At 36.9% G+C, this 270510-nt stretch overlaps 3 protein-coding genes, 1 long non-coding RNA gene and 1 pseudogene across 13 annotated transcripts; 3 read left to right on the top strand and 2 right to left on the bottom strand.

The window, feature by feature from the left end:
* Positions 1-9454: 9454 nt before the first annotated feature.
* LOC123610840 lies at positions 9455-43288 on the top strand. Its single transcript, XR_006718312.1, has 7 exons — positions 9455-9652; positions 10571-10789; positions 30246-30411; positions 35189-35245; positions 38049-38462; positions 40754-40891; positions 42853-43288. It is a non-coding gene; the product is annotated as an uncharacterized LOC123610840 (long non-coding RNA).
* A 5294-nt stretch (positions 43289-48582) lies between these two features.
* Positions 48583-50423, top strand: RETNLB (resistin like beta). Its single transcript, XM_045437100.1, has 3 exons — positions 48583-48905; positions 49628-49703; positions 50294-50423. The coding sequence occupies exons 1-3, from the start codon at positions 48779-48781 to the stop codon at positions 50421-50423; spliced, it is 333 nt and encodes a 110-aa protein (XP_045293056.1). The 5' UTR covers positions 48583-48778.
* Positions 50424-110320: 59897 nt separating this feature from the next.
* On the bottom strand, positions 110321-124976 carry LOC123610324 (annotated as a pseudogene).
* Positions 124977-126042: 1066 nt separating this feature from the next.
* Positions 126043-226730, bottom strand: DZIP3 (DAZ interacting zinc finger protein 3). 8 transcript variants are annotated; one of them, XM_045501926.1, is made up of 33 exons: positions 226531-226730; positions 226273-226414; positions 210845-210943; positions 208850-208922; positions 206412-206567; positions 201143-201259; positions 198282-198362; positions 197662-197786; positions 194583-194697; positions 188962-189081; positions 187217-187318; positions 185347-185439; positions 184520-184572; positions 175911-175987; positions 173637-174254; positions 171283-171315; positions 170247-170416; positions 169149-169193; positions 164467-164492; positions 162062-162227; positions 160563-160658; positions 160271-160398; positions 148488-148556; positions 144638-144734; positions 143032-143135; positions 141332-141419; positions 139857-139958; positions 136199-136324; positions 133224-133366; positions 131828-131948; positions 130978-131121; positions 130788-130889; positions 126043-128722 (listed from the first exon to the last, which is right to left on the bottom strand). In XM_045501926.1, exons 3-33 carry the CDS (start codon positions 210874-210876, stop codon positions 128612-128614), a joined length of 3633 nt encoding a protein of 1210 aa, XP_045357882.1. In that variant the 5' UTR covers positions 210877-210943; positions 226273-226414; positions 226531-226730; the 3' UTR covers positions 126043-128611. The 8 variants fall into 8 exon arrangements, with proteins under 8 accessions (XP_045357882.1, XP_045357883.1, XP_045357881.1 ...); XM_045501927.1 differs by lacking the exons at positions 226273-226414; positions 226531-226730 and adding exons at positions 213986-214112; positions 214223-214460; XM_045501925.1 differs by lacking the exon at positions 226273-226414.
* A 126-nt stretch (positions 226731-226856) lies between these two features.
* On the top strand, positions 226857-263528 carry CIP2A (cellular inhibitor of PP2A). Of its 3 annotated transcripts, none has more exons than XM_045501935.1 (21): positions 226857-227139; positions 231192-231339; positions 233530-233642; positions 234498-234592; positions 235092-235188; positions 236065-236187; positions 236334-236479; positions 240220-240295; positions 242144-242362; positions 243863-244022; positions 245522-245663; positions 246767-246866; positions 248364-248482; positions 251541-251646; positions 252453-252527; positions 252624-252734; positions 255041-255237; positions 257624-257737; positions 257983-258065; positions 258807-258946; positions 259947-263528. In XM_045501935.1, the coding sequence occupies exons 1-21, from the start codon at positions 227038-227040 to the stop codon at positions 260115-260117; spliced, it is 2637 nt and encodes an 878-aa protein (XP_045357891.1). In that variant the 5' UTR covers positions 226857-227037; the 3' UTR covers positions 260118-263528. The 3 variants fall into 3 exon arrangements, with proteins under 3 accessions (XP_045357891.1, XP_045357890.1, XP_045357892.1); XM_045501934.1 differs by having other exon boundaries at positions 226881-227139; positions 251541-251736; XM_045501936.1 differs by lacking the exons at positions 226857-227139; positions 233530-233642 and having other exon boundaries at positions 231234-231339; positions 251541-251736.
* The last annotated feature ends 6982 nt before the right edge of the window (positions 263529-270510 follow it).

Genomic DNA, 270510 nt, shown 5'->3' with positions numbered 1-270510 from the left:
TTATTTTTACCTTTACTCAGATAAAGATGATCTCGGCAGGATCTGTGAGTATGGTTTGTATGTGTTTTGGTGTACATATATTTGCTGCATATTGTGTGCCTATGCATATTTGCTCATGGATTCCCCCAGTTTTCTTTAATTATAGAAGAATGAAGAGCCTGAATCCAGTTTACTACAAAAGGGGATGTACACAAACTTTAAGAACTTGAAGGAAAACTTAAAAATGAGACCTCTGACGCACAGACTCAGCACAAAATATTAAATGACATGCAGGATATCTTACTGTTGCTGATTTCTCTAAGATTCTTGGGGGCAGGGAGAGTACTGATCTAATCCATCATGAAAACCCCAGCATCGACAGTAATGTCTGGCATGCTGTTAAGTCTCAATAAATATTCTCACAAGGATGGAATAAATAAAATAATGTTAATCTTCTGCTTTCTCCTTGCTCTATTATAGAAAACAACCTCCAAGTAATCAAAATACAGTGCTTCTTTATTCTTTGAATGGGGTTGACTAAACACAGATTTTTCCAGTTCAATCACTTTCCCCCCAAGTATTTCTTGTGAACCATTATTGAATCAGAATATGTAAAACGGAAAGAGACCATAGTCTAATCTAAAAAAGCATTTTCAAAATGTGTTTCATAAAACACCAGGCCTTTCAGAAAATTTGGAGAAAAAATGCTCCTTCAACAGATATATATATATATATTTTTTTTAATTTTTTTTTCAACGTTTATTTATTTTTGGGACAGAGAGAGACAGAGCATGAACGGGGGAGGGGCAGAGAGAGAGGGAGACACAGAATCGGAAACAGGCTCCAGGCTCTGAGCCATCAGCCCAGAGCCTGACGCGGGGCTCGAACTCCCGGACTGCGAGATCGTGACCTGGCTGAAGTCGGACGCTCAACCGACTGCGCCACCCAGGCGCCCCTCAACAGATATATTTAGAAGAACTATTATTTTCACCTTCATGGATTCATATTAGTATATTAAAGGCTTAGGTAAGTCTTACAAAAAGTGAGCCTGAGTAACCATTTAACAGAGCTTTTTCTGAAGCTACTTGGCCAGAGAACTTTTTGTTCAGCGCTACCCATTAGCAGGGTAACAGGTTGTAGGAAGCAGGCGTGGATACCCACAGACTGCGAGCTCAAGGGAGTAGAAGTCTCAGGTTCATGTAGGGAAGAGAGGACAACAAAGAATTAGAAGGATTCATTCGAAAGTTAGGTGGGACACAGGACTGGAAATTTATTCAAAAGAAGAGAGCCCAGCTGTGTGGCAGTTTTGAGGGGTTGAGTTTTGTACCTAAGATGGGATAACTGGTCAGGAGGATAGAAGCCCCAGGTTCAATTTTTTTTTTTTCAACGTTTATTTATTTTCGGGACAGAGAGAGACAGAGCATGAACGGGGGAGGGTCAGAGAGAGAGGGAAGCACAGAATCGGAAACAGGCTCCAGGCTCTGAGCCATCAGCCCAGAGCCTGACGCGGGGCTCGAACTCACGGATCGCGAGATCGTGACCTGGCTGAAGTCGGACGCTTAACCGACTGCGCCACCCAGGCGCCCCTAGAAGCCCCAGGTTCAAAAGGGAACTGTGTAGATCACCTAAGCAGGAACATGGAACCATGGGCAAAGTAGATGCCCATTTGTATTAGCTGGGGCCTCCAGAGAAAGAGAGAGAGAAGGGATCTCAATACTGGAGATTTATGTGCAGGCACCCCCTGTTAGAGCAACAACAGTGCGGAGGGTGGAGAGAAAAGCAGCAAGGATGCCCTGATTGACCATAAAGCACAAATCCAGAAACAAGGGCATTCAGTAATTGGCTTTGGATATGAAGAAGGTCAGCTTTAGTAAGAATAATTCAGGTAAAAGTGCAGGAATCCTATGGTTAGCCCAGGAGGTGTATGTCTCAGGATAGTCCAACAGGGAGATAGATTCAAACCAAGTGAATCAGTTTGTGACAGTACCCAAAGCTGGCTAAGGGCTTCCCTGCCCCAAGTCTGTGACCTTCCACATACCAGTCTGCAGAGATCTGGGGAAGTCAAGAGCAGAAGAGACAGGCAGAGACCAGGAAAGAGTATATCCTACTCCTTCAGGTCAATAAGGCAGCCTGTGATACATGCTGAGTGATTCCTTAATGGCTTAACAGAGTTCATGAACATGATGCATGATTGGCATCTCTAAAATAGTACAACTTAGGTTGATAAATCCAAATCGCTGCACTATTTCTAATTATTGTAATATTTTTGAAAAGCAATCTGCATGACAAGGTTCCCCATTCTATAGATTTATAAAATCAGGAGATAGAGCAAGATTGTCCAAGGTCACACAGAAAGTCTGTGCCTGTGCATTAGATAGCTCCACATATGTTTGAAATTTGCCAGGGGGGCGGGAAGATTGCTTTTCATTAAATATAGGTGGCTGAGCACATGGAGACATTATGAGAACATAAAAAAGCCTAGGTATGGATTTATGTGTGTTATGAAATACATTAGTGAGTACAATCAGATATTTGAATGATGCCTTCATGAGTCATGTTCAAATAATAAATAAATATGAGGCTTCAGTAGTACTTTTTAATGAGTTGGATTATCAAAATGAAGTTTAGCAGATAGCTGGACTAAGCAGATCTGTCCTGACAAGCTTGAAGCAGTTAAAAATGTAGGAAATGTGAGGGGAAGGTATGTAGTTCTGACGGGCACCTGTCAAGAAGGGAGAATTTTAAGGCCAACAAAATTGAGGTCTTATTGCCAAAAGAAAATGAAAAGTACGTCAGAATGACAGCTGCCATTCAGAGCTTACACACTCAGAAAAATGGGTCATAGAGTATAGAAAGAAGCCCAGTTTTCAAATCTCTTTTTGGATGATCATCTATATTTTATTTTAATCTTTATCACTTCAGTATATTTATTTACATCTGTATATATACACACATATATTATATACACACACATACATGAATATGTATTTTAAAGTTCAAGGGGTTTCAAACCATTAACAGTAGCTACTAGCAGGGGATTACCTGGGATTTACACTTTACACTTTATAAATTTGTCTACCGTTGAAATTGTTTACAGTAACATGCACTAAATAAAATAGTTGGAATAAAAGATGCCTCCTTATTTTGAAGGCTCTTTGGAATACCTTTGTTTTATGCAAATAGAATTTATCTCTCTGTGTGATTTTTCCTTATTCTGGTAAATCATTCTTTAGCACGACTGAAGCTGGTATGCAAACCACTTTATGAAAAAAGGGGAGGGATCCTTGTCCTTCCAATCATGCTGTTGTAAATTATGAAATTATTCCAAATTAATTATGGTGTTACAATTGCATCTGATTAGACTATACTGATGATTCATATTTTCATTGACTTTACACTGTAAGATCCTCCAGAAAATAATTATTCCAGTGAAAAGTTAAAACAAGTTAAAAAAAACAATAGAACAATGTGTGGATTTGGCATAAGATTCTCAGCTCTTTTTATTATACTTATCATAACCTCATAGGACCAGAATTCTTGGAAAATCAAAGGCTAAAATAAAAGAGTAAATAAAATTCAGGAACAACCAGTAATGGCTAATAGGAGATACAGTCCATCTTCCTACATGTGAAAGGCTTAAGTATTCAAATTTTCTAGAAGAAAACAATGTGTCCCATTACAAAAATTTCTATGTAATGCCCTGGAGAGAGGGCTATTAGTAAAGTCAGAGCATTCTGAAAAATTTTGTTCCTACTTGAAACACAACCGGCTCAAAGTAAATCCAGTTTATTTACCCAATACAACTTTTATAGCTTTAGTGAGCTAATATACAATTTCTCTTCTCAGGAGGATATACTCAGTATTTCACAAAATTATTTCATGAGAGAAACATCCTTTTATTTTATTATTTTTTCAAAGCCTTTTGCAAGACTATTGCTCTGAGGTATGTATTTTAGGAAACACTGGATCAAGCAACTTTTCTTCTTGTTTAACTGGCTCTTCTGACCTCCTCCCACATTCAGAGCCTGGCTTACTTGAGGGACACCACAGATAATATCAACTTTACCACCTATATATGAATTTACATGTCTAGAAATGTTTTGCCTGAAATTATAAAGGGCTAAGCCCTTAAAATTCAGATGTCCCAGGACAGATAACACAGTTAGCATCCTCGGATTAACCTTCCCGGTAGGACTAGTTCTAGTGGATCTTCCACCAAATAAGACATATGGTAGACTAAATTTTGATCAAAAGAAGAGATTTGAGATGAAGACATGTCTAGAAGGTAAGCTCTAGTTGGAGGACCCTAAGAGCTAGAAACACAGAATGGGAGCAAGAACACCAAGAAGTGGTGCACCGGTCCGTGTCCTGGCTGGAAACAGATGCAGCCACCAAAAGGGGTAATTGAATGAGTTTAATGAAGGAATTGTTGGCAGAGGTGCAACCTGGCCCAATGAGAAGAACAAGGGATGGTGAAACACATCCAGGTTAACAACAGAGAAAGCCATGACAACTCCTAGGCTTGAAGGTATTAGAGAAATACCCACTACTGCAACCTAGTGAAGTAAATAGCTGTAAGAAAGGGTTGCCTGACAAAAGTATGGCTTTAGGTTAAAACAAAACAAAACAAAACAAAACAGGGGCGCCTGGGTGGCTCAGTCGGTTAAGCGTCCGACTTCAGCTCAGGTCACGATCTCGCGGTCCATGAGTTCGAGCCCCGCGTCGGGCTCTGGGCTGACAGCTCGGAGCCTGGAGCCTGCTTCCGATTCTGTGTCTCCCTCTCTCTCTGCCCCTCCCCCGTTCATGCTCTGTCTCTCTCTGTCTCAAAAATAAATAAACGTTAAAAAAAAATTAAAAACAAAACAAAACAAAACACACATCCATTGCTGGTCATGACCAAGCAAGAAGGGAGTTGTGGAAAAACATGCTCATTTTTTTCTTCTCTGCCCTCCAATCTCCCACCCATTTTCCTCATTAGTCAAACCCAATGATGTCAGAGAGAAAGGCAGCCCTCATGAAGTAGTCCATAGAAGTCAACCTCCCATGGGTCAAAGAGGAGTGGAGAACAAGAGCATGGATCTGGAGGGATAAATATGTGAATAAGGGGTGCTGAGAATGAACTTAATTTTAGATAGGTATTATCTGTCCTGTCAGACATGGACTTTATAATTTTATAAGTAGGTTTATTCTCCACAGTACAGAAGTGTAAATAAGAGCAATTAATTTCAAGATTTTTAACTATATTCTTTAGGACAATTTTATTGACCCTAAAATAATACTTGAGATATCCTAAATAATATTAAGTTGGTTCTTCCAAAGTAAAACAAAACTAAGGATGAAAGCAAGTATAAAGGGGGAAAATGCCTAAAACCACCATCTGAAAATTAAGAAATGCTTGTTCCTAGAAAATGACTACAGTTTCAGGTAAGAATGGTAGCAGTCTATGGTCTTCTGGCCTCAGCTGCTCTCTTTCCCTGTCTTCTTCATCTTTTGTTGCTATGTAGCTTATTGGCCTAAAAATGGCAGAAAAACCAACAGCTTTAAAACCAGGGTGGCAGAATGATTTAGGGTGAGGGGGAGGGGAAGAGAAGAGCAAGGGGAAGGGGAAGGATGGGTGTGAAAGCCCCAACGTTGCTGTCTAAAAGTGGAGCCTCATTTCGGAATGAATGGGGAAAGCCCACAACTTTGCGAGTCCAAGATTGCAGGCCTGGTTTAGGACAATGATCTTCCAGACAAAATTTAATGGTGAAAGCCATAACAGTGCTGAGAGAAACTCTCCACTCATCCCTGCCTGTCACTTAACCATGGACGCATGGTGTTGGGGAGACCTAAGAAGGACCAGAGAAAAATGAAAGCCAAGGTAGATATGAGAGGTACCTACAACTTTGAAGGTGTTCTTCAACACACACATACTTCAAACAAGGAAGCCTTAGAAAATTAACATGTCTGCCCAAATCATGGTGGGCCACTAAACTATGCAGACAGGGGAATGGGGGAGTACAAGGAAGGAATGCTAAGAAATAAAGACAAAGCAAAACAAAAAACCTGAGCAGACACATTGTCAGCTTCAGAGGAAGACAGAATCTGCAATTTAAGTTCAGGCAATTTACTAAAACAAAGAAGGAAACAACAAAACCCCACAATGCAGTGAGCCTTAGAAAAATGAAACAGAATGCATAAGGGCTATAATATATTATCTAAAATTTTTATTTTCACATAACCATTACAAGATTTACAAGAAACAGAAGAGTGCAAACCATACTCAAGGGGGAAAAAAAGCAGTCAGTAGAAATTGGCTTTTGGAAACCAAGATGAAAGAACCAAATGGAAATTCTAAAGTTGTAAAGTATAATAACTCAAATTTAAAACTTCACTAGGTGAGCTCAACAGCAGATTTAAAACAGTAGAGGCCCTAATTAAAAGATAGATCAATAGAAATTATCTAATCCAAAGAACAAAAATAAGAGATTGAAAAAAAGGAATAGAGTCTCAGAGATCTGTAGGACAATTTCAAGAATTCCAGCATATATTTATCAGGACTCATTCAAAGAGAGGAGAGAAAGGAGAAAATTATTTTAAAATATAATGGCTGAAAACTTCCCATTTTGATGAAAAACATTTATTTCCAGACTCAAGAAGCTCAGTGAACACCAAGTAGATACACACATAAAAGAAAGTGCAACTATACACATTACATTCAAATTCCTGAAAACCAAAGAAAAGATAAATCCTGAAAGTAGCAAGAGAAAAACAACTCATTGTATAGTTGTATAGAAGGGGACAACAATGTGATTAATAGTTAACTTCTTATAAAAAAAAAAAGTGGAGGCCACAAGAAGAAGGAGTGACATTTTTAATGTGCTGAGAAAAAAAAGTCAACCAAGAATTCTATAACCAATGAAATTATCATTAAAAGAACAAAAGCAAAATAAAGACAGCCTCAGATGAACAAAAATGGATAGAATCAACTGTTAGGAGACCTGACTTAGAAGGAAAAACTAGGGAAGTCCTTCAAGCCAAAGGGAAATGACACCAGATAGTATCTGATCTGCAGGAAGGAATGGAGGTCACCAGAAATATGTGAGCAAGTGAAGACTATGCATGGGCATGTATAATTTTTTTTCTTTTCCTTCCTTAATTTCTTTAACATCAGAACATTATTTAAGGTCACAATTCTAACACATTAGGTTTATAATATGCATGAAGGTTTTATGTATGTGACAACAACACAAAGGAGTGGGGAGAGAAGAAGTGGAGTTGTGCCAGTAGGCTATGTTTCATTGAAATTAAGTCTGTGTTAGTTAGCTTTAAGTGAATTGTGAAAGTTAAAGATGAATATTTTAACCCCTAGAGCAACTAACAACAACAAAAAAATCTCAATACATCTAAAATATTTGGGAATTAAAATAGCATCCAAAAAGAATTGTTTAACACAAAAGATAGTGGAAGAATAGAGGAACAAAAAAGAAATGAGCTAGGTAGAAAACAAATAGCGCAATAGTAGGTATAAATCAACTGTATCAATAATTACATTAAACGGGAATGAGCTGAACACTCCACTCAAAAGGCAGAGGTGGAATGGATAAAAACCAACCAACAAACAAACAAACCCTAAAAACAAGATATTTCTGTCTACAAAAGAAATACTTAAAATTCAAAGATGCAATTACGTGAATATAAAAGGATGGAAAAAAATTACGTGAATATAAAAGGATGATTACCTGCCTATGGTAATCATAATAGAGTTGGAGTGGCTAGCCTTACATGAGATGAAATAGGCCTCAATACAAAGATTATTACAAGAGATGGTTTTGTTAATAACATTTCATAGTGATAAAAGGTCAATACATCTGAAAGATATAATAATTATAAATACATACTAATAACAACAGAGCCCAGAAATGAAGCAAAAACTGACAGAATTTAAGGAAACATAGAAAATACAACAGCCATAGTTGGAGATTTAGTTACTCCTGTCTCAGCAATTGATAAAAGCAGAGAGAAAATGAATAAGGATATAGACCTTGAAGAACACCATTGACCAAAAGGATCTGACATTTATTTATTTATTTTTTTAAATTTACATCCTCTTAAAGTCCTCATTCGAGTGAAGTCACATGGTATTTGTGTTTCTCTGACTGACTAATTTCACTTAGCATAATACCCTCTAGTTCCATCCATGGAGTTGCAAATGGCAAGATTTCATTCTTTCTGACTGCCGAGTAATACTGCATTGTACATATATACCACATCTTCTTTATCCATTCATCCATCGATGGACATTTGGGCTCTTTCCATACTTTGACTATTGTTGATAATGCTGCTATAAACATGGGGGTGCATGTGTCCCTTTGAAACAGCACACCTGTATCCCGTGAATAAATGCCTAGTAGTGCAATTGCTGGGTCATAGGGTAGTTCTATTTTTAATTTTTTGAGGAACCTCCATACTGTTTTCCAGAGTGGCTGCACCAGCTTGCATTCCCACCAGCAGTACAAAAGAGAAGGGATCTGACATTTAAAGAATACTCTCCACATGGCAGCAGCAAAATACTTTATTTCCAAGCACCATGGAACAATATTCAGGATAGACTATATGGTATTCCCTAAAGCAAGTCTTCAAAACATTAAAAGGTTTGAAATAACACAAAGTGCTTTTTATCATAACAGAAATAAATTAGAAATATAAAGTAGAAAAGTATTTGAAAATCCCCAAAGATTTGGAAAATAAACCACAGACTTCCAAATAACGGAGGGTCAAAGAACTCCCAAGGGAAATTGTACAATACTTTAAACTGAGTAAAAATAACAATACAATATATCAAAAAGAAAGAGTTGTAGCTAAAGCAATGCTTAGAAGGAAATATAGGTCATAAAATGCTTACATAGTTAAAGATGAAAAATCTAAATCAAAACGTACCTTCTACCTTGACAAGCAAGAAGGCAGAAATCAAACAGCGTAGATAGAAGGAAATAATAAAGATCAGAGCAGAAACCAATGGAACAGAAACAGAAAAACATTAGAAAATATCAGTGGAACCCAAAGCTGGTTCTTGGTTAAGACCCATAAAATTGGTACGTGTAAGTACACACCTTACAGGAATTAAAAGGATTATAAGGAAACATAAACAACTTTATATGCCTACAAATTTAACACTTAGAAGAAATGGATAAATTCCTAGAACGACACAAATTACCAAAACTGACTTGAAAAGTAATGGAAAACCTGAAGAGACCTATGCAAAATAAGGAAATTAGTGACTGAAAACAAGAGAGGAGGGAAATTGAAGTGGAGAGTTTACAAAGTTCTCTATTATTTGAATCTTTTACAATGAGAAGGTAGTCCTGAATTGTTTGTGTGATAATAAAAAGGTCTGTTTCTGCTAGCTGAGGTCGTTGTACATTTTAGCCTAAGCAAACTCATAGGACATTGACCCAGCACCGAATGTATTTAGTTTTTAAAAGGCAAACAGGATGCAGTGCAGCACACAGAACAGCAAGCCGTGGTCTTGTACCTCCCAGGCATGGCTTGCAATGTTCCTCACATGCTGCTTAGAGAAAACGCATGGTCATAAGAAATGCAGCTCAAAGTGTGCACACTACCACAGCTCAGGGAAGCATTCACTCTGGATCCTTTAAGCTTTTATTCCTGGTAAGGCAGCCTGCTGTCTCAGGTGTGTACTACCAGCTCCATTTGTCTGCCGTCAGCTCTGTCTCATAAATACCAATTACTGATTACTTGGTCAAAACAGCGCGGTATGATTTGGTCCTGTACCTATTCCTTGGCCAGATTATTTTTTAATACAGATATGCTCTAGTTAAATTCTTAAAATTGTTTCAGTTAATATTGCAAGGAGGATGGCACATGGGTCAGATCTTCAGACTTTCCTTGAGACTAAAGGAAACCAATGTCAAAGAAACAGCTGTTAACTCCTTTGAAAGGTCTGGACGGATATCACTCAGAGATAAATAACAGATACGTGATAAGATTATAAGTGAATTATTTTCTTTTTTTTTTTTAATTTTTTTTTTTCAACGTTTATTTATTTTTGGGACAGAGAGAGACAGAGCATGAACAGGGGAGGGTCAGAGAGAGAGAGGGAGACACAGAATCGGAAACAGGCTCCAGGCTCCGAGCCATCAGCACAGAGCCCGATGCGGGGCTCGAACTCACGGACGGCGAGATTGTGACCTGGCTGAAGTCGGACGCTTAACCGACTGCGCCACCCAGGCGCCCCAATTATTTTCTTTTTTAATGTATTTTTGTTTTTGTGATTTTACAATGAGGAGTAATTCATTTTATGTTCAGAAAAGTAAAGCTGTTTCCAAAAAATACATTTGTATAAACAAAACCATATGTCTTTCAATTAGGGACATGAACAGTTGGTGCAAATGGTAAATATTTTCATATTTTCCATTGTTGAAATGACAAAGAATTTCATTGACATGTGGCAGTCTTAAAAATTGCATTTTCACTTTAGTAACTCTGATTTTTTTAAAAAATTATGTCTTTAAAAAATTCCAAATAAACTTTAAAACTAAAATGGAGTACATGTTTTGAGTACATTTAATTTCCTATTTTGTTTTTGAAGCACGTTGGGTTCTCCAGGAAGGAGGCTCTGAGACGGACATTAGCATGGAGGAGGTTTACTAGCAGAAGATAAGAGGGGAAAGCTGGCTCGGGAAGAGGGAAAGGTCAAGTTGCAATGTGATCTCCAGTGAAGCTTTAGCTGTCCTCTAGCTCCGAAGAAAAGAAGACCTTCCAGTGGTGTTCTGAGTCTGGGAAGAACCGAGGGGAGAGAGGGAAAGAGGTAAGAGAACGGGGTGGGGGGGCATGAAGGGGCAGAGGAGTCAGTAGGGCCTCTATCGTCTCATGATGATGGCCCCAGGGAAGGGGGTGAGTCCGTGGTGAGGTGACTGTCTTCAGTCGGAGCAATACCTAAAGGGAGTTGGTAGCTTAAGGCCTGTCTTCTAGCAGTCTTCCTAGCAGCGGGTGAGCAGTGCTTTATTCCTGAAGGGGAATATGGGCAGTATATTAGAGTGTGCATTACAATTTGTAAATGACGAATGAGTTACACCAAGTGTGTTTTGTAACACAGTCTATATAGCAGACCTTATTAGTTGCCTAGCCAAGATCCAACTTCCCCCTTGCGGTCTCATTTGTTTGAAGCAATGATGTGCCAAGGCCAGGTGAAATAACACGCATGTCTAAACCAATTCTAAGAATCCTGTTCGCTGCTTTCGTAGAGCTTCCACCTGCTCTCCCACGCTCTGCAACAGTTACCTGTGGTCAAATAGCTTGATGTTAATGAGATAATGAGACTCAAGGCAGTGTCTGCTACAAGAATTCTGAAAAATTTGGTTTTTTTCCTTGTTAAAAGGCAAGGATGAAGCTGATATCCCCTTACTACCTCCCGATTCCCTCTTTCTTTTCTTGTACGCAGCTGTGGTACTTGTAGCGGCAGAAGTTAGCTTGCACCTGAGAGAAAAAGGTCAAGAGAATTTTTATGTTTGTTCTGACGTTTGTGAGCCACTGAATAAAGCCACAAACCTACTTCTGGGTTTCTTGCTCTTTAAGGAAAATAACCCCTCATTGTTTAAGTAGCTACAATGGTATTCTGTCATTGGTAACACAGCGTAATCTAAACTGAGTTATAAGATAGGATGATGACTCTATTGAAAATATATAATTGATATATCTAAAGTATGTATGGGTGTTTACCACATCATGGTATGTTTTCAACAAGTTTGAAGACACCAAATACAGTATTTTCCTTCTGGGATTTCATACTGAATATTAGCATGAAAGGTATTATTAGCCTTAAGATGTTCTGCCACAGGGGTGCCTGGGTGGCTCAGTCGGTTCAGTGTCAGACTTCAGCTCAGGTCATGATCTCACGGTTCGGGAGCTCCAGCCCCGTGTTGGGCTCTGTGCTGACAGTTCAGGGCCCGGAGCCTGCTTCCGATTCTGTGTGTCTCTCTCTCTGCCCCTCCCCTGCTTGTGCTCACTCTCTCTATCAAAAATAAATAAATAAACATTAATTTTAAAAAAGTTATTCTGCCATAAATCTATTTCAAAGCTTATGCTTCTTAGACATATTTGACCAAAAAACACCCATTAAAACTTCACCTACTACTGTGGATTGGATTAGGAGACATGTAGCACCTGTTCTGACCCCATGGTTCATTACTCTGTTCCCTATTTCTGTGCTTATTTTCTGCAGTAGTATTCCTAGGAGCACCCAGTTCAAATTGAATTGAGCAAAAGCAGTAAAACATGGTTACTTTTTTTTTTCCCCCTTATGCCTATGACTGGATTAATCGAGCAAACAGACTAGCTCTGAAATATTGACACGTTGAACTGTGTTTTAGGATGTGGTCAAAGCTTAGCAGAGAAACACGTGTAGCAGCACATTTGTAGGTCACAACTAGCCTGCAAACTTTGTTTGCTGGTCACAATTAACATCCTGTGTCTTTGTACACTATTTTTATCTGCCTGCAATCAGTCCCCTTTCACTCCCCATTAGGCTTGCTTATTGCAGAAACAGACATGATGTGGAGACACTCAACTTATGCTGAAGAAGGAGGTCGTCGTCTATTTTGGCACAGGAAGTAATGGTGGTGGCCACTTCAACAAATGTCCTGAGTTACATTTGCTCATGCAGCTTCTCACCCCGGCCCCTCTAGAAGGGGCTGTGGGCCACTCCCTCCAGAGTCACTCTAGTGGGAATGACTGGGAATTGGCCTTGCTTCTCTTTGACCTAAATGGTACATCTTTTCTTGTAGTGATTCAGTCATCCTTCAGAAGAATCCTTCTTCTGTCTCACAGACACGTCAAACTAAATGTTCCTGAAACTGAACTTTTGATTCCTTCTCCATCTGCCACATTTTGATAACAGCACTGTCATCACCTGGAAACCTAGAATTCATCCTTGGCAGACCTTGGCATGTCTCTTACCCTCACATCCAATCTATTTTCATATCCTGACTTGAGAAGAATTATTAATTCATTAATTAATTATTAATACATCTTTCTGCTGCCCCCTGTAGACGGAGCATCATGATCTCTTGCCTAGACTGCTGTCTCTCCACTTCTACACTGATGACTCTTATGATCTATTGCCCATGCATCATCCAGAATAACATTTAAAAAATTGAATTAGACCAAGTCACTCCCTGCTTCATGGGCACTCTCAATGGCTTTATATTGCCCTCTGAATAAAATTGCAAATCCTTACTATGCCCTCAAGCCCCACATTGTCTGGACTGTGCACAGAGTTCCAAGTTCAGCGTAACACTTTTCCTCTTGCTCTATAGAGCAGAGCAAATTACAACCCACAGGGCAATCTCCCCATCACCTGTTTTTCCAAATAAAGTTTTATTAGCACACAGCCATACTCCCTTGTTTATAGACATCTATGGCTGCTTTTGTGTTGCAAAGCAGAGTCGAGTACTTTCCACAGAGAACATATGGTCTGAAAAGCCGAAAATAGTCACTGTTAGACCCATGAGAGAAAAAAATGTGCCAACCCTCCTCTAGAGCCTCACTAGCCATTTTTTTTTTTTTTTTTTTTTTACCCCCTTGATCAAGATAAGCTCCTTATTACCTCCAGCCTTTGCACTGCTTGGAGAGGGTAAAATGTTTCCTTATAAAGCTTCTTTTATCTCCTCCTCAGTGGCTCAGCTCAAATTTAAATATTCACAACAGCCTTCCTTTAGAACTCTAGCTGAAGTAGGACACTCATCTCCCCAGGTACACTCTACTCTATTATATAGTATTTCCTGTGCAACACATTAGAATGGAAATTATTTTGCTTATGTTTTTGTTTATGATCTACTTTCCTCCACAAGTCTCTAGGCTCCAGGAAGTCAGGCCCCATGTCCGTCTTCTTCAGCGCTGCTTCCCCAGTATCTAGAGAGTGATTGCACATAGGAAGTGCTCTGCAAATACGTGTTGATTTTAAAAAGTAACCATTATAACCAGCAGTCCTGAATGACATTCCGTCATTTAGTTGGATATCCGGTATAAATTTCCCACAGGAAATACATGCTTTTCCTTTCACTTCAAAACAGCCTAGAATGCAGGAGAGGATAACAACAAATATTATGATTGCTGTTCCTAGAGGTAGCCCAGTTGCTCTTTGTATTCATTCATTCATGCATTTATTCATTCAACAAATATAGATTGCCATCTGTGGGAAGTGTGGGGCAAGACATGATTTAACAGGCTTGCCTATTAAGCACAAGTATGATTTTCATTGTCTTAATTTGACTAAGAGATTTCAAAAGTCAAAGGAACACCATTCTGAGATTTCCCCAACCCACTACCCTACGCATCCAGAACCACTGCCTCAAAGACTCAGCAAGAATTTTGCTGAGAGTCGTCAGTTTTGGTCTTACAAGTCCCAGTAGAAACTGCTCTGTAGAACTCAGCATGGATGCATAGATGTGGCTGAATAATTCTGTAAGCTGGGATAAAGTAACTGGTGTTTCCTTTAGTGATTATGTGCCTGGTTAGCTATGGAGAGGGAGGAGCAGTTTGAGATGGAAGGCTTTTCTGGAGACAGGTGATATTGGGTTTGGATGTGGCTCTGTAGTAGAGAGCTGTGGGCAGTGTAGTCACCTGGGTATTTGTGGAGCTAGACAAAATGTCATCTGATAGCTAAGATAGGGGTGGGGAAAAAAGCAAAAGCTTCATTTTTCTACATGATAACAATTGTTCCATCTCCCACTGCCAATCATTTAATCTCTTCTCTTTAGCTATGGCCAACAGCTTGCAGGTCTTACTTATTTATCTTTGTTTCCCTCAAAGTGCCCAGCTCAAAGATTTCACACTATTCTCTTACGTATTTGCTACATTGAATAGCAAGTATACTTTGAGAGAAGGGATTTTCCCTATGATTTCATCTACAGTGAATACTCCAAAAGAGCTTGCATGGTTTTCACTCGAGTGGGGTTGGTGTTCCATCCTACCAGACCCATTCAGTTTCTGAAACTCTTTGTGAACTGTATGTGTAAGTACATTTGCAACAGCAGTATTGAAAGATAGGCCTCAGGTCTTTTGGTGTTATGAGATAAAGCTGCCTGATAATTGCCATCTTGTTTGGAAACGGCAAAGGATGGGTTTCAGGATGATTAGCAAGCTGTAATCTCATTAACCTGCCCTTGAAATCAGTTTTACTACAAGCTGCAAGATGGATTTCCTGTGGGAAACCACCACCCTGCCCCTCGCCCTCCTCTTGCCACCACTGAGTCTTGACTGGCATCATTTCCAAGAAAGCTCAACAGAGTTAGCAAACAACAACACTAATGATGATGATTTTTAAGCATCTACATTTCTAGACAAAAAGAGGAGAGAAGGAAGGAGCATATAAGTGTTATGTGTACAGTTACTATTCATTTAGTCTTATTGAAGTGCTTTGCATACATTGGTACAAACTCTTTCCACTTTAGCCTGTTCTCACTATAGAAAGACTTAAATTTTTAAAAAGGCTCTTTTGCCTATTTTCATTTAAATACTTGAGAGCCACCCCTTGCTAATTGTTCTAGGAAATATTCACACACGTTGTTCCTGTTTGTCATCATTCTTCTGTCAGTGAAGACTTTTATTAGAAATATCAAAACACATTGCTAGCAATCAATAATTCTACAATAAGCTCAATATTGTCCCATTATTAATAAAAGCAAAACTATTTGCGTGAAAGAGATCACAGCATAGGGATATCACTTTGCTCATAATCCATGTCCTCATTTGATATCAAAAAGTTGCCAGATTGAAGCACTTAGAACCATCCAGACAATATAAAAGGCTAACAAATCATTTGGAGAATTGTGGCTAAGGGTAAATATTGGCATTTCACAGCTGTTTTAGAACGTATTTTCCACGTATTTGAACAACACTGAATTAATTATGTCCAAAAGAAAAATGAGAAAATAGTTTTAGGTAAGCAAATGTAGATAAACTTTTTAAAATTAAACAGCTGTATTAATAGCTCAATGTCAGCTGAGCTATCACGTGGTTAGAGGAAATCAATACTGTTTCTCCCTTACAGGTGAACGTACAAACTCATTGTCTAACAAAACCCTGTGAGGCAAAGTCTCCAACTTATTTAGTGACTCTATTAGTATAAAAAGAACCTGGATTTGTAGGAAAGGATAAATATTATAGAAGTTGTATATAAAGGCCTTTAAATTGTATTGTGTAAACTTCTTAGGCAGAGACTATTTCTCTTGTATTTTTGTGGTTCTCCATAATGCCTGAAACAGTTCCATTAACATGGGAGCTGCCCAGTGTTCATTTGCTAACAGAATGGATTTAGTGCTAAATCAAAGTACTAAACCTAGACCATCCTAAATTATACAGTGACTTATTGTCTTACATTTAAATGTTATAATGGACTTCATTTTGTTACCTACTTTTGAATTTTATCTTTCCTGAAATTCAGATGTATAGAAATGGGTAAATTAGTATCAGTTCTTGGTGAACAATAAGCAGATTTTATGGAAGACTGGTTTTTGAATTATATATATATTTAGCACAACAAACTAGAGAGATGCTGTGATCTTTTTTTAAAAATATTTTCTCTAATGTTTATTTATTTTTGAGAGAGAGAGAGAGAGAGAGCGAGCACGAGCGAGCGAGCATGAGCGGGAGAGGGGCAGAGAGAGACAGAGGAAGCTGACTCCAGGCTCTGAGCTGTCAGCACAGAGCCTGACATAGAGCTGTAAGATCATGACCTGAGCCAAAGTCAACCAACTTAGCCACCTAGGCGCCCTGAGATGCTGTGATCTTTAAGATGCACATTTTAGAGCAACTCCTTTTTTTTTTTTTTGATTCAAGAGTATTTTATTTTTAACTTTAATTTTTCATTTAACTCTTTTGCCTTATTTCTCACTCAAATAATTTATTATACGCCTATTTTTTGTAAACTTAATTTTTGAAAACTTTTAGATTTATGGAAGTATGACAAAAATAGCACAGAGACTTTTCACATGCCTCACACCCAGATTCCCCTATAGTCCTACATTACATTGGTACCTTTGTCACAATTATAAGTGCCTTCATGGTGTATCTTTCTCCAACTCTTACCCTGATCTATTGGTGTCTTTATATTTAAAATGATTTCTCCTAGACCACATATAGTTGGGTATTGCTTCTTAGTCTACCCTGACAGTCTCTGTCTTTTTGTGAGTGCCTTTAAACCATTCACTTTTAAAGTGATTATTGAGATATACGGATTAATATCAGCCAATTTTGGAGCTGTTTCCTATTGATTGCCAGAGATTTCTATTTCTGCCTTCAGTGCTTCAAACTGAATGTTTTGTAAGTATTTTCAATTTCACTCCTCTCTTAGCATGCCAGTTATACTTTTTAAAAATAAAAGTATTGTTTACCCTGGAGTTTGTAATATACATTTTTAACTAAATCTGCCTTTATTTTTTTTCAATATATGAAATTTATTGTCAAATTGGTTTCCATACAACACCCAGTGCTCATCCCAAAAGGTGCCCTCCTCAATACCCATCACCCACCCTCCCTTCCCTCCCACCCCCATCAATCCTCAGTTTGTTCTCAGTTTAAATCTGCCTTTAAAAGAACTATTCCACTTCATGTGTAGTGCAGGAAACTTAGAACAAGAATGTTCCCAGTTCCCCTTTCTCACCCCTTGTGACATTACTGTCATCCATTTATTTCCCCATAGTGTTATAAATACCCAATACATTATTACTATCATTTGTTCTAAATACTTATGTTTTAGATCAATTAAGAATAAAAAATATTTTGGGCACTGGGTGGCTCAGTAAGTCAAGCATCCAACTCTTGATTTAACAGCTCAAGTCATCGTCTCACAGTTTGTAGAATAGAGCCCCCATATCAGGCTCTGCACTGACAACAACATGGAGCCTACTTGGGATTCTCTCTCTTTCTCTCTTTGCCCCCCTCTCTCTCAAAATAAATAAACATTTAAAAAAAGAATAAAAATATACTGTATTTTACCTTGGACTACCACTCTTGTGTCTGGGCTGTCCACTCTTCACACACTCACATACACTTATTGTCCTCCTCACCAGTCTTTTTGAGCAGGAGTAAAAATGAGTGGCTTCTGATGTAGGTGAATTAAATAACACTTTTTCTCAGCCCACATGATTCAACCAAAAATGATAAGGAGACATATTTATTTAAGAGTAAAGATAAAGTATAACCAACTACCTTCCCTCCCATTTTCCCACCTCTCCTCTCATGGTAGAATGGTTTCATTGTTTCCTTTAGGAGAACATACAATTCACTGGGCATCCAGGAAATGTTTTTTATTCCTTCCCTAAAACTCTTCCTTTCTTTATGTAAATCCAAGTTTCTGATCCATATGGTTTTCCTTCTGCCTGGAAAAAAGTCTTTTCACATTCCTTGCACAGTAGGTCTGCTAGTGATGAATTTACCACATATTTATTTGTCTGAGAAAGTCTTCATTTCTCCTTCACTTTTAAAGTATAATTTCACCACATATAGAATTCCAGGTTGAAGGCTTTTTTTTCAACACTTTCAGTATTTCCTCTGGCTTGCCTGTTTTCTGACAAGTCTACTGTCATTCTCATCTTTGTTCTTCCATAGGTAAGGTGGGTTTTTGTTTGCTTTCTTCCTCCCGGCTGCTTTTAAGATTTTCAGGTTGGGGGTACCTGGGTGCTCAGTCGGTTGAGTGACCGACTTCAGCTCAGGTCATGATCTCACGGTTTGTGAGTTCGAGCCCCACGTCGGGCTCTGTGCTGACAGCTCAGAGCCTGGAGCCTGCTTTGGATTCTGTGTCTCCCTCTCTCTCTGTCCCTCCTCCACTCATGCTCTGTCTCTCTCTGTCTCAAATAAACACTAAAAAAAAAAAATTAAAAAAAAAAGATTTTCAAGTTGTCTTTGGTTCTCTGCAGTCTGACTACCATATAGCTAGGTGTAGTTCTTGATATTTATCATGCTTTGTGTTCTCTGGGCTTCCTGAATTTGTGACTTGGCGTCTGTCATTAATTTTGGAAAATTCTCCATAACGTTATTTCAAATATTCGATTCCCTCTTCTCTTTCTTCTTGTCTTACAGTTCTTTAACATTCTGTTTCATTTTCTTCCATATTCTCTTTACATACATTTCATCTTGGGAATTTTCTAGTAACCTGTCTTCAGGCGCACCGATTGTTTATTCAGCTATGTCAAGTTTTTATAGCATTTTCTGTTGATTCTTAGAATTTCCATCCTCTGCTTAAATTATCCATCCATCTGTTCTTGCATGTTGTCTACATTTTCCATTAAAACCTTTAACGTATTCACCATAATTATTTTATAATTTTCTAATAATTCCAACATCTTTGTCATATTTGAATCTGGTCCTGATGATTTGTCTTTTTAGGCTGTTTTTTTTTTCCCTTGGCTTTTGTCATGTCTTTTTGAAAGCCAGATGTATTGTATTGGGAAATAGAAACTCAGCTAAATAAGCCTTCAATGTGAGGATTTATGTGAACTCGACTAGGAGTTGGGCGTTATTTAATGTTTTCTGTAGCTGACAGAGCATCCGATTTCTCTAGTGTCCCCACTTTCTGTCTCCCATGTTGACTCCAGCTTCCCTAAGTACTCTACTTCCAATGGAATCTGCATCTCCTAGGTCTTTCAGCTGTAATCTACTGCCGTTCTTTTGGAGCCCTGTTGGTGTGGTGGTAAGGTGTTGGTGAGGGGCATTTTATAACCCTCCAATTAAGTCTCAGCCTTTCAGTGAGCTGCATCTCTGGCTTGTGACTTTCACAAGTGATTCTTCTTGTATAGCTCTCCCCACCCAAGCCCCTGCCACCTTCCTTAGGTGAGGCAGGGGGGCTAGATGGGACTGGAGTGAGAGGAATGTCTTTCTGCCAGAGTTCTGGAACCGGTTCTGCTAAAGGTTTTTGTTTTGTTTTGTTTTTTGGTTTGTCCCCATGAAAAGTAGACTTTTGTTAGGAGGAAGATTCTATACAGGTGTATTTCATGCAAATTATTCTTCTACTCTCCTTGCCAAAGCCAAAAGGGTTATCTTTCTCCGATCTTTACTATAAGAACATGTTGGGGTCCCTGGATGTAAAGTACACAAAAGTGTGTTTAGGAGTACCCACTAAAACTTAGACCATCAGGAGTTACTCGCTCTCATAGTAATCCATAGTCAACTTCTAGCAATCCATTAAAACTGCCATTTAAATATTTCTGTCACTTTATGCCATTAGTAGCCTCTACTCTAGGTAAGCAAATTTTACCGTGACGCTGGATTTACCCCTCTCCAGATTTCAGGGCAGTGTTTTGTACTGTAAACTCAGTTCACCGAGGGCTCCAAGAGAAGGTGTTGATTTTCTTGGCAGCTTGGAGTAATGACCTCCAAGCTCTTTAAATGTTGAAGCTGAAACGTGAATTTAACTTTCACTGGCTGTCTTTGGCAGATGAAAGTTTCATACTTAAATCTTAAAATATTTGTGCTGTTTTTCTTGACAATACATCAACGGCCATTGATTTAGATTTTTATCACCAGCAATAAAAAGGCCACAGAACCATTTTACATCTCATGCTGTATGTTTTACATCTACAGGGCTTCCTTTCATTTGCTGAAAATGCCTGGTTTTATGTCCTTCAGCCACAAATCTTAAATGTACAAATGGACATAAATTATATCAGATAGCTTTTTTAAATGTATGTATATATGGTTTTCTAATGTTATATTCTTTACCTTTTATTGTATAATGCATATTCAAAAGAATGTACAAAGCACACATGTACAATTTAGAGAATGATTATAAAATCATTACCCTTGTAGTGACCCACATTAAGAAATATAATATTGCTAGTTTAAAGCTTCCAATATATTGCTAAATAGCAATAGAAATAATGTTCTATTACTTGTTCATAACTTGTCTTGTTCCTAACTTTACTGGGAAAGCCTCTAGAGTTTCTCCATTAAATAAAATTATTACTAAAATTATTATTATTTGGTACTATATAAGTACCAAAGTATATGCTTTTCATCATTTTTACTATTTTGTTGAGAGTTTTTATCAGCAATGGATGTCCATCTTTTTTTTTTCCAAAGATCTTTCAATATGTTTGGAGATAGTGAAATGATTTTTCCCTCTGATCTATTAATATGGTAAATTAACAAATTCCTTAATATTGAGTGATGCTTGTATTCTGGAGATAAGTCATACTTGGTCATGATGCCTTTTTCTTTTAATATGCTGATAAATAGAATGAATTGGCCTTTTATAGAGGTAATTAAGTAAAATGAGGAATTGAGGAAAATGAGGTCATATGAATGGCCCCTAATCCAATATGACTGGTGTCTTTATGAGAAGAGATTAGGACAGAGACATACACTGAAGGGACACTATGTAAAGACAGGAAGAGGACAGCTGTTTGCAAACTAAGGGGTGGGGGGGGGGGCTCAGAAGAAATCAGCTGTGCCAACACCTTGACCTCTAGCTCCAAAAATGTGATGAAACAAATTTCTGTTGTTTAAGCCCCCCAGACTAACACGTTGTTTCAGAAGCCCTAGACACTGGTACATGACAGTGTTCACTTCAGTGCTTGTAAACAAGGTCAGGAAAATCACTGTGGGGTGATGACCAGGATTCTGAAGAACAAGGATTTCAGGCAACTGGTAACAGAAATTTGGATGTGTACATTTTTATGGAGAAGTCAATTTCCTGTGTCATATGATGGGCTAACGGAGTTGCTCATTTTTTATCCATCAATCATTCTCTTTTAATCCTTCAAAGAAGTATTTTTCAGCCAAGAAGGATGACTAATGATAGTACCATTTTTAAATCTAACCCTGTAAATGAAGCAAGAGTTCCAAATAATCCATTTTCTCTATTGTCAAAACTCTTATGTAACTGTTCAATGTTTTCCAGTTTGAATTTGTCTTGTCTTATGCCCCTATACCTTCGCAGTGCACTGAAGTTATGTATTGAAGGTTCGGCTTTGAAAAATCATCTGCTGAATAAGCTAAATTTGTGAGTGACTACTTATCCCTAAAGTGAGAAATAAATTCATGTACCTTTCCTAGTTTTACCCTTTGCCATGGTGACTTTTTAGTTCATTAATGAAGAAAAAAATACCAATTCATCCTTCAGTTTAAAAACCCCAATCATCAACTTTTCTTGGCCAAGAAAACATATATCTTTGTGAAAAAATACTTTAAAAAATTCACATGTAAGTCTTTTAAATTTATGATTTTTATACCTCTGTAGAACATAGAAAGGCAGACTTTGAGGCAAAGTATGTTGCTTCCACATTCGGGATTCTCAGTAGCCATGTGAACATCCACTTGGGGAGTTTTGCCCCTTATATATTTAACTCCAACTTTCCTCACATCTGCAAGTATGTTCCACCCAACAGCAAGCTCAATGAAACTCCTGCTGAAATTTTCATCCATTATTTTATCAAGTACGTTATAAATTAACCTGACTTCAGATGTTACTGGTATAAATGTAGTGAACAAAAACAATACAGTGACCATATCATTACTGTCTGTATTGTCAGCCAGCCGAATGGTGAAGGCTCAAGTTAAACTTTATCTCTCAGCTACTTGTTTGAATCCAGCCTTATCTATAGCACAGTGCCTTATCAGATTTATACTCTTATACAAGGTCCACCTTGCAAAGTAATCCCAAAACTGATGTTAAGGGAAAATGTCGGGCAATTTTACTCTCTTGTTTGTGCATTTTATGGTATGACTCCGCATCAAGGTTTCTTGTTTTCTTTTTAGTTTCAAAATGTAGGTATTTTAGTAATGAACAAATGATTAATTCATGAGCTTTCACATATTAATCCTTTCTTAAGGATTCTAAGGATTTTGTGTTTTGAATTACCTCCTAAGTACTCCTTGGCTCTAAATAAATGGATGATATTAATGGTATCGATAGAGGGACATTAAATGGGACTGCAGTTGTGTTCATTTAGGGGAAGTATCAAGAGTTGGGGAAGGGAGGAGTTTGGGAGGATCGAATGCAGAAAGAGAGAGACCTGAAGGGAGAAGATACTTTGGGTTAAAGATGTAGAGGAGAGAGTCACAGTGAAAGATTTTTAAAGATGCTTGCTTTGCTTTAAAATAGACTTTTCTAAAGGGTGCCTCGGTGGTTCAGTCAGTTGAGTGACTGACTCTTGATTTTGGCTCTGGTCATGATCTTGAGGTTTGTGAGATCAAACCCCGAGGTGGGCTCTGCACTGACAAGTGTGGAGCCTGCTTGGGATGCTCTCTGCCCCTCACCAACTCACACTGTCTCTGTCTCTCAAAATAAATAAATAAACTTAAAAAAAATGGCCTTTAAAAAAATAAAGTAAAATAGTCTTTGCCTCTTACATGGTCCACTGAGAGACTGATTAAATTATTAAATCTTTTAAATTACCTTTTAGTTGTCAAAGACAGACAATGTGGGCTTCAGGATTGGATCGATTTATACTGGATTGATTTTTAAATATTGCCTCAGAAGGGACCACTTCATGCTATTATTTCTTAGGGATTTTTCCATACAAGAATGGAAAATGACAAGGAACAAACTCTTCCCAAGGATATGATTTGGCTATGGCTGGTTCTTCACCAGCTTGTTTCCCTTTGACTACATCAAACTACCAACTCCTTACCATTGCATGAGGTGGTTCCATTAGACTTTGTTTCTGAAAAGCCTTCCCAGAGCAAGTTAGGAAGAATTCATCACCTGTAGGCCCTCCAAATACTTCTTAGATGAATCAATTAATTTAAATTTATACACATTTGCCTTTTGCTCTCATGCTCCCCTGTTCATTTTCTTTTTGTTTTATAGGAGTTTCTTGGTAGAATTTTTCATGAGAATTCCCATCTGTCACCACCATTATAGAATTGGGAGGTGCGTAGGTAAAGGGGGTGCTCATACCTGGGGGCTGAGTGAGACATGGAGCAGATTATGTAAACAAGTATATTGCCTGCTCACAGTGACAAGTTGCTTCTCAGAGGCCTTTCCAAAACCAGTGTGCTGAATGTGGCTAGTAAGTCTTCTGGAGACATTCCCCCAACCCTATTCCAGTTTCATAGTGACCGGGTGACAGGAAGGATCTAAGCCTAGCACCTAGACAGACAGACCACTCTCTGCTCCATTGTCTCAGGGGGCAGCAATGCTGTTGGGTCAGCTGACTCTCAGCTGCACAGGACAGCTCCCAGAAAGTGAGTGTGGGTGGGAGCACCTCAAACCACACAGGCACATGAGGTGGAGGCTGTCTGCGCCCACGCACCTGAGTGGTTGTCTGGAAGCTGTATTTTAGTCAGTAGGGGAATAACACTATGTTTTGTGGCTGGGCCTGTATTTACCCTCTCCTTGTCAACCTCACTCTTGAAATGTCTTGAACCCCCTACGTTCTCCACTCAGTTGCTTTTAACTTTGCTCTCTGATACCATTTCCTTCACAGATGGGAAGTGATAGAGCACTTCAGGTAAGTGTACTTTTTTTTTTTTTAAGTAATCTTTACACCCAACATGGGGCTTGAACTTACAACCCCGAACAAGAGTTGCATGCTCTACTGACTAAGCCAGCCAGGCACTCCCAAGTATATTTTAAGAGCAATTAAATCATCTCCATAAAATGGTTCTGCTGTGGGATCAAAGGGCTAGCCACTGAGAAGACTGTCTTCTCCCCAGTTGTGCCTCAGCTGTGTTAATGAATCTTCACAGATGAGAGAATGTTCTTATTGCTGCCCCTGCTCTACACTGATAAAGGGGGTTCTACCTTCATTGCCATACTATTCTTCAACAGTTGTTCTCTGAGCACCCATAGCCACCCTGAATTGGGGTAAATACTGGGAATACAAAGATGAGATTGCTGCTGCCTTTATAATCTATCAGAAAGCGGATGTGGAAATAATCAGTTATACCCGAAAGCACAATGAAATAAGCCCAGGACAAAGGTATATGTAAGATGTTGTGCTTAATCCTTGTGACAAGAAGATCCCACTGAGAAACTAGTATTTGAGGAAGGACTTAAAAATGAGTTGATGGAGGGGCTCCTGGGTAGCTCAGTTGGTTAAACATCCAACCCTTGATTTTTGCTCTGGGCACAATCTCATGGTTCATGAGTTCAAGCCTCACATTGGGCTCTGCATTATTGGGCTCTGCACTGTCTGAGTGCAGTGTCTGCTTGGAATTCTGTCTCTCTCCCTCTCTCTCTGCCCCTCCCCCACTTGTGTGCACTCTCTCTTTCTCAGAATAAAGAAAAATTAAGAAACTTCTAAAAAATCAAAAAATGAGGGGCACCTGGGTGGCTCAGTCAGTTAAGCCTCCAACTTCGGCTCAGGTCATGATCTCACAGTTCATGAGTTGGAACCCCACATCGGGCTCTGTGCTAAAAGCTCAGAGCCTGGAGCCTACCTCAAATTCTGCGTCTCCCTCTCTCTCTGGCCCTCCCCCTGCTCACAATATGTCTGTCTCTCAAAAACAAATAAACATTTAAAAAACATGGTATAGGGGCGCCTGGGTGGCGCAGTCGGTTAAGCGTCCGACTTCAGCCAGGTCACGATCTCGCGGTCCGTGAGTTCGAGCCCCGCATCAGGCTCTGGGCTGATGGCTCAGAGCCTGGAGCCTGTTTCCGATTCTGTGACTCCCTCTCTCTCTGCCCCTCCCCCGTTCATGCTCTGTCTCTCTCTGTCCCAAAAATAAATACACGTTGAAAAAAAAAATTAAAAAACATGGTATATTTTTATGCTAGGTTAATCACTATGTAAAACTTTCATCACTATTTTATCTTCTTGATGGATTGCATTTTTATGAATATAACTTAAATTAGCCATCTTTGTTTGGTTTAGCATTTTCGGCTTAAAATTCCACTTTGTCTAATTTATTAAATTACTTTCATTACATGAAGTAACTGAATATTTAATAATTGGACCCTAGTCTTCTGCCTGGGCCTTGAGGAATAATGTGATGAGAAGTGAGCCCAATCTTTGATCTGATCCTTGAGAGTGTTGTTCAGTGAAGACGGTTTTGTTGATTAGGAACTAGGGAAATAGAAGATGGGGAAACCTGTAAAAGTCCTGAGTCCTGGATATATACCAGAGCCAATACAATTAATGACATTCACTTCTCTTTCATGCTTCTTTGAAACCCAAACCCACTTCTCTACCTCTCCAGAAGTTAGGAGATATCAGGCCCTGTAGAGTTGAGCTGTGGGCAAGGATAAACCATTAACACTTCCTGAATGCCCGGTGAGCTGCATGTTCTCCCAAAGGAAATAATGTTCCTTCAGTGAAACCATTCTACCATGAGACCAGAGGTGGGAAAATGGAAGAGAAGGTAGTTGGTTACACTTTATCTTTGTTCTTAAATAAATATGCCTCCTTATCATTTTTGGTTAAATCACATGGGCTAAGAAGAAGTATTATTTAATTCAACTACATCAGAAGCCACTCATTTTCACTCCTGCCCAAAAGGACTTGTGAGGAAGACAATAAGATACTGACAGACTGAGTGTATGAGGAGTGGACAGCCCAGACACAAGAGTGGTACTTGAAGGGGCCCAAAATAAGAGACTGGAGACTCCACAAAGTTCACACAGAGAAAGAGGCAGTGTTAAGCATCTGCCAGGCCCAAGGAGGACAAAGCTTTCTTAGGGCAGTTCTAGATGTCAACATTCTGTACCCCTTCTCCTTTCTCTCTACCTGCACTACTACTCTGGGGGGGACGGTTAGGTATATAGCTGCTAGCAGGCAGAAGCAAAGTAGAGGAGAAGATACAGAAGCTAGAAAAAAACTATTCCCAAAGAACTGTGCTTGAAGAGCTGTATCCAGAGCTGAGGAGTCTTATCCTCCCTTGAATTTGATATCATGACAAGATCTGGATTGGGAGCTGATGGGACATGGGAATAATTATATTTTGCCCGTGAGAATGACGTGAATTGTGTCGAGATAGAAGACTGTGACAAATTGTATTTTCCAAAGATGGATATAATAAAATCTGTCTTCCTACTATCCACTTCTTCTTTGCTCTGTTTAATCAGCATGTTCTTCTGTGTTGTGACCTTGCCATTTACCATAAGTTTCCACCTTCTTGAATCTGGTTTGACCTCAGTGACTTATTTGATTATCATAGGAAGTGGTGGAAGTGATCTTATGCATGTTCAAGACTAGTCATAGGAAGCCTTGCAGCTTCCTCCTGAGCTTCTTAGAATACTTTCTCCTGTGAAACTCTATTTCTAAATCCAGCCACCATGCTGAGAAAAGGGCAAGCTCATGAAGAAGAACATGCAGTGTTGCAGTTAACAGCTCCATCTAAGCTCCCAGTCAATGGCCAGCAATGCAAGCAAGCCCTATTGAGAACCTAGCCCAGTTCAATCTTTGATGCCAACATCTGGCTGCAATTGCATGAGCAACCCCAAATGAGAGCCATGTAGCTGAACCCATACAGCATATTGAGCCATGAAAGATGATAATAAAGGTAGCTTATATTCTCTGGTAGGCCTAGTACTGACTTTGTGGCCCAACAGACAATGAAACTGTCACAAATTTAATCTGCTTTTTTCTTCCTTTTCTGAGCATACAGGTGCCAAAAATAAAAAATGTTTGTTCTTTATCTATCCCTTTCCTCCCACCTTCCTTTCTTAGAAACTTGATTTCTGCCATTCAAAGATTGTTTTAACTATCTGTGGTTTCTACTTACCTTTAGATTCTTGCTTAATTTCCCTGTTTCTAAGAATTCATTGAAGAAAGATGTTTGTTTTAATAAACTCTTCCATCATGTAGCTTTGCAAAACTCAAGAATTGAGCCCCACAAACTCACTTTTCAGTAGTATAAGTATAAAGGGAGAATACTTAGCTAAAATCTGAGTGAATCTGTCCTCATATTTTATGTCCTGAATATCAAGAATTTAGAGAAGCCTTACAGTTGAGAAATTGTAAAATTCAAAATTTTCAATATATATAAGCAATTGTTGCATGTCAGCATTGGTTTTACTGAAAAAAAAAAAAAAACAACTGAGAAAAGTGGGATGGAGATTAAAATTTTTCATTCAGCAAATATCGTAAAGGGTATTTTCCATTTTGCCTTAGACTCCCGGTCAATCCACAATCAATCATGGCTGAATCCTTGGTAAAGATTCAGTCCATTCACACAATTTCTGGTGACATTTTATAATGAGCAACACACAAGCCTAATTTGATGAGAAGGATGCTTCCCTGACAAAAATGAAATATATTGATAAATTGAACATTTCACCCACTTCTTAAAAAAATCATTTGGGCAAAGTGTTCAGTCTCATTTAGTGAGTTATGTGATGAACAAGTTATGTGCAGTTTCCCAAATGTAGGGTGAGGTTTAAACAGCAGATGGAAAAATTGAAAAAAAAAAAAAAAAAAAAAAAAGAACAACTGATTTAGGGAATGACACCAGAGACCAGGTGTAACGTCAAAGCAAGTGCTTTCATGAGGAAATACAAAAAGACTATACTGAAGTGTTCTCATGAAGACATATGAAAAAACTTGGTTCCTTAAACTTCCCAAGAAATATTCTATGAGTAGAAATTATTTAAGTTGAATTACTGCCTCCTAACCACATTCATAATGTATAATGTCCACTATTTTTTGATAGAATAACCACAAACATAAAATTTAATCAATTATAAATGATATATTTATGCATATACCATTAATCATTTGTGGATTTAATTTAATATAGAATACTGTAGTAGTTGCCTCACCCTTAATCTTACTCAAAAATCCCTTCTTTATTTTTGTAGTAAAAAGTATAGAAATTAGGTGGTTTTGAAAATCTTCTTTGAAGAGCTGCTGATTAGCATTTTTGGATAATAGAAAGCATATGAATTTTGCAACAAAATCTGGTTGGATAGATTTCTTGGGGGGGGGGGTAAATCACAGAGCTTTTTGAAACTAAGTTCCCTCATTTAAAAAATGAGAATGAGGCCTATCTACTATGAAAAATTAATTGAAGTACATAACATGCTCCAAGTTGTAAATCACCAACCCCCTTTACTCATCTGGGTTAGATGTCTGTCTCTCTGTGCCCTTTTTCAGTACCCTGCAACCAACTCATTGTATAGTATCCCACTTGTCTGATGAGTTATCAACTCATGTAACTTATGGGTAGGGGCAGTGTCTTGCCTGACATTGTGTGTTCAGTGCCTGAGCCAAACAAGACTCTCAGCTAATGAATGAATGAATGAATGAATGAAGCATTCAAGGCTGGCTCACTTTTCTCTGAATTTATGTATTGTGTATTAAACAGTACAGGTATACAGGTATTACAGAATATTTCCATCATCACAGACAGTTAGTAACCAAACCTAGTTTTGGATGAAGAAATTATTTTTTTTACAGGAACAGTGCAAGAATTACATGTTCTATTTGTTTAAATATGTTACAGTTATCTTCTGAGAATGCTGTCCACCTATCTTAATGTGATTTACTTAAATACTTCACAGTATGCAAATATTACGTGTTTATCATAAGTAATAATAAATCATCTTTGTGGTGAGAGTTAGAGAGGTTTTCTATGTTTATAAACAGTGATGTGACCAAACCAAGATCTTCTAGAACAAGTTGACTTGTAGTACAAACATAGTGGTAAATGTGACCGAGTGCTGAGGGAGCTCCAGCTGATCCAAAAACTCTATTTGTGAATAATTTTAAATCAAGAGGAAAATTGGCCTATATCCTTTTTTTTCAAAATTCTGTGATTTCGTAAATTGTTAAATGTTTTAATAACAATCCTCAAGGGGACTGTGTGATATTCAGCTGAGTGAGAGATGCAGAAATGGTGATGTCCCAGTTATGGAAAGAGATTCCAAAATATTTCGGGGGCGGGGGGAAGAGACAGACACTGAACTTTATATTCAAATGTTGTGCTAATGGTAATTCCTTTGAAGCAGTCAGAAAAGGCTTTCACACAGATGAAAGCATATGAGATCACTTGAAACTAATCTGGAATCTCTTGTAGTGTCTGAGGCTATTGCTTCCAGAGTAGGTTCTCTAACCCCCATCTCTTTTTCAGTACCTATATCTCAACACAAGACCTGCCCTGGTTGAAATTTGGAAGACAATAGTTATTTAGCATAAATAGTTCATTATTTTATTTTCTAAGATTTGAAATAGCAAAGAAAGAATGTGTATATCAGCAAATAAAACATTCTTCTAATTAGTTCCCACCTCAAGCAATGTTGTTCCCCTTTTGATATGCAGTTTGTCTGCTATTTTCACTGTTCTACTTCTGCATTCAAAATAAACTTTTATATAATTTCATTAAAGGAGGGAACCAGAAACATGGTGGAGTAGGAGGATCCTGAGCTCACCTCATCCCATGCACACACCAAGGCAACAGCTACACCTGTACAACTGACTCTGAAAATGACCTGAAGACTAGCAGAAAACACCTTCTACAGCTAGTCATAGAGAGAATGCCACATCGAAAAGGGTAGGAGGTGTGGAGATGTTGTTGGGAACCAAACCCTGGGTGTGACTAATCACAAACAGAAGGGACATTGAAAGCATAGAGGAGTGAGGGGATCATACCCCACACTGGATACCACCCAACCTAGGGACCTGCACTGGGAAGACAAGTCCCCATAAACCTGGCTCTGAAAACCAGTAGAGCTTAACTCCAGGAGCTTTCAGCAGGACTTGACTCTGGGAGAGCAGGAGGATGATAAGAAAACCGAGTTCCCGCCCTTTAAAGAGCCGGCATACCAAATAGCTAAGCCCACGACACAGCACATAAGTAGCAGTTTGAAAGGCACCTGGCGGGGCGCCTGGGTGGCGCAGTCGGTTAAGCGTCCGACTTCAGCCAGGTCACGATCTCGCGGTCCGTGAGTTCGAGCCCCGCGTCAGGCTCTGGGCTGATGGCTCAGAGCCTGGAGCCTGTTTCCGATTCTGTGTCTCCCTCTCTCTCTGTCCCTCCCCCGTTCATGCTCTGTCTCTCTCTGTCCCAAAAAAAATAAATAAACGTTGAAAAAAAAAATTAAAAAAAAAAAGAAAAGCACCTGGCATATATGTATATAGTGAGCTATTGACTAATCTTAGAATGTGTGCTGGAGGGGCAGGGATCTGCAGGAGATTTCTCCAGGAGCAAAAGTGCTGGCAGGTGCCATTTCCCCCTCCCCCAACCCAGATAGCCAAACACTAGCAGGAGCCAGCACTAACAATCTCCACCTATCTTGCTAGCATCATGCGCCCTGCCCCCACATGATGTACCCACACCACCCAACCCACCCACCTCTTCAAGCATCCCACCAAAGCAGCTCCTGTTCCACCACACCTGGCAGACATCCCTGACTGGGACCAGCACCACTCCAAAGTAACTCCTGCCCCAAGTGAAAGGGAGATAACACACACACCAATGCATCTATAGTTCCCACAGCTGGGCCTCTTAACTGGCTGTGCAGGGAGCAAGCCCTGCCCTTCAATGCACATAAAACTGTAGCACACAGGCTAATTCAGACAGCAAGGCTGACTGCTAGCCCTGCCCACCAACCTGCAACCAGCTGCAGCCACTCTTCTCAACAATGCAGAGAGAAAACCCTGCCCAGTGTGCCCACAGCAGGCAAAGCAGTTACAGCTCAGCCACAACAGGAAGACACACACAGTTCACAGAGGGAACACCCTGTAGTACCTGGCCCTGGTGACCAGGGGGATTGCACTACAGGGTACCACATGACTTCTTCTACATAAGACCATTATTTATTTTCAAGATCAGGAGACATAGCTGACTTGCCTAATACATAGAAACAAACACAGAGAGTTAGAAAAAATGAGGAGACAGAGGAATATGTTCCAAATGAAAGAACAAAACAAAATCACAGTAAAAAAGCTAAATGAAACAGAGATAAGCAATATTCCTGATAAAGGGTTCAAAGTAATGGTCATAAAAATACTCACTAAACTTGAGGAAAGAATAGATAGACTCAATGAGTACCTCAGCAAAGACATAGAAAACATAAAGAAGAGCAGCCAGAGCTGAAGAATTCAATAGCTGAAATGAAAAAACTATACTGAGAGCAAATCAACAGATTAGAAAATGTGAAAGAATGGATCAGCAATTGGAAGACAGGGTAATCAAAAGCAACCAAGCGGAACAGCAAAAAGAAAAAAAAAGAATAAAAAATGAGAATAGGTTAAGGGAACTCTGTAACATCATCAAGCACAAAACATTCACATTATAGGGATCCCAGAAGGAGAAAAGAGAGAGGGGGAAGAAACTTACTTGAAGAAATAATACTGAAAATTTCCCTAATCTGAAGAAGGAAACAGGCACACAGATCCCAGGAATCACAGAGAGCTCCTAACAAGATTAACCCAAGGAGGTCAGTACCAACACACATAATAATCAAAATGGCAAAAAATAATAATAGGGTTTTAAAATCATCAAAAGGAAACAGTTAAATGCAAGGGGAATCCCATAAGGTTGTCAGCTAATTTTTCAGGAAAAACTTCACAGGCCAGAAGAGAGTGGCAGGGTATATTCAAAGTACTGAAAAGAAAAAAAAATAAACTACAATCCAGGATATTCTATCCAGCAAGGTTGTCATTCAAAACTGAAGGAGAGATAGTTTTCCAAACAAACAGAAGTTAAAGGATTTTATTACCATGAAACGAGCCTTACAAAAAAAAAAAGTTAAAGTGAATTATTTAAGTGCAAAGAAAGGGCCAAACTAAAAGTAAGAAAATTATAAAAGGAAAAAATTCACAAATCAAATCAAACATGTAGTAAAGGTAGTAGATTAATCACTGATAAAGCCAGTGTATTTAGAATGTAAAAGTAATAAAATCAATTATATCTACAAAATTAGTCAAGAGATACACAAAATGAAAATATGTAAAATATTACATCATATACATAAAACATGGAGAAGGGAGTAAAAATTTAGTGCTTTTAGTATGTATTCAAATTTAAGTGACCATCAGCTTAATATAGACTGCTATACACATAAGATATTATGCATGAAACCAGTGGTGAGCACAAATCAAAAACCTGTAATAGATACACAAAAATAGAGAAAGAAATTCAAGTGTAACACTAAAGAAAGCCATCAAACCACAAGTGAAGAGAGCAAGTGAAGAAGAAAGGAAGAGAGAAGCCCTAGAAAAAACAACCAGAAAACAATAAATAAAATGGCAATAAGTATATACCTATCAATGATGATTTTAAATGTAAATGGACTAAATGTTCTAGTCAAAAGAAATAGGATGACTGAATGGTTAAAAAAAGAAGAGTTATCTATACACTGCCTACAAGAGACTTGCTTCAGACCTAAATACACATACAGACAAAAAGTAAAATAATGGAAAAAGATATTCCATGCAAATGGAAGCAAAAAAAAAAAAAAGCTACAGTAGCAATAATTATATCAGACAAAATAGATTTTAAAACAAAGACTATAACAAGAGACAAAGGGCACTATATAATGATAAAGAGATCAATCCAAAAAGAGGATATAACAATTGTAAATACCTATGCAACATAACAGCACCTAAATATATGCAGCAAATATTAACAGACATAAAGATAGAAATAGATCAAATATATATCAATATATTGATATTGGAATTCTTATCCAAAATAAAGAACTTATACAACTCAATACCAAAAGAAACAGTCATATAAGAACCTAAACAGACATTTTTCCAAAGAAGACATACAAGTGGCCAAAAGACACAAGCAAAGATGTTTAACATCACTCATCATCAAGGAAATACAAATCAAAACCACAATGACATACTTCCTCACACTGGTGAGAATGGATAGTATCAAAAAGATAAGAAAGAGGGGTGCCTGAGTGGCTCAATCAAGCGTCCAGCTCTTGATTTCAGCTCAGGTCATGATCTCACTGTCATGAGTTCAAGCCCCACATTGGACTCTGCACTGACAGTGTGGAGCCTGCTTGGGATTCTCTTTCCTCCTCTCTCTCTGTCCCTCCCCACTTACTCACTCTCTCTTTCTCTCTCAAAATAAATAAACTTTAAAAAATCATAAGAAATAACAGGTATTGGCAAAGATATATAGAAAAAGCAAACTGCGTACTGTTGCTGGGAATGTAAAATGGTGCGGCCACTGTGAAAAGCAGTATGTAGTTTGTTTAAAAATCGAATTCTGGGTATTTACCCAAGAAAACAAAAATGCTAATTTGAAAAGATATATGTACCCCTATGTTTATTGCAGTATCATGTATAATAGCTAAGATACTGGAGTCCACGGTTAGAAGAATGGATAAAGAAGACACAGCTATATGCGTGTATGTGTGTGTGTGTGTGTGTGTGTGTGTGTGTGTGTGTAATGGAATATGAGTCATAAAAAGGATGAGATATTACCACTTGTCAGAACGCGGATGGGCCTGGAGGGTATTATGCTAAGTGAAATGAGAGAAAGACAAGTACCATAGAATTTCACTTATATATGGAATCTAAGAAACAAAACAAATGAATACGCCAAAAAAGCAGAATCAGACCCATAGATACAGAGAACAAACTGGTCGTTGTTATAGGGGAGGGGGTTGGGGATGGGCATATGGGTTAAGGGGCGTGGAAGGTACAGACTTCCAGTGATGACATGAATAAGTCACAGGATGAAAGGTACAGCACAGGGAATATAGTCAATGATATAGTAATGATGTTATATGGTGACAGGTTGTAACTACACTTGTGGTGAACATAACATATAGAGCTGTTGAATCACTATGTTATACACTTGAAACTAATGTAACATTGTGTGTCAACTCTACTTCAGTAAAAAAAGGACCCCTTTTTAAAAAAATTTATGTTTATCTTTGAGAGAGAGACAGAGAGCGAGCTGGGAAGGGGCAGAGAGAAAGGGAGACACAGAATCCAAAGCAGGCCCCAGGCTCTGAGCTGTCAGCACAGAGCCGGACCCGGGGCTTAAACTCAGACTATAAGATCATGACCTGAGCCAAAGTTGGATGTTTAACTGAGCCACCCAGGTGCCCCAAAAAGGGCCCCTTTTAAACATCCTTTACACTTCCAAGATAGTTGTCATATTTTCCAGTACCCATTAAGAAACATTTTTCATATTTATTTATCAAAATAAATATTTATTGAGTGAATATTATTAAGGGGCCAGGATCTGGGCCACCAATAAAATAAACATATTCTTTGCCCTCATGGGGATTATAGTCTAGTTGGGGAGGAAAACATTAAACAACGATTCATAGAAATAACTGTATATTTACCATTTGTTGAAGGTTAAGATGAAAACAGAAAAATCTCCCCTGTGAAAGTGACATTTATGTGACTTGAAGGTGAGTAGAACGGAATCTGACTGGGAGGGTAAGTGCAAAGGTCCCTCCCACAGGGAGGCTTCCAAACTTATGTGGGCCTAGTTGGGGGGTGGGGTTGGGAAATAATTTGATGGAACTAGATTTTACCTGCAAAAGCAAAAGGCCTATTTGGTTATTCCTAGAGTACTCAAAAGAGCTGCAGAATCTGCCCGAGATTTCATCCAGGAATGGAGAACAAGTAGGTGCAGAAATGCAGGTTTGAAGGTCCAGGGGAAAAAGAACAGAAATTCATAATAATTTTATCCTACCAAGGCCTGCTCATTCACTAAAAGAATTAGGAAGGGATTTGTTGGTTACAGATTTGCATTTAGGAAGCATTCCCTGGGTACCATCTGGGGAATGAAGTAGAGGGAGCAAGGACACTTTCAGGGAGACCCTTGGGGGATCAAGGACCCTGGAGAAAGATGACAGAAGTCTGGAGGAGGGTTGACAGCAGGAGGGTTGAAAAGAAGTGCAAACATGTGAGATGTAAATATAAATACATAAAAACCAAAAACTGCTTATTAATTCAGTAACACTCTCAAGGGTTTGTGTTTATTATGCCAGCATCCTTCCACATTGGAAAAATAATAAAGCATTTTGTGCTATTTTGAGTCCTCTGAGCTGCAGCTGCCAAGGTGGGATTCAAAACCCTGGGATTTTTATTAGGGGGAAGGCTCGAGGAAAGGAAATAGGGAGGGCAGGCACTTGGGGGAGTTGTAACTTGCAATGCAAGTCCCACCCTGACAGTGAGGGGAGAGTTCCAGCGGCTCCCCCACCATTTAGCAGGACTCTAGTGCTGGTTACTTTATATAGCAGTTGCTCTTTTAAACTGCAGCTTTTCTTCTGTGCCTCTGGGCAGATAAATTTGCTCATGTTCTCTCAGTACTATTTCTCCCCATTGCAGCTGGCAACATTGAGTATGGGGGTTCCCTTCATTACCTTGTCTTCATCTCTCTTGCTCTTCTCTATGTGGTCTCTCTATCTTTTGTTGTGCAGAAGATGTTCAATCAGCCCTCAGTTCTTTAGGAGGAATTTCTCTATAAATAGGTGTAGATTTTGCATGTCTGTGGAGGAGGTGAGTTTAGGGACTTCCTATACCTCTATCTTGGACCAGAACACAAAAGGAGTCCTTAGAAAGAAAGAAACGAAGGAAGGAAGGAAGGAAGGAAGGAAGGAAGGAAGGAAGGAAGGAAGGAAGGAAGGAAAAGAAAAAGAAAAAGAAAAAGAAAAAGAAAGAAAAAGAAAAAGAAAAAGAAAAAGAAAAAGAAAAAGAAAAAGAAAAAGAAAAGAAAAAAGAAAAACAAAAAAGAAAAAGAAAAAAAAAAGAAATTTCTTGGAAAACCTGTGTTAGCTCCTTAAAATGATGACACCAAGACCAAGCATGGGCTTTTATATATTATTTCTCCCCCCAAAACAGGCTCGAGTGTAGGATTCATGTGAAAGATTTTGGCAACTAGAAAATCATAATATGAAATAGAAAGAGACAGCATCAGGAATGTTGGATAGAATTCTGTTTTCTCAAGTAGCGTCCTTGATTTAAACAATAACCATTCCTCAAGAAGAAAACTCAGAGAAAAGAATAGTGTGTCTTTTGTACTCTAGCAAATGTTTTGTGAAGAAAATGGAAATTGAGGACCAAGAAATGCAAACCTGAAATGAGCATTTTCCTCTGGGGTAAATTAAGTGGTCGGAGGGAAAACTCTAGATGGGATAGTCTTATTTTACCTGAGCTTACATGGTGCTTCAAGAGGAGATGGAAATCTGGATGTGAATGTGAAATATCCTACAGTTAAATGTGGATGACTAACTTCATTTTTACAAAGTATCAGGCAGACAGAGCTCTTTAGCCCAAATTTGCATCCTTTGCATTATTAGACCTTCTTCCTTTGCTCCCAATTATGCTTCTACCCCTCACTTTGTCTCAGGGTCTACTCAACTCCTGACTTCCTGGGTTCTGACTCCTGCTCTAAATGCCATGCATGCCTTTGGCCTTAATGAAAATTTTCTCCAAAAACAAAGGTTGCATTCACTTATCAGGTTTTCCAGCTCTTGATCCACATATTGCCCAGACATCTAATCCTAGCACCGGACCTCCAGGCCAGACCCCACAAAGAGCAAGTAGACAGGGCTCCACACCAACAAAAAATAACAGCCCCCAAATACGCTGGGCCCCTGCCAGATTTGTGTAAGCATAACTTATCATCTTGCTGGCGGAAGAGTGAGATAAATGAGAACTCAGAGGACCAAAAACACTAAAGCCTGTCAGGACTGAAGCAAGCTCAGACATCATGGAGCCTTGGCCCAAACTCGATGCCAAAAGGAGTGCTGGGGTTACACCCCAGATGCCTCAGAAAACTCCAGAAAGATCCAGTGGTTTAAATTCTTCCCTTAATTCTGAGCCAGAAATTCTTAATTCCAAGGTGGAAGTATAGCAGAAAGAAGGAGGAGACCTCAGAGCAGAACTAACTCCTGGACTGATTTATGGGCATAACTGCCAGGTTTGGGCATGTGACAATAGATCATCATTCTTGTATTTGCTGATGCAGCTTTGAAGCCTCATTCCCAGTTCAGGGCTCTTGGCCAGAGCTCAGTATGGAAGACACAAAATAATACTGGGGACTGATTGTAGAGGAATATGTCAGTGAGTATGACATTCATGAGGGTTATGCTTGGGGGAGACAAACTGCAAAATATCGAATATTGAAATTAGATGTTGTCAGGTTTCTTTTCACCAATCCCCACATGCTCCTGCTTAGTATTATAATAAATATCCATTACCCAGGAGGAAGAGGAGAGAGTCAGCAGCCATCACCAGACATCTGGGTTTGGAAGCAGTTTTGCTGAAGAGAACACAACCTGTGTCACTGAATCCAAACAGCATTCATTCTTGGTGGTTGCGAGCATCCTTGCATCCAGAGAAAGGAATCACTTTGCTATTTTTTATGGCTTAATTATATTATTGCATAAAACATTTTGGCTGTATAACTTTCTGGACTTCCTTGCTTTACAACCAATAATCCCGCTGAAATGTGAAATGTACCTAAAATTAACAAAGACAGTGTCTCATCCCACATCTCTGATTTCATTTAGGCTTGAAGAAGTAGTTCAACATCACACAGAGTACAAAGCACGGGAACAGAGAGACCTAGGTTTGCTCCCAGCTCTGTGCCGCAAAGTCACTCATTGGTGACCTGAAGTAAGCCACAATAGTTGTCTCAGTCTTAGACTGTGTTGTTCTTTGAATGATGCCATAGAATTAGATCATCTCCAAGGGCCCTGGTAGCTCTAACATTCTACTGCTGAACTCAGGCTGACATCTGAGACAGACTCATGAGACTTATCTTCAAGTTTTCATTCCTATAATGATATGTGGATGACTAGGGGCTGAAATATTGGGAAGATATCATGGAAACTTTCTCATATAGCCATCAGAAAAAACAGTCAACAGATTTTTGTACCATTTCTGTTTAATATTCCTTATTTCTCTGGATAAGAAATAAAGGTTTTGAGAATATCTTCAAAAATATTATGGCACTCTCCTTCTCCTCTACCCCTGAAGGTTCCACTGGGTAAGAAAGTTCTGAAAGACACGTGGGGATTTGGCCAAGCACTCCCTTCTGCAGCACTCACAGGAAGGAGGATCCAAGGATTTGCTGACATCCAGCTAGGGGTCCATTTGGAGCCATCTACAGATACTCTAGAGACATTGTGCTCTTTCAATGAGGAAAAGCCACACATATAAAAAGCCATACTCGCTACCTATTTCCTGACCCACCTCAAACCACCACAGTCTCTTCTCATCAGTCTTTCTTCCAAAACATAAACTATACTGTGACAGCCATAATGCTTCTATTTAGATTTCTGAGGCAATATTTTTAAGATCCTTGAAAGCTAGATTGACAACCATAGCCAGCCTATGACTTCATTTTTTAAAATTAAAGGTTATATTGCTGTTTCACATCTATTTCTGAGTAGCAATTCACCCCAAAACTCAGTGCTTGAAGCAACAATTTATTATTTCTCATGCTTCTGTGGGCTGAGGTTTTTCTGCTAGACTCACCTGGGCCCACCTATTTTGCTGCATTCAGCTGGAGAGAGTCTCTGACTTCTTCACTGATGTCTGGCAGTTGGCCCTGGCTATTGACTGGGGGGCCATGGTTCTCCTCGGTGAGGTTTCTTATCTTCTAGTAGGCTAGACTGGTTTCCTTACATGGTGGTTTTGGGGCAGCACTTCAAGGGAACAAAGTGGAAGCCACAGGCTTCTTATGGCCTAACCTCAGAAATTGTACATTATTTCTGGTGCATCCATTGGTCAAAGCAAGTCACAAGTCCAGATCAGAGTTAGGAGGTGGGGAAATAGACCATCTCTTGCTAGGAGGCACAGCGAAGTCAAAGAGACATGTATGTAGGAATTGCTGCTTTTTTCACCTCCATCTGCCACAGACAACTTTTAAAATGAGGCAAACCATAAGAGACTCTTAAATACAGAGAACTGAGGGTTGATGGAGGTGGGGAAAATGGGTGATGGGAATTGAGGAGGGCACTTGTTGGGATGAGCACTGGGTGTTTTATGTAAGTTGTGAATCACTGGATTCTACTCCTGAAACCAAGACTACACTGTATGTTATCTAATGTGAGAATAAAACATTAAAAGAATAATAATAAAATCATAAAAAATAAAATGATTTTAAATAGTAAAACAGTACAATCATGGAAAAAGCAGAATGTATCAATAATTACAAGTAAAGAAATAAAATCACTCTTAATCCCTCCATCCCAGGAGAATGGCTATTAATATAAGTGCATGTATGCCTAACATTTTTGTATACATCTTTACATCAGGTCAAAAAATACATACTGTTTTGTTCCCTGATTTTTATAACCCAACAGTAGTTCCTAAGCATTTCCTCATAATGTGCCTAATATATCATATTTAATGGGCCACAATTTATTTATGTATTGTATATATTTTTACTACTATAAATAATCATGTAGTGAACTTTTTCATATAAATCTTTGTGCACATCTCTGATTATTTCTTTTTTTTTTAACATTTATTTATTTTTGAGAGACAGAGAGAGACAGAGCATGAGCAGGGAAGGGGCAGAGAGAGAGGGAGACACAGAATCCAAAGCAGATTCCAGGCTCTGAGCTGTCAGCACAGAGCCTGATGTGGGGCTCAAACTCACAAACCGCGAGTTCATGACCTGAGCCACCCAGATGCCTCTGTTTATTTCTTTAAGGTTAAGTCCATAAAGTAGAATTGCTAGGTCAAAAGAAATATATATTTTAAAATTTTGAGATATTTTGCTAAATGACCTCCCATAAAAAAGTTAATATTCTGTTCTCGGCAGAGAAATATAAGAAATCCCTGTTTCTCCCTTTTCCTTAACCCTTCTGAGTCTGAGAGGTAATACTGACATTCATAATTATATCAATTTGTATATCATTGTCAGTAATGTTAAACATTTTTCCCATTTTTACCAGCCATCTGTATTCTCTCACCCACCCAGTCTATTGCTTGTCTCTCTCTGGGAATATCAAGAAAAAAAAAATGGAGAAGAAGGAGTCTTAATGGAACGTGTTCCCCTTAATTACCATTATATCAGTCTCTTTTCCCTATAGGTAAGTAGTTTACTACAAATGTGAGCACTTAAAAGTGATAAAATAATTATGTCTCATGAGTCAAGAGACCAGGTCTGGTGGGGAAGGGAAGGGAAGGGGAAGGGAGGAGAGGGGAGGGGAGAAAAGGGGAGGGGAAGGGAGGAAAGGAAGGTAAAGGGGAGAGGCAGAGAGAGAAAGAGAAGAAAGGGAAAAAAAGATATGTACTCAAGAGAAGGTACACAGAGGTGAAGAAAAAAAAGTTAGAATTAATTTAATGAGCAGAGATGGATCAGAGAGGTTTAGAAAATCAATATTGGCTGGATGTCAGTGTAGAACTAAATGAGGAGAACATGGGGTATAAGAACCAGGGAGATTGGGCAACCCATTACTGCATTTGGGATATGCCAGGGTTGACCCTTTTCCACCAAAACTCAGTGGTTATCCTAAAAAAATTAACAAAAGATCCTGAACCCTCACGACATATTTCAACAGCATGTTATATTTCAATAGCCCAAGAGACTCTAGTTTGGTCCTCAACTTGAAGTGAAATAGAACCACATAAAAAGGTAGAATAAATTTGTAGGCCAACATTCATCCATTCATTTATTCAACCAGCCAACCAACAACCATTGACATCTGCCATGTGCCAGATACTGTTTGGGCACCGAAGATATAGAGAAGCATTAAGTAATGATTCTTGCTCCCAAGCAACTTAAAATCTAGTAAGGCATCAAATGTTAGGGAAGAGAAACAACTTGGAGGGGAAGAGACACCTAATGATATCTAATTATTTAGACTATGAACTTTATGATGTATCCACAGTGAGAGCCTTACACTTTAACATTTGTGTCATTAAGCTTGTCTCACCACTACGAATAAGCCAGAAAACATGGCTTTTTTCTCAAAGCTAAAGGATTATTTAAGTCCTGAAATTTCATTCTAAACACAAGACTCTAAGGAGTTTGAACTTCAAAGTCAATGTGTTGGAGTCTCAATCCTTTACTTTCAGGAGCCTCTTTGTCCCCTTTATAAATTTGCTTTCCTTCTTCCAGTGACGAGTTCAAATTCCAGAAATCTCAAAAGTAGAGTGGATCAGTAAATAACCAGATGTTTCCCAATCCCATGTTCAATTCCTGGGTACATGAAGATGTTTACCAGTTAGACTTAATTTAGAGATTATGATAGGAATCAGACAGAGCCTGGTATCAGGAAATGCTCTCAATATAGACATTTATTATAGGTGGCCAAATGAATAGAATGCAGAAACCAGAAACCTGGTAAGGCTCTGGAAAGCCATATTTATTGTGTATGTCATGTCTGTCAGCTGCTTACCATATATCACCAATTACCATGCAGCACAACCATAATCATGTCATTAAAATATATGTAAATCTATTTTTAATAAGATTTTATCTGTCTATGTACATACACATGTATAGAGAGAGAGACATGCTCAGGCTTCTCAGTTTGTCCCGGATCAGCTCAGCGACCCTCTTACAACTTTAAAAAATTAAAGGGTACATGGTTCCTAAACTTCAGGAGTTATGGTGGATCTTGCCTCACCCTACACACCATTTAACTGACAGACAATCTGAGGTTCTTTCACAAAAGCATTGATTGGAGAGTCAAATGGCTGAGCATGTACTCTTAAAATTATAGCAGGAGTGATACTACCAAGAGATCTTTCTTTTTTAAAAAAAATTTTTAAATTTTATTTATTTATTTATTTTGAGAGAGAGAGAGAGCAGGGAAGAGACAGAGAGAGAATCCCAAGCAGGCTCCACACTGTCAGCACAGAGTCACTGATGCAAGTCTTGAACCCACCAACTAGGAGATCATGACCTGAGCAGAAACCAAGAGTCAGATGCTTAACCAACTGAGCCACCCAGGCACCCCACCAAAAGACTTTTCAATAGCCCTCTACCTTTTACTGCCTCCTCTTGGGTGGTTGGCAGTTTCCACAGGTCTCTTTTCTTTTACAGGGGCTCCTGTCAGTCTCCCCCTGGACCCACCCCCTTCCTGAATCAAAACGCTGGAATCTTCTATTGCTTCTCTTTAGCTAGCATGCAGAGACATAGAAATAAAATAACAAGTGGAGAAGAGAGCAAACTAGGATAGCCTCCATGACAGGTGATCCCAGGGTGAATCTAATAATGCAGACTTGACCTTGACCTATGTCACCTTTAAACCACTTCACCAAAACTCTGTCTACTTCCAGGTCTGTGCCTCCTCTAATTTCCACCATGCTTACCTTCTTTCTTTTCATTACCTCTTCTCTATTCTCTCCTCCAGATCCTCTTCTTTTATTATCTCCTCCCCAGTGTCCCTTTCTGCAATCATCTCCACCTTGTATTTCTCACCTCTGCTTTTGTCCATACCCAACAGTTAAGTCTGTTAGCCTAGCATTACCGCAAGTAACTTAACAACAAATGCCAACAACATGCTATTGTCTATCAGACATTTCCAGCATCCAAAGGACCTGGATGGCCCAATTATTGGTCCTTTGGACAAATAAATTCAGTAAGCCATTCTGGGATACTCTTTTTGGACACTGGAATGCAAACTCATCACTAATCTCTATTCAGGGTGGGTCAGCCTCTCAATTTTTTAAAGTTTTTATTTAAACTCCAGTTACTTAACATACCGTCAAATATTAGTTTCAAGTGTACAATTTAGTGATTCAACACATACAATATCCGGTGCTCATCACAACCAATGCACTCTATAATCTCTATCACCTATTTAACCCATCCCCCCACCCACCTCGCCTCTGGTGACCATGAGTTTGTTCTCTATAGTTAAGAGTCTGTTTCTTGTTTTGCCTCTCATTTTTCCCTATGCTCATTTGTTTTGTTTCTTAAATTCCACATATAAGTGAAATCATATGGTTTTTGTGTTTCTCTGATTGATTTATTTCACTTAGTATTATGCTCTCCAGCTCCATCCATGTTGTTGCAAATGGCAAGATTTCATTTTTTTTTTTTTTATGGCTGGATAATATATATTCTTTATTCATCTGTCTATGGATGCTTGGGTGGCCTCTGTAATGTGGCTATTGTGGATAATGCTGCTATAAATATTGGGGTGCATATATCCCTCTGAATTAGTGTATTTGTATTCTTGGGGTAAATATCTAGTAATGCAATTGCTGGATCATAGGGTAGTTCTATTTCTAACTTTTTGAGGAACCTCCATACTGTTTTCCAGAGTCAGCCTCTCGATTTTTATCCATATTTCAGTTTTTACATCTAAAATCAACCTGAATGGTTTTTCATGTACTGTCTAAAGTATATGAATCCATAAGATGAAATAGCAACACTTCCATGCCTCATCAGAGAACCAACTCTAGCCAAAAATAGAGCTAGAAACTTGTGTTTGAGAGACCTGCAGACTTCCTGTGGTTATTGGTTTTTCTGGTCTCCTACTATTTTATTCAGATGCACCATGAGTTTTTAAAAGTTAAACATACATCCAAATGCAATTTATAAACTGTAAATATGTCCAAGTAAGTTTATTATAAATCACTAAAAACAGAAAATGTTAAAGAATGAGAAAAACTTAATAAAAAGAGAAGCTCTATTATTTACTTCTTATTAATTTATTCTCCTCTTTCATTTCTAATTATATTTATTTAGGTCTTCTATCTCTCTCTCTCTCTCTCTCTCCCTTTGATGTGTCAAGCTTATCAATATTGTTTATTTTTTCAAAAAACCAGCTCTTAATTTCATCATTTTTTTTAAACTTTTTTTGTCTCTATTTCATTTATTTCTATTCTTATCTTTGTTCTTCCTTCTACTAACCTAGGGGTTTGTTATATGTCTTCATTTCAATTTTTAAAATAAGTTCATAACACTTCAGAAACATTCAAATTTGCCTTTGTATTTAAAACTCCTATCTTGCTCTGTATTCCTGCAGTTAAACAGTATAATCTAAGTAAGCAATGATAGCCCAGTGATTGTAAAGAAAAATTAGCAGATTTAAATTACATCTATTTGGTCACTCTATATGATTATATGGGGTTTAATTGCATTTAAAATTTTAAATTCAGGGCACCTGGGTGGCTTAGTCAGCTGAGTGTCCAACAGGTCCTGATCTCATGATTTGTGAGTTTGAGGGCATGCATTAAGGCTCTTTCTTTCCCTTCCCTGCTCATTCCCTTTCCCTCTCTCTCTCTCTCTCTCTCAAAAATAGTAAACATTAAAAATTTTTTTAATTTAAAAAGTGAATACAAACTGAGTGGTATAATATTTTTTGTCTGATAGTGCACAAAAATACTATGCTGAATATAAACAGTAGCTTTAAAATTGACATTTGGTCTTTTTCATAGTTTTTGTTGGTTTTAAAACCAAAGAATGAATCAAGAAATAATGATTATTACTGATCATTACATAGTTGTTACTAGAAATAATTTTGTTATGTAGAGAAGAGGAGTGTTAGAGTGATCCCCTCCAGGTGTCAAATATGCTAGGCATGCCACTAACTACAAGTGTTGCCCAAAGGGCACGGTCACTGTCTCTGTTGCTCAGGCTCACTGTAAACCAATCACATTCTCTTGTGATCCTGTTCTCGTTTCTTTCCTTGCCATTCTTAACAAACCCAGTAGTCAATGCAGTTCAACTCATCTTTAATCTATGTTCTTCTGGTCATCTACTTCCCAGTCTATCACTTTCTTTACCTGGCTCCTTTAAAAAAGTTTTCACTTCTCTTCTTAAATTGTCTATGCTATTATTTTCATCTGTGGATTGATAAGTCTCAAATTTATATCTTCAACTCTCACCTTTCCCCCAGACCCCAGAAGTATATACCCAACTCCCATGCCACCACTCCATCTGGATGTCTAATAGGCATATTAAATTGACCATGATCAAATATGATTTAATGTTCTTGCCATTATCCATGCTTTCCCCAGGGGTCCCCATTTTAGTAAATGGCATCACTCTTCAACAAGTCACTCAGAATATAACCTTGACCTTTCACTACTCTATTGCTCCTTTGCCCCACACCCAGTGCATCAGTAAACCCTAAGAGGCTCCACCTGCTATATATAACCAAAGTCTACCCAGCTCTCACTCCTTCCTTTACTGCCATCTGAGATCTGGAACTCTACAAGAGCTTGCTATTTGGTTTCCTTGCTTACCTATTTTCTTCCACAGCAGTGGCCTTAGTAAGATTTATAAAATATAAGTGATCTTATTATAAATAAGTCATATCATCCCTAAGCAAAATGCTCCAGTAATTTCTCATCAAATTTGCAATAAACCCAGAGCCCTTATGTTGGTTGATAAGTGCTCTATAACCAGCCTGGCCCCAGTTGTGTTTTTGACCACTTTTCTCACTTCTCTTGCCTTTACTCACTTTGCTCTCTTCAGACACACTGCTTTTGTTGTATTCCTTCAACACACCAACCACCCACCCCCCTGCCTTAGGCTCTTTATACTTGCTGGCCCTTAGCCCAAAACATTTGTCCCAGCTTTTTCTATGGCTTACCCCACACATCTGCAGCTCATTGCTTATAAGTCATCTTTTCTGAGGTGTCTTCCCTGAACACATTGCATTACATACAACACAGAAGCACATCCAATTGCCTTGCCTTCATTTCTTTCCTTCAGGGAATTTTTCAATATCTGACATATTGTATAGTTATCTTACACCTTAGAGTATAGTCTCAAGAGGGCAAAAACCTTGCCTGCATTGCCCACTAATGAGTCACCAGAACTAGAATTAGTATAGAGAAGCTCTGTAGTTGTTGAATTAACAAATGAACTAATCTACCCAACTTTTATACCAAATCCAAGCCTGTGCTCTTGTGTGTTCTGTATTATTCCTTTATTTCCTCAACTCTTATCGGTGAATTAAGGAAGCATCCTTGCCTTTTTGCTGGCACCATTGAGCCCCATCCTCAAAGTTTCCTGAGAGAGATATGTAGAAGTAGCTGTTCCTCAGGGGGCATCTTTAGGGAAAGGGACAGTGAGGCTGGTCACAGCAGAAGTAGATCCAGGCTTTCCCACTTGAAAGCCTCCAATAGTGGTCATCCAACAGCCATTCTCTGCTACTTCATCTAGCTTTTGAATCATGGGATTCAATCCTGGCGACCATGTGCTCCCCTGTGGAGACTGTATCATATATAGGTCCAATGGTCTAAAATAAGGGATTGTAGAGATCTACTTAATTTCTCAGCCACTAATGATGTAAAAGGAGGTCATATGACCCAGAACTGAACAATGAAATACAAGGGGAAATCTGCTTGAGTTTCTAGGGGAAAATTTGCTTCCAAAACAGAAAGGCAAAGCCTCCAAAAGAGAATGGTTTTACCCCGACCTCCCTTCCTGTGGGGAATAAGTTTAGGAATTCCCTGAGCTTGCACCAATGGGTTAACAAGGCATAAAGAAATAGAAAGCCACAGGATGAATGCATCCAAGATTAGGTAAACAAGATTAGGTAAACAGGGCAAAGGCCCTCAGTATAGGACAAAGGTATAGGAATAGGAAATCTCAGGATGAAAACATCCAAGATTAGGTAAACAAGATTAGGTTTTCAGGGCAGAAGTGCCACCCAATTTAGTACAATAGCAGAAAGTTGCTTTCACAGGAAGGAAGGAAGGAAGGAAGGAAGGAAGGAAGAACAAAAAACAGGTAAACAGGGCTATAGACCCCAGTTGCCCAGAGCTGAGCTAATTAGCAAAAGAAAGGTGCCTTATTGATCCTGAGGTAGCTTGCTCTTCTTTCTTGTCCCCTAGGCAAGTTTAGGTAAACAGAGGTGGCACCTCATGTCTACTGTGTTTTGTATCCACCCAAACCCCTAACACCGCTTATCTTCAAAACCTCCTTTTCCTCATGCCCATGAATTAATGTTCACAATTTCATTGCCTCTTTGTGCAAGTCCATCACGCTTGTAAGCTTTCTGATCCTAAGAAAAATGGAGCAAGGACCCTTACTCGCAGTTCTTGTCTCCTCCCAGACATTAGCCTCTCTTGCATTTCAATCCTGCATCTGCTCTTTCGCTGGACAAGAGAGAACTCCAGACCCAGAGTCTACAACACCTTCCTGCTCAGGATCTTGGCTGAGGATGTGATACCTGCTACCTTGGGCCTATGAAAAGAGAAGATCAAGGATGAAAATCCAATGAATTGAGGATGGTAGAAAAAAAGGGAAAGCATCAGGCTTGATCTCCAACAAGAACCTTCAATCAAACACTATGCTTCTGGTTAAGTAAATAGTACGCTTCCTTGTTTGCAAACCAGTGCTAATCATGTTTTCTGTTACTTGTCTACAAATGGGATTAGCCAGGGCAATAAAATGATGTCTAAACAGGTGACATATAGGGCTCTCACTCAGAAGACCATAAAATCACCTCTTGCTGATGAAAGATCAAACAAGAGACCTATAACATGGGGCAGTTAACAGAAGGCTCAGGTGCTGGCCTTATCAGGTTGCCAAGAAGAAAGGAAAGGGAAGAATAGAAAGGCAGAAGGACTCCCCTTGGCAGAGAACCAGAACAAAGGCAGCTGTTGCTTATCATGGATGCACTGAAGTTTATCACAGTTGTGTGTCACACTCAAGCAAGCAGTTCTTTGAAAGTGTACTGGGGAGTGTGTTTGTTTGTCTGTGCTTTCTTATGTGTTGAGGGGTGCCTAAGTCAGTTACCATAAGGTATAAAACATCCTTTCCTGGCCAGTCTTTGTAGACCTCTTCTGAACTCATCTGTGAGTTAATTTGCTCTGCAGCCACCCTCCCTCATTCTTCAAACAGCTTGGAGAGATCCAGAGTCTTCCATACTGTCACTGATTTTCTCCTATCTGTTCTCTCTTGAGACTGTTCACATGTTCCCTTCCTTCTCGACCATACTGGAGCTCAGAGATCTCAGCTTTCTATCTTTCCTCCCAGCCCCAGGACATTGCTGTTCTACAGGATGAAGCTTACGTCTCACTTCCTTCTCATTCTCATCCTCCTTCTCCAGCTGATGATCCCAAGGTATGCTCAGTGTTCCTTGGACTCCATCGTGGACACAAAGATAAAGGAAGCTCTCACTGGCTTAGGTAACTGACTGAGGGCAGAGAGTGGGAGAGAACCCCTGATCATGCCACCTATTCCTAAACCTAACTTCTTCTTGGTCCCATCCCTAGATCCCAGCTTCTATTAAGTCCACTCAAGCTTAATCTTCCTGCCCAGGGCTTTTTCTGTGCCCATATCATTTTTGGACTGCTGGCTAAAATTTGAGGTTTCTCTGATGATAATGAGCTTGATGATGATGGTAATGAGGAGGAATATAATTATAATTTATGGACACTCATTACAAACGAGGTATAGTGCAAAAATTTACATAGATAACCTCAATTTTCACTTTATGAAATAAGTACAACTATTACTTTTATTTTATAAATGAGAAAACTGAACTTTAAAACCTAGTGAGTAGCATGATTATGGACACAGTGACACTTCTGAGGTAAAAGGAGATTTGGAAGGGAACTATCAGAGACAGCTATCACGGGCAATACCCCTTCTTCTCTCCTGTTCAGAATTAAATCCTGCCCCAGTAGGGGCGCCTGAATGGCTCAGTCGATTAAGCATCCGACTTAGGCTCAGGTCATGATCTCGGGGTCCATGAGTTCGAGCCGCGCATCGGGCTGTGTGCTGACCGCTCAGAGCCTGGAGCCTGTTTCAGATTCTGTATCTCCCTTTCTCTCTGACCCTCCCCCGTTCATGCTCTGTCTCTCTCTGTCTCAAAAATAAATAAACGTTAAAAAAAAATTAAAAAAAAAAATAAATCCTGCCCCAGCAAAGAAGATTTCATGTACCAGTATCTTTAACTCAGGCAGACTGTCTTCCTGCCCTGCAGCTAAGTAACTTCATGAGGAGGAATGGTGAGTAAGATGCCCTGTGCCCACCCCATCCATCCCCCAGCACCTATACCTTTCCTTGCCTCATGATTGTATTAGCCTGGAGGTGAGTTGTAACCTCTGGTTCCCAGTGATCTCTTACCCATTCTTATTTCCCTTAATGATGCTACTGAGGGCTCTTGGGTTTATGTCTCTCCCCTTCCCACCTCCCTTTCATGAGCTCACATATCAGCGCTCCCTCCCCTCCTTGTCCTGTTATGATCTGTTACCTACCATTCCCCCTGTCCTTCATCTCCCTTTCCCAATCTATTCCCTTGTCTGGTGAGTAGGGCCAGCATACAGGTAAATATATCATGAATGCCCAGGCCCCTCATTTTCACAGGCCTCTTCCATGGCCATATACCTAAGTTTGTTTTAGTGATTTTTTAATTTTTTTCCTTAAAGAGGGCTCTCAAAATCAAATTAGTTTGCAGTCCCACAAAACTTAGATCTACCCCTGGGCTGCACAGATATGAAAAATGGTAAGTGTACACCTCCCTCCTCTTAAAATCCAAGGATTCCGACATCTGTGTCTCATGTGTCCATATAGGAATGGTTGTCACCAGCTGTGCTTGTGGCTATGGCTGTGGTTCCTGGGATATCCAGGGAGAAACCACATGCCACTGCCAGTGCAGCACTATAGACTGGACCACTTCCCGCTGCTGCCACCTGACCTGAGGGGGAAGAGGATGAGAACCCAACTGTGTGACCATGACAGTAATGAAACTACACATCAACTGTCCCTTTCATTTGTTACAGCCTGCTTCTTGGGTAGTAAAGACAACTCTTTGCATCTCTCTGTGTTTGTATTTTTGATATTACTGCCCTGGGCTTAGAATTTCTCTAGCCAGAAAATTTCTCCAGGGTCCCAATTACTCCATCTCAGCAAGGATTAGTAAAAATATGGGGAGACTGGGAAATTTGAGATTAATATTCCAGCCTCCTAGTTCCCTCATTGTTTAACAAAAGGGCAATGATTATGCCAGACATTTTGCTTGGCACAGAGAAAGTAAATAACATGCATGCTCCTATGAGGCTCACTGAATAGAAGAGTGGGTTCCAAACTAAGTGCAGGCAGATTTTCCAAGGTGGAGGCAGGTAAGGATGGTTTTAAAAGAATAAATTTCTAGATTTCTGGCTTGTGTATATACTGTTTCCTAAACTTATGTGTCAGAGATCTATTTTGATCAAAGTGATGAATTTGCCATTGTCTTTCTCCCCCATAACAAAACAAAAATACAGCATTTATCTGCCATTGAACCTTACCATAATTCATCATCCTGGGATATAAATATCTGCAGAATGGAATGGTCCAAAATACTGGTACCAATGTTGAGTGATCCAGTGACTGGGTAACAAGTCCTTTCACAAGTTGCAGGACTTTCAGTGTTTGACACAATATTGAAAGAGGGTATCATCCAGTTATCGATTGGTAGACCACCAAAAATAATTTTTTTTTTTTAAAGTTTATTTATCTTTGGGACAGAGAGAGACAGGGCATGAACGGGGGAGGCGCAGAGAGAGAGGGAGACACAGAATCGGAAACAGGCCCCAGGCTCTGAGCCATCAGCCCAGAGCCCGACGCGGGGCTCGAACTCACGGACCGCGAGATCGTGACCTGGCCGAAGTCGGACGCTTAACCGACTGCGCCACCCAGGCGCCCCCCAAAAATAATTTTAATAATAAGCTTCAGTATGACTTTTAACAAGTAACTCAAAAGGAATTCAAACAAATTGAATGATATTACTACAATAAAAATTTTCCCTTCCTACATACTTAATTATGAAGAAATTATCTCAAAGCTTATAAATATGAAAAGAAAAAGAAATATATTGGCCCTAAATTTCATCTCTCTAGGATTATTTATTCATGGATAAATAAATTACTGAAAGAAAAAACAGCTCCATTTCTCTCATTTAAGAAATACATTTCTAAAATATACCATTGGTGTTTATTACTTTTCAAAATTTGTTATAAATGTTTGTTCAATTGTGTGCTATTAATCAGTGTAATAATAACTTAATACCCCTACTTATGGCAAGTAGAATGAGTCTTTTAAAATATAAATGAAAATTATGTCAAATTTTTGCCCAAATTACACATTCTAGTGACTTCTCATTACACAGAAAATAAAATCCCAAATGTTTATCATGGCCAACATTATCTGCATCTAGCCATTGGCTATATTTCCAACTTCATTTTGGATCCTTCACCCTGGCCACATCTGAGTTCTTGGTGTTCCTATAAGCAATGGTCACCCTCCCTCCTTAGGCCTTTCCACTTCATGTCCCTCCTTTGCCATAGTTATATGGCTCTTCACACACAAGGTCAATCTATTTCAGAGAAGCTTTCCAGAAGGCTCTATATCTTGTCCTTTATTTTTTTGTTGTTTTTTAAATATTTTTTAATGTTTATTTATTTTTGAGACAGAGAGAGACAGAGCATGAATGGTGGAGGGTCAGAGAGAGAGGAAGATACAGAATCCGAAGCAGGTTCCAGGCTCCGAGCTGTCAGCACAGAGCCTGACATGGGGCTTGAACTCACAGCCCGTGAGATCATGACCTGAGCCGAAGTCAGAAGCTCAACCAACTGAGCCACCCAGGCATCCCTGTCCTTTATTTTTTTTTAATGCTTTCTAGTCCTGGCTTCAAAACATGTATTCATCTGTTAGTATATTATCTTCCCCCTTGAAACATGTAATCCATGAAAGATGACATTTTGTCTAACTTGGATATCATTGAATCCACATTGCTTAGAACAGAACCTGGCCCATGGAGGAGTTGCAATGGACAAATTAGCCTACTATCAAGTTTGAGTCAGCTCCCTTTCTTGCTTTCTATCCAGCTTCCTGTACCTCAGCGTTGGTCACTGAGGGACAGACATTGTTTCATTGGCCCCTGGGTCTCAAGCTCAAGGTGCCTGTAGAAGAAATATCAGAGGGTATGCCTTCTAAAGAAAAAGTCAGAGAATGAAGGTGGAAGTCAGAGAGTTTAGCAACAGTAGAAGCAGAAGTGGATTTTGTTGTACTGGTTGATATGGTTGCCCACTGAGTAGCCAATTTCCCCTTCCTCTGTGTGAACATCATCCTGGTTTCATTCAGAATGGTAATGTTCCCAGTCCTGAAGGATAAATTATTGTTTAAGTCAATAATGAAACTTCTACTCCTCTTGGCCAAGTATTCTCTTTCCTAGACACCTTTGCATGGGGTGGAGTTGGGGAATGTGACCCATATCCGTCCAAGAAGACAGAAGAGAACTCTTCTTGGGTCTTTTGAAAAAGAGTTTGCTTCCTAGATGAAAAACAGAGACTCAAAAGTCCATGTCAAGTGTCCATGACAATTTTGTTGCTTTGGATTTGGGTGTGAGGTGAGATCTGGAGCTGTGACCATGAAGTTAGTCAACCATCTTGTGATCTTTGAGGAGAAACCACAAGGATGGTAAAGAAGAAAGAGGGAAATAATCTGAAGCTGCCAGAACAGAGAATCTGAACAAAGTGTAGAATCTCATTTCTTCATAGGTAAATAATCAACGTTTGTATTCATTCATTTTTATGAGAATTTATTGAGTTCTGCTGTGTGATTGGCAGTGGGATTCAGTGGTGGCTAAAATAGGCAAAAATTACTGCATTCATGGAGGTTCCATTCCAATTCTAAGCTTCTACCAGTTGGGATTTTTGTTAGTGTCCCACGGATGGAATTAGTCAAGGATAATGTAATAGTGTCTGAGTAGATGACAACTAGAGTCCTAATCACATCTTTCTGTCTCTTCCTGTTGAAGGAATGAACAAAAGGTCTATAATGAGAGATGTCAACAAACTTGGCAATTCCTGACAAGCCAGTGGCCAGGTTTGTGGGACTGCCAAAAAGAGTGGGGTGGGGAAAAGAGAAAGATGGAAAGACTTTCCCAGCAGAGAATCAGAGAAAAGGCAGCTGGTTGTTCTCCGGACACAATGGAGATTTTTTCAGCTTCTTCCTGAAAGCTTGACCCTTTCCAGCTGCCTTTACTGCCTCTGTTTGTTGGTGGAGGGGAGGGAATACCCTCATCACATGCTGCCATGTTGAAAAACATCCTTGCCCTCCCAACCTTGGCAGCCCTTCCTTAAACCTGGCTGTGTGAGCCTGATGCATAGCTCTCTTCCCTGACATCTCTGCCTCTCCCTAGTCCAGCTGCTTCCCTACAGTGCTTTCCCACCTCTCCCCTCTAGACCCCCCCAATTTTTTTCATCTTCTCTCCAATTTTTTCTCATGGCAGGATGCTGTCTTCCGTCAGGATGAAGCCTTCTCACCTGCTCCTCATCCCGCCTTCCAACTCATGAGCTCAGGTGTTCTCAGTGCTGCTGATGCTTCAGCATATGAAAAGGTAAGAGCAGCTCTGGGTGAGCTGGCTGACTTATAATGGAGGTAGCAATGGGGGTGGGGGCAGTTATATCCCAAATTCTCAATCCTGCCATTTGACTCTACTCCATTTCCTAGCCCATCTCCAGATGGCAACTTCTAACTGGAAGATTCATCCCCAAACTCCCTACCTTCTCCATGCCTATTGGGTTCTTAGAGCTGCTAGTGACTCAGTGATGAAGCCTACATCTAACATTCTTTAGCACTTAGCATGTGCTAGGCACTGTTAGGCATTCTGTTATTATTTTATTAACTGCTCGCTACAACTTTATGAGGTAATACTGCTATTTCCATTATACAGAAGAGAAAACTGAGGCTTAGACAAGCTCTGTAATTTATCCAGCAGTACACAACTATTAAGTGGCTCAATCCTGGATACACTGACTCCTTTGCATAAACAGAAGGGTGATGTGGGATTGGGGGCGGGGGGCTAGCCAGTGTGCATCCTGTCCTGGCTCTTTGTCTCTCCTACATAACGTAAACCCTCAGACTGCATGAAATAGCTCTTTTGTAGCAGCATCACTAATAAAAAAACCTGTCCTCCTGCCTCTCATGTAAGTAATTACATGAAGATGGGAGTGCTTGCTCATCCCATGCCCTTTCTCATACCTGCACTCAGGCTGCCAACACATTACTGTACCAGCAGATTATCTCCAAACTCAGTATTATAATGTCACTGGGTTGGATCATAACGCCTATATCCATCATTTTCGTCCATCCCTCCCAAGGGATGATTTCTTTCCACTTCTTTCCGTCTTCTTTAACTGCCCCACTCCAATCTTTTCTTTCATCCAGTACCCTGCCATATCACTTCCTTCCTCTTCTGCGTCTTCCATTTCCCCCTTCCAATCTAACCCCATGATGTTTCTGCCCCACCCAAAGGGAGGAGGCAAAAGATAATTGGGGAAGGCTTGCTCCTGTGCCCAAGCCTGTGGCTCCTGAGATGTCTGCTCCAGCAGTGCAATCCTGTAGGGTGTACACTGCCCATTGCTGCCTCCTCATCTAAGTGAAGGAGGTGAGATCTGAGTCTGGGGACCATGAAGGCAATAAAACCATGACCCCCACCAGGAAACCTCCACCTCCTTTCCTTCAAGCCATGACTTCTCAAGTCCCCTTTACCTGTAACATCCCTGCTTTACCAATAGTAAAGATAGTCCCTTCCTCTCTCTGTGTTTGTGTCTTTGGTGTTATTAGCCTCTGCTAAGGTTCTGTGAGAGGGCAGAGACCACGGAATGGGTAGTGGAGGAAAGACGCTGTAGCTGTCAATGACAGCCTGTGACCCAGCTACAGAGGCAGAGAAATTAGAAGTTTTGTTTTACATTAGTTAATTGTTTCTTGTCTTCCTTTTTTCTCCTCGTTAAGTTTTATGGAGAACCCTGGGTGGTAGCTAATGTTTTTGGTTTTAGTTTCCATTGGGGAAAAGAATATATAGCTAGGTTCCTTCCACACTGGGTCATTGTGTTTTACCAAAGCCAGAGTTACTGTCAGGGGGTTAATTTCTATGTTGTTCTCTCTCCTGGTTTCAGGATCTGTTCCTTCTCCTGACATTTCATTGGATTCTCCTCAGTTACTCAGCTTGGGTGTGCATCTATCTCCTGTTACAATTCTGACAGATATAATTACCAGTAATAAATCTGTCCCTCCTCCACCCTTTTATACCTAAGGGAGTACAAGGCATTTAGAACCTTCATAGAACGTGCATATTCTAGATAATCATATATTTTAGCCCTGACTGCTCTCTCTGTTGATGAAAGCTCATGCTGATGGCTTCATTTATATTGCATTGCCACAAACTAAGCCCAGGCCCTTAGTTTTTTGAGGAGAGTTAGCACATACTGACATGCCACTATTTACAAAGCACTATGACAGGAGTTTTACACACAGTATATCGTTTAAATGTCACAAGAATGGCAGATGCACTGTACTCATTACTCAGGCCAAATATGTTGGGATGATCCCTGATACCTCTCTATTCCTTATCTGACACATGGGGGTACTCAGCAAATGTTTTGAATGGGTCAATAAACATTTCTGTGGTAAAGGTATTATCTACATTTTGCAGTAGCAACTGAGGCTGAGGGCCACTGAGAAATCTGCCCAAAGTAACACAGCTGGGAAGTCAGAGTTGAGAGACTCTAATCCTGTTCTGTGTGATTCTGAAGCTGCCTCTCCCCTACGCCAGGCTGTGTCCCAACATGGACCTCCATATTAGCCTCTGCTCTTTCTAATCCTGCCCTACCTGCTGCAACCCACTGTGCCCATCTGCACAAGGTTCTCTCCTGAAATCATCTCTTTTCAAATCACTCAGAAAAATTTCACTGCCCCCCACCCATTCCATTGCCTGTGTACCAAGCTTACCATCCTCAGCTTTGCTCCAGTGTCCCCCACAAGCAACTCCAGTCTACTCTTCCAACCTTATTTGCTGCTGCTGATCCTCTGAGGACCTTCATTCTACTCAAATGTGTCTATTCCTGGTAGCCCTAATCCACTCTCTGTACTTCTTTTTCCTCTATACCTTTGTATAATCCATTTCCTCTATCCCAACTACCACCCCACTGCCACAGCCCACTTTTCCATCCCCCCAAACCCAACCCCAGTCTATAGAAAGCCTACCTGCCATTGAAGGCCAGGAGCAAAAACCTCATCCCTACTGAAGCTGTTTATGACCAACCTCAGCCCACAATGACCACGACTTCCTCTTGTTTCCAATATCTGTCTACACCTTCATTTTGCACTTGTGGATTGCCTCCTATAATTGTTGATTATCTCTTTGTGTATTACATCTCATTTCTCCTACTATATTTTGAGTTTTATGCACAGCAAATACCATGTCATATCCATCTTTCCGAGTGCTTAGGATAGAATTTTACACAGTATAGGAGTTTCATATCTGTTCTTATATATCATTGCATGCTCTTGAATTTGAATGAAGTACAAACAAGATCCTAGACTGACTACTCTATTTTAGTGTTTTATTTCAGAGATAGGAAGCACATACTGTGTACAGAGTATTGGCTTTAATTAGACAGATGGACCTTCACATCTCATCTTTTTTTCAAAACCTACTCTAGGAATCTGAGTTCCCTTTTCTGTAAAATGGAGAAAATATTACCTTCCTCATAGGGTTGTCTTAATGATTAAATGAGGTTCCTGTGCTAAATACCTAGCACAGTGATTGGCACATAGAAAACACTCATTAAGTGGTACTACCTTGGGGCTATCAGAAGCATGTGAGCTATTATCATGGAAAACTGTGTACCCAGGAAGCCTCCCAGCCACCATCCAGTCCATCCTGTATCTTTTTTCAGGTGATAATTGGAGGGTGAGGGGTTTGATCAAGGTCAAAGAGATTGCTAGTGGGACAGCAAACACCAGCAGTCAGATCTTTGATTTCCCAATCCAGTACTCTTTCCACTTTACACCGTTTCTCATGATAAAAGCATATAGCAGTCAAAAAGTATTTAAATCTCTTTTACTTTTTTTCTAAATAAGCAATGGCTCTCCTAAACTCTTGCATAAGTTGAAAATTACACCCTAGAGGCTAATCTTTTTCTTATAAAAAGAAGAAAGGATATAGCATTCTGGTTTTGACTTATAGAGAACTAGAATGAACATCACTCTCACACCTACAATAAGACAAAGAGTGGACAAATGGCAAGTTCATGCCTTTTTTTGGAACCCACTGGAGGGCAGAACAGAAAAACTAGCCCAAATCCGAGGAGCAACATCTTCTGAGGGAGGAATGGAATTTAAGCTGTTGTTTACCTGGGGCAGGTACAGCCATAAGAAGAAGCTGGACTGTTTCTGTAGTCTCAAAGTATTTCCCCTCAAATACTATTAGTTACAAAGGGAAAAATCATGACTGTACATCAGATAAACCTGGAAGACATCACCTTAACTCAGTGATTAAAGTGAACATCACCAGTACACTCTGACAAGATACCGTGACGTGTACATTACTTCTGTGGTATTCTTGCCAAAAATGCATAACCTCCGTCTAATCATGATAAAGCATCAGACAACCCCAAATTGAGGGATGGTGATCAAAAGAATTGGCCTGTAGTCTTAGCAGTGTCAAAGTAAAAAAGGGCTGAGGAATTGTCACAAACTGAAGGATACTAAGGTGGCATGACAAATATAGTATGGGATTCTAGACTGGATCCTGAGAAAAACAGGATATTAACAACAACAAATAAACAAACAAACAAAACTGGAAAAATCTGAGGAAAAATAATCTGTAGTTTATTTAATAGTATTATATCAATGTTTATTTCTTAGTTTTCATAATTCTGATTATACAAGATGTTAACATTTGAGGAACCTGAGTGAAGGGTGTAGGAGAACTTTATTATTTTTGTAACTTTTCTGTAAGTCAAAACTGTTTCAAAAGAGAAGTTTTTTAATGTTTATTTATTTATTTTGAGAGAGAGAGGGAGAGGGCACATGCCTACCAGTCTGCAAATGGGGGAGGGGCAGAAAGAGAAGGAGAAAGAATCCCAAGCAGGCTCCATGCTGTCAGCGCAGAGCCCAAGGTGGAGTTCAATCCCACAACCCTGGAATCATGACCTGAGCCAAAATCAAGAGTTGGATGTTCAACTGACTGGGCTACCCAGGTCCCCCTACATCTGCTAACATCTATAGGCAGTCTGTTTTCAATCTGTCTGCTTCAGAAGGAAGCAAAGTATCTGTGAAATATCAGGCATCAAAATTTCATTGTAGGTGGACAGAGGGAGAAGTCCAGAATGGACACTTAAGTCAGGTAGCCATCTTCTTTCTTTCTCATGCTGGGAGGGATATCAGTCAGACTACTTAAGAATAAGTTACTTCCTTATCTGGACAGAGTATAAATATTTTCAACTATATTAATGTCATAGACAAACTAAAGAATAAAACACCAAATTTTCAAGATGCTTATACAAACATTGATCTTGGCCCTGAACATCCTACTAGAGCTAATCTATGTAACTAAATAAAAAAAAAAGGTATATAAAGAGTTGATTGTCTTTGCTTTTTCATCCCCAGTGAGAGGGGGTGGTCTTATAAGGTAGGAGCACAGTCCCTATAAAATTTTAAATGTAAGGAGTGGTCAGGAGGATGGTGGAACAGGAAGTTTCAGCCCTCATTTCTCCACAGAGACACCAGTTTGAGAATGATATACACACCACAATATCTTCGTGAGAAGTCCAAAATCCAGTTAAGAAGTTGCAGTACTCCAGATGAGCACGGAACCTTTAATACCTGCATTGAAACAGATAAGAACAACTTCACTTTTCGCACATCAGCCCCTCTCCCAAGCCAGCACAGCCTCAGCATCAAGAGAGATGGCCTTAGCCTGCAATTTCTCCCTGCAGGCTGGGGAGAGAAGTGTGCATCCAATGTCTTGGACTTTCAGCATGCTGCCCAAAGGGCTGGTTTCTGTCTCACCTCACCCAGAGCACTGATGAAACCAGCAGCTAAGAACAAAGGAAAAGAGAAGGATGGCTTGCTGTGCCCAGCACAGTGCCACAAGCTTGAGGAAAAAAAATAAACCACAAGAACTTGAGATTTCTCTATAGGAAAAAAGAAAGAGGAATGGACACCAGAAGGAGCAAGAAATTATGGGCTCCTTAAAAGAAACCAAGAAATCCCTAAAATTAGGAATTTACATGCATAAGTCCAGAGAAGACATATCCATAGAAAAGGTTTGAGAAATATGCAGAATCTCTATCAGCGCTGATTGGTGAAGGTCTTCTGAACCTGTCAAAACCAGTCCATAAAAACTGGGAGAGGTGGCTATTTCTTCCAATGCACAGGCACCAACACAAAACTACAAAGAACATGAAGACTCAGAAACATCACCTCAAAGGAACAAAATAAATCTGCAGCAACTGATCCTAAATAAATGGAGATCTGTGAATAGCCTGACAAATAATTCAAAGTGATCCTCTTAAAGAATATCAGTGAATCAAAGGCTTGAAATTTCCCCATTGTTACGAATAATGCAAGCAACTGTGAGTCAGGCTATGCCTGGATATTTCTGCCAAATATCTCCCAAATAATTCTTCCTGATCAAGGCTGGAGTCTTGCTGGTAGCAGCAAGGCATGTACTTACACAAATTCCCAGGATGGAGGAAGAAATAAACTGCACCTTAAAAGATAATGAGTTGAATAGGAACCTCATGGGGGAATCCAGCTCTTCAGCTCTTCAGCTGAATAGCAAATAGCACAGCTCTTCAGCTATGAGTTAGGTAATATGTGGGGGACAAAAGTCTGACCAAATCCTCTCCCTTTTTATAATCTAAAACACCATAGGCATTAGAGCACATTTAAGGTGGATGGAATCTTTTCACAAGGATCTTGCCCTTACCTTTACAGGAATTTGGAGAGACCTCCTATACCCCAGCCTCCAGTAAGTCTGGTTCTTTGGTAGGGTAGACCTCTGTGATCACTTATAAATCCATCAGCTTATGTTTAAAGGGAACAACTGGAAGATGGCCATATGATGACAGAACAGTCTGTAACGAACAGAGTTGGAAAGTTTCACCCTGCGTTGTTTCTCTTCATTGACCCCCAAAAGTAGGCTGATGAGCACCAAGGGCTGGACTATGGTTTCAAGTGCCTTCTAAATAAATTTATGATTTGAGTCCCCAAAAATGTCAAGTATTCTTGATTCAGATAAATGCAGACTGTCAGAGTGTATGGTGGATTGGGCCTGATAAGAATGACAATGAACCATTACCCAGACCTAAAAATGATAGAATTTATCAGGGCCCAATGTACGTTGCACCTAGCATATCCACTAACATATCCTATATCACTCTTCACCATACCCATTAGCCCTCTTGCACAGAGGGGCGATTGAAGTATAGAGCTGGGGTTGTACCATCTTCTGGACACAGCAAAGGAAAGCACACCTGAACATATGAGCTTGAAAGGTCACCCGGGCTCAAATATGTTTAAAACATATTCTTGAGTTTGGAAATGTCAATACTTATTGGGTATTGACCTAATGTCTTAAAATGGTGACTAATCAGAAATTAGACTGGCTAAGTTGCCATGACAATTAAAAAACTGAAACAGGGGCGCCTGGGTGGCGCAGTCGGTTAAGCGTCCGACTTCAGCCAGGTCACAATCTCGCCATCCATGAGTTCGAGCCCCGCGTCAGGCTCTGGGCTGATGGCTCAGAGCCTGGAGCCTGTTTCCGATTCTGTGACTCCCTCTCTCTCTGCCCCTCCCCCGTTCATGCTCTGTCTCTCTCTGTCCCAAAAATAAATAAACGTTGAAAAAAAAAATTAAAAAAAAAAAAAAACTGAAACAAAATTTAAGGAAGCACCTGCCATCTGATGGCCTGAATGCTTATCTTTAAGGGTATAAAAGCATTAATATAATGTTCCTTTTGTGCATGGGAGTAATAAGTGCCACAGAGAATAAAATATTACCAACCCCATCAATAAGGATGTTTAGGTAAAATAATAGTGTTTAGGTCTCTTTGTCCATTATGAACTTGTTGTGACAGGTAAATTTTTGACTGGCTTCTAGCCTAATTGCTTTGGAATAATGGTTGTATATGAGGTAATTGAGCAGTAATAAGTAATAAGCTCCCAGATATTGAGCCTCTGAAACCACCAGCTGGTTGTAAATCATAACTATAGCTAGCCTTTCAGATAAAAATGGGCTCTGGTGCAAAAATTTGTCTGTTTGGGATTCACCTCATACCTAAAAATGTCTGAGGCCAATAAAAACATCACCACTATGAAACTGAACATTAAGTCTCCATCCCTTGGGTAATTCTGAGTTCAGTGACCAGACCATGGTTTAGATGGGAGCAACCAAAATGACCATAGGACGTAATTAGAACCATCTGACAATAACAAAGCATGTCAGTGAACAAAAAGCACTTGGCTTGAGGGAAGCCTTGGTAAAAAGTCTTGTAGTACACTGGCTTGGATGGATGCTTTTTGCTTCATGTTTTGTTATAAATGCTTTATCATATGGTTTAATTCTTTGTGATGCTACAGGTCTTTGTCTTCAAGCCTTGTTGAAATAATTGTACAGCTGTATCATAGTTGAGGTTTTCCTGCAGACTGACCAAGGGATCACTTTCCGTTGACTATTGTGAAATGAAAAATAAGCAAAATTATAAGCTAGAGATAGTTGGAGTATTACAGACTTGAAGGAAAGATATGAAAGACAACCAAAATGAACTGTAATCATATACTTATGCTTGAGACAAGGGATACTCTGTGCTTCATAGTTAGATATGCCAAGCTCCTATGTAAGTAAAATTTGAACAGGCTAAACAATAGACTCTGCCTAGCAATTTAGGCTCCACATAGATTCACATTTGTGTCAAAGCAGAGAACAGTGAGCTGCCCATGGCATATATGCAAGTCAAATGATATCCAAGGTAGTGATCCCAGAAGATGACCTTACTCAACCTGGAGCATTAGCTTAGCTTGATAACTCAGACCACAGGGAGACCAATGGACAAGTTGTTCCTTCCCTGAATTATAGAAGAGTCTTGAGGGGGTTGTGCAAGCTGTGTCGAAAGACAGGGCTGGCTTGAGTAGGAATTTCTGAAACATTAGGAATGAGCTTGGGAGAAAAGGGAACTGCTCTGCCTGAAGGGGAACTTTAGAGCCAATGTTCATCTTTTGGCTATTCAGAAGTGGCTTCCACCAACCATCACATCAGAATGAGGATCCCTCTAACAGGCCAGCCCAAATGCTGTACCTCTTTACCAATGCCTGGTCAGTGACATTGTACTTTTTTCCCACTGTTTTTTTCTTCTTCCAGCTGTCTCCTGAGACCTCAACCTGCTGTAACCTGGTTGCAAGGCTTTTCAGTCCCTATTTTTTCAGGAGTATCCATATCCCCAATCCTAAGGCATCTTCTTATTTTTTACTCTTCATTTCCTATTCTATTCCAGGATATAAAAGATGAAGCTCTTTCTTCGAGTACTCATTTTCATCTTCCTTGAGCTGGTGGCCCTAGAAGGGGCCCAGAACATCTCAGGAATGGCTGTGGGTGAGAGTATAGTACAGTAAATGATTCCCATAGTAAGTGACCTGGGATCTCCCACCCATATTCAGCAAACTAGACTCTACCACAAATCCATGCCTAGATCCCAGACACCAACAAGTCTAGCACGGATTGTTCTCACTCTTCATGGAATTCATGACCCAGATGTCTCTAGAATAACCTTGGAAACAGTGACTTCTTGTAGGGACTGAAGTAGGTGAGGTCTCTGAAAAATTGTCTTAAAGACTCCCCTGCCCCCAGCTCAGGCTACTACCCCAAATCCCAAGCACCTGTTTCCCCTCCCACCATCTCATTGCACCAGACCAGTGATTCTGAGTCACTATCCCCAAATCCCCTTATGTTATCCTTATTTCCATGGAGGGTGATGTAGATAGATCTCTAGTTTCTGTCCTTTTCTTCTCCTTCTGTCTATTAATGTCTCTTTTGTCTCTTTTTTTCAAAGATATTTTGCCACCTGTTTATCTGAAAGTCTATCTCTCTGTCCTCTGGCTTCTTGCCCCCTTCTTACATGATACTTTTTTAAAAAAATTTTTAATGTTTATTTATTTTGAGACAGAGCAAGAGAGAGCACACAAGCAGGGGAGCGGCAGAGAGGGAGGGAGACACAGAATCCAACGCAGGTTCCAGGCTCTGAGCTCTCAGCCCAGAGCCGGACACGGGGCTCAAACCCACGAACTGTGAGATCATGACTTGAGCCAAAGTCAGATACTTAAATGACTGAGCCACCCAGGTGCCCCTTACATTATACTTTTTGAACTCCCAAAGGTAGAGATAGGATAGCCACAAGTGAAAAGGGGTTAGCAGGACTTGAGGTAGGGTAGGCAGTTAAGAATTCCTCTCTTCCCAAATTTAAAAGGTCTATTGTCTCTGCCCTATACTCCATGCAGTATAACCTCATCATTGGTTTTACTTATGGCTATGGCTATTTCTCCTCAATGTCCTATGGGAAACGATCTGCACTACCAATGTGCCATTAGACTGGACCACTGCTTGTTGCTGCCACCTACTCTAGAATAAGACAGCTAAGACATTGCTCTTGTGATGCTTAAATAAATCTCAACTCCAATCAGGAAACCCTAACTAACCCTCAGGTTGTCTTCTCAATCCCAATTCCCTCTGCCTGGTGCCCAGGTAATACATATGGTCTCTGCATTTTTCTGCCTCTATGTCTTTCCTTGCTCTAGGAAATGGTAACTAAGAACTAAGATAATTACTTCTTTTTATTTTCTCCATGTTTTCCCTTTCTCCCTCATTTCAAGCTGTTGGACAGGTTTTGTTAATCCTTGCTTCAAGGCCTTTGGCTAGACAGAAGTATGCAGTGCCAAGTACATGAATCTTCCAGTACCCACTAAAGAACCCATGGCTCTTCCAATGTGAGCCAGTCAAGGTGTTATTGAGTGGGCAGGAAGAGAAGGACATTTTCTCATACTAAGGACAAGGAGAATACACTTCCCTGGTCTAACAATTGGAAAGAAGCCTAAGGTCGTTCCTAGTAGTAGGACTGTCCTTACTTCCCCTTCCTCATTCCACCTGGATGAGGTGAAAACACCTCAAAAAATAAAGACCCCACATTTATCAAGGAGACTAGCATCTAGAGAGCTTTGTACCCTGAATATGAAACAGCAGAATTGGTGTCCCCAATGGGACCATAGATTTGGGACAGCTCTGGTCTCTGCTAAATGATTGATGATCAAAGGGGATTTCTCCATTTGTTGGCTTCAGATGTTTACTCCATTATAAAGTGGATAGCCCCAGTAAAGAGTGAAGTTGAATTTCCTACAAGCCTGGAAGAATGAGGGCTATGAGTCAAAATTAAGTTGACTTAGAGAACATAAAGAAATATGGAACTTCTTGCACACCCCAGTTTGTGATCATGGAGGATGCCCCCAGCCACATCTCCTGGATCCCAGGTGTTCTCAATTCAACTCAAGAGAATTATGCTCTGGGAACCAAGATAGAAACGCCATAAGCCCAGCCCCCTCGTTATTCCAAAAGCCTTTATTGAACTTTGTTCTGAGCAAAATTCTAGGCTTCCGGGATGCAAAGAGGAATATGAACCAGCAGTTCCCCTGAGGATGGTGAGGTTAGGGGCACCAGGGTTGCTTCGGTCACAGCTCACACCCTGATTTCTGTTTGCTGCTGGTCACACCTCACCTGAGGCAAGTAGGTTGTTTCTCCTTTTCATGCAGAGACCTGGCCACAGCCTGGTTCATATTCTTCAGCGTAAGCCATTAGCTTGTCACCAGTTCAGTCAGACCTTTGGAAGGCCCACCATCTCACATAATGAGGATTTGAAAGTGCTAAGCAAGCTGTAGGAAATCAGCTCTCCCAGCCCCAGTGATCAGAGTCCTTCCCATCTGAGGGAGGAACAAAAGCAATGAGAGGACACCGGAAAGAGGATTGGTTGGAGTTTTACATCCTAGACAAGGAAAAGTTTGGCCCAAAAGAGAGATTGTTTCCTCAACTTCACTTTTTCCTTTGTGGGGAATAATTGAAAGTTCAAATCAAAAAGCTATTGTGAGTTTTTAAAATATTTGTTGATTACAATCAAACTTTTTAAAAATGTTTATTTTTGAGAAAGACAGAGTGCGAGCTGGGGAGGGGTAGAGAGAGGGAGACACAAAATCTGAAGCAGACTCCAGGCTCTGAGCTGTCAGCACAGAGCTTGACACGGGGCTCGAACTCATGAACCATGAGATCGTGACCTGAGCTGAAGTCGGACGCTTAACCGACTGAGCCACCCAGGCACCCCAAAATCAAATATTTTTTAACAAACACTTATTTAGTGTCTGTGGTGTACCAGACATCGTGGCAAGTATTAGGTACACAACAATGATGATGATACGGCTGCTGCTCTTGGTTATTCATGGAGTAATCAGGGTGATAAAAATATAATTTCAAAATAATGCAGTAAACGCTAGGTGGAAGGGCTGCCCCAGATACAAGAGAAGCGCTGATTTAACCACCTGAAACATGCTGAGAGGGTGAGAAACCGTTGAGGTTAGGCGACCGGTAAAACCTCTCACATAGTAAGTTCTCAATCAGCAGCAGCTCTTATTGTTTACTCACCAATTAGAAGGACCTAATGGGCACATGGGCCCAGGTCTCATGTGGTGAGTGAAGGTGACATTCATGCTTCTACTTTCAGTGCCTCTATTACTCTTTTAAAACGTTTTGCAAAATACTTGTGAAAGATTTTCCATTTATTAGTAAAAATCTAAACGGTCTGTATGACTCCTATTTCAAAGGAAATGAGACCTTTTGCCTCTTCTTGGACATTTTGTGGTTTTGTTTTGTGTTTTGTTTTGCTTTGTCTTGTGATGGGGCTGTACACAGGCAAGCCAGAGAGAAGAACCACTTTTTGCCTTAGTGACCTGGAACTAACCATATTCCTGTTTTTTCTCATGTGTCTCTGCTCAGAATCACTACTAAAATGTCCTCGATAGCTAATGAGGATTGAAAAGCAAACACCTAAATGTTAAGAAAAAGCATGAACTTGAGATGGTTGTATAATCTCTCTATGCCCGTTTCCTCATGCATGAAATGGGAATAATACATACCTCAAAAGGATGTTGAAAGATTGAATAGATGACATATATAAAACATTACATAAATATTAGCTTTAATTGTTTATGCAGCTAAAATACTTGTAAACTGGCGGCACCTGGGTGGCTCAGTTGGTTGAGTGTCTGACTTCGGCTCAGGTCACGATTTCATGGTTTGTGGGTTCAAGCCCCACATCAGTCTCTGTGCTGACAACTAGCCTGGAGGCTGCTTCGGATTCTGTGTTTCCCTCTCTCTCTGCTCCTCCCTGGCTCGTGCTCTGTCTCTCTCTCAAAAATAAATAAACATTAAAAGAATTAATATTTATAAAGTGACTTTTCCAAAGTACCATTTCAGAGCCTAGTACATAGTAAGTGCTCTAGAGTATTATTATCTTGCTAAAGGTACCACTTCAGTAACATTACTATCTGCCATTGACATTAATCACTTTCTTGTCTATACCGAATCATCACTTTTTATACTGCAAACAGTAGTGAATCTGGCAGAATAAGGCCTTCATCAAAAGCAAAGTGATTAAGCAAGGAGATGGGGAGCTTGGCCAGGGATCCATCCATTTATCATTCCAGAAAAGATAAAGAAGACATTTCTGAAGCATTAACTTACGAGCCTAGAATTCTAAATTACATCACCTATAAATCTAAGTGCTCCATGAGTGAGACTTACACCTGAGCTGAGAGCTAAGAATAATGGTGTTTTTTATCTGCTGGGGCCTCATGGATAGCAGAGGTCCCAGAATTAATGCTGATCATCAAGACTGTTGAAGAAGTGCTGACCACTCTAAATCAGCCCAGGTATTTTATGTGGCAACAACCTCTGTCGAATAATTCAGACAATTCTAATTGTCGTATAATTCTCAGGAAACAAGAGAGCCATCAACAGGAAATTCTCTGGTCATAGTTTGTTTTGCTGGCTTTGGGTGGTTTTAAAGGGGATAGTATTTCTTTTTCTTCCCTCATGAAAATCAATTGTAATTAGCAGGATTAAAAAAAAAAAAAAACTTGGGGCGCCTGGGTGGCTCAGTCAGTTGGGCGTCTGACTTCGGCTCAGGTCATGATCTCGCGGTCCCTGAGTTCGAGCCCCGCGTCAGGCTCTGTGCTGACAGCTCAGAGCCTGGAGCCTGTTTCAGATTCTGTGTCTCCCTCTCTCTCTGACCTTCCCCCATTCATGCTCTGTCTCTCTCTGTCTCAAAAATGAATAAACGTTAAAAAAAAAAAGGAAACTTTTCATTGGTAGTTTTAGCCTTCTCTTTTCTCCGTCTTCAAGAATTTAACATTCCGTGGTGGTTTAAATGTAGGCTTTACATTTTAGAAGAAAATTGGAATTGTTCATTAGTGTTGGTTATAGCAAAAAAAAAAAAATTCTTTTTCATTTTAGATTAAGCTGTCTAGTTAGTGACTGGAAAAGAATGAGGAATTTAAAAACATTGCTTGCTCTCTAAGGACAAATACTATAGGCTTTAATGATGTTTTAAAAAATTTTTTTAGATCACCAAATGAAGCTCAGACCAAATTGAGCACACTCCAAATCACCTAGTGACTATTAAAGAAATGCCCCAGCAGAAGGAGAAAGGCTGTTTTCCTTTGAATTCAAAATAAACTAACAACATATAACAAATAATTTCCTAATGTTTTGATTAAAAAGTGTTTTATACAGTCAACGAAGGCACACCATTTCTGAGACAAGATAACTGGAAATGTGCCTTGATTTTTGATATTCTAAAAAGCAAGCTGCTGGGAGATTTGTGAGAGGTTTCAGTCTGGAAAAGATAGAACTGTAGCAGAACTGCTGACATAGACAAGGCTTCCCCCAAGCAGGTGTTTACTGAAGGTTACTAGTCCTGGCCACACAACGTTAGGCACAGCTCTGCAAGGATCTTTCTGCAAGTGCTAAAAACGGACTTGGAGAGCTATCATCAACCCAAGGGCAGTAATTAAAGTGGAAAACTGAGAACAAGTTCAGAAACAAAAGGCATCATTTCGGTCCAGATCTGAGGTGACGTAAGTCACAGGAGACAATGTTACAGTGACAAGAAGAAAGAAGAAGGCACAAGAGCTAGTCCTGGCTCTGCCACTAAATCATTTTTTGGCTTTGAACAAGCTACTGAAACTCCCTGCACTTCTGGTCCCTATTGTTGAGGGGTAAAATGTGGGGCTGAAGCTTGGGCTCACCATAGGAAAGCACCTGTTGGGTGCCAGTCAACCCTCTTTTGATGCAAGACATCCCTAAGTGACTGTATCTGTGTTAGAATCCAAAGAAAATGGGACTTTCTGGAAGTGATGAAGAAAGTAAAATCTCTCCTGTCTAGATTTTCACTTGTGGAGAAGAAAACCTTTTAACCATTAAGCCTGTAAAAGGCACATAATAAATGTTGAAGTGAACAGTTTGTTGTGATTCATGCTAGTTCATTCACCGTGATTCCTTATCATTGAGGGACATACAAGGATGCTGCATTTATTTCCTATAAAATGGGAAAATACCTGCCTTGACAGTCGCTTTCAGCCTCACTGGTAATTAAATGCAAATTAAAGTAAGATAACATTTTCATTTATCAGACTGGCAGAGATTAAAAGAATAGTGTTACCCAGTGTTAACGTGAATGTGTAAGGAAAAGGGCACTTTCACATGCTGCTGTTGGGAGTGGAACTGATTCTGTCCTTTCCAGAATGACAATTGGACAATATAATTTTCAAAAGTCCTTCAAAAAGAGTGCATTTTATAGAAAATTTTCCTGAGGAAACAAGAGCCCCAAAATATATATAAGATTGTTCCTCTAACATTATTTAAAATAGTGAGAATCAGACGCACCCACCTTTGATCCTGGCTAACTGGCTGTTTCCAACTAGACAGTTAGTCTTCTTGCAGATTGGCATGGCCGGGCCTCAAGCCTGCCAGTATTCAAACTGGAATTACATCATTGGCTCTCCCAGGTCGCCAGTTTACCAACAGCAGCTTCTGGGGACTGTGAGCCTTTGTAATCATGCCACATTGGAATACTGCAGTGGTGGCTGAGGAGGGATCTTCATGGGGCATCACAGGCATCCACAGTGACTGCAGAAGCCTGCAGGCTTCATGAGGGAAGTATAGCATCCAGTTTTGCAACCTCAGGATGAAAAACACACTCCAAGCATGGTGAGGAGGAAGGAAGAAGTTCTCCTTAAGTAACCGCATCATCCTTGAATTTCCACCCATCCTTGGCCAGCTTGTTTTAATAAGAGAAGCAATGCCCTCATGCTGTGAGTGGTCAAACCCTAAGAAGCAGGTTTCTGTTACATGCAACTTATCTTATATGTTAATAGAATGTATATGTTAATGCACCATCTTACATGTAAGTCCTTGTAACTAAAGTCAATTTCCAACTTGTTTATCATGCTCTATTGAGGCGTCTTGTCAAATACAGTAACATTGGCACTCTTTTAAAATTATTGAACCATGCAGTAAGCTTTGTTATTGGATGGGGCCAGTGCCCCCTTATTACCTCACTTTTTTTCAAGATAGCTACACTCAAAAATTTTGTGTTTTTTTATTTTTTATTTTTTTAATGTTCATTTATTTTTGAGAGAAAGACAGAGCACAAGCAAAGGAGAGGCAGAGAGAAAGGGACACAGAATCCTAAGCAGGCTCCAGTCTCTGAGCCATCAGCACAGAGCCCCATGCGGGGCCCGAACCCATGAACCATTAAATCATGACAGAAGATCAACCGAATGAGCCACCCAGGTGTCCTTATACTCAAAGATTTATTCTTCCTGATGAACTCTAGAATTACTTCTCAAGTTGGTCCAACCCATTTTATCTTTTGAATGAAACTGTATTAAACCTATAAAGTAATTTGGGGAGAATTCATGCCTTGCCAACATTTCATCTTTTCATTCTTGAGCATGGTATATACCTTTCCGTTTTTTCCAAGCCTCTATATCTCTGAATAAAAGTTTGTAGCATTCTTCACATACAATTTCTGCACAATTCTTTTTATGGTTAGTGCTAAATATTTTGTTTTATTGCTATTATAAATAGAATTTATTTTCTATTATATCATATAACTGGTTATGACTAACAGATAGAAAAAATCATTGATTTTCAAATATTTATCTTGTATATCTTTGCTCACTTATCCTAAGAGTTTTTCAGCTGATGCTTTTATGTTTCCTAGATATGTAATTGTATCATCTGTAAATAATGATGATCTCACCTGCTTTTTAATAGACCACTTTTCTGTTTATATATTTTATTGCATTAAGCAGAAAAAATGTTGAATAACAATGGAATAGTCATGTTTGTTTTGCTCTTGATTTTACAAGAAACCTATTGTGTCCCCATAAATACATTCTAATGTTTTAAGATAAGTTTTCTTTACTACGTTAACAAATATTCTCCTATTCCTGGTTTTGAAAGAGTATATAAAAATTTTAAAAAAACTAAACTAGTGAGAAATATAAACCTAAATGTCCATTAATAAATTAGCTGAATACATTTAAAACATACATAAAATGGAATACCACATACTCATTAAAAATAAAGCTCAACGTTAAATTGTTTATAAACCAATCTGGGTCTGTGGGTGATAAAATTTGTGGTGAGAGTAGATTTATTTTTACCTTCATCCACTTTTGAAATTTTCTCCAGTGATGACTGATCAATCATTGATTTCACAACCTGAAAGATGTTGAGAGGATGAGACACAGTTGAGGTAAGGTGACTCGTAAATCCTCTCACATAGTAGGATTTCAATTAACCAGCAGCTCTTACTATTTTCTCAACAATTAGATGGACTTATGGGCACATGGGCCCAGGTCTCACATGATGAATGAAGGTGGGATTCATATTTCTACTCTCAGTGCTTCTATTACTTTTTAAACATTTTTCAAAATATTTGTAGAAGTTTTTCTATTTATTAATGATAGTTTATATGAATGGCCTGTATGACTCTTGTTTCAAAGCAAATGAGTGTGTTTGCCTCTTCTTGGACTTTTTTTTTTTCTTTGCAGTGGGGTTAGAGGCAAGCAAATGAGAAGAACCACCATTTGCCTTAGTGACCCAGAACTAACCATTCTCCTTTGTGTTTTTTCTCACGTCTCTGCTCAAAATCACCACCAAAACATTGGTGTGATTCTCTCTCTCTATTTAATGAGAGAATTAAATAGCAAACACGTAAATGTTAGGAAAAAGCATGGTTTTGAAAGTTATTTCCCCTGGTTTCAGAATTTTAATTAAGAAATACTGAGAAACCACAAGTTTCTATATGATGTGTGAATCACATTCTAGAACTGCAGGATCTTTTGATAAATAATTGACTTGTGCTACTTAACAAGGCCAATATGTCATAGGACATGGTCACCCTGCCTTTAGCTCACTTTATTTAATGATGTAAAGACAAATTAAACAGGACTATCATCTCTGTAACCATTAAGAATTACTAAGAAGAGTTCACTCTGTCCCTTGGTTATTTATGTTTTCAAAGGACTGGATTCCTCCCTCCCTCATTGACCCTTTCCCTCTTTTCATTCTATTACCTCCTTTTCTTTGTCCTCACTCCTTTCCAGCATCTTCCTAACCTGCCCGGTGCTTAGCCTGCTGCCTTCTCTGAGACTCATGTGGACAGGGGTCCGATCAGTGGTGCTGCGTGGCTTACCTGTCAGTCAGTCTTCACATTGGAAGCAGTCTTGGTCCTCCTCTGTAGAGTCTAAAAACAGTCTATTATTGATATTTTCCTTCTGCATAAGTAAAACATGGTAATCACTAAAAAAAAACTACAGTCAAGCAAAAAAGAAAGAAAGAAAGAAAGAAAGAAAGAAAGAAAGAAAGAAAGAAAGAAAGAAAATGAAAGCATCTGTAATCTACCATCCAGAAAACCGCTGTTATATTTAGAATGTACATTTCCAGTGTGTTGCTATGCATATAAAACATTTTTTTTTACAAAAACTAGATCATAATCTCACACAATTTCCTAACCTATTACCTTTTCTCTTAATGATTATACAAATTTTTCCACAGTATCCAAAATTCTCTAACAATTTTTTTTTCCATTTCAATTTAACAAGCATTGCTTTAGTGCTTCAGTAACAACTCTGTTACCCTATATAAACCAGAGGAGAACCAGACGAACAACAGCTCTGTTTGCAGACACAAAACAAATACAAGTCAGGTGTTAGGAATGGGGTGGACAAGGTGTTGTAAAAGTAAGTACCCAGGAGATTAAACCTTGACAAGGCTAGGAAAGAGCTCCCAAGGGAGCGGCTCTACCTTCTACTGAGAATGTAGGTATTTTGGTGCATATATCCACCCAGAGATGTTATCTGCTCCTATCTGAAGCCTTCTCACCTAGTTTGGTCTACCAGGTTTTCCTGTATATTTTAACATTATGCTTCATAACTCCTATTAGCCATCTGTGTGTAGATAGGCTTGTTTCTTCACCCTTGCCAATCAAGAGGGTATTTGCTATCAAACAGGTGTCTACTAGGACTGTGATTTAGAAAAAAAAAAAAGGTTTATATAGAGAAAATAGTAACTGAGTATTTCTCCAGTCTGGCTCCAACCTCAGAACTGCCTGTTTAATGTACTAGGTTCAAACTCCAGGCAAGAGACAATGGGGAAATTTCCCTCCTTCTCTAAACTTCTTTCCTCATCTGTAAAATGGGGATAATTATCCCACTTCACAAATATGTCATGGGGATCAGGCTAGCATTATTATTTATATTATTAGTGGTAGCTGTATTAATTCATCCATTTGGCCAACAATGAATGGCAAGGGGAGAGAGGAATGGAAGCCTAGTGTCTCATACAACAGCATATTCCCAAATGACTGGTGGTTTCCAGTCACAAAAATGGCTTCCAGATTGCTCCTAGCAACTCTGGAATGAAGTTCCTCACCAAGACCACCTAGGGAGGCCATAGGGTCACGCTCCTGCCATGCTCCAGACCACTTTACTGCCTGAAGCGTTTTTCTTCTTTCTTGTCTACTTTGCATTATTTCTTCAGATTATTGCCCTACTCTCTATACAACCGGAACTCACTCCCTTTAAGAAGTACTCTGAGGGGGAACAATTGGGATAAAAGCACCAAATACCCTTGACATCAAGGAGGTCCCAGTATCTTTTCCCTAAGTCAGTCCTCTCAGCTATATATCCTATTTGGTCCCTCCCTTTTTTGCAGCAGAATCTGGACCCATGATCTCTCTCCTCCATTTCTCCTGTGTTTTGTGGGGTATCTTATTCACTTTATATATATTCTTTGACTAAATTTGGAGATCAGATGCCTCTGTTTTTTTCTGTGTAGTAAAGATCCACCTTTAGTTTTATATTTAGAGAGAAAGAATGGAATGAAGAAAACAGATATTTGAAATATGCAATTTAGGATAATATTCAGGACATCAAATTATGCAGTTAAATATTTAGGTCAACAAATTTCTCACTTCTCCAAAAGGGAAAGAATATATTTATAACTATAATCATTGCAGTAAATGTTTCTCTGCTTTGATATGGAGACTTGGGAAAGCAGAAGAGTAGATTACTGCGTTGTGACTATTTTTGAGGGTAGTATCTTAATTTATGGGTCTTGGAGCCTTGATGTCCCCATCTAAAAATGGATTAAATAATACCTGCCAACATCACAGAAATGTCATGAGGCTCACACCGTGTTTGTGACTTACAAATGTCGAAAGTTTTATAGACTTAATTATTATTTTTTTAAATGAGCTGGCTCTTTCATAGGTATAATATTTTAAGAAGTCTGTGGAGGTGATGTTGCAAGTAAACTTCCAACAAATTTCACAGATATTTAAGAAATAAAATAAATTACTTCCAAATTCATTCCATGTATTTCTGTTGCCGGTTATTTCTAGGAAGTTTTAAATTTGGTTTCAATATCATTTCACACAAGCAGCTAAGAATATTTAACAGATTTGATTTCATCCATCAATTAAAGAGAACTTTTTTGGTGTTTCATATTTCAATTATTTTATGCTACAGCATTAGCACTTCTGATATGGTTTCTCTACAGATTCAAAGCTGGGCACAGGAAGCAGATGACAGGTACACTTGCTGAGAACTGACTTCTGGTCTCAGCAACGCTGGTATCGCAGTGATATCATTCGCTTCTGCTGACCTGCAGGTGCCTCTCTTGCTCTGTGACAAACTTGTAGAGAGAGGAGCAGAAGGGGCATGGCTTTTGAGTCACATGGACGTGGCTTCAAGTTTTAGATAGGTCTTTTCATGCTAGTTTTTTTTTTTTTTTAATCTTTAAGCTGTAGATAATAAGTCCTACCTTGCAGCATATTTGAAGACTAAATAAGGTGGAGACGATTAACAAACCTGGAACATAGAAATTAAAAAAAAAAAAATGTTTCCTTTCTTCTTCTTCCACCTCCAAGCTGATGCTCTCATACCTCCAGCTGAACCCTTGGCCACTTTGCTCCAGCAATATGAGGGGCAAGGTAGCATCAAGCTCAGTTGCTGTATTTCCCCCATTTGGAAAGATTCTGCTGAACAAGACTATTTCCTAGGTAGGGTGCTAATTGGTTGGTCATATGGAATACAAGTGAATTCAAATCTGTGTCTTGATGAATGCCTGCTCATTGAATATGCACCTATTTATCATAAGATAGCAATGACAATTTTTCTCAGAAACAAATGTTTCTGATTTACATATATGTGGCTGATGCATGAAGTGGGTTTTATAAATCACTATGTCATCACCACCAAAAAATGCCCTCTAGCCATATTAAAAAGAGCGCGTGACAAGGGGCCTATCAAATTGAATGGAAAGGCCATAAAACCATCAGTTCATTTGACATAAAACTGATATATTATGTGATAATGCTTCAAGTAGAACCCGGGACCCCATTCATCACACAGGCTGCTCGTTGGCTAGGTTCTGAGCTGTGTGTTAATGAAATCGTCACGCTCCGGACAAGCTGCAGATTGCAGACCCCAATCAGTACTGGGGACCTACACACAACTGGGGAAAATGTTCCCGTTGAAAATATGTTTTGTTCACTAATGAACTTTCCTGGGAGAAAGCTGTATTAGGACAGAGGTCACACAGATTCTTGGGGATAGTGTCTTCACGTGTAAAGGGTGAGACTAGATCCATGGTTCTCTGTAAGAGAAGTGCATCAGACTCATCTGGTTAATCTATAGAAGTGCAGGACCTGGGCATCCCCAGCTTTAAAAAGAGCTCTTAGGTGATTCCGATGCTCACCCTGGGTTTAGCCTTTTTACTCAAAGTGTCATTCCACCACTAACAGCATCAACATTTGCTAGGAGCTTATTAGAAATGCAGAATCTTAGACTATGAAATCAGAATCTGAATTTAAACAAATCGCCAGCAACTCTATGCAAGTTAAACTTTAAGCAGCAATGGGGCACCTGGGTGGCTCAGTCCTTTAAGCAACCAACTCTTGATTTTGGCTCAGGTCATGATCTAACAGTCATGATGTCACACATCATGCCCCACATCTGGCTCTGCACTGAGTATGGACCCTGCTTGGGATTCTCTCCCTCTCTCTCAGCCCTCCCCCACTCATGTGCCCCCATCCCTCCCTCACTCTCTGCCCCTCCCTGACTCGTGTGCACCCTTTCTTTCCTTCTCTCTCTCTCCCTTTCTCTCTGTCTCTGAAAATAAACATTTAAAATCTGAGCAGCATTAGAGAAGCCTTGACCCCATATTAACATCTCTTGGGAAGCTTTCAAAATACCAGTGCTCAGGGGCACCTGGGTGGCTCAGTCGGTTAAGCATCTGACTTCGGCTAAGGTCATGACCTCTTTGGCTCATGAGTTTGGGCCCCTGTCAGCTGTGCTGACAGCTCAGAGCCTGGAGTCTGCTTCTGATTCTGTGTCTCCCTCTCTCTCTCTCTCTCCCCCGCTCAAACTCTCTGTCTCTCTCTCAAAAATAAATAAACATTAAAAAAATAAAATAAAATCTCAGTGCTCAGCTGTTCCACAGACTCTCATCAAAGCCTCTAGGAGTGAAATCCAGGCATCAGGGTTTTATCTCCCCAGGTGATTCTAATGCATAGCCATGCTTGAGAACTACTAGCTTAGACCCTCATTTATAGTTTATACCTGCGGCTTAAGCTGGTCCTGAATGCATGATGATGATGATGGGAATACGCAGAATCACTGATTTAAGGAGGCAGGTCCAAGTAACAGCAGAAAGGAGAGAAGCATTCTTTGAGTTCCTCCTTCAGCCAGGTATTGTTTCATTCTTTTATATATACCTTCAAGACAACACTGCCAGGTAGGAATTGTTAAACATTTTTAAAATGAAAAAATTGTGGCTCAGAGAGGTAAAGTGGTTTGCCCAAGGTTGTGTAGCTAGTGGACATTGTGCATCTTACAGCAAAAGTCATTCTATGTTGCATTACCCTCTCCTCTCTGGTTTCCATTGCTCCTCTCCCACTGGCTTCCAAGGATATATTAGATTTTTTTAAGTGGCAGCAAAATTTCCAAAGTGGTAGGTAGAAATAAGGTGATTGCCCTATCCAGGATCATTCTACAGGTATCATCAGAATGGAATGTAGAGAAATATCCAAACTCAAAGCTACCTGGGATAGGATGAGTAGAAACCTGGAGGAGCCAAGAGTCGCCCACCTGGGTGGTGGTGTCAGGTAAGACCTTATTTTAGTGTCTTTACTCCAGTTGACAAATGCAATCTCTTTTGAATGTAATGACCATACTTCTATGTGAAATTTAGTGCTCACTTAAAAAAAGAAAAACACAGCTTGAGATATAATTGGCAACCAGCTGTACGTATTTAAAGCATACAATTTGATGAATATTGATATATTTGTATATTTGTGAAACTATCACTACAGTCAAGGTAATGAACTTATCTGCCACCCCCAAAATATTTCTTTGTGCTTCATTGTAGTAACTCCTTCCTGTCACTCCCCACTTCCAGGTAACCACTGATCTGCTATCAGTATAGATAAGTTTGCCTTTTCTAGAATTTTGTGCAAATGGAATCATATAAGGTATAGTCCTTTATTAGTCTGCCTTCTTTCAATAATTATTTTGAGATTCGTCCAAATTGTTGCATGTATTTAATGTTTGTTCTTTTTGTTATTTACCCACTTATCTGGTGAGGGGTTGTGATATAGGAAGAAATATATATTTGGTTTTTGTCCCTGGTTCTTGACACAGAGACCCTAAAATCCTTGGAATTCTCTGAGGGATAAGTATCTTTGGGATGTTAATGAGATGACTCTTGGCTGAAAGTCCTTAAATGGAAGCTGGTCACCAGAGAGACCAAGACATTTTGGAACATTCAGCCCCACCCACTCCTATCTCCAGGGAATGGAGAGGGACTAGAGATTGAACTAATTACCAATCACCAAATCAATCATGCCTGTGTAAGGGAACCTCCATAAAACCTCCTAAATGATGAAGTTCAGAAAGCTTCCAAGTTGGTAAGCACATCAAGATCTTTGAAAGGTTATATACCCAGAAAAGTCATGGAAGCTTCATATCCCTTCCCTCATACCTTGCCCTATTCATCTCTTCCATTTAGCTGTTTTTGAGTTGTTTATAATACACTGATAATAGTAAGTAAAGTGCTTTTCCCAGTTCTGTGAGCAATTCTAGCTAATTATCAACCCTGAGGAGATGGACATGAGAACCCCTTTGGTACAGTCAGTCAGAAATAGTAACAGGGACTTGTGATTGGAATCTGAAGTTTGTGAAGTGTTGTGAGCCTGAGCCCTAACCTGTGAGGTCTGTGCTAACTCTAGATAGTTTCAGAATTGAACCAAATTGTAGGATACCCAGTTGGCATCCAGAGGGTTTGCAAACTCATTGTTGATGTGGGGAAAGAAAAAAACAACAACAACATTATTGGTGTTGTGAGTAAAAACAGCTCAGACAGGTGTGTTTGTATTACCTCTAAGCTGGAAAACCCAAACAAAGTTTCTATGAATTTTACGTATAAGCCTTCATATGGCCATAAGTCTTCATTTCTCTTGGATAAATATGCTGGGTCATATAGAAGGTGTGTGTTTAACTTTATAAGAAAATTCCAAAGTGTTTTCCAAAGTGGCATTTTATATTCTGAAAAGAAGTATATGAGAGTTTCATATACTCCACACATGTCAACATTTGATATGCTCAATATTTTAAATTTTAGACACTCTAATAAATGTATACTGGAATCTCCTAGTGGTTTTACTACCATTTCCCTAATGACTAATGAGCATCTTTTCATATATTTACGTGGAATGTGTCTGTGTGTGTATGATCTGTTCTAATTTTTTTGCCCTTTTTGTGGAGCTCTTTTCCTATTGCATTTTGAGGGTTCACTATACATACCGGATAAATGTAATTTATGTGACTTAAAAATATTTTCTTGTGGGGCACCTGGGTGGCTCAGTTGGTTGAGCATCCAACTCTTGATTTTGGCTCAGGTTATGATCCCAGGGTTATAGGATCAAGCTCCATGTCAGGCTTGTGAGGCATGTGGAGCCTGGTTGAGATTCTCTCTCTCTCTCTCTCTCTCTCTTTCTCTCTCTGCCTCTCCCCTGCTTGCATGTTCTCTCTCTCTCAAAACATACATAATGAGGTCTGTGCTATATATATATATATATATATATATATATATATATATATATAATTTCCTATCTATGGCTTACCTTTTTATTCTCTTAACATCATCTTTCAAAGAGCATCTTTCTTTCCATTGAAGTCCAATTAATTTCTCCTTTTGTGGATTGTGCTTTTGGCATTCCATCTAAGAAAACTTTGTCTAACCCAAGGGCACAAAAGTTTTCTTTTATATTTTCTTCTCAAATTTTTACAGTTTTATATTTTACATTGAACTCTATGATCCAGGCATAAGGTATGGATCAAAGTTTATTTTTAATATGGATATTTGTTTCAATACCATTTGTTGAAAACACTATCCTTTGTCTACTGAATTGAGTTTTTGTCAAAAAACAGTTGTCCTATATGTATGGGTTTATTTCTGTACTCTATTATTTTCCCACTGAAATATTTTTCTGTCTTGACTGATGCTTCTCTGTCTTGATTACTATAGCTTTAAAATTAGTGTAGAGTTCAGGTGGTGGAGGTTCTCCATCTTTGTTCTTCTTTTTTCAATGTTGTTTTGGCGATTTTAAATCCTTTAAAATTCTCAAGGGCTTTTTTTTTTTTTTTTGGTAGAAATTTACAAGCTGATTGTAAACTTTATTTGGAAATTCAGTCAAGATTGTGTTGAGTTTATAGATTAATTTGGAAAAAATTGGTATCTTAACAATATGGAGTGTTCCAATCCATGAAGATGGTATTTCTCTTCATATTTTTAGGTGTTCTTAGGTTCTCTCAGCAGTGTCTGTAGCTTTTAGTGTAAAGATCTTGCACATCTTTTGTCAGATTTACTCCTAAGTATTTAATATATTTTGATTTTATTATAAAGATACTGCTTTTTAAATTTGACTTGTAATTGTTCATTGCTATTGCATAGAAATATAATGAATCTTTATTTACTTTACATTCTGCAACCTTTTTAAACTCCTAGATTAGTATATTTGTAGATTCTTTCAGATTTTCTATACAGAAAATGTCAGGGCGCCTGGGTGGCTCAGCTGGGTAAGGATTCTACTGAAGCTCAGGTCATGATCTCACGTTTCGTGGGTTTTAGCTCCGTGTTGGGCTCTGTGCGGACAGCTCAGAGCCTGAAGTCTGCTTCAGATTCTGCTTCTCCCTCTCTCTCTCTCTCTCTGCCCCTTCTCTGCTCACGTTCTTTCTCTCTCTCAAAAAAAAAAAATTGGAAAATGTCATCTGTATATAAAGAAAATTTTACTTCTACTTTTCCAAATTGAATGCCTTTCTTTTTTTCTTACCTTATTTCACTGCTAGAACATCCAATACAATGTTGAATAGGTGTGACTGCAGGTATCTTTACCTTTCTCCTGAGCATAGTGGGAAAACATTTAGTCTTTCAAACAGTGTCAGCTATAGATGTTTGTTTGTTTGTTTGTTTGTTTGTTTTTTAACGGATGGTCTTTATCAAATTGAGTATGTCTCTTTCTATTCCTAGTTGAGTTTTTTTTTAATAAGGAATGGATGTCAGCTTTTGTCAAATGCTTTTTGTGCATTAAGGTGATAATGACTTTTTTTCTCATCTGCTATTAAGATGAACTACACTGACTTTTAAAATGCTAACTCAACATTGTATTCCTATAATAAACCCCATTTGATCATGATACATTATCCTTTTTATATACTGTTGCATTAAATTTCTTAAAATGTTAAGACTTTTGCATTAAGGGATATTTGTCTATAATTTCTTGGAGTGTCTTCATCTGATTTTAGTATCAAAGTAATTCTTGCCTTATGGGAAAAGTTCAGAAGGACTCATTCCTTTTCAGTTTATGGAAGCTATTGTGTACAAATGGTACCATTTCTTTTTTTTTTTTTTAATTTTTTTTTTTTAACGTTTATTTATTTTTGAGACAGAGAGAGAGATAGAGCATGAACGGGGGAGGAGCAGAGAGAGAGAGGGAGACACAGAATCGGAAGCAGGCTCCAGGCTCTGAGCCATCAGCCCAGAGCCCGACGCGGGGCTCGAACTCACCGACCGTGAGATCGTGACCTGAGCTGAAGTCGGACGCTTAACCGACTGAGCCACCCAGGCGCCCCACAAATGGTACCATTTCTTCAATGTTTGGTAAAATTCCCAAGTGAAATCATCTGGACCTGGACTTCTCTTGGTGGGAAAGTTTTTAACTATAAATTCACTGTATGTTCTTGCCTCCTTTGTTGTAGATTGACCATATAAGCATGCATTTATTTCTAGGATCTCTATTTTGTTCCATTTATCTATGTGTCTGTTCTAATTCCAGTACCATACACACTGTTTTATTGTAGCATTGTAGTATATCTTGAAATCTGGGATTGTGATATCTCCAGCTTTGTTCTTCTTTCTCAAGATTGCTTTGGTTATTTGAGTTTTTTTTAAAGGTTCCATACAAATTTTATTTTTTATTTTTTTAATGTTTATTTATTTTTGTGAGAGAAAGCACAAGTGGGGAAGGGCAGGGAGAGAGAGGGAGATGCAGAATCCAAAGCAGACTCCAGGTTCTGAGCTGTCAGCATGGAACCCAGTGTGGAACTCACAAGCTTTGAAGTCATGGCATGGACTGAAGTTGGACACTCAACCGACTGAGTCACCCAGGTGCTCTTCCATACAAATTTTAGTAGTTATTTGTTTTAAATATGTGAAAAATACTATTGGTATTTTGCTAGGGAATTCATTGAATCTGCAGATTGCTTTTAGCAGTATGGACATTTTAACAATATTAATTCTTCCAGTCTATGAGCATAGACTATCTTTCCATTTGTTTGTGTCCTCTTCGGTTTCTTTCATCAATGTTTTACAGTTTTCAGAGTAGTCTTTCACCTCCTTCATTAAGTTTATCCTAAGAATTTTGTTCTTGTGTAATTATAAAGTGGGATTTTTAAAAACTTCTCTTTCTGTTACTTTATTATTGGTGTATATAAACAAAACACATTACTGTATATTAATTTTGTATCTTGCAAATTTACTGAATTATTATTTCTAAGTTTTTTTTGGCAGAGTCTTTAGGCTTTTTTATTTATGTATAGTATCATGTCATCTGCAAATAGTAACAGTGTTACATATTCCTTACCAATTAAGATGCCTTTGTCTTGTCCGATTGCTGTCACTATGACTTCTAGTACCATGTTGAATAAAAGTAGTGAGAGTGGACCTCCTTGTATTTTTTCTTATCTTAGAGGAAAAGCTGTTTTTAACCACTGAGTATGATATTAGCTGTGGGTTTGTCTTTATTTTCTTGAGGTATGTTTCCTCTAAACCCATTATATTTTTTATGAAGCAATGTTAAATTTTATCAAATGCTTTTTTTGAATCTATTGAGATGATTATGATTTTTACCTTTCATTTTGTTAATGTGGTGTATCACATTAATTCACACATATTGAACTATCCTTTGATCTCTAGAATAAATCACACTTGATTGTGAATTTTCCTTTTAATGTACTGTTGAATTCAGTTTGCTAATATTTTGTGCAGAATTTTGCATCTATGTTCAACAGGGATATTGGCCTAGAGTTTGTTTTTGTTTTTTTTTTTTTTTTAGTTTTGTTTGGTTTTGTAATGTCTTTGTTTTTGGAATCAGTGTAATGCTGGTCTTGTAGAATGTATTTGGAGGCTTTCTTTTTCTATTTTTGGACAGTTTGAGAAAAATATGTATTAACTTTTTATAACTCACCTATGAATCCATCTGGTCCTGGACTTTTGTTTGTTGCTTTTTTGATTCCTGATTTGATTTTGTTACTAGTAATCAGTCTGTTCAGATTTTCTATTTCTTTATGAGTCAGTTTGGGAAAATAGTATGTTTCTAGGACTTTATCCATTTCTTTTCAGTTGTCCGATTTGTTGGCATGTAATTTTTCATAGTAATCTCTTATAATCCTTTGTATTTCTGTAGTATTGATGGTTACTACTCCTCTTTCATTTCTGATTTTATTATTCTCCCCCCCCCCCCGTTCATCAATTTTTTTTATCTTCTCAAATAACCAGCTCCTGGTTTCACTACTTTTTCTACTGTTAGTCTATATTTTATTTATTTATATTCCGGTCTGTATTATTTCCTTTCTTCTACTAACTCTGGGCTTTCTTCTTCTTATTTTTTTTTTCAGTTTATTTATTTATTTTGAGAGAGACTGAGACAGGGTGGATGGGGGGGAGGCAGAGAGAGAGGAAGACAGAGAATCCCAAGCAGACTCTGCACTGTCAGCACGGAGCCCAATGCAGGCTCAGACACAAAACTGAGAGATCATGACCTGAGCTGAAACCAAGAGTTGGACATTTAACTGAGCCACCCAGGAGCCTATGTTCTTCTTTTTCAAGTTCCTTTAGGTGTAACATTAGATTCTTCATTTGAGATTTTTCTTATTTCTTGAGGTAGGCATGTATCACTATAAATTTCCTTGTTAGAACTGCTTTTGTTGCATCCCAAAGATTTTTTTGCCATTGTGTTTCCATCTTCATTTGTCTTCGTATATTTTTTTACTTTGTGTATTTATTTTGATGACTTCCTTGATCAACTTGTTGTTTAGTAGTATGTTTGGCCTTTACACGTTAGTGTTTTTCCAGTATTTTTCCTTGTAGTTGATTTCTGGTTTCGTATCATTGTGGTCAGAAAAGATGCTCGATATGATTTCAGTGTTCTTAAATTTATTACGATTTGTTTTGTAGCCCAACATGTGATCTGTCCTGGAGAATGTTTCACATGCACTTGAAAATAATGTGTATTCCGCAGTTTGGGGATGGAATCTTCTGTATACATTTGTTAGGTCCATTTGGTCTAAGGTGTCATTCAAAGAAACTGGTTTTCTTATTGATTTTCTGCCTAGATGATCTATCCACTGATGTAAAAGTGAGGTGTTAAAGTCCTCTACTATTATTGTCTTACTATCAATTTTCCCTTCATGTCTGTTAATATTTGTTTTATGTATTACAGTACCCCAATGTTGGGTACATAGATATTTACAACAGCTGTATCCTCTTGTTGGATTGATCCCTTTATCATTATATAATACCCTTCTTTGTTTCTTTTTAGACTCTTTTTTTATTTAAAAAAATTTTTTTAATGTTTTATTTTTGAGACAGAGACAGAGCGTGAGCAGGGGAGAGGCAGAGAGAGAGTGAGACACAGAATCCAAAGCAGGCTCCAGGCTCTGAGCTGTCAGCACAGAACCCAACACGGGGCTCGAACCCATAAACTGCGAGATCATGACCTGAGCTGAAGTCAGACGCTTAACCAACTGAGCCACCCAGGAGCCCCTAGAGTCTTTTTTTAAAAACGAAGTCAATTTGTCTTATATAAGTATTGCCATCCCAGCTTCTTTTTTTTTTCACTTCCATTTGTATGGAATATGTTTTTCCATCCTTTCACTTTCAGTCTATATATGACTTTAAATCTGAAGTGAGTCTCTTATAGGCAGCATATAGGTGGATCCTTTAAAAAAAAAAAACATTCCAACACACAATGTCTTTTGATTTAGTCCTTTTACATTGAAAGTAATTATTGATGGGTATATACTTTTTGCCATTTTGTTAATTGCTTTCTGCTTGTTTTTGTATGTCTCTTCTCTTCCTCACTATTCTTGTGATTGATGGCTTTCTTTAGTGTTATGCTTGGCTTTCTTTCTCTTTATTTTTTGTGTATCTATTATAGGTTTTGGGTTTGTAGTTATCTTAAGCTTCATATATAACATCCTAAGTATATGGCAGTCTATACTGAGTTGAGGGTCACTTAAGTTCAAATATATTATACAAGAAATTCTTTTATTACTCCCCCACTCCACCTTTTACATATATGTTGTCATATTTTATATCATTTTACTCATAGTTTTCTTTTAATTATTGCCTTTTCCACTTAAAGGAGTCCCATTAATATTCCTTGTAAGGTTTGTTTCTTGGTGATGAACTTCTTTAACTTTTGTTAGTCTGGGAAACTCTTTGTTTCTCCTTCAATTCTGAATGATAATGTTGTCAGACAGAGTATCCTGGTTGCAGGTTGTTTTTCTTTAAGCACTTTGAATGTATCTTGCCAAGCTCTTCTGGCCTTCAAATTTTCTTCTGAAAAATCAACATATAGCCCAAGGGGTTTCCCTTTTAGGTAACTAATTGCTTATCTCTTGCTGCTTTTAAAATCCTCTCTTTGTCTTTAATCTTTAAAATTTTAATTATTATGTGTTTTGGTGTGGGCCTCCTTGGGTTCATCTTGTTTGGAACTGTGTTTCCTCAACCTGGATGTCTATATCCTTCCACAGGTTAGGGAAGATTTCTGCTATTTCTACAAAATTTTCTGCCTCTTTCTTTTATTTCTTCCTCTGGGACCCTTATAATGCAAAATGTGTGTTTACTTGATGTTGTCCCAGAGAACCTTTATTGTATTCTCATTTCATTTTATCATTTTTTTCTTTTTGCTGTTTAGCTTGAGTGATCTCCATTACCCCATCTTTCAGACTGCTGATCTGATTTTCTGCATCCTCTAACTATTGTTGATTCCCTTTAGTGTATTTTTCAATTTCAGTTATTGTGGTTTTCAACTCTAATTGGTTCTTTTAAAAATTTTCTCTTTGTTGAAGTTTTCACTAAGTTCATCCTCTCTTTTCTCCAGTCCAGTGATCATCTTCAGGACCATTACTTTGCACTCTTTATCAGGTTGATTGGTTACCTCCATTTCATTTAGTTCTTTTTCTGAGGTTTCATCTTGTTCTTTCATCTGGAGCATATTTCTGTCTCCTCGTTTTGCTTAACTTTCAGTGCTTGTTTCTATGAATTAGGTAGAGCAGCTACTTTTCCTAAACTTGAAGGAATGGTATTATATATGGTAATCCCCTGTGTAGACTGTGTGTGCCTGGTGACTTTGGCTGGCTGGAGCTGTAACTGGTGTGGGCTGGGGATCTTAGGGAACTCTGTGCTGGGGTTGCTCTGGTGGGATGGCCAGAGCTGCATTGGGTTTGGGCCAAGGCAGCCCTGGGGCTATCTGCATGGGGAGTGCTGTGGCAGGATAGCTTAAACTGAAGTGGGCATAGGCTAGGGTGGTCTTACTGCTCTCCACACAAAGGATGCCCTAATAGGACACTTAAAGCTAAAGTGGGTTATATCCTAGTTCCTCTTTTAAACTGTGGCTTTATTTTCTATGCCCCAGATTATTTTGGGCTTCTGTAGACTAGGGTTCTGGGGCTTACTGAGGTGGTAGGCCAGCTACAGCATCTAAATCATGCTCTTGTTTGCACTATCGAGGTTGAGAAGGAGTGTAAACCATGGTGCTCACCAGCCCCTTCCACTGGAGACAGTTCTAGCAGCTCCCCTGCTGTTTCAAAGAGTTCTAGTGCTGGATCTCATATATTCTATATTCTTTTAAACTGTGGCTTTTTTTCTGTGCCTCAGAGCAGATGAATCTTCTCACCATCCCTCAGTACTATTCCTCCCTACTGCAATTTGTAGCATCAGGAGTGGTGGTTACCTTTGTTACCATGTCTCCATCTCTCTTGCTGTTCTCTCTCTGGTCTATCTTTTGCTGTGCAGAAGCTGTTCAGTCAAACCTCAGTTCTTCTTCAGGGGGAGCTCCTCTATAAATAAATGTAAATTTGATGTGTCTGTGGAGAGGTAAGTCCTGGGTCTTCCTATGTTGCCATTTGAACTACTGTCTGTTGTTATTAAAATATGACATAAATATGGCAAAGTACATACATCTTAAATGTAAGTTCAAGATACATAGAACATTGCATAAATTCTAGACTCTTTGCTCATGTCCATCCCTGCACTTGTCCTTTTCATCAAGTGTTAGTTTATCTTTTCTTCTTAAATTTTCTATAAAGGGAATCATATAGTATGTATGCATTTTTATCTGTATTACTTCACTAAAAGTTATGTCTGCATTATTTATCCATATTGTTATGAGGAAAAATAGTCCTCTCTTCTCCCCTTCTTTATAGTACTCTATTGTAAGAATTTACAATAATTTACCCATTCTCTTATTGGTAAGGTTATTTCCAGTTCAGAGCTACTATGAATATTACTGTTGAACTTTCATTTACATGTATTTTGGTGTACATACATAAACATTTATGTTGTGTGGATTCCTAGAATGAACATGATGAATAGTAGAGCAGGTGTATTCTTAACTTAGGGAGATCTTGCAAATCAGTTTTCTAAAAGGCTTATGTCAATTTATATTCCTATAGGCAAACTCAATGAGAGGTCCGTTTGTTTGACATTCTTGTTAAAATCTGGTAATTTAGGTTTTTGCTTACTTATTTTCATTTGTAGTTCTATTTTTTAGCTTTCTGAGAATTAATGATGACCATTTTTCATGTGCTTTTGGCTATTTAGATACCCTCACTTATGAGGTATCTGTTTTTCTCTTTTGTTTATATTAAAGTTCACTTCTCTTATTTATAGAAGTTCTTTATATTATATGAGTAGGAGTCCTTGTCTTATACATGTATTTCAAATAACTTATCCCAGATCGTGACTTCCCTTTTTGTTCTCTTCATAGGTCTTAAAAAATTTTTTCTTGAGGTATAATTTACATGCCATTAAATTCATCCACTGTAAGTTTATGATTTGAAATATTTAGTGAATTTGTTCAAACACTACAACCTAGTTTTAGATTTGTTTTAATTTCCAGAGACAAAAATTGGAGGGGTAAAATTTAGTATATTCTATACTTTGGTTTTGTAGAGGGGATTCACTCCACAAAGAGGATTCATGTCATTGTAGCCAGATGTCCCACAAGTCAATGTTTTTATAGTAAACATTAAAAAAATCTTAATTGTAATGAAATATGGTTTATTAATCTATTCCTACATAGTTAGACCTTCTGGTGTCCTAAGAGAAAAATCCCCTTGTACTTCTTATCTTCACCCTGATAACTTGGTAGGGGTCTTGGAGATAAACCTCACAAAATTCACAGGGGGGCTCTCTGTTATGCTGGGGACCCAGTAATGTTAATTTCTGAAGCTTGTTCGCATAGTCTTCAACAATTAGCCATTTGCCCTGTTAGTGATTTACTCTCTCTGGTTCCAGTAGTGTCGTCTTCTAATAAGCTGTGATTCTCTCTATTCTCCTGTCTCCTGTTTTTAGAAAAGTTTTCCCATGACTTCAATTCTCTGATGGATCTAGGAAGAGTTGTTGATTTTCGGTTTATTCAGGTTTTCCTTGTTATCAGGCTGGGAGTGATAATTTCCAGGCTCTTTACATGTTGGACCAGAAACTGGAAGTCCTTATGTTTACTTTTGATATTTATTTCTAACTCAATATTATGGGCAGAGAATATACTCTACATTATTACAACTTTTTGAAAGTTGTTGACAGTTGCTTTGTGGCACAGCATATGGTCCGCTTTGGTCAGCCTTTCATGTGTAGCTAAAGAGAAAATGTATTCTGCAGTTGATGGCAGTAGTATTCCATATAGGTCAATAAGGTCTGCTTATTCTGTTACTTATTGAGACAGGTATAGGAAATATCCCAATAGGATTATGGATTTATCTATTTCTACTTGTACTTATGTTAGTTACACAAAGGCTTTGTTATTAGATCTACCCAAATTGAGGATTGTTATATTTCCCTTGAAATGAGCCTTTTATCATTGTATCTCATCTCTAACCCTAGTAATATTTCTTAAGGTCTATTTTATATTCATCATGCCAAACATATTTAAGTTAGTGTTTGCATATGATTTTTAATATATTTTTAATTTCTACATTTCTATGTTCTTACACTTAAAGTAATTCCTTTCAAAATAGAAAATCATTATTGTTTTTCTTTGTTTCTTTTGTCTTATGTTTATAATCTCAGCCTGCAATCCTTGCCTCTCAGAAAATTAAGGTTACTGCTAGTTAATGTAACTACTAATATATTTGCCGTTTAAATCTACGATATTTCTATGTGTTTTATATTTGTCTTTTTTGCTTTGTTCCTCTTTTGTTCCTTCCTCTTAATCAAGTATTTTTTATTCCATTTTCTTTTCTATTGGGTTGACGGTAATATGTTCTTTCTTTTAAATAATTTTAGGCAGTTACCCTGGAGATAACATGCATCCTGACTAGTTTGTATCTAGCTAGTACTTTACTACTTTCTGAGTAATGCAAGAGTCTTATAATATTTAACTCATTAACAAACTCGGCATTTTTGTTGTATTTACATTGTATTTTGTATTGTATCTATTTTATTATCAGTCTGAGTTTATAGCTGACCCTTGAACAACATGGGTTTGAACTACACGGGTCCACTCACATTTATTTTTGATAAATACAGTCTAATACTGTATATGTATTTTCTCTTTCTTTTGATTTTCTTGAATATTTCTCTAGCTTACTTTATTGTAATAATACAGTATGTAATACAATACAACATGCCAAATATGTGTTAATTGGCTGTTTATGTTATTGGGAAATTTTCTGGTAAAAAATAGATTATTAGTTAAGTTTTGGGAAGTCAAATGTTACATGTGGATATTTGACTGCATCAATGTTCTTAACTACCCATTATCCAAGGGTCAACTGTATTTGTTTTCTCCTGTGGGTGCTCTTTATTCCTTCCTGCATTAACAGTCTTCCATTTAGGAATATTTTTCTTCTGCCTAAATAAGTTTCTTTAGAGGGGTACCTAGGTGGCTCAGTGGGCTGAGTGTATGACTCTTGATTTCAGCTCAGGTCATGATCTCAGGGCCATGGGATCGAGTCTGTTTCGGGCTCTGCACTATGTGGAGCCTACATAAGATTCTCTCTCTCTCACTCTCCCTCTCCCTCTTCCCCCCTCTCTCTTTCCTTCCCTCTCCCTCTCCTCCTCTCTCTCTCTCCTTCCCTCTCACTCTCCCTCTCTCTCTCTCCTTCCCCCCCTTCCTTCTCCTTCTCCCCCCCTTCCCTCTGCCACTCTCCCCTACTCATGCTCTTTCTCTATATAAAATAAAAAAAAACCAAACTTCTCTTTAGTAAATGAGCATCTTAGGCAATAAATTCAGTTTACATTTGCCTCTGAGAAAATGATTCATCCTCCGTTTTAAAGGATATGTTAACTGGAAATGGAATTTGGAATTGGCAGTTACTATCTTTCAACATTTAAACATATTAGTGCTTTATCTTCTGGCTTCCAGTGTTTCTGTATAAAATTAGCTCTCAGTTTTATTGTCTTTTTAAAATCCCTTAATATTTTAAGATGTCTTATTTTTCCAGCAGTTTTTCTATGGTGTACCTGAATGTGGCAGCAGCAATTTTTTCGTTCCCCTCCCTCTCCTTTTCCCTCCCCCTTTCTTCCTTTTTCTTCATCTTCTATTTTTTTTTCATGTTTATTTATTTTTGAGAGTGAGAGAGAGTGAGCAAGCATGAGCGGGGGAAGGGGAAGAAAGAGAGGGAGACAAAGAATCTGAATCAGGCTCCAGGATCTGAACTGTCCCCACAGAACCCAACACGGCTCAAACCCACAGACCGTGAGATCATGACCTGAGATGAAGTTGGATGCTTAACTAGCTGAGCCATCCAGGTACCCCCTTCTTCATCTTCTAAATGTTACGTGGGGTTTGAATAGCTGCCTCAACCTACGACTTTTGTGTGTGTGTGTCATTTTAGAAAATTCTTAGTTAAAATCTCTTTAAATGAGATTTATGACCCATTCTCACTCTTTTTTCCTTTTTTAAATCCAATTACATATATGTTAGATTTTTTCACTTTTATACTTTTCTGCATTTTCTATGTTTTTTTTTTTTTTTTTTTGCTTTCTAAGCTTCAGCCTAGATATTTTGTACTGTTGTATCTTCCTATTCACCAATCCTCTCCTCTGCTGTTCTATTAAATTAAACCCTTTAATAGATTAAACTTAATTTTTTTTTAGTTTTGAAATTTTACTTAAATTCTAATTTATCTTCTTTTCATCTGTCTTCCTGAATATACTAGTCATAGTTATTTTAAAGTTTTGTCTCATAATGACATCTGGAACACTTGTGGGTCTGTTTCTGTTGTCTGTTGTCTCTCTAGTTTTCCAGTCATTTAGTTCTGTTTCTTAGCATGGTTGGTAATTTTTGTGTGTGTATGGAATGGCAGTTATTATGTATAAAAAAAATTAAGGATACTCCAAATTATGGTTATCTTTTTCTAGAAATTTTATTTTCTAGAAGACAGAACATAAGCAGATCGCTTTGATCCAATCAAGTCTGATCTATTTCTGGTTTGACCTTACCCTGTATTCTTAGGATTCTCAAGGGAATGCCTAGATTGTTTGTGAGCCCTGAACTTCAGTTTTGAGATATTGTGATTTATCATATAAATTATATACTTGGCCTTTATCCTAATTCCTAGCACAGAGCCCTTAAAACCCTTAGAATTTCTTAAGTGATAAGAATGATAAAAGTGTCTTTTTATTCATAACAAGCCTCTTTCAACTATACCTTGCTTTATATTAATGAGATAACTTTTGGAAAGCCCCTAAAGATAAGAATGAGGACTAGTTGCCAAGGGTGCCAACCATTTGATTAGAGAGTTGGACCATTCAAGGAGTGAGAAGGGCTGGAGTTTGACATAGTCACTAATGACCAATTTTAATCAATCATGTCTATGTATTGAAGCCTCCATGAGAGTCCTGAACCACAAGGTTAACAGAGCTCCTCAGTTGGTGAGCATATGGAAGTTCTGAGAGGGTAACTCACCTAGAGAGGGCATGCAAGTTCTGTCCCCCTTTCTACTACCTTGCCCTATGCATCTTTTCCATCAGGCTGTTCCTGGGTATTATCCTTTTATAATAAACCAACAACCTAGTAAGCAAACTGTTTTCCTTAGTTCTGTGAGTTATTTTAGCATAGAATCAAACCCCAGGGTAATGGAAACCTCTGATTTATACCTGGCTGGTTGAAGCTCAGGTGACTAACTGGACCTGTGACTGACACTTTAAGTGGGAAGGCAGTCTTGTGGAATGGAGCCCTTAACCTGAAGGATCTGATGTTATCTCCAGGTAGTTATCTCCGGGTAGATAATATCAGATTAAATTAACTTTGTAGGACACCAAATGTGTGTCCACCAGAAAATGGAAAAATTGTTTGGTGTGTGTTTGTGTGTGGGAGAGGAACAACCCCACAATTCGGGTGGCTAGAGTATTCCGTGAATGGACAGAAAAAAGATCCCCCCCCCCCCATTTTTAAAGAAAGGCAGACTGCCACCTGCAGTGCCTCATTTGGATGTGTCTGGTGTCTTGGAAGCTTGACTACCCTATATTCTCCTACAAATGGACCCCAAGAGCTTGTTTGGAGATTCTAGCAGGGGAGTGTAGTTACTTGTACATCTTTAACCAAAGAAAGGTCCTTCTTTATCAGAGAAGGCCATCCTCTTTGACCAAGTATACAGCTTCTGGAGGGATGCACATGGAGCAGTGAGGGAGAAAGGGAACACCTGCCTACCCAGCCTGATCAGCCAGATCAACCCTGATGATCAATAGGGTGACAGATGTTACAGCCAGATTGCCCTCACATCTAAGAGGTGTTTTTGCCTTATACATTTTCTCCAATGCATAAAGTCTCAGCAACTCATTTCTTTTTGATTTCTGGAATCTTGTCTGGCACATGTACAGCTAAGGAACTGGCCATTGCTTCCAGGGGGGGAAATGCAATAACGTCAGTCTCACCTCTCTACAGTTTTGCCTGTAAGACACTGGTATGGTTTCTTAGGTTCTGGTTGTCATTAGCCATGAACTCCACTTTATTGTTTGTCTCCCTTATCTGATACTTTCTTGAGCAATATGTAGTTAGTTACTTCTCAGTATCTATGCATACAAATTCCTCCAGGAAAAAAATACAGCTTTTCTTTCTCCCTGGAATCATGGCTCCTCAACTCCTAATCCTAACTATCCTCATTATTCTCCAATGCTTTTAATTAGATGTCTTGAAAACATTTTTTTATCCAGATTTTATGGTTTTTCAAAACTAAACCGTTAGTGATACCAACTTCTCCAGCAAAACCAGATGTAGAAGATTTAAAATGCATTTTTATTTCATTTTAAAGAAATTTCTAATTTTATAAACACTAAATTCTAAATATATGAAAAATGTCAGTCCTGCTTCTCTAAGGATTTTTTGTCTGGTATGTTGAGTTCTTTAAGTTGTTGTTATTTATTAATTCCAATCCCCACCATTAACTAACATACAGTTATAACATTTTAAAATAATTATTTGAGGAAAAAATACTTTGAATTTATACTCTGTCAAATATAGACATTTGATAATGCCTTAGAAATGAAACACCAATTTTAGAAGGAGTAAATTTCATTACTTTTTCTAAATTAAAAGTAACAAAGAATTTTGGCAAGATGCATAAATGAAATTTATTAAATACAAAGAAAAATCCAAACCTTGCTTATATCATATTTTAATTCATTTTAAATCAATTCCAGAAGGAAAAAGAAGGCTTGCTTATGTCCAAAAGATACTAAAATTGATGAATCACTGAATTCTACTCCTGAAACCAATATTGCACTGTATGTTAATTAACTGGAATTTAAATAAGAATTTGAAAAGAAAAGATACTAAAGAAAGGGAAATGAGAAGATAAGAAACTTTATAAGACAAAGAGCAAACCCCATTATTATAAAACCATTAGACTGAATATATTTAGATCTGGGAAACATCAATTTCTTGCCAATAACCATTTACCTTAAGAAAATTGAAAAAATATTTTCCCCATGTCAAAGACTAAAATCGGAGGTCTAAGGATGGTTCTCCAAGGCACAAGAATTATAAATCTGGATTTATTGGTTTCATCCTTGTGTTTATACAGTAACAAAGATTCTTCTTCCTATGGAAAATGATAAAAATAACATTTGCATATAGATCAGGACTAGAAAAAATTAGTTCAATAACAGATTTACTAAAGCAAGGAATTGAAAGTGATCATTAGCATTTTTATTACTGTTATGTTCACACACTGATATTTTGCAGATTTAAAAGCATATACACATAAAAGTTGGAATAGAAAATATGCTAGGGGCTGGAACTATGGGTGGCATTTTTTCTCTTACATTTCTATAGTTTAATATTTATGATTCAGCATGCATTACTTTCTTAATAAAAAAAATACTATTGGGGTGCTTGGGTAACTCAGTTGGTTAAGCTTCTGACTCTTGATTTAGGCTCTGGTCATGATCTCATGGTTTATGGGATCGAGCCCCACATCGGACACTGCTGGCAGTGTGGAGCCTGCTTGAGATTTTCTCTCTCCTCTCTCTCTCTTCCCCTCCCCTGTTAGCATTCTCTTCCTCTCAAAAATAAATAAACATTTAAAAAATACTATTAAAAATTTTTTTAGTAAAATTCTGTGAAAGCTGTAATATGTTGGTGTTTAGCCTTACTCTCTGGTGGCCACCCCTTACCATCATAAATCAGCCTTTGATGAGGCTTAACCATTCAGAACACTAAGTTAGAACATCCTGTCTGCTTCCTATCTCAAAGGAAGAAATGGAGACACTTGCTAACCTAAATAGACTAAACCAGGAATGATCTCATGACATAGACTGGGCAACATTGATGCTGACAATTAATAAAGAGCAGTCAGGTTTATAATTCCTTCAGTGGATTTTTGGCAGTTCTATGGGATTTTATCTACTCAGGCCTGGTAGGGAAGAGAAGACTGGCAGATACCTACTTGTCAAGCAGTAATTGAGGAGAAATCTGAGCAAACTGTTTGTCAAAATGTGGTTTTGAAAAAAAGTTTTAACTAAAGATGCAAAAACAGTGCATGCAACACACCAAAAAACACTTGCTGAAGTGCCAGGCCCTGGACAGTGTATGACATCTTTTTAATATAGTAGCACTTGTAGGTGCAGGAAACAAAACAAGCTATTAAAACACATAAAGGACAGAAAATGAGCCAAAATGATGAAATGGAAGGATTCTCCTCAAAAGAAATTCCAGGAAGAAATGACAGCCAGAGGATGCTCAAAACAGATATAAACAATATATCTGAGCAAGAATTTAGAACAGTAGTCCTAAGACTAATAGCTGGGCTTGAAAAAAGCATAGAATACAGCAGAGAATCTATTGCTGCAGAGGTCAAGGACCTAAGAAATAGTCATGATGAATTAAGAAATGATGTAAATGAGATGTAAAATAAACTAGATGCAGTGACAGCAAAGATGGAGAAGCAGAGGTCAGAATAGGTGAAATAGAAAATAAACTTATGGAAAATGATGAAGCTCAGAAAAAGAGAGAAAGGAAATTACTAGACCATGAGGGGAGAATTAGAGACCTAAGTTATTCAATGAAATGAAACAATATCTATATTCTAGGAGTTACAAAAGAAGAAGAGAGAGAAAGCACTGCAGGTTTATTTGAAAAAATTACAGCTGAGAACATCCCTAATCTGGGAAAGGACACAGACATCCAAGTCAAGAAAGTACAGAGAACTTCCTTCAAAATCAACATAAACAGGTAAACACCATGACATATCACAGTAAAACTGGCAAAATACAAAGATAAAGAGAGAATTCTGAAAGCAGCTAGGGGCAAACGGGCCTTAACCTACAAGGGTAGACACATAAGGGTAGCAACAGACCTGTCCACTGAAACTTGGCAGGCCAGAAGAGAGTAGCAGGAAATATTCAATGTGCTGAATAGGAAATATATGCAGCTAAGAATCCTTTATCCAGCACAGCTGTCATTCAGAATAGAAGGAGAGATAAAGGCCTCCCAGACAAACAAAAGCTAAAGGAACTCATGACCACAAAACTAGTCTTATGGGAGATCCTAAGGGGGACTCTGTGAATAGAAAGCAGCAGACTACAAAGATCCAGAGATATCACCACAAGCACAGAACCGACAGATAACACAATGGCACTAAATCCATGTTTCAATAATCACTCTGAATATAAATGGATTAAATGCCCCAATAAAAAAACATAGGGTATCAGAATGGATTAAAAAAACAAAAACAAGATCCATCTATATGCTACCTACAAGAGACTCATTTTAGACCTGAGGACACCTGCATATTGAAAGTGAGGAGATGGAGAATTATCTGTCATGCTACTGGATGTCAAAAGAAAGCTGAAGTAGCCATACTTATATCAGACAAACTAGATTTTAAAACAAAGATGGTAACAAGAGACAAAGAAGGGCATTATATCATAATTAAGGGGTCTATCCATCAAGAAGAGCTAACAATTATAAATGTTTATGCCCCCAATGTGAACACCCAAATATATAAACCAATCACAAACATAAATAAATGTATAGATAACAGTACTGTGATTGTAGGAGACTTTAATACTCCACTTACAACAATGAACAGATCATCTAGGCAGAAAATCAATAAGGAAACAATGGCTCTGAATGACATATTGGACCAGATGGACTTAACAGGTATATTCAGAAATTTTCATACAAAAGCAGAATACACATTCTTCTCAAGTGCACATGGAACATTCCCCAAAACAGATCACATGCTGGGTCACAAAACAGCCCTCAACAAATATAAAAGGATTGCGATCATACCATGCATATTTGAAACTTGAAAACAACGAAAAGAAAAAATTTGGAAAGTCTACAAATACATGGAGGTTAAAGAACATCTTAGTAAAGAATGAATGGGTCAACCAGGAAATTAAATAAGAAATTAAAAAAATATTTGGAAGCAAATGAAAATGAAAACACAACCATCCAAACCCTTTGGGATGCAGCAAAGGCAGTCCTAAGAAGAAAATACATTGCAGTCCAGAACTATCTGAAGAAGCAAGAAACATCCCAAATACAGAATCTATCCTCACATCTAAGGAACTAGAAACACAGCAGCAAAGAAAGCCCAAAGCCAGCAGAAGAGGAGAAACAAAGCTTAGAGCAGAAATAAGCAATATAGAACCCTAAAACCCACAGTAGAATAGATCAATGAATCTAAAAGCTGGTATTTTGAAAGAATAAATAAAATTGATAAACCCCTTGCCAGACTTCTCAAAAAGAAAAGAGAGCCCAAATAGATAAAATCATGAATGAAAGAGGAGAGATCACAACCAACACCACAGAAACAAAAACAATTATTAGATAATACTATGAAAAATTATATGCCAACAACCTGGACAATCTGGAAGAAATGGACAAATTCCTAGACACTCACACACTACCAAAACTCAAAAGGGAAGAAATAGAAATTTTGAGGAGACTCAGAACCAGTGAAGAAAACGAATCCATTATCAAAAATCTCCCAACAAATAAGAGTCCTGGGTCAGATGGCTTCACAAGGGAATTCTATTAGACATTTAAAGCAGAGTGAACACCTATTCTTCTCAAGATAGTTCAAAAGACAAAAATGGAAGGAAAGCTTTCAGACTTATTCTATGAAGGCAGCATTACCTTGATTCCCAAACCAGACAAAGACCCCGCTAAAAAGGAGAATTACAGGCCAAATCCCTGATGAATATCGATGCAAAACTTCTCAATAAATACTAGCAAAACGAATTCAGCAGTATATTAAAAGAATTATTCACGATGATCAAGTGGGATTCATTCCTGGGATGCAGGGCTGATTCATTATTTGCAAATCAATGTGATACATCACATTAATAAAAGAAAGGATTAGTACCATATGATCCTGTCAATAGATGCAGAAAAAGCATTGGATAAAATACACCATCTTTTCTTGATAAAAACCTTTAAGAAAGTTGGGATAGAAGAACATATCTTATCATAAAAACCATATATGAAAGGCCCATAGCTAATATCATCCTCAATAGGGAAAAACTGAGAGCTTTTTCCCCTGAGACCAGGAACACAACAGGGATGTCCACTCTCACCACTGTTATTTAACATAGTGTTGGAAGTCCTAGCTTCAGCAATCAGACAAAAAATAAAATAAAAGGCATCCAAATGGGCAAAGAAGAAATCAAACTTTCACTTTTTGCAGATGACATGATACTCTGCATGAAAAACCTGAATGACTCCACCAAAAAACTGCTAGAACTGATAAATGAATTCAGCAAAGTCACAGGATATAAAATCAATGTAAAGAAATCATTGCATTTCTATACATTAATAATGAAACAACAGAAAGAGGTATCAAGCAATTGATCCCATTTACAATTGCACCAAGAACCATAAAATACCTAGGAATAAACCTAATCAAACAGGTAAAAGATATGTACACTTAAAACTATAGAAAGCTTATGAAAGAAATTGAAAAGACACAAAGAAATGGAAAAAATTCCATGCTCATGGATTAGAAGAATAAATATTGTTAAAATGTCAATACCACCCAACACAATCTACACCTTCAATGCAATCCCAATCAAAATTGCACAAGGATTTTTCTTGAAGCTAGAAAAAACAATCCTAAGATTTGTATAGAACCACAAAATACCCTGAATAGCCAAAGTAATGTTGAAAAAGAAAACCAAAGCATGAGGCATCACAATCCCAGGCTTCAGCCTGTACTACAAAGCTGTAATCATCAAGACAGTATGGTATTGGCACAAAAACAGATACATAGACAAATGGAATAGAATGGAGAACCCAGAAAGTGTCCCACAAATGTATGGCCAACTAATCTTGACAAAGCAGGAAAGAGTATCCAATGGAAAAAAAGACAGTCTCCATAGCAAATAATGCTGGGAGAACTGGAGAGCAAGGTGCAGAAGAATGAACCTGGACCACTTTCTCACACCATACACAAAAATAAACTCAAAATGGATGAAAGACCTAAATGTGAGACAGGAAACCATCAAAATCCTAGAGCAGATAACAGGCAACAACCTCTCTGACCTTGGCCACAACTTCTTACTTGACATGTCTCTGAAGGCAAGGGAAATAAAAGCAAAAATGAACTATTGGGACCTCATCAAGATAAAAAGCTTTTGCACAGCAAAGGAAATAATCAATAAAACTAAAAGGCAACCAACAGAATTGGAGAAGACATTTTCAAATGACATATCAGATAAGGGGTAGTATTCAATATCTATAAAGAACTTACCAAACTCAACACCTGAAAAACATACAATCCAGTGAAGAAATAGGCAGAAGACATGAATAGACACTTTTCCAAAGAAGACATCCAGAAGGCTAACAGACACATGAAAATATACTCAACATCGTTCATCATCAGGGAAATGCAAATCAAAACCACATTGAGATACCACTTCACACTGGTCAGAGTGGTTAAAATTAACAACTCAGGAAAAAAAAAAAAACAGATGTTGGTGAGGATGTAGAGAAATGGGAACTCTGTTATACTGTTGGTGGAAATGCAAACTGGTGCAGCCACTCTGGAAAACAGTGTGGAAGTGCCTCAAGAAAATGAAAATAGAATTACCTTATGACCCAGCAATAGCACTACTAGGAATTTATCCAAAGGATACAGGAATGCTGATTCATAGGGTCACATGTACCCCAATGTTTATAGCAGTACTATCAACAATAGCCAAATTATGGAATTATGAAAAGAGCCCAAATGTCCATCAACATGAATGGATAAAGATGGATAAAGTTGTGGTGTGTGTGTGTGTATACATACACATACATATATGTGTATGTATGTATACACATATATATGTATATATAATTACCCACACATAATGGATACTACTCTGCGATGAAAAAAAATGAAATCTTGCCATTTGCAACCACATGGATAGAACTGGAGGGTATTATGCTAAGTGAAGTAAATCAGTCAGAGAAAGATAAGTTTCTCAAGTTCCACATATGAGTGAAAACATAACAGAAGACCATAGAGGAAGGAAAAGAAAAATAAGTTACAAACAGAGAGGGAAGCAAACCATAAGACACTCATAAATACAGAGAACAAACTGAGGGTTGATGAAGGTGGGGGGTTGGGGAGGCAGGGAAAATGAGTGATGGGCATTGAGGAGGGCACTTGTTAGAATGAATACTGGGTATTATATAAGTGATGAATCACGGAAATCTGCTCCTGAAGCCAAAACTACACTGTAGGTTAGCTAACTTGACAATAAATTATTAAGAAAAAGAAAAGAAAAATGTTTTAATTGATCTTAATAAATTATCCCTTGATTTCACTTTCATCTTTCATAATTTTCAGCCTTTCTTTTTTGTTCATGGAAATCCTGAAAAATAAGCCAATCATTATGAACATCTCAGCAACACCTTTGTCTTATCCCTTATAAAATTTTATTTCTAGGCATCTAACCAAGTCCTCTTTCACAAGTTTTATTCTGTGTACTCAGGGATAATTGAAGGACCCAGGAGAAGGTTCACTGGCTTCAAACTGACCAGGGATTATAAAAATAGTGGCAAGCCCAATCATTTGCAGTATCAATGATATTATAAGTATCCCATATTTTACTGAAATTTTCAGGTAGACTATATAAAATCACCTATAGACCATGATTGAAAGACTCTCTAGGTTGCACTTGTTTTTCAAGCCATTGTCTTTCCCTAGAATGGCTATTCTGTCCTATTTTAGAAGTTTCATTTGATTCACAAGGCCCATTTACTCAATATTTGCTGAATACCTACGTTATGGCAGATAATGATTTAGGCAAAAGACAAATAATAATAAACAAGATAGACACGAAGATTTCTGTTCTCATGAATCTTATATTATGAAAAAGATAATAAACAAGTAAACAACTGAGTTTTAGGTGAAAAGGGGAAAATGGTATCTGTGGTAGAGAAGAGGTCTGTTTTCGTCATGGGAGTCCAAGAAAGCTACTCTGAGATCACATTGGAGCAGAGAACTGAAAGATGAGTGAAACATGTAGCCTAAAGAAAGAATGTTCCATGTGTATAGTACCTAGGGTAAGGTCCTAATATGATTGAAAATCAGCAAGAGCTAATTCATTTCAACATTTACAACAAGAAACTCTGATTCTCCCAGCTCACAATGACCAAATTCTTATAATAGCGCTTGTCTGTGTCCTTCATTTGGACCAAATGTGTGTTGCATTATAATACTAGCTATCTTTGAGAACTTGAGATGCTTGCTTTCCACTTAAGATTCAGCTACTTCCTGCCAGGAACCTTGTCTTTTGCCTCTTGATATACTCAAAACCAAAAATAGTACTCTCATACTATATTCAGTAAACACTCATGACCATAATCTGATGTAATGACCTGTGCTACTGCCATGCCCTCAAAGAGCTTATCAACTCTTGACTTACAGAGTTGGGCTGAGAGCAGTGACAGGCACTGGCTTTCTAAAAAAAAAGTATCCAATAAATGTATGTTGGCTTTGAACTTTTGTTTAGGTTTATTTTGTAATGATTTGATAATTTTATAAATGTGTTCATAATTAAAACAGTAGACTTAATTGAAATTACAGTTAAAGTGAATCAGCTTTAGTTGCTGAAAAATGGCTTTTGTGGTAGGCTTTTAGCATTAAAATGGTTTTTCTTGGACTAAAACTATACAAACTTCATAACTACAGCTTATAATTAGCCTTACTTTTTTGTCATATAATAGTGTTTCTTTTTTTTTTTTTTTAATTTTTTTTCCAACGTTTATTTATTTTTGGGACAGAGAGAGACAGAGCATGAACAGGGGAGGGGCAGAGAGAGAGAGGGAGACACAGAATCGGAAACAGGCTCCAGACTCTGAGCCATCAGCCCAGAGCCTGACGCGGGGCTCGAACTCACGGACCGCGAGATCGTGACCTGGCTGAAGTCGGACGCTTAACCGACTGCGCCACCCAGGCGCCCCTATAATAGTGTTTCAAGACAGAAATCAAGGCATATGATGCTAGTTTTTTACACCCTTGCCATTTTATCTAAGCTGAGATAGCACATTGACAGAGAGATTATTCACAATGCAGAAGTGTGTTATTGCAATATCGGAATCCTAATAGTGGTTGTAAAATTTCATGGTTTAAGAAAATGATACAACCCATAGATACATGTTATAAAATGGAATATGATTTTTGAAATTAAAAGGTGAAGCATTTGTACATTGCCTTTTAAAAGTGCTGATCAAATACCATCAACTTTGAAGTAAAAATACTATAATTTTGACTTTATTCTGAGTTAGAATAACTCCCTGTGATAATATTATTCTAAAGTTGTTTTACTTCTGCATTTATCCAAAGAAACAACCTGGTGATTTTCAAGTCGTGTGTGTGTGTACTGATTGATATACAATATTGTATTAGTTTCAGGTATACAGCATAATGATTCAATATTTATATACATTAAGAAATGGTCACCACAATATGTCTAGTTATCCATTCACCACGTCCTCACCAACACTGGTCATTATCAAAAGGACAAGAAATAACAATTTTGACAGGTATGAGGTGATATCTCATGGTGACATTTGATTTGCATTTCCCTGATAGTGATGTTAAAGATTTTTCATGTGCCAGTTGGCCATCTACACATCTTTGGGAAAATGTCTATCCAGCTCCTTTGCCCATTTTTAATTGGATTTTTTATATTGAGTTTTAGGAGTTCTTTATATTTTTTGAATGTTAACCCCTTATCGGATATAGCATTTCCAAATATCTTCTGTCATTCATTTGGGAGAAGGCTGCCTTTTCATTTTGTTGATGATGGTTTCCTTCACTGTGGAAAAGCTTTTTAGTTTGATGTAGTTCTATTAGTTTATTTTTTCTTTTGTTGTCATTGCCTGAAGAGACAGATCCAAAAATATTAAGACCAATGTCAAACTTAGTGTTTATGTTCTAGGAGTTTTGTGATTTCAGATCTTATATTTTAGTCTTTAATCTATTTTGAGTTTATTTTTATATATATGATGTATGAAAGTGGTTCAGTTTTCCCAGCATCATTTATTGAAGAGACTGTCTTTTCCCTCATTGTATGTTCTTGACTCCATTGTTATAATTGACCATATAAGCACGAATTCATTTCTGGGCTTTGTATTCTGTTCCATTAATCTGTGTATTGGCTTTTGTGCCGGTACCAAATTGTTTTCAAATCCAAGAACAAGACGCTTTCAGCTTTGTTCTTCTTTCTCAACATTTCTTTGGCTAATCAAGGTCTTTTATGGTTCTATACAAATTTTAGGATTATTTGCCCTAGTTTTGTGAAAAATGCTATTGGTATTTTGACAGAGATTGCATTGAATCTGTAGATTGATTTAGGTAATATGGACATTTTAACCACATTATTTTAATCCATGAGCACAGTGTATCTTAGCATTCATTTGTGTCATCTTCAATTTATTTAATCAATGACTTACAGTTTCAGAGTCTAGGTTTTTCACCTTCTTAATTTAAATTTATTCCTAGGTGTTTTATTCCTTTTGATGCGATTGTTAATGGACTGTTTTCTTTCTTTTTCTGGTAGTTTATTGTTAGTGTGTAGAAATGTAACAGATTTCTGTATATTGCTTTTGTATCCTGTAGCTGTACTGTATTCATTTAATAGTTCTAATTGTGTGTGGGTGTGGGTGTGTAATCCTTAGGAGTTTTTTTTATGTATAGTAACCTGTTATCTGCTGATAGTGACAGTTTCACTTTTTCCTTTACAATTTGGATGATATTTATTTATTTATTTATTTATTTATTTATTTATTATTGTTGGCTAATTGCTATGACTAGGACTTCCAATACTATGTTGAATAAAATAGGTAAGAGTGGACATCCTTGTCTTGTTTTCGATCTTAGGGGAAAAGCTTTCAACTCTTCACCACTGAATATGATGTTAGCTGTGGGTTTGTCATACATAGCCTTTATTATGTTGAGGTATACTCCCCCATCTCCATTTTGTTGAGAATTTTATCATGAATGGATGTTGTACTTTGTCAAATGCTTTTTCTGCTTTTATTTAGATGATCATATGATTGTTATTCTTTATTTTGTTAAAAAGGTGTGTGTAGCACGTTCATTGATTTGCGGATATTGAACCAGGCTTGTATCCCTGGAATAAATCCCACTTGATCATGGAGTATAATCCTTTTACTGTATTGTTGGGTTCCATTTGCTAATATTTTGTGGCCAATTTTTGCATCCATGTTAATCAGGGATATTGGCCCATAATTGTTTTTTTGTATGGTCTTTGGTTTAGGTATCAGGGTACAGCTGGCTTCACAGAATAGGCTTGGAAACATTCTTTCCTCTTCAAATTTTTTGGAATAGTTTAAAGATAGGCATTAATTCTTCTTTAAATGTTCAGTAGTATTTACCTGTGTAGCTGTCTGGTCCTGGACTTTTGTTTCTGAGTTTTTTGATTACTGATTCAATTTCATTACTAGTAATTGGTCTGTTCAAAATTTCTAGTTCTTCCTGATTTAGTCTTAGAAGACTTTATGCTTTTAGGACTCTATCCATTTCTTCTCGGTTGTCCAACTTGTTAGCATATAATCGTTTTTAGTAGTTTTTTAATAATCTTTTGTATTTCTGTTATATTAGTTGTAACTTCTCTTTCATTTCTAACTTTATTTGCCACCCCCCCCCTTTTTGTTTTGACTCTGGCTAAATGTTTTATCAATTTGTTTATCTTTTCAAAGAATCAGTTCTTAGTTTCATTAATCTTTTCTATTTTTTAAATCTCTGTTATTTATTTCTGCTTTAATCTTTATTATTTCCTTCCTTCTACTAACTTTGGTCTTTGTTCTTTTTCTACTTCCTTTAGATGTAAGATGAGATTATTTGAGATTTTTTTTGTTGTTGTTCTTATTTAAGGTGGATCTGTATCACTATAATCTTAGAATTGCATTTGCTGTGTCCCATAGGTCTTGGAGTATTGTTTTCATTTTCATTTGTCTCATGGTATGTTATTTCCTTTTTGATTTCTTCACTGACCCAATGATTGTTCAGTAGCATGTTGTTTAGTCTCTGTGGGATTTTTTTTGTTTTTTCAGTTTTTTTTCTTAGAGTTGATTTCTAGTTTTATATTAGTTGTAGTCAGAAAAGGTGTTAAGATTTTAATCTTAAATTTATTGAGACTTGTTTTTGTGGCCTAATATGTGATTTCTCCTGGCCATTTGTTGTTTAAAAAGGTAGTTTGATGTTATAAAGAGGGAACACTTATTCTGATGTCAGGAATCTAGATTAGAATCATGGCCCTACTGCTTAATAGTTGTGCAAACTTGGGTAAACCACTTCCTCAGTGTTCTTGTCTCCTCAGTGGAAATGGCATCTTTCCTACAAATCTTCAAAACTTTCAGTTTCCTAGATCCTTGTCAGTTTTCAACCTTGCTAGGCAGTATTAAAAATTATTAAAGTTCATGTAGTTCAAATGGATCAATGAAATGTTATGGGGTTTAATATTTTATGTAATAAAATTACTTCTTAACAATCTATTGCTATGTGAAACTGGATGTAAAACTAATGGTCATATTTTCTTCCCCATCTTTTTTTAAGAGAATTTTTTAAATTTTCTATTGAAATATAATTGACATGTAACATTAGTTTCAGGCATATAATGTAATGATTTGCTATCTGTATATAATATGAAATCACAGTAAGTCTAGTTAACATCTGTCACCATTCATAGTTACCTTTTTTCTTGTGATGAGAACTTTCAAATTCTATTCTCTTAGCAATTTACAAATGGGAATGCAGTTTATTAACTATAGTAACCATGCTGTACATTTCATCCCTATGACTTATTTTGTAATGAAATTTGTACCTTTTGACGGCCTTCACCCATTTTGATACCCCTCCCCCACCACATACACATGCAACTACCAGTATGTTCTCTGTATCTATGAGCTTACTTCTTTACGTTTTTTTTAATTTAATTTTTTTATAATTTATTGCCAAATTGGCTTCCATACAACACCCAGTGCTCATCCCAACAGGTGCCCTCCTCAATGCCCATCACCCACTTTCCCCTCTCGCCCCACCCCCGTCAACCCTCAGTTTGTTCTCAGTATTTAAGAGTCTCTATGGTTTGCCTCCTTCCCTCTCTAACTTTTTTTCCCTTCCCCTCCCCCATGGTCTTCTGTTAAGTTTCTCAGGATCTACATATGAGTGAAAACATATGGTATCTGTCTTTCTCTGCCAGACTTATTTCACTTAGCACAATACCCTCCAGTTCCATCCACGTTGTTACACATGGCCAGATTTCATGCTTTCTCATTGCCACGTAGTATTCCATTGTATATAAAAAGCACATCTTCTTTATCAATTCATCAGTTAATGGACATTTAGGCTCTTTCCATAATTTGGCTATTATTGAAAGTGCTGCTATAAACATTGGGGTACAAGGGCCCCTATGCATCAGCATTTGTATATCCCTTGGGTAAATTCCTAGCGGTGATATTGCTGGGTCATAGGGTAGATCCATTTTTAATTTTTTGAGGAACCTCCACACTGTTTTCCAGAGTGGCTGCACCAGTTTGCATTCCCACCAACAGTGCAAGAGGGTTCCCATTTCTCCACATCCTCTCCAGCATCTATAGTCTCCTGATTTGTTCATTTTGGCCACTCTGACTGGCGTGAGGTGATATCTGAGTGTGGTTTTGATTTGTATTTCCCTGATGAGGAGCGACGTTGAGCATCTTTTCATGTGCCTGTTGGCCATCTGGATGTCTTCTTTTTTTTTTTTTTTTTATTTATTTATTTATTTATTTATTTATTTATTTTTATTTTTGGGACAGAGAGAGACAGAGCATGAACGGGGGAGGGGCAGAGAGAGAGGGAGACACAGAATCGGAAACAGGCTCCAGGCTCTGAGCCATCAGCCCAGAGCCCGACGCGGGGCTCGAACTCACGGACCGCGAGATCGTGACCTGGCTGAAGTCGGACGCTTAACCGACTGCGCCAACCAGGCGCCCCCATCTGGATGTCTTCTTTAGAGAAGTGTCTATTCAGGTCTTCTGCCCATTTCTTCACTGGATTATTTGTTTTTGGGTGTGGAGTTTGGTGAGTTCTTTATAGATTTTGGATACTAGCCCTTTATCCGATATGTCATTTGCAGATATTTTCCCATTCCATCGGTTGCCTTTTAGTTTCGTTGATTGTTTCCTTTGCAGTGCAGAAGCTTTTTATCTTGATGAGGTCCCAATAGTTCAATTTTGCTTTTAATTCCCTTGCCTTTGGAGACGTGTCCTGTAAGAAATTGCTGCAGCTGAAGTCAAAGAGGTTTTTCCCTGCTTTCTACTCTAGGGTTTTGATGGTTTCCTGTCTCACATTCAGGTCCTTTGTCCATTTTGAGTTTATTCTTGTGAATTGTGTAAGAAGGTGGTCTAGTTTCATTTTTCTGCATGTCGCTGTCCAGTTCTCCCAGCACCATTTGTTAAAGACTTTTTTTTCCCCATTGGATATTATTTCCTGCTTTGTCAAAGATTAGTTGGCCATACATTTGTGGGTCCAATTCTGGAGTCTCTATTCTATTCCATTGGTCTATGTGTCTGTTTTTGAGCCAATATCATATTGTCTTGATGATTACAGCTTTGTAGTAGAGGCTAAAGTCTGGGATTGTGATGCCTCCCATTTTGGTTTTCTTCTTCAATATTACTTTGGCTATTTGGGGTCTTTTGTGGTTCCATACAAATTTTAGGATTGTTTTTTCTAGCTTCAAGAAGAATGCTTGTGCAATTTTGATTGGGATTGCATTGAATGTGTAGATTGCTTTGGGTAGTATTGACATTTTAACAATATTTATTCTTCCAATCCATGAGCATGGAATATTTTTTCATTTCTTTGTATCTTCTTCAATTTCCTTTATAACCTTTCTATAGTTTTCAGCATACAGATTTTTACGTCTTTGGTTAGGTTTATTCCTAGGTATTTTATGATTCTTGGTGCAGTTGTGAATGGGATCAGTGTCTTTATTTCTCTTTCTGTTGTTTCATTATTGGTGTATAAAAATGCAACTGATTTCTGTACATTAATTTTGTGTCCTGCGACTTTGCTGAATTCATGTATCAGTTCTAGCAGACTTTTGGTGGAGTCTATCAGGTTTTCTATGCAGAGTATCATGTCATCTGCAAAAAGTGAAAGCTTGACTTCATCTTTGCCAATTTTGATGCCTTTGATTTCATTTTGTTGTCTGACTGCCGATGCTAGAACTTCCAATACTACGTTAAGCAACAGCAGTGAGGGTGAACATCCCTGTCGTGTTCCTGATCTCAGGGAGAAAGCTCTCAGTTTTCCCATTTAGGATGATATTAGCTGTGGGCTTTTCACAGATGGCTTTTATGATGTTTATGAATGTTCCTTCTATCCCAACTTTCTCAAGGGTTTTTATTAAGAAAGGATGCTATATTATGCAGCAAAGGCAGTCCTGAGAGGAAAATACATTGCAGTTCAAGCCTATCTCAATAAACAAGTAAAATCCCAAATACAAAATCTAACAGCACACCTAAAGTAACTAGAAGCATAACAGCAAAGACATCACAAACCTAGCAGAAGAAGAGAAATACTAAAGATCAGAGCAGAAATAAACAATATAGAATCTAAAAAACAAACAAACAAACAAACAAAACCAGTAGAGCAGATCAATGAGTTGGTTTTTTTGAAAAAATAAACAAAATTGATAAACCACTAGCCAGGCTTCTCAAGAAGAAAAGAGAGGAGCCAAATAGATAAAATCACAGATGAAAATGTAATTATTACAACCAGTCCCTCAGAAATACAAGCAATTATCAAGGAATACTATGAAAAATTATATGCCAACAAACTGGACAACCTGGAAGAAATGGACAAATTCCTAAACACCCACACACTTCCAAAACTCAAACGGGAAGAAATAGAAAATTTGAACAGACCCATAACTAGTGAAGAAATTGAATCAGTTATCAAAAATCTCCCAAGAAATAAGAGTGCAGGACCAGATGGCTTCCTTGGGGAATTCTACCAGATATTTAAAGCAGAGATAATACCTATCCTTCTCAAGCTGTTCCAAAAAAAGAAAGGGAAGGAAAACTTCCAGACTCATTCTATGAGGCCAGCATTATTTTAATTCCCAAACCAGAGACCCAGAAGAAAAAGAGAACTACAGGCCAATATCCCTGATGAATATGGATGCAAAAATTCTCAACAAGATACTAGTAAATCAAATTCAACAGCATATAAAAAGAATTATTCACCATGATCAAGTGGGATTCATTCCTGAGCTTCAGGGCTGGTTCAATATTTGCAAATCAATCAATGTGATACATCACATTAATAAGAGAAAAGATAAGAACCATATGACCCTGTCAATAGATGCAGAAAAAGCATTTGAGCTTACTTTTGTTAAGATTCCACATGAAAGAGATCATATGGTATTTGCCTTTCTCTAATTGCATGAAGCGTTATGCCTTCAACGTCCATTCATTGAGTCACAAGTGCCAAGATTTCATTCTTTTTTATAGCTGAATAATATTTCACTGTGTGTGTGTGTGCGCGCATGTGCGCACATGTGCATGAATCCCTTCTTATTCATTCACTCATTGGTGGACACTTAGGTTTTTTCCATGTCTTGGCTACTGTAAATAATGATTCAATAAACATGAGATGCATATATTTTTTCAAATCAGTGTTTTCATTTTTTTTAAGACAAATACCCAGGAGTGGAATTGCTGGATCATATGGTAGTTCTACTTTGAATTTTTTGAAGAAATTCCACACTGTTTTCCATAGTGGTTGCATCAATTTACATTCCTACCAACAATGCACAAGTGTTCTCTTTTCTCTATATGAATGCCTGCACTTGTTATTTCTTGTCTTTTTGATACCAGCCATTCCTATATGTATGAACTATCTCACTGTGGTTTTGATTTGCATTTCCCTGATAATTAGTGATGTTGAGCATAACTTTATGTACCTGTTGGCTATCTGTATGTCTTGTTTGGAAAAATGTCTATTCAGATATATTGTTTAGTTTGTTTGTAGTTGTTGAGTTGTAGAATTTCTTTGTTTTGGATAGTAGTTCTTTATCAGATACATGATTTGCAAGTGATCTTCTCCCCTTCGGTTTGTTGCCTTTTCATTTTGTTGTGCAGTACCTTTTTCTTTTTTTTAATATACTTTGCTTCCTTTGCTGTACAGTAGCTTTTTAGTTTGATGTAGTCCCACTTGTTTTTACACTTGGTGTCAGATCAAAAAACTCATCGACAAAACTGATGTCAAGGACATGACTGCCTTTGTTTTCTTAAGAGTTTTATGGTTTCAGGTCTTCAAGTGTTTAATCATTTTGAGTAAATTTTTTTTGTGATGTAAGAAGTGTTTTTGTGTGTGTGAATGAAAACCTAATTTTTTAAAGTGGGCTCTGGGTACTGAGGGTAAGTCCCTTTCAGTGTTGTGGTGGTGATTTTGTCCTTTTCAATGATGTGAACAATGACTCCTATGTCTGACACTGCATCCTGGTCCAGAGCTTTAAGCATGGCTTGTTATATGAATTCAAGCAGGTGCTCTAGATTCATGTTTGGCTCCCAGAGGGACTCATATATCCCATACATTTGTTTATCGCATATGCGGATGACCAGAAAGTCGTCAGTCACTGTGGGGTAGCTGATGAGGTCTAAAGGGCAATGAAGGGCTTAAAGATTTTGGGAACTAATTGGGCAATTACTAGGTCAGTGTAGTACTGGCCAAACTATTTCTCAGAAAGGAGGTTGGCCACTATGCTCATGAAGGTTTAAGGCTTTATCTGCCAGCCATACTATAGCTCATACACGTTCATCCAGAACTTGAGGTGCAGAGCAGTAGTCTGGACATTGGTGGTGAGTCCAGCCAATCTGATGTACAGCCAGTCAGCCATGGAAAAATCTTCTGGAAGTCTGTGGTTATCACCTGGGCCTGGAAGTAGGACTAATTGTATTATCTTCTCCCTTTGTTTTATTTTTTATTGAGGTGTAATTAACATACAATTTTGTATTAGTTTCAGGTGTATAACACTGGTTCAAGAATTCTATACATTACTCACAACTTACCATGATCACTGTCATCACTATCTGTCACCATACAATGTTATTACAATATTATTGGCTATATTCCCTATGCTCTACTTTTCATCTCCATGACTTACTTATTTTACTTACTTATTTTAAGAAATTTGTACCTCTTAATCTCCTTTATATCACCCACCCCCTCTTCTCTGGCAGCCACCAGTTTGTTCCCTGTTTTTAAGAGTCTTTTTGTTTGTTTGTTCCTTCATTTGTTTTGTTTTTTAGGTCCCACATGTAAATGAAATCATATGGCATTTGTCTTTTTCTATATGACTTGTTTCACATAGTGTAATACCCCCTAGGTCTATCTATGTTGTCACAAAGGACAAGGTTTCACCTTTTTTATGGCTGAGCAATATTCCAGCTTGCACATGCACGTGTGTACACATACACACACATACACACACACACACACACACACACACCCCACACTGAATCTTTATTCATTCATCTATTTATAGACATAGGTTGCTTCCATAACTTGTTATTATAAATAATGCTGCCATAAACACAGGGATGCACATATCTTTTCAAATTAATGTTTTTGTATTCTTTGGGTAAATACCCAGTAGAGAAATTACTGAATCAAGTAACGTTTCTGTTTTTAATATTTTGATAAATCTCCATACTGTTTTCCACAGTGGCTGTACCAATTTGCATTCCCACCAACTGTGCACAAGATTTTCTTTTTCTCCACCTCCTCACTAACATGTATTATTTCTTGTCTTTTTGACAATAGCCATTCTGACAGTATAAGGTGATATCTCATTGTGGTTTTGATTTGCATTTTCCTGATAATCAGCAATGTTGAGCATCTTTTTTCTTGTGGGTCTGTTGGCCATCTGTATTTCTGTGGAAAAATATCTATTAAGATCTTCTGCCCATTTTTTGATAAAATTACTTTTTTGATATCAAATTTTGTGTTCTTTATACATTTTGGTTATTAACCCCTTATCAGATAAATCATTTGTGAAGATCTTCTCTCATTCAGTAGGTTGTCTTTTCATTTTGTTGACGGTTTCCTTAGCTATGCAAAAGAATTTTATTTTGTGGTAGTCACAATAGTTTGTTGTTGCTTTTGTTTCCTTTACCTGGAGACATATCTAGAAAAACGTTGCTAAGGCAATGAGAGATTACTGCATATATTTTTATCTAGAAGTTTTATGGTTTCAGATCTCACATTTAGGTCTTTAAACCATTTTGAATTTATTTTCGTGTAGGGTATTAAAGTATATGGTCCGGTTTTCCCAGTACCATTTATTGAAGGGACTTTCCCCCACTGTATATTCTTGCCTACTTTATTATAGATTGACCATATAAACATGGGTTTATATCTGGGATCTCTATTCTGTTGATCTTTGTGTCTATTTTTGTACCATACTGCTTTTTTATAGCTTTGTAGTTTATATCTTGAAACCTGGGATTGTGGTACCTCTAGCTTTGTTCTTCTTTCTTGACATTGTTTTAGCTATTTGAGTAGCTTTTTTTGGCTTCATACAAATTTCAGTATAATTTTACTTCTGTGAAAATTGTTGTTGTTTTAATCAAGATTGCACTGAATTTGCAGATAGCTTTGGACATTGTGGACACTTTAACAATATTAATTCTTCTTAAATCCATTGGCATGGAATATATTTCCATTTGTTTATATCATCTTCAATTTTTTCATGAGTGTTTTATGGTTTTCAGAGTATGGGTTTTTCACCTCCTTGATTAAGTTTATTCCTCGGTATTTTATATTTTGTGGTGCAATTGCAAATGGGATTGCTTTTTTAAAAATTTCTTTCTCTGCTACTTTGTTATTAGTGTATAGAAATGTAACAGATTCTGTATGTTTATTTTGTATTCTGCAAATTTACTGACTACTTTATTTCTAATAGTTTTTAGGTGGAGTCTTTAGGGTTTTATAGAGAGATTATCAAGTCAGTTACAAATAGTGACAGTTTCACTTTTTAATTTGGATGCCTTTTATTTTTCTTGTCTGATTTCCACAGCTAGGACTTCTAGTGCTATGTAGAATAAAGTGGTGGGAGTGAATAGACATCCTTTTCTTGTTCCTGATCTTGGAGGAAAAGTTTTTAGTTTTTCTCCATTGGGTATGATGTTAGCTGTTTTTCATATATGACCTTTATTATGTGGAGCTATGTTCCCTTTAAATCCACTTTGTTCAGAAACTTCATCATAAATGAATGTATTTTTCAAATGTTTTTTTCTGCATCTATGGAAATGATGATACAGTTTTTATCTTTTCTTAATGTGATACATCACATCAATTGATTTGTGAATACCGAACTACCCTTGAATCCCTGGAATAAATCCTACTTGATTGTGGTGAATGATTTAAAAAATGTATTGCTGAATTCAGTTGATATATTTTGTTGAGGATTTTTGCATCTATGTTCATCAGAGATATTGATATTGGCCTGTAAGTTTTTTTTAAGTTCATTTATTTATTTTGAGAGAGAGAGAGCGTGCAAACATGAATAGGGGAGGGAAAGAGAAAGAGGGAGAGAGAGAATCCCTGTCAGCACAGAGCCCAATGTGGGGCTCGATCTCATGAACCATGAGATCATGACCTGAGCCAAAATCAAGAGTTGGACACTAAACTGAGCCACTTAGGCGCCCCAGCCTGTAGGGTTTGTTTGTTTGTTTTTTAATAGTTGCCTTTGTCAGGTTGATGTTGATTTTATAGAATAAATTTGGAAATTTTCCTTCTTCTTTTAGGAATAGCTTGAGAAGAATAGGTATTAACTCTTCTTTAAATGTTTGGTAGAATTCACCTATGTAGTGATCTGGTCCAGGACTTTGCTGGGAGTTTTTTGAGTACTGTTCAATTTTATAACAGGTAATTAGTCTGTTCAAATTTTTTGTTTCTTCCTGATTTAGTTTTGGAAGATTCTATACTTCTAAGAATTTACCCCCCCCCCCCCTTTTTTTTGTAGGTTGTCCAATTTGTTGACATATAAATTTTATGATATTCTCTTATAATTCCTTGTATTTCTGTGGTGTTGGTTATTTTCTCTTCTTTGTTTCTGATTCTGAGTCCTCCCTTTTTAAATTTTCTTAATGTTTATTTATTTACTTTTAATTTTTTAAAATATCTTTTAAAGTTTATTTTGAGAGACAGAAAAAGTGTGAACAGGGGAGGAGCAGAGGGAGAGGAGAGAGTGAGAATCCCAAGCAGGTTTCGGCACTGCTGGCAAGAAGCTCAATGCAGGGCTCTAACTCATGAACTGTGAAATCATCACCTGAGGCAAAGTCAGACGCTTAACCAACTGAGCCACCCAGGCACCCCAAATGTTTATTTTTGAGAGAGAGTGAGCACATGTGAGCAGAGGAGGGGCAGAGAGAGAGGAAGACACAGAATCTGAAGCTGGTTCCAGGATCTGAGCTGTCAGCACAGAGCCCAACATGGGGCTTGAACTCACAAACCATGAGATATGACCTGAACTGAAGTCAGACACTTAACCAACTGAGCTGCCCACATGCCTCAAGTCCTCTTTTTCCCTTGATGAGTTTGATGAAGGTTTATCGTTTAGTTTATCTCCTCAAAGAACCAGCTCCTGGTTTCATTGGTCTTATCTATATATTGTTTTTAGTCTCTATTTCATTTATTTCAACTCTAATCTTAATTTTCCTTCCTTGTAATAGCTTTGGTCTTTGTTCATTGTTCTCTTCCTAATGCTTCAGGTGTAAGATTAGGTGTTTGAGGTTTTTTGTTTTTTATTATTTTTTTTAAGGTAGGCCCATATCATGATAAGCTTTCCTCTTAGAATTGCTTTTGCTGCATCTCCAAGATTTCAGACCATTTTGTTTTCTTTCTGTTTTTAAATTTTTTAAATGCTTATTTATTATTGAGAGACAGAGCAAGAGCATAGGCGGGGTAGAGAGAGGGGGAGAGACAGAATCTTAAGCTCCAGGCTCTGAGCTGTCAGCACAGAGCCTGATGAGGGACTCGAATTCATGAACCAAGAGATCAAGACCTGAGCCAAAGTCAGTAGCTTAACCAACTGAGGCAACCAGGTGCCCAAGACCATTGTGTTTTCATTTGCACTGGTCTCCATGTATTTTTTTCTAAATTTCCTTTTTTATTCGTGGTTAACCCATTCATTGTTTAGTAGCTTGTTTAGCCTCCATGTCCTTTTGTGTTTTCCAGATATTCTTGTAATTGATTTGTTTCATACCATTGTGGTTGGAAAAGTTGCTTAATATGATTGCAATCTTCTTAAATTTATTGACATTTTTGTGGTCTAAAATGATCTATCCTGGAGAATGTTCCATATACACGTGGAAAGAATGTGTATTCTGCTATTTTTGGATGGGCTATTCTGTATATATTTGTTAGGTCCATCTGGTCTAATATGCCATTCAAAGACACTTTCCTTGTTAATTTTCTGTCTGAATCATCTATTAATGTAAATGGGTTGTTAAAGTCCCCTACTACTATTGTATTATTGTCAATTTCTCCCTTTATGTCTGTTAATATTTGGTTTATGTATTTAGGTGCTCCTATGTTAGATACATAGATATTTATAACTGTTATATCCTCTTATTGTATTGATCCCTTATTATATAGCGTTCTTTGTCTCTTACCAGTCTTTGTTTTAAAGTATATTATGTCTAATTATTGCTCCCCTTTCTTCTTTATTTTTCCTTCTATTTGTATGGTATGTTTTTTCAGCCCTTCATTTCCAGCCTACATGTCTTTAGGTCTTAAGTGAGTCTCTTCTAGGCAGCATAAAAACACATCTAACTTTTTAAATCTAGTCAGCCCCCCTAGGTCTTTTGATTGGAGCATTTAGTCCATTTAAAGTAATTATTAATAAGTATGTACATATTGCCATTTTGTTAACTGTTTCCTGGTTGTTTGTGTAGTTCTTCTCTGTTCCCTCCTTCTTCTATTGCTCTCTTCTCTTGTGGCTTGATGGATTTCTTTAGTGTTATGCTTGGATTCATTTCTCTTTATTTTTTGTGTATCTATTATAGGTTTTTGATTTGGGGTTACCATTATATTTGTATATAACATCTTATGTGTACAGCAGTCTATGTTAAGTTGGTGGTTGCTTAAGTTTGAACACACTCTAAAGGCATAAATTTTTAGTCCCCCCTCCATGTTTCATGTATTTGTTGTAATAGTTTATAACTTTTTGTGTATCATATCACTCAACTGTTTTTTTTTTTTTTTTTGAGGATATAGATTTTACTGCTTTTGGGTTTTAATTCCATACTACCTTTATAAGTGATTAAACTACTTCCTTTACTACATGTTTGCTTTTAGTCATGAATTTTCCTTTCATAATTTTTGTTTTAGTCCTGATTATGGCCTTTATTTCCTACTGAAAGAATTGTCTTTAACATTTCTTGTAAGGCTAGTTTAGTGATGATGAACTCCTTTGTTTGACTGGGAAAGTCTTTATCTCTCCATTCTGAATGATAACCTTGCTGGGTAAAGTATTCTTTTTATTTTATTTTATTTTATTTTTTTAAAATTTAGATCTAAATTAGCATATAGTACAACAATGATTTTAGGAGTAGATTCCTTAATGTCCTTTACCCATTTAGCCCATCCCCCCTCCACAAGCCCTCTAGTAACCCTCTGTTTGTTCTCCATATTTAAAGTCTCTTATGTTTTGTCCCCCTCCCTGTTTTTATATTTTTTGTTTCCCTTATGTTCATCTGTTCTGTGTCTTAAAGTCCTCATATGAGTGAAGTCACATGATATTTGTTTTTCTCTGATTAATTTCGCTTAGCATAATACACTCTAGTTCCATCCATGTAGTTGAAAATGGCAAGATTTCATTCTTTTTGATTGCCGAGTAATACTCCATTGTATATATATGCCATATCTTCTTTATCCATTCATCCATCGATGAACATTCGGGCTGTTTCCATACTTTGGCTATTGTTGATAGTGCTGCTATAAACATTGGGGTGCATGTGTCCCTTCAAAACAGCACACCTGTATCCCTTGGACAAATACCTAGTAGTGCAATTGCTGGGTCATAGTGTAATTCCATTTTTAATTTTTTTGAGGAACCCCCATACAGTTATCCAGAGTGGCTGCACCAGTTTCCCTTCACACCAGTAGGGCAAAAGAGATGCTCTTTTTCCACATCCTTGCCAACATCTGTTGTTGCCTGAGTTGTTAATGTTAGCCATTCTGACAGGTGTAGGTGGTATCTAATTGTGGTTTTGAGTTCTATTTCCCTGATGATGAGTGATGTTGGGCATTTTTTCATGTGTTGGGTGGCCATCTGGGTGTCTTCTTTGGAGGAGTGTCTATTCATGTCTTTTGCCCATTTCTTCACTGGATTATTTGTTTTTGGGGTGTTGAGTTTGATAATTCTTTATAGATTTTGGATACTAACCCTTTACCTGTTATGTCGTTTGCAAATATCTTCTCCCATTCTGTCAGTTGCCTTTTGGTTTTGCTGATTGTTTCCTTTGGTGTGCAGAAGCTTTTTTTTTGATGAGGTCCCAGTAGTTCATTTTTGCTTTTGTTTCCCTTGCCTCTGGAGATGTGTTGTGTAAGAAGTTGCTGCGGCCAAGGTGAAAGAGGTTTTTGCCTGCTTTCTCCTCAAGGATTTTGTTGGCATTCTGTCTTAAATTTAGGTCTTTCATCCATTTTGAGTTTATTTTTGTGCCTGGTGTAAGAAAGTGGTCCAGGTTCATTTTTCTGCATGTTGCTGTCCAGTTTTCCCAGCACCACTTGCTGAGGAGACTGTCTTTATTCCATTGGATATTCTTTCCTGCTTTGTCAAAGATTGGCCATACATTTGTGGGTCCATTTCTGGGTTCTCTATTCTGTCCCAATGATCTGAGTGTCTGTTCTTGTGCCAGTATCATGCTGTCTTGATGATTACAACTTTGTAGCATAGGTTGAAGTCCAGGATTGTGATGCCTCCTGCTTTGGTTTTCTTTTTCAATGTCACTTTGGATATTCAGGGTCTTTTCTGGTTCCATACAAATTTTAGGGATTATTTGTTATAGCACTGTGAAGAATGCTCATGTTATTTGGATAGGGATTGTACTGAATATGTAGATTGCTTTGGGTAGTATCGACATTTTAACAATATTTGTTCTTCCTATCCAGGAGCATGGAATCTTTTTCCATTTTTTGGTGTCTTCTTCAATTTATGTCATAAGCTTTTTATAGTTTTCAGTGTATAGATTTTTCACCTCTTTGGTTAGATTTATTCCTAGGTATTTTATGGTTTTTGGTGCAATTATAAATGGGATCAATCCTTGATCTCTCTTTCTGTTGCTTCATTGTTGGTGAATAGAAATGAAACTGATTTCTGTGCATTGATTTTATATCCTGCAACTTTGCTGAATTCATGAATCAGATCTAGCAGTTTTTTGATGAAATCTTTTGGGTTTTCCACATAGAGTATCATGTCACCTGCGAAGAGTGAAAGTTTGACCTCCTCCTGGCTGATCTGGATGCCTTTTATTTCTTTGTGTTGTCTGATTGCTGAGGCTAAGACTTCCAATATTATGTTGAATAACAGTGGTGAAAGTGGACATCCCTGTCTTGTTCCTGACCTTACGAGAAAATCTGTTTTTCCTCATTGAGGATGATATTAGCGTTGGGTCATTAATATAAGGCTTTTATGATCTCGAGGTATGATCCTTCTATCCCTACTTTCTTGAGGGCTTTTATCAAGAAAGGATGCTGTATTTTGTCAAATTTCTTTTATTGATGTGATGAATCACGTTAATTGTTTTGTAGATATTGAATCAGCCCTGCATCCCAGTTATAAATCCCACTTGGTCATGGTGAATAATTTTTTTTAATGTATTGTTTGATCCGGTTGGCTAAGATCTTGTTGAGGATTTTTGCATCCATGTTTATCAGGGAAATTGGTCTATAGTTCTCCTTTTTAGTGGTGTCTCTGTCTGGTTTTGGAATCAAGGTAATGCTGGCCTCATAGAAAGAGTTTGGAAGTTTTCCTTCCATTTCTATTTTTTTGGAACAGCTTCAAGAGAATAGGTGTTAACTCTTCCTTAAATGGTAGAATTGCCCCAGAAAGCCATCTGGCCCTAGACTCTTGTTTTTTGGGAAATTTTTATTACTCATTGGATTTCTTTACTGGTTATGGGTGTGTTTAAATTTTCTATTTCTTCTTGTTTCAGTAGTGTATATGTTTCTAGGAATTTGTCCATTTCTTCCAGATTGCCCATTTTACTGGCATATAATTCCTCATAATATTCTCTTATTGTTTTTATTACTGCCGTGTTGGTTGTGATCTCTCCTCTTTTGTTCTTGATTTTATTTATTTGGGTCCTTTCCTTTTTCTTTTCGATCAAACTGGCTAGGGGTTTATCAATTTTGTTAATTCTTTCAAAGAGCTAGCTTCTGGTTTCACTGATCTGTTCTACTGTTTTTGTTTTGTTTTTGTTTTTTTTGGTTTTTTTTTTCGGGTTTATTCACATTAATCTCTGCTCTAATCTTTATTATTTCCTGTCTTCTGCTGGTTTTGGGTTTTATTTGCTGTTCTTTTTCCATCTCTTTAAGGCGTAAGATTAGGTTGTGTATCTGAGATCTTTCTTCCTTCTTTAGGAAGGCCTGGATTGCTATATACTTTCCTCTTATGACCGCCTTTGCTGTGTCCCATACGTTTTGGGTTGTGGTATTATCATTTTCATTGGCTTCCATATAATTTTTCACCTCCTCTTTCTTAGTTGGCCCATTCACTCTTTAGTAGGATGTTCTTCAGTCTCCAAATATTTGTTACCTTTCCAAATTTTTTCTTGTGGTAGATTTCGAGTTTCACAGTGTTGTGGTCTGAAAATATGCACGGTATAATCTTGATCTTTTTGTACTTGCTGAGGACTGATTTGTGTCCCAGTATGTGGTCTATTCTGGAGAATGTTCCATGTGCACTGGAGAGGTGCTTTAGGATGAAATGTTCTGAATATATCCATTAAGTCCATCTGGTCCAGTGTGTTATTCAAAGCCATGGTTTCCTTGTTGATTATTTGATTAGATTATCTGTAGATTGCTGTGAGTGGGGTGTTGAAGCCTCCTACTATTATGGTGTTACTATCAGTGAGTTTATGTTTGTGATTAATGGATTTATATATTTGGGTGCCTCCACATTTGGTGCATAAATGTTTACAATTGTTAGGTCTTCTTGGAGGATAGACCCTTAATTATGATATAATGCCCTTCTTCATCTCTTGATACAGACTTTATTGTAAAGTCTCGATTGTCTGATATAAGTATGGCTACTCTGGCTTTCTTTTGTTGACCATTAGCATGATAGATGGTTCTCCATCCCCTTACTTTCAATCTGAAGGTGTCTTTAGGTCTAAAGTGGGTCTCTTGTAAATAGCATAAAGATGGATCTTGTTTTCTTATCCATTCTATTACTCTATGTCTTTTGATTGGAGCATTGAGTCCATTGACATTTAGAGTACTGAAAGATAACAATTTATTGCCATTATGTTGCTTGTAGAGTTGGAGTTCCTGGTGGTGTTCTCGGATCCTTTCTAATCTTTGTTGCTTTTGGTATCTACCTATCTATCGTCTATTTTTTTTTTTCATCTTTTCTCCCCTCAGAGAGTCCCCCTTAAAATTTCTTGTAGGGCTGGTTTAGTGTCACAAACTCCTTTAATTTTTGTTTGTCTGGGAAACTTTATCTCTCCTTCTATTTTAAATGACAGCCTTGCTGGATAACGAATTCTTGGTTGCATATTTTTCTGATTCAGCACGTTGAATATATCTTGCCACTCCTTTCTGGCCTGCCAAGTTTCTATGGATAGGTCTGCTGCAAGCCTGATCTGTCTTCCCTTGTAGGTTATGGACTTTTTTTCTCTTGCTGCTTTCATGATTCTCTCCTTGCCTGAGTGTTTTGTGAATTTGACTCTGCTATGCCTTGTTGATGCTCAGTTTTTGTTGAATGTAATGGGGATCCTCTGTGTTTCCTGGATTTTGATGTCTGTGTCTTTCCCCAGGTTAGGAAAGTTTTCTGCTATGATTTGCTCATATAACCCTTCTACCCCTATTTCTCTCTCTTCCTTTTCTGGGATGCCTATGATCCTGATGTTCCTTTTTAATGAGTCATTGATTTAATTCTTAAATCGTGCTCTTTTGCCTTAATCTCCCTCTTTTTTTCTGCTTCATTATTCTCCATAAGTTTGTCCTCTATATCGCTGATTCTCTGTTCTGCCTCCTCCATCCTTGCCTCTGCAGCATCCATTCGAGATTGCAGCTCAGTTATAGCATTTTTTATTTCATCCTGACTAGGTTTTACTTCTTTTTTCTCTGCAGAAAGGGATTCGAATCCATTGTCAACTCCAGCTAGTATTCTTATTATCATGATTCTAAATTTTGGTCCAGACATCTTGCTTGTATCTGTATTGGTTAAACCCCTGGCTGTCATTGCTTCCTCTCTTTCTTTTGGGGTGAATTCCTTCATTTCATCATTTTGAACGTAGAAAAGGAATTAAGGAGGTAGAAAAATTAAAATTAAAAAAAAATTAAAATTATAAAAATATTATAATTAAAAACAAATACACACACAAAAAATTGAATAAATGATGCTAGGTCCTAGGTGTGTTTTGGTCTGGGTATTGAAAGTGGCTTGATAGAGAAAAAAGGAAAAAAAAGGAAATCATTTGAAAACTTGAAAAAATGAATACAATGAAGTAGACTAAAATAAAATGATGGAAGTAAAATAGAATTTGAAAAAATTTACACAAAGGTAAAAAATATAGTAGAAAAAAATAAAAATATTTTTAATAAAAATTGAAAATAAAAATGAATTTTTTCTTTCTGTATTCAAGAAAAGAAATGAAAGAGGAGAGAAAGGAAGAAAGAAAGAAAGAAAATCGAATAGATGGACCTAACAGACTGAAATACAACTGAAATTACTTTGTTTTCCCCTAGAAGTCAAACTGTGAAGTGCTTTACAGTCCGTAAATTAAGCAGGTGGTGAGACTAGTGTTCTTGAAGAGTGAGGTTGGCCCAGTTGGGCAGGGCTTAGTGTAATGGCTTCCTTTTCCACTAGATGGCGCTGATAGCCTACTGTGATGGATTGCTGTGGTGCTTGTAGGTGAGTATACGCATGCGTGGAAGTGGTGAAAATGGCGTCACCAAGCTACTCAGTCTCTAGTACTGGAACTCTCTTCTCCCTGACCAGTAATTGTGCACCCGTCCTTCATCTTCAGCTTCTGTCCACTCCTCACTTCCACACTGTCCATGAGGAAGCCCCAGGCAGCACCTCCCTCCCAAGTTTTGTCTCAGATGTGGCTGCCTTCCCTGCCCCCACCCCTTCTGAGGGACTGTGGCTTTGACCCATTCCGCCCCTCTGCAGAGGGTCTCACCGAGCAATGGCCAAGTGCTGGCCACACCCAGGAACGCTTGCAGGACCATGCTGCTGCCGATGCCCGGAGACTGCAGCCAGGTGCCAGACAGCCCCCAAAAAAGTTCACGAAACAGTGTAGCAGCAGCTCCTCAGGGATTATGGAAAATCACAACATACATCTGGCACCAGGCTTCACCCCCAATGACCTTGTTCCAGCACCAGTGAATGTGGCCGTTCTCTGAGGTCTGCTGCGCCCAGGTGGCCTCACAGCTTCTACTAAATGTCCTTCCAGCAGTGGAACCGCTTCTCCCTGTGTGGCCCAAGAATCTCCCAGACCCCACTCTGCTCCTGGGGATTCGTCCTTACCACCAGAGCACTGCCAGGTATCGAGCTGTGGAGTTTCAGACTCTGCACTCACCCTGTTTAGTCTTAATGGAATCTAAACCCTCTCTTTTCTCCTTTCTTCCTTTTTAGTTCAGTCCTTGCAGCTGTTTCCAATTTTCCTCTTTCTCTCCAGCTACTTTTGGGGAAGGGTGCTTTTCCCATATTCTTTCCCCCCACCCCCATCTCCGTCCTCTCTCCACATGCAAAAGTGGCTCCCTGCCCTCTAGCTTTTCTCTCCCCAAGTTCACCTCTCCATGCCACATACCTGCTGAATTCTGTGGTTCAAGTTGTGCAGATTGTTGTATTAATCCTCAGATCAGTTTTCTAGGTGTGCAGGATGGTTTAGCGTTGGTCTGGCTGTATTTCATGGACATGAGACACACAAAAAACTTCTATGCTGTTCTGCCATCTTGGCTCCTCCCCAGGGTAAAGTATTATTAGTTTCAGGCAATTTCTTCCTTGCAGTACTTTGAATATATCATGCCACTCCATTCTGGCCTGCAAAGTTGCTGAGAATCAGCTAGAAGCCTTATGGGTTTTCCTTTGTGTGTAACTATTTACTCTTCCTAATCTAAAAATTCCCTCTTTATGATTGCTTTTTGCCATTTTGATTACTTTGTGTCTCGGTGTGGATCTCCTTGGGTTCATTTTGTTAGGAACTCTCCGTGATTCCTGGATCTGCATATCTGTTTCCTTCCCCAGATTAGGTAAGTTTTCTACCTCCTGCTCTTTCTTCTTCTGGGATCCCTATAAATGTTATTATGCTTAATGATGTTGCAGAGTTCCCCTTAAGCTATTCTCATTTTTTAATTTTTTTCCCTTTTTGCTATTAGCTTGGTTGCTTTCAATCATCCTCTTTCAGATTGCTGATTCATTCCTCTGCATCCTCTAATCTGCTGTTATTCCCTCTAGTGCATTTTTAATTTATTATTGAATTTTTCACCTGTTACTTTTTTGTTTTCTACTTGAAGTTCTCGTTCAGTTCATCCATTCTTTCCTCAAGTCCAGGGAGTAGCTTTATGACCATTACTTTCAATTCTTTATCAGGCATATTGCTTACCACAGTTTAATTTAGCTCTTTTTTTCCAATACTGTTTTATTCTTTCATTTGGTACATATTCCTCTATCTCATTTGCTTAACTTTGTTTCCACGTATTAGGTAAGTCAGCTACATCTCCTTGTCTTGAAAGTGGTGGCATTGTGTAGAAGAGGTCCTGTGGTGTCCTGTAGCACAATCCCTGGTGACAATCCCTAGTCACCAGAACTGAGAGCTGCAGTGGTGTCTCTTCTGTGGGCTGCTTGTGCCCTGCTGTTGTGGCTAAGCCACTTGTCTTCATCTCAGACTGCTGTAATGACCCACTGCCTGATGTAAGCACACTGGGCAGGGTTTGGTCCCTCTGCTGATAACAGAACTGTCTAGGCCATTGTGGTGGGCAAGGCTGGCAGTCAAGGTAACTGAAATTAGCCTCTCTGCCAGTTGCAGGCACACAAAAGGTAAGGCTTGCTTCCTACAAGGCCAACTGAAAGGCTTTCATTGGTAGGCTGCAATCAGACTAAGCATCTGCAGTTACCCTCTTTGCCACAGCAGGTGCAAAAGCAGTTGAGCTTGCTCCCTGTGCAGCCAGCTAAGAGGCTCAGTTGGTGAAACTGCAGGCACACTGATGTGTGGGGTTATCCCCCTTCTCCTCACTTTGGAGTGGTGCTGGTTGGACTTGCAGGGGGCTGGATGCCTACTGAGGTGGGTGGGTCTGTGGGGCAATCCAGGGGCAGGGCATGTAGCGCTAGCAAGATAGGTGGAGAGTGTTAACAATGACTCACACAAGTATCTGGTTTTCCTGTCTGGAGAAGAGAAATGGTGCCTGCTGGTTCTCCACCCCCCCCCCCCACCGCACCCCCCAGAGAAATCTAAAGATCCCTGGCCTTCCAGTGCACATTCTGAAATTAGTAAATCAATCTCCTTCACATATACCCCAGGAACTTTTCAAATTGCTGCTTCTGTGCTGTCTTGAGTTACTAAGCTGACTCTTTAAGGGCAGGGACTCATTTTCCTATTGCCTTCCTGCTCTCCCAGACTTAAGGTGGCTGATCTTTAAAGTATGTTTTTAAAGCCCTGCTTATTTTAAATTCTCCTGAAGTTAAACACCACTGGCTTGCAAGGCCACATAAGGGGACTGGTCTTCCCAGTGTGGGTCCCCTGTGCCTGGAGTGCCTGGTATGAGGTCTCGTCCTTTTCGCTTCTCCATTCTGGTGGTATCCCTCCCATTTGTGGTTACTCTCACCAGGGTTTTGGTTTCCACTCTTCATACCTTTTTCAATGTGATCTCCTCACTACAATGGACTGTGGGAGGTCTGTTCTACCAGTCTTCAGGATGTTTTCAGAGTTAGCTGTATAAATACAGCTGCTATGTTGGTGGCCTGTGGGATGAGGTGAGCTCAGGTTCCTCCTACTCTGCCATCTTCTCTCTTCCCTGAACTTTCTCTCTTCCATTCACTCAATAAGGGTAGTTGAAGATTAAAAAAAGGCTTTAAGAATTTTATCAAGGAGCAAATTCCAACAGGTTGAATGACTAATGGAAAGTTTGCTACTTTAGAACACTAACTCTGTCAGGCAAGTAGTCTTTCCCCCATTTGACATAAGTTTTGGTTGAGAAAAGCAATTTTTTCATGATTATATAACACGCCAACGATGAGAGTTCAATTCAAACACAGATCTGCCTGAGAAAGCCACTTTCTACTATTCCAATAGTAGACAAATTTTAGCATGCTTTAGAATATCTAACTATTGGGGTGCTCAATCCAAATACAGATTCCCAGATGGCCTCTTGGAATATGTACCTTTTATAAACACACCAGGTAAATGCGATGTGGTCCAGGATCCATACTTAACTAGAGTCCATTAACTCTGAAACTGCCTACTCAAAATCAGAAATCATGTATCTTTAAATTAGTATTTATTATTATCTGGCTATACACCAGCTATTCCTTAGCTACTAGAGTCCTAGAAGTCTTACCCAAGAGGCTATATGATAGAATATCCCAGGAACATTTTATAAGTATAGAGGATTCTTGTTAAATTTGAATCTGGTAAAAATAATAAACCTACCTTCCCCAAATTAACCATAAGATATAATTCATCATGATTGGGGCACTATTAATTATGTCAAAACAGTAGGAATTAATTGGAACCATCCCGAGCAAACCAAGATACCTGAAGGAAAAATCAAACTAACTTTTTCTCACCATGTCCTACAACTATTATGTATTTTTATAAACTCAATACCATGTTCCTATTCAAAAAAAATTAGTAGGTTTACCATTTGTTTCATTTTATTTTGATGAATATTATTTACAAAGAAGAAAAAAACCACTTTTCTTGTTTGTACAAAGTCAATCCAAAGTGGAGATGTATTTGTGAAGTACTAAAAGAGAACACCAAGGGACAGAAGATCTGCATTCAAATTAAAATGTCATTTTGTAGCTATGACCTTGGATTATTTTTCTTACTTGGGCCTCAGTTTCATCATATGTAAAATAAGGAATATCCACTAAACAACCACTTTAGAATTATCAGTGGATCAAATGAGGTAACAAGCATTTTGAAAGTATCTCAAAATAGCTGGAAAATGTTATAGACAAAATAAATTTGAAGGGAAACATTACAAGACATATCTTCTGACAGCAGCTGTAATGATATTACTAGATGTTTACAGATTGTTTTTGATGTAAATGTTGCCACTTCCCTCACTGTATTCCCCGAGAAGGATGGGATTCTAGATCTCTCAGGAGCCACAGGATTGACAGTGAGTATTGTTTAAGACAGAAAGTCCCTGACAGTTGTCTTCATTGTTAGATTATACTTATCAAAAAGAAAAAAATACCATTACCTTCAGCACCTGTAGAATTGGACATGACTTTCAAAAGTACAATCCTACTACATTCTCACTACATAACAGCTACTGTGGTGAGTTCTCTGGCCCCATCCTTAGACCCAAGGATGGCCGAGTCAGCACCAAGAAATTCTTACAGACTGATTTTGTGAAGAATGCCTGTGACCAAGTGCCAGCACCTTCAAGAATTAGGACTGGCCCAGATGCTAATTATCCATATGATCTTAGGCAAGATGTACTTATAAAATGAGGTGATAGTCTTAGAGGATCATTCTGACATTCTATAAGTCTCAATGACTACCATCTTGGGTATTTTCCTATTCTTTGTCATAACAGAAAAAAAAACCACAGTTAAGCAGATATAGATGTTTTAAATAGATTTAAAACAGTTTCAGGATACATTAGAACTGATTAAAAGATAAAATCTTTTCCACATGAAGTGAAATCGTAGTTGTAAACAAACTAAGAAACATTTGTTTTACAAGATAATTTGCCATATGACCTCAAGGTATTAGACAATTTTTAAAGGCCTTATAATTTCTGAATTTTTCAATTGAGAGATTCTTGGCACTTTAAGTGTCTAGAAGACTGCCTTCATTTTTGGATATTTTCTTCTACATTTCCCAGTCTATTATCATTACAGAAGAAAACATTTAGCATACAATTACAGAAATAATTAAACAGATTTAAAGTAACTTCAAGATACATTTACACTGAAATATACAGAGAAAATAGCTGAGTCAAAACACGCATTCACAGTCTCAGTTTCATTAATTTATGGAAACTATTTAAATATGAACCAGGTAACATCTTACATGGTAACTGAATTCTTTAGATTTAACTAGAGACATGTATAACACTTACAACATTTACACAATACTATTTTCAAAATAGGGTTTTGACCTCTAAGAATAAAAGTTCTTAGTGACAAACTTTAGGCAGCAGCTTAGCCCAGTGGATATTAACTTTGTTCTAAGAAGCAGCTACATATAAACAGTCCCTCATACCCTGCAGCAAGACAAAAGTGATATTAAGAAACTTTTAAGGCAGAAAAAAAGAATCCTACAAGTGTAAAGTCCAATGACAATGTTTACAAATGAACATAAGATCTCAATTATTTAACTGAGCAAGTGACTTAATTTACACATTAATTCCTTTCCTGTTTCAGATTCTGGGAATATTTATGCTTACCCTATTGTGCAAGGCATTGAGAACACAGAGGAGGATCCGACATGGTTTCAGTGGTGGGCTGGTACACGTTTAACAAACCCCTTCTTGGGAAGAGAATCCTTTACTTATAATATTTATGGATCCCTATGGTATAAATACTCCTATGTCCCATTTCAAGCTACCAACAATTTGGTAACTGGCTCACAAAATTCCTAACAATTCAACAGTCATCTCTTACAAACTATTATTAGCTAAGCTCCAATACACTACTGTATGGTCCCCACCCTCAAGTAGCTCGTAATCTCTTTGTGGGTACACACTTAAGAGGCTAGACAAGAACAGGGAAGATAGGGATAAAATTTAAATAATTCAGTTACAGAATTTGTAAGCAGTTTTAAAACTCAAAAGGAAAAAAATGTGTAATTTTTGTACTTGTTTTCTATTCCACTTTTCCTTTTAATTTCAGAAAATTAAAATGCAGCATGTTTTCAGTAAAGGGTAAGTGGAATAAGAAGGAAAAAGACAAGAAAAAACATCCCAAGATTTATGTTAACAGTGATGTTTCCATCAGAAGAAAATGCTTACTAAGATAAGGGCAAATATAATATAACTTTTAAAATTTAAGCCCTTTCAGTTCAGTTCCAAGTCCTGAAGATTTATCCTGTCCTCTTTGGCTGCAGCTTTGATGAGATTAGTATCGTGCAAAAGAAGCTAGCTAAAGAACACACTCACACCACTCACACTATCAGCTCATAATAAAAGGCAAAACTAAATTCTGGAATATGATAACTGAACTTCTTTTGCATAGTCACCTTCTTGGATCAGATCTTGGGTAAGTGCTGGCTGGGGTGACCAGGAAATTCTTCTGGTAACAAAACATGGAGTCTACAGGTTGGGCACGTCCCCTGTTGCATCAGCCAAGGTCTAATGCACTAAGGAGCAAAAATATTCATGTCAGACTCTCAGAGTTAGACTAACAGAGGTAACTGCTACACTATATAATCAGTTACCAGCCAACATGTCTTCTGGTGGATCTTAAAACCTTATCTAGTAGATTGCCAAGCCAATTGCTGCAATAATGGCACCTTCTCTGATTCACTAAGCAATACAGCTGGTAATAGCAGAACACCTTTCAGCCAGTTTATTCTATTAGGATCCTTTCTCCAAACCCAATTTTCTTTTTTTTTTTTTAAATTTTTTTAACGTTTATTTATTTTTGAGACAGAGAGAGACAGAGCATGAACGGGGGAGGGGCAGAGAGAGAGGGAGACACAGAATCGGAAGCAGGCTCCAGGCTCTGAGCCATCAGCCCAGAGCCCGACGCGGGGCTCGAACTCACGGACCGTGAGATGTGACCTGAGCTGAAGTCGGAGGCTTAACCGACTGAGCCACCCAGGCGCCCCCAAACCCAATTTTCAGGATGAGTACCAATTCTTCCTAACAAAGAGGTTGAGGAAACCTGCCACATATTTTTCCTCTAGTTAATTATATATTGTTCTCATTTATAATCCAGAAAAAAATACAAAAGTGACTAATACCCTGTACCAAGTGCTAATGGTGTTTTGAATTTAAAATCCCTAGATGATGGATATACTTTTCAGATGTCTTTTTGGTGAAAATGGAAGTATTCTTTAGCTATGAACTATCTGTTAAGTCATTCGCTTGAGTAAAAACTCTCCAAAAACAAATCAATTTTACCTGTATAAATAATGAGAGCCAGGTCAGATGAGAGAAGATTAAGAATAGGCACTATACCATTTGCAACTACGTGGATGGAACTGGAGGGTTTTATGCTCAGTGAAATTAGTCAGAGAAAGACAAATATCATATGACTTCGCTCATATGAGGACTTTAAGACACAGAACAGATGAACATAAGGGAAGGGAAGCAAAAATAATATAAAAACAGGGAGGGGGACAAAACATAAGAGGCCCTTAAATGTGGAGAACAAACGGGGTTACTGGAGGGGTTGTAGGAGGGGGGAGGGGCTAAATGTGTAAGGGGCATTAAGGAATCTACCCCTGAAATCATTGTTGCACCATACGCTACCTAACTTGGATGTAAATTAAAAACAAACAGAAAAAAGAATAGGCACTATATATTAGGCTCACTAATTGTAATAACCCTAGAAAAGTAACCTCAGTGGGTCACCTGCTTTCTATTCTACAGGCAATGGCAAAGAATAAGAAGTTTCATTAAACATTTATTTTCTAAATGGAAGCTTCAAATGGCTAAGTATCTTTCCTGGTCTTTTGGGAGTAGCCATTCTGTGTCTACTTCTTCATATCAGAGTAGATACAAACTATGTGTCACGTTATACATATACGGCTTGAATGAGCCGGCTACTTACTGTTCACTTCCCTGAGAAGACTGTATGTAAGATTATCTTTTCCTGGGTCAAATTACATCTTTGCACCATTAGACTTGGATCATAAATTGTATATCAATAGCATTTGCACAGCAACACCAGAAATTAATCTATACAAATGCCAAGAATCAACAAAAGATATGCCAGTCTCAGATTTTTCTAATATCAAAACTGAAACTTGAGCACCTAAAAAGCAAATACAAGGCCCGGAAAGACTGTTAAGGTGAGTCTTTTGCTTTCTAAGGGAAGGGGTCATCAGTAAATGCGAACAAAGGACACTATATGTTATTTATAGCAAATTGAGATGAAGTGACACAGTTGCTGTGTCAATCAACATTCCCTCCAGTTCTATTTGAAACTACTCTGTATTATTTCAATTTCATCACTGTCTCTCTTTTCGTGTAAGGTATGTAGAGATCTGAGAAAGCACGGTGCAAAGTGGGGCTAGGTATGGGGAAAACAGGCATCAATGTTTCTGTGTGGTTCTCCAAAGCCTGGAGTTCTTTCCCATGGAATTCGTAACACAGCTATAGCCATGATACATATAAATGACTTCAAGTAAGGCAGTATGAATCTTGCTTAGTTGATTAAATGGCAAAATATTTAAAAAGATAAGTTTAAAGGGTTACCTGAGAATGGAATTTGTGAGCACAAGGCAAAACTGAGAGGTTTTCTGGAGAGAGATTCTCATGACAAATCACACAAGGCTCCTCTTCTTCCTCCTCTTCATCCTAGGGAAAATACACACAGAAGGCCCAATTCAGCTCCTTTCTTTCTCCCAAATTTAAATGTATTTAGAATCAACAGTCTCATTCTCACCAAATTATTGTCTCCTTCCCATGTGGCAGGCCCTTGTGAACTAAGGGGCCTCCAGGCTGGTTTGGGGGGCTGGGCAGCATTAGACTGTGGAGGAGTGTGGCTGGGTGAAACACAGTTACCATTTGGCACAGATTTTCCTTGACTCTGAAAGTAAGAATATTATACTTTTTTTTTTTTTCAGAAGTGTTCAAAAACAGGAAGAATTGGGGCGCCTGGGTGGCGCAGTCGGTTAAGCGTCCGACTTCAGCCAGGTCACGATCTCGCGGTCCGTGAGTTCGAGCCCCACGTTGGGCTCTGGGCTGATGGCTCAGAGCCTGGAGCCTGTTTCCGATTCTGTGTCTCCCTCTCTCTCTGCCCCTCCCCCGTTCATGCTCTGTCTCTCTCTGTCCCAAAAATAAAATAAATGTTGAAAAAAAAATTAAAAAAAAAAAAAAAAAAAAAAAAACAGGAAGAATTGGTAGGATAGCATAGAAAATAGGGTACAGTGAGAATTAGCAAAAGGATAAAGGTCAATTAGATTTGTGAAAAATCCTGAAATAAAATGTTAGTAGTATTACTTGTATACTCAAAGCCAAGTTAAAAACAACTCTATATGCCCTTTTAATTAAAACAAGTCTTTACAAAAATTAGAAATAATGTCTTCCTTTAGAGTCAAAGTAACCTAGAATCAATTCCAAGAGGATCATTTTTATTGGAGAATGATCAGGTAGTATTTCAAAAAGACTTCCTATACCATTTAAGTTGAAGTTCAATTTTAATAGATGTTTAATGTGATTACAGGTTATTGGAACAGACATGAAGACAATTAAGACTGCTAACTACCTGATACAGGTTTGTTTTTGTTTTTTACCTGTGATCTCTTGGGGTCAATAAGTTGGGAAATCTTGTATACAATTTCATCAAATGTCAGTCCAGATAAGGATTTCCCATGAATGTCCTTCAATTTCCGTAAGAAATCCGTAAGCTCCTTTCTGGAAGAGGTCAAATAAAGAGCAGTGGTGATTTTTCCTACTGCCTTGAGGGCATGCCCTCTATACAAGTTACAAATATGATGGGCATGTAGAATAGAGATGTGGCCCTTTAGGTCTCTGATCTAAAGTCTACCTAAATTTATCTTAAACCAAAATGAAAACTCAAGTTTATTTAATATTTATTCTTTCCAAAAAAGAACTTTAACTGTTTTTGAAAACTTACTGTATGAAAATTGAGGTTGTTATCTACTTACTTATGTACTAAGCTCTTTATATCATGTCTCTAACTGCTCTTACTCAGGACTAAAGTACTCCTTTTAACTTGGGTTACTATAGGTCTCTTTTCTGTGTTAATATTTAATCTTTGTTTTGTTTCTGAGTTTTACAAAATTAAAACTGAACAGAGAAGCTAGAAGACACATTAAAATAATGTAGGTTTCTTTATCACACAATCAATACATTCCTTTTCAAATCCCATATTCCGTTGACTCAAAGTCTGTATACATTTTTGGTAGGACAGAATAGGATGAAATATTTTCTTTCCCAAATGAAGTGTCAGGTCATCAGCCTGGTAAACTACCTTGGATTACTATTCATTTTATACATTTTATATGTACATATACTTATAACTGTATTACAGTTCTATTTTCATTGTTCACTATATTTAGAAAACCATAATCCTGAAGCATAACAATATGTTCATTAAATAAAAGTGTTAGCCTTCAAATGAAAATACTGGTTAAAAACTAGAATTATTTCCTTAAATACAAAAGGATAAAAAACTTCATTTCTGGAGAAGAAAAATATCTTTCTGCTTAAGTCAGAACTGTGAAAACCACAGCAAAATAATTATTTCTTGCATTTAACTGTGTTCCCTAACAAAAACTAAGAGCCCTAAATAAAATTAAGGAAATAGGAAAGTAAAACCTGATGTTTGGGCTTATATATATAGCATACAATCAAAATTCATTTTGGAAAGAGGTTATTAATTATTGTAACTGGTGGCATTAAAATTGGATAGGCTTATGACTAGTTATACTTCTTAGTAAATGAGCAAACCTAAATTAAAAATCTATTCTGTCATAATTTAAGACTAATATATTTAGTGAAGAGGCTTAGCATTTATATTGAACACTATCCCTTTAAATTTCATTTTCCTTACCAAGGCAATGGAAAGGAAATATATTTGTGTGTATGTTTGTTTCATTCCCCTAATTATGGTGGTGGAAAACGTAGAGTATGATCTGTACTCACAACTAAAAAAAATTAAGGTACCTGGTTTGTTGTGGAAAAGCTGTTTTCAGCCTGTCTATAATCCTCTCCCAATTCATCATTGGGGGGTCACTTCCCAGACCTGCACTGGGAGGAGGCCCAGCGTCTCCCACAGGCGCTGGTACAGTCCAGGCTATACCAGTCATCTGAAAGGAACACAGAGTTATAACCCATCAGCTTCAGTTATTAGGAAGTAACATTCCATGACAACATGGTATTTCCATACCTCGGAAAATGGGTAGAATGAAGAGGAAGAATATCGACCTATACATTCCCTTTTTAGAATTTTTTAAAAAATTTAACTAGCACAATAATACTTCTTGTTTTTAATTACCCTTATTTTGAAAAGGAGACATGTGAGTCTCCGTAATTGAAGAAATTACAGAAATACAGAGTATTTACTGCTGTATTTTAGAATAGTAAAGAAACAACTAGTGTGCTAAGAGGGGAATGAGTGAATTATAGCATATTTAATCAGGTCCTTAGAAACATATCTATATATCTGAGAGGAAGACATGCCCATGAAAGGTTTTTGTTTTGTTTCATTTGGTTTTGGTTTTTTTGAGAGAGAGGGGGAACATGCACATGCATGCATGAGCAGGGGAGAGGAAGAGGGAGAGAGAGAGAATCCTAAGCAGACTCCATGCCCAGTGCAGAGTCTGATGCAGGGCTCGATCTCACAATTGTGAGATCATGACCCGAGCCGAAATCAAGAGTCAGACGCTTAACCAACTAAGCCACCCAAGTGCCCCATTATGTTTCATTTTTTTTTAAAGTCTGTGGTATAGTATTTATGGTAGGGCTCATTTTTATATTAAATTAAAAAAATACATATGCATAGAAAAGGTCTCAAGTTATAAACAATCTGTAAACTGATTATTTCCTAGGATTTAACTGCAAAATAATTCTACTTTCTACTTTGTATATTTCTGTTATTTGCTTTTTTATGATTAAAATTTTTTTTTTAATTTACATCCAAATTAGTTAGCATATAGTGCAACAATGATTTCAGGAGTAGATTCCTTAGTGCCCCTTACCCATTTAGCCCATCCCCCCTCCCACACCCCCAGCAGTAACCCTCTGTTTGTTCTCCATTTTTATGAGTCTCTTATGCTTTGTCCCTCCCTGCTTTTATATTCTTTTTGTTCCCTTATGTTCATCTGTTGTCTCTTAAAGTCCTCATATGAGTGAAGTCATATGATATTTGTCTTTCTCTGACTAATTTCACTGAGCATAATACCCTCCAGTTCCATCCACATAGTTGCAAATGGCAAGATTTCATTCTTTTTGATTGCTGAGTAATACTTCATTGTGTGTACACACACACACCCCACATCTTCTTTATCCATTCATCCATTGATGGACATTTGGGCTCTTTCCATACTTTGTCTATTGTTGATAGTGCTGCTATAAACATGGGGGTGCATGTGTCCCTTCAAAACAGCACACCTGTATCCCGTGGATAAATGCCTAGTAGTGCAATTGCTCGGTCGTAGGGTAGTTCTATTTTTAGTTTTTTGAGGAACCTCCATACTATTTTCTAGAGTGGCTGCATTAGCTTGCATTTCCATTTTTTATGATTTTTCTAATTATAAAAATAGTTTATGCTATAGTTGAATTTTCAAAGAAATAAAGATGAGACTACTACTAGAATGTCTGCCCCATGTCTCATGAATGTTACAGACAAAGGTGGTATGCAAGTTGTAGTGACACCTCTGAGCCATGAAACCATCAGTTTTGCCATATGTTATGGCATTTCTTCTTAGAAACTTTAAGATTCTAATTAATATCAGGAAGTGAACACTTTTAGCTGATTACTAGGATAATTATAAACATGACAACTTTTACCTAAGGCTTTACAGGTTATTTTCAAATATAAGATTACTCATGAAAGATTAGCAATTACTAACAGCTACTGAAGTAACTCCTACAAAGCCTACTTAGAGGAGAAAACTGCCCAGACATCTGGGTTTGCCTTAGTATCAATCTTTTCCCCAGGAATCAGAAAATAATCTTATTAGGTTGAGGTACTTCACAAAGTTTTCAATAAGGGTGTGTGTGTGTGTGTGTGTGTGTGTATACACACACAAAACTATCTTTAATATAATGGTTGGGGAGCAAACCACATGAACAGCACTGTGATATCATGGGGAATAAAGAGATGTGGTACTCAGTTAACATGTTAAGGTCTATGTACATATTTATTAGCAGAGTCAGCCTCTACAAAAATAAGAGTCCATCTGACTATATATTTCAAAGGGAGACTATTTATAGGTATAAAAAACTGATAAGAATGCGCTTATGGAAAGTCAAGATTAGAGAATTTTCCTTAGTTAACATCAATCTTCTGGGACAAGATTTTTTTTTGTTAAAAAACATTTACCTTTGCCAAGATTACAACTAATAATCCTGGTCATTTAAATTTTCTCTATTGCCTCTTCAGGTTTGGATAAGGCTTATCTGGCTAGTTGTAGCTAGGAGGACGATTCATCACTTTATAGTATATTCCAAGGTGATGCAAATTATATTCTGTTTGTGTGCTACTATACATATGTGTGTGTATGTTTGTGTAAATAAAGTTTTCTTTAGCTTTGTGGCATAACTTTGTTATGAATTGGCTTCTTTGCTTTCTAATTACCCATCAAACATGCTAAATATAAATTATCTATTAAAAATATTAATCTACCCTATATTGTTGCCTATTATAGAAGCAAAACTATAAAATCCTATAAGGACTGTCTACTATAAAAAGGTATTTATCTTTGTCTCCAGAAGCTAAACCAGTATCAGCTAACAAAATAATATATGGAATGCTCTTAGCACAGCACTTCAAATGGAACTATTCATTCACCTGTCATTCAGTTATCCTCCCCTCCACTACTACCACCACCATCACCACCTATCAAATAAACAGAACACATTCATTCACGAAGTCTACTGTGGTGATAAAAACTATTCCACCAAAAAGGGATCTGTACCAGCGGGGCTCTAGGTTGGCCAGGTGCAGAGATGACTCCAGGGCAAACGGCAGGCATCTGAGGAACAGTGAGTATGGGTCTAAAGAAAGATTCTTTCATAAGAGGTCTTCCCAAGAACTGCTGCATCTAAAACAGAAAAGGTTAAAAAAAACAAAAACCCAATACATTTATATATTAAATAGGCAATGATCTAAATTCATAGAGCAATGTTTGGGGGAAAACAATTTGAAATCTAGATACAAAGCACTAGCATTAGAATTGGTGTTGTCATAACAGTTAAATGTACACATTTTTGGAAAAGCGAAGGGTAGTGAATATACAAAAGAGCAGAGAGAGAAGTGAGTTCTAGTCTCTCTTTCTACCTGGCTGGGTAACCAGGGATGCCAAGTTACTAATCTATAAAGCAGAGGGTTATTAGGTTAAGTGATTTTTAAAGTTCCCTCCCAACTATAATAATATAGGACTATGCTAAGAGGCTCCTCAATGAGTACTGTCCACATTGATGAATAATACTGATACTCAGAAATTATAAAGAACCAAAGCTGACTATAGAAAATATTACTTTCCTTGGTTACGCATTGGAGGGAACTTGTATCACCTGATGGATTTTGACTTTATGGTTAGCTCCAATGAGAGCAGAAAGCTGAAGTGCAGTGGGCCTGGGGCATAAACCCCCTTACAATGACTTATAGACATGCTTATAGGTGTTACTGCACCTTCCAGGGGGCTGTGGAAAGCTAGCCCTTCTTAGCATCTAGCAATGGCATGGATACCTTACTGACTAGACTACAGAAGAGGACAGATTAAGTTTCTACTATGTGCCAAGTCTAGCACTGGCATAAACAGAAATTCAAATATTTTTTGAATTGGAAAAAAAATGAACATCAACACAGATCATAGGTTAATAGGGAACAATAAAATGAATACATGAGGTTGACACCGGATTCTTATTTAATAGCACTAAAGGAAAGACATTGTGTATATCATTGTCTATAAGGTACTCTTGCTAAAAATACTGAACCTGATTCTAAGCAACTGTCTAGATCTAATCAACAGTTTATAGAAAATAGAACATGTACAATGACATCACAAGGATGCAATCAATTAAATCAATAATGTGGGAATTTGAACTTTTTTAACAAATAAATGACATGAGTAAAAGAGAGGGGGTCGGGTAGCTGCTAGAGATTTAAAGAACAATGAGCCACATGCGAAGTTTAAACTTTATTTGAATTGTTTTTAAAAATAAGTTATTAAAAGAGTAATTATAACCAAATTGGAAATATTGCAAACTAGGTAAGAAAAAGGCATTTTTAAGGCAACTGGGCAATATAAATTTTAACTGGATTTTAGATATTAAAATTTTTAATTTTCTTAGGTAAAAAAAATGGTGTTATCATTATACCCAATAATAATAATATCCTCATCTTTTAGGATGAAGTATACATGGATGAGATTATATGATATGTACTTTAAAATATCACAGTAGGAAGAAGAGGATGACATGAAACAAGATTAACAAAATGTTGGCTCTCTTAGTTCACAGAGGTTTGTTATACTATTCTATTTTTGTGTTTCAATTTTCATAATGTAAAGTTTTTAAAGAATGAATGAATGGATGGTGGGTATGAGTCAGTATTCCTGCTCTCTTTGCAGACAGCCACTACCTAATACTACTTGGGAGAATTAGATAGCCAGGGTACAAAACCCAAGATATAATAAAAACATATTAAAAATACTGGGTTAAACTGGGAAGAGTACCCCTTATTTCAGATTTCTCAGGTTAGACTACTATACATTTAAAGCCTGTTGACTATTCTTTATAATACTAGGATCTCAGAGATAGATGAACTCTTTTTCTGTATGTATGTATGTATGTATGTATGTATGTATATTTCAAGTTTTTACTTAAATTCTAGTTAACATATAGTGTGATATTAGTTTAAGGAATATAATCTAGTGATTCATCACTTACATACATACCCATAGATGTATTTCAGTAACCAGGTCATCTAGTATAATTTCCTGGTGTTATACATGGAAAAAACAAAGTCCAGCATAGCTGATTTTTCCAAGAATAACATAGTTATTTAGAGAGTTAGGACTAAACCCAGATCTCTAGTATGTTTCCATTGAATAATCTTAACTTACGGCAAATAGCATCGTTACATTTCTAGCATTTGCACTCTCAAACTGTTCCACTAATGTTTAGTGGTCGCTGATGCTTGCACTTGAACACAACTGTTAGTTTTGATCAAACACAGCAGTGATGCTAGTTAGGAAGCACAAAAGATACACATGTACCTCTCAGATGTTAGCAGAAGGACACACAGAGCTTAACTGCCAGTGGGGTTTTGCCTTTGACTAAACCCGGGTTAAGCCCCATCAGACATAAGAAAGCCTTCAAAGTGATGAGGATCTAGAGGTCAAAGTTTAACTACATATGTCAGCTATGGAGTTATCACTGGTATCAGACAGCTTGTGCTGATCTGGTTTCAAGAAACTTCAAAGAACAACTCTGTATGTGGCTTCGGAGTCTCTGGAGCTATTTTATATTTAGAGTTATCGGAGAGTTTAACTACAACCTATAGGTGGTAGTTTGAAAATGGGCAGAAAGCAGAGTTTCTAGAAATCATACAAGCATATGTGTTACTTCCTGTAGAACTACAAGGACTCTTTGGATTTCTCCATCATTTGCATATAATATTTCTTATCGAGGTAATTGAGTATGATGAAGTTCCAACCCTAGAATAATAATGTTCATAATGTAGTGCTCCTATAAAAACTGAACTAAAAATATAAAAGGCAATACTGCATTCTAAAGACCATGGTGTACACCATATAATGCTTTTAGCTTTGGATCCTGCTTTTGAAACACAGTGTAACTCCACACAATTCACATAATTTTCAAGTTCTCTGATACACTCAACTAATTACAGAAATAACATTTTCAAAGTTCTACTACAAGCAGAAGTGCTGGGGTTGAAAGTGATTGGCCACTAAATATCTCACACCTTTCTCCTTTTCCTATTCCCAGATGTGCTTTGATAATAAAAATGATCACCTAATGGTTCTTTCCTGAAAGGTCTTTTGAAAAGCTGTGTGAATTTATTGGGCTAAGGTACTATGTTTCCCAGAAGGATAATATAAATAGTCCAACAGAGAGATAGCTGATTGAGACTCACTGATTCCCAGCAATAAGCAGGAAAGGGGCATAAATGGAAGCTACTAAACGTAGAATAGGGATAAAAGTTAAGGAACAGAATGTTCAAAGTAGAAGTGGAGGGGTGAAGTCTAAACTGCTAGGGTACTATACTGAGATGGTTTAGTCATCTAGGGGTAACCTGAGAGCACTGGGAATTCTGCCAATCCATCAGTTTTCTCTTACCTTACAGGTGAGATTGACAGGATGAATGAGAATATATTACCTCTTTAGCTACCAAATACATCACTAAAATCCAGTGATACACCTATGTATTGGCGTGGCTAAGCCAGTCAACTAGTTATATCATCTGGAAATAATATAGCAGGAATAGACATAATTACAAACAATATGCACAGCATGTGCCTATTCTATTGTGAACACACATTAAACATATAGCCCTTAGCACTTCATCAAGATGAAGATGGCAATTTTTCAAAATGTCCTATTTCTTACCAGTATGTCAGGATTAGGTGGTGGTGGAGGAAGCTGGATTGGAGGTAGGGTGCTCAAGGCAAACCCTTGCTTCACCTTGTTAATTTGTTCATTGTACTGTGTCTAGTAGAACAAGAGAAACAATATTTTAGAGCAAAATAAACCTCAAAGAAATAGCATATGGGAATACTCAATGCAGTTTTGAATAATAAAACACACAACAGTGATTCTCAACCAATTATGTCAGAAATAACATAAAAACGATTTTTGACATAAAGTAATTCTATGATAATTCTTTAGTATTTCCATAATTTTCAGCCCCAAAATGGTAATCACTGATATAAAGTGAATAGTGTCTAAAGATTTAAGAAGCTGTAAGTAATATCGGGCTGATAAATATGGGAAAACAGTATTTGTAACGAAGAGTTGAGCTACTTGCAAATGTTCACTTTAAAAACTGGAGGGGAAATTTTATGGAATACTCATTAAATATCCACATTTTGTTTATCTCAGAGTTATACCTCTAGTTTTCTCTAGTATCATATATACCTTTGTTTTATCGTCATGGATTTTGCCAAAACTAAGACTCCAATCTCTGAAGCTTAACTACATACTCTCAAAAGTTTTTGGCATTGTTACTTCACAGTATTGTTTTGTAAACAACCCACAGAGACTGGAAAAGAAATAAAACATTAGAAACTTCACACAGAAGACCTGTGCATGAAAGAAGACAAAGATGTAGCTGCTCTTGTGAGGCCAGTGAGTAAACCCAACAGAAATGCTAAGCATCACTGAAGACCTCATAACAAGAGTCTTGGAAAGAAACAGTCAAGACGGCCACCGGAAAAGCTGGACAAATAGGTAATGCTCTGAGGCAGTTGTCACAATTAAATGTCATTGTTTTGCTAGCAGTGTTGTGAAATCACAAAACACTGAACATTATATATTTACCTGAAGATATAAATACAAAAATATCCTAAGGCCAAATGAAGAAATTATTAAATATTCAGTAGGTTACCTCTTTAGATTACGTTAAGCATAGTCCTAATTCTATTAAATAATGAACAAATATTTCGCATTATGGAATAAGAACATAAAATCTAAGACCGAAAACCGAGAGAGGTCTGCTTGATTGTCCTTTTAATTACATAAACACAGAATTACTCAGATCAAGTTATGACAATTATTTTTGATTAGAGCAGATTCAGCTTTGGAATTCTAGGAAAATTAGATGTGAAGCACAATTTTTGAGTTCCTTTATTGTACGAAGGACTTGAAAGACTTGAAAAACCCACATGTATTAGCTTAAGATTCTGTCTACAATCAACTACATGGAAATATCGATCTCAAACCTTAAAAAGGCATAAATTGTAATAACTGAAAAAAAAAACATGTTCTTCCTTAAATTTCTCCAGTAATTGTTAAAGTTACATGTTTTCTTTATGTATATACCTCCTACAACATTCAATTTACTCTAAAGATACTTCAGCACTTACCCTGAGGAATGCAATTTTATTTCTAACATCTGTTACAATGGCATTCCAACTCTCTACTGCAGCCTTTAATTGAAGTGATTCCAGGTTACTGATGTAGGAAAGGAGACACAAGAGAAAGTTCTTTCTTTTTATATACCACATAGGTCTCTAAAAATTTCCATTATATTCTTTAGCATGTATGTAAATAATATAAAACAGCAACAAAATTACTTCCGACACCAACAATTACCTCAAATGGGCACAAAGTTGTATGGAAGGGTTTTGTTATTAAAAATAAAACAAAGATGGGGAATATATTTTCTTTTTCAAGAGCAAATACAACTTCTGCTTCCACAACACCAAGTGTTTTTCTATCGTGGCAATATTTTTTAGGACATATGAAATCTTTACACAGGAATCCCTCTGTTGAAGTAAGGAAGCAGAGAAGGCCGAACAGGGAAATGCCCTAGCCATCAAAAGCAGGAGCATCCTTCCAGATGCTGATTCCTCTTGGAAGCAGGTTTTAGACTATCTTCACAGTAGCCCTGACATCCCAGGGCCATAGGTGGCCTATCAGCTCTTGTGCAAATTCCTAAAAGATACCCTTACGGGAGGGCAAATCAGAAAGAACTACCTCTTCTGCGAGGATGAATTAGACTGTTGCCTCGATGCAGTGCATAAACTACACAAACACAGCAGCTCTGCCAAACATGCCCACCAGATGACTTAAGTAGGAACACCTTTGAGGTGTGGAAGGTCTGCCATCTCTAGAAGAGATTTCATGAGGCCTTTCAAAAGGCTCTATTAAAATATCCCCACCCCAGTGTCACCCAGCACACCAGTTTTAAAAGAGCAGAATAAGTTATCACTGAGATCATCTTATACAAAGAGGCTTGATAATATTTTAGTTTATAGAGTGCCCCTTCTCCCTCTAGCAAGCAAAGATAGACTGATCACTTACAACAGTGCTTCCCGGACCTGAATGCACATCAGTATATCCTGGGAATCTTGCTAAACATCAGAGAGTCTGATTCTTTAGAATTGAAGAATAATGATGATCATTAAAATGATCATCATTAAAAAAAATAATGATGCCTTGGTCCCAGAAATTCTAATTTAGTTAATTCTTTAAGCATGAAGGTATACTCCATAAAATTATAAATTTAAGGACAGTCTCATGCAACCTGCCCCAAATTTAAAAATCACTTATTATCACACAGCAAGAAATTGGCTTTAACTTAGGATTTCAGGTGTTAATACTGATCTTTCCCTCAATGTATTCCAAAAGTATTTAAAATCAAGCATTAGAAGAGAAATCTATTAGAAAAAAGGTTTTCCACTTAGAATCCACCCTGTTTTGTAAATATCTAGTCTGGATGCATGTTTCTGAGATTTTTCATCTACTTCACTTCAGGGGAAGGGAAAAATTTGTCTGCAGCTATTACTGTGCTCAGATTTCTCAGTGCTTCGGGAAAAGCAACCAAGCAAAAGTATCAAAGTGATTAAATGAATTTTGAGGTTTAAAAATCAGTGCTTCGGGAAAAGCAACCAAGCAAAAGTATCAAAGTGATTAAATGAATTTTGAGGTTTAAAAAAAATAAGGGTTTGTTTACTCCAAAGACTCTGGTGTCTTACATGTAAAACACAGATTATGTTTGACCTCAAAGCCTCTCGTTAGTATCTCTGAGATAAAGAAGCATTAAGGAAGAGTAAAATGTTACCTTGCCGCCATGTGAGTCACCCTGGCAAGCTGACTGAGGCATTCCTTTTCAGTCTGCTCTAGGTGGAGCAGACCAAAATCTCTACGACACTGTAAGAAGTACACCTACAGATTTTTGAGAGGAAGACAAAGAAGTTGAAGGTGTCCTTGTAAATGAACACGTTGTTTTCTAAATCATTTCTAGTAAAGGTGAAGCTATTTCTCAATCTCTTCCAGCACCTGAGCCTCTTGACCATCCATAATACATTAGAAAAACTCTAATTCTGCAACTCTAACTTTTTTAGTCAATGGTTACTGAGTTGGTAACCATTCCAGAACATTAGTTTTTCAAGCTTGAACATACCCTGGTATCATCTGAGAAACTTTAAAAAAAAAAAAAAATGGTGCCTTGGTCCCAGAAATTCTAATTTAATTGATACCAGGTAGAGCCTGAGTGTTAGGATTTTTTAAAGTTCTCAGGTAACTCTACTATGCAGCAAAGTTTAAGAAAACTCAAAAGAATCCTGCTATTTGTTTTGTTTTGTTAATTGAGGAAGGGATCAGAAAATAATAAGACCACACAGGAGGAGCATGCAGTCCAAATGGACTTTGGGAGGTCAATGGGTCCAATGTCTCCCCCATAGCAGGAATTCCTTCTGCACCATTATTGTTGCATGGTTACTTGGCCTCTGTTTTTTCTCAATATTCACTGAAAGTAGATTATATTCTTGGACAGCATTAAGGGTTTATAAAATTAATCATGCAAGCAGAAAGAAACTTTCTGAGTAAAAGTAGTGAGAAACAAAATATACAAACTTGAGCTCTTAAAGTAATCTGAGGGTTTGGTTTTTCACTTGTAGCTAGCATTTTACTCTCCAGATTATTTTTGGTTCAGGTATCATTCCTTGATTGTTGACCTCCAGATTCCCAATTATTCTGCTAAAGAATAGAGCTCACCCATGACAGAGGTAGGAAGATACATAATCCTTTTAAGGTTAGTGAACTCTCTAAAAATTTTTAGAGCGTTTGATATAAAACATTTTATATCAAGTTTGAATATCTATAAATAAAAATTACATCCATACAGATAATCAATCACTTATCTTTTAGAAGAGACCCTAGTTGTGGTGTTCTAAGTTAACTTAGAACAAACTGTGAGTGACATTCTGGGGGTCTAGAAGGTAAGTTGGTTTTTGAAATTGGGAGTGTATGATGTATATGTGTTTTGGGAAGATCTACATAGGAAGTAACAAAGAAAGGAGATATTATCTCCAGCAGCAGTAAAATGTTATTCTTATAAACTTGGCTTAGTGACCTGGCTTCATGAGAATTTTCCCAAAATGTGTGTATTTCCTATATATACTGAAGCAGACCAATCTCCTGAAGTCATCTGGGGGAGGAAAACAACATAAGATCATCAACAATGAAGTAATCATGTACAAAATTGCAATGAGTCAAAGAGCACAAAAGTTGGAGTTATGTTTTCTGGCTGGTCCTAAGATGACTTATTTGTTTATTCATTAATAAGGTTTTTTTTTTTCAATTCTTTAGTATACTAGTATACAAGGAAAACTTCCCTCCCCAACCCCATCTCTCTCTCTCTCCTTATTTATGTATTTATGTATTACCTCAGCTGTTAAAGCTCTGCTAGTTTCTGCATTCAGTTTGTTTAAGTATGTTTTAATTGTGCTTTCCAGATTATGCTTCTCCATTTCCCACTGAGATCTGAAATATATGACCATTAAAGAATTAACAACACTGCAGCAAGGATAGACTTTTCCACCTTATTCAGGAGGGAGAAAGATACAAAACTATTCAATGAGTAAGAAATAATTTCTTGTAAAAGTTTACAGCATATAAAAGTAAGAGAAGAGGGGCGCCTCGGTGGCTCAGTGGTTAAGCGTCTGACTTCGGCTCAGGTCATGATCTCAAGGTTCGTGAGTTCGAGCCCTTCGGCTCAGGTCATGATCTCAAGGGTCGTGAGTTCAAGCCCTGCGTCGGGCTCTGTGCTGACCACTGAGAGCCTGGAGCCTGCCTCGGATTCTGTGTCTTCCTCTCTCTCTGTCCCTCCCCTGCACATGCTCTGTGTCTCTCAATAATAAGTAAACGTTAAAAAAAATTTTTTTAAAGCAAGAGAAGACATTTACTTAACCCTTACTGTTATCCTTTACTATTAAGAGTGCAGAAGTTTTAAAGTTGTCAATATAGGGGCTATGATTTAAAACTTGGCTCTGAGAGGCACCTGAGTGGCTCAGTTGGTTAAGCATCCGACTTCGGCTCCGGTAATGATCTTGCGGTTAGTGGGTTTGAGCCCCGTTCATGCTATGTGCTGACAAGTTCAAAGCCTGGAGCCTGTTTCGGACTCTGTCTCTCTCTCTCTCTCTCTCTCTCTGCTATTCCTCTGCTCTCTTTCTCTCTCTCTCTTTCTCTCTCAAAAGTAAATAAACATTAAAAACTTTTTTTTAATGATAAAAAAAAATAAGACTTGGCTCTGAAATAAAGTTGTCTGACAATGAATCTGATTTCTGAAACTTAATAAATGTGAAACCTTGGGCAAGTTACTTAACTTCTCTATACCTCAGTTTCTTTGCATGTGAAAATGGAGAATACTGTAGTAATTACCTCAAAGACCTGTTGTGAAAATTCATTCAGATAACATACATAAAAATATTTTGTGTTTAATACACATTAAGTACTAAATAAATGTAAGCTATTATTATTTATAAATTTCACATAAAGTTTCTATAACTTTTCTGTATCCCCAAATAGCAACTACAAAAGGTTTTTATTATCCCTGCCATCACTGCATTAAAATATTGCACTGGTTGCCTCAGTGCTCACATTCAACACCTTAGAATGAAAACAAATCCTACTGCTTGAGAGGGAGAGAGGGAGATGATGAGGACATTATTTATGAAGGACATTATGGAGAAAGACTACCTATAAGGTTTTACTTTTTCCCATCCCATTTCAGATTCCTACACCTGAGCCCCAAATTCTAAAATTTTTGTTTAATGTTTATTTCTTTCTGAGACAGAGAGAGACAGAGCATGAGTGGGGGAGGGGCACAGAGAGAGGGAGACACAGAATCAGAAGCAGGCTCCAGGCTCTGAGCTGTCAGCACAGATACCGACACGGGGCTCAAACTCACAAACTGTGAGATATGACCTGAGCCGAAGTCGGTCGCTCAACCGACTGAGCCACCCAGGCGCCCCACCTGAGCCCCAAACTCTAGAGCACACAAACTAAATTATGACTTTAAAGGAAACAAATGGAAATACAATCTTGTAATAGGGATGTTTCCAAAGGCTATCCTCATTGTTTCATTATTAGAAACACTTGGATACTTGCATACTTAACAAACATTAATGAGAAGCTTGATAAAACAATATACTGTATTGTTAATACCACTAAGTCTACAGTGTTTTCAGGGAAAAAAATATTCAAGGACATATATTAATTCAACCAAAAGGAATTATTATGACATTGAATATTGTACAAAATTGCCTACAAGAACAAGAGAAAAAATAAATTAGAAAATAAATTAGACTCCAACAAAATTAAAAACTTTTGTGTTTTAAAGCACATTATCAAGAAAGTAAAAAGACAACTCACAGAATGGGAGAAAATATTTGCACATCATGTATCTGATTAAGGACCTATATCCAGAACATGTGTAGAACTCTGAAAACTCAACAAAAGACAACCCAATTTAATGCATAGGGGCACTTGTACCCCAGTGTTTATAGCAGCACTTTCAACAAGAGCCAAATTGTGGAAAGAGCCTAAATGTCCATCAACTGATGAATGGATAAAGAAATTGTGGTTTATATACACAATGGAGTACTATATGGCAATGAGAAAGAATGAAATATGGCCCTTTGTAGCAACGTGGATGGGACTGGAGAGTGTGATGCTAAGCGAAATAAGCCATACAGAGAAAGACAGATACCATATGTTTTCACTCTTATGTGGATCCTGAGAAACTTAACAGAAACCCATGGGGGAGGGGAAGGGAAAAAAAAAAAAAAGAGGTTAGAGTGGGAGACAGCCAAAGCCTAAGAGACTCATAAAAACTGAGACCAAACTGAGGGTTGATGGGGGGTGGGAGGGTGGGGAGGGGAGGTGATGGGCATTGAAGAGGGCATCTTTTGGGAAGAGCACTGGGTGTTGTATGGAAACCAATTTGACAATAAATTTCATATATTAAAAAAAAAAAATAAATAAATAAATAAATAAATAAATAAAATAGAAAAACGGCCTAAGGATTTGAATAGACATTTCTCCAAGTAGATACACAAATAGCCAACAGGCATATGAGAAATATTCAACATATTTAATCATTAAGAAAATGCAAATAAAAAACCACAATGATCAACTACTTCACATCCACTACAATGAGTAAAATGAAGACAGATAATCTAACAAGTATCTGTGAGGATGTGGAGAAAGCAGAACCCACATGCATTGCTGGTGGGATTGTAAAATGTGCAGTTACTTGGAAAATAGTTTGGTAGTTCCTCAAAAATTTAACCAGAGTTTACTACATGTCTCGGCAATTCCACTCTTAGGTATACACCCAAGGGAACTGAAAACCTTATGTTCATACAAAAATTCACTTACAGATGTTCATAACAGTATTATTCAAAATAGTGAAAAAATGGAAACAAATGTTCATCTGCTGATGAAAAGGTCAACAAATTTTAGTATATCCCTACAATAGAATATTATTTACCCATAAAAAGGAATGAGTACTGATAACATGCTACAATATGGATGAACCTGGAGAACATTAAGTTAAAGAAGTTAATCATAAGAGGGTATTTATTATACAATTATATTAAATGTCCAGAATAAGGCAAATCCAGAGCAACAAATGATAGATTAATGACTGCCAGAAGCTAGGGGAGGGGAGGAGGAGTGATTTGTAATGTATCCAGAATTTCTTTAGGGTGATAAGAATGTTCTGAAATCATACAAAGGTGATGGTTGTATACCTCTGTGAACATCCTAAAAGTCAATGAATTGTATAACTTAACACAGTGAATTTTATGCTATGTTTACTGAATCTAAGTTCCCAAAAAGTTGCCTATAGGCAAAAATATGTCAATGAGAATAAAACTCAGCCAGTTTCATAAATCAGTCACACCTAGCACTATTAAGCGATAAGAACACATAAGCTCTAGTCCCTGGCAAGCTTACTGTGGCACTACAACTTTGCTCATCTAATCTCCCTCAGCAGTTTTCTAGGGCCAGAACTAAGGCAAATATATGTCCCAATTTGCCTAGGGCACTTCCAATTTATAACTGTTGTCCCAGTGTAATTATTAATAATGCTAATGCTCAATTTTATGCTCTAAAGTGCCCCAGTTTGGATAATAAATTATACGGCTACCCTGGCCAGAACATGCTGAGTGGAATACCTAAGAGTTTCAGAGATGCACATATACTAAACCAAATCAACAGCCAAGTTTATACCTTTTCATGGAAAGTTGCTCCTTAAGATTCTTGATTTCATTATCTTTAGCGTGGCTCTGACGCTGTAATCTAAGAAAAAATGTAAGTCATAAATATTAGAAACTGTCATTAATACAGTCAGAACAGCTCTACTTGTAGCTGAGGAGGGACTAAATATGACCATTTTGAACCACAAATATTAAGCCTGAAAATAGACTCCTACAACTAGACCTTCTGCAATTTATCTTCCGATGTCTGATTTACTGACTTCCCAAAGAAAGTACTAAGGTCGAACCCCATCAATTAGAAGCTAAAGAGAACTTGTACCCCCACTTCAAAGACTCAGAAAAATGTCTTTAGCTCTTTGTATCTTAGTTTACCCACTAGAAAACACCAATGGTATGTTTTAATTTTCTAGGCCCGTGATAGAACTGATAACTTTAACTTGATTACAAAGTTATTATGTCAAGTCATACAAATTCATACAAACTATTAAAGGGTTAAAGTCTGAAAGAAACCCGATATTAAATATAAAAGTAAAGAGGCTGTGTGCAAATAAGAATTTTAATTAAAATAGTAAATTATAACAGGGGAGTCACCGACATCACCTAATCATGGGAAGACTGGGTAAAAATAAATCAGAAAACATCATTTGCAGTTAGCTTAAATATTAATATGCAAGAAGCTACTACAAGAAGTGAAAAGTAATACTTTTTAGTTGATGTATGTTCACAAACCATCTATGATGCTCCTTCATTGTGTTGCTGTATTTCTCCTCACAACTAAGTTTTTACACTAACCCATTAATTTGCTACAATATGAAGACATTTACAGCAAAAGTGCATTTCTCGTTAAGTCTCTGATATGTTGAGACACTTGAGATACATAGGAATTCTGGTTAATATAAATTATTGGAATGATAGCCTTAAAACAATGACTTTTTATTATTATTTTTAAATATATATTTTAATGTTTATTTATTTTTGAGAGAGAAAGAGCACGAGCCAGGGAGGAGTAGAGGGAGAGAGTCACACAGAATCCGAAGCAGGCTCCAGGCTCTGAGCTCTCAGTACAGAGCCCCACACAGGGCTCGAACTCATAGACCATGAGATCATGACCTGAGCTGAATTCAGATGCTTAACTGCCTGAGCCACCCAGGTGCCCTAAAACAATGACTTTAAATGTTGGTTGCATTGCTTACTATTAAATTTCAGAGATTACCCACTCACCTTTACTCCAAGCTTGTTAGAAGCTATAGAGACTTATAATCAATGTTCTATTGAACTGAAAATGCAATGAAAAGAAATCAGGTCTGTTTCTATACAAAAAAGATCATGTTCTCAAGTAAAGAATAAGAAAGACAAGCTTTGTTACTCAAGCAAGGTATGCAGGAGTATGTAGAGAGTTGAAAAAGAGGTAATAAGATTTTTTAAATTGACATCCTCCTTTCCTTTGTACGCTTCCATTTTGTCAATATTTTACCTAACTATAGTTTAGAGGGCAATAAAGAGTTGACAGAGCTTGGTGGGGAATTCAGAAGGCCTGGATTCTCAAATAATAGAGGATAAGGTAGGCATAGTTTCTATCATCCAGATTGGATAGGAAACAGCTATCTATGTTCAAGCAGTCATAACTTCTTAGTCCTATTTTCTCATGAATAACATTAGAGCAGGATTAGATGTTCTTTTCTGACAGATCTCAAGTTACTCTGGCTGGCTATCATGTTTCTTATATGGGTTTTACTGATAGCGTTACTTAACATTTATTAAGTGCTTATTGTAATTTGTGCAAAATATGTTGCTATTATAGAAATCTTTCTGCTAATTCTGCAATTATCATCAACAAACATTTACCAAACATTGAATTAGGCCAAAGAAAAAAGATTGCTTTCTAATAAGCATCATGTTCTAAAGTAAAAGAAATCAACATTCTATAATTTAAAAATACTTATACATTTATCATATACTTTTGGGACATGTTCAAGTGAATAAAACAAAGGCTTAAAAGCTATATGAGAACACACACTGTGCTTGCTCATGTTTCCGTTCAGCCTACATGCCCTGTGTTTTCTCCCATCTCATTCTATGTAGTCGAGGTTCAATACTATCTTCAATGAAGTTCTTCCTTATCACAACAATCAAAAGTACTCTTTTTACCCTACAAAATCCCTATTAAGTAGAGCTCCACTTGACAGTTATTTACATGTACAGCTGGCCCTTGAACAACATAGGGGTTAGGGATGCTGATAGCTATCCCTAACAAACACAGTTGAAAATCTGTGTATATAACTTCTGACTCCCCAACAACTTTACTAATAGCTTACTGCTGACCAGCCTTACTGATAACGTAGTCAATTAATACATATATTGTATGTTATATGTGTTATATACTGTACTCTTACAATAAAAAGAAAATGTTACTAAGATCATAAAGACAAAATACATTTATAGTACTGTACTATATTTATTTAAAAATTTTGAATATAAGCAGACCCACATAGTTCAAATCCATGTTCAAGTGTCAACTGTACTTTTTTTTTTTTAAATTAAGCCTTTTGAGATAATCATAGATTCATATACAGGTGCAAGAAATAATAGAGATCCCATGTACCCTTTACTCATGTTCTTCAAATGTTAATGTCTTGAAGAACTATAGTATAATAACCAGTATTTTGAATAGTGATACAGTCAAGACACTGAACAGTTTTATCACAAACCTCATTTTGCTCCCATTCCCATTTCCTCCTTATAACCTTGGATCACTAATGTTTTCCATTTTCATCATTGTGTCATTTCAAAAATTTTGAGGGGTACCTGGGTAGCTCAGTCAGTTAAGCATCTGACTTCAACTCAGGTCATGATCTCATGCCTCGTGAGTTCTGGCCCCACGTCAGGCTCTGTGCTGACAGCTCAAAGCCTAGAGCCTACTTCGGATTCTGTGTCTCCTCTCTCTCTGCCCTTCCCTCACGCGTGCTTGCTAGCTCTCTCTCAAAAAAATAAACATTTAGGGGCGCCTGGGTGGCTCATTTTGTTAAGCGTCTGACTTTGGCTCAGGTCATGATCTCACGGTTCATGGGTTCGAGCCCTGCGTCGGGCTCTGTGCTGACATCTCCAAGCCTGGAGCCTGCTTCTGATTCTGTGCCTCCCTCTCTCTCTGCCCCTCCCTTGCTCATGCTTTGTCTTTCAAAAATAAATAAATGTAAAAAAAAAAAATTTTTTTTTGTAAATAAAAAAATAAACATTTAAAAAATTTTAAATTTGGAAATTTTGTCATTTCAAGAATGATATAGGAATGGAATCAAATAGTACATAAGCTTTGGGGATTTGCTTTTTCACTTAGCATAATTCTGTTTGCAGAGTCTGTAGTGTTACCATGGTTTCATTCCTGATGGTGGTGATATGTGTCTTCTTTTCTTTGTCAGTTTTGGTAGAGGTCTATCAGTTTTATTGATATTTTGAGAGAAACAGATTTTTAATTCATGAATTTTCTTTATTGTTTTTCTGTTTGCAATTTCATTATTTCTAATATTTATTAATTTAACCTGCTTGTTTTTGGTTTTTTTTCTTTCCTTTTTCCAGATTCTTGAGGAGGGAGCTTAGATTAGATTGAGACTTTTCCTTTTTTCTAATGTGTACAGTTGGCACTATAAATCTTCTCAGAACTGCTTTAGCTGTTTCCCACAAATTTTGATCTATTGTATTTTGATGTTAATTCAGTTCAACATACTTTTATTTCCCTTAAGAACTCTTTTTTGACCCATGGATTAATTAGAAGTGTTTTGTGTAGTTTCCAGCAGGAGGTTTTCCTATTATCTTTATATTTTTAATATGAAATTTATTGTCAAATTGATTTCCATACAACACCCAGTGCTCATCCCAACAGGTGCCCTTCTCAATGCCCATCACCCACCCTCCCCTCCCTCCCACCCCCCATCAACCCTCAGTTTATTCTCAGTTTTTTTTTATTTAAAAAAATTTTTTTTAACGTTTATTTATTTTTGAGACAGAGACAGAGCATGAACGGGGGAGGGGCAGAGAGAGAGGGAGACACAGAATCTGAAACAGGCTCCAGGCTCTGAGCCATCAGCCCAGAGCCCGACGCGGGGCTCGAACTCACGGACCGCGAGATCGTGACCTGAGCTGAAGTCGGACGCCCAACTGACTGAGCCACCCAGGTGCCCCTATTCTCAGTTTTTGAGTCTCTTATGCTTTGCCTTTCTCCCTAACTTTTTTTTTCCCCTTCCCCTCCCCCATGATCTTCTGTTAAGTTTCTCAGGATCCACATAAGAGTGAAAACATATGGTATTGGTCTTTCTCTGTATGACTTATTTCACTTAGCATAACACTCTCCAGTTCCATCCACATTGCTACAAAAGGCCGTATTTCATTCTTTCTCATTGCCAAGTAGTATTCCATTGTGTATATAAACCACATCTTCTTTATCCATTCATCAGTTAATGGACATTTAGGTTCTTTCCATAATTTGGCTATTGTTGAAAGTGCTGCTATAAACACTGGGGTGTTTATAGTGCCCCTATGCATCAGCAATCAACAAAACTAAAAGGCAACCAACGGAATGGGAAAAGATATTTGCAAATGACATATCGGACAAAGGGCTAGTATCCAAAATCTATAAAGAACTCACCAAACTGTACACCTGGAAAACAATCCAGTGAAGAAATGGGCAGAAAACATGAATAGACACTTCTGTAAAGAAGACATCCAGATGGCCAACAAGCACATGAAAAGATGCTCAACGTCACTCCTCATCAGGGAAATACAAATCAAAACCACACTGTGATACCACCTCACGCCAGTCAGAGTAGCTAAAATGAACAAATCAGAAGACTACAGATGCTGGAGAGGATGTGGAGAAACAGGAACACTCTTGCACTGTTGGTGGGAATAAACTGGTGCAGCCCTTCTGGAAAACAGTGTGGAGGTTCCTCAAAAAATTAAAAATAGATCTACCCTATGAACCAGCAATATCACCGCTAGGAATTTACCCAAGGGATATAGGAGTGCTGATGCACAGGGGCATTTGTTATTAATTTCTAGTTTGACTCCATTTTGATCTGAGTGCATGATTTGCATGATTTCAACTCTCTCAAATTTTTTGAGGTTTTATGGGCCAGCATATGTTCTATTATGGTATATTTTCCTATGGCCACTTGCAAACATATGTATTCTGCTATTGTCTAGTGAAGTGTCCTATAAATATTGATTAGATCCTATTTGGTTGATTGGGTTGTAGAAATTCTTTATCTTTGCTGGTTCTATCTAGTTGTTCTATAAATTGCTTAGAGTAGGATGTTGAAATCAACAACTCTAATAGCAGGTTTTTCTATTTCTCCTTACAGTTCTATCAAATTTTGCTTCATGTATTTTGAGGCTCTGTTGTTTGGCACATACATCTTTAGGTTGTTATGTCTTCTTGGCAGATTGATCCTTTCATCATTATTTAATGTCCTTCTTTGTCTCCAGAACTTTCTTTGCTCTGAAGTCCATTTTGCTATTAATATAGCCATTCCTGCTTTTTTATTGTTTACATTGTATATATTTTACCATCCTTTTATTCTCAATCTATTTCAGTTGCTGAAACTGAAGATTCTTCTAAACAATGTATTGTTGGATTAGTTTTTTTTTTTAATTTTAATTTTTTTTTCAATATATGAAATTTATTGTCAAATTGGTTTCCATACAACACCCAGTGCTCTTCCCAAAAGGTGCCCTCCTCAATACCCATCACCCACCCTCCCCTCCCTCCCACCCCCCATCAACCCTCAGTTTGTTCTCAGTTTTTAAGAGTTTCTTATGCTTTGGCTGTCTCCCACTCTAACCTCTTTTTTTTTTTTTTCCCTTCCCCTCCCCCATGGGTTTCTGTTAAGTTTCTCAGGATCCACATAAGAGTGAAAACATATGGTATCTGTCTTTCTCTGTATGGCTTATTTCACTTAGCATAACACTCCAGTCCCATCCACGTTGCTACAAAGGGCCATATTTCATTCTTCCTCATTGCCATGTAGTACTCCATTGTGTATATAAACCACAATTTCTTTATCCATTCATCAGTTGATGGACATTTAGGCTCTTTCCACAATTTGGCTATTGTTGAGAGTGCTGCTATAAACATTGGGGTACAAGTGCCCCTATGTGTCAGTACTCCTGTATCCCTTGGGTAAATTCCTAGCAGTGCTATTGCTGGGTCATAGGGTAGGTCTATTTTTAATGTTCTGAGGAACCTCCACACTGTTTTCCAGAGTGGCTGCACCAATTTGCATTCCCACCAACAGTGCAAGAGGGTTCCCGTTTCTCCACATCCTCTCCAGCATCTATAGTCTCCTGATTTGTTCATTTTGGCCACTCTGACTGGCGTGAGGTGATATCTGAGTGTGGTTTTGATTTGTATTTCCCTGATAAGGAGCGATGTTGAGCATCTTTTCATGTGCCTGTTGGCCATCTGGATGTTTTCTTTAGAGAAGTGTCTATTCATGTTTTCTTCCCATTTCTTCACTGGGTTGTTTTTCGGGTGTGGAGTTTGGTAAGCTCTTTACAGATTTTGGTTACTAGCCCTTCGTCCGATATGTCATTTGCAAATATCTTTTCCCATTCCGTTGGTTGCCTTTTAGTTTTGTTGGTTGTTTCCTTTGCTGTGCAGAAGCTTTTTATCTTCATAAGGTCCCAGTAATTCATTTTTGCTTTTAATTCCCTTGCCTTTGGGGATGTGTCGAGTAAGAGATTGCTACGGCTGAGGTCAGAGAGGTCTTTTCCTGCTTTCTTCTCTAGGGTTTTGATGGTTTCCTGTCTCACATTCAGGTCCTTTATCCATTTTGAGTTTATTTTTGTGAATGGTGTGAGAAAGTGGTCTAGTTTCAACCTTCTGCATGTTGCTGTCCACTTCTCCCAGCACCATTTGTTAAAGAGACTGTCTTTTTTCCTTTGGATGTTCTTTCCTGCTTTGTCAAAGATGAGTTGGCCATACGTTTGTGGGTCTGGTTCTGGGGTTTCTATTCTATTCCATTGGTCTATGTGTCTGTTTTTGTGCCAACAGTTTTGTTTTTAAAATACACTCTGCCATGGTCTTTTAATTGATGTATTTAGATCATTTACATGTAAGGTAATCAGTGATGTTAGGGCTTAAGTCTGTCATTATTTTTTGTTTGTTTCCTGTTTCTTTTTTCTTACCTTCTTGTGGGTTATTTTAACATTTTTTTTTTTTTTTTTTTTAGGATTCCATCTTGACTTATTTATAGTGTATCTGAATACATATATCTCTGTAGCTTTCTTTAGTGGTTGCACCAGGTATTACAGTATGTATATGGTAATCTACTGGTATTGATATTTTCCTTACTTTCCTATAGGTCTCTTTATTCTCTACAGTTTTAAAATATAATTGCTGTACTTCCTCTACATAAACTTCACTAAGATGGTATTATAATTTTTGATCCAAACATCAAATATGATTTAAAAAATTAATGAGAATAGGATGGACTCTTATTATTTACCCCTCCCTTTACTCACTTGATGTTCTTCTTTCCTTTCGGAAGTTCTAAGTATCTATTATCACTTCCTTTATGATTATACACCTTCATTTAGCTATTCCTTAATTATAGGTTTAGTAGCAATGGATTCTTGTAGTTTTTCTTTGAGACTTGTCTTTATTTCCCTTCAATCCTAAAGGATATTTTTGCTGGATATAGGATTCAAGATAGTTGTTTTCTTTTAGTTTTTTTTTTTTTTTTCTTCCAGTACTTAAATAATGTGCCACTTCCTTCTGGCCTCCATGGTTTCAGATGAGAAATTTGATTCATTTGAATTAATGTTCCCATGTGTGTTTTCTCTGGTTGCTTTCAAGATTTTTGTCTTTAGTTTTTTTGCAGTTTAGTTATGATGTGTCTTGGCATGGATTTCTTTCAGTTTATACTACTTTGGGTTCATTCAGCTTCTTGAATTTGTAAATTTATGTATTTCACCTCATTTCTTTTAATGCTTCTCCCTCCCCCTCCCCCCCCCCCACACACACTCTCTTCTCTCCTTCTGAGATTCTGACAAGAACTTATTTTATTATTGTCCCACAAGTCACTGAGACTCTGTCCTCTTTTTTATCTTTTCCCTAGTTTATCTCCTCTATGCTGTTAGATTGGGTAATGTCTTTTGTATTTCCTCAAGTTTACCAGTTCAATCCTCTGTCATCTTTATTAGTGATTATATCCAGCAAGGTTTTTTTTTTAAATTTTTTTTTTAGATCTTTATTTACTTTTGAGAGAGAAAAAGAGACAGAGCATGAACAGGGGAGGGGCAGAGAGAGAGGGAGACAGAGAATCTGAAGCAGGCTCCAGGTTCTGAGCTGTCAGCACAGAGCCCAATGTGGGGCTCGAACTCACAGACAGTGAGATCATGACCTGAGCCGAAGTCGGAAGCTTATCGACTGAGCCACCCAGATGCCCCCAGCAAGGTTTTATTTGTTATTGTATTTTTTAGTTTTATAATTTCCATCCTTTATTATATATTTTTTGTAAGACTTTCTAGGTTCTCATCTGTTTAAAGAGATTTCAATTTTCTTGTTGAAGCATTGTTATGATGGTCACTTTAGAATCTTTGTCAGGTAATTCTCAAATCTGAATCGTCTTAATGTTATCATTTGTTGACCAGCTTTTCTTTTTCATGTTCTAATTGTCCTCATTCTTGGTATAATGAGGATTTTCTATTGTAGCCTAGATATTCTGGGTATTATGAGACTCTGGATTCTAGTTAATCTTTTTTTAGCAGGAAGACCCCCTGTTGCTGTGTAGTGTGAGGGCTGAGTGGGTGTGTATGTTTAGCTTCTCATCTGGCCCTGCTTACAACATCCCACCAAAATTGTGGACACTGACACACTGCCTCGATGCAGATGGGTGGTGTTGAAGTTCGGTCCCCTCAGTCCATGACATTTCCCGTGAAAGTGAGGCACCAACTTACTCTGCTCTTTGCCTCAGCAGGGTATAAGATCAGCTTCCTGCTGGGCCCTACTGACACTAGGGAAGGAGAAAGCAGAGGGATGACTCATTATCACTTTGTTTCTACAGGATGGAGAGCAGGGGCTCCCTGTTGGGCCCCTCTGGCACCACCTGGAGTGAGGGGAGAGAATAGAGTGCCAGCTAGCACCAAGGGTGGAAACTCAGCTCCCCATGAGGAGAGTAGAAGTGAAACCCATATTGAGTAGTCCCAAGTTAGATTACCTTAAGTTTCATCGATGCTCAGTTGAGGCAGACGCTTAGATTGCTGCTAGATCACATTGACACTATCCTGGCAGAGGAACTGTAACACTACCTACTTCTGCCCCGTGGGGAATGGAAGACCAGCTGCGATACTACCTCAGTAAAGAATCTGGTTTGTGCTATCTGCTATCATACTACCTGGTTCCAAGGGCTGGTATGGGACCATTGTTGCTTGACTAGAGTAAGTTGGATAGTGTTGTTATATTTTCCTTTTCCTGATCCTTTGGCTAGAGCAAACAGGCTTTTCTTGGGCTTCCCCCCACCACCTCTGCCTATTGGCTATTCCAGGTTGGTGATTTCTGCAGCACTCTGTCTAGGATATATAGGAGGAAATAAGGAAAATTCATGCCATATCATTCCTCAAGTACCAAAGCTCCTTGACAGTCTGCTTTCTTCTACCTTTTAGAGCTTCCTATGCTTGTTTGTTGTATTATGTCTTGGGTAGTTTAGTAGTAAAAAGGATGAATGGCAAGGAATAGAGCTACTTCTTAGTAGAACTAGAAGTCCCTCTGTTATAAGTAATTTTAAACCCTTCACATTAATCTCTACTCTCCATTAGCTAGCAATGTCTGACATGTGTTGGTATCTTCTACATGTGCCTTCCCTAATTCTTCTCACACAGTAGGCCCTTGATAAATGTTTGTTGAATATTCTACATGGAGGGCTCATTGTATGAAGATATATGCGTCCCCTAAAATGGTCAAGCATACAAGGGCACCTGGGTCAGCTATCAGAGTTGAGGAAGGATACCCTCAGATGGTAACGGAGAGAGACAGCTCATCTGCATGGATGACATTACTTTTCTGATCTCTGATACTATATAACACATATCTGGATTGGTCATTGCCTTCTAAGCTAAAATACAAAGTTTTGAACCCTGAAGTGTGGGTTCTTAAGTGACTGTAGCCAGTTTAGATATGTCAAAGCTACCTTAGGTCTTCACCTCCTTAAACTTGAAGGATCTAACTCCAGCAGGGATAAGTTACAAAGTGTTTGTAACTGATACTATGTTGCCAATGCTACAGCATCCAGTTCTTTCTAAAAAGCCCCTCAAGGATGAATGATATAATATGTGGGAGAAAATTTAAGACTTAAATCTGCCAAATATTTCTGCAACTCCATAATTAGTATCGTAGACTCCTTATTCTAAGATATTCCCTAGAACTTGTCTATTGTCCCTACTAGCTCTAGCAACTAGTGGATTTCACATTAGACTTCGTGGATAACTGGTATCTGTTGCATTACTATTTATTAAAATAATGTGTTATAAATCATGTTATTATTCCAAATGATACTGGTTGGAGATAGTGATTAGTATAAAAAGAGTAAAGCAAGGCCACTCATTTTCTCCTATTAAGTCAGAATTTTTAAGTCTTAGATATTTAATACTTAAGATTGTTAAGGGATGGGAATGCAAGCTGATGCAGCCACTCTGGAAAACAGTATGGAGGTTCCTCAAAAAACTAAAAATAGAACTACCCTACAATCCAGCAATTGCACTACTGGGTATTTATCCAAGGGATACAGGTGTGCTGTTTTGAAGGAACACATGCACCCCAATGTTTACAGCAACACTATCAACAATAGCCAAAGTATGGAAAGAGCCCAAATGTCCATCGATGGATGAATGGATAAAGAAGATGTGCTATATATATACACAATGAAGTATTACTCAGCAATCAAAAAGAATGAAATCTTGCCATTTTCAACTACATGGATGGAACTGGAGGGTATTATGCTAAGTGAAATCAGTCAGAGAAAGACAAATATCATATGACTTCACTCATATGAGGACTTTAAGAGACAAAACAGATGAACATAAGGGAAGGGGAAACAGAATATAAAAACAGGGAGGGGGACAAAGCATAAGAGACTCATAAATATGGCAAACAAACAGAGGGTTACTGTAGGGGGTGTGGGAGGGGGGATGGGCTAAATGGGTAAGGGACACTAAGGAATCTACTCCTGAAATCATTGTTGCACTATATGCTAACTAATTTGGATGTAAATTTTAAAAAAAAATTAAAATTAAAAAAAAAGTACATACAAATAAAAAAGATTGTTAAGGGAAATGAGATTGTTGGGAAGGAGCAATCTTCAGGAATTTGATTCATTTTCAATCTCTTGGTCTTGGAACACAAAAACTCTGAGAGACCAATATAAAAAAGGATTCAAGTGATTTCACAGTGTCTTTGAGGAATGTATTCATCATATGCTATAAAGAAACAGCAAATCATTGGTCATATTTTTACAAATTAGAATCATGATCTGAAAGTTAATTATCTTTCTCATGTAATTCTATTATAATTACACTTGTTCAGCCAATACATGTAAAGCTTGATATACAGAGTGAGCCGATGCTCATTTTTCAATCCAGCTGGCAAGACAAATATATAGTTGGTTTTTAAGCAAGTACAGACCTGTAATCAGCTATTCTTAATGTGTAGTCACAATGCCACCTAGTGGCTGCACAAGGATTATCTTTTAAAGATGGCATTCATTACGGAGCAAATCCAGAATTACCTGTGAACAACAGATTTGCACTTACTTGGAAACCTTATTGATTCCAAAAGCCACTTGTTGGTTAAGAGATGAAATGATTTTGTCTTTCTTCTTAATCTGCATTTGGTTTTCTTGCCACCGAAAAGTCACTGTTTTCAACTGTCTTTTGAAATCCTGATGAAAATGAAAATTATTATTTCATAGTTAATTCTGTTCAAATCACCAGATATTGAAAGAAAAAAGAAAATGTATTCTTTAAAAAAAAAAAGAAACTACCATTGAACTGAACAACTGAACCACCTCTGACTTGCTTCAGATATAATGGCAAAAGTACTTACTTCACACTGATAATGCAATTTATAAAGCTGCCTTTGCCGAGCAAGCTTCTCCTTCTCAGTTTCTCCATATTCTGTGGTTACTTTGCTGGTTGAGCCCTAATGAGCAAATGGAATACGCATGCCTTATTTTCCTCTAAAAAGAGCTCTAAGACTTTAAAGGAGATTTAAAGTTGCCATCTAACTCCTACTCATGCTTATGTCTCAATACAAACATCATTTCTGTGATTAGTTCAGATAAACCCACCTCTCCCCAATTACAGCATTCACTAAATAGTACCACAGGTATGCGTCTACTGCTGCTACTAGTGGATAACATTATCTGCATGCTTACCATATTTTTAAGGTGGTTTTTTTTTTTTTTTTGGTAACTTTTTGGTTACTTTTGGTAACTTTTTGGTAACTTTTATTGTTGTAAAGTTTATCTGAGGTAGACACTTACTCCCATTTTAGAGATGATAAAACCGTGAAGTACCTCATCCAAGGTTACACAGAAAGTAGAGAAGCCTGAATTCCAACTCAGGCAGTCTTTATTCCCAAACACTTCATTATTACTCAGTACTACCTTAGTTTAATATTCAACTTATCCACCAAATTGTAAACACTACAATCACAGGAACCATGCCTTAGTATAGCTCTGACAAAAAGCATGTGCTAAATGTTTTTTTGAATATATGAGGGCGTTAACATTTTCCAAAATGTGTGTGACATTTTTATTCTATTTTGGAGTTCTCATAGCTACTGAATGAAAACCAAAGGCCTCATATTTAAACTTTAGTCTGACATCCAAAGCTAAGAATATGTCATTTCAAATAAAATATACTAATATTCTAATATTCTAATTGCAATGGGAAAAAGAACATAATGACAATTATATGAATGTTGTACTATCAGTCAGAGAATCATTTTTACTAACCGTACCCTTAGACAATCAATATTCCTATATACTATGGAACAGGTTATAAAATTACCTTAGTATAGAATTCTCATTTAAATCAAGTGACTAAAAAAAAGTCTGTCTTTTGCTTTGTCGGATTTAGTGTTCTGCTGAGCACTTAAATCATGTTCACGTGTACCTTCATATATAGGAAGGTCATTCCCAGCAGTGACCGCTACAAGGAAAGGAACCAGAGGGGGGAAAAAACCTGTTGTACGTTAATATTTTTGTAGACATTTCATGTCTATAACCAGTTTAATTTTTTAAAAATGCAAGTACCTTTTTTTAAACAAAACTATTTTTCTCATGAATATTAATCCAAGTTTTTTTTGCAAGGAATGCATTTATAATCAACACTGCCCAATAGTTAAATCCAGGAAATGGTTTCAGAGCCAAAGTGAAAAGCTTCAGCTCCTAAGGCTCTTTTTCCCTCTATCCCTCTGACCCTCCCTTCTTGTTTTTTATTGCCCCTCACAAACACAGCATAAAACACTAGGCTAACAGTGGTTAACGATTGTTTCTAGAAGAAGGAAGGCAGGTCTGTACCCTCTCCAGTCAGGCTTACCTGCTCTATCATGTCCAGAATATGTAATTCATCCAGACTATAGAACTTGTCTTCTGTTGCAGAATCCTCTTGAATATCACTTGCATCATCCTTCATAAATCTACTGACTGGGTGTAGATGTGCTTGCTCTTTCTTCAATGGCTCTTCCTTTCCTACCATATTTGGGCTACAGTGATGACAATCAATGTAATATTTTATAATGGTGTATAGTGTTTCTCATCTAAGCCATTGTTACCCTAATTAATATTATATTAGTCTCATGAGAAAGGAGGGTTCATGGCCAAAGCAAGTTTAGACCATGCTTATACTGTGTATTTCTCTTGATGATTCATAATAAATTTATTTATCATATATAAGACAGCACTCAATCAAGGTACCTATTCAGTTCATCCTAGTGTTTTCAAGAATTATGAGACCAAAGAGTTCATATTTCAGATTATAATTATTAACATCAATTACTTTGGGAAACAATACTTTGGGAAATACTGACAAGCATTTCTACATCTGCTATATTATTTTATCATCACACCATTCTTGAAAAGTAGGTTGGTTTAATCAATTTCATTGCTTAGGTCCAGTGTACATTTAAATAGTGGGCTGCAAATATCAACATAAAGTAGATTTAAAAATGGAGATTCTTTGGTAACAGGACTTAAAAAAAAAAAAACTGTAGTGGTAACATGGATTTCAGTAACTAGAAACCACTAAAAAAAAAGAATGAAAATACTGTAAGTGCAATGATAATTAACTCATTTTTATACTTATGTCTAAAATGTAAATGCATGCTACTATCCTTTCAACTTGGTGTAGTGAGTGGCTATAAATTTCCTTCCCAATCCCATTAAATGGTAACAAGAAATAGTACTTTTACTTATAACACAATATAAATGACGTGATTAGTGAATAGAAAATCGGTAACTCTAGGATACGTTATTACTTCTTTTAGGCCACGGAGACCTAGAAAACAATATGGCATCTCATGCTTGTAGAGTAACTTGTAAAACACTATAAAACACTCATTAGGTATCACTGAGGTATTCTAGAATGACTCAACATTTTGGAAAGTTCAATGAAATCAAATGCTTGTGTAGACCACTGGTTCCCAAACCCAATTTTCCAAATTACCTGAAGAGCTTTTTAAAATTATATTTTTCCAGGTATCCTGACAACTGTAAATACATAGATGAATCTGTATTTTTGAAAAGCTATAGAAGATTATTCCTAAATGTTTAAAGTTTAATAATGACACTGTAATAATATAGGAAAATGTTCTTATCAGTAAGAGATGCAAACTGAAGCATGTAGAGGTAAAATTACATGATATTTGGGACTGAAAACACCAACAAAGAACAAAATGTTAAGGGAAAAAAGTGAAGCAAGTGTGGAAAAACAGTGTAATTGTTGAACCGGGATGATTAGGTACATATATTAATGTGATATATTATTTTTACTTTTGTGTATATGTGAAAATTCTCATACAAAAACAAAGCTCCCTGGGTGATCTGATGATCATTCAGTTTGTGTCTACACTATAGGTAAAATAAGCAAAATGATTGATAGCACTGTATGATTCTTTAGTAAGTTATTTTTATGGCTTCTAGACATGGTTTGAAAAAAGTAGAACAAACAAAAAACTATCACTCTAGTGGCTCAACTCATTGACAGAGAAAGTGAAAATTCATCCTTGGATGATGAACTATTAGCAAGTAGATCACATCCATTATCAATGAGAAAATATCAACTACAAGTGATGACTTTCGAGTTAAAATATATTCTTGCTACCATTTTAAAGATATCTTAATAATTTATGTCCTCACAGTGAGTTCTCCAAAGTTACCAACTTTCAATTAAACTTTCTGTTGGGTATAATGAGCCTCTTCATTACTATCTCCCTTACTTCCATCCACTACTGCACTGTCATCAGTCACATAGTTGTATAACACAATGATCTTTAGACATTAAAAGGTTTCCAGTAGGTTCAAAATTCACGGTAAACAACTGGAATTAAAAACCACCACCACCTATGCATTAATTAAACAAACCAAAACAAAACAAACTTTTTGGTAAAAGAGGTCATTAGGACAAACACTGATCTGTTCTTTAAGGTTAATTCTTACTTAAATTTAGATTTGGCTAACCACAATCTAGACTATATTGTAGAAGATTTTATGCTGGATCCAAATTAGTCTTTGACTTTTGAGTAGCCTTATAGAAAAATGGTGAGAGATTCTATTCTCCCAAAGTAAATGATAATTTAACTTTTTGTTACTCTTAAGTGACAAGTTATTAAGAAAAGTAACTGTACTTTCTTCTTTCAGAACATTTCCCAAAGCAAGGCTGTGTCATACTGGCAAAACACACTTTGAGAATACTAGGAAAAATTTAAAAATTAAATAAATACTTACACTTGTTCTTCTTTTGATTCCTTATTCTGAAAAACAACATCAAGAATTAGTAATCTATATCAACTATGCCAATACAGCACAGTGATGTGACTGCATTTAGGTGTTTCTCAACCTTTTTTGACCACAACCAAAATAAGAAATACATTTTACATCATGATGTAAATGCACTTATTCAGAGATCTTTATCCATGAATATAAAACTGAAATTGAAGTCACACTAAATAATCTTTACCCAGATTATATATGTTATAGACTGCAAGTTTATGCTTCTCCCAAATTCATATGCAGAAACCCTAACCCCCAATTAAGGGGGAAATTAATTAGGAAAGTAATTAGGTTTAGATGATGCTATGAAGTCCTCATGATAGAATCAGTGCCCTTTTAAGAAGAGACCAGAGAGCTAGATCTCTTGCTCTTCTGTGTGCTCTCTCTCTCTCTACTTGCTGTGATGACACAGTAAGAAGTTAGCCATCTGCAAACTAAGAGGGCCCTCACCAGATCCCGAATCTGTTGGCACCTTTATCTTTGACTTCCCAGACTTCAAACATGTGAAAAATGTTTCTTGCTTAAAGCACCCAGTCTATGGTAGTTTGTTATAGCAGCCCAAACTAAGACAATACATAATGAACTCTGAAACTTTTTTTTACTCTTACTAATTCTATTTATTTTATAAAATGGTAGTTGTGACCTGCTACACTGATTTTGTAATCTACCATTGAATCATGAAATAACTTAAAAATCACTGATTCAGATATTGAAAGTAAATATTGGGGTTGAGTTTGTACCTACTGGTAATCTTGGGACAGGACATGTATAATTCTCCTTTATGGAATACTATACTAACTATAAGAGTTCTTGAAAATCTACATACAAGGTGAAAGCAGATTGATATATTAAGAAATCTTATAGAAAAGGAAGTGTCAAGGAGATCACAATTGGAAGGAAATGTTAAAAAATCCTAAATTTTATGTTCATTAAAGTAAAACTATAAAAGCTACATAGTAGATAAAGGTAATATCAATGACACTCAACACATATTAATAGTATTAATCGCTCTTCTACATTACCCTATTAACAGTATTAATTACTTTTATATAAATTACAGTATTAACTTCTACCACCACCTCTTGTTTACAAGAAACTTTTGGATCTCCTTCCCCATAGATTCCATGATGTATTTACAAATTTGTTCTGCTTTATTGCCTATAAACTAAGAGAATTTTGCATTTCAGCATCTGATCAATGTCCCGTGCCAATTTGATTCTACAATTTAGAATTATCAACTCCTACCTTGGTTCCAGTATACCTGAATAGCTGAACTGAAAGACATTTATTTGGTTGTTCATAATGAACATCTAGTGTAGCTGCATACTTTCTGAAACTTTTTACTTCTTCCCATGACAACTTTTTGTCAACACATACAGCAGCCTGTTTTACATGCATCTCAGCAACTTCCCTGCTATAGACAGCACATCCAATTTGAAGGGCTAGATTTATTTCCTGCCATGTTTCCTTCCTTCCCCAAGGCATCATCACAAAGCCTTCTATTCTTCTGCCATCTGCTTTACCTCCCTTTTCTATTCTTAACCCTTAATTCCCCTGGGTGGGAGGTAGGAGTGGGAAGGAGGAGCTAATTAACTCCCAAAAGAGTTATTTATAATTTGGATATATTAGAAGCTAAATACTAAATTCCTAAGTGAAGAAAAAGTAACTACAATGTCTCTATATATACTGGTTAGAAGTTATCTGTACTGTCTCCTCTATTTGCTATACAAATATTTCTTTTTCATCATATTCTTCCAGAGTCCCTGAAAGATCTTTTCAGGACTTCAGCTAATGTTAGGTAGAGATATTACAAGACAAATAATTAACAGAGGACACAATTTCATTCATAGAAACTTTGTTGTTATTCTGTATAACACAAGATAATTTTTTGTATGCTAGAATTTTTCATGAGGAAAACTCATTGGAGGATGTGATGGACTTAGCTAGACAACTGGTTGCTTACACTATAACTAGACAATTCTTTGTATCAATAATAATGAAGTATATTAATAGGACTACTATATATGAAATAGTCATATGCAAAAATTTCAGCATTTTTAGGTCCCATACTTTAAAATTTAGATAAAAGAGAAATCTCTCTTCTAATGTCCACATCTTATCTTCATAAAATTATCTTATTTTCAAAGTATCTCAACTTCTTCTAAAAAAATAAATTAGAAAAAACTTAGGTCAGGTGCCTAGGTAGCTTAGTTGGTTAAATGGCTGATTTTGGCTCAGGTCATGATCTCACACTTCATGAGTTCAAGCCCCGCACTGGGCTCTGTGGTGACAGCTCAGAGCCCGGAGCCTGCTTCTGATTCTGTGCCTCTCTCTCTCTCTCTCCCTCTCTCCCTCTCTGCCCCTCCCCCACTCATGTTCTCCCTCTCTCTCTCTCAAAAATAAATAAGCATTAAAAAAAATTTTAAAACTTAGGTTGTTATAAACAATAACAAAAAACTTCTTGACATTTAATAAGACATTTTTATTTTATTTTTTAATTTTTTTTAATGTTTAGTTGTTTTTGAGACAGAGAGAGACAGAGCATGAATGGGGGAGGGTCAGAGTCAGAGGGAGACACAGAATCTGAAACAGGCTCCAGGCTCTGAGCTGTCAGCACAGAGCCTGATGTGGGGCTTGAACTCACGGACCGTGAGACCATGACCTGAGCCGAAGTTGGATGCTTAACCAACTGAGCCACCCAGGCACCCCTAAGAAGACATTTTTAATATTATTAGCATATGAATTTTTGAGTCGTGTTTACATTTATTTTCCATTGTGTTTATTACCTGTTTCATTTCAATTTGACATAAAAGTTGGGTTTTCCATTTAACTAGAATTGAAAATCTGAACAATCATATTTTAATTTGTTGTAAGAGACAAACTACGTACCTTTGGAACCAAGAGTTATAGTCTGACAGTTGCAGATTTACTTGCCCAGCTTTCTGTAGTATTAGACCTGGGATTTACTAATGTTTTGGTAAGAATTAAAAAGTATCAGTTAAACTAATATATCAGTCTGTGTTTTATTATATAAGAACTGACTAGTAGTAAGTCTTCTTATTCATGTCTTTTAAAAACATATCTTAATTTTCAAAATAACTTTTGAGTGAAATTATAAATTATAATAAATGATTATGATAAACACGAAAATTATATTGATATTTTATTGATCACAGCGTAAATAATCTGTATTCTGTTCTTCACCTAAGCATTTTGTAAATTTACCTTGTGTTAAATTTCATTTATGACTAAAATTTGTGTATACTTCCAATAAATAACATTGGCTTACCAGATTGTATAGTTGGTCATTCTCATTGCATTAATTTATAAGATAATCTACAGAATATACCTAGATTTTAAGTGTATGTTTCAGGCCAGAAAAACAACACTTTTTTTTTTTCTTTTTTACCATAAAGTTTGCATAGCATAGTAGTTAGCTGTATGGTTGATTTAAAGGAAAAAAACCAACCAAGAAACAAACAAAAAACTCTTGAGTCCAAATCCATAGGAATCTACAAACATCAAGAGTGAATTAAAACATAAAGTATGAACTTTGGGTGATTATGATGTGTCATTGTAGTTCCGTCAATTGTAACAAATGTACCACTCTGATGGGGGATGTTGATAATGCAGGAGGTTATTCATATGTGGGGGTCAGAGATATATGGAAAATCTTTACCTTCCCCTCAATTTTGCTCTGAACAACAACAAAAATTGCCCTACAAATATAGCCTTAGTTAAAAAAATATTAAAAAAACCAAAACAAAACTAAAAAAGACTCAACTTTCCTTTGTAATTTTCCAAGCAATTAAGAGACTTTTTGCTAAAACTCTGCCATAGATAGTAACAGTAAGTTGTTCATTTATAATTGGCAAAAAGCAAAGACAAAGCATGAAGGAAGCTTCTTGCATTTGTACCATTTTTGTACATTATTGCACTGTTGGCAGAATTTTGGATATCAGGAAGAAAATCAACATTTCTAAAGGCTTTGAAAAATGTTTCTGAATATATCACTGGAAATATGATGAGAAGCTTTTTATAAAAGACTGAGTAGGCATTTTTTAAATGAGAGTGGTATGCAGAAATTAATGAAATTTCCAAGTAACTCAGTTTCTTATTTGTATATTTAAATGTATAATTATGATTTAGGGAAGTGAAGCAGGACATACTAGGAGCTTAAATCATTCAGGATCTACCATATATAACCACATATTCAATAAGCTATTGACATTTATTTTTTTTAAGTTTATTCATATATTTCATATTTATATTTATATTTATATTTATATTTATATTTATATTTATATTTATATTTATAATCTACTTAGAAAGACAGCACAAGCCGGGGAAGAACAGAGAAAGGAGGAGAGAGAGAGAATCCCAAGTAGGCTCCGCACTATCAGCACAGAGCCCAATGTGGGGCTGGAACCCATGAACCATGAGATCATGACCTGAGCTGAAATCAAGAGTCGGACACTTAACTGATTGAGCCACCCAGGCACCCCTAAGCTATTGACATTTATAAGTCATTTATGCTATATACCTACTTGAACTAAGTTCTAACAGTGAATCCATATGTAAACCTAAGTGTTCATAATCAGACATCTCTCTATTATAATGCTAATACAGTCACTTACCTTTTTATTCTTAGTCTTTTTCTTTTTCTTTGGTTTACTCTTAACCTGACAAGAAATAAATAATTTAATTAATATGCAATTCAAATCACACAATAAGTTATTTTGCAAAATATATTTCCTCTAACCACTGAAATCTTTCATCTTCTAATATTATAGATTATTATTCTATTATTCTCATTATTCTAGATTCTATAGAAAACTATTTTCAGTTTCACTCTTATTTTTTTTTAATTATTTTTTTTTTTCAACGTTTATTTATTTTTGGGACAGAGAGAGACAGAGCATGAACGGGGGAGGGGCAGAGAGAGAGAGAGACACAGAATCGGAAACAGGCTCCAGGCTCTGAGCCATCAGCCCAGAGCCCGACGCGGGGCTCGAACTCACGGACCGCGAGATCGTGACCTGGCTGAAGTCGGACGCTTAACCGACTGCGCCACCCAGGCGCCCCTGTTTCACTCTTATTTTAATCTCAGTCTTCTGTTCTTGAGAGATCATTGATCTCTAAAGGAATAACATAATATCAATGAGGAGGCTACAGAAAAAAGCTCACAGATCCTCACTTGCATATGTGCGTGCATGCATGAGCAACAAAGGAGGAAGGGAGGGACTTTCAAAAAATCAACACATTCAAGTCAATAAGATGAAAAATTAAGCCCAGGAGTAATTTAGTGACCATATAAAATTAACATTAAAGAAATACAGAGATTACATCTTGCATGACTTTAATTTTATTCCCATGCAAATGACACTGAAATATCACGTTTTTCTCTTTTCTCTCTTCTTTCCCCACTATGTTTTTTTCTACTTTCTACTAACTTCCCACTTCTATTGCCATCACTCAGGATGAAGAAACATTCAGAAATCTAGCATAGTGCCTGACACATAACAAGTGTTTGGTAAATGCTGACAACATAAAAGGTTAAGGCAGGAAAGATTTTTGGAAGAAGTACTGGAGAAAGAACCATTCCAATTCAAGCTCTGTGTGAACACTGATAAATGTAAACTAAGATTGTCTAGGATGCTGTAAATACAGCACATGTAACAAAGTAAAAGCCCTGATTAAGTTCTTTTAATTTAAATATTAATGAGAGCTTATACTTCCTGGAGATCTTTAGTAGATTCTGTTGAAGATTCACTGGGTATCGATGCTCCATCTTTATTCATTTCTGCTAACTGTATTTCAGGGTTTGAGTTCACATTTATATTGTACTCCATGAGAGGTGGACTTAGTTCTTCTTCCTCATTCTGTAACTCTTCTATTTCAATACCTAAATGTTAAAAAACACTCAAAATCAGGACGCATTTAGTTTTACCCTCATATCACTAAAAAACACCATCCCGGGAACAGAAAGACATCTTATTCTCTTTAATTACTAGGTGAAAATGAAATGCTCATTTATCAGTGACCAAATAGGTACTGATACTAGCTAAGAACCAATCAATACAAACCCAAATGCTAAGATACTTTACTGTTATGTTAAGTAGACTCTAAATATTAGATATTGTACAACTTAAGTTGATTCTAAATACTAAGTCTTTTGAGGATCCTGACATTGACCCTATTAATACTGCATCTAGTAAAATTTTAGGATAGGGATATCTTTTTTTATCTTTAACTTAAATATTTTTATTGTTTAAGTATAATTTTACTTCAAACAAAACCCATGGTGTTGTTTTCTAAAGTAGAATTTTAATCGCAGAATACGAACTGCATTTAAAAAACCACAGCACAAAAATGGAAATTAAAAAAATTAGCAACTCACCACCTGGCAAAAAGTATACAGCCTAACAGTGGATAGTTAATTAGATAAAAGCTACATAAGCTGAAGAGTAGCATATACGAGCAGGTAGAGCAAGCAGGTAGGCATTTTTGCCTGTTGAAGTGTCCAGTGTGTCAAAAGTTAATAAACTATGCTCGGGTAAATCCTGGAGACATGCATTAAGACCAAAGCGGAGGAAAAAGGCTCATACTACATTCAGCTGACCAGTAGTAGTTTGGTCACATGATTTTCCAAGCTTGTAACAAATAATAGTTTATCATATAGTTATCTGACCAAGTAAAATTCCTATAAGTATCCCTTAGCTATTCCAAGTTGAAAGGTCACCGAGGCAATTTGTTTCTAAACATACTTACGTTGACTGCCCGTTATTGACTGTAGAGCAATTCCTATGATACATAAAGAAAAAACTTAGATGTACAATTGGAAATAGAACCAACAAATATCTGACTGGGATTAAGAAAAGTCAGAAGATTTTTACATTGTACCAATTACTTTTATAACTGTAAAAACAACCAGTTTCACTCATAAATCTAGTTTAAACAAGGCATAATCTTTAAATTACAACATAAAGTTTATAAATTCATGTTTAGGCAAAGAAAACAAAACTTTGGTAGTTCATAATAGATAATGCCTAGAATATAAGCACTTTAAAACAAGCAGAAGATTCTTAAAATTTTAAAAATCTAAGGTCATAAAGTAACAATAGTCAATTATGAAGCAAACCTCCACTGAAAGTGTCAGGATGTTTTAGCAATATGAATTATCCTGATCAGCCCTCCCTCTCCCTTGTCCATTAATATTTATTAAGCATGTACAATGCATAAGGTTGTATTAAGCTCTAGATATTGAATGATGAAGAAATAAGAAACTTCACAGTGATTCAGTGAGAACAATGGATATTAAACAAATGAAAACAACAACTGTAATAACTACTAGGAAAGAGAAGATGATAGGAAAGCCTCTATTAAATTAGGGACTAAAGCTTTTGGGTCTAAGTGGGAATTGCTTGAAATGCTTTGAATTTATTTATTTGAAATGCTTTGAATTTTATTTATTTATGCTTTGAATTCTGAATATTTCCCAAATATTACCTTTATTCTCATTTGTTAATACAAATCTTAATGAAGTGAGAAGCCTACGTGGCACAGTTAAGCCTCTGACTTTTTTTTTTTTTTAATTTTTTTTTTCAACGTTTATTTATTTTTGGGACAGAGAGAGACAGAGCATGAACAGGGGAGGGGCAGAGAGAGAGGGAGACACAGAATCGGAAACAGGCTCCAGGCTCTGAGCCATCAGCCCAGAGCCCGACGCGGGGCTCGAACTCACGGACCGCGAGATCGTGACCTGGCTGAAGTCGGACGCTTAACCGACTGTGCCACCCAGGCGCCCCAGCCTCTGACTCTTGATTTTGGCTCAGGTCATGATCTCGTGGTTGTGAGATCAAGCTCCAAATCAGGCTCTGCACTGGGAGTGGAGCCTGCTTGCGATTCTCCCTCTCTCCCTCCCTCTTTTCCCCCTCCCCTGCTCATGCTCTCTCAATAAATAAATAAATGAATAAACAATAAAGTATTCATAAAGTAAATGTAAAAAAAGCCTCTTATTTTAAGTCAAGGGTTCTTGCATGACTTTCTCATATTATCGAAGTCCGCATTCTCTCCTCTTACACTCAGAGAAGGCTCTTAAAGGTTAAGCAGGAAAACACGACAGTATCCCAGGACCTTAGTAAAAGGAATGTTATTGAGGCCTAGCAATCATCAACAATAGTAGCTCAACAATTACAAGAACGCTGATAAGTTGTATGCTTACAAAGCATCAGTGTGGTCATCAGTTGCTCACTAGGTAGTACGACTAATAACTTGGGACCAGGAAAAGTCACCCGGGATAGCAAAGTAAAGGTTTCAGTGATGCTGACATGCCTTGAACTCCACTCCCCATGATGACAACTGAGAAGCTATCCAGGAATGTGGGAGAGGAGGTCTGAAGTCTTTCCCATATGAAGAGACAATGTCCTTCATGGACATTTGGACAATGGCTACTGCTGACCTTAGACATTACCTGATTTTTTAAATTACTCATGGGCATGGTTAATGAATAGTTGCCAAATTTTTCAATTAATTGTCATGGTTCTGCTGGAAAGGAGAAAACATATACCCATGTTATCTAGAAGGCCATACTTGAAACATACAGTACCTGTATTTCATGGTTTTAGGCATCCTTAATTTTATAGTAGTGATAATACTCCTTTAGTTAAAAATCTTCAACAATTCCTTTTTGAAAACAAAAACTCCTCAACATGGCCAGGGAAATCCTCTTGAATGTATTCTCTTTGTTACCTCTCCCCTATTTTGATCTCAGTAAGGCCAAACTTTTTAGTTCCCTGTATTACAATATATTTTTATGTTTCTATACCTTTGTTCTTGTTTCCTTCTGAAACGTCCTTCTCCATCTTCTTCACTGGGCTAACTTTTACATGTCATTTAAGAATTCTTTAAATATTACACTCTCCAGAAAGCTTTTTTGGACTCTCAGGGTAGGATCTCCCATGGTATTCTGGAACATCTCTAGTACTATAATTTTTAGTAGCTTCTTGATGAGTCTATCCTCCCAAGATGTGAGCTCACTGAATCTCCTGCCCTTAGCACTGTGTCTGGCACATGGCAGACATTTAGTGAAGGTTTACCAGCTGAAGTAAATAATTATTTTGTACCTTGTTGATAGCAGGATAACATCCTCTGGATGATTTCTGGTACTGGTATGCCTAGGTAGATGGACAGTTGATGGTAATCAAGGGAGATATTCTCAATGGGATTCTCCTTCACTTTGTCAATATCCTCTTGCTTCATCCCAAGACGCAGAAGAATATCTGAAACTTTTTTCCAAATTGAATTGAATTGTGACTCAGTGAGACCATTCATCAAAATCTCACTAAGGAGGATATCCCTGTGTTTGCACAGCCTCAAGATGTCGGCAGACTTAGAGAGATCAGAAGATGGTGGTTCCATATTCCAGCCTTTTTTGGGTGCAGGGAATACATTCAAATGTTTTATGAGAGCTAATAGGAGATATAAGTCAAACTGTTTGGACTGTGGTAGCTCCTTGTTTGGGGGATAAAGCAGATGCCATGCTCCACCCAAAGGGTGATTGGTCCAAAGATGGTTGTAGTAGGGTTCCAGCACATTCTTGTGTATAAGAAGTTCTTTTTTCAAAAGAGGGGGTGGCATAGCCTCATCAAATATTTGCCGGACAATGTCAGTACCAGAAATGATAATTATATGAAGCAGATGATAGAAATAATTATAATCAAGTTTGAAGATAGGCATTTCATCTGAAAATGAATTTTGAGAAGTCAAAACATTCCACATTAATGCTTTTTTTCTATGTGGTCTGTCTCATTATATCCTAAGCTCCTGTAGGACAGGGACGATTCCAAAACAATGAAATACAGTATAGTGCTTTGCCACAGCCAGTGCTCAATAAGCATGCTGCTTCTAGCTATCAAAAAAATCCCAACAAAAACAATATGTTCCCAAGCAAAAGTAATCACAAAGACTAATCACCACAGAAGCCTTTCAACCATGCAGGGTTTTGTTCAAGTAAATGACTTTGGCAACCAAATGGCATAAAACTTTAGGCCTTTGGAAATTCTGAAGACTTTCAAGAATGGTAACTGCCAGTGTTTAATTATATTTTATTCAGGCAACTTTATTTTAATCAGCACTGCCCACTAGAACTTTCTGTGATAAAAATGTTTTAGATTTGTAGTGCCTACTAGCCACTGAAGATTGGAAATGCTGCTTTTCTAACAAATGAACTGAATTTGAAATTATATCCAAGTTTTATTAATTTAAATAGCTGCATATGGCTAGTGGCAACCATATCAGACAATAGAGAACTATATCAAAAAACATAAAGTGATCTAATGCCTTGATATCCCAGTGTAGTCCACAGACCAGCAGTGACATCCCCACAGGAGCCTGTTAGAAAGACAGAATCTTAGCAACCACCTCCCCCCACCCCACCCAGAGCTACTGAATTGGCACCTACATTTTAACAATGTATAACAGATGATTTGGATATACATTAAAGTTTAAGGCACACTGGCCTGATGATGATATTCTTATCCTCTCAAAAGATAAATTAATGATTAAGTAGATAATTCATCAATGAAATGGAGTAAGGCATGAGAATGAACTATTTGAGATTTTTCTGGTTTAATAGCACTTCCAAAGGAGGAAAGTAGACTGAGGTGAATTTAAAGTAGTAAGGACTTGATATATGATGGTATACTTTTTGTATGAATATCAAAATATGTATTTATCATAAAATGTAGCTTTATTATTTTATCCTTCACGATTCTGTGTTTCAAGAAATTTAGAAACTAATATTCTTGTTTGATATACTTGACATATACCGTGGAAGCAAGCAAGGTTACAAAGCAAATGACCCAGGGAACTTTCTCTGGGTAGCCTACTAAGAAGCTGGCTGGGATCAAGGACACTCATTCCCTCCAGCAAGGACTGATATCAAACTATTCTTCCATGGGACTATGAGCCCTAAAAGCCTCTAAGTGGCATTGCTGACCAGCTGGCATTCCTAAACAGCTGGCACTTAAGTTTAGACTACTTGGCCTTGAGTCCCAAATTGTCATGCCTTCCATTTTGCTCTATTAACAGGGAATGCAACAAGAGAGGAGGGTTTGGTAGGGAACACCTGCTGGAGTCCAATCTCACTGTGTAGTCAACAGTTATACACCAGACCCAGCAAACTTCTCTATGATGCCAAGGTAATGTAAGACCCATACACCTGCTGATCTTTCCGTCCATGAATTTCAGCCCATGCCAAGTGATGCTTACTTAGTGTAAACATAAGCCCAGTGAATGACAAACATAAACACATGGTGTCAGTGGTATGATACTGTACAGAGCAAGTCAAAACTTTTAATATACTTTTCAAGAGGAGACATATAAGAATAAAACAGTACCTTTTGCACTAAATTTTAAACTGATCTTCGGTCTTATATCAGTATCAGTAATTTTCAGAGACATCAACTTTTTATAACTGCAAGTAGAAAAAACTTAAGTTACAATTAATACCAAAGTTACTTAAGATTTCTGATATCAGCATGGCTAAATAAGTGAATATTGTCCTCTCCTCCTCCTTCGGGAAAAATTTAAAAGCAAAGGAAAAAAGGGAATGAACAAACAAAACCCACCAACAAGGATAACCCCACACTGTCAATTTTGTTGGAGTTACCAGACAAATAGAACTGCTAAATCTCATACAAAAAAAAAAAAAAAAAGGCTGTGTGGCAACAGAAATACTGTAAAAAACCAGCAAAACTATAACTCCCCCCAGACCTTCCTCCAACATAAGATCTTATCATTCACTAATCCAAGAAGAAAACTCATGTAAGGACTAGTGATTTTTAAAAAAAGGCAACAAAGAAATTAGCATAACAGCAACACAAATAACCAAAAAAAATGAGGGGTAAAAGTAGCAAAATTTATTAAACAGACTAAACACTAATGATGTCATGAAAAACTTGAGACTTGGCACTGAGATAAACTCTCCCACAGAAAACAAAATAAAACAAAAATGGGGCAACACCAACTGAATGTTTTAAGTTTAATGAGGACAGAGATTTAGGTGTTGGAGGTTGTTAGAGGTGTTTTATCTCCAGCACCAAAACACTGCCCACCATACACTACAATGGAAACATTTTAAACTCTAACAATATGAAGTACTGGCAAAGATACTGAATAAAAAATATTCTATACTGCTGGTGGGAGTGTAACCAGGTAAAACCACTGTGGGAAACAATTCAGCAAAATCTAGAAAAGTTGAAGATATGGTCAGATGGCCTACTGATTCTATTCCTAGGGATATATTCTGGGAAACTTTCTGTACATATACATCTGGAGACACATCCAGGCATGTTCATCATAGCACTGTTGTTATGGTCAGAATTCAGAAATAACCTGTATTTCTACCAGTGTAAACAGAAAAAAATTGAACTATACTTATAAATAACAATATATTATGGAATTTATATCCAGAAGTAAAACATGACAACAAATGCACAAAGGTGGAATGATATGGAAACATTATTGTAAGGTTCATACAATACCTATACTATACATACAATAGTATAGTATTGGAAAATGAACTTTGACAAGTTAAAAACATATATTGTAAGTCTTAGAGCAATCATAAGAGAGAGAGGGTGAAAGACAGAAAGACAGAAAGAACAAACCCAGGAAATAAAACACAAGGAACAGATGGGAAAAACTGAAAACAACCAGGAAGATGGTAGATTTAAATCTGGCCATATCAAGAACTACAGCAAATTTATATGGAATAAACACCCAAATTTAAAAGATAGGCATTGTCAGGTTGGGTATAAAGAAGCAAGACCTATGCTGTCCATAAGAAACTCTCTTTAAATACAGACGTATATAGGTTGAGGTAAAAAGATGCAAAAATATATATACCATGCAAATATTAATCCAAAGAAGACACAAAATGACTAATAGGTACATGAAAAGATGCTAACGTTAGTAATCATCCAGAAAATGCAAATCAAAACTACAATGAGAGATCATTTCACACTTGTTAGATTGTCTGTTACCGAAAACACAGTAAGTGTTGGCCAGATATGGAGAAAAAGGAACCCTGTGCACTGCTGGTGGGAATGCAAAGTGATACAGCCACTAGGAGAAACAGTACGGAGGTTCCTCAAAAAATTAAAAGTAGGGGCACCCTGGTGGCTCAGACAGTTGAGCATCCAACTTTGGCTCAGGTCATGATCTCTTTCATGAGTTCCCGCTCCACATCAGGCTCTGTGCTGACAGCTCAGAGCCTGGAGCCTGCTTGGGATTCTCTCTCTCCCTCTCTGTCTGCCCCTCCCCCGCCTGAGCATGCTCCTTCCCCCCCTCCCTCCTTCTCTCTTTCTCTCTCTCAAAAATAAACATTAAATGGGGCGTTTAGGTGGCTCAGTCAGTGTCCGACTTGGGCTCAGGTCATGATCTCACAGTTTGTGGGTTCAAGCCCCACATCAGACTCTGTGCTGACAGCTCGGTGCCTGGAGCCTGCTTCGGGTTCTGTGTCTCCCTCTCTCTCTGCCCCTCCCTTGCTTGCACTTTGTCTTTCTCTCAAAAAATAAACATTAAAATAAATTAATAAATTAATTTTAAAAAATATTTTAAAAAATTAAAAATACAATTAATCCAGCAACCCCACTTTTGGGTATATATTGTATACCCAAAGGATATGAAATCTCTATCTTGAAGAGATATCTACATGTCCATGTTCACTGCAGTATTATTTACAATAGCCAGGACATGAAAACAACTAAATGTCTATAAGTAGATGCATGGATAAACAAAATATGATTTTTATACACACACACACACGCATGCACTAGAACACTATTTAGCCATAAAAAAAAGGAAATCCTGCCATTTGTGACCACATGGGTGAACCTGGAGAGCATTATACTAAGTGAAGTAAGCCAGACAGAGAAAGACAAATACTGTATGATCCCACATAAATGTAGGAGCTAAAAAACCCCAAACTCACAAAAACAGAAAGTGGAATGGTGGTTGCCAAGGATAAGGGTGTGGGGAAAATGAATAAGGGGTCAAATTCCAGTGTAAAGCATGGTGACTACAGGTAATATTTTTTGTATACTCGAAAGTTGCTAAGAAACATCTTCAAAGTTCTCATCACACACACACAAGAAAAAAGTTAACATACTCATCACCTCATACAGTTAATTAACCTTACTGTGGGAATCTTTTTATAATACATACATAAATCAAATCATCACTTTCTATACCTTAAACTTATACAATGTTCTATGTCAGCTATATCTTTTAAAAGCTAGGAAGAAAATAGCAGCAATATAGAAAAAAATAAATAGATCACGAACAACTGTTCTTTACCCCAGGAAAATAAGGCTGATTCAGCATGTGAAAATACATTAATGTATTCAGCATATTAACAAATTAAAGAATAAGAAGAAAACCATATGATCATCTCAATGCATGCAGAGAAGCACTAATTCAATACTCATTCATGATAAAAAAAATTTAAGAGAACTAGGAAAACAAAAGAATTTATTCAACCAGAAAAAGGGCAACTACAGTTGATAGCTAACAACACACTAAATGGAGAAAAACTGAAGTCTTCTCCCTAAGATCTAGAAAAGGCAACGATGTCTACTCTCACCACTTGTATTTAACATTGTACCAGAGGACCTAGCCAGTGCAGTAAGAGAAATAAGCAAAAAGTATATAAACTGGAAAAAAAGAAATAAAGTTGTTTTTAGCCACAAATGACATGATCATCTGTTGAAAACCTCAAAGAATCTATAAGATGATATTAAAATTATCAAATACCAAGTCACAGGATACATGTCCAATATATACAAACCAATTCCACATAATACAAATAACTAGAAGTTAAAATTTCAAAAGTATTATATGCAACAGCATAAAAAACAAATACACAGAAAACTACAAACATTCCTGTGAGACATCAAAGAAGTTATAATTAAATGTAATTACACTCCACATTCATGGATAGGAAGCCTCAATTCTGTTAAGACACAAATCATCCCCAAACTGGGCTATAGATTCAACATAATCCCAATCATAATCCCAGCAAAAAGTTTGCAAACATTATGTTTCTTAGCTTTAATAAAGAATAGCAAAGGATCTAGAACAGAAAAAAGTAGTTTTGAAAAATAAGAATAAAGTTGAAATCACACCACCTAATTTCAAAAGATAATAAAAAGCTATAGTATTGAAGACAGTATGGTATTGTTAAATGGACAAATATACAAATGAATGGAATACAAAAATGACTACATATAGTCTATAGATTTTAGATAGATAGATATAGATGGGACAGAGTGAACCTTGACCCTTATGTCATACCACATGCAAAAATTAACTTGAAATGGATTATAAATCCGGGGCACCTGGGTGGCTCAGTCGGGTAAGTGTCCAACTCTTGATTTCAGCTCACAGTTTGTGAGTTCAAGCCCTATGTCAGGCTCCCAGCTGACAGCACAGAGCTTCTCTCTCTCCCTCACTCTCTGCCCCTCCCCACCTCTCAAAAATGAATAAATTTTTTAAAAAGAAGTGGATTATAAATCTAAATATAAAACTGTTTTTAGTTTTATTAAAAAACTGTTAGAAAAAATATAGGAGAAAATCTTTGTGATTTTGGGGCAGAAAAAATTTTCTTAAAACACAGAAAGCATTAAGCATAAAAGAAATGTTAAGACTTCACTGAAATTAATTAATTTTTGATTTTTGAAAGATACTTTTTAGAAAATAAAAAGGCAAGTCATGGCCTGGGATAAAATATTTCAAAAATACATATTAGGTAATTTGTACCTGGAATACACAAAGAAATTTTATAACTCAAAGATAAACAATCCAATGTAAAAATGGGCAAAAAATTAGAATAGACAATTCATCAAAGAGGATATATAGGTGAGATAACACATGTATAAACATGTGGAAAGATATTCAACTTCATTAGTCATTAGGCAAATGCAAATTAAAACCACAATATACTATTACACACCTGCAGAGAAACTAGAACTCTCCTCCACTGTCGGTGAGAATGAAAATGTATAGCTACTTTGAAAACCATTTGGCAGTATTTTATAATATTAAACATATACCATAAGACTCATCACTCTTGCTCCTAGGAATTTACACAAGAGAAAGGAAAGCATACGTCTATACAAAATATAAGTGAAATTTATAGTAGCTTTAATCATAATAGCCCAAGCCAGAAACAACTCAAATGTCCTCAACTGTTGAATGAATAAATAAGTTGTGGTACATTTATACAATGGAAGACTACTTAGCAATAAACAAAAATAAACTAGTGTTGGGGTGCCTGGGTGGCTCAGTCAGTTAAGTGTCCGTCTTTAGCTCAGTCATGATCTCACGGTTTGTGGGTTTGAGCCCTGTGTTGGGCTCTATGCTGAGAGCTCAGAGCCTGGAACCTACTTTGAGCTCTGTGTCTCCCTCTCTCTCTGCCCCTCTCTGGTTCGTTCATTCATTCGTTCTCTCTCTCTCTCAAAAATGAATAAACATTTTAATAAAAAAAAACTAGTGATACATGCAATAACATGGATGAATCTCAAAAACATTATGCTAAGTGAAAAAGTTCAAATGCAAAAGGCTTCCCTATTAAAGGACAGTCAGTAAAAAGCAGTACCATCAGGACAGAAATCACATGAGTGGTTACCAGCGTCTAGAGGTTGGGCAAGGGGAATGACTACAAAAGAGATTTGGGGGGAACTTTTTGGGAAGATAAAAATATTCTGTATCTTGATCATGGTAGTGGTTACCCAAATGTATGCAAAGAAACTCATTTAAATGTATAGTTCTAAAGAGTGGATTTAACTGTATATAAACTACAGCTTGAAAAAACTGACCTAAAAGAAAGAACTTCAGTGTTTAGAAATGCATTTATAATTGGCACTTTCATAAAAAATAGCAAGGAAATGATTACTGTGAGGGTCAGGATAGGTCACCTAGGGAGAAGATGAGGAGTCAGGGAGAGAGGGCCCAAGTGAGTGCTTCTGGAGTACGGGCAAAATCCCATCTTGGGTAGGGCTATGAGAGTGTTTGCTTTATAATATTCCTTAAACTCTGCATTTATATTTTGTGAGCCTTTCCTTATACTTTAATAACCATAAAACATTTTAAAGTTTAAAAAAGCACGATTCTGTTATTCATTCGTAAAACTCCATAAAGTAGCTCTTCCAATTTTGGTATTGTGATCGAGTTACCAGAGGATTCTCTCACAGATAACAACTAAAAAAACCTGGGCAAATTACAAAAAGTACTCCCTGTGGCACTGGATAGTAGAAGTAAAAGACCAACTCTGCTGAGAGGGTATGTGCTCAGAGGAGAGGAGGTAAGGGCTGGGTGAAATGTTAGTAAATTCACCAATCCTAGAGCTTTTAACCTGGGGCTAAACTATACCCTGGCAGAAAACAAGTCTCCTAGGCTGTAGGAACCAGAAAATTGAAGCCAGGGAACCATGGCTATTGAAGAGAGTGGGGGAATCCCAGAAGAGAAAGAGATCCCCAAATATTTCTACCCACACCTCTGACTGCTGAACCACATATTTGGAACAGACTCAAAGCAGCTCAGGTGAAGGCAAAAGAACTGAATGGAGACTGGAGCCACTACCTGCCTCCCCCAATAAAGAGTTCACAGTCCATATACAAGTTAATTGACTGTCAAAACAAAAGTACATTACCTATTGCAGAATAACGGAATTCGGAACCTCTACATCTGTCATGTATTCATTGGGTACCATGTGCCATTACGCTATGCACTAGAAATATGCTAGTAAGCAAGATAAAGTTCTTGCCTTCAGTGAGGTTATAGTCAAATGGAGAAGACAGACAAGAAAGTATAATAAAACTTAGTACCTAGAGTTGACCTTTGAATTGAACATGGGTTTAAACTTCTACATGGATCTTTTTCATACAATGCAGTACTGTAAATGTATTTTCTCTTTCTTACATTTTTCTTAATAACATTTTCTTTTCTCTAGCTTAGAAATTTCAATATACTGCTCTGTAACTTTTTTTAAATCCAGTCAATTCAGTATATAAAACATACAAAATATGTGTTAATTGCCTATTTAAGCTATCAGTAAGTCTTCCAGTCAAAAACAGGCTATTAGTAGCCTGTTAAGTTTTGGGGGAGTCAAAAGTTACATGAAAATTTTTGGCTGACGGTGGGGGTGGGGTTGGTACTTCTAGCCCCTATGCTGTTCAAGGGTCAATATTAAATTTTTTGATAGAAGTAAAGGGAACACGTGATAGAAACACCTAATGTCTAATGTCTTTCCAAAACTTTTAACCAGGCAAAACCAAAGGAGTAGAGTATTCCAAGCAAGGCCTGAAGGTAAAATAGATGGTATACTCAAGAACTAAAAGAAGCTCGGTATACTTGGTGCATATACACTAAGAAAAGAATGACAAGAGATGACACTAGTGAGTGCAGCAGGGACGAAGTGTCTGAAAAGTCAACCTAAGAAGTCCGAACTAAATTAAGAGCAATGAGAAGTCTCTGAAAGAGGCTTTTAAACGGAGAAGTGATACAGTTCAATTTTCATTTTTGATAAGTATTCTTTATAATTTTTTTTTTCAACGTTTATTTATTTTTGGGACAGGAGAGACAGAGCATGGACGGGGGAGGTGCAGAGAGAGAGGGAGACACAGAATCGGAAACAGGCTCCAGGCTCCGAGCCATCAGCCCAGAGCCTGACGCGGGGCTCGAACTCACGGACCGTGAGATCGTGACCTGACTGAAGTCGGACGCTTAACCAACTGCGCCACCCAGGCGCCCCTGATAAGTATTCTTGATAGCTATGTAAACAACCGACTGAAGGAAGGTAAGGCTAGGGACAAAAAGACCAGTTTAGAAGCCGTTTCAGAATTCCAAGTGAGAAATAATAATGTGATTTAGTTTAGTGCAAATGTAGGGGTGGAAGTAAGGAGGCATTTACAATATTTTTAAGAAGCTGAATTGACTGGACTTAAAAATTACAGAGCAGTGCTGGGAAGGAAGATTCTAAGTCCAGTTATGGACATGCTGAACTACAGTTATTTCTGGAAATAAAAGTGGAGCTTTTTGAGGGTGCCTGGGTGGCTTAGTTGGTCAAGCATCTGATTCTTGATTTTGGTTCAGGTCATGATCTCACAGTTTGTGAGTTTGAGTCCCGCATCAGGCTTCATTCACGCTGGCAGTGTGGAGCCTGCTTGGGATTCTCTCTCTCCTCTCTTTCTCTCAAAATAAACTTTAAAAAAAAATTAAAAAATAAAACTAAAAGTGGAACTATTTAGTATGCCGGTGGATACATCTAAATTTTAGGAGTGGAACCTATGCCAGAGATAAAGACTTGGGTTTCATTATCTTATAAAGGAAAACTGATGCCTTAGATATCAATGCCATATTCCTGGTAGTCTGAAAAATGGTAGACGTTTACACTTTCAACAGAAGAAAACAGAATCAATGAATTAGGAGAACTTTTTCTATTGAAATTTCTAATTTTAATAGCAATAATGCTCTCTACCTCTATGAGTTCCCAACTAACACTAGATCTTCCTCTGCATTACAGTTTTCTCATCCAAGAAATTAGATGATTCTAATCATTCCAGCAAGCTTGGAGGCCTGGATAAGTTTTGAAAGCTAGGAGAAAGTTTTTACATCATAACAACTTAATTTAAATGACTTTAAGAAAAATATGTTTTGTTTTCAGGAAAAGATTATCTTTATACCTAGAGGAAAAGCACTCACATAATTAACCCTTACTTGCTTTAGAATTTAATTGTCTACAGCATAGGGAGAGAGGAGAAGACAAACGTCAATCAAATTCAATTTTTTTCATACAACTAATACTCTTTTAAACTTAATAGAGCTCAAAAAAAGAAATTAACACACAAACTTAATGGAGCTCCAACAATTGACAGAAATAGAAAAAAAGCAGCAACTGAAAAATATGTACATGCTCAGGAAAAAGAAGAGTTTATTTCAAGCTTACCTTGCTCCTAAATTTTCAATGGTTATATATTCATCCTTTCTCACAACTTCAAACTGCAAGTGATGGAAAAAGAAAAAAATAGCCCTAAAGTAGTTCAATTTTCAAAATTCTTTAATGTTATTTCTTAGCCTTACCATTTGAAAAAAGACAATGAGAATGAAGCTAAACAGACTTTAAAACAAGTAAAACAGAAGTAACAAGGTGAACCATACGCAATCCTAATCAAACAACAAACGAGTGGATCTTAAAAAGCAGTCCAACTTTATATCAGTATAGGATTTAAATGCCAAATCTAAAACACAAAAAAATATATATGCAAAAAAAGAAATAATACATATTTATCATTTTGGTCCATTAGCTTATAAACTGAAGATGTGACAAGACACTTCCATAACTAGAAAAAATTAAGTAGATACAATTTGACTACGTTGTATGTAATAGGAACAATATGTGATGTTCTACAGATATTTTCATGGGAAAATGTTTACAAACTAAAAAAAGTTCAGAAAGTCTAAAATTATTTTAATCTTAGGTGGCACAGAATTAGATTATCATCTTTGATTTATGACAGGCTTTCCCTCTTGGTACAGTCATTGCCTGCTTTGTTTCTCTCCCTCCCTCCCCCTGTGTGCATCTTTATTTTTAAATATTTTTGTTGTTCTTAAGGTCCAAATCTATTGCTTTGGAGAAATCAAAGCAATAGAAAGGTCAGGGAGCTTGTCATCATCAAAAGAAAAAATATGACTAGAATACTATTATGATTCCCAAGTCTGTTTGCAGTAAAAAATATCAGTAAAGGGAAGAAAAATAAGAAAAAAGATACTTACCAAAATTTTAACAATTCCAGGTACATCACATTGTAGCATCCGTACCATGTCACCTGTACATCCTTCCTTCAAACATTTTCTCCCACTAAAACTCTAAAGTTATCAATAGAAAAAACAATAAATTATTAACAGAAAAAATACAAATAAAAATTTAAAAAATCACTAATGTACAAAATTGATTAAAGTTCAATGCAGATGTTGCTAGATGATAAAAGATGTGAACAAACACTGGAGAGTTAGCTGTTTAAAGAGAGTCCATAGGGCACGTGGGTGGCTTAGTAGGTTGGGCATCTGGCTTTTGGTATCTGCTCAGGGCTTGATCTCATGGTTCACGGGTTCGAGCCCCACATCAGGTTCCATGCTGACGGTGCAGGGTGGGATTCCCTCTCCATCTCTGCCCCTCTCCCACTCACACTGTCTCTCTCTCTCAAATAAATAAAAACGTTAAAAAAATAAAGATAGTCCAATTTGTGTATTAATTGATTTCCTATTTAAAATGCATGATCCCACTTTTCTCTCCCATCATTTCTACTTCAAAATCTTCAAGCAGCTATATTACAGCCTAAAATGTATTTGCTGCCCCTCAGGGAAAGCAACTTCAAGTAAAATGTACTGATTAAACAAGTATAGAAAGGAATACTGAATTTTTATCAGATATATGAGGATTCCAGGGAAAGGAATAAAAATGTTGAGTCCTTTCTCTGGCTCTGACCTTACTATTTCCCTTGGTTAAGTTACTTAGTGTTCTTTTACTTCTCTTTCTTGAAGTTGAGCTATATTGATTGCCCTAACAATCAAAGAAGGTGAAAATTATTCACATGTTGCTTTAAATAAATAAATAAATAAATAAGCATAAAACTTCATACAATGATGTTTAGTGTACGATGCAAGTTCATATTTTTTTATCTGTCAATCCTCACAACAATCTTAAGAGGTAGGTATTACTATTCTCACTTCAAATGGTTTAGAAAACTGAGTCTGAGAGTCGTTAAATCACCAGCCTAATGAAAAAAAAAAATAGTGGTGGCTCAATCTGCACATGAACCCAGATCACTCAACACCATATATAATATTCTTTGTACTATACCACAATTCCTTTATAAGGGGTTTTCTGCTGTTTGCACAATAGAGACACTCTAGAATGAAACAGTACAGACCCAACCTATGGCCATTAGCTCACTAAAGAGTAACCAATATAGAACTGAGCTTTGGAATTCTACTTTCTTAAGAATTTAATTTAATTATATTACCTTAGGTAAATAGAAATAATACAGATAGGGGTGCTCAGTTGGTTGAGCATCCAACTCTTGATTTCGGCTCAGGTCATGGGATCAAGCCCACATCAGGCTCTGTGCTGACCATGGAGCCTGTTTGAGATTCTCTTTTCTCTCTCCCTCTGCCCCCTTCCCCCACTTGTGCTCTCTATAAATAAACAAATAAACAAATAAACAAATAATTGAAGACTATAACATTTATTATTGTCCCCCGCTCCTTAAAATAGAAACTATCCTTAAAATTGTATGTACCCTTTCCTTTTTTTTTGGTTTACCAAATATATATATCCTTTGAATCTATGTTCTTTATGTCAATACACGCAACAATATTTCTATTTTTAGGACTGTAAACTTCTAAAAGGAAGGAAACAAACTGATAAAAATCACTAAACAAAGCAATTAGCAGAGTATCCCCAACAAAGATGTGTTTAATAAATGGTGATAATGAACAAAGAATAATGAGGAGAAAAGCACGAGACAACAGGCAAAGAAAAATAAAGGGGAAAGAAAAAGGAGAGAAGGATATGAACAGGAAGAAATGAAGAGAAATGGATAAAGGAAGAAATGCTGTGAAGCTTTGAAGGAAAAACAAATACCTGGTCATTTTCACCTGGATATTTTAAATTTTTGAACTTTTTCCAACAAATTTTATGGAAATAAACACAGCAGCTTTTACTGCACATTAACTGAAAAAATCCCTGAAAAAGATAAAAGTAAGCAGTTGACATGAAAATAGTAGTTCATACAGATATAGAAAATGCTACCATAAGTCTCATTCATTCATTTCATTCATTCATTTATTTATTTATACATGAATACCTTAAGTCACTTTCAAAACTATTCTATAACTAAATGAATTTTACATGGCATTCAAAATTTATCAACAGATCACTGGTCATCGAAGAACTTTACAGGTCATTTTTCATAGGTCCATTTTCCCATCACTAAAGACAGTGCATTAGGATAGAAAGAAAAGGCAGTCAATTTGAAGAAGTCAATGTAATCATCTTCCATATAGCGCATACAACAAAATATCCGAAATTTGATGTGTGATCTTTTCAGAGGAACGTGCTCTCTGCCCCTCTTCTTCACCTCCATTTTTACATTTCTCTTTTTCTCCAGCCCCAATTTCAAACCATTTTCTCCTGCATCTCTGCTAATAATCACCAGACCTGATTTGTTCTCTTAGTGATAGCTACTGCATTATCCCAGTGTTTAAATTTCTTGTCCTTCCCAGTGTGAGCTCCCTGGGAACTACAGCCCTGCATCCTTTAAATAGGTAAACTGCATGAATGGCATAAATTTTTTGGCCAGGAGGTTCTGCTGCTACATGCTGTCCATGTGATTGGAACCCTGGAAGCCTCCCTGGCAAACCTTAGATTTTTATCACCATATCACCTAAACCAAGACCAACTTGCCCCACGTTGAGCACTCCACTTCCCCAGGTCCACTTCCCAAAACCTGTATTACTCTAATGAATAGATCTTGGATTTCTCCCCCATCACTCGCTGTATACATCATGCCTTGCAACTGGAATTCCACTATATGACAGAGGTGGTGTCAGACTGGCACTGACGGTCACATCTCATCCTATCTTGTGATTTCCCACAGCCTCATTCTGATATATCCAGAGAGAACTAGACTTGAAGTACTTTGTTAAATTTCTTCAAATCCAGGTTGGTTTCATTTTGTTTGACCAAGACCCATACAACAGATAATGATCGCTCACTTAGTAACGTAATTCTTGAGGAGTAACAACCTTTCTCCTTAGTAAAATGCTAGTATTTTCAACCTATAACATTTCTAACTATAAAGAATATTTCACATATTTTTCACATATGATTACAGGCATTTGAATATTACAAAATCCTTAGCAAAATCGATTATTTTTTTATTGACTCACAAGATTTAAATAATTCCTGCTCCCTATGAATCTAAGTACTCAGAGATACTCAACTTCTTTTTTTTTTTTTTTAATTTTTTTTTTCAACGTTTATTTATTTTTGGGACAGAGAGAGACAGAGCATGAACGGGGGAGGGGCAGAGAGAGAGGGAGACACAGAATCGGAAACAGGCTCCAGGCTCTGAGCCATCAGCCCAGAGCCCGACGCGGGGCTCGAACTCACGGACCGCGAGATCGTGACCTGGCTGAAGTCGGACGCTTAACCGACTGCGCCACCCAGGCGCCCCAGAGATACTCAACTTCTTAACTGCATGAATTACTACTGTAATTAAACTAAGTACTCTTTTTAAACAATATTTTGATGCATGATAAAAATAATTTTTATCAAAGTTTAATTTTTAATTATATTAATTTAAAATCAGTTAATAATTATATTACCTTGTAATTGGTGTTCTTTAAAATGTCAGCTTCACAAGATCGCTCACAATCTAGATAACTGCAAATGGTCTGCTTCATTATATTACTTTCAGTTGTCTTGATAAAATCATTAAGAAGATCCTAGATTAAAAGGTTTTTTTAATTTTATGAATTATTAGTAACAAGACTGCAACACTTCCAATATTTTACCTTAAATAATATGTCCATTTTATTACCTCCCTTTTTGAAGGCCTTGTATGTTTTCTTAAAAAACAGTATAGAACATATTTCCCTCATTCAAAGTAAACAATACATGAGAAGGCCCTAAATTAGAAATACTGGGTTTTTTACTGAACGTATACATGGAGAAAGGAAAAAGTCTTTATTTGTGTCTATACCTCTGTTCACCATCCTAACTCATGGCACAATACCCAGCATGTTCCTGTTAAAAATTACTTGCTCTGATATACATACAGAGAGACAACAAATCACTGGGAGTCCAGGAGGGTCTGCTAGAACTGGTCTCCAGAACACCATATTGGCAGTGGGACTCCTGGAGTGGTGCAATATGCCGCTCGCTGCCATTATGGGCAGAAGTAGCGTACAGAAATATGCTTCCAATGTTGAGTTACAACTTGGAATGAAATTTCCTATTTTAAAAATGCTGATTAAATGTAGATGAAACACATTACCAGGTCTATGTTAAACAGGTCCTTTGACCAGGTCCTTAATCCTTATCCCTTAGAGAGACAGTATTACAAGATTTCAAATAGCAGTATTTCTAATATACTGAGAGTATACAACATGACTAATAAGCTTCTATAGACTATTTGATAAATCTAGTCACCATAACATTCTTTTCATGCCATTCAGAATTTTAAATTGATGGCTGATATTGAAGAATAAAGATATTTTGACCAAATTAACTAAAACATTTTAGTATCAAGGAGAGAGAGAAAGAATTGAGAGGCGTTTAAGGACCTTTCAGTATGAGGGTAGTATATCCTGTCAGCATAGCCAATGGCCAAATGGAAATGCTAAAAACAACAACAGCAGCAACAAAGGACTCACAGAAAATATATAACTACTGCAGTTTCACAGATCTTAAACTTAGTACTTCAATATTGATCCACTGATACTCCCACCAAATATATGCCACACATGCCTATAGGCATATATACATACGGATATACGCAGCTAGCTACAGGGGTGTGTATCTCTGTGTTTTCCATCTTCTCTACGCCAGCCCCTTGCCTTCTTTAGAACACTAACTACAATTTGTAACTATTTTATTAGGTTTTTTTCCCTTTTTAATCCTTTTGTTCCTTATTCTTTATTCCTTATCTCTTGCCTCCCATCTTAGGCATTCATTCATTCAACATATTTACAAAATGCCTGTTTTAAGCCAGCTTGCTATGGAAGTTATGTATGTTAATGGTAACAGTAGTAAACTTAGCAGGCTAAGACTTAGCCCTCATAGGACTCACATCAATGTCATCTACCACTATCTATTCAGCTTCAAGCCAGAAATCTTGAACTCAGCCACTGCATAATAGATTCCATCACCTTTTGCATGTAATATATCAACAAGTAACTACTGAGTCTTCTTCCAAAATACACTGCAAATTTTTCCATTTCTATCTCCATTTTTACCACTGGAGCTGCCTAACAGTTAGGCAGCTGTTACCTAGATTATTAACTGTAACAGCTGCCTAACTGCCCCCCTCTTCCCCCACCTACTCTGCTCCAAGGTACTCTCTACACAGAAGCAAAAGATGTCAGTTACTTGCTTAAAACTCATCAATGGCTTCCCACTGTACCTAAAACAAAGTGGGGAACCCTTACCAAGGACTGCAAGGTTCTGCAGAACGTGCTGCTGAACCCAGTATATCTAGCCATCTCTTGAAATTCATCTCTAGCCTTGCTCATTATAAAATTTACACAGTTTTATCTTTTTCAGTTCCTCAGACTTGCTTGTGAAAGCCACACTATATTCTATTCACCTAGAATTGTTCTTCCCCCAGTCTTCACAGAACTAGTTCTAGTCTCAATCTGCTGGTTCCAACTTGAGTATCACCTCCCAGAGAGGCCACATATACATACGCATATATACGTACAAATATAGATACATACAGTATACAAGTGTATATGTGCGTGTTCTCCATTTTCTCATTTTATTATAATTTGATTATATCATTCTACTGTTTAAAAGTCTTCAGGGGTTTCACATTAAACTCAAGATAGGGTCTGAACACCATACTTGGCTTATTAAGGCCTTCCATGATGTGGCTGACATTTACCTCTGTTATATTATGCATTTATGAAACAAGAACAGATGGTCATTTAAAAAAAACCAAAGAACATAATACGTAACAACAACAAAAACTCTTAGTAGATAATAGCTGAAATAGTCATTGAAATTAAAATTTCAACAGAAGGATATGTACAATGGTAATGTTAAAAAATAACAAGCATTTCAAAGGACACCACCCTGGCTAGGGTGCCAGCATCTCTAAGGGTGCTATATTGCCCCACCAGGATGAGTTTATCTAAGGGGATATATGAGGACGGGAACAACTGGGGCAGGGATGGCCTCTGGTGGAACTCACCCAGGATAAAGGGGTACAGGTCGCCCTCTAATTGCCCTAAAAAGAAACTAATCATAATGTCTGAGAAGCAAGATTTTCAGTGGGTTGCCAGGCATCAATCTTAACAAATTAAGAACATGCTGGCCTACAGCCAGAACAGGGTCATTGAAGCATTCTGCTCTGTCAGACATTAAACCTTTATTGGATTTTAAAGAAGTAAGGGAGTGAGGGCTGGTAGAAAGTCCAAAGCAGCTGGAATGGTGGCTGGGTGCCCAAAAAACTCATGGCAGCAAATATTTTTGGAAGCTGTATATAAATATTTTAACATTATAATAACTAATATAATAGCACTAGTGTACACTGGCTGAATATCAGCCCTACACAGAAAGCTAAAGCTGAGGAAAATATCCTAGAAAATAGTACAAAAAAAATAAAATGTAAGAAATAAGGAAAAAAATAATAAAATGAGAGATTCGGTTCAGGATGTCAAGTATCTGAATAATAAACATTTCAGAAAGAAAAAATGGAAATGAAGAAATTATCAAATAAGTAAATTTTTAGAATGTACCAGAACATTTTCAAAATATAATCTCAGAACACTAGAGAACACAGAATATCCTAAAAATTCCCAGAAAGAAAAAAACAAAACAGGTTACCAGCAAAAGATTGAGAATCAGAGCATCAGATTTCTGAAAAGTACTATTGGAAGCAAAGAAGGTAACAGAAACACACTGAAAATATAAAGGAAAATAATTTGCACCCTACAACTGGATGCCCAGGCAAGATACAAATAAAGTGTACAAAAAAGAAATGATTTCGAAGACTTGAAAGATCTCAAAAAATTTACCTCCCAATCAAGTACCCTTTTCTTTTTTTTTTTTTTTTTATTTTATTTTTAAAAAAAAAATTTTTTTTTTTTTCAACGTTTATTTATTTTTGGGACAGAGAGAGACAGAGCATGAACGGGGGAGGGGCAGAGAGAGGGAGACACAGAATCAGAAACAGGCTCCAGGCTCTGAGCCATCAGCCCAGAGCCTGACGCGGGGCTCGAACTCACGGACTGCGAGATCGTGACCTGGCTGAAGTCGGACGCTTAACCGACTGCGCCACCCAGGCGCCCTCAAGTACCCTTTTCTAGGAAGCTGCTGAAGGAGCTGTACCACCAAAACAAGGGAGTAAACCTAAAAAGAAAGCTTGAGATCAAAGAAACAGACGATTCTACATAGAAGTGAAGGATATTCCAAGGAATAAAAGAAAAACCTAAGGCACATTTAATAAAAACATATGACTGACTATTGGTAGGATGGGGAAAGGGAAATGTATGTGTAAAGGGGAGGTATAAGAGCTAATAAACCCTCCTCATCTGCCATCATGGGTAGTCAAAGATAATATCTACCATGGAGAAATATTCAAAAAGCAGCACATCTTTTCAAAAAATATAGGTAAATATCAAAGAAAAGTGTCTAGAGAGTTGGAAGAAGGTTTCTCTAGTTAGGAACTACAATTAAAGCTGATGTACCACAGACTGTTAATGTTTAAGTCTTCTAATATTTGACAAACTACATACATGTATTATTTTGCATGAAATAAAAAAATTCACTAAAAAAAGTTTGAATAACAAAAAATATTTTAAACGGAGGAGGAAAAAGAGAAAAGAAAGACCAAGTAGGGCCTGCTTTAGGCAAGCAGCGAAGTTCAATGTTAAAAATAATATATAAAATCATTACTAAGTCTAGGTTTAAGGTCATGTGATTATCCTGATAAATGCCAAAAACTGCTTATTCTATTGATTACTGTGATAGCTACACTAAAACAGTACTCTGAGAGTGGAGAGTTTTCTATCTCTCCTTCTAGTTATATTAGCTTTTGTCCCATACATATCGAGGCTCTATTATTAGCTATATACAATTTGACCTATTACAGCTTACTAGAAAGTTGAATTTTGTATCTTTACAAACATCTGCTTTGAGGAATGCATTTGGCTTTAAAGTCAGCCCAAACATAAAGATCCCGAAAGGTTTAAAGTAAAAGTCTGAAAAGACGTATGTCATTCAAACACTAACCAAAAGAAACTCAGTGTAGCTATTTTCATAATAAACAAATTAAAAAGTGACTGTAATATGACTTAAAAGATGGATGAAAGTTACCCCAAGAGTAAAGAATACCTAGAAAGTATGAGGAAATGGAAACCCTCATACTTTGCCTTAAGAATACAAACTGGTACAAACTTTCTAAGAGGATATATGAAGACAAATACCAACATGTTTACAAGTGTTTTAAAGACTTCACAATTCCACCTTTAGAAATGTGTCCTATGGGAATTATGTGGGACATGCACAAAGATGACTTTACATAATAATGAAAAACTGGAATGTTTAGGATAAACTGAATATTCAACAGCAGGAAACTGGTTATGCAAATTAAAGCATGATTTTATGATGAACCATGAAAACAAATCATACTGTAGAATAATCTAATTACTGGGAAACTCAGAGTATATATTTCTAAACTATATATTAATGTATATAATATACCAATTTACTAAAAATAAAGGGTACAAGTATTTATACATGTGTGTCTGGAAAAACATATAAAAATACTAGTATTAGTTTCTCCTTTTGAGGAAATATGGATAAATTTTATCTTTCAGTACTTAAACATTTTTCAAATTTTCTGAAATAATTTTTTTAAGTTTTCTTAGTACTTTTTAAATTTAAATCAACAACAAAATAACGGTAAGTATAATTAGAAAAAAAAGTAAGTTAATTAACTACCACATTTAGCTATAGCCCCACGAAGTACCGGACCTGCATAGATTTTAATCTTGTTTCTAAATAACAAATCTTGTTATTTGCTAACACAGCTACCTCACTTCTATGTGTTGAATCATACATTCTGCACAAAGTAATGGGATTAATGTTGTTTCTTATACAAAAAGCTAATTTCCAATAAAAGAACATGCTGCTATAGAATACGACAAAATTAGCACAGACCACACTTCATCAAAGAGGATTCTGATTAGTCACAGATGAAATGCTGTTCTTAATTTCTTACTTTAAAAGTTGTAGGTAAATCTTCATCTTCTGCAGGATCTATGTCAAACCAATGATCATTTGTATCTCCTATTTCTTGTAAGCTTTTATGAAATTCTAGCAGTCCTCCATTATATCTGTAAGGCATTTATTTTAAAATAAGGTTAGTTTGAATGGGACTTTAACTAGATAGTTTACCAATAAGACAATGAGCAACTCTTTTTTTTTTTTTTTTTTTTTTTTTTTTTTTTTTGGTGGTAAGTAGGGTGATGATAACCTCTGGCATGCTATAGAAATACAAATACTAGGACTCTCACCTGTGGTAGATTGGGATGAAATACAGGTGGAAGGGGAGGCAATAGATTATGTAGTAGCTCAAGCTTGAACAGTATGGGGGCCTTGGTAATTAAAGGGATTGTAGAGTTGGTTGGCTTTTGTCTACTGTCTTGGAAGCCTTGAAGAAAGAGAATGACAGTCACAGGTCAGCCAACTATTGACTCAGGGCACACTGTGAAAGACAGAGGACTCTATGGCAGCATTTAAAGAGACTCTCTCCTGCAGCCATAAAGATAATATGTGCTGAAAATCAGGCCAGATTTAGTCACAAGGTGAAACAAACTGCAAAAGAGACCAAATGTACCTCCTTGACAGGACTATTACCAATTCAGGACACCCTGTGAAAGCTAAAAGGCCTCTACGGTAACATTTAAAGAACCCTTACCAACTCTAATAAGGGCAAACTGTGCTGAAAATGAGGCCCAGTATTTAATCATAAGGTTAAAACAGCAGCAAAAACTAAAAACACTGCCTCAGTGGATTATGCTAAAATCAGAGCTCCGATCGGGGAAAAAGTAGACCCTGAGGTCTGAAATGGAGACATTTAAGTAAAACCCTTAAATTGCCTTCGACCCTCTGGCTGACAAGGAGTATCAGAATCCCTTTACTGACCAAGTATCATCTGAGGTTCATATCTCAAAAGATGATGCCCTTCCTTCTCAAGATCCTCTCTCATCTGTGCTTACTGCCCATAGAGCAATAACTCTAGGGTCAGGTATAAACAGAGCCCATGTAAGAAAACAGAGTTCCTGCCCTGAAAGAAAAAGCTTATTCAGCCTAAGAATTGCAGAACTTGACCAGTATGTACTGGCAGAAACATATGTGGGAGTGGATCTTAAGAGTGTTGACCCAATAGACAAATATACAACTGGATAGAGAAGTGTATGTTGATATGGAAGGACTCTTCCACAATTCAAGATTTACTTTCCTAGCTAGGACACCTGAGACACCATGCTGCTGAGAAGGCTACTTGAAGCTTGGATCCAACATTGACCTATAGTAATTAAGGTGGAAATGCAGGAAATTTGAAGGCAGAGTATTAAAGAAAGTTCAAGGAGGTAAGGATATTATAATGGACTTACTACCTAAGACTAGAGAAGCCACCACTAAACACAGTTCCCTGGAAAGGCACAGAGGACACTCTAACTATTAAAGCAGTGTTTTCAGGCAGTTCAGTGGTGGTTGTTTTCTATAGGCCAGGGATGAAAGTCAATGATGCTGTCATGTGACTGGGGTTTCTAGTTATCTGTGATATGGAAAGCAGATTCTCTCCAACACCCATCAGTAAAGAGACTAAAGAATAGCTCACACATCTGGGGGAAGGACAGCAATACACATTCTCTGTCTTGTCTCACAGCTATGAGAATTCTCTCTACAATATAAAGAGATTTTGATCATCCTAAAATTCTGCAAAACATCACACCAGTCCACTATATTGATGACATCATGTTAGTAAATGGGAAGCAGGAAGTCTTCTGGGTACCCCAGTGGAAAACAAGCATGCCAGAGGATAGACGATAAACCTTACAAAAGAATCAGGTAACTACCACAGAGATGACTCTTCTAGGAATCCCATGGTTGGACACAGCAGTAATACTGCATAAGGATTTAAACTGCCTAATTCATCTTTCAAATCTCAAACATTATTTCCTCAAGAAGACTTCTGATTCCCATAACTAGACTGGGGGCCCAGTAAAAACTTTAATTATTCACTGTATTTTCCTTCATAGCTCTTTATTATATTTCCAAATTAATTAGTTGTATAACTGATTATTTGATTAAGGTCTACAAGATTCACTATAATGTCAGTTACATGAAGATAGGAACTGTTTTGCACATCATTGTATCCCCAATGCTATCTAGAGATGCTAGCACAGTCTCTAGAATATGATACATTCTTAGCAAATGAAATTAATGAATTATGCTACAAATGGCTAAGGGTACAAATAAGGAAGCAATCCATATCGGTTCCCCCATACAATTTCACTAAACATATAATCCCCAATGTTCCCCAAACATAGCATCTGGACTCTTTCAATGCTTTAAAAGCTCATTTATACCTTAAACACCTATTCAACTGGTGATAGTATTAATAACTACAACCAGCATTTATTTATTAAGCCTACCATTTTTATGTTCTTAGCACTAATTTTTTTTTAAAGTTTATTTATTTATTTTGAAAGAGAGAGAGTGAGAGAGAGAGAGAGAAAGAGAGAGAGAGAATCCCAAGCAGGCTCCATGCTGTTACCATGGAGTCCAATGCAGGGCTTGATCTCATAAACTGTGAAATCATAACCTGATCTGAAATCAAGAATCTAATGCTTAACCGACTGAGCCACCCAGATGCCCGAGCACTTAATCATTTGCAACATCCCTATAAGGTTGGCACTATTATTAGTTCCATTTTATAGATAAAAAACATAAGGCTGACAAAAAAAAAAAAAAAAAAAGATAAGGCTGAGCAACACTACATTCCTTAGAGTCATTGATTAGATACATAGTAGAAAATGGATTTAAACCCAGTTCTGTCAGATTCCAAAGCCTATGGTCCCTAATGTCTTTGCTACACTGACTTTTACTGCCATGATCTGTTAGATTTGATATTTAATATTCTCAAATACATTAAAGAAATTATTTCCATAGGAACAGGTGAAGAAGACCCAGAAGAGCACAAATGTCATCATACCTAGTATAGTGCAAAAACTATCCATGTCACAATGCTAAAAGTTGAAAGACAAGATTTACCCATTTATTAAAACCCTTACCTCTTCTGGGCACATCGAAGCAAACCACGTCCAAAATAAACTAAAGACATAAAGTTTTCACAAATTTCGTTTTCTTGGATCACCATCTTCATCACTAGAAATTTATTCTCTGCTTCTGTATAATCCTGTAGTAACATAAAACTAGGTTTGGCTGATGTAAAAAGCATTTTTTTTTTCTATTACAAGAATTATTTTCCAAACTGGAGAAATTAGGGCAGCTTTAATATTGATCCAGTCATGTAGTCATTTATTCACATCTCTAATCCTAGCATCTCTGTATGTGATCATATAGATAATATACTCAGTGATTAAAATACCTATTCACAAAAGAACTTAAGATCTTCCCTAGCCAACATTTCAAAATGAACATTTAGAGAATTTCTTTTTTTTTTAATATATGAAATTTATTGTCAAATTGGTTTCCATACAACACCCAGTGCTCATCCCAAAAGACGCCCTCTTCAATGCCCATCACTTACCCTTCCCTCCCTCCCACCCCCCCCATCAACCCTCAGTTTGTTCTCAGTTTTTAAGAGAGAATTTCTAAAATCAACATTTTGTTAAAATCAAGTCATCGTATGTGAAAACACTTACAATGGGCAATAATACATACTACATACCTCTTTCTTTCCTCTTTCAGTGAGTGCTACTCCATACAAAAATAATAATGTCAGATAATAACCAATATTAATCTGATGTGCCTAAAAAGAAAAAAAATTAATTGGCTCTTTAGACGAAAATAGTTTTTAGTATAGTAAGTTTAATTAAATATCCTAGGCTACTCAGTAATTATTAAAAAGAGTAAAAATTATCATATTATCGATCATCTAAAAAGAGAAATAGCAAATACACTAGATGTATTTGATAATTCAACCCTGAAGAAGAAAGAGGATAATTGATAATCTCAAAATAAAACACTACAGTGTGATTAAACAAAATGAAAGCCATCAGGATTTATTGTCTCCTTCCCCCTCCTGCCCCCACATGCTACAAATGGCTAAGGATCTCCATACAGATGTAGCAGTGAGTACAACTACATTCTGAGTCCCTGAAGTCCTTCAAAACAGGAGGGTGGTCTTAGAGACTCCGGACACAACACCCACTGTACCAACGCCAACTTCCTGGTTTTGATAATATATACTGTTATGTAACATCTAACTATTGGGGAAAACTGAATGAAAGGTATTCAAAAACCTTTCTGCACTTATGTATTGTACAGCTATATTTTTGCAACTTCTGTGCATCTAAAGTTACCTCAAATAAAAAGTTTAAACATTGTCCATGGAGAACGATATTGTACATTCTGTTCGTAAGCTCTCTATTGACTTAAGATCATAACCCTGTCTTTTGTCACATTAGCTTTTTACAAGACTGTCCCATAAACAAGATCTTTTGCAGGTACATAGGGATGATAAGCATCTGTAGGACAGAAGTCTTTTTCTTTACTGATCTAACTGTATTCTCTTACTTAGCATACTTCTCATGGCCAACAGTACACATTTATGAGGTAACTGGCTAGTGTTAGAATTTGGCTTCAAATTAATCTCAGGGCAAATAGACGTGCATGTTTGCGCTCAATGGACCAAGTGAGTTTGTGTTCACAAACCGGTTTCCATCTTAAAATTTCCATTTCTGCAGAGGAGGTAAAATGCAGTTCAGAGAATGGACTCTAAAGCCAAGACTACATGGATTTGTATCCTGACTCTACTACTTACTACCTGCTGAATTAAGCAAGTTGTTTAACCTCTTTGCTTCAGTTTCTAATCTATAAAATGGGAATAATGGTGGAGCGATGGTGGTTATGAAGAGCAAATGAGCTAATCCTTACAAAAAGTGCTTAGAACAGTGTCTGTCATATAGCAAACACTAAATAAGTGTAAGCTATTATTTTATAACTTTGAAAAAATTGGTTTCACAAATAAATACAACAGAGCCTTTGGCTCACACAAGTCTAAAAAGAACATTTTGAGAACAGCATAAGATGTGGGATTGTGGTAATGCTATAATCATAAATAAAAGGTAAAGAACTCAGGAATTTACAGATGTAAGTGGTAGGTTTCTGACCTACATGACTCTGCCCTTCCCTTCCTACGATCCCCGCCACTATTAGCAGGGATTATTCTAAGTACTGGAATTCAATGGATATAGAGAGATTATTGGCAACTGTCCCCTGCCCTCACCCCACTGCCACCTCCTACCAAGTTGCTCCACCTATCCTTGGTGGCCTTGGTGGCCTTGAGGAACAGTGAGAGCTATAGGATACAGCAGTAGGCTGCTCTGTTCATGACGATTCCAATTCTGCTCAACAATGCTAACAGGAGAGGGATCTCTTCCATTTCTTAACGTAATACTCATCATTGAAATAATGCCTAAGTACAGTAGGCTAAGCAATCAGCATCTGTTAATGCTCATTTATTTCACTTCCTGGCAACCTGGTCAGTGGGAGAAACAGCACATCTTCAGCATCCCAGAAGTTCTTGCTGAATACTTGTTAATACAAACTCCATTTTGTTGGCTCTTTTGACTCCATGTACAATTCCTTTAGGGTGGTATGTATCACCACTTAGAACCCCCATCCCGAGAGTCCTAAATAAAGATGATTTCTCCACATCTTTATAATATGGGATTTGGTGTCTTTGGGTACCTTGGTTGGTATCTGGGTGGTCCTTTCTTGACAGTAACTCTAATCCATCTTCTACATGTGTACAAAATTTAGTTTACTGATCCAAATTATTCAAGCAACTGATTTTTCCTTTTACTGTCCTATACTATTGGTTCTGATTTTTTTTTAAGGTTTATTCATTTTTCAGAGACAGAGAGAGAGAGTGTGAGCAGGGCATGGGCAGAGAGGGAGACACAGAATCTGAAACAGGCTCCAGGCTCTGAGCTGTCAGCACAGAGCCTGACGCAGGGCCTGAACTCACAGATGGTGAGATCATGACCTGCACTAAAGTCGGACACTTAACAGAGTGAGCCACCCAGGCGCCCCATATTGGTTCTGATTTTTGATGCCAGGTTTATTCTTCCTCAGATTTTCTATTTATTTCTAACATACAAATATATCTTGTTAATTTTATCTCTCATGAGTACTCAATAACAGATGACAGAAGTTCCAATTTTTACAAATATAGTTATCAGAAGAGGAGCTGATTAATAACTAGGAGGAAAGCAAGTAGTAGTTTCTCAAGTTTATAACTATTTCAATTGGGAAAGTCCAATTTTACTATTTATTGAAGTTTCTCTTTATTGAAGATGAACAATTTTATGGTAAGGAAGGGACTAGATTAGGCTTATTATGGACATGCAGTCATCAAAAAGTACAAGACACAGGAAGGAAATAAATTTATGCATACTTTTTCTCTAGAGGTAAAAGGAAAATACAAACTGGTCTACACCTTAAAACAAGCATGCATTGGCTACCCTCTCATTGAGAAATGTTGTCCAAACCCATTATTTCAAACTTTCAAAAGAAAACACTTACAGTATAATTAGTAGCCTGAACATTCCTAAGTGCTGCTTCCAGTTGTGTTATCAAGAAACGTAAAGTTAAAACAGGAACAATTTCCTCCCCATTCTGACTGTTAGCTGCAACTTCTCTCTGTGGAAAATAATTTGGTCCAAAATTTAAGTTAAAGCAAATTCTACACTTATTTTTATTATACAAATAATACATGCTCGTTGTAGAAAATCTGGAGAGGATTTAAAGAAAAAATCCACACCAATGAGATACAATTGTTTTCTTGTTTGTTTTTTAGTCTGACAAATCTTCTCTGTAACTATTTCCTCAAAACACTTAAAAAGCATTCCTAAGCCTGCTGAGGGGTTGGCCACAACCACTTCTATTAGTAATCCCAGTTTATTCTCATACCTTCTATCCTCTAAGCATAGCCAAAATCTTCCTTCCAGCCCTGACCCTGCAGTAAGCAGGAATGCTTGGCATTAATACCAACACGAGGGCAAGGCATCTTAAGCTACAATCTGATTGGAACCAAGCTAATATACGACTTATATCACAGTTTGTTACTGCCATGGATGAAATGAAAAGGAGGACTGTGTGTTATCTTTGCATCCATTTCCCAAGCCTTGTACCTACAAGTGCTTGGCTTAAATTCCATTATCTGTTTAATGATATATTATCTGTGTGGAAAATTTCACCTACACTTTCTTAACTTGGTTTCTAGTATACGATACTGTTCCGTTTTTCTCCTAGATAACTAGAGACTTTATTTCCGTCTCTCTAGCACTCAATTTAATGAACGTCTTCCCCATAATCACATACATTCCCTAAAGTAATCCACTGTCATGTTTTTAAGTAGTGTCTACATACTGACAGTTTGCAAGTTTATATTTCCAGCTCAGAACCATCCCCTTAATTCCAGACTCATATATCCAACCAGTCACTCAACACTAGCTCTTGAATTTGAGTAGGCATATAAAACCTAACACTGAAGTTCCACCTCCTTTAGAACTAAAAAAGCTGGAAAAAATGTAAAAGCCATTTTTTTGAAAGCAACAGAAAGCTATGAAGGCATTGAAAATCTCTGGAGCCAACATTCAGACATGAGACTGACTTTTGGAGCCACTTTTCTCCATAAGGCAACTGACATTTTCAGTTGTGGCTAACATGTTAGGCGTAGCTTTTAGCCAACTTACAAAGCTGGGGGAAAAAACAGAGTGTATGACCTATCAAGGATGAGGGACCCTGGTAAACACCTCATCCTTTGGTGCAGACCCTGAAGAAATATACCCTTAAAGTAAGAGTGTCTGTTTTTGTTCCAGTTTGAATTTAAGTAGTTTATTTGGGAGGTTCAGAGAACAATGGTGGAGAATAGAGATGTGATGCAGGGAAGGAAAAACAAGCTTTAAATTAATGAGTGAGTTATTAAGTTAGTTACCCACAGTGGGAAGCTGGGGTTAATAGAACAGAGGGACTCTGTAAACCAGTGAAAAATACAAGCTGCAGTATTATTCAACTCAAGGGGAGAGAAAACTGGAATATTTGCAGAACTCCCAAGGCTTATTGAGTGGTGATGCGGTGACATGAGAATATTAATTCCTTGGGATTTCTGAACTGCCATGAGTACAGCCTTCTGTAGTTTCAGGGAAAAAAACAAACAAACAAAAAAAAACAAAAAACCTTGAGGCATAGACACATGGAAAACTGGAGATTGTCCAGAGCATACTGAAATAAGAGTCCAAGGGGCCAGGAGGTATGTGCAGGACACTCACAGTATCTACTACAAAAGGTAAAACATAAATAGACCCTTCTTCACAGAACAGAAGCTTGGAAACATCTCAATCCCTAGTTGAATGAAGTGATCTTCCAGAAAAGCACAAAGAAGCATTACTAAGGGAAGATGTTGTCCAGTTTTTCTAGTACTTCTCAAAGCAAGGTTGCTCTAAATCAACTCTAGCAGCCACTGCAGGTAACAGAATTCTCTATCTTCCTTTAGATGACTGTGGAATTAGTTTTGATGTTTTCATGTTCATTCATGATTTAAGTTATTTTTGCCTTTTTCTTAAGATTTTTAGCAGGGGGCTATCAATTTTACTGATCTTTAAAAGAAAACCAAGTTTTGGCTTTATTGACTTTTTTTATTCTATTTCAATAAATTTAGATATCTTTATTACTTCCTTCTTTTGACTTTGTTTTTAATTTACCGTTCTTCCATTAATCTCCTGAATTTTATGTTTAGATGACTGATATTCAACCTTGCTTCATTTTCTAATACATGTATTTCAGATTATAAGTATTCCTTGAAAAACATATTTTACTTATAACACAAGTTTTGATATACATTTTTTATTCAGTTCAAAAATTTACCTAATTTCCATTGTGATTTCTGACCCATGGGTTACTCTTAAGAATAATGATTTTTTAGTTAATCTTTCTGTATTGATTTATAAGTGAATTGTACAGTAGTTTGAGAATATGCTCTATATATTGTGATTCTTTGATGAGACTTGCTTTGTGACTAACACATGGTCAATTTTTGTAAATGCACTTAAAAAGTATGTATATTCTGCCACTGTTGGGTATCGTGTTTCATGTTTTGTGTGTGTGTGTGTGTGTGTCAATTAGATCAACTTTGCTATCATTCTACCTATTTTGTGTACATGTTCTATCAGTTATTAAGAGAGTCATGTTAAAATCTACTGGGATTATTAATTTGTCCAGTTCCCATTCAATATTATCAATTTACTCATCTTCTCATATGTAACAGTTCTGTATGTGTTTGAGTCTGCTTCTGGAATTTCTCTTCTATTTTCTAGACTTGTCCACTGAATCAGGAGCAAGTAATACAATCTTGTACTTATGAGAGCTTCACATTAAGTTTCAATATCTAAGTGGGCAAATTCCCTGCCTGTCTCCCCTACACTTTTCTAATTTTCTTGGCTATTTTTCCTTTTATTTCCCATCTGAACTTTAGAATTAGCTTTCAGTAATAAAAAAACCAAAAACAACATACTTTGTCATTTTTATTGGAATTATGTGAGATACAGCTTTATCACATTGTGTCTTCTTACATGTACTGCTTGTCATTTGGTCTTTTTTTTCTTACCTTTATTAGAATTTTATAAATCTCTATTTAGTTTTAATATAAAGTATTGATTTCTAAACTTAATGTGAAAAAAATCAATGTGTAGATACTTGCTAAAATGCAGATTCCCAGACCTACCCCCAGAGATTTTGATTCTTTAGGACTTTAGTATGGGGTTCAGATAGTCTCATGTAGGTGGTATAGGAAAAATTTTGAGAAATACTAGTTTATATCTTATATATTTCTTGAGTGTTTTCCTAGGTATTTTCCCTTTTTTATTGCTATTATAAATAAGTACTCTTTCATCTATATCTTTTTTTTTTTTCAACATTTTTTTATTTTTTTTGGGACAGAGAGAGACAGAGCATCAATGGGGGAGGGGCAGAGAGAGGGAGACACAGAATCGGAAACAGGCTCCAGGCTCTGAGCCATCAGCCCAGAGCCCGACGCGGGGCTCGAACTCACGGACCGCGAGATCGTGACCTGGCTGAATTTGGACGCTTAACCGACTGCGCCACCCAGGCGCCCCTCATCTATATCTTCTAATTGGCTGTTGTTTGCATATAGAAAGGCTACTGATTGTTGTTTCTGGGTGATTTCCAACAGATAAGAGGAAAATAGTGGCATAATTCCATCATTTTCAAACCAGAATTCATACTGGAAAATTATCTCAGTTAAGGTTATAATTGTATGTAGTCTTTGGATATTTGTAGAGCTTGTTTGAATTGTTAATCATAACAGTATTGATTTGTTTCATGGAAATAATTAATAATGTATTCTTCCACAGAAAAGGCAACCGTGGAATTGCCCCAATTAAAGGCTACAAAGAAATGAGTAGAACATTTTCTTTAACTTTGAAAAACTCCATGCATTTAGGAACTGATATCCATCTTATGCTGAAAGTTTCACAAATTATCTAAAAAAACTATTTCCAAAATGAAAATCTACAGTATATTCTCTATAGTATTTATTTTATTCATAAATAAAAAAGTTTAGGACATTATTTTTCTTCATCGTACATTCTTGAAAAAGTTGTTAACGTTCTACAAATTAGGGAAACTGAAAGCAATTCCCTGTCCCAGGATGGCATGTTATGGGTTACTGGTAGAATAAAAATAAACACTAGACCTCACAGTCAATGGCTTACTGGCTACTAACCCATATTCCCACCATTATTCTTGAAAGGCTAGCACCAACTAACTTATTTCATTAATAAAAGTCTGTAAGTCAAGGCCCTTCACAAAAAGTAAGATGAAGATTTCAAGACTTTAGCTACACTATTGTGAGAAAGAAAGGAGGGAGGAAAAGAGTCACTGTGAAGTAATAAGAAATACATACATGATTTCTGCCCCTAGTTCCTGATAATTTCTGGTCTTTGACTCTGGGTCCTGACACAGAGCTCCTAAAGCCCTTGGAATTTCCTAGGTGATAGGCGTATCTTTTGTTCTAATGAGATGACACTCAGCAGGCTCCTGGATAGGGCTGGTCACCAGAAACACCAAGCCATGATTAGAAGCTTGAAGCTTTTAGCCCTATCCCCCATTCCCAGAGGGAGAGGGGCTGGGCACTGAATTAGTAATTATCAATGATGATATGATATGATAAAGCCTCCATAAAAATCCTGGAAGTATAGGGTTCAAAGAACTTCCAGCTTGGTGAACACATCCACATGCTAGGGGAGCAGTGGCACATCCCAACTCCACAGAGGTAGATGCTCCTCTACTTGGAACCCTTCCAGACCTTGCCATATATATCTCTTCATTTGGCTCTTCATCTAAATCCTTTATCATAGCCTTTATTATATAATAAATTGGTAAACATTAAGTGTTTGCTAGCTATACTAGCAAATTGTGGGACCCAAAAGGGGTCATGGGAGTCCCAATCTATAGCCAGTTGGTCAGAAGTATTAGAGACAACCTAGGACTTGTGACTGGTGTCTGAATTGGGGCAGATTTGTGGGACTGGGACTGAGCCCTTAACTTGTGGGATCTGATACTAACTCTAGGTAGATAGTATTAGAATTGAATTGACTTGTAGGATGACTAGTTAGTATAGGAGAATTGGTGTGGGAATAAATCCACACATCTAGTGTCAGAAGTGCTGTGAGGGTAGTAGCAGTGTGAGAGTAAAGGAAAATGGTATGTTTTCCCTGGAGAGTCCTATACAAAGAGTTGCACTTCTGTCTCAAAGAACAAATTATAATCTTACCTGCATGATTTGGAAGGAAAAATTTTCTTGTAAGAACTTCTTAATGTGAGGGACCACACCTTTTGGTAGAGTATTAATTGCATTCAATAACTTCTTCATCTCTACTAGTAGGTTAACAGAGACAAGATCGGTAGGTGTGTCCTTTTCCTGTTTATCCTAGAAGACATTATTAATTAAAACTTTCCATAATTATACATGTTCATATTACTCTAATATTAAGACCAAATATTTTTAAAAAGTGCTTTTACATACTATATGTAGATCACTGTGACAGACCTATAGAAAATCCAAGTAAGAATAAGACATTCTCTCTGCTTTCAAGGAACTTAAAACATAACAGGAAATTTAAGACCAAAACTAAGGAAGCTTTAATATATTAATTTAATACATTAATTTAATACATTCATCATAAATTCATTTGAAAATTATAAATGAAAGTAGATATTTTAAGATGTGAAAATTATACTATTTTTTATAGAGTAGTGAATTAGAAAACATCATACTTATAAACAAAGTAGTAAAATAGAATGACTCTTAATTCAGTCAGAACTGAGTAAGTCATAATAATCTTGGGTCTACAGGAACTCATTCTTACAAATTAATGAAGCCATAATTAATGGTTAATCAATAGCTATACAGTCAAGTCCTGCTGGATTATTTATTAACATTAGTTGTGAGGAATGAGTGGGCGACAGAAAGGGAGATGTGCCTGGATGATGGCCTTCCTTCAAATCTTAACATGATACCTCAGTTCCTATACACTGTTTAAACTTAGGGAATATGAATATGTTGTTGCTGACCTCTGATAATAAGAACAGACAGTTTCTTACTAAGAAGGCCATGCAAAACTTGAGTCACTGAAATGCCCTGGTGGGGGTGATTCCTTGACCATCAGGTCTCCAACAGACTAGAATTACCCAGGAAAGTGACTAGGAATCAGTAAAGTCCACAATAGAGTCCTATCTGCCTACTCTCCCCTTCTGGATTTGAGTCTTAAATTAGGATTCCTCCATTCCCATCAATACCCAACAAATAATCTTACATTTTATAATATTTCATTGTATGAAAATTATATCCAAAAATGAAGGAAAATGTTAGCAGTTTGCTACATCTCAGTGAAGGGTATATAAGTATCCTTTGTATTATTCTTGCAACTTTTCTGTAGGTTTGATATTTTTCAAAAAGTTCAAAAAAACAAAAACAAAACTTCCACAATAGATAGACCCTTAAAAAGAATAACCACTATTAGTACTGCACACATTTCAAACTAACGGTCAATTCTGCAGTCAAAAAACACCACAAACTCATCTTATACTAATTACCAAATTGATAAGCAAGATTATGGCATGAATAAAAATTTTTAATAGGGCATACTATAAGCTTCACGCTTATTAAGTATTTTTATCTATAAATATGATTTCAGTTAGTTGTTATAAATTATATAAATTCCATCTTTTAAGTCAGATATCAAAATATTTGATGCTCAAATCATTTTTGTAAAATTAATTTAGCCTCTAAACCAAATTCAGGTCAAAGTTTCTACTGCATTTGATTTCTGTATTTCCAGTTCTGTAGTTAGAAAAATATATTCTGGATCTAATCTCCCTGGTTCAAGTATATTTCCCTATGTACATCTGCATATATTGTATTTTTTTCTGCAACAGCTTTGATAGCGATAACCTCATGCAGGTGAATAATATGATTATTTTATGTTTATATTTTCTCTTCCTATATTACTTGATAATCTTATAAGCTTTGTTAACAGTGCACATCAATAATCATATATAACTATGTATGGTTAAAATTGCACTAAAAGGAACCAAATAGCTCTTCATCCAACCTTAGTTAAATATAAGCACATGTGATATTTATGTATGTGTGTGGATGTGTGCTTTTATATATATGTGTGTATACATATATATGTCTTTTTTAAGCTACGACAAAATTTATTGTCATTGCCAATATAAGCCATATATTAATGTATACTTCAGTTATTCTCTTTCATTTTGAACTGGAAGTTCTAACAGTAAAGATAAAAACAGGAAAGAGAATTTCAAAACAACTCTGAAATGCCTTACTAAATAAAATTCTGTGTGTGTGTTTTCTCTTCATGTGTATAGTTTTTATTTTATTTGGATTTTGCTTTTAAAAGACAAATAAGAGATTCTTAAAATTGATTGTTGGGATGTTCTGGGAAAGTCAATTCAATCACCTACTAATTTTAACTTCTAGTTAGAATTGGTGCTTATAATAACTTTGAGACACACATATCAATTATCAGAGAGCTTTCATTATGACCATACTTTTACTTATAAAGGAAGGAAAGTAGACTCACCCCCAAATTTGTAACAAATATTTTAACTGACTAGATTTAGAATTATGCTGTCATACCTAATTAATCATTACTAATTAACAATGAGAATTAAATCTTCTCTTACCAGTTGATCAGTTGATTTTTCTACCTTATTCTTGATGTCCTCCTTAATCTGCCCCTCCACAGGAGGATCCCCACTTTAAATGAAAAATAAAGGTGTATTCAGAGGGTCTCCTTACAAAGAACACAATTAAACTGCAGTAGTAAAGAATCTAACAAGTGAATTTGTCTGAAAGTTCAAAAGTGTAAACAATGTATAGCAAAGACTGATAATAGTGGTAGTTGTCACATCTTTTAGGGACTCAAGCTAAAGAAAAAAATTATGCTGTCCCTTACTAGATGGTGGTAAACAGAACTGAAGGCTGATGTAAAAAGCTTTTCTTGAATAGACACACAATAGACCAAAATAATGGGGAAATTTAAACTTTATAGCACTGCTTCAGTATAAAGAAAAAAGGATCTTAAGAAGCCTCATGTTGTGTGTGTGTATATGTGCATGCATTTATTAAGATAATAAAGGTTTGGAAAGGATCTATCTTATGTAGATCCTTTTATATTTTGTTTCAGGTTCCTGGTATTATAGTCATCCAGTTTTCCAAAATAAATTTTTAAAATTGAGGGAGAATATCATATTTAAAAACCAACTATTTTTGTAAAAAGGAATAACTTGACAAGTTTTGCTTCTGGCATTGGTTTAAAATGTGAACATATATGGTGTTACATACAGAACTGAAAAAATTTATTGCTTTTGCCTACATACAGAACCATGATATTGGGCCCATAAGAATTCTATACACTAGCAGAGATAAAACTGAGGTGAGAAACATATCAATTCATTTACTCAGCATTATACTTTATAAAAATTATCCCATTTTACTTCACATTTATGTATTCATTTCATAGACAATCATTTATCATCTTCCACTATGCCAACAGATTTTGTCAGGGGAAACTGGGACAGATAAACAGTACAGTATTATCCACATAGTGACAGTTTCAACAAAAGATGATTTATACACACAAACGATACTTCACAAGATGGTTCTCAGTGCTCTTTAAAATGTCATCGCAAAGAAAAACCTCTTAACTATCTTTTTATCCACTTCTAAGCCCCACTCCAAAAAGGAACATAAGGAATTTTCTTGTGTTGTCAAGGAATAAGAAATAGTGCGCCAGTATTCTGAAGCCTCTCAATTTTTGTAGAAGAGTACATAAAGTTCTCAAATGCATACCCTACTTCCTAATTCCATTTCATGGAGTTCAAGCCAACAGTTCTCAGTCTCACATGCTTATTAAAATCACCTGTGAAGCTTTTGAACAACCTGATGTCCAAACCCTACTTCAGAGCTTCTTAATCCAAAGTGTAGGATGTGGGCTGCTATATTCACCAGTTTTCCTAACAAATTTGGTATGTAAGCTTAACTAATCCTCACTCCCTCCCCAATTATTAAAATGGCTCTATTAAAGGTTACTAATGAAATCCTGCTTGTTATGTCAACAGATTTGTCTTAGTTCTTCATTCTACCTAGCCTTTCTGCATTATTTAACGTTGCCCATCATACCCTCCAACCTCCTGTGGAAACTTCTGCATTCTTTGTGGCTGCTGGTTCTCCTCCTAGCTCTCTACTCCTCAGTTTGTACCACTGACTACCCCTCTTCCTCTCATTCATCTTATTCGTTTATTATTTTAATAATACTTAATACAGAACAATATACATTAACAGAATCCAACCATGCTCCTGATATATTAGAACAGGAAGGTACATCAACAGTCACTACGGCAGTCACTTTAAGATGGGTAAATTGATGTCCAGAGAGATTATATACCTAGAAAGTAGCAAAGCTGGAATTAGAGTTTAGCCAGAGTATAGTACTTAAGAGAAATTTCCTGAAATTAGATTTCCCCTCATCTACATCCCCCACTAATCAAAGTTGCTAAACTGTCTTGAAGTATAAAGGTGTCTCATCTATACTAGCTTCCCAAGGTTATATGGAAAGGACAAATGTTGTGTCTTCAAATGCAACAAACATGGTTGGTTTTTGTCAACCTATCCCTTACCTCATAAAAAACTGTTCTGGTAGAGAATCCATGCTGCAGACTGTGTTTTGCAAAAGTCTTATTCAAATGCTTGCAGACTTTTACTACTGATGTTTAAAGCTGCAAGAAAAGTAATATTTTTAATGGTCAAGTAGAAAGATTACATTCTTTTCCCCCACTATAAAAATATATATGATCATTAAAGAAATAGTTGGAATAGTTGAAATAGTTGTAAAAGAAAATGAAAATTACATAGTTTGACCATCCAAAGATAAGGCACTACCTACATTTTAATATTTTACTTTTTCCAGCATACGTATATTTTACCAACTTGTAATCATACTGGATAAATGTTCTACATTATGGTTTTCACCACTGAGCACTATATCAAAAGCATCTTTCATGTGATATTATACTCCTAGTATGTGTTCTCAATGGTTACACAAGAATTGGCTGACTGGGGTTTCCTAGACCATTAATTTATAGATGGACGTTTACATTGTTTCCTATTTTACCTTTATGATTATTCTAAGAAATTCTCATAAGTAGAATTTCTCAGTCAAAAGACAAATATTTTAAGCCTCTTGGTGCATACTGCTAAATGGCTTCCCCAGAAGTTTATGCTAATTTATTTTCCACAGAGCACATGAGTTTCTGTTTAATGCAATCTTCATTAACACTAATTGTTTTGTTTTCTTTATTCTAAAGGTAACATTTAGCCACCTGCCCCCAAAATCATGATTCTATGTCTTCATAAAATAGGAAAGGTGAGATGTACACTCTCTGGTTCAAATATCAATGAATGTCGTGCATGTTACCTGAAAGAAAAAAAAAAAAAACTGCCACCACACAAATGAAAATAAAAAGAATATCCATCTGTACATCTATTTATATAACTCTCTATTCAATTATTCCAAGAGTAACTCTTCTAAAATTAGTCACATTTACACCCTGATGTTTATAGCAGCACTACCTACAATAGCCAAATTATGGAAGCAGCCTAAGTGTCCATTGATAGATGAATGGATAAACAAGAGGTGGTATTTGTATACAAGGGAATATTATTCATCCATAAAAGAGAATGAAATCCTACCATCTGCAATGACATGGATGGAGCTAGAGACTATTATGCCAAGAGAAAGGCAAATACCACATGACTTCACTCAAATGTGGAATTTAAGAAATAGATGAGCAAAGGAAAAAAAGAGAGACAAACCAAGAAACAGACTCTTAATTACAGAGAACTGATGGTTACCAGAGGGGAGGTAGGTGGGGTTACGTAGGTGATGAGGATTAAGGAGTGCACGTGTTGTGATGAGCACCAGGTGATGTATGGAATTGCTGAATCACTATACTGTACACCTGAAATTAATAGAACACTATATATTAACTAGAACTAAAATAAAACAAAACAAACCCCACTAATAGCATGTGTAATATACAGCTGTAAGTTAGATCAGCAGAACTTTTGAAGGCCCATTATTAAAATGCAGTTCAGCATAGGTAATTCCCAAATAAAGAAAACATGTTCCACAAGATCATTTGCAAGTCACCTATTCATTCAGATTGTATTTACTCAAAGAAACACTATTTTACATGATACTGACTCTCCCTTAAAAGCCAGAAAAAGCCAACCAAGCATGTAGAAAAGAAGTAACGGCTGGTCCTGAACCTTCATAAGCCTTGAGGCCTGAGTATCCTGTCATTAGTGAGCTTAATAGGGAAGGGGGCAATTTGGTGCCTGACTAAAAGAAGTCCTGGGAGATCATCTGCAAAACTAATATTCCTAATTATGATACTGCCTGTAGATATTTTCTATATTTGACTCATACCAGCTCTAAGTTACAAAGGTAAGGGTAATTCTCTCAACAATCCAATGGATACTTCCTAATCAAAACACAAATGCAAACATTTACACACACACACACACACACACACACACACACATCTGATTTCTTCGTTTACTAACAAGTGTTGGCAAGGATGTGGACGCAAGGAACCCTCATACACTGTTGGTGGGAGTGTAAATTGGTGTAGCCACTGTGGAAAACAGTATGCAGGTTCTTCAAAAAATTAAAATTAGAAATACCATATGACCCAATAATTCTAAGTATTTACTCAAAGAAATTAAAAACATTAATTTGAAAAGATCTTTGCATCCCTGCAGCATTATTTACAATAGCCAAGAAATGGAATCAATCCAAGTGTCCACCAATAGATGAATGGATACAGATGTGATATATATACATAAACACATACACTGGAATATTATTCAATATTTGAAAAGGACGAGATCTTGCTGTTTGTGACAACATGGGTGGATCTAGAGGGTATTAGCTAAATGAAATAAGTCATTATTTCATTCAAACAAATGAATAAACAAAAAACAGAATCAGACCTATAAATACAGAGAACTGATGGTTGCCAGAGGGAAGGGGATAAGACGCACGGGCAAAACGCATGAAGAGGAGTAGGAGATACAGGCTTCCAGTTATGGAATAAGTCACAGGAATAAAAGACACAGCATAGAAATATAGTGAGTAATACTATAATAACATATCATGACAGATGGCAGCTACACTTGTGATGAGCATAGCATAACCTATAGACATAATGAATCATTATGTTATACACCTGAAACTAACATAACATTAAATGTAAACTATACTTTTAAAAAAAGGTTAAAAAATAAATTTCCTCATTTAAAAGACAGTTTTCTAACACCTCTTAGTTTCTTGCCCATCCCTAACAAAAATGTCTTACTGTCAGTATATCTCACCTATGCAGAATCCAGTTCTCCTAGATATTTTATAGTTTTACTCTTATTTTTAAAAACTCAGTAAGCAAATATGTCAATTTAAATTTGCATTCTTCGTTCAATACCAATGAAAGATCTAACCTAACACTAATGATGAAGAGGTTGTTATTCTCTCACACTAGATCAGATCTGTTTCATCTCTTCAATAAAGCTGTATAAAAAAGGACGTGGCTTTGGGAATTCTAGGACTGTGATCAAACTGCTTTTCTTTTATAGCTTCTATAACCTCCCTGCTTATTTTAATAAAAAGTTAGGCATTATCTCACAGATTATACAAAAGCACACCTTTTCTAGACAAAGCAGTCCCCCTCATTTCCAGAATTTAAAAGCCGAGACACAGATACCTCCCCCTCTGATAAGCTCTCCTTCAGTCAGTTGTTTGCACAGATCACAAGGCTGAAAAGGGAAGAAAGTCCTCTGGCAACAAGGTAGAGAAGATGGAAGGCCTCTGCTAAGCTATTCAGTGCTCAGCTTGAAAAAGAAAAGGATATAGTATTAATTAATAAATCAGAAGATATTTGGAGCCTGAATTAAGAATTAAGAAAAGCTAATGGCTTTTTTAGTCTGCTTAGAAATACAACCTGAGATGAATCTCTGTGGTGAAAGGTTTTCCAGGAGAATATCATCAACCCCATCATTTCCCCAGGAGCTAAGCAGATCATGTGTGGCAAACCCTACTGCAATAGCAGCAGCCGCGGTGACGGTGGCACTTTACAGCCTCTGCTGGGAAGGAAGGCGTAAGTGCCTAGCAACAGAAAGGAAGTAGCCAGCCCGAAACATTAACACACTGCTTCTAAAATAATCCAGAGGTTCTTACCATTCTAGAAGAGGCTGAAGGAAACCTTTAAAATCAGGGTTAACATGGGATAAAGGATGAATCTGGTTTCCCCTGGTGTGTTCATCTCAACAGGCTTTCCCTGTCAGCAAGAAACTAAAAATTTACCTCCCTTCCTGGAACTGAGGGATTGCTTGTCCACAGGAAGCTATTCAGGTGCTGGCTAATTGATCAGAGGGCAAGTTAAAGGTCAGTGTCAATTTCTAGCACACCTTTATCCACCAAGCAAAATGATCTTATCCACAGGCTGTTTTACTGGTAAAAAACAAAGTCCTGCCATCTTTATCCTTATCCAACAGTAAAATGCCTTTCTTACTGCTCCCTCTGAGCTCCCAGCTCCCTCTTTCCCTCTTATCTACTGAAATTGTACCAAACTTTTTTTAATCGCAAAAGTATTCCACCTCACCCTACTTTTAAAGGTGGCTTATTCACAACAAAGCAGGCACAGTTTTGTTTCTAATTGTTTAATCATTCATTCAAATGTTTACCTTACAGCACTTGTCACCTCAACATTATAAAAGCACACTGTTTTTTTAAATCTACTCAAGTGCTCATGGTAAGTCATCTGACCAAGTTAGAGGCTCTAACTAGCCAAAAAGTTCCCATTTCAGTGTGTGGGTAGATAGATGTCCCATGGATTTACTACTCTTGTGAGTTCTGGCCCTTACAGATCACACAATGCCAGATGGAAAAAGGGAGTTATCGTGTGCAAAAACATTAAAATTCAACTCATTTTTCTCAATGCTATTAGTTTGAAAACAAAATAATATAAGTTATTTTTCAAGAGAGAAATTCAGTTGTGAGAACTTCTCTTGTGCCCACTAAATCTGGGTTCCTCAATCTTGACACTATGGACATTTTAGGCTAGATGAAGCTTTGTTATGGGAAGATATACTCTGCATTTTAAGGATGTTTTGGAGCACCACTAGCTTCTACCTCATAGGTGCCAAAAGCAACTCTCTCCCACCTCTCAGGTCCATTGTGAAAACCAAAAGTGTTTCCAAGCACTGCCAAATGTCCCCTGGGGGACAAAATGCCCCAGTTGAGAACCACCTAAATGATTTAAAATGAAAAGAGCCTGGGTGGCTCAGTTGATTAAGCGTCTGACTATTGATTTCGGCTCAGGTCATGATCCAACGGTTTGCGAGATAGAGCCCTGCGTCTGGCTCTGTGCTGACAGTGTGGAGCCTGCTTGGGATTCCTGGTCTCCCTTTCTCTCTGCCCCTCTCCCTCTCTCTCTCTCAAAAATAAACAAACATTAAAAAAAAAAATACAAAGGTTAATTAAGTAAACACATAACAGATTGTTCTGAGGAAGAACACGAAGACTATCCTGGAATTATGTAATATTTACAATCATTTGTCTACAAGAAAGAAAAATGACATAAAGTACCTCATTTAGATTTCATATCAATGTCAAAAGTTGACAGATTGCATAGCATTGGTAGTTAAGAGCACAAAAATATTGGAATACTCCTGCAAGGGTATACAGAACTGCTTTGATACACATTAGCTATGCAACCTTGCTTGAAACTAATTAACATCTGTGCTTCAGTTTCCTCATCTGGGAAATAAAGATGTGACCCACTTTAGGTTCCTCAAAAAATTAATAGAACTACCCTATGACCCAGCAATTGCACTACTAGACATTTATCCAAGGGATATAGGCATGCTCTTTCGAAGGGACACGTGCGCCCCAACGTTTACAGCAGCACTATCAACAATAGCCAAAGTATGGAAAGAGCCCAAATGTCCATCGATGGATGAATGGACAAAGATGTGGTATATATGCACAATGGAGTATTACTCGGCAATCAAAAAGAATGAAATCTTGCCATTTTCAACTACATGGATGGAACCAGAGGGTATTATGCTAAGCGAAATTAGTCAGAGAAAGACAAGTATCATATGACTTCACTCATGAGGACTTTAAGACACAAGACAGATGAACATGAAGCGAAGCAAAAATAATACGAAAACAGGGAAGGGGACAAAACATAAGAGACTCTTAAATATGGAGAACAGAGGGTTACTGGAGGGGTGGTGGGAGGGAGGATGGGCCAAATGGGTAAGGAGCATCAAGGAATCTACTCCTGAAATCATTGGTGCACTATATGCCAACTTGGATGCAAATTTAAAAATAAATAAAAAACAAAACAAAACAAAAAAGATGGTACTTGCTTCACAGGGTCATCAAGATTAAATGTTTAAAATATGTAATAGAACAAGACCTAGCACATAGTAATTACTATGTGTTACTATCATCCCTTCATTATCATCAACAAATTTTGTTTAAATTTGTAGCAAAATCAGTTTTTTCTTCCAATTCTCTACCTTGATGGAGAATTGCTACCATATGGAAAGGAAAGGTAATAATGAGATTAAGAGCTGGGACAAAAAACACATTTTTCAAATATATCCCACATGGCACAAATGCAGCTTAGTTTGCACATTTGGCATCTTGGGTTTTTCACATCAGCACATATGACACTTGTCATATTCCTTAAACAGTATGATATACCATTGTATAAATGTATCATTTCACCAGACAACTATTGATAAACACTTCCTCTCTGGTCTTCCCTTTTTTTCTTTTGCTATTACTAACAATGCTGCAATAAACAACCTTGAACATGCAACTTGGTAAAATTTTGATAGCTATTTTAAAAAGCTGGATTTACAGGACACCTGGGTGGCTCAGTAGGCTGAGCGTTCAACTATTAATTTCGGCTCAAGTCATGATCCCGGGTCATGAGATAAAGCCCTATGTCTGGCTCTGCACTAAGTGGAGCCTGCCTGAGATTCTCTCTCTCTCTCTCTCTCTCTCTCTCTCTCTCTCTCTCTGCCCCTCTCCCCCACTCACACTCGCTCGTTCTCTCAAAACAAGAACAAAAAAGTTGGTTTACGACATCAGCACTGAATTACAGAAGTATTTCAGAAGTTCATTGGTCTGTTAGCAAAGCAGGTCTCTGACACTGCTTGTTAACACTTCTGCTAGATTTTCCCAAAAGAATTCCAAAAAATTCCTTAGAGATGTGAGATGTTTTGCTCCATATGAGTAGTCATTACTTCAAGGCTTAAAACATGATGAAGAGGATGCTTTCTAGGAATAAGGCAAGACATCAGTAATGGGAGTTTCCTTATAACCAAAATTTTAAATATTATTGATCTGATTATGTTTACTATGCAAGCAGCAACAGCCATTCTTGGTGGCTTTTAAAGTAGAGGCTCTATGACTCTAGCACTCTGAAAGTCTTTATTACTCAAGTGTGAGCTCCAGGTAGACAAGAATGGCTAGGACCATCAGGTTAGACTCACACAGGTTATACCATTATTTTGTTACTGTGTTAAGACTGAACAAAATATATTGATTATTTGGTTTTCTAATTTTCCATTAATTTCTTCCATTTTTTATCTGACTTCCTGGAAAGGCCACAAAATGAACATACCTAGCTAGACACAAGTAGCCAAAACATTATTTTACCCCAAAGAAAAAATAGTTTGTTTAAGGCAAACTCCAGGACTCATGGATAATGGTTGGAAAATCGTTGCAAAAGTTATCATAAACTGAAGGGCATTCTTGCCCTAAAAGATCAGGGAATTCACTGTCATACCTCAGCTCTTGTCATCTTGAAAAAAATCATTATTAGCACTGTCTGGCAGCTTATATCAGAAAGGAAGCACCCTGCAATGTACACCCAGCACCCTTCCTTATAAATCTGCCAAAATAGGAAATATCCTTGTCAAAACCAGCATCTTGTCAGGAGTAGGTTTGTTTTTTGTTTGTTTGGAGAAGGTTTTTAATTTTCCTCAGACCCTCAGACCTATCCAGTTACTTCAAGACTTAGCAAACCTAAAGAACAGATATTAATTTGTTTTTAATATTTGGAATGTACCTATAATGAATATGCACAGGTTAGGATTTACCTGGGGAAAAAAATCCAGATATTAAAATACCCATCAGTTTCCTTTTATTTACAGGTAACACTGCAAAAATCACACTGTTCAGAAACACAGCTAGAAACCCTTGGAAGGAGCATGTTACCACTAAGCAAATTTTCCAAAGCAGAATATTTTCAGCAATGTTGTCATTACTGTTATTAGACAATGATGAGAAAAAGGAAACAAGACAGAATGTTGACACATGACACATGTAGAGATGATAATCAAGCAGGAAGTAGAGTATATAATATGCACTTGACTCTCTCACCACCAATGACAAGGCCTACAATACCCAAATCCAGACTGATCCACCAATGTAAGAAGACTCATTATCTCAGAAAGACATATATTTGTAAGAAGAGTTTAGCTGAGAAGGTAGGTCAAGGTTTGGTTATGAAGAATTTTCTCTCATAAAATTAATTGGGTGTAATTAACTGTGGTTTCATCAAAAATAAGATTAATTTTCATCAGCTCCTATGTGTCTGGCTCTGGGCTGAGTACCTATGTACAGTGAATACACATCTGATCCTCACACAACTGTGAAATAAACATTACTGTAATTCATTTTAAAAAGTAAGCAACTGAGGGATTTAGAGTTCATATTGCTAACAAATTAATAAAAGCAGAAATTCAGGCCCAAGTTTCACTAACTGCGAATTCCATATTCTTTCCACTAGGTCCCATTAAGTGCAATATTTAACTATTTAAGCGTGGTGTTCAATTTTGAACTAAACCGAGTAATATGCATAAAGACAAACACTTAGAAACAAAACTATTTATGTGACCTTACTGACTAGTAATGATACTGTAAAGATAATCATGACATCTGATAATTTCATAATATACTATTCTCATTAGTTTTTGCTAAGAAAATCCATTTGTTCAAGAAAACAATTCAGAAAAATGCCAGTACTACACGTGCTACTAAAATGAACAATAATTAATATGTGTTTAAATGCTCTGTTAAGGTTAACAATTTTGGAGAAGTCTCCAAATTTTTTTTGATCACCATGTATCTAAAGCAATAAGTCTGAGAATACACTGACAATACATGAAAAGCAATTCATTTATGAATTATATACAGATATTACTATAATATAAAATAAAAAAGAAATGATATCAAAATAAGTAAAAATTTCTAATTGTTCCCACACCCTGATAGCTTCACATATCCCAAGGTGTGCATATTCCACTTTGGATGCCACTATCTTAGAAAATGGTTCCACATTTTAATTCAAGAAACAGAACATAATAATATCTTTCATGAACATAGTAATATCTACTTTCTGAAAGACTGGAAATTTAAAAATGAGATATGCAAAGGACATGGCTCTGTATAAAGTAGGTCTTCAATAAATACTATAGTTAAAAATGATTATTGTACCTTAATTTAAAATAAAATTATGTCACTTATCTTTATCTGCAAAATTGGGATTCAGAAACAATGGATAATATTTATGTTTAAAAAAAAGGCAACCTTCTGATACTGAGATATGAAATTAGATGTGAAATTGGGGTAAAAAACATTTACCCAAATTACCCAAAACATGTACTTAAACTAAGGTTGAATTCTGTGAAATGTGTATGGAAAAAAAACAAAACAAAACAGGAATTGTTTGAAAAGTGAAAAAGTTAATTTTATGGTTTGGCAAATCATTTAGAGGTAAGTTGAATTTTAACACTTGATTGGGAAAAGAAACAGGAAGAATAATTGAAAAGAGAGCAATTTTGGCTTAACAGGTTTTCTGCCTTTGTGTTGAGGGTAACATTTCTCAAAAATCAAAGTTGACATTAATTCTACAGACTTAGTTTTCTGGCTCTGCATAAAGGGCAAAATCAATTTAATATTAATATTTGAATATTTGAATATTTAATATTGTTTTAACTACAGTAGAGACAAGGTATCCAAATGAGTCCATGCCTAGACCTCTGCCAATTTTCTACCACTAGATTTCTTTGCCTTGAATCTTTGGAACCCGGGCCAATAGAACTTTTGTTCTACCTGCTATTTATGCATACTTAATAATCTCCTAATTTACATCTGGCCTCACATCTCCACTGAATAGAAGCTCCACAAAGTCAGGAATTTTTTTTTTTTTAATCCCTCTGCTATATATCTGCAGAGCCTACAACAGCACCTGGTACACTTCAAGCACTCAATATTAATTTAAAGAATGAAGCCACCTTTCTTCTGAATACCGCAAGTCCTCAGAAGGCAGAAGACGGAGCTTGTGTGTAAATTAAGACTGCCTTCTCTGCCAACCTGAGCCCTTCTTTACAGGTCAAAAGTAGCCCATATACTACTGTAAAACTATCCCTGCAGATAACCATGGAATCAAGACAGGGCCTCTGTCTTCTGGCAACTACTCAGTGTTCTTTGTTGTTTCCTCTAAATATTTAAGTACCCTGTGGTTTAGTTTTTCTATCCACACTCACCTTTTATCATTTTGGTTCAAGGCTTTAAATTTTTACCTTTAGCCTTGACCTCTCCCTTAACTACAAATAATATATTCGACAGCCCATTCAGCATCTCCTGGATGTCTAGTAGATATCGAAACATAACTGACACTGAGCTCTAGATACTGCCTTCTCCCCACAAAATGGCTGAAGCAGAGCCACTCAGCCAAGCCAGGTCTAGATCAGACTAACTGCAGTCAACTCAAAGACTGGTGAGCAAGAGATAAATGCTCATGATTTATAACCACTGAGTTTTGAGGTGATTTGCTATGCAGCAAATACTGAACAATATGCCACACGGTCTAAAATTCCAACACTTCATCTTGACTGATACTTCCTTTCCCTCTTCCCTTTATTTTCCTCCATAGCACTTACTACATTCGTATATTTTATTTATAGTTCTTATTTGTTGTCTATGTCTCCCGTTAAAATAAAAGCTCCACCTGGATAGAAATTTTTTATCTATCTGATTCACTGCCATAACCCCAGTACCTGGAAGTGTACTTACCACTCAAGCACTCATTAAATGTATGGTGGGTGAATGAACAATTAGCTCTGTGTTCACACTGTTGGTATAATTCTCATACTACAACATGCAGTATTCTATAAACTCTGCGCTTCTGTCACAAATTCATATCTTCATTCAGTCTGATTTATCTAACAGGACTTAAGCTCTGGTCATGAGACATTAAAAATTTTCAGGAGGGCCTAGGTGGCTCAGTTAAGCATCCAACTCTTGATCTCAGCTCAGGTCATGATCTTACAGTCATGAAATCAAGCCCTCCATAAGGCTCTATGCTGGGCATGGATCCTGCTTAAGAATCTCTGTCTCCCTCTCTACTACTCCCCTGCTTGTGCATGCTCTCTCTCGCTCTCACAAAAAATAAACGTTTTTAAAAATTCCACTTTATGGGGTGCCTGGATGGTTCAGTCAGTTGAGTGTTCCAACTCTTGGTTTCGGCTCCAGTCATGATCCCAGGGTCATGGGATCTGTGCTGAGCATGGAGCCTGCTTGAGATCCTCTATCTCTCCCTCCCTCTGCCCCTCTTCCCAGCTAGCACTCTCTCTCTAAAAAAATCTATTTTACTCTTAATTAAAGGTATGCTAAGTTTTTCTAAAAGAAATAAAGGAGCTAGACAGCCCTAATACTGAGTTCTAAGATCCTAAGCAATTTTTTTTTAACTCCCTTTAATATGTTTCTGGAACTATAAATTAGGGAAAATGTCTGTGCAAATAAAAAGGATGTCAATAAAAAAAATCTATGGAGAAAAGGGATTTTAAGCCAAACCTTGAAGATATTAATATTTTGCCCTAAAAAATGTGTTCCTATAGTACTCTCCATTTCTCTTAATAACACTTACTCTGATTTGTGTAACAGAATCTAAGCTCTTTGAGAATGAAGGAATATTCATATTTAAAAAATTTTTTACCTGGTTGGTTAAACTAATTTAACTGGATTTTTTTCTTTTTTTAAGTAAAATACAGGAGCACCTAGGTGGCTCAGTGGGTTAAGTGTCTGACTCTTGATTTTAGCTCAGATTATGATCTCATGGTTGTGAGATCCAAGCCCCACATCAGGCTCCTCACTGAGTGTGGAGCCTGCCTGGGATTCTAGATACCTCTCCCTCTATCTTTCTCTGTCTCAATATAAATAAACAAACAAATATTTAAAAAAATAAAAGTGAAATACAAATGCTCACTTTAGCTACTATCCTTTTAAAATCTGTGGGCATAAATGTCCTTTATAAAAATATATGTAAATCTGCTAAAACTTGAACCTTAAAAAAAAAAATAAAAATAAGGGAAAATATGTATATGGATGGAATTAATAAACCTAAATGTAAAATTAGTGATTCTGACAAAAAAGGAAAAGAGTAAAGTTGGTTCTTGAAAAGCTGAATGAAGTAGATAAACCCCTAGAAAGTTCCAGTAAGTAACTTTCCGTAAGGAAAAATATAGGTAACATTTAAATGAAAAAGGAAATTTAAAACTACAATGAAGAGATTAAGAAAATTACTAGAATACTGATGCAACTTCGTATCAAAATTTCTTTAAATCTAGGGCACCTGGGTGGCTCAGTCGGTTAAGCGTCCAACTTTGGCTCAGGTCATGATCTCACTGTTTGTGAGTTCGAGCCCTGCATGGCGCTCTGTGCTGACAGTCAGAGCCTGGAGCCTGCCTCAAATTCTGTGCCTCCCACTCTCTCTGCCCCTCCCCTGCTCGCGGGTGCACTTTGTCTCTCAAAATAAATAAACATTAAAAAAAATTTTTTTAATTCTTTAAATCTAAAGAAATAGTTGCTATATTAGAATATTTTTATTTCCAAACCTAAGGAAAGGTGGAAAAAATGATCAGATCTATAACCATATTACCAATTCAAATATTTTCAAAAGATCTACCACTAAATCAGCTACTTGATTTTATAAGCCAGTTGTATACAATCTACAAGGACCACCTGATTCCTATGTGATTCTCATTCTGTAGCACAGAAAAAAAGATTAGAAAACATCCAATTCATTTTTCAAAAGTTCACAAATTCCAAGAGAAAAGAAAAAATTAATGAAAAAATTTTAAATACAAAATCCTGAATAAAATATTTGCATCATAGCAAATACAAGTTTTGTTACTATAATCTGTATGACCTTGGGCAAATTATTTCACCTCTCCTTAGTTTTTTCACCTGTAAAATGGAGATAATAGTACCTAAAGTATGAAGTTGTTATGAAGATTAATTAGTAAGTATAAAATTCTTAGAATAGTGCCTGGCTTCTAACAAATGCTCAATAAGTGTTAGCTATTATTATCCCAAGAACAAAAAAGCAACACAACACATTGCATTATCATGTCAAAGTGGAAAATGTGATCTATAAACATAGATATTTGATAATTTTTTTAAGTAGACGCTTTGGCAAGTCTTTAAGTACAACAGGTATAAAGGGCAATCTAAACATTTGAAAGACTACTACAAGCCAATAGCACAAATTATACTAAGTGTTAAAATACTGGTCATTCCCATTCAATTAAATCATAGGACAAAGATGTTCAGTATCACCATGATTATTCCAATTTGTTTTTGCACTAATGAAATAAAGACAGCATATACTGGACAAGATGAAATTATTATTTATAGATGATATATAGTGAGAAAGTCTAAGAGAGTAAGCAAAATTCTATAAAAACTAATAAGAGATTTTAGTCAGGGTCTGGATAAAAGATGTATCAAAATCAGCATCTTTTTTTTTTTTTACAGTAGCAATACCAAATTTTAAAGGAGAAAAAAAGAACCCGCTCACATTAACAAAACTTATACAATGCCCTGGAACAAACTTAATACAAGACTAGAAGATAAATTACATAAAATTTCACTGAACATGAAATACAACCTGAATAGTATTAACTATCTCAGCAGTATCTGTGTCTTCTCAGTCACCCCAACTAGAAACTTGGGAGTCCCTTCTAGTTTCATGCTTCTCTTCACATCTGAAATAAGTCATTAAATCCTGCCTATTTCACCTACTTATTTCTCCAATTTTTCACCTCTTTGTTATCTCCACTTCAATTACCCCTGGTAATCCTTTGCAAAGACTCAGCAAATTAAATATTCTCCTTACTCCTACCCTTATCCTTATCAAAATCACAGGCTGCCCAGTTGCCAGAGTAATCAACCTAAAACACAAACCTAAACAGATCAGGCCCCAGTTAAAAGCCAAAGATCACCACTGAATTCAGTATCAAGAATAAGGTCTTCAGTCATCTGGACCAAGCTTCATCACCATCATCATCACCATTTCCTCCTCCTCCCCATTTTTTGGTGCCTAAAATAAGATGGTTTCTGATATTAGGATGTGCAAGTATCTCTGCCTAAATGTGTTAGGGCTTCTCACAGTTACTATCATGGTACATACTACTATACTTCCAACATCAATTTTTGAAAAAGATTTTTTAAGAAAGACATATTAAAATGAGTATCTTACAGATGAGAATGCAAAATTTGTATCATTACTTATGTTAAAATGAAAGATTGTAAAGAAAGATGGATAATTACTTATGTTAAAATGAAAGAGTGTAAAGAAAGATGGCACTTACAGATAGCAGCTTTGACCTCTTCCCTTGGCTGAGAATGAGTATGAAGATGAGACACTTGTCATTATTAGTGAAAAGTCTAACACCAACCAAAAGGTTATCACTGCATTTGCTAATGAACTAAGATGTAACTAACACCTGCTGAGAAAGTAATTATGCCAGGCAACTGCTCTAAATTCTTGTAAGTTGATTAGCTCATTTTATAATGGTTTGCACCACCTGACATGACCTCATCTTTACTGCTACTCTCACCGTTGCTGTCTACCCTAGTCATAGTGGCATCCTTGGTGTTCCTGACACACATCATGGTCCCACTTCAGGATCTCTGCCCTTGCTTTTCTATCTACTTTTCCCCCTAGAAAGCAGGGCTGTCTCCTTCAACTCCTTGAAGCACTTCCTCAAATATTGCTTGCTCCATCTTGACCTCCCAACTCCCTTCTTCCCAACCCACCATTATTCTCCAACAATAATTCTGCTAAATTTTTTTCTCCATCTCACCTCTCTTACAAACTGTTTTTTTTTCCTATCAGACCGTAATTTCCATAACATAGGTTTTATTCACTTAAATCCCTAGTGCTTAGACAAGTACCTGGTACACTGTAGGCTCTCAATGATTTCTGATTTATTTAACTTATTGAACAGGTACTACCGTTAGCTGGATTTTAAGAAACTGAAGCAGAGAGAATCTGCCTTATGGTCACATAGTAAAAGGTGGAACCAGAGTTTGTAAACAAAACCTGGCTTCATTGGTCAACATAACTGCACGGTGCCTCTAACTTCTATGAATTCCCTATGTACTACCTATTTAGTACATTTCCCCAATTAGACAGTTGCTTCGCAGCAGGGATACTTCATCATCTCTGTTCTGCGACTTCTAACCCACGTTATACAATCGATAACTGTTTACAGAATGAATGAATGTATATGTACATTAATTACCTATTTTTACATGTATGTCTCAATTGGCTGGATTATTGTAAGCTTGCAAACCAAAAACTTTTAATATAAAAAATCCTTTTTAAAAATGTAATGTAAAAACACTTTTTTTTTGAACTGACAAAACATGATCCATGACGAATGATTTAATTAAAACGACATGCGCCTTGCTCTTCCAATTGTTTCCAAACTGGCTTAATTCAATATTAGCATACTTCAAGCAAAAAAAGCTCCAAAACCAGCAACTCATTTCATTATATACACACGCACAATATTATCTCTTACAAAAAACGCAAAGGGCGGTGCCGTGTTTCATAGAAGACACCGAGGCTTAGAAAGCAATTGATCATGCCAAATAAAAATAGATACCTTCACTTACAAAAACTGACGCTAATGAGAACACTCTCCGCAGCAATACCTGGCCCAGAAGTCACCAGGAGCTAGCTTTCTGGAATAAGTTTGACGACTACCTTAAGGGCATGACTACCTCGCCACAGAATCCCAATGGCCCCAGGCTTACTCTGAAAAACAAACATTTCTGGGTAGAAAGGGTGGACGCAGGAAAAATATTTAAAAAGAGGTCCCTCCCAGGCCCCCTCAAAATCTAGAGGCCAAGATTCTCCTCAGAGCTCCTCACCGTGTCTAGACTACGGGGAAGCGACCATTTCTCAGGCAGAGAGGTTCATTCACAAAGAAAAACCGGCCATCCAGCGTGAAGGCCGAAGAAGCAAACGAAAACTGAGAGCTCTAATGAACACGGACCCCCCTGCGCCTAACCGCCCCTTCGCAAATTGAGTCGCAATCGCATTTCTCGCGAGATTTATCGTCTCCACGGGATCTCGAAGTTGAAAGCTCGCGGCTTTTCGAAGCGACGGTGGGTTGAGGGAATGGGTAAAGAAGTTCGGGAAAGGACAGCTTCCAACCCCCTTGAAGAACCCACAGACCCACTAGACCCTCCCGCTTCTCCTTTCTTCATTGACAGCAGCTCTCCCAGGGTACCCAGGGACTTCCGGAGCGCTACCGGAACCGGAAGCATCGGGACTTAGGGGGGTGGGGCTGAAAAATCAAAAAAAGCGCCGCGAAAGTTGGAGGCCGGTGCCGGCAGGGTGGTAGTGGCCCCCAGGTGGGGTTGTGGCGAGTGCCAATGGACTCCACCGCCTGCCTGAAGTCCTTGCTCCTGACCATCAGTCAGTATAAAGCCGTTAAGTCGGAGGCGAATGCCACCCAGCTTTTGCGGCACTTGGAGGTGAGGGACTACGGGATGGGGACTAGATAAGCTTCCCTGTAGAAACCCTTAGTTCACGGTGCGGCCGGGGTGTAGCGGCCCCAGCCTGCAAAGTAAGGTCTGCCCATCGCTCCCTTAGGTCTCTTTTTGTATTAGTAAGGAAGGCGAAAGTCAGCCTTGAATTCCCACTCTTAACTCCGCCCAAGTCCATCCGCGTTCAGCTGGCTGCAGCTAGAGGGAAGAGTGACTGATACTCGAAGTCCTAGGAAGAGGGAGGGTGGGACAAAATGTTGGGGGATTTAGGCTCTTTTGGGGATTGGTAGAGGAGAAAGTTCGGAGCTCTTTCTTTTCCTTCGTTTCTTTGGTTTTTCCATCGCAACAGAGCTCTTGCAGAATACACAGCAATTCTCGAGAGTGAAGGTGATGGGGAGTGATGATTAAAACTTGTTTTATTCCTGTCCCTTAGGCAGCTTACAACCTGAACCAATTGCTTGCTGCTTCTCTTATAACTCATGTTGAACTCGAATTTGAAAAAGAAAAAAAAATTTTTAACTTTCCTTGGGTTAAAAAGCAATCACAATACTAATCATAATTTTTTTAACCAAAATATACTGTTCCCAGTTTTCAAACCTGAATTGCTAAATTGCTTTCACTTTTTCTGTTAGCTCCCACTAATTTACGGCTAGATCACTTATTCACAGCTTTCTGTGTTCCTATTTGTTTTTAGGCTTTTAATCTCGTTTCTTGCACATTCACAGAATTCCAACTAACAATAACCTCAGTTTAATTAAAAAAAAAAATTAAGCTCAGCCAAAGCTTATTTTAATTCCATCTGTCACAGCTTCTGTTAACATAGAACTGAACATAATTTTAAAATATATTCTATTATATTTATGAGATAAAGTCTAAATTACAAAGATTAGCAAATTGCTACTGGAGAGAAAAGACTATTGTGAATAGTACAGCAACATCAATCTGGATAACTGTTGTGATACTGGAATGCATTAAATGTGCCTGTTTCCTCCAGCTTCACTGATGCTCCTTCTTATCACTTCAGGTGCCCATCTCCTAAGTACATTTTCTTTTTTCATTCATTACCTCAACAAATCTCTGCAAAACGAATAAAGTGTTAGCTGTTAAATGCTAAAGCTTTGCTTCTCAATTAGAATATAAAAATGTGATAGTGGGCTCCAGAAGCCACAGAGTAAGCAGTTTTATTTAAGAAGTAGGAGTACATCATTTTAAATACTAATCAGAAACATGCCTTGAATCTGAGAGCCATGTTGCAGTGAATTGAAGGAGACTCAAAGAAATTTGAGGCTTAGAAACTGCTTGATATTGCATTCCGGAACTTTTAAGGGGTTTACTGAAAACTCTTTTGCCATTTAGAGAGATAACATACATACAGCACATAATGTGCACTGATCTTAAGTGAAGAGCTTGAGTTTTTATCATACGTATATAGTCAAGTAGGTACCACTTGTTCCATGACACAGAACATTTCCAGTCCCCTGGAAAGGTTTCTTCAGTGGTCCCGTTTCATAAGGTTCAGATAAGTGGACTCCTATAATATGTACTTTTGTGTCTGCCTTCTACTCTACAACTCTGTAAAATCTATTCATGTTGCACATGTGCCAGTACTTTCATTCTTTTTTATTGCTATGTAGGAATTCCACTGTATAAATGGGCAAGAGCTTACTTACATTCTGATGATGGGCAGTTGGGTTGTTTCCAGTTCTGGGTAGGATTCAGAGCAAATATGTTATAAACGTTTTTATATTTTTTTGAGATATATGCACTCATTTAGATACCTAGGAGTGGAATTGTTAGGTCTTTTGGTGGATCTTTGTTCATTTTTTGTTGAAACTGCCAAGCAGTTTTCCACCGGTTGCACCATTTTTACCCTCCTACCAGCAATATGTGAAATTTGCTGTCACTCATCCACACAGATCCTTAGTGTTTTCAGATTTCTAAATTTTAACCATTTTGATGGGTGATACTAATGGTGAATATCTTTGTGCATACTTCATGAGAGCAACATCTGAGGATACAAAGAAGTGGCTATCATGTGAAAGGAGATGATTGATTCTGCTATTTTGCACTTCTATATTTTTTCTTTGTAGCCCCATGCAGGACCTGAGCTTTGAATTTTTTTATGATTGGCAGAGCTGGGCTGGTCTCACTTTTGGTGATTTTTTATAGTGCTAATGTTACATAATGGTTATGAGCATGGATTCAGGAACAATGAATTTCAGTTATGCTGCGTCTTGGTGTATGCCTCAGTTTACTCATCTGCAAAACAGCACCTAACAGAGTTCTTATGAAGATGAAAAGAATTAACATATGTACATAGAACAATGCTTAGGCCAAAGTAAGTGCTAAAATTAGTTACTACTAAGATCTGTTTGCATGAAAACATCCAAGTAAAGAAAATTTGTAAAGTGGTTTTTACGTTTTACTTTGTAATAAATATTACATGTTGGAGTACTTATGTTGTTGAAATACAGGTCTTGTCCTGAGACAAATAGTTTTTAAAGCAGAAAATGTCTTTATCTTCTAAAGGGCTAGCTTTATATAAGTAGGCAAAAGGGCAATAAGAAGATTCCTTACCCCCAAATATCTACCAAATTTTTTTGTCTTTTTAGATTTACTTTAATGTTTTGTGTTTTTTTGTTTTTTACTTTAATGTTAAAACTCTTCAGGGGCATCTGGGTGGCTTAGTCAGTTAAGCAACCAACTTCATCTCAGATCACGATCTCATGGGTTCGTGGGTCTGAGCCCTGCATTGGGCTCTGCACTGACAGTGGGCATCCTGCTTGGGATTCTCTCTCCTTCTCTCTGTCTCTCTCCTACTTGTGCGCTCTCTCTCCCTCAAATAAATACATAAACAACAACAAAAATATTCCTTAGGAATAAATATCCTGAAGCTTTCTTATCAGCAAAGCTTTAGAAGAAAAACTGACATCTGGGTGAGGAAATAAAAGAGAGATACAGAAAGGAATTCCTGCTTAGACCTTTTAAAAAACAGATTTTATCTAATTCTAAAATAACTTTTTCCATCTTTATAGAAAAGATACTTATTTTTACAATAGGCTTTTAATAATATTGAAAAAGCATTTTGAAAATACATGGCTGACAACTGTTTTTGGCCTTCAATCTCAGCTTTACCTTTTCAGGGGGAAAAGGAGAGGGTGGTTTATAGAGTTTTAAGAGGGGAGTAAAAAAGTTGAATAACCAAAAATAAAATTTGTGCCTGACCTGACTACTTGAAATAATTTTCTAAATTTTTTTTAAATTTATTTTTGAGAGTGAGAGCATGCTCGCAAGTGGGGAGGGTCAGAGAGAGAGGGAGACACAGAATCCCAAGCAGGCTCCAGGGTCTGAGCTGTTAGCAAAGAGCCCCACGTGGGGCTCAAATTCATGAACTGTGAGATCATGACCTGAGCCGAAGTCAGACGCTTAACCAACTGAGCCACCCAGGTGCCCCTAAAATAATTTTTTTTAACTTCCTTTTTTGTCATCTCTAACTTCTGGGCTCAGCAACTGTCTTTGGAGGGAACAAAAGGAGTGATCACATAGTTAATCCCATAGGTAAGCCTTTGGATTTAGCTGGTTTTCACTTTGCATTGTCTGCCTTAAAAATAGGTGGAGTGCATATACTGGAACTTACTGACTCAATAAATATGTTGGTAGTAGAGTGTTGATTTAAACCCTATGACTTAATAGAGTGTTCTGTGTAGTAAGGATAAGTACTGCTGGGTTGTCAAAGTTTGCCAGCTTGTGAAATAAAAGTATAAAAGACAATAGGATAGTGTAATAGGCAAACCTAACCTAGTTGGTGGAAGAGGGTTAGCTTCAGGCAGAAACGGATTAAAACTCAGATCTGAATGATTATATTAGCCAGTGAGAGAAGAGATGGGTAATTTTCCAGGCAGAGGGAACAGCATTTATGACTTTTCTAAATTGGGAAAAAGCAAGGCAGTGGTACTTTGGAAGAACTGAGTTCTTGTTTGAAGTGGAGAAGAGATGCAAATTGCCAAATCTTAACTAACACATTTTAATGACTTTTGTAGGTAATTTCTGGGCAGAAGCTCACACGATTGTTTACACCAAATCAGATACTACCAAGTGAATGCTTGAGCTGCCTTGTGGAGCTACTTGAAGACCCAAGCATAAGTGCACCACTGGTCTTAAGTATCATCAGCTTGCTGTCTCAACTAGGTAATGTATTTAGTTTCTCTTTTCCAGTTTTTAGAAGATGTTGAATTTAATATTTTAAAAGGTGGATTTAGTTATAGTATTTTTTGGAGAATGATTCGCATTCAAAAGATTTCTTCCTTGTGGGACCTTTCAAAACTATTTTGCATTATGGATCCCTTGTAAAGAGAATATTGTATGCATCTATTCTTAAAATTATTGGGGCAAAGAATCTGAAGCATATCAAAGGTTCAGTGGTCTACAGAAAAGAATACCTTGAGACATGCTGGCCTACTTTTGAATTAAAAAAATAAAATACATGCACATATTACCTTGGCTAACTACATCACTCAGAAAAGTCATAGCTAGCGATGAAAAAAATCACTCTTTTTCGATAGGCTACACTGAACTCAGAGCTAAGGGTAAAAATGCAGGTGTTGCTTTTTCTACTTCTATCTTTAGTTTTTAAATTTTCATTTAATGGGTACTTTTTTTTTTAAATGTGTGCTTGCGAGTGGAGGGGAGATAATTCTGAGTGTGATTATAAAATTAATACATGCTTATTATGAAAAAAAATCTCAGTGATCCAAAAATATTAACATAGACCAATATGCCCAGTAGGACTTTCTGTGATGATAGAAATATTCTATATGTATATTGTTTGTTATAGTAGCCATTAGCCACATTAAGGCTATTGAGCGTTTGTAGTGTGAGTAGTACACTGAAGAACTAAATCTTTAATTTCAATTAATCTAAATTTAAATAGCCACTGTGGCCCAGTATCTCTCAACTTAGTACAGATACAGAGTAAAATAGAATGAGTCTTTATTCATCACCACCTCCTCATCATTTCTACGTTGGTGGATAACATTCTTAAGAGTTTGACAGGTGTCTTTCTAGATATTTTCTTTTTTTTTTTTTTTAATTTTTTTTTTTTTAACGTGTATTTATTTTTGAGAGAGAGAGGGACAAAGTGTGAGCCGAGAAGGGGCAGAGAGAGAAAGGGAGACACAGAATCCGAAGCAGGCTCCAGGCTCTGAGCTGTTAGCACAGAGCCAGACACGGGGCTCGAACTCACAAACCATGAGATCATGACCTGAGGCGAAGTCCGGCACTAACCAATTGAGCCAGGTGTCCCTTTCTAGATCTTTTCTATTCTATAACAGATAATTTTGGTTATTTTTTTAAAAATGGTGTTGTAGAGCATCAGATTTTTCTTTTTTTTTTCACTTATCTTAGCTATCTTTCCATGTTGTTATCTAATAGCTGCCTTGTACCACACTGTGGAGTACTATAATTTATTCAGCTATGCTCCTAATGGTGGGAACTCATGTATGCTCTTTTTCAAGTTTTTTTTGCTATCAGAATCAATAGTGCAATGAACATTTTATGGATTTTTTGGTCAAATATTAGTATATTTCTGTTGAGTTAATTCTCAGAATTTTCAGGTCATTTTTCAATTTGTTGATCGTTACTAAATTACTTTCCAAAAAAGCTATGCTAATTCTAATATCCACCAACCTTTTGTGTGAGAATGGCAGTCATTTTCAACATTTAAATATATTAGAAATTTTTAAAGTTACAGTCTTTTTATTTTTTAAGTTTTACTTTTTAGTTAATAGACTTTTATTCCTTAGAGCAGCTTTAAGTTACAGAAAAATTGAGATGATAATCTTTTAACTGCAAAATTTCTGCAAGTATGTAAAGCAAGTTTTTCCCTTAAATTAGTCTACATAGAAAAATCATTTGTTTATTGACAGAAAAGGAAAAGCTTATACTCCCTTCCCTTTTACAGCTCATACTATTTCTTTGATTAAACTTTTGAAATGGAAAGTAATTATAAGTAAAATAGCCATATCATACTTGATAAGTAACTTTAATACAAAATAAACTTAAAGATTATTTCTCTTTTATTCATGAAAACCATGAATAAAAACATTTGGTGCCATTTTGGGGCACCTGGGTGGCTCAGTTGGTTAAGCGTCTGACTTTGGTTCAGGTCATGATCTCATGGTTTGTGAGTTTGAGCCCCGCATCAGGTTCTGTGCTGACAGCTAGCTCAGAGCCTGGAGTCTGCTTCAGATTCTGTGTCTCCCTCTTGAGAGAGGGAGCCCCTCCCCTGCTCGCTCGCTCGCTCTCTCTCAAAAAAAAAATTAAAAAACATAAAAAAAAATTTTTTTTAAATATTTGGTGCCATTTTATCTTAACTTACAGCTGTAGACAATGAAACCAGAGACTGTCTTCAGAACACATACAACCTGAATAGCGTGCTGGCAGGAATGGTTTGTCGGGGCAGCACTTGCCATGGTGATTCAGTGTTTTTGCAGGTACATACACCCACACAGTACTTTTCACTTATTACTTCTTTTTCCTTCCTTATTTGCAGATCAAAATTCACAGTATCTATTGTAAATTGCTAGCTTATAGCATATGTGCTGGCATAATACTGCATGAATAGGCCCAGTTCTCCCCATTAATAAATTTAAGAGCTGGTTGATTACACATGTACTACTAATTTAAAAGTTTCTAGAGGAGGGAAGCTTATCCACATCCAGCATTATTTTGAAGAGAAACAAATCTACATTATAACTGCTTTGACAGACTTATAAACACAGATGTCAGCATTTTGAGATGTAAGCTATTCGTATTAAAATTGCAAAATGAGTTGGCATCTAGTCTCAGTCTGTTGAGGAAACATTCTACAAAAAAATTGAAGCTATAGATTTAGTTTTATTTAGCATAGACTCGAAGTTCTCATACAGATAATATTTTATTGAACCTAAAGTGCCATCAGTTGCAAGAAAGGAAAACATTACCAATTACACTGACATGCAGTTTTAAAAGTGGCAAAAATATGAAAAAATATATCTTAGAATTGATGGAATATATATGTTTCAGCTTGCATATTTGTTTAAGATGGTTAAGTGAACCAGGTTGATGACAAGATGCTCTGTTTAAAATAGATTGTGTGGAAATGTGTGGAATCAGGAAATGAACCCTAAAATTCTTAGTAGTCTCACTACTTTATGTTTAAAAATAAAAATGAACCATTTAAGAAATCGAAAAGTTCTTGCTCTAAACTCTGCTTCCTAAAATGGTGACACACTCAGAATATGATTAGGAGTCCATATGAAATGTTTTTATGTTTGTATTTATTACTATTTTTTTTTTTTTATTCTCAGTGCATTCAACTTCTACAAAGATTAACATATAACATCAAAATTCTCCATTCTGGTGCCAATATAGATGAGTTAATTACATTCCTGATAGATCATATGTGAGTATGCAACCAAACATGTAACCAAATAATTTGTTGATTTATTTTCAAACTAAAACTGTGGAATAGTTCAGTTTTTCTTAGATAATTTTTTCCAGCTTTTTAAATTGAGTGAGACTCTGATTCTTGTTTACTCCTTTTAGATAGTTTCAAGGATCAAGTGCATAAAGCAGCTTTAGTCTTCATAACAGAAATTTATAAAATGAATTGATTTGGACAGAAAACTATCAACCCTGAAAATTGTATGTTTATATTTAATCTTGATAGGAGAATATACTGATGAGATAGCACATGGTCATTCTGTTATTTCCATATTTCTGTGCTACAATTGAATAAGATCATTTAGTTTCAAAACATGAAATAAATGGTCCAAATACTACTCAAAGCTTGACTGTGTTCACGTTGTTTTTGCATATAAAAAGAAGTTTAAATGTGAATTACTATAAAAGAGTACTTTAAAATGAACTTAATGCTTTTATTATTTTCCTTAAAACAACAGTCAGTCTCCTGAAGATGAGTTAACAATGCCTTGTCTAGGATTATTGGCAAATCTTTGTCGACACAATCTTTCTGTTCAAACATACATAAAGACTTTGGTAAGAAGTTTTGCATAAAATCTTTCTTATTTGTGGTGGGTTCTAAACTTAAAATTGTATCCATCTTTTTCATTAAAAATAGATTAACAAGAATTCTCATGTCTCATCCAGCTGACTCATCAGAATTAAGGAACAATCACATTGACACATAATTAACTTGAAGTATTCCACCCTTTGCACATGTTGTATTTAAGATGATAAGTATTAATAAACAAGTACTAAAAGTTTTCCTTCTCTATAGCATCCCACTATTTCTTGTATTAAGTAATAAGAGAAGTTCTAAATTATTTTGTGCTAATAGGAAGGATGCACATCACTGGCAATTCCGTTTACCTCAGTCTTCTATTTCCACAAAATTAGTGGCAACTCCGCTAGAAAGATCCATGAATAAATGACTAGCAGTAATCACCAGCCCTTGTGATCACTGAAGGTGAACAAATGAGGTTAACTGAACCACTGTTAGAAATATGTTAAATCAAGAAAGTTCTTTGATTCTTAGTTTGTGAACAGTTTCCCTGCTGTGCAGTACTCAGTATCACCTATTTCCTGTTGTTAAATTAAACAGTATCTCATTTGTTCATGTACTGGAGGTGCTTTGGAGACAGAGGTTATCTTGAGCCATGGAAGTGTTTGGGAAAGATAAACATTTCTTCATAGTTCCATATCTTAACATGGGACTCAACTTTCCACTGAGATTGTACCTGTTTTTATTACTATAAGCAATATGGAAAATGTGCCATCTCACTTTTTGAATGATCTATCAAGTTTGATAATGTTTAATAAAAGATTACCTACTTTGTTCAAGATAGACATCCTAAACCAAAATATAATACTAATTTTTGTTTTAATATCTTTTTGAACTTTTTTCTTTCTCAGAATAATGTGAAATCTTTTTATCGAACTCTTATAAGCTTCCTGGCCCATAGTAGTTTAACTGTGGTTGTGTTTGCACTTTCAATATTGTCCAGTTTGACATTAAATGAAGAGGTTGGGGAAAAGGTAAATATGATTTTTTTATTATTTGTGAAATAGTTCTGGAATTTGTATTCTCTGATATTTTAAGTCATTGAGACTCTTTGTTAAACTTTAGAATGGTGTCGACCTAAATTTTTTGTATAATGTAGTTTTCCTGATTTGTTTTTAAGCTGTTCCATGCTCGAAACATTCATCAGACTTTTCAGCTAATATTTAATATTCTCATAAACGGTGATGGCACACTTACTAGGAAATATTCAGTTGATCTATTGATGGATCTCCTTAAGAATCCCAAAATTGCTGATTATCTCACCAGGTATGGCTCTCTGACAAATTTTAAGACTTATTGGTATTTCTTTTTTTTCTTTTCAACCAACATATGTTTGTTATTAATAAAACTGCCTTTTCAGATTTAGTGAACTTGGATTCTACTGATGAACAAGGAATAAAATTGAAATATTTTGATGTGCTTTATTCCCAGTCATTTTGCTTTTCGGGCCTGAAATGTAAAAGTGTAAGAACAGGGCAGGTGTGTGTGTTTTTTAGATGAATAAAGTTGTCTCATTCTCTTAAATGTACACATCTTGATTAATCTTTTCCAACACCAGTTTTAAATCTTGACATTAGAATTCTTTGAAAGAATACTGTTACCATAAGAACATTCATGTCAGTGTGTTTGTCCTTTTTTTCTTTTCTGCATAAAAATGGATAACATTATTGTTTGCCTCTGTTGTGTCTTAAGGTAAAATGAGAACACATTTTTTATGCCCATTCTATCTCAGTGACATTTCATGTAATCATTTATCTTTTGAGATCAGTTAGCAACTGTTTTCCAAAGAGCTCATGGCCTTTTTATATCTTTTTTCTTAAATAAACATCTCAAATAACTGCTAATCAGACCCATCTTTTTGTTACATGTTGATTCTGTCATTAATATTTTTTAAATATTTATTTCTTTATTTTTGAGAGAGGGAGAGAGAGAGTGAGAGCACTTGCATGTACACAGCTGGGTAGGGCCAGAGAGAGAGAGAGAGAGAGAGGAGAGAGGGAGAGAGAGAATCCCAGGCCAGCTCCACACTGTCAGCACAGAGCCCAAAGCAGGGCTGGATCACACAACTGTGAGATCCTAACCTGAGCCAAATCCAGAGTCCATTGCTTAACCAACTGAGCCACCCAGGCACACTGGCCTTTTAATTTCTGAAGTTAAATTTTCCCAATGCCTTAGCTACTTTGTAATCATGAATTAGGAAGTTGTAGGGATTGCTTCAGGTTCATTTAGTCGTTCACAAATGAGAAAACAATTATTGAGCCCCTCCTGTGGTTAAGTATTGGGGGAGGAGGGATTATTAGCAGAGGCAGGGATTTGAAGACCTAGTCTCTAATCTTTCAGGAATGTAGAATCCAAAAGTTGTATAAAGACATAGTCCCTAATTTTAAGGAACATAGAATCTAGAAGTTGAAAAAACAAAAGCTGGATCGCCTGGGTGGCTCAGTCAGTTATGCATCTGACTTCAGCTCAGGTCATGATCTCATGGTTCTTGAGTTCAAGCCCCGCATCTGGCTCTGTACTGACAGCTCAGAGCCTGGAGCCTACTTAGGCTTCTGTGTCTCCCTCTCTCTCTGCCTCTCTGTTCTCACTCTCTTTCTCTCTCAAAAATAAATAAAAACATTTAAATTAAAAAAAATTTAAAAAGCTAACCACTAGGGCAAGGTTGATTACTATCCACGTGGTTAACTGATGTTTTTCAGAACCAAGAAGCATTCATGTTAGCATTTCATTTTTTTTTTCTTAAGCATAGGTGGGTAAGAAAACCTTCCAGAGTGCCCTTCCTTTACCTTTACCTGTTCTCTCTTTATCTGTTCTAAGAGTCCTCCCAGTATACCCATTCTGGCCATCAAATAGTGCTTATTTAACAACTTCTAAGTAAACAGGATATACCTCTGCAGGAGGACCAAAAGATAATCTGATTTAGCATTAGTAAGTGGTTGCTTAATCTCTTCTTCCATAAATCTCTCAGTTTCACTATCTATTTTCTGTCTAGCCTAGAACTCCAGAATCACCTCTGGAAAGGAACTTGTATTTAATTGTGTTGTCCTGTTCATTTGCTGTACCATTTAGCAAACTATTCCTGAATCTGTCCCAAAGTCTAATGGCCGGGTTCCCAATCAAAACGTGGGAAAATCACACTTTATGAGTTTGTATCCCATATACTCACTGTCTCTATCTGGACAGCACCTCTCATATCTATTCCCAGCTTTGTTTTACATTTCCTACAGTGGACCTTTCTTTCTTTCTTTCTTTCTTTCTTTCTTTCTTTCTTTCTTTCTTTCTTTCTTAATGTTTATTTTTGAGAGAGAGAGACAGACAGACAGAATATGAGCAGGGGAGGCGCCGAGAGAGAGGGAGACACAGAATCTGGAGCAGGCTCCAGGCTCTGAGCTGTGAGCACAGAGCCTGACATGGGACTTGAACCCACAAACTGCAAGATCAAGACCTGAGCAGAAGTCAGATGTGTAACCACCTGAGCCACCCAAGCACCCCATCTACAGTGGTCTTTCAAATATTTACTACTTTCCTCTTGACACTTTTCACTCAGAAGATGACCTTATCTTTGTTTCACAGAACAACAGCAACAACAATCTGAATCCTACCTGATTGGAATTGTTTCGAATTTTTGCTCCTGAACCAATTTACTTGTGTTTATACCAATTCTTATTTGGTGTCATTCTGTTTCGCTCATAAACACACATCTTGTTATTCTGTGCATTAACTCTCATTCTGTCCTCTTCAAGTGTCTTGTCTCTTCAGTGTGTCCCATTCTATTGCCTCCCTTTACTTATATTCAGCTTTCCTTCAACCGTATGTCCCCTTAAAAGTGTGTGTTCTTGGGGCGCCTGGGTGGCTTGGTCGGTTGGGCGTCTGACTTCGGCTCAGGTCATGATCTCGCGGTCCGTGAGTTCGAGTCCCGCGTCGGGCTCTGTGCTGACAGCTCAGAGCCTGGAGCCTGTTTCGGATTCTGTGTCTCCCTCTCTCTCTGCTCCTCCCCTGTTCATGCTCTGTCTCTCTCTGTCTCAAAAATAAATAACGTTAAAAAAAAAAAAAATTTTAAAAAGTGTGTGTTCTTGGGGCGCCTGGGTGGCTCAGTTGGTTAAGCATCTGACTTTGGCTCAGGTCATGATCTCACGGTTCGTGAGTTTGAGCCCCGCGTCGAGCCTGCTTCAGATTCTGTGTCTCCCTTTCTCTCTGCCCGTCCCCTACGCTCGCTCACTCGCTCTCTCAAAAATGAATAAACATTAAAAAAAATAAAATGCTAAAGTGTATGATCTCCCATTGCATTCAAGGTAAATATCCAGGTTCCCAGCATAGCCATCAAAAATCTGGTCTCTGGTAACCTCTTATCCCTGTGTCTTTACATTTTTGTAGGTACTTTTGTCTAAGCATTTCAGACGATAAATAGAATCTCCAACTTGCTAGAAATGCCTTTTGTGTAACCATGTGCTATTCCCTCTGAAGTACTTCTGCTGGAGGGTTGGAATACTTTCCCCTTCTGATGTCTAATTCTTGTTTGTTTTTTGAGACTCAAGTCTGGGAAACCTCAGCTGATCTGGCCTACCACAGCAAGTATGGGTTTGATACTCATCCTCCCAGCATCCTATACATTTCTCCATTATAATGTTGCATTTTACATTACATAATATGTTCTGTCTGCCTTTATTCTTTTGAATATTTAAACTTTTGAAAACTGTAACGTGCAGAAAAATCTTAACTGCACAGCTCTGAAGTTTTACAAAGTGAACACAGTCATATAACCATTGTGAAGGACTAATTGAACTCTTTGCAGCAGTCATATAACCATTGCTCTCAAACAGAGTCATTCTCCCAAATACAGGATGTATCATTCAAGTATAAATTTTGCAAAGATTGTTCTATATTAGAAGCTCAAAATAAATAGATGAAAGAAATCACTTAAATTTTATATTTGTCTTGTATATAAATCCTTTTTGATGTATGAATTTCATATTTATCATTTGATGTATATTTTTATTTTAAACTAGGTATGAGCACTTTTCTTCATGTCTCAATCAAGTATTAGGTCTTCTTAATGGAAAGGATCCTGATTCTTCTTCAAAGGTGTGTAAAAACATAACTTTTTTGTTTTAAATTTTTGAAAACTGTAATGTGCAGAAAAATCTTAAACGTGCAGCTCTGAAGTTTTACAAACTGAACACAGTCATGTAACTATTACCTAGATCAGAAAATAGAGCATTACCAATACCCTAGAACCCTCAAATCTTCATTCACTGGTACATTCCCCTTGGAAAATTGTTTCACGGTGCCTAGTGAATATGCATACACCCTGTGACACCACGTTTCCACTCCTAAGCTACATAGCTAAGAGAGACATATCCATAAGCTCATCAAAAGACATGTACAAAACATTACATAGAAAATGCAGCTTTAAAAATGACACGTTTCCTGGGTTTTTTTTTTTTTAATGTTTATTTGTTTATTTTGGGAGAAAGAGCGCACACACCTGTGTGTGAGCCGGGGGGGGGGGGCAGAGAAGGAGAGTGGAAGAATCCCAAGCAGGCTCCATGCTATCAGCACAGATCCTGACATGGGGCTCAATCTCACAAACAGATCATCACCTGAGCTGAAATCAGGAGTGGAACACTTAACTGAGCCACCCATGCACTCCTATTTTCTGATTTTTTAAAACATCAGATGCTTAGGGGATAAATTCAACACAACGCACACAAGGTCTCTACTCTGAAATTATAAAACATTGAGAGATAGGGGCGCGTGGGTGGCTTACTAGGTTAAGCGTCTGACTTCGACTCAGGTCATGAACTCATGGTTTGTGAGTTCAAGCCCTGTGTTGGGCTCTGTGCTGGCAGCTCAGAGCCTGGAGCCTGCTTCAGATTCTGTCTCCCTCTCTCTCTGCCCCTCCCCCACTTGTGCTCTGTCTGTCTCTCTCAAAAATAAATAAATATTTTTAAAAAATTCAAAACATTGAGAGCTATAAAAGACCTAAATAATACAGATATACTAAGTTCATAGATTAGAACACTTGCAAAATCATAGCAGGCTTTAGTGGGTTTTTTTGTTTTTATATTTCTTTTGTCTTTGGTGTATATGGAAATTGGGAAGCTAATTGTAAAATTCACATGGATATACAAAAGTCCAAAAATAACCAGGGCCATCCTGGAAAAAGTGAACACAGTTGGAGGATTTCTAACACTACCAGATATTAAGACTTAACTTAAAGCTGTAATAGTTAAAACAGTGCAATACTGTCGTAAGGATGGACTGGAACACAGTACAGTGTCAAACCAAACCATAGCATATGGTCTCCTGATTAATACAGTGCTGTCTTAAAAGTATGGTCATTTCAGGGAGCTTGGGTGGCTCAGTCAATTAAGTGTCTGGCTCTAGATTTCGGTTCAGGTAATGATCTCACTCCCAGTATGGAGCCTGCTTAGGATTCTTTCTCTCCCCTCTCCCTCTGTCCCTCCCCTGCTTACAAACATGTCCCCCTGCTTTAATAAAATCACCTTTTTGCACCAAAGAATAAAAAAGAAAGAAAAAGAATAGTAAAAAAAATTGGAAGCTGTTTTTAATTTTTGTTTTAGAATATTTTCTTTAAAAATATGTCATTTTCGGGCGCCTGGGTGGCGCAGTCGGTTAAGCGTCCGACTTCAGCCAGGTCACGATCTCACGGTCCGGGAGTTCGAGCCCCGCGTCAGGCTCTGGGCTGATGGCTCAGAGCCTGGAGCCTGTTTCCGATTCTGTGTCTCCCTCTCTCTCTGCCCCTCCCCCGTTCATGCTCTGTCTCTCTCTGTCCCAAAAATAAATAAACGTTGAAAAAAAAAAAAATTAAAAAAAAAAAAATATGTCATTTTCAGCTTCATCATTTGGTTGCTTTGTGCATTACAGGCCAATGAAATTGACATTTAACGAAGACTTTATATTGCACAGGTTTTAGAATTACTTCTTGCCTTCTGTTCAGTGACTCAGCTGCGCCATGTGCTCACTCAGATGATATTTGAGCAGTCTCCATCTGGCAACACCATTCTGGGAAGCCGTTCTAAATGTTTAGAACCTACTGTGGCTCTACTTCGTTGGTCAAGCCAACCTCTGGACGGATCAGAAAACTGTTCTATTTTAGCTTTGGAGTTGTTCAAGGAAATATTTGAGGTAATATAATGATAACCAAAATGCCTCTTCATTTTTATGATTCTCAGTGAACAGTTTACTTTCGAAAATATTCACAGTAAATTTCAAAGTGTTTATATACTTTATGAAAACTTTTCAAGTAACAAGCTCCCTACCATTGACCTACTAAATTTCCTTTTTTTGGGCAAAGTCAGGGACATTACTGTTTTCTTTTCTCACACTGAATAACTTATATGTATTCCTTTCAGTGTAATAAGTAAAGGTATTAGCTGAGATTTGTATGGTTTATTGTTGTATGACTATGTTTTTTGCAGTAGTAACATTCAGCTTCTCCGTCTCAGTGGATACTGTTGACCATCTTTATTATCCTTTGAGTGGATTAATATAAGAACATTGGATTCAGTCACTCAGATGGAGTGGAACATGCCAGACAATGCGAGGCACTTAGGATACAGACAAAAATTCTTTCTGTAGAGGCTATTACATTCTGGTAGTTTCTACTATCTAGGTCATTTAGCATTCTCTACTGTTTTCCCTGTTTTTATACCATTCTGCCTAACACAGTATCTTCCTGGAGTGTTTCCCTTCATGACTGGATCCTAGGCACAAACAAAAATGTATATGAGTGATTAAATATATTTGTCAAAGATTATGCACAAATTATTCTTTCTGTTTTATGTTGGTCTTGACCGTTAATCAGTTTTAGCGTTTTAAAAAGCCTTTCAGGATCCTTGATGGGAATTATTTATGGTTGTAAAGTATTAAGACCAGTGATTGTTATTTAATTATGTAATTTCACTTGGCAAATTCAGGATTCTAGTTAAAAGTCTTCTTTGCAGTTGAAGGGCACCTGGGTGGCTCAGTTGGTTAAGCATCCGACTTTAGCTCAGGTCATGATCTTGTGGTTCATGAGTTCAAGCCCCTCATCAGGCTGTATGCTGACAGCTCAAAGCCTGGAGCCTGCTTGGGATTCTCTCTCTCCCAGTCCCTCCCCCACTCATTCTTTCTCTCAAGAATAAACATTTATTTTTTTTTTTTTTTAATTTTTTTTTTCAACGTTTTTATTTATTTTTGGGACAGAGAGAGACAGAGCATGAACGGGGGAGGGGCAGAGAGAGAGGGAGACACAGAATCGGAAACAGGCTCCAGGCTCTGAGCCATCAGCCCAGAGCCCGACGCGGGGCTCGAACTCACGGACCGCGAGATCGTGACCTGGCTGAAGTCGGACGCTTAACCGACTGCGCCACCCAGGCGCCCCAAGAATAAACATTTAAAAAAAAAATTTTTTTTTAAGTCTTGTTTACAGTTGAATAACCCCAAACCTTACTGTTCCATTTAAGAAGAAAGTCATCATAGCCATCAAAACTGGGTAGATTTTAAATAGGAGACACAGGTCAATCAACTATTGAAGTAATTATAAGAAATGTGATGAGAGTGTTGCAGCTCAGTGATGACTAGCTCTGTGTTCTTTATTCCATCTTTATTTTGATTTTTAATCATTGGTGGTGGTTAATTCTCCAGGATGTTGTAGATACTGCTAACTGCTCCTCAGCTGACCGATTTGTGACCCTTCTACTGCCTACAATCCTTGATCAACTTCAATTCACAGAACAAAATCTAAATGAAGCTTTACTAAGAAAAAAATGTGAAAGGATGGTCAAGGCCACTGAAGTTTTGTTAAATATCCTTTGCCGTTAAAACATGGAAACTAACCGCTCATTTTTTTCTAGCATCACATTTACTGCATTTTTGTCTTTATTTGTAATTTTGTCACTTCTCACGCTTACATCTATTCAGAATTACTGAAGTTTAAACTATAGAACTAATCCTCAATAAGGAGTGTGAAAAAAGTTATCCAGACTTTATTTTTTCCTTATTTTTCTTTGTAAAACTTTTGAACTAAATAATATTTTTAGAATACTTTTTAAACTTAATTTGGACATTTTTATCATAATTTGAGATTAGGAGATATATTCTAAAGTAACAGAACCGCTCTGTTACTCTAGTGCTAATTGCTGTCCCTGGGCGATTTGTGGTGCCACCGTTGGTAGCAGCAAATCAGAGAATAAACAAACATCAGTAGAGTCATTATAGTTTAGTTTATATTATAATTTTTACTGAAAATTAAAGTCTCTAGGAATGTTTTAATAAAGATGACATCACACTTGGTTATAAAAAAGACAAATGTCAAGACAAATTCATTTATTTCTAAAAAAGAAAAGCTTGAGTTCAGTTAATGTCACTGCCTAACTTCCATATTGCATGCATTTTTCTTAGGTCTTTCCTTGTGCTAGCTGTTTTCTTTTAGATCAGCTGATTCTACGTCCATATGAAGCCCAAGTTCCATTTTTAAAATATTTCATTAATGCTTTCTATTATCAATAAGGAGCCATTATATCTAAATCATATCTCTTATATTATACCTGGTCAGGTTTTCTTTTTTATATCTCAGAGCAACAAGAATTTGCTCAACTTTGTCCTGCCCTAGAGCAAATTCCATATCTGTTTACTCTCTTCTCTGAGCTGCTGCTTCTTAATTTTTCTTTACCGCAGTAATTCCCAGCCCTGGCTATGTGTTAGAATTACCTGGAGAATGTTTTAAAAATACACCTGAACCTTACTTCCTTCCAGCAATTCTAATTTAATTGGAGTAATGTGAAACCCTGGGGAGTGGGGGGGAGGGGGAGGTGTTGTGATTGATTGTTCAAACTGCCCAGGTGATTCTAACATGCAGCCAAAGTTGAAAACCACTGCTGTAGAGACACATGATTATGTTGCTTGATCCTAGAGATAGCTGTTATATGCAAACCTCAAAACTGGTACTATTCTGAGCCAAAGCTGCCCCTTTTTAATATAGATATTCAAATTAACTTGTAGTATACAAAATAGGAAAAAATAACTTCCCTTAGTTCAGCAAATATTGAACCATTGTGATAACCTGCTAATACTAACATCTGGCAGAGTAACAGACTTTTGGTCTCAGTCCCATCTCTTGCCACTTACCAGTCACTTAAATTCTCTGAGGTCTAGTTTCCTAATCTGCCATTGAGCTAATAATAATTGTATGGAAGTGGAGTGACAAGATACTTTGTATGAAATCACTCTAAATACTATAAAGTGCTATACAAATATAAGCGGTTTTTTGAAAATTTTTTGTTTGTATTCCTTAACAAAACTTACCTCTGTGTGGAGATGATACTCTAAAAATGCATGTTGCAAAAATTCTGACTACTGTCAAATGTACCACTCTGATAGAACAACAATTTACATATGGCAAGATTGATCTGGGGTTTGGAACAAAGGTAGCAGATTCTGATTTGTGGTGCGTATATGAAATCCAAATGGCACAGAATTAACAAAAGTTTTTTCATAATTTTAAAAACATTCAATTCATAGTTTATATGCTTCTAAAGAAAGGATAATCTTAACATGTGATTTGTTTTCCATTGTTCATTTTGTGTTGTTTTAATTTGTTATTATCTAAGGGTCTTTTATACTCCTTTTTAGGAGGTTTTTTTGACATTGCCTCAGGAATTATTTTTATGTTCATTTTAACCAAAAAGCATGGAAAAAGAGTCATTTTTTTATTATGAGGAAATTAGTAGTTTTTGTACTAACAAAGGTTGTTCTTTTCACTGGCATGTCAGGACTTTCATTTAAAGGTGGATTTTCTCTGATAGTGATGAGATTATTTTATCCCCCTCCTCCGTCATGAATTAAGTCCATTAACAAGTCTTTAGTGAGGACCTGCTAAATGCTACATACTGATTTGTTCTGATTTCCATAAATGTCGCAATTGTCAATAATTTGTGATCCTCAAGAACAAGGATTACCTTTTTTTACTTTTTTATACTGCCTTGTGGTACAAAGCTGAAAACATGGTTTAGTGTATTGGTAAATATTAGGTATTCTACACCACTTAAGGTTGCCCTTTATTGTTGATATTCCAATGACAGAGCTAAGAATTAAATAGGTCATGTTGTCAATGCTGCTAGTAATTTGGAGCAGAAAATTGAAGCATGCTGGTATTTGAGTTTAGAAAAACAAACACTGTCTAAACTTAGACTATTAATGCCAATTTGTTTTTTTGGACTTGGGTTATAAGGATGCTGGTCTCTATTGTATTTTTACTTCCCAAAAGAAACAATACTTTGGTACGCCTAGGTGGCTCAGTTGGTTAAGCATCCAACTCTTGATTTCAGCTCAAGTTATGATCTCACAGTTCATGAGATCAAGCCTATGTCGGACTCAGCGTGCAGAGCCTCCTTGGGTTCTCTCTCTCTCAAAATAAATAAATAAAATATTCATCTTCCTGAGGTTTAGAAACAAAAGTGTTGGTTTTTCAGAATTTCTTAGAATTGTGACAGAAATAAATCTCTAAGCAGTTTTTTAGTTATCTAATTGAAATATGACTTATTTTTAAAGCAAACTTGCTGCTGATGTAGTTTTGAAAACTCTTGATTTGATGAACAAGCTTAAACCATTGGTTCCTGGCATGGAAGTAAGCTTCTACAAAATCCTGCAGGTGAGTTTAAACTCTTCAAATACTGAAGTTTATTCATACATAAATGCTTCCTAATGTGTGATTTTCTGTTTTAATATTCTTAATCTTTAGAAAATGTTTCTCTTAGAATTGGCCATCAGAAGACAATTGTTAGTTGTCTTAAGTAGCTGTAATGTTCCCAGTATATGGTGATTTTACATAGTTTTGCAGGAATTGAACATAAATGCTTCTGATTCTAATGTATGGGCTGTTTATGATAGTAGTGCTTCCTCAGCCTTTTTCCTTTCTTGTGTCCTACTTCAGGTTTGTTTATTTCTACTAGTATTGCAGTGAAGAGGGGGTGGTATTTGTTTTGGAGTTTTTGGTTTTGGTTGGGGTTGATGAGGTAGGATATTAAGAGGATAAAGGACACATCTGAAAGAAAAGGACTTGATTGTGAATGATAACAGGACGAGAGAGGGTGTGCAGAAAATAGCTAACTCACAAATTTTGATGATAGTAGTAGCTGAATAAGAGCTCTAAATGTTTACCTTGATAGCCACAAAACCTGACTTACATGTGTGAGTTAAGTTACTATAATGATTTAACAAAGATGGCTCTGGGGCCTGTATAGAAGCCAAAACTGAAACCTTACACAGGTGCCACTTACACACTCTGAGAGCATAATGCTTAAGAGATGGAGTTCAGATGTTGACTCCACCATTTATTAGTGTGGACTTGAGGACTTGAGCAAGTTATTTCACTTCTCTGAACCTCAGTTTCCGTAACTACAGAATGAAAATAATGATCCCTCTCCATAGGAGCAGTTACAAAGAGTTACCATGAAGGTTATGGAGATAAAGCCCAGCTCTTAACATGGTTCTGTGGCCTTCAATTGTAACTGAGTACTTACAAGACACTCAACATAGTAAAATGTGGATAATTATAAAGGATTCATATTTTAGTATTTTTCTCTGTTAACACCTTAAAAGTTGAATCAAACTGATTTTTATGTCCTTTAGGAGATGTTTTTCAGAATAAATTATTTGGGGCTTACAGTACTAATAAAAAATATTTGCTGACATGAAAGACTTATGCTTTAAGTATAATTATTTCAGTTACTAAATTAGAATTTTTTTAGTTTGAATTTTATTCTTACTTTTGACTTTAATTGGAAATGATTAGTTATTATTTCTTATAGCCAGATTTTTTTTTAAGGGTAGCTGGACAAACAAAATTCAAAAATCAGTCAGCTATGGATGATATTTTAAATTCATCCAAATATTGAAAATATGATTTTCATAGGCACAACAAAACCATTCAAAACTTTTGCCAGAAATTTTTAAAGCTAGTGTTCATATTGACTGTGTAGATAACTATAACTAGGTAAAGGCTAATAAATACATTCGAACATCAGGTAGAAACTGTTCACAATTTGCCTAGAATTGTTTTATGATTTAGCTCTATTTACTCATCTTGCTCTAAAAAGCCTGACATTATTCTTTCTGCTTCTTGTTTTCTGGTTTCTGATTTACTTAGGATCCACGCCTGATTACACCCTTGGCTTTTGCTTTAACATCAGATAATAGAGAACAAGTACAGTGTGGATTGGGAATACTATTGGAAGCTGCTCCACTGCCAGATTTTCCTGCCTTAGTGTGAGTTGTAGTCATTTGCGGTATATCTCTCGTGGTTCTGGAATATCCTGCTATGTTTCTTTGGTAGTCCTCAATACAGATAGATTAGAAAATTTGTGAATTAAAGACATTGTAACAGTCAGTAATTTTTCAAGTGATTAAAAGAAAACTTGATTCCAGTAACTGAAAAGACCAGGTGTATACTCAGGGAAAAACACATTTAGGTGGTTAAATATTTTATCCAGGCACTATGCCTCTCTGTCTCTCAGTTGCTCTATTAACATAGCAGCTTCTGAACCATGCTTTACATCCTATCAGTTTATTTCTTACAAGATAGAACAAGTTTCCCTGTGTCAGCTGTACTTAAAAAAAAAAAAAAGGTAAAAAGACATTTAGGTTAGATTTGAGGAAAAACTTCCTCAGCTTAAGGGTTGCAGGTAACCACAGAATTGCCAGAGGATATGATGAGAACCTGCTCTAAAGGATTAAACACTTAATAAAGAACATAGCTTTTAGGACTAAAAAACTACCAACGAAAACAAAACAGAAAAGAAAACAAAGAACTTTCCCAGTTGTATAAATGATAAGTCTAAGCATCACTCTCATTGACCAGATCTGGATCATTTTACAGATACCAAGGGTTCAGCCGTAAAGAACTATGTGGACTGAAAGGTTGGGTGCGGTGGCAGTGTTCCTAAAGAAAAATCCTGTGCTTTTTTTCAGAAAGTGGAATAGATAATGGCCAGGCAGAATTGTCCGCTATACTCATTAATTTCAAACATTAAGAGAGTATTTGCTGTTATGTTTGAAAAAAATTGAGATTTTCGGGCTCTCTGTAAACTAAATGGTTAACCAAATGTCCAGTTGTGTTCTACTTTAATTTTAAAAAATTTAAGGGGCTTGGGGCACCTTGGTGGCTCAGTCGGTTAAGCATATGACTCTTGGTCTCAGCTCAAGTTATGATCTTCCAGTTCATTAGTTCAAGCCCCACATCTGCACTGTCAGTGCAGCGCCTGCTTGGGATTCTGTCTCTTTCCCTCTCTGCCTCTCTCCTGCTCACTCTCTCTTTTTCAAAAATAAATAAACTTAAAAAAAAAAAACATTTAAGTGGCTAGTATAAATGAATTTGCAAAAGTGGTTTGAATAAACTGAAGCAAGTTGATAAGCAGGTAAGACATTCCTGTATGCTGGCGTTCTGAAAACTATAGCCAGCAGGCAGGCTGTAAATAAAGTTGTATTGCAACAAGAACATACCCATTCATTTTCATATTGTCTGTATTTTCTGTGTCTACATTCATGCTATGACATCAGGATTAGGTAGTTGTAACTATTAAGCCTAAGATACTTACTGCATTGTCTTTTAAAAAGTTTGCTAACCTCTGCTATTTTCTTTAACTGACTTAGCAAACTCATTTTTCAGAATTAATAATTTAAGTAATCCTAAATTAAGAGATTAAGAACTATGGAGAACAAGACCACATAATCAAAATTGTCTTCATTTTATAGTGAATATTTTTAAACAAATAAATGGACAAATAGCTTCTCAATTTAAAGATAGAAGTAGTCTGGGGGCGCCTGGGTGGCTCAGTCGGTTAAGCGTCTGACTTCGGCTCAGGTCATGATCTCACGGTTCGTGAGTTCAAGCCCCACATCAGGCTCTGGGCTGACAGCTCAGAGCCTGGAGCCTGCTTCAGATTCTGTTGTCTCCCACTCTCTCTGGCCCTTCCCCTCTCAAGCTCTGTCTCTCTCTGAAAAATAAATAAACATTAAAAAAAAAATTTTTTTTTAAGTCGTCTGTGAAGCTGCTTCATTTTGTGGTGGCTTGGTTGCTCCAACTTTGGTAATCTGATATAAAGGAAAGCCCCTGTGTTTCAGAATAGAAAGCTTCAGCTTCACTGAAAGTGGGAGTCTTATCCTCTGTCTCTGTATGTGAAATCTACCACTTTATATCTTGGCTGCCCCATTCTTACTGGTGTTGTCTATGTTTCTCTTTTGACACTGTTTAAGGTATTCATTTGTTTTATTTATGTCTGTTTTTGCCTTTGTTTACATCATCTTAGTTTAATAAGGTGAATTCATATGCTGGGTGGGTGGGTACATAAGTAGGTTTTTGGTGTATGTTTGTTTTATTTAGACATTTAACAAACATCTGGTGAGGGCCAGCAATGTGCAGGCCCTCTAATAGGCATTTTTTTTTTTTTTTTTTTTTTTAACGTTTTATTTATTTTTGAGACAGGGAGAGACAGAGCATGAACAGGGGAGGGTCAGAGAGAGGGAGACACAGAATCTGAAACAGGCTCCAGGCTCTGAGCTGTCAGCACAGAGCCCGACGTGGGGCTCGAACTCACGGACTGCGAGATCATGACCTGAGCCGAAGTCGGCCGCTTAACCGACTGAGCCACCCAGGCACCCCTCTAATAGGCATTTTTGATACTGCAGTAAATTAGACCAGGAGCCACTGTCATGTGGTTTACATTCTAGTTGGGATACAAGTTTAAAAAATTAAGTTTCATAATGTGCACTTCACTGTGGATGGAGGGGCCTTTCTGAGGAAGTGAATTTGAACTGAGACCTGATGATAAGAAGGAGCCAAGTCTATGCAGATATGGTAAAGGAACAGCTCATACAAAGTCCCTGAGGCAGGAACAAGATATGGTAAGTAGAAGGGGCAGAATAGTCAGGTTGGTGAGAAAGTACTGACGAGAAAGGGCAAGACTGAAGGACATAGGTAAAGGACGGGTGATGTTGTCCATGGTAAGAAGGATGTTCTTACCAATAGCAATATCACTGTACTTAATTTTTACAATTAATCCACACTCAAAGACCAGTTCAGGTGCCTCCAAACCAGAGGTGGAATTGTCATTATAAGGGGTTGTAACTAGAAAAGAGTTTCTTCTGGCAAATTTTTAGGATATTTTCCAAAATTTGGCTTCATCATAAACTCCAAGATTATTTCAAAAACATGTGAAGGCTTATATTCCCAAAAAGATCCATTCTAGAGATTCCCTAATTCTATACTAACTTTGCCTTTTGCTCTATTTTTTGTAACCATTTGTTTTTCTTTTTGATTCCAATTCAGACTTGGAGAAAGCATAGCAGCAAACAATGCCTATAGACAACAGGAAACAGAACACATGCCCAGGAGAATGCCCTTGCAATCATTAAATCACAGTGTTCCAAGATCGGTAAAATGTTTAACTCCTCCACTTTTGAAAGCTAGAGTTCCTGGATTGAACATTGAGGAATTAATAGAGAAACTACAGGCTGGAATGGTGGTGAGTGGCAAATAGCCGTTATAAATGGGATTCTGCGTGGTACATACCAACTAAATATCAGCCCTGATTATAATATTTATTTAAGCAACTTTAGATGCAAATTTGAGCAATGAAACTTATCTTTTAATTTTTTTTTTTTTTTTTAACATTTATTTATTTTTGAGACAGAGAGAAATAGAGCATGAGCAGGGGAGGGGCAGAGAGAGAGAGGGAGACACAGAATCTGAAGCAGGCTCCAGGCTCTAAGCTGTCAGCACAGAGCCCCATGCGGGGCTCAGAACCACGAACCATGAGATCATGACCTGAGCCGAAGTCAGACGCTTAACTGATTGAGCCACCCAGGCATCCTGAAACCTTTCTTTTAATATGAAAATAACAATATTCTAGAAAGTTTGGAAAGAAGGAAAAACATTAGCCATAAAATTATAACATTTTAGCACAGCAATCATTTTTCCCCCTAGTCTTCCCCGGGCAGCCCACCCTTACCCCTCTATTACCTCCCATCTAAGAAATATATCCCACAAGCATATCAAATCCTATCCAGATACTCTTCTGCAATAACCAGGTTAGTGAAATGTTTGTGAACCACCTGATAGGACATTCGTATTTTTTTACATTGTTACTCATTAAATTTTAATGATTTAGTTTCACAGACATTTATTTTTTTTATTCTGTTGAATGTGAAAGCTTTCTGATTTTTGACTGTTAAAACTTAGGTAAAGGATCAGATTAATGATGTGAGAATATCTGACATAATGGATGTATATGAAATGAAACTGTCCACATTAGCTGTGAGTACAAGCTCGTTTTAACTATATGTAACTGTTAAGCTTTATTAAAGGTGTTTTCTGGGAAGTGATAAAGATTGATGGTATGTTTTCTTATAGTCCAAAGAAAGTAGGCTACAAGATCTTTTGGAAGCAAAAGCTCTAGCCTTGGCCCAGGCTGATCGGCTGATTGCTCAGTACCGCTGCCAAAGAACTCAAGCTGAGACCGAGGTGTGGACAATACAAAGATCTAGCTGATAAGTGGAAAAATAAATGAAGTAGTACATGTACAAAACTGTGGTTCTATTTTTGTTCCTGTATTTGAAGTAAACCGTTCTCAGCATTTGACACGACTGTTCCCTCCATCTTGAAACCCTCCCCTGTTTAATTTTGGTCACAACGTCAACTTCTGGTTTTCTTTCTGAATTAATGGATATTCTTTTTCTGTATCCTTTATGAATTTCTTTTTCTCTACTCAACCCTAAAATACTGGCTTTTCCCCATGTTATGTTCTAAGCCCTTTGCTGTTATTAGGTAGTCTATGGTTCCAGTCATTACCAGAATGTTAATGCTGCCAATTTTATGTGCTGAGCCAAGATCCTTTTTGCTCAGTAGTAAATGCTTCCTATATAGCTCTGTTTAAAAAATAGCAAATACTTCCCATTCTGTATAACCAGTCCTGAACTCAGCAACCTTTTTAAAAATTTATTCTTTTTTGTATGTTGTTCTGAAGGGTTTTCCAGACAAGAAACCTGGAAGTCACACAGTTACCTTCTGTAAGGAGTCCTTTACCAAATCCAGTTGATTCTACCTTCTAAATATTACTTTTTTTCTGCCTTGTCTCTGTTCTTGCCACTATTTCTACAGGTCAAATCCTTCATTTTTTTATATGAAAACATAGCAGAGCCTATACTTCCTACCTTCAGGCTGGAGCCCTCTTCTCAACCACCCTCCCCATGCATCCCAAGTCATCTGTCTTGTATTTTGTTCCACTCTCCCTTCTTCCTCCACAGTGAGCCCTGAGGCTGTAATCTGATTTTATTGCTTCTGTGTTAAATACTCTGCAGTGGCTATCCATTTTACTCAGAAGAAAGTTTAAATTCCTTAGTTTGGCACACAAGGATTCTAACTCATTCCGCATCTCCTGGCATTTCTGTGCAATCTCTGCAGTCAGCTATATTAGATTACTTTGCAGTTTCTTACACAGTTCTGTTACTTTGCAGTTACTTGGCATACTCTTAGGTCTCCCTGTCTTTTTACTTGCTCTGCCATGTCTGGAACACTTTTCCTCGTTCTCTGCCTAACTCCTAATAATCCTTCAGGTTTTAGTTTACCTCCATTTCTTAGGAAGCTTTCTCTGGTCCTCTTCTTCCCACTCTTGTGAAAATTGTATAACCCCACCTCGATCCTTGATGTCAGAGACTGTTTTATCTCCCGGCCCCAGCAAGCACCATACTCAGGTGCTCGGAAAGTTCGATATTGTGCTGTGTGCATCATTAGGAGTAAGAACTTACTGCAGTAGTATGAAATTTCCTAACAGACACAAATGGAATCTCAACAGTTTGATATCATTTGTAATGAATTATAATAAAGTCATTTGACTTTTGAGAGAAGCATTAAAATCAATGACACATAGAATACCTTTAGAGTCTTAAGTACAGATATTTTTAAAAATATGAATAAATATAACCATATGCTTTCCTTTTCTGTTGACATAGATTCATTTGTCTTGACTAATAGCATGTTGAATTTATCATAAATTCCAACAAAAAAATTAGTGATATTAAAATCATTTTGTCCTCTCCCTTCCCATAGCGCATTCTTACATTCTATATCTGTTGAACATGTCTTGCATATTATTGGAGAATTTAATGTTTTACTCATTCTACTGGAAAGACTTATAAAAATAATAATGGGGTATTAACTGTTTTATAGACTGTCATAAAAATATAGAAGGGCTTAGGTTTTTATCTGGCATTTCAAAATAAGAGTATTTCTCAGGCTAGTGAATGGTGGGGAGAGTTCACTTCTCATTCTAGTTTTCTGTTTCTTTAATGTTTCATGTCACAAATACTTTCATATTAAATTTAGATTGTATTCTCTGTGCTGATTTTAAGTGTTTTCTTAAACATCTGTGATATGGTTAAGATCTTATTCTTAATTCCTACCTAAAATGGAGAAAACTGATTTGTATAAATTTTATGGTTTGGAGTTGATGGCTAGCCCCAACGAGCACACTTACCCTTTTAATTGAGTAATGTATGTAGAGCTACCTTCATGCTGTTATAATTGTGTTCATTTCTGTGAATCTGACCATACCAAGATTGTTCTGGTCAGAACAATCTATTAAGTAAAAAACTATAACAGTGTCAGATTTGTTAGAACTAGTTAAATAATAAGTATGTGTGACTAATAAAACTTTATATAACCCAATAGATGCTAGCCTATTAGATATTTGGTAAACCTTTTAAATTGTAGAAACTGAGCATATTATATGCATGGTAGAAAAGCCTCTGTTCTGTTTTGTTTGTTTTTAGGCACGGACACTTGCTGGTATGTTGAGAGAAGTTGAGAGAAAAAATGAAGAGCTTGGTGTGTTGCTGAAGGCACAACAGGTTGAATCAGAAAGAGCCCAGAGTGATATTGAGCATCTCTTCCAACATAATAGAAAATTAGAGTCTGTGGCTGAAGAACATGAAATACTCACAAAATCCTACATGGAACTTGTTCAGAGGTAAATGAATAAAGTAAATATTTCTGTGTAAAGTTAGAATCTAGAATGAACACACAGCATTTTTTTTTTCCTGTGGTCCTAAAATCCTTTTGTAAACATTCCTATGTTCTGATAATTCCATAAGTTAAGTAGTTGGCAGGAAACTTACATCACAGGTAAATGAAGTATTGCTTACTCAAACTCCGGGTCCAAGTCAGAAACAATTCAGGTCTCTTTGTTTTTTTTCCAGTTGACTGTACTTTTTTCATGTATTCATGCAGTCATTAGTCATCTGAGATGTTAGCACCACAAGAACAAGTTGAGTCTGCTTTGTCTGACAAAGTCGAGTCTGACAAATCCCTAGGGTTGGAACAGTACATAGTTACCACAGTTTGTAATAAGTTGAACCATTTAATGGGCCATTTCTGCAGATCAAATATGTTGAATATTGCATAGTATTCAGCCTAATAGCATGGAAACTCGGATGTTAGTGTTTAAATCATTGCTTAATTTGTTGTCAGCATTTCTCCTTAATGTCGTTGAATATGGTTTACTTATATGTATGACTATATATGTGGAATAAATTCTTATAGGTGAATTGTTGGTTAAAGGGTATGTGTCTTCAAATTTTTGATGGATTGCCAAGTTTCCTTCCAAAAAGGCTACAATAACTTACATGCCCACTAACAAAATGTGAGATTGTGTTTTCCTCCTCTGTTGAAATTTTCTTTTAGGTCCGTTTTAAAACTTCTGAAATATAAGGAAGACCAGGAACAGTTATGTGTTTTCTACCAAACAATAAAAATTAAAACATTCTGGTTAACGTGTTCTTTGTTTTAACTTATATTTTAAGATTGGTAAGATTTGAAAAAATGTTTTGTCTACGCTATTAATACAGAGATACAGAAAATTTCAACTCTGCAAGGTCCATGTGCTCATTTGCCCATCAGCTAAAATGAAGTGTAGAAAATGTATAACATCTAGAAAATTTGTGATGCTAAAATATCCCAAATGGGATATTTACTCCCAACAACTTGCTCCAAAGTTTGATTGTTTTAGGCAGCCCTGACAGAGTGGACTATTGTTGTTAAGTCAGGGTGTGAGAAAAAGTAAGCAGTGGTCCTAGAGAAATACGTGGTTTCCAGGAACTGCTGATGTTCAGATAGTGAGTAAGGGGCCAAGAGGTAAAAATCCTGCCTTAAAGGGCCATATGGGTAACAAATAATGAAGCTGGCTGGGGAAAGATCATTTATAATGGTAGAGACTACCTAAAGGCATTCAAATTTAGAATTTTATTTTTTTTAAGTTTACTTATTTTGGGAGAAAAATGGAGTGTGTGAGCAGGGGATGGGCAGAGAGAGAGGGAGAGAGAGAAAATCCTGAGCAGGCTCTGTGCTATGAGTGCAGAGCCTGAAGCAAGGCTGGACCTCAAGAAGTGTGAGATAATGATGTGAGCCAAAACCAGGAGTCAGACACTTAATTGACTTAGCCACCCAGGTGCCCCCAAATTCAAAATTTTAAAACTGTGTGGGACAAATAAAATACTTCTGGCCAGATTTGCCCAGTGCCACTAGTTTGTACTTAATGACGTGAAAAGGACATTTTATACTTAAGATACTTGGGTGTCAAAGTATCACTTTAGAAAGTATTTCTGTGTTTACTTTGCAGGTAAAATAAGGAGGACTATTAGATGCAGAGCTCTAAAGAAACCAGAGAAGTTTTGTGTCCTCAACCACTTTGTTAATTTGACATTTTTAATTAAACATATAATATGCCCAAGAGGCTAATGATGGCAGACTTAAGTTTTATGTTTTAAATTTTTTTTTTTTCAACGTTTATTTATTTTTGGGACAGAGAGAGACAGAGCATGAACGGGGGAGGGGCAGAGAGAGAGGGAGACAGAATCGGAAACAGGCTCCAGGCTCTGAGCCATCAGCCCAGAGCCCGACGCGGGGCTCGAACTCACGGACCGCGAGATCGTGACCTGGCTGAATTTGGACGCTTAACCGACTGCGCCACCCAGGCGCCCCAAGTTTTATGTTTTAATAGACTTCATCGTTTTAGAGAAGTTTTTAAAAAATTTCTGGACCTAACTATAAAGATAACTATATAGCAAATTATGTAAGGCAATGTTATCTGTAAAATAAAGCTCTATATCCATAAATATGAGGTAAATGCCTTGCATATTTTCTTTTCAGAGTAAATATTACCTCCAATATCGCCCAAAACATATCTTTAATATCTTTTTGAGTTACTATTCTTTCTTCGTGTCTTGCTTGTTCATAACATTCCTCTTCTTTCCTTCAGTGTATGCAGTTTGATTTGAAGAAATAATAAAAGGACACACAGTGTTTTCCTCATCATATGTTTTCCTCCATAAAAATATCAACTCATCTTGTCTTTTCAGGAATGAAACCACCGAAAAGAAGAATAAAGATTTACAGATCACATGTGATTCTCTAAATAAACAAATTGAGACAGTGAAAAAGTTGAATGAGTCATTCAAGCAACAAAATGAAAAGTAAAATCCCTAGTTCTTAATTCTAATTATTTTGGATTTTTCAAAAACAATGATTCCCTTTATATAGAACATTATTTTTACAGATAAATTAATAGAATTATAACTTATTTTAGATATAAAATACATTTTTGGCAAAATGTGAAGGTGATTATTGTTCTTATTAACTGTCTCATAAAATACTTTTTGGAGAGAAAAAGAAATGAAATATTTCCTTGATGTTTTCTTCTATATTTTTATAACTTCAGGACTATTGCCCAATTAATAGAGAAAGAAGAACAGAGAAAAGAAGTACAGAACCAACTAGTAGACAGAGAATGTAAGCTAGCAAGTAAGTAGCTTCTTATTTAATAAATTGTCTACATTTTAACATATCTTGTGTTGGAAGAAAAATCAAAGCATGAATGGTTTTTATTTTGCTTTTTCATTATTTTCTACTTCTCTCATTGTTTTAAACATTAAATCACATTTTAAACAGCTCCCCTTTTCTTGCCATAACATTTTACAGAGCAGTTTAGTTAGACTGATTAAATTGAAAAGGCAATATATATATTTTTTAACCTGGGAGTTAAGGAAAGGATTCTTTTTAAAATGAGTTTTAAAAGAATGTAACAGCAGGTGGCAGTGCTAGGTAATTTTTAGTTACCAGCTTCTCAATAGTAGTAGCTCTGAAATCCACAAAAAAACATTTTTGTTCTAACTCACTTGCCTTAGAATACAGACATCTGCCTATATAATTTTCATACTTTTCTCCATCTCTCTTCTAACCTTTGAGCTCTAAGGTTTGTCTTTCCCCTCATTACTATATGTATATACATGTACATAATAGGAACAGAGGAAAAGGGAAAGACATGGAGATTTGGCATTTTTTGTTTAATACTGGCATAGGGGAAGAGTTAGGTGGTGTTTTTTATTAATCAAATACTGTAAAACTTTTATTTCCAGCAAGATATTTCCTCATCTTCCTAGTTGTCGTTTTTTTGCCCTAATTACGTACTGCCTAATAAACTTTTTCAGGGTAACATCAGTTATAGGACTTCTGGGCATATAGCTGACTCTGTTTGTTTTTAAGATATGCAACAAAAAACAAAAGTACAAGAAGAAAAGATTAAAGTTTTGCAAAAAGAAAGGGAAGATAAGGAAGAAACCATTGATATCCTTAGAAAAGAATTAAACAGAACAGAACAGATAAGAAAAGAATTGAGCATTAAGGTAAGAATCTGTTGAGTTCTCATTTATAGTAAGTCTGATTTTGTGAAAAAGATGACTTTGGGTAAATTAAAGTTCTACTTAGTAATTGTATTTAGAAGATACTATAATCTCAAAATTGACAATTGTTTTATTATAAAGACTCTCTTCACAATGTGAAAGGTGATTTCCTAAAATCACCAAAACTTTATTAAATATATATTCTGTGCCAGCACTTAACTCCTTTTAAGTAGGCAAAGAATACCTAAAGGGAATCCCAGTTCTGGATGCCAAATACATCCACATGTATAATTGTATATGGCTGCATCTCTGTTCTTTTAGGAGTAGTTCATATTTGTTCAGAACTTTATAATTTGCAAAGGACCCCTTGAAACATTTTTCTGAATCCTCCTAACACATATATTAATATATAAGTATCAATAAGTATTTTAAACCTACAAATGAAAGGGAGTCTTGAGTTACTTGCTCAAGGTCAGTCACAAAGCTAAGTGGAACAGTAGACATATGCAGTATTCTGAATCTGGTCTAGTCTCATTCCACCTTGTCCTGGTTGTTTATGTGTGGTAGCTGTGAATAGTGCTTTCTGGCCCATCTGCTACCAGGAAGATGAGGACTAGGATTGAATGACCATTTGAACAACCACAGAGCACAAATGACAGAAGAGGCATAAAATTTAATGCCACATTTACCAATTTCCTGGTTCTCCTTTAATGTGGTTATCTTAATAGTGATTCCAAATTGTAATGTGTAATATTTTCTGCAAAATTTCAGCTGCTAATATTGACTTAAAAAGATACATTGAATGTGTTTTTCCAATCTGTATTATTAATAATTCCTTATCTGAAACTTACCATATAATTTAACTAAATGTAGCATATATTTGTAATGTATCTTTTGACATGGTTGTTTTACAAATGAAAATTAGAACATCTTAAGACACCTGTGAAGGGAAGACATGCTAAGTTGTTTTCCTCAAATCTTCCCCTTTTCCCCAATTCTTTAGGCTTCCTCCCTAGAGGTTCAAAAGGCCCAATTAGAAGGTCGTTTGGAAGAGAAGGAGTCGCTGGTGAAACTTCAGCAAGAGGAGTTGAACAAACACTCTCATATGATCGCAATGATCCACAGTTTAAGTGGTGGGAAAATAAGTCCAGAAACTGTGAATCTCAGCATATAGAAGTTATGTATTTATCTTCCTGGGGAGGTGTGGTAGAGAAGGTAATTTGTGACCCCAGAACCATAGTAGATTATTGTCTAATTATTAATTTAGTAAAGAACGTGATCTGATAAATATTTTTATTTGGTCTTAAAAGTTTTACTTCCTATTTCTGGCTTTTATTGCTTAAAGCTATCTTTCATTCTTATATTAGAATATTTTTCTTGACCTCCATTATTGTTTTTGTAAAGTTTTTCCATTTTCCTTCTGATTTTTAATTTATTCTCATTTGTAACTAGATTTTAAATCAAACTTTCTTGATTTAACAATCCTAAAGATTAATAAATTGAAAATACAATTACTAGTATAAAAAGAGAAGGCATGTTATTGCCAGGGAAATTTTTTTCTAAATAGCACAAAAGAAAATTCAGTGAATTTATGATAATTTTGTTACTGCATTTAAAATACAGTACGATATATGGTATTAGTTCTAAATTTGAAAAAATGTAATGAATAGTTACAAAAATAATGTATGAAAATTAGAAAATATCTGATGTGTTAAATGAATACATTGTCACATAAAAAACACTATAGTTTGTACAATTATGAATAGCCTTAATTTTTAATCTTTTTAAAATGTACTATGTTGGTATACCCATATCATTTCCAATCAATTATGAATTTCTTTTGATTTACATAAGGATAACTTGGATTCCACCCTTGCTACATATTCAGAAATCTGTTATTTGTTGTTGATTCTAATGTCAGTTGCATTTAATATATTGCCTTTCATTGAAATAGTTTTTAATTTGGCCATTTAATTTTAAGGCATAGTTTAAATATCCTTATACATTTATTTCTTTAATACAAAGGGATTTTTTCAGTACTCTTCATTTGAATCAAATGTTCTAAGTGGTGTTTAAAACAGAAGAGTTTTTATATCGATATTTTGGTTGATTTTTATTGCTACTTTTTATAACCATTAATTTTGCTTAGTGTTTTCTTCCCTATTTATATCTTCCTGTGACTTAAGTGAACTTATATTTACTTCTATTTTTCAACCATAATATACCTGAAATTATCTTTAGAAATTAAATATATTTTCATAATTTGCTAATTACATTAAGTGTCAAACTATAATAGTTTTACATACTTGGATACATTTTGTATAGTTCTGCAGATTTTAAAAACAGCATTGTACAGAGTAACATGTTTTAGATTGTTGTTTTATAAGGGGTACATTCTGTTTCTCTCTTGAAATTGCATGCAGTTTCAATTTTACATGAAAAAGTGTTTAAATGGATAAATATGACTGAAGAATAAAAGGCTTTGTAAAATAAAAGAGAAAATTCTATAAAATAAATAAACCAGGGGTGCCTGGGTGGCTCAGTCAGTTAAGCATCTGACTTTAGCTCATGTCATGATCTCACAGTTCGTGAGTTCGAGCCCTGTGTCAGGCTCTGTGCTGACAGCTCAGAGCCTGGAGCCTGCCTCTCTGCCCCTCCCACACTCACGCTCTGTCTCTCTCTGCCTCTCAAAAATAAAAGAAACATAATAAAAAAATAAATTAAATAAATAAACAAACCAAACCTCTAGGGAAAATCAAACTATCTTTACACTTTAGACACTTTTAAGACACTGAGCCTAGCCCAGTACTGCCCAATAGAACTTTTTATAATGATGTAAATGTTCTATACACTGTCCAGTATCATAGCCTTTAGGCACATGTGATTGTTTTTAAATTTTTTTTAATGTTTATTTTTGAGAGAGAGAGAGCACAAATGGAGGAGTGGCAGAGACAGAGGGAGAAAGAATCTGAAGCAGGCTCCAGGCTCTGAGCTGTCAGCACAGAGCCCGACACGGGGCTCAAACTCCCAAACCATGAGATCATGACCTGAGCCTCAGTTGGAAGCTTAACTGACTGAGCCACCCAAGTGCCCCTGCCACATATGATTTTTGAGCACTTAAAATAAGGGTAGTGCAACTGAAGAATTAAAATTTTAACTGCCATACTGCTGGATGGTTCAGATCTAGTCCATTTTTCCAAGTATGCATTTACTTAAGCCACTCAATTTGCCTATTCTTAAAGATCTATATAGACAGAGAGTCCATGTATTTTTTAGTAACCTTTTTTTAACACAACAATTTTAATGAGTTATTCCTTATCTTTTTTCTCTAAAGAGAAAAAATTGTACTTCAGCTTTAAAGGTGAATACTAATCATCACCCACTTCATTTCTTCTGTTTATCCTAGTCTTTCTCTCTCTTGTAGCATCTTTCATATTGTTGCTATTATTTTTCTTAACCTTAGTATGTTAAGTACTTTTTCTCTTTTTTTTTTTTCTTTTTAGGTCCATACCTCAGATTAAAATTGTGTGTGTGTGTGTGTGTGTGTGTGTGTGTGTGTGTGTGTGTGTGTGTGTTTTAAAAAATTTTAGTTTAAGCAAGTTTGAGCCACTACCAAAGAGTTTTACAAATGATTTCTGTGTATATATGACCACTTCCTAGTAGAGAAAATAAAACTAAATAAATGTATCATTATAATAGAATTACTTAAATTCTCTTAAAAAAATTTGCTATGAAGAGTTTGTCCAAGTGTACATTACACAGTTCTTTTTGCCATTTACATTTGCCACTTGAACAGATATGAGCTTCTCTTAAAATTTGGCTGATTGAAATTTATACTAAACTGCCTAATGTCAGGGCAAAACCAAATACTCATTAAAACTTAATCCTGTGTTTTGAGGGTAGATTGTCAGATTAATGTCCTTTTAGTTGTTTCTACTTGTTATAAAGACTAGTTATTTATGTTAAGAATGTAATGAGACTGTCTTAAGACTGTTGGTTAAATGAAAATGTTTGACTTTCAACTTCTACCCAAGGCTCATGCACAGGTGTTAAAGTACGTCTAATCAAGGTATATTCTCTAAATCTCATAACCTTATTTTAACTTCTTTTCCTCTTTTCAAATAGTTATGAATTGTGTTTACAGCCTTGCTTCTGATTTACCTACTGATGAATCAAACACATACCTTGTTTGTGACTTAGTTACTTTATAGGAGTCAGCAAACATTTTCTGTAAAGGACCAGATAGTATTTTAGGCTTTGTGAGACATATGGTCTCTATCACAACTACCCAGTTCTGTGACTGTAGCAAGAAAGCAGCCATAGACAGCAGGTAAATAAATAGGCATTTAGAATAGGCATATAGAACTGTGTTCTAATAAAACTTTACTTACAAAACTGTCAAAACTTTGCTATTGTGTCTCTTTATCTTTGGTAAACTTAAGCTTAAGGTCTGAGGTCTATTTTATTTGATATGAATATAGCCACTCCACCCTTTTAATGTTTTCTGTTGGTCTGGTATATGTTTTTGTATCCATTTACTTTTAACCTGTATCATTATATATAAAACTTATGATTGTAGACAATACATAGTTGAGTCTTGCTTTTTTTTTTTTTTTTTTTAATCTATCTTGACAATTAAGTCCTTAACTTTCACAGTCTGCTTGGAGTTAATACTGTACTACTTAGTATAAAATTGGAGAAAACCTGCAACTGCATTGGTCTTCTTATCCTCTCCTCTTCTTTTATGCTATTGATGACATATATCTGTATCATTAATGCCCAAAACAATGTTATAATTTTTCCTCTAAATGATTATATGGAAATATATCTGGCTCTCAACATCATAATATATTTACCTGTTTACACACAAGTAGTATCTTCATTATAACATTATTTTACTCTTTTGAAATAATTAGTAATTTGTGGGGAGATACTGCAAGTACCCTATTTCTTATACCTTTCACCTACAAATCTCAGCATCCACTGATAATTCTTGCCTTGAATACGTTGTTAGTTACTCTGATGGTTGCCACATTTTTTAACTTGTTTTACTTTCTAATAGAAAAAAATTGGACATTTTGGTAATATTGTGATACACTGGGAAAAGCAATCAAAATTACATCATCTATTACATCACTGACAAAACTAAAATATAGTACTTACAGGTTTACACTTAACAGAGTGTGTACTTTTTGTGTGTGCATCTTCTCACAAGCCAAGAATTTGAGATTTGCTTTCTGTAGTTTAAGAAAATAAATAATAAGTATGTTAGGCATGTGGAATATATATATATATTTTTAACCACAGGGCCCTTTGGATAGTATTTTCCTTCCCAAACCCCCTAATCTTGTTCACTTGCCTTGGTTCTCTCCATGATCACCAGTAAATACTCAATGCATATTACCCATAATGATAAGTCTTTTGGATTAAGAAACAAATTGTATATTTTCTGCATTCACTTTAACATTCAAAATAACTAATTTTTAAAAATGAACACATGAAAATGTGACCTATGCCTTTAAAAGGTAAATGGTTAATTTTTTTATAAAGTACATAATGAACCTGATAAGTACTTGAAATTGTATGCTTCGTAATCCGTACATTTAGGGGAAACAAAAATTATGGCTTTGAATCTGCAAATCACTTTGAAATCTTAAAAAAATCTTGCTCTATTCAGCACTTTGTAGCTAATTGACTTTCTTCCTGTCATGCCTGTCATGAGGCTTGTTTTGTTTATGCTTTTGTTCATCTAACCATTTTAAAATACCCCAAGAAAACTTAATTATCACCAGGAATGAGAGGTACCATACTTCTCAGAAACCAGCTTTTCTTCACGTTAAAATAGCCCATTGTAAAGGTCATTAGATGTGAGACAAAGTAACTTTCCTCTCAAGTAAACGCACATTTTTAGTTAATTCCCCAAGGACCCAGTGTTTATATGCTCTTGGTATCTTTAAAGACGATGGATAATTCTTAGAATATACAGCAAAGGGCTTTTTATGTAAGGTCTAACCAGTGCTGCACAGAAAGTGACATTTTCAAAGTCAATAGAGTAGGTTGGGTTACAGTTTCATTATGTTATTAAAAACTAATTTTCCACTAAGTAGCTGAGCATTTGGCAGGGATTTAGTAGTGAACATGATTCTGCCTCTCCATTACATTATCTGCACTATTCCAAGAATTATATTTCATCTCACTAATCTCAAAGAGCCGAAAGATACAATGTATTAGAGTGGCCTTATGCTTTTCTCAAACTTCAAATAAAAAGGCTTATGATTAGCCCTAGGAAAAAACAACACTGTACACGTTCAATTAGGCAGGATTTCATTTACCCACAAATAAAAACTAGTATTAACTACAACAAACTAATTTGTATAAAACCCACAGTTAATCAGAGCGTGTTAGAGCTGAAAGGATTCTTAAAGAACAGTAAACCCAGAGCCCTTGTGTTTCAAAAAGATTTAAACTTTATATTACATTTTCAGAAAAGAAGCCCGGAGAGTCAAACACAAACAGATACGTGATTAAAAAATAAACATGTACTGGGGGGGCACCTGGGTGGCTCAGTCGGTTAAACGTCCAGCGTTGTCCCAGGTCATGATCTCACAGTTTGTGAGTTCAAGCCCCATGTCAGGCTCTCTGCTGTCAGCACAGAGCACACTTCGGATCCTCTCTTCCCAACCCACCTCTGCCCCTTTTCCACTCACTCTCAAAAATAATAAATAATTTTTTTTTAATAAATAAACATGTATTATGGACAATTGCACTTCTAGGAATTTAAGGATATTCAACAAGATTTAGAATGTGCATTTTGACACTATTGAAAAACAAAATTGGAAGCAACCCATGTATACAGTGTAAAATACATTCAATAAAATAACCTTTTGAAAAAAATAATAAAATGTGTAGGCACATGGAAAGAGATCCTGGAAAAAGGATGGAAAAAGCATAAAACCAGACTGTAAGCAATGATTCATATATCTGCATATCTTTAAGATATATTGGTATGTATAAATATAAATATAAATGATAAACTGGTTGCCTTTCAGTAGTGAAATTATTTGAATTTGTTGTTTATTTACATTCTAAAATTTTTAAATGTTACTTTAAAATTTTCAAAACCATGTTTTAAAACCTGAGTTTTGTAACCACATCAAAATTTAATTTCTGACTTTACCTAAGGAAAATTTCATCTACAAAATGAAGATAATACATACTTTGTAGTGTTGTTTTTATTTATTTAAAAATACAAAATAAAGCTGGTGGCTTTTAGTAGTTTCTTTGTAAGTACTTACCTCCCTTTTGCAAGAGAAATAGGGTAGAAACCTTTATTTCCTTTGTCCTCGGTTTCTTATTTATCATCAGACCTATGGCCAATTGTAGAAAGTAAAATTAACAGGAAAGATTCTGCATTTTCAAGAATGTGCAGGGTGGCAAGGTTAGTACTAGGAGTTAAATAAATCTTCAAAGTATTGTCTACACCTAGGGTAACTTCTTGACCAAAGCTAGTGTAGGTTGCTCTCTTACCTAATTTATTTTTACGAAGTAGCTATTCTAAGCAGCGTTAAGTAAACCATTTTTCTCTTTGAAAGAGACATTTTCCATGCTTTAAATCTGCCTTCTCTTGGGTGTCACAGGCTTCTCCAACTAATGCATATATCTACAAAATTCATTGTGAAGTTGTACATTGTTATTTTTTAATTTCCTGGAAGAGATTGAGGAAAGGGCATGGTTGAAAAAAGTTTGCCAAATGTTAATAACAACACAGTATGTCTAAGACTTGGATCCTGTTATCTTCCTAGCTCTTTTGACAGATTTATGGACACTAAGAGCATACAGGCTTTAAAAAGATACTTAGGGGGCGCCTGGGTGGCGCAGTCGGTTGAGCGTCCGACTTCAGCCAGGTCACGATCTTGCGGTCCGTGAGTTCGAGCCCCGCGTCGGGCTCTGGGCTGATGGCTCAGAGCCTGGAGCCTGTTTCTGATTCTGTGTCTCCCTCTCTCTCTGCCCCTCCCCCGTTCATGCTCTGTCTCTCTCTGTACCAAAAATGAATAAAAACGTTGGAAAAAAAAAAATTAAAAAAAAAAAAAAAAGATACTTAGCTACTTAAGCCACCATATACGTGTAATAACTTCAGTCAGTTTCCACTTAATATAAATCAGAGTTTTCCTATTTCATCTTAATATTTCTATTTAGAAATGTCATTTTTATATTAGCCTCTTAAAAAGTCCAAAAATATTAGGGCCATGTATCTCAAAGTAAAGATGTATGCATTGTGTTTACAGAAATAAAATAGAAGCCATTAGTTGTAAGATCAGGAATAATAATGGAAAGTTGTATGGAATCAAGAGGAGAATTAACAGTAATAGACATTTGAGGCTGGCTGTGTAAAAACCCTTTAATAAGCAAGGCCACCTTGAATTACTTAGACCTGTATTTCATGCAAACACCCTTGAGATTAGACTAATTGGAGCTATGACTTGAATTGCTGCTCTCTTTGAACTACTAGTCTAAATAAGAGACTTGAGTTATTAATGATGTGGATTGATCCAAGTAGTAAAACATTTCATTCAGTGATAATTATAATATTAATCAAATGTATTTATGCCCATTTTGCATCCGTCCCGTCTGTAGGCAATAGTATCACCTTAATTTTAACAACTGTAAATGGAATTCTCTACTTGGGAATGGGGCAGCGGTAAGGAATTGTAATGCCCGAAGTTCCTAAACCTCCCACAAAAGACCACCAGAGTCGTGAGTCAAAGCCAAGCGGCAAGGGGCGTTTATTGCAGGTTCGAACCTGGACCTCTGCGCACTCGTTACCGGTGACGCTAAGAGGCCTCGATCAGAGTTGGTATAGGGTTTTTATAGACAGGGACAAACAGCATAGGTGAGTGAGGGTCCGGATTGGTAAATTCTAAAGTAAGGACATTTGTTATTTTCAGATTGGGCGTCCTTGGTCTGTCCTTCGGCGAGAAGGCTTTGTCCGTTACTTGTGGTGGGAGGAGAAGAAGGGGGAAGGGGAGGAATGTGTTAAGCAAGCAAGATTACAGAAGCGAAGGACGCCAGTTAGTTTGTGTACAATTACTACAATTACTCATTTCATTACATATCAGACTACATTCATTTAGGAAGGTTTACAACCCATTCTACTACACAGCGGGTTACATCCAGGAAAGGTCTCACAATGCTCATAGCAAACAGCAAGCAAAACAGACTTCTCAGCAATTGTATTTTTTATCAAAAATCCATAATAAGCAGAAAAGAGAACCTAGCTTTAAACTAAGGTAGGGCTGTCATTTGGATTGTTCCTTTCAGAATAGATTATATAAGCACATGGTTAGAAGTTCAAAATTTAAGAAGAGATACATGGACTTCCAGTTTCTACTCTGAGAAGCAAAGTGCTTGAAAATTTTTCTCCCACACTCACAATGAGAAAAAAGCTGAACAAACTGAAATGACTTTATTTAGATTCATCAGCGAATTGAGGTCACAGGACTAATCACCACCTCAAAAACTGGAGTTAGGTGAATACAGAGACTATAGATCAACTTACCTGAAGCACAAGCATGGTAGGAACACCTGAGTGGTAACTTTGATGAATTGCTACAGACTTGGGTGAACTAGCTTGACAGTTTATCAATCCTTAAGAGCATTCACACTTTCAGTGTCCTGAGTTTTACCTCTGGGAGCCTCACCAGGTTCTAGTGAAGGTCAGAGAAAACTCCTCTCATGTTTGGTCAGAGGGAGAGAGAACGTAATCCTTTTGAAATTAGCAGAGAGCATTCTTAGCAACATAGTAAAGGTTTACCCAACAAAGAAAAGCTCTGGAGCCTTATCGGACTTGGAGGAAGGAGAACTACCCAACTCCAGTCCATTGGAATCTTCAAGTCTCAACTAAGGGAGAAAATTTTCTGACAAGTATTTGTAGAGGTTATAGCCGTAAGGCACAGGCCTACTAATTTTAAGTGATCATCACTACTGAGCCTACGAATATGGGAAGGATAATAAAGGAATACTACAAACATCTCTGTGCCCACAAATTTGATAACTCAGATGAAATGAACTAATTTCTTGAAAGACACAAGCTACTAATTAATATAACAGGAGAAATGGATACTCTGAATAGGACTATATCAAAGAAATTAATTACTAGCCTTCCAAAATAGTATCAGGCCAAGAGGGTTTTACTGATGAATTCCACCAAACATTTAAGAAAAATGATACAAATGCCCTATAATCTCTTCTAGAAAATAGAAGCAGAGTGATCACTCCTTGTCATTCTATGAGACCATCGTTACCCTAACACCAAACTCAGACATTACAAGGAAGGAAAGCTGCAGACTGATATCTCATGGACATAGATACAAAAATCATCAAGTTGAATCCAACAGTGTATAAAAAGAAATGAGCTATCAAGCCATGAAAAGACGTAGAGGACATTTAAATGCATATTGCTAAGCAAAAGAAGCCAGTCTGAAAAGTCTGCACTGTATGATTCCAATTATATGACATTCTGGAAGTGTAAAAACTATTACAGCAGTAAAAATAGTGCTTGCTGGGGGCAAGTGGGGAGTAGGTAGCAAGGAAGATGGATAAATAGTTAGAGGATAGACATTTTTTAGGGCTGTGAAACTATTGTGTATGCTACTGTAATTGTGGGTACATGACATTAATTTGTCAAAATCCACGGAACTCTGTAACATAGTGAACCCTAATGTAAACTATGTACTATGGTTAATATATCACATTGATGCATTAATTGCCAGGGAGTGGGGTGAGTATATGGAACTCTATCTGCTTAATTATTCTCTAAATCTGAAACTATACTTTAAAAACGTCTTTTTTTAATGTTAAAAAGAAAAAAAAGATACATGGTGATATAATTCTTTTACCTGTCTCTTGGCCATCCTAGTTCCCTTCCACAGAATCCTTGACCTGTTGTGAGTTTCTTTATGTAGCCTTAAGGAGAGGTGTAATACATACAAACATGTATATGCATGTATATTTGTTTGGTGGGTTACACAAATGAAAGCATTCCACACATAACTGTTTTATACCTTCCCTTTCTCACCACATGATACCTAAGAAAATGTTCTAGGGTTCTCATTATGGTGTTAAAATTTTCATGGCTGCCACACATGTAGAAAGGACTTTTTCTGTTTCCTTTTTTCTTAACTATTTAATTAATCCCTTTCCTTTTTTCTATTGAGTTATCCACCTTTTTTTCTTATTGATTTGCAGGTAGTCTTTAATAAGTAAAATTTCCAGTTACGATAAAAGTTGCAAGTTTTTTTCCCAGTTGTTTGACTGACTTTTGACTTCATTGTGTACAGATCTTCCTCAACTTATGATAAGGTTATGTCCCAATAAATTCGTTGTAAACTGAAAACATCCAAGTTAAAAATGCATTTAATACACCTAATGCCCATATTTGATAGCTTAGCCTAGCCTACCTTGAATGTGCTCAAAACACTTATGTTAGCCTACAATTGGGCAAAATCATCAAACACAAAGCCTGTTTTATAATTGAGTGTTGAACACCTCACTATACTGAAAGTGAAAAA

The sequence above is a fragment of the Leopardus geoffroyi genome, chromosome C2 (genome assembly GCF_018350155.1).
Source record: "Leopardus geoffroyi isolate Oge1 chromosome C2, O.geoffroyi_Oge1_pat1.0, whole genome shotgun sequence".
NCBI classification, from domain to species: domain Eukaryota; kingdom Metazoa; phylum Chordata; class Mammalia; order Carnivora; family Felidae; genus Leopardus; species Leopardus geoffroyi.
Note: the sequence above shows the minus strand (reverse complement) of the source record. Positions and strands in the feature narration are given on the sequence as shown.

Bases quoted from the DNA above. Each gene is read 5' to 3' on its own strand.
- RETNLB (XM_045437100.1), top strand. From the start codon at position 48,779: ATGAAGCTTACGTCTCACTTCCTTCTCATTCTCATCCTCCTTCTCCAG. The intron at 48,906-49,627 runs GTAACTGACTGA...AATTAAAAAAAA, and splicing joins GGAAGCTCTCACTGGCTTAG to AAATAAATCCTGCCCCAGCA. The intron at 49,704-50,293 runs AGCTAAGTAACT...ATGTGTCCATAT, and splicing joins AGACTGTCTTCCTGCCCTGC to AGGAATGGTTGTCACCAGCT.
- CIP2A (XM_045501934.1), top strand. From the start codon at position 227,038: ATGGACTCCACCGCCTGCCTGAAGTCCTTGCTCCTGACCATCAGTCAG. The intron at 235,189-236,064 runs GTAAGAAGTTTT...TTTCTTTCTCAG, and splicing joins AAACATACATAAAGACTTTG to AATAATGTGAAATCTTTTTA. The intron at 255,238-257,623 runs GTAAATGAATAA...TTGTCTTTTCAG, and splicing joins TACATGGAACTTGTTCAGAG to GAATGAAACCACCGAAAAGA.
- DZIP3 (XM_045501926.1), bottom strand. From the start codon at position 210,876: ATGGATTCTCTACCAGAACAGTTTTTTATGAG. The intron at 185,440-187,216 runs GTATTTGTTTTT...TGATAACTTTAG, and splicing joins ATCCAGGTGAAAATGACCAG to AGTTTTAGTGGGAGAAAATG. The intron at 128,723-130,787 runs GTAACCCTTTAA...TTTGCTCCTTAG, and splicing joins CTCACAAATTCCATTCTCAG to TGCATTAGACCTTGGCTGAT.